This window comes from Paralichthys olivaceus, chromosome 6, assembly GCF_024713975.1.
Source record: "Paralichthys olivaceus isolate ysfri-2021 chromosome 6, ASM2471397v2, whole genome shotgun sequence".
Classification (NCBI taxonomy): domain Eukaryota; kingdom Metazoa; phylum Chordata; class Actinopteri; order Pleuronectiformes; family Paralichthyidae; genus Paralichthys; species Paralichthys olivaceus.
In genome coordinates this window covers 1,794,246-2,082,603 of record NC_091098.1, presented here as the reverse complement: position 1 = coordinate 2,082,603, position 288,358 = coordinate 1,794,246, and the positions used below count along the sequence as shown (strand labels likewise).

Sequence of the window (288,358 nt, the reverse complement as noted above, 5' to 3'; positions counted from 1 at the left end):
ATACAACCCGCAGGAATCCTTTTCTGAGACTGTGGCTCTGTTGAACATCCTCATGACAACCCCATGCTGACAGCTAAAGCTGAGAGATGTTTCTCAATGTTAAAAAGAAATAAGACATTTCAGCAAAACGTGATGGGCCAGATTTCAATAAGAGGGTTATTGATCACTTTGCTGGTTTGAAAGGGAGACACGCAGAATTTCAGTATAGGTGATGTAGTATAAATACAAACACACTGCCTAACTTTTTCTTTTTTGGGGGTTCTTAATTCTCCTTTTGTTACAGTATATATATTTCCCTTCTGGTGGTAACCTTGATAAATAACAGAAATTGTAAGATGTGACAATCCACTTCACTTTTCTATTTGTCCTATTGCTATTGCCGTACTATCACTATTTATAGTGCATTGGTAAATGTGTGCACTTTCATTTGCACACAAAATTGTTTTGCATAAAATATTTATGTTAATGTAATAATGTTCAGGCAATCTGTATAAATAGCCAGATTTTGTATTTACTGTTTGTTTCTGCAAATACAGATGTATGTTTGTGCCATGTTGAAGAATGTGAATATACTATCCCTTTATTATTTGGATTAGGATTAATATTATGTTCTTGCAGTGTATTTGTGTTGTTTGTTGTGATGTTTACAATCATACCCTACCGGTGTCACATTTCAGTTATAGTTACAGTTATATGTATGTTCACTCCATGCAAGTTACTAGCACTAGATACTAACTATTTGATTGATTTATTGTGCCAGTGCTTTTATAAGCCATTTGTAATGAGAAAAAACAACAAATATATTATAAAGAACTGTAAATAAATACTTCTAATGTTTTTGGCATATATGTAATCTTCTTCTTTATTAATGGTAAAAAAGATATACTGTATGTCTTTCCATGTTTAAAGGTATTTAAAGGGAAACTGATGACAATTTAACTGTTATTGGCCATAGTGGATTGATCATATTCATGGTAGAGTCAAAATAATATTATTTATTAAGACCCCTTCATGTAACATTCCACAAATAGGCCTAGCATAGTATATGGCTTATGTAGCTGAAGGGAAAATCTTTGTATTGTGTTTCCATCTAGTGGTTATAGATGGTATTGTTATGTTGTATGCTCGCCAGAAAAAGAGAATTGTCGAGCTACCTATTCATTTACCCATTGAAAGGGTCATCCTAGTCATCATCCCAACAATTGCCTCCCCTAAGAAATTTGTCAGGAGCCACCACTAGACCTATGAGCTCTCACCTTATCATTCAGCATGGGCCTTCAGTTCTGGAGCAACCCAGGGTTTGTTGTTAGCACACAACTGTGTTGTCTTGGTGGGTACAGTGTGCTGTAAACGGAAGCTCTCTGTGATAGTGTGAGACCATCACTGTCCTCACTATTTTTGTTCGAAGAGAACATTCCAGAGTCAAAACAGTCCTTCAGTGTCTCATGAGACCATTGTCTCACTGTGTGTATTGTTGACTTTGCCTATGTACTACAATGTAGGTTTCTACTCAGGCAAGAGATGCACCAAAATTCAATTCAATTCAATTTTAAAACTATTTGTATAGCACCAAATCCTAATATACATTATCTCAAGGCACTTTACATAGAAGGTCAAGACGTTAATAATTTATAGAGAAACCCAGCAGTTCCTGCAATGAGCAGCACTTTGGTGACTGTGGAGGAAAAAAAACTCCCTCATTAACAGAGATAAACACGTAGAACCAGACTCTGTGTGGTCGAACATCTGCCTCGACCGGTTGGGGTGAGCAAATAAACTGCACTCTGCAATATTACTTTTCAATTACTTTCATGTGGCAATGAAATGATATGAAAAAGGGTTTGATAAGTTATGTTAGTTAGATTAGAGATGGATTTCAGTAAAATGGCTGATCTCCAACAAAGTCTGGTTTCTGATGCTATAAATGTATTTAAGACTATTTAGTGAAAGGTGAACCATTTCAATATGAAATGTTTTCTAACATTTAATGTCAGGAACAAAAGTAAAAAAGAGATTTCCACATTTAGATACACTTTAACAATAATATTGTACATAGTTTGTCTTAATATACAAAATTGCTGTGTTTATATGAATGCTTTGTATGTTTCAACTCAAATACACACGTCAAACATATGCGCTCATAAAACCAGACTGTTTGCGACATTTCCGGTCACAGCTGCGCCGGTGTGCTTTACGACACTTGTGACAAACCAGAAGTGTCAACCGCTGCAGCGAGGAGCGACAGGTGACTTTCTCCAACCTGAAGGCAAAGCGAGAAACGAAGCCAGCTGCGATGTGACCCCGTGCTGGCGGCCAGACACCCCCAGCGAACGAGAGGACTGCAACCACGATGTGAGAAATAACAGTTGGTTTCCGACCGCTTTCCTTCACGGCCCTAGCCACCTAGCTTAGCTTAAACTACCCGGAAGCTAGCGAAGCCAGTTTGTCAGCTCTCAGCCCGCAACATGTTCTGAGCGCGAGGCGAATTCGATGTGACACCCTGACACTTTCACCCCGTGGGCAGCGTTTCCACTCGCGGCTGGGCATCCATCAGTCAAACACAAAATGTGGCTCCAGCAGCGACTAAAGGGGCTGCCGGGCTTGTTGTCAAGCAGCTGGGCGAGAAGACTGCTCATAGGACTGCTCCTCTTTCTCATCTTCTACTGGTATCTGGGAGCGGAGCGCAGCTGGAGGTTCTTCAGCAGCTCGACCATGCCCGGCGGGGCGGCTGGACAGTGTCTACAGGCTGAGATCCACCGGTGGAAGTCGCTCGTAGACCGAGGAGAGGGGATATACAGCACACCTCAGGAACACCTAGACACACCGTTTGTATCAGGTAATGGCCACATTTTGATTGACATTGACTCTAACAAACTGTGGGTGGCGTCGTCCTCGCAGCCCGGCTCGGCCCCAGTCCACCCGACCGAATATTCACCGAGGGTCGGCGTGCACCTGGAGGGGAAGCGGGCCGAGGCTCAGGCCAGCATGCTGTGGTTCCGGAAAGGTGCCGTGCTGTCGGTGCGCTGTGCCTCCCTGCAGTCAGCCCGGGACTGTGTCACCATCAGAGAGGAGTTCATCGCCCACAGAAGCAGATCTAACGTCTATCTACAGCGAATCCACATCAACAACCCGTCTGACAGGCCCGCCTCCCTGGACGTTTCCTCTGTCAATCCCTCCTTTGGGAGCAAGTTCTCCACCAGTGTGGAGAAACTGGAGGAGAAAGAAATACTGCTCTCCTCTGGCAGAGTGCCTGTGGAGAATAATCGCATGGTTCTGGTGGTGGTGGTCACCAAGAAGCCGACCAGCAGGATTCAAGTCTCTGCTAAGTCAGAGTTCACAGACAATATTGTGTCAGTGGTGTGGACCTCAGAGCCCATCGAGCCTTCCAAGCTGGAGGAGACCTTCAGCACACTCAGAGAAGGAGCCAAAAAGGAACTGGGGGAGCTGCTGAGAGACAGTGTGGACGAGCTGGTTGTAGATCACCAGCAAGCGTGGATGGATCTCTTCTCTTCAGGTGAGCTGAAGCGGAAGCAGCAACTGGTGCTGTGCTTAAAAGGTCCAGTGTGTAAGATTTAGGTGAAAGGGATTTTTGGCAGAACTTGAATATAAAATAATCTTAGCTGTTTTCACTGGTGTGTTTCATTTAATTGTATGAATTATTGTTTTCTTTACCATAGAATGAGCCTTTATATTTACATGGAGGGGGGTCCTCTCTGTGGAGGCCGCCATGTTTTTTACTGTCGTCCAAACTGGACAAACTAAAACCTTTTGAGTTTTCATGACAACTGAAGGCTTCCATATGTTCTGTTTCATGTTTGGAAGGGGAGGGTGAGATGAGTGGTATTCAGCTGCAACATGAAACTTCACCTCCAGATATCACTAAATTCTACAGACTGAACCTTTAAAGGACCACACTGAAGTTCCTTTAGATTTTAGTTCATCATACAAACCCCACATTCTACACACTTATAAAGTATATAACCATGCTATAATGAGTCATAACGAGACTATTGTGGTAATTAAATCACATTTGTCAAATATAGTAAAATAATGCAAACCTGTGTGAAATGTGTGGAAGGGCAATAAAAACACCTGTAAATGGTTTAGAGGATCAAATAAAATCCTGTCAACAGCCCATCTACTACTCTCTACTACTACTACTACTACTACTACTACTACATCTGATCACCGGAACAACAGACTCATCCTTCCTAAAGGATCATGAGGTTTACAGTGAAGTGAGAAACATGAAAGAGCAGCAGATATTTTGACAGAAAAGTGAATTGAACTCATCTAAGATTCTGTGACTGTCACAAAACAACTGATAGTGTTAATGCTTCTACTCTTATTCTATCAGTGCAGCTCCGGACAACATGAAAAGAAATATAAACTAAAGCCTAAAATGTTGTCTTTTATGAATAAATTGTTTACATTGTTCAATACTTCTCTCGCTTATAAATGAACATTTCAGTCAAACTGAGCTCATCACACATTAACTACCCCCCTCCCCCCGTCTGACATCACTTCACGTGTTTATCTGCATCACGTGTTCAATCATCAAACAAACCCCCCCCACCCCCAAAACACACAGCAATAAACTGACAGTTTGTCGTCAGCCTGACTTAACTTAATAACTGGACATTATCTCTAGTGTTTCTGTTCTATTCAACCATGTTATATTGTTCAAGTCACACTTTTGAGCTGCACCATCACAGATCTTAATGAAATTTGACATGCAGAGTTTGCAGTATGAGAAACATGGAACAGAAATTAAATATCTTAGGTGTCTAATAAAGATAGATGTGCGCTAACAAAGTTAGTACACTGTAATTGACTGGTCCAATTCTACTTTCAGCTCTTATTGATTCCAATATGGTCAAACATGGGTCAAGTGGGTAAATGACAATATATCTTCATTCTTTTAAGAAGCAAAGACAAAATTGCAGCATCAAAGACTGGAAGGAGTAGAAATTAAGAATGGCCACTGCTTTATAGAGGCTTGTTGCCGTCTCAATAGAAGCTTAGAATTCTGATTCCACACATTTCTTTGAATACACTATCCAGTGGCCTGGGAGCCATCAACAGTGGCTTGGTATTTTGCATGTGCCTGACCATGCACTAATCACTAACTCCCGTTCAACAACATTCTAAAGAATTAGTGATGTGATGCTGCATCAGATAAATTCTGATCTCAGCAACGACTAAGAAACCGAAGCCAAAAATATCTGGAGGTCTTGATGACATTGTAAACGAATTTTGGTTAAAAAAAACTGGACTAAAGAGATTTCATTTTTTTGCTTTAGCTCAATTTAACTTTTCTGAAAAAATTCAAACTACATCAGCTCATATCTCCCTTAATTAGGGCCCAAGGCATGAAACCAGAGACATCAAGTTTATTAATGTGTAACATTTGAATGGATAGAAAAGCTTTGGAAGCACAGCTGCAACAAACAGTGGTTTTGACCTTTTTGGGGGGTGGGGGGTTGATTTTTGTAAATGACTTGTAGCACATGCACACTCATCCTGTTGAGACAGACTTAAAGGTTTAACTCTCGACGTTGCGACTGACTGTATGGGATGGTATCCTCAGCAGGCATGATGATAACTGTATAGATGTTTTGATGGTCCACTGACGAAATCAGATTACACATGGTTGCTATTTAATATGTTTCAATATGAATCGCTCTAGTGCTTATTCCTTCCCTCAGATTTGGTAAATTACAGTATAATGCCACTAGATGTTTGTCCACCCGATGGTTGTAAAGGAGAATTGGGAATTAGAAATGAAAGAACAAACATTCACTTTAGCTGCTTTCGGACATGCACTGAACTCTTTTTTTCTCCAGAAGAGATGTATGTTTGAACGCAAATGTCAGAGTTTCCACTACGTTCATTTTGCAGCAGCTGCCCGGGTACCTTGTACAGTGCTGTGTCACTGTGCTGCATGTCCTCCCTCCTCACTTCCCCGCTGGCCAGCACTCACTTTACACATTAACAATTATCACCAACACTATTTATGAGTTATTAGGACCCGTACAGGACTTTCAAACCAACACAAGTTTACTTTATGTTGGTTTGAGTTCAAACTTAGCATTTGTGTTTAAATTAAAGTATGGTTAGAATTTCATGTAAGTTACAGTAATGAACAAAAACATAACACACAATTTATTCTATTCTGGTCTGGCTCTGGTCAGTATTTTACATATTCAAATGTTAACAGCGTAGGTTGGAAAAATATATGAATTTCTGGTCTTAAGACACCAACTGGAGTCAGGTGTTGGTAAAGCTGGAGTCCAGTCAATGGTGTGTCTTAGAGCTACTTATTCCAGATTTATAGAAACGCGTATTTGGAGTTTGCTGTTCACTAAAAAGATCTGCTGATGTGAACCAAGACAAAAAAAAGAGAGACCTCTCATGACTGTAGATACAAAGTCATGTGAAAGACACTGGAGACACTTTATTACCGCCCCACATCTGTGTTGTGGCTGTCGTGTTATTTTGTACATAGTTCAGGGGTCTGCTGACAAGATCATGATCAGAATTCAACAGTTTTATCAATTAAATCAAGATCATCCCCTTCCCCCAGTACATACAAATGAAGGTTTACAATGAAAATATATGTGCTTTAAAAAAGTGCAGTTGCCAAAAGCTCTAGAAAAGCCAGTATGTGGAGGTTGAGTTAAGATAGTGTTTTTGTCAAATGACATCATCTTACATTCACAGCAATGAATCATTGTATTTGCTTCTTGGTTCGTTCAGGTGTTGAAATGAGGAAGATAACAGACTCCCACACGCCATCGAGCCGCACGGTGAACACCACCCTCTACTACGTCCTCTCCTCCTCCACGGCTCCCATGCTGGACCGTAGGCTGAGCAGCGAGGAGCGCCCCCGGCTGGAGTCCAGCCTCAACTACGCGGACCACTGCTTCAGTGGCCACGCCACTATGCATGCAGAGAACCTGTGGCCCGAGCGGGTGAGCAGTGCTGCCCAGATCCTGCAACTGGTCACGCTTTGGACCCTGACTCTGCAGAAGAGAGGCTGCAAGGTGCTTGTTGCAGCCGGGGCCCACGGAGCCATGCAGGGCATGGTGCTCAGCTTTGGTGGCCTTCAGTTCACAGAGAACCACCTTCAGTTTCAGGCTGATCCAGACGTGCTGCACAACAGCTATGCCTTGAGAGGAATCCACTACAACCAGGACCTCATCAACCTGGCAGTACTGCTGGATATGGAGGGGAAGCCTTTTCTTCATGTGTCAGTGAAGCAGCAGGACAAACCAGTGAAGCTGTATGCCTGCGAGGCCGGCTGCCTCAATGAGCCTGTGGAGCTGACATCAGAGGTCAAAGGTCACACCTTCCCAGTGATGGTGACTCAGCCAATCACACCGCTGCTTTACATCTCCACAGACCTGCGCCACCTTCAAGACCTGCGCCACACCCTCCACCTTAAGGGCATCCTGGCCCACGAGGAGCATATGGCCATACGATACCCAGGCCTGCCCTTCCTCTTCTGGTTCAGCGTGGCCTCGCTCATAACTCTCTTCCATCTTTTCCTCTTCAAGCTTATATACAACGAGTATTGTGGCCCTGGCGCTAAGCCCCTCTTCAGGAGCAAGGTATAAACTGTGGTAAATGGAAACAAAAAACTGCAAACTGATCTACTATGCTCATGTTTTTCCATTTGTTTGTTTTTTATCTTTTTTTGACTTGCGTGTGGTGGCAAAGATTCCTCTTTCTCTCTCTCAGTGCTCTCTCTGTTGTTGGTTTCTTGGTTTTGACTTTCTCCCTCTCGGTGAGTGAGCTTTACTTCCCATCTCATGTGGTACACTCTTGGAGTGGGTTGGCACAACAGCCTTACACACCTCGCCTTCCCCCTATCACAAAACATGGTTCCACAGTTCTTGTTCAGTGGTGGGGCTGATAAAGTTTTTCACTGCAGCTGTTCTTTAAAAGTGAGCAATGAAAAATGTGATCGAAGTTGAAAGCAGTAGAGTAGCAGCCTCCGTTCAGAGTCAGAGACCTCGAAGTTACAATGAACCATCTGATGTATGGCGTTATCTTAGCACAGCACCTGTTCCATGTTTGGAATGTAACACATTTGTTGATTGCAATGGAAGAAAAACGAGCACAAGGAGCACATCACGTCAAGAGGTTGTCTTACTATGTTAATGCCACTTTGTGACAGCACTCGCATTGTTCTGTGTTAGCATTCTTAAGGGAGCATACCAGTGTTGGCCATTTACAAAAAAAATAATTGTCGGATCAAGCTGAAGTCAAGAGTAATATAAGCCACTACAGAAGACATTGTGTCTGTTTTTAGTTTTGTTAATGTTATTTGTCCGCAGGTTGCAAGACCGTTCAAAGCTACACATTGAAGGTGATCTGAAACAAAATGCAACCAGTGACTGCGTATAAAGATGGATGACATGTCTCCACTTCTCCCCCACTGTACAAAATGAAGCCAAAATATCCTGGATATGGGTGCTGCCATCTTGTATTGGTGACATCATGTGGAGCCAGAGTCTGTGCAGTATTCCATGGCATCGAGGTCCTGCTGATACACATGACCCAGTTCAGCCAGGGTCTTGTGGAGTTTGCACATTCTCCCGCTTCCTCCCACAGTCCACAGACATGCAGATTGGGGTTAGGACAATTAGAGACTCTAAATAGACCAAAGGTGAGAATGTGAGTGTTGACCCTGTCACCCAAGGTCAGCTGGGATTGGCACCAGTTCCACCTTAAATGTTAAGCAGAATAGTTGATCGATGGATGACCATCCATTTCCCATCTGCTCACAAGGAGGTTTATGACTGCAGCCAGCCACCAGGGGGCAATACGTATGTTTTGGATATAATGTTTGGAGTCACGTTCAATCAATATTTATATTGAGTCACCAGATGCAAAAAGCTGTTGGTTGGTGTCAGAAAAAAGAAGCCTGCAGGCCGATGTAAACATGGATGTTAACTCTGTAAATGTTTACTAAAGAGCAAAATGAATATATAAGCTTGAGGAGACACAATGTGTTGTGGTGAGAATGTAATCAGAGCTTTAGTTTGGTTATAAGAAACCTCCACAAAGTACCTTTGACAGAGGTACGAGCAGCTTTAATTCTGACCCTCACACTGGAACTGACACAATGGCGAGCACTGAAACATGAACATGATTTATAGTAAATGATCCTCAACATTGGTATGGTTCTTTCCATGATTACTAACTACAGCTGGTATTCTCTTTTCATAAGTCTGATCATCAGTACCATCAGTAATGATAGAGTACTCACAACGACATTGTGAAAAACAGACAGGCTCTAAACAAACCTCCATGTCAGCCGAAGTCATTTGGAAGAAAAGTGATACGTTTATCACCCAAACTGTCTGCACACAGTTGGGGCTGTGCAGAAAGATAGGAGTAGTCACATGTCGAGTGTTCTCAGTAGACCTCCAAGTGGTTTAGATAACCTGCAGCTTTGTTTCCACCCTGTCTGTTTCCTCATGAGCTACAACACATTTTACAGTTCATGTGAGATTGTTGTCATGGATCAACCCAAAGCATATTAATCCTGCAAATAATAGAAGCCTGAATTAGAATCCATTGTAGTGTGGTGGTGCTAACTAACAGTCCTTAATGTCTGTTGTCATATGAAACGACTACTGGTTGACGGATTATAAAAAAGACGTTAACATGCTGGACTGTAAAGAAAGATTGTGCTGAAGGGTAAACGTTCGTCTCTGATCAGCGTGGACTGTGTGCTCACTTTTCAGGAACCTTTTCTGCTATTCCTTTTTCTTCCTGCCTTTTGATGATGTTTTATATTGAATCACTCAATTAAATTAACAAAATCTGGGTTGGCTTTGGCTCTTCAGTATTGACCTGTCACCTTTCTCTGGCACAATCACACATCTCTCGTCCTCAGCATGTCTGTTTTCTCCTCTCCTGGGAAGCAGTGTGGACGGGTGCTAGACTGGTTCCCAGCTCATTATCCAATCTAACCCCTCACCCCCTTTCTGACTTCACCAGGATGCCAGCAAAAGTGAGGATGGCTGCTGCGACACCACGAGTGCTGCTTGAACGCTACAGTACTGTGCACACATTCGTCATGTAGCAGTGGTTCTGCTTGAGCTTTGGCAGCATGCGAGATGTTAACATGGGTGTGCTGCTGCTGCTGAATCTGAAACGGCCTCAGACATTTGCTTTGCTTGGGCCCGCGATGTGTGGAGGCATACTCCTCTGCTGGTGAGAGGCTGCAGAGGGATGGAGGTCAAAACTGAGTACAATCTACACCAAGTATTTCAAAAGTTTGATTGTTTGGGGGGGTGTTTCAGGTTCTGTGCTTCAGCATTAAATTTGAAATGACTTGGTACCCAAATGTCTGGAGTTCAAAAGTAATTGGACACTTGGTTACTCAATGTTTCTTGGGCAGCTGTTGTTTCAGTGTTAGTTCCTGTACAAAGAGCGCTCACGCTGCCTACAGGCTATTGAGATGGGCTTATTTGTCAGTATGAAAAGTAAAGAGGTGACCATGCAAGTCAGGAAAAAATAACGAGGTTTAAGAAAGCAAAAATCTGTAACAGATATCGAAGGTTTGTTTGGACACTTTCTAAAAAATATCAATGGAACTGTTTGACCGGGGAGCACAAGACTTGTGGAAGAAATAAAATAATTTGCACGGTGAAGACAAATCCATGCAAATGCACATGAAGAGACCAGCATGTTGAAGTAAGAAGTAATCAAAGTGGTGGAAGTGAGGAGAGCAAACAGCTCTTGTCGTAAAGCCTACACTTCATCTGTCCCACATGGATTTTATTCTGTCCAGTGGAACCGACACACCAACATTTACTGATAAACAGGAAGAACATTCAACAGTACAACAATACTAACCTAAGAAACAAAGAGGTACAATATCCTGGACTGGGTTTGACAATCAAAGGCACTGCTCAGCTTGCAGCTGCTCAAAGATCATCGTTATTATTTTGATCGAGAGACCCCCCCCCTAGTGGTAGAAAATGACATATTGTGTGTTTAAATATATTATTTTTGATTTGATGTGTATTTGTCCAATTACCTTTGAACTCCTTAACTTTGGGCACCATGTTTGTAAATGGCTGTATCTCCACACCCACAATAAAAAAAAATGAAACCAGCTCAAGATAATTGCTGAGACTTGACACTTTCGTGTAGGATTCAAATGAAACTGAATGTGCTGAATTTTTCAGAACCAGAACTAAATATTTAGCAAATGCTTTAAAAATTCACATAATTATTAGATCATGACAATGAAGGCAGATCTCTTCCATATGTTTGAAACTATGGACCTTTTTCAAGGCAGCTATTTTGACACGAGATAGTAAACACTGGTGTTACTAATCACATTCATTAAGGTTTCGCGCTATTTTGATTGGGCCTTAAGGAGATTGATGAGTAACAATCACTGCCGTGAAAAGGGTCTGTAGTCAAGTAACTTCTCTCTGAAAGTGTGAACAATACACTTCACCCATTTAGAATGGCAATCCATTTAATATTGTGTATACTGAAAAAAAATATTCCAACCTCAACGCCACAAAATCAAGAATTTACTTTAGCGAGCTAACAGAGATGTTAACATAGGCACAGTAGTCTTTACTATGCTAAGCATTACTTTACTATACTGACATATGCTAGCACCTGTAATTTGCTATGTTAATCGTTGCGTGAAAACACTGTGGTAACCGAGATGTGTAAAGAAAACGTAAAACAGACACACCGCCCGAGTAAATAATGGGGTTCTCTCGCATTTTTTCAAGTTTCCTGTTGGTAAAAATGAAACAACTTTTTTGTCGAAATAATTTTGAGTCAATTCCCCTTTGATAGTCACAGATTGCTTGCAGTTTACCTGCCGCTGAACAGGCCTCGGATTAACTGCTCTGCACCATTTTCACACATGACCTGCGGGTAAAATCCAGACAATTGGCTCCAGAGTTTACCCAAAGTTTGCTTTCAAACACGCACAACGCAGTGGGAGGTTCTCTGCACGGATGCCCTCACAACAGCAACAAAAACGAGAGGTGGTGCAGCAGACAAAGATAGGAAGTGATGTATTAACTCTGCTGCGTGGCTCACGTGATTTTCTTAAAAACACACAGAGCTCTTATCTTATTAGCTCTTACGTGAGCTCTTATCACTACAGACTCTCTAGACATCTTCGTCTGTGTCTTCCACAGCTTTTTCAATGGGAAATTTGTTTCTTATTGTTTCTGTCTTTTCATTTTGCGTCCACTTGCTCGCAGTGAATCCGGCGGGGGATCCCCTGCTGTGTTCACACATCAAATTCATCCTAGACTTCTACGGACTTTGTGCTAGGAGGTCAGGCGGAGAAAGTCTCACTCGGGCATTTGTGTTCACACATGCACCTCCTCAGGTGTATATGCTCTTCATCTATGTGCCATGTTGCACTGCCATGTCTCTACTCTAGCCCAGAACTCACAAAGGGACTGGCTCTCGAGAGGGCCTTTACCTGAAGGCCACCATAGGCTCTCCTACATGGTTGTGAGTGAGGGCTATTCAGTTGTTTGCAACTTCATCACTAGATCTTACTAATTCCTACACTTTCGTTTGTTCCTCAGTGACTTTTGGTGCAGTCTGGGCTGCTTTTAGTGCCTTTAAGAATTCAGTATGTTCGAAGTAAACTAGATTGTATCAGTTTGAAGGTTAAAGTATTTGTTCAGACAAGACGTGGAAGGTTTTCATGGTGTTGTAGAGAAAAAGAAGTTCAAACGCTGCTCCCTTCTTTCTTACCTCTGCTCACCTATGCTGTGGTTGTGATCGAAGGTATGTCGGGGGTGTTTCTACTCATGCAACTTTAATGTGAATTGCTGGAAATCAGATGGTACGTCTAGGGGGAGACCTGTCACATATAGAGGTATAGATACTGTATATATAGGCTGATAAATGGAACCCAGCTGAATGTTGGTATTCAGTTGTGGCGACTGTGAAGGCCATGACTTATGGTTCACATCAATTTCATACAAATCAAACCAGTTGGTGAACCACTCGACGAACCAGTCATCACACCAGTCAGTGAGCCCTCCTGTTGTTTAATACAGTATGTCATTCCCTTTGCCTTGACACTCATGTAATCAGATCTTCCCCTGCCTGTGTCTTTTTTCTGACAATTTTTTTCCCTGACATCCATCTGATTGTTCCCTGTCATCAGTTGTATGAAAGATCTTTTCCTACATGACTTCACTCATCACTAAATCTCCAACAAGAACAAAACAGCTTTGTAACTGCTCCTCCACAAACACTATTCTCCACTGGCAGAAGCTTCATTAGCCTGGCGAGGGAAGCTGATTTATTATCGTTTTGTTTTGAAATCTCTGTACATTTGGCCGATAGTTTTATTGGTGACAATAATACTGCACAGACCAAAGTGATTTTCGTGGTCATGTGAACAGAAGTCTATCAAGTGATGACGCTTGAGAAGTCAGATGATCTGAGGCTGGAAACAAACCTCCAGCTGAACCAATCATTACTGAACATCCATCAGTTGACAGATCGAGTTTCTACTTCAACTCTTACTTTTGTCTTGAGAAGTTAATACATTTTAGCCCCCAGAACACAAAAATCTTTACTGAGCATTCACTGAAATGGTCTGCTTATGAAAACATTATGAAGAACCTAATATAAAGAGTATAAGGGCAGGGTATGAGCAAAGTTATTTCGTGGCCATAGGAGATTTTTGTACCACAAATTGGCAGCAACATTGAATCTGTGATACATTTATACATTCAAGCCTCTTGTCCTCATCAGTGATGTTACAGTGGGTGTTAAGTCCTCGACACCCTATTGAACACATTTGCTGTGACATCACTGGCTGCGGTACAGGAAGGAAAATTACATACTAGAAAGTTTAAACGCATTAGTTCCCACATGCTTCTTTGCTCGTGTACGTGTAATTTTGATCAGAGGCAAATGTTGGGCTGTTATAACACCCAAGCTTCATGAATAGTTTTACATCTTATGTTCTATATCATGTCAATCATACTCTCAGATTAAAACAAAACCATTTATTTTGTAATATTTCAATATGGTACAATTGATAAATATGAATAAGAAATAGAAATTATGTGTTAGATTTATTTTTGTCAATTGAAATCACTGGCATGTCAGTTCATGATTTGATATGATTTCTGATTGTGAATATCTGGGGTTTGTTCAGCTTTTCTGTTTGTGGGTTATCTGATGAGTCTGAACTACTGAGTCTGCCTTAATGAAGTAAGAAGTTAATTTATTGAGCTCATGGCTAGAGCCATAACAGGATTGGATTGTACTTGAATGGGTAGGTGTATGATTATGTAAAATTGATTGTCTTTTTTTCGGGAGAATAAATTACTTTACTATTGTGAGGAAATGTGTGATTATGTTGTCTGAGGATTTGTTCCATATATTTCTGGTTTTATGCAACAGCATGTCAAAAAGGAACTGTCATCCATATAAATTTAGTTCCATACTTTGGTCACATGATGGCAAATTAACTAATTTGGTTCAAAGCTCATGAAGAAGACCTTCAAGTTATGACACACGACATATGCACATGTATCAATGGTGATATCATACATGCACAGAACTTTAAAGTAAACTATGTGTTAACAGTTTTTGGTGTTCTGTGCACTGGTGGGTATAAGAGGACATACTGGTGTAGTGCTCCTGTCCTCTACAGGATCTTATCTATTCGAACATTGATGGACAAATACAGTTTAACTTTGAAAGTGATGGCAGGTAGACCAATGTATTTATCTAATGTTTTTATTTTTTAATCAAAAAATCTGGAATTCTGTAAAAAAAGGAGAAAAAAATAAACTTTAGCACAAAAACAGTCTATCACTAACCATACCAAACATCTCTTGTTACCATGACACCTTCGGCTTTAGGTAAAGATTTGTCATGATCATGACCCCATTACTGTTACAGTCCAGCTCCCACTACAGAAACTGGCTGGATTCCAAAATATACTTTAAGGAAACAATTACTAAGTTCACATATTTCAACCAGACATATGTAAGTACTAAGTAATGATGGCATCTAAAATGAAATGGTTGTCTGTTCTTATGATCCTGATGAATTCGATGCAGATTTAAATGAAATAGTATAAAAAACTTTGGTCGTGTGACATCTGTGGTAAGAACCCAGTCCAACATTACTGTGTCTTGCAAATCTTACAAACTTCTATTTAAGACACCAATTTAGCAGTAACATTCACTTGACTTTGGTAAATGTTTAAAAAAATGGAACACAAACGATCCACAGCAGTCTGAATTATACTCCTGCGTCAACATGTCATCACAGGCACAGCCTGTTCCCGGGTGCATAGACTTTACCTGATGATTGTGGGACAAAAGAAAATTCAAGTTCATTCAGACACTTATTCTGACACAGAGCTTTACATATTGAAGTGAACAGGTAGTCAGTCAAATCAAAAAAACTTTTGTTAAAAAAGTTAAAAAACAAGAAAATACAAATGGCCAAACGGAATGAACTGGTCCTTCGGGTAAAACGTAGCATATCTTAACCATTAAGATATGATTGAAATGTTTAATGAACACAGTTGTGTCAAATTTCTTTGTGTGTGTGTGTGTTGTCTGTGTATAGAGGCACAGTGACACAGAAGTATAAATCATCCACGACTAAAAAACATTTTTCTGCAAGATGAGATTTTTTTTTAGAGGCACTGTGTTTGTACTAAACATTGGTTTGTCACAAAACTGTATTGTATTAATCAATATCTGTGTTTGGTTACTTTATGACTACAATTAACTATACAACTGACCAATCAAGGCATTTTCTGACAGTGCTGGCATTGAGAGAAATAATCCTGAGGTGAATTCACAGGAGATAACCAACCTTCATCTCTGGGTGTCCAGTGGAGACATCGTGAGTCTGGCTTATCACAAGGACTGGAAGCAGAGAAAAAAACTGTACGGAGTAGTTAAGTCTGTTTACGCACGGCACTAAGTGTGAGATCTGTGTCAGGGTCATTACTCAGTGTTTAAGTTGTTGGATGTTTTCTTTTCCAACTCCTCTCTACGGAGGCCGTCATGTTTTTTACATTAGTCCAGACTGGACAAACTAAACACATTTTGAGTTTTTATGACAACTGAAGCTACCACAGGTTCATTTTTATGTTTGGAAGGAGAGGGTGAGGTGAGGGGTGTCCAGCTGCAACATGCAACACTAGATATCACCAAATTCTACACACTGTACCTTTAAAGGAGCTAACAAGATTTAATCAGTGAGTCTGTATTTTCAATAATATCCCTATAGTCAGTTTTTATGAGCAACTCAGTGACTGAGCTGTCCAGAGTTCAAAGAGACCGCAGCTGTGCATCTGTGGAAAATACCAGAACAAATCACCTGCTAACCTTAAATGTCTCCAGCAGGAGCACAAGGCACAGGAATATCTTATGAAAACAAAATCATGTACTCAATGAAACCCTGTTCTTGTCACAGTTTAGTGAAGTTTACTTGATGTAGTGCCAGGGTGAAGTCATCAGTGTAAAAGGTCAGTCCAACAGTTCAACCTGGTGACCTTGTGTTCAGCAGGCTTTGACAAGACAACCCAACAAACAAGCTTCACTCTGCCTTAGAGTGTGTGTGTGTGTGTGTGTGTGTGTGTGTGTGTGTGTGTGTGTGTGTGTGTGTGTGTGTGTAGTGGGCTGGGCTATGAGTCTTTGAGCATGCTGATCTCTGCAAAGATCTTGAGTGCAGGGCCCAGTTTGATGTTCATGGTTGCCATGAGATGATCCTCCTTCAGCAGCAGCAGGGCCTGTCCATCGATCTCCTGAGAGCGGAACTCCTCAGCAATCTCCAGACAACCTGCAGCCACAACAGTCAGTTTACACCACGGCCATGCACACAAACCACACTGGATTCATGTCTGAATATAATCAACATCATGCCCATCTACATTCATTTTTCGGCACATATACTTCCAGAGTTGCTATGAGAATAATTTGGATATAGAATCACAAAATGTATCAGTGTTTGAAGATTTGTATTCCTGAAAGGAATAAAGAAACAGATCTTGTATCAGAAATCAGAAAAGTCCTTTAGTCTCTGAGTGGGCAGGCCTTTGTCAAGTACTAAGCTGGGAGTGACACAATAAAGCCATTAGTGATTTATTAACTGTTATGTGCAAACATCAGCAAACCACACCACAATTTTCTCTAGATTTTTTTCCAAACATAGTTAAATCCTGATTTGTGCGTGGAGGAATATGACATCACCTCAACCACCTCAAACTAGGGGGACAATTACAGAGAAGAATCCGATTTGGATGTAGCCTAAAGAGGCACTGTGACAGCGCCCACCTGGTAGAGTGGAGATGAACTCGTAGACTTCCTCAATGTTCCACTGGCCGGGATCACTGGGCAGGAAGCTGTGTGGCAACAGGGGCAGCTCAGAGCCCTGCACCGCAGGCACCCGCTGGGTGGCTGACAGGGGTGGTGGTGTTTTTTTGTAGCCAGACAAGTCTGAACATTGGCTGGACTCTCCTGGTGCAGGGTGGACAGAGTGACCAGTGGACAGGGCAGCAGCAGCAGGCTTCTGCACAGAGAGTCAGAGGGGTTAAACACAGCACTTCACGACAAGAGGAAACCTTGACACACTGCACACTGGTTGTTTGTCTCCACTGTCCACTGCAGTTTCAGTCACTGTGACCTTTGACCACTGAAATATAATAAGTTTATCTTTCCAAGTGACAACTGCTCAAAATTTGAAGACATTTCCTAAAGACAGACTTAAGACACCGAGGCTAAAACATGTTTGGTGATGTCCCTGGGACCTATGACCACCCAAATCTAAGCAATTAATCAGTAAGCAGAAAGAAATCTGCAACCATCAGCTTTCTTTCTGAAGTTGTAAAAATGACCTGCAGTAATTGAGTCGGGTCAAGTAAAGACCAGCTGTGGAACTCAATCCGCAGAACCGTGATGCCACCGCTGCTGCACAAATAGCTGTTCACCTCTTTATTCAAAGTTCGGTGAAGCTGGACTCAGTAAACAGAACCCTGAACTGGAGAGTCACTTGTGTGTGTAGGGTAATGTATGGTTCTCAAGCTATGCATTCCACATACAGACAGACAGATTTCTGGAATTATTAAATTGTCTCGAAGCGTTTTTTAAGATAACACATTCACAAAGCAAAAAGGGTATCCTGAGGTCACCATTAACCTTTAACCTTCGACCACCAAAATCTAACCAGTTCATCTTTGAGTCCAAGTGGACCTTTGTACTGAAGCTGAACAGATTCTTTGTAGGTGTTCCTGAGATATAGCGTTCACAAGGCAAGGGTGTCGCCAGCGTGGAGGCATACAAATGTGAATTAAATGTTTGCCTCTGACATGATCCAATGTGGAGGTGAGCTATAAGGCAGATACAGAAGACATATTAAACCTGTGCTGAAATAATTTCAAAAGGTTGCAGGTGGTCCTGTCACATACAGAGAGCAGTTGACCTTCACATTTATTCTAATGAATTATTAGAACAACTGTCTCACCTTCTTTTGAGATTCTAAACTGGAGTTATTGTGTTGTCCGTTCTGTGCTCTTTGTTTCTTCATGTTCTCCAGGGTGGTTTTGCGGTTTGGGAAGAGACCCACTCTCTTTGTGCATCCCACGTTGTAACTACAAATGGAGTTAACATGGTGAGCAGCACAGCTTTATTGATTATTTTTCTAAGCTGGGGACTAACAAACTCGATCAGTACATCCCCCTTATTTCTACCACAGAGGGAATAGTGGAAATGTAGCAAAGGAAAAGATGGTAATGTCTTTGTTCCTTACCGTTTGGCACACACTGTGGAGCAGAACCTCTTAGACCTTTTGAAGATGTAGGCAAAATCCACCCTGCCACACAGCTCACAGGTTAGCATAGGCTCCTGCTGGGCCTTTAACTCTGAGTGAAAACAGTCACAACACACAGTCAGCTGGACACAAAATCAACAGCAACATCCACAGAAAAACCGCTAACACTTTATATTAGGAACACACAAAGTGAACATATCCAAGCACTTGATTGTAATTCATGTACAACAACTTCCTTACTTGTTTCCCTAAGTGCTTTATAATGACTAATAAAGAGCCAATATGCCTCTAATACCCATGCTAATAAGCAACTAGTTAATGGTTGATATGTGTTCCCTAATATAAAGTGTTACCGGAAAACCATCTGTGCAGTCAGATCCACATTAAAAGGTTGATATAAAAGAGTCTGGATTTTTGTTTCTTTCAAATTTCTTCCAATTTATCTGGTAATGTCTGAGTGACAAGTCCTTAAAATCCAACCTGGAGACACGTCCTCACAGTTCACTTAATCATCATGAAGATGTTTCGAATGTCTCAATTCTTTAGATTAATAATGGAAGAGTGATCATACAATTTCGATTTTCAAGTGAGAACAAGCACCGTATAGATATTATACACACACCAACATTATGCAATTGCAATTTAATTTTCATAATGTAGAGTTAGCTATACTGAGACATGATCAAATACAAAAATTACCCACATTCAAATGTGTCTGAACACTCGCTGTTAAAAGACCAGTGGAGTTAATTTTTCATCTGACCTCAGAGCAGACCCAGGACCCACTGAAGGAATTATATACTCTATTCTATCTAGTGTGGGGATGCCTTCTGATCCCTCAGTATGAGCTGCAAGCAGTTCTAGAAAGGACTTAAATACGATGAACCAACCAAATACATACCAGATATCCTGATACTGGAGAGAAGGTGCAGCCTTGAGACAACATCATGTTTTCTATAGTATTGCATTCACACACGCACAAGAGAAATGTGTGCTGCACCTCTCTATACAGAGAAAGAAGTAATTATGCTGTACTACTGGTCCGAGGACTTTACCCTTTGGCAAGAGATTGTCCATCTTTGAGTCTGCTGTGTTTCTTCTTAGACTTTCAATAGAGAAAGATGGACGTTCCACCTGCACACAGAAAATTAAACATTACTACAGCAGCCGATAGTGCTGCAATTTATCAGAACACTTGTAGAACAAGATGAACATGTGCTCTGGCCTCTTGTTTGTTTGTGTGATCCAGATCAGTCACGCTTTTAAGTGCCCAAATTTTTCTTTTTGGGGATTGTCCTATCCTTTACAGTGCAAGTCTGTGCCATAGGTGAAAGTTCTGCAAACATACAATGACCAAAGTCAGCAGCATAGAGTTCCCACCCTACGGTGGGCCAATAGATAAAACAGAGCATTTCAGACCAAAAGAGGCAGCGCAGCAGTAAACAGTAGGAGTCATTTCCCGTTCATTTTGAACACACAGTTTGTTAACCTGTTCGAATAAACCCTTTAATTAAATGCAAACCTGAAGCAGCTAGAGCTGCAGCTCAGTTTAGTGAACAGGCACATCCTGCTATCTGTACTCTCTCATGATCAGTTCAGGCAGAGAGCTTTCATCCTCGGGTGTTCCTTCAAGGTGTCATGGCATGAACAGACATCTGTGGTGGCGGGGTGTGGTTAGGGCGCCGACTGCTGGACGACAGGGAGGAGTGGCTCAGCCGGTCAGCGGTGTAGAAGTGACTCTGGCTGAGCCACTCCTCCCTGTCGTACAGCAGTCGGCGCCCTAACCACACCCCGCCTCCACAACATCCTTATCACATCCACAGGTGTGCCTCAAGGGTTGGTGCTGAGACGCCCTTTTCAATTTTAATATACATCCCAACCTAAGGTCCAGTTATCTACTTGCATGGCTTCTCATCAGGGCTTCACAGGTGAAGCTCAACTTCACCAGTCATTACTACCAGATGACCTCACAGTCATGGTCTCAAACATATCCACATGGAGAATGGAATTCTGTCTTCAACTAAACCTTTTCAAGATTGACCTCTTAATCATCCTGGTCGATCTCTCTCTCAGGCAGATAGTTTATAGTAGAGCCCCACCAATATGGATTTTTAGGAGAGCAAAAACAATTCTGATAATGATATACAGATATCAGCTGATATATACTCTTGAAAATGGAAATTATTCCTAAGATATCGTTATCAAATCTTAAACCCTTTTGACAAAGAAATGTAATCGAGGCTTGTTATAAACTTTACAAAAGAGATGCGGTTGCGCAGTAAGATGGCAGCACTGATGAGAGCTCTGAGTCAGTCCAGCAAACTTTTGCTTATTTTCTTTTTCTTACTGGCTCTTTTTGCCCACACAGAGCTTTAGTATTGAATTGAACTTTTTTTGCATTTAACTATTGCTGTAATTGTGATTGTAAACTGCTGAGCCTTCTTGTCCAACATTTTTCATTGTACGGTTAAACCCTCAATATGACAAATAAAACCTGAAACTCAAAATATATTATAAATATATATATATAAATATATACTGGGATGCTTTAATTTAAAAAACAAACATTTATTCTTTAAAATAAAACTTCTGCATTGATTACTCTATGAAACAAAGTTTTCATTCATGCAAACATAAAAGCCAATGTGGATATGTCTGTGAATGGCTCATATCGGCAGATTCTAGTCAGGCTCAAGTATTAGTCTTTGGTGCCTTACTTTGTGTGAAAATGTGTTTTGTGTTTTAAAATGCACGAATCAAAACAGCACGGATGGAAAACATTCATTATCCTGACAAGGAAACGTCATAGTAAGAGTTATATAGAAGCTCCAGTGATCTCAGTTCTTGCATTGGTATCAAGTAGTGAAAGATGGAGGTCAGTCATGACATCACCTTTTGTTAAGGTAAAATGAATCATACTCTTACTGCACCATGAATTACTGTACTGTAAAATGTTTGTCAGGCTCAGTGAGCAACGCTTCGGTCTTCAGTTTGAGGGGGGTATGGATCTATGCATGATTTTGATCAACTGTAATGAGATTGTTGTAATTGTAAGTGTTCTGATAAGACACAATTCCCAATAGTTGGGCAGAGAAACGTTCCATTCTTTCTGTGCTTTTAACCCAGTTAATGATTTGGGACACAATAAATGACTTTCTTTTTTTTTTTTAAGAAATTGATAAAGTACATAAGAAATAAATAACCACATTTAAATAAAACACAGTACAGATCTTGATGCTGTTGAGATTCCAGTCTCATTATCCACCTCTACGTGTCTCTTTGGTACCTGGAACTGAAATGTATTTAGTCTATGGTTTCTCACTTGTAGGTGGTGGGAAAGTATGGTCTCTGGTCTTGATCAATTTCAATCATGTTTTTTAAGTTACCTGGGCAGTTATTGATTATCATTGTTTGATTATATTCTCTCTTGGTTTGTGTGGCTGTGTGAGTGTTTGTGAATTTACAGACACACACGCAGAGATCCAGTACTCACAGGAAATGGCGCAGCACCCTCCTGGATAACAAAGCCTTCTATCAGATGGGTGAGGATGTGGGACTTGACTATGGCCTGGGCTGGTTTGCTCTCTCCATTATGTTGGCTGCTGTTAGTGTTCCCATTCCCAGAGGTCATGACTGGAGCACAGGCCTCCCCTCACCTGTCAACACAAGCAGCAAGGTGAACTCAACAGGTGCTGGCCACAGAGTTCTGGACCGGGCCCCGAGTAGCAGCCGCTCGAACTCCAATCATTCAAATACACCGTTACATGTGGAATATGGCACATTTTAATCTGACACTTTGTTCTTGTTGTGAGCCACTTTGAATTTGGCAGAAATATATCAGAAAATGGATTTAAAAAAATTATTTCTTTAACAACCTCCCTGTTGTAACTGGATTTTTTTTAATGAAATGTGACTCAAGACCATGATCCCTAGTAGCCAATCTTAAATACACCAGTAACACAATTTAAATATGCCAGTAACAAAATTTAAAATACGCCAGTGGCCAATTTTATATAAAGCAGTAGCAAATTTTAAATACGTCAACAGCCAATTTAAAATGAGCCAGTAGCCAATATTTAGTATGCCAGTTGCCAATTTTAAATATGCCAGTAGCAACATTTAAGTATGCAAATCCTATTTTAAATATGCAAATCCTATTTTAAATAAGCAGTAGCACACATTTTATTTCTTAACATCCAATGTCTAATATTCCCGTGGTCAGTCCTGAATATGCAGCAGCCCATTTGAAACACGCTGCGATGTGTAGAGTTTCTCTCAACGTGTCCCAATCCACCTGACGTGTTTCTGATGACTGCGTTGGAGGAGTGGGTGACAGTGAGGACACATGGAGCTGTGGTGGACTCACAGAGCCTGCTGCTGATGCACACACACACTCACACACACACTCACACACACACACACACATCTGCTTCAGCTCGTTGGAGTAGAAACGACCGATTCACTGTCATACAAAGAAGTAACATGACTTGGATGGCTGCAGGGCTTTGAATGAAGTTGGCTGGTTTACAGAGGAATAGTCCGAGCTAGCTAGCTGCTGTAATACTCCACACAACACAGAGCTACACACAACAGTCTCGCACGGTTCCACTTGAAATCCCGTATATTACATGTGTGTGGAGTTTACGGACATGAAGCCCGCTCAGGACCGCACTTCTCTGTGGGTACCAGCCTTTCATGAACTTCCAGCTAACCTCGCATCAAACTCATTCCGCCGGGAGGTTTAAGAGTTCGCCGCCCGTGTGGATGAATTAAACTACGACGTGTTTTAAAAGCACACGTTACCTGCTCGTGCAGCGCGCGCTCCCTCGGGAGAAGTTGTGTGAGTTCCGCAGAGTGAACGCGGCTCGGTGAGAGAGAAGCTCCGCTCGGTAACAATGGCAGCGGAACAACCGCTCTTTGTTCAACGGCTCCAAACAACGCGTTCATTGACTCCCACTGCCTCCGCCGACACGACTCTGGTGTGTCCGCTGCACGAAGCGCAGGCCCCGGACAGCCAGTCACAGCAGGACCCGCCAAGTTAGCGATGCTTTCATATCCACACTGTGTTTGTGCTCTCTCCTCATTTCAGCTACACACACTGCACGCCACGGTGTGTGTGTGTGTGTGTGTGTGTGTGTGTGTGTGTGTGTGTGTGTGTGTGTGTGTGTGTGTGTGTGTGTGTGTGTGTGTGTGTCATACAGGACTTCCGGCAACAACCATCAAAATTAAAGCCAAGTTTAACTTTTTTTTTTTATTGAAACATGGAATTTGCACAGTTGTAAGGGACGCCCATGAGATCTGGTCAGAAAATACCTTTCACTTTAAATCTATTTGATGCAGGAGATTGAAATGCACTTAAAAACCCTGAAAAGAGCTCGCAACTTAGACCGTAACTTTATTTCCATATAGATCATTTTCACAGCATTAATCATGTTGTATATTTACAATAAAAATAAAATGTGCCCATATATTCATTCACACATACACACAACACACACACATACATATATATATATATATATACATACATGTATGCTTGCATACCATTTGTACACTTTTGGGTGTGTATGTGTATGTGTAAATGTATCCATATGTATATATAGCATTTTATTATTGTCATTATAACTGTCTAAATATGCACATATATGGAAATGTTTATTTCAATATCTTCTTTACACATAAGCAAAAATCCAGTATATCTTTGTGCAATCATCCTGTGCCACTGAAACTTAATCTACAAGCAATATTTCCTTAGTGAAAAGTGTATATAAGTTGTGCGTTTTCACTAGTGTGTTTGATCTAAATTGTATGAATTGTAGTTTTCTTTACCCCAGAAAAGGCCCTTTATATTGAAATACTTTATATTTACATTGAGGGGGTCCTCTCTACAGAGGCCGCCATGTTTTTTACATTAGTCCAGACTGGACAAACTAAACACCTTTTGAGTTTTTATGACAACTGAAGGTTACCACAGGTTCTTTTTCATGTTTAGGAGAGGGTGAGGTGAGGGGTATCCAACATGCAATTTCAACAATCACAAAATTCTACACACTGAACCTTTAAATGCTCGATGAATGGTTTTAAAATGGATTTTATTTTTGTGCCAACAAGTGAGAGTCAGATGGAAAGTCCGTTATTATAAGAGCCTTTGAAACCTTTATTGTGAAGGTTTTAAGCGGAAGTTGTGAAGCTGCTGCTGCTGACTTGTTGCCGTGTGTTGATTGCGGGGCTGCAGAAACACTGAGTGTGTCTGTGCGTGTCTGCGTGTGTGCGTGTGTGTGGGTCTGCAGCATCAGTCTCATGTCAAAGCTGGACTTGATGAAAGAACAGTGTTTCACATCTGGGACCAGGTCCTCTGCTTCTCTCACAAGAAGATTCATAAAGAAGAGGAGGGTCGCTCCGGGGACGCAGCAGGATGCTGACAGTGACCATCAGTGCAGGTGAACCAAACTCCCCAGAGAGTTTTTTAAACTGTCGTGATGTGATCCACATGCTGCCTGAGATTGGATTTGTGTCAGTGGTGAAGTCAGATGAAGATGTTTGTGAGAACCATCTCACAAACATCTTCATCCTTCTGACTGCACTCACATGATGGAAACCACTGGGTTGTGGTTTTGAAATCAACCTTAATCCAATTTAATGTGAGCTCCAAATCACAACATACATTTCTCAAGGCACTTTACACAAAAGGGTCGAGTCCCTTAAAATTAGAGAGAAACCACCAGCCAACACTGAGAACTGTGAAGAGGAAAAAGTCCCTCTAACTGCAAGAAACCTCTGACATTACATTAACCTTAAATGTAAAGTGCTTTGAGATAATGTATGTTATGATTTGGTGCTATAGAAATAAAATTGAATTGGATTGAATTACCCATCTCAATATGGGCAAACATCTTCTTCAACCGGTTGGGATGGAGAGAAAAATGGAGGAGAAATGAGAGGTGGGTGGAAAAGAGGGAAGAGAAGAGAGAGAGACAAGAAACAGTTGTCCGTCATATTTAAGCTCTGTCAAACTGGTTGTTGAAAATAATACAAGTAATATTTATAGATGTAATGATATTATTAATTATAGCAGCATTGGTAATTATTATTATGATTATTAATTAATAATTAGTCATAATAATCGTTGAGTAGTGTCAGATCTGCTGCTCTGGAGAACCTACAGAATGAAAGAGAGAGAGAGAGGGGGGGGGGGGGCGGGAGGTAATGGCTAATAAAAGTAGTGCTAATAAATAATTGCAATTCATGTATTAATTAGGGCCCATACATCTAAGAACAAATTCTTGTCCTATAGGCTTCAAGGTGTCAGTATGAAGAACATCCCTCCCCCTATTTCTCATATACGTGACTAACGTTGACATTGTTTGTTTGTAACTGTCCAAAACCAGCAATGCAACAAACCACCTCATATGTGAAGATGATTAAATGTGTCTTGAATTAGCTTTGGAGCGTACTGAACCCACACCCCTTCTTCAGCCTTTACTGTTGTATTCCTGTGTTCCAGGTGTTCCATACCATGTTCCCTGTCTGGCAGTAGTCGCACTGTTCGTCGAATTCTGACAGCCTGCCTCCTCTCTCTGCTGGCCCTTCTTGGTTCTGTATCCATTGACCTTAGCTCCCACTTTGAATTGCTGCACAGTACAGAGGCCGCCTACGACGAGCTGACTTCGTGCAGGACGATAGCCATCCTGCAACTTGTCAGTAAGCTGCAAAAGATGAGACATTTATTTGCCAAACACACAGGCAATGAGACACTGGAAGCCAGTTTTTCAGAGGTTCTGTCTCCAGTGTTTGGTCATCTCTGTGGAGAGATGGCAGGTCACAGTAACAGCTACGGGCTTTCTTGCAGTGTTGAGTTGGCTGGATTTTGCCAGGAGATGAAGAGGGGCGTTCAAGGATTTCTAAATACTTCAATGTATGCAAACAGCACAAGTGAAAATGGTACTTCTGCTTTTACCGTGGTCATCGATAGACTTCTGGACATCTGGGGTACTGTAGAAGATACTTTAGTCAAAGTCAAACAGAGTTCTAACTGGAGAGATGTACTGTCTGCAAGACTCCTGGTAACATTTATAGAGCTCAACCACCAGCTGATGGAATTTCCCCATATGGCAGCTAAGACTGACTTCCAGTACAAGTGGACTTATGTACTGAGCTACCTCGGCTTCGCTAAGGTTTTGAACGAACAACTGAATGACTGCTGGTTAGAGAACATAGATCTTAAGTTAAACTCGAGCCAGCATGAAAAACATTCCTATATGTTTGACTCAAGTCTGTGGCAGCTCTCTGGAACAGGAACAGTGCTTCTGTCTGGGTCTCATCTTGGAATTCAAGCTCTGACAAACACTCAGCAGTGCTTATTTGAGAGTGCAGTGCCAGCTCTCAGGTTGGTGTCTCGATCTGTGTCATCAGGCCTCAGTATGAAGATCTGCCTGCTGGCCATCGCCTGCCTCATCTACCCGGTGGTTATGTTCTCTTTCAAGCAAATGACAGAATGGATACAGAGCTATGCCCAAAGCTTGAGGGAGAGGACAGAGGACCTGAAGCACCAGAGGCAGCTGGCTGAAGATCTGCTGAACCAAATGTTGCCCAAGTCAGTCGCAAAGCAGCTTCGCCAACGTAAACATGTCGAGGCAGAGAGCTATGAAAAGGTTGGTGCAAACTATTTTAAAAAAAAACTCAAATTTCTCCTCAATTATTTATCAAAACCAGTTTCAAATACATTTGAGAGAAGCCACTTGCTGTGCAGCTGAAGAATCACATTCCATTCTTTATCTTTAATTTCTAGTATTAATAGTTCTGCAACAGTTTGCTGATAGAGTGAACTTCCGGCTTCACTGATCCTGAAGGGAAGTTACCAAGAACAAGAGGCAACTATGCTCTTGTTGGAAGGTGGGAGATGATTTTGAGACAGCTAAATATCTCTGAGTCGATGTTGAATCACAGCAGAGATGCAGCCTGAGGTGACCAAAGCTTAGACTGAAGGTGGAACTTGGAATTTTGTGGAAAAAAAGACGTTTTACAAAGCAAGGTCAGTAGTTATCTGGGCTGGGATGTGAATCTCTATCAATATTGAGGTTACCTTTAGCAAGACGCCAAACCACAAGCTCAGGTCAGCCAACAGACCAGACAATAGTTGTGCTGGGCAACTGTGGCTGACAGGAAGTGCAGGCATGGAAGTGGTTTGATGCCCAACTCCTGTTCGGGAGCAAGATATTGAACCCCAAATAGTTACAAATGCACAATTTAAAAAAAAAAACACCATGCAATCCTTTGGCATTTAATTAGGCTTTCAGACTCACACTTGATTTGGTGAATCATATTTTATCATGTCACTGCTTATTGGAACATTTACACCAATGAATTGACTTTGAATTACTTTATTGTCTCGTTATGTTGCAAGATTAACGTTATTTCATAAAGAGGTGGTCAATAAATCAACTTTTAGTATTTCAGCATCCTATCAGGCTGTGCTTCAGATGGGCAACAGAGGAGAAATGATGTGGAATTGGATCTAGAGCCGACATAGCTGATCAGTAGAAAATCCCTGTGTTAAAAACTTTATTGGAATTAAACTCAGTGAAGGACACATGAAAGCAAAAAAAAGATGAGCCAGAGAGAGCATAGAGGTTTGCCTTACAGAGAGCCACAATTCTGTACTTTAGTTAAGTGGGACAAGAGTGCAGGGGCTTAATATTTTCTGTCAGAGCCCCGAGGCTCTGGAACTCCCTGCTGGATGAGATTAGGCTTGCAAACTCAATACCGATCTTTAAATCACTGCTCAAAACTTACTTTTACAGGGAAGCATTTCTAACATGCGACCTGTAACTACTTTTACCACAATAATGACACCTATAGGAATCTTAATCTTAAACCTATAGAGTTCATGTATGATGATCTTAAAGTCCCTCCCCTGACCCCACCACCCCATCTCTCTCTCTATTCCAGTCCCTCATTGCCACTCACCTCCTCTTTCCCCACTTTTCTCGGCTCACCCCAACCGGTCGAGGCAGATGGCCGCCCACATTGAGTCTGGTTCTGCCGGAGGTTTCTCCCAGTTAAAGAGGGAGTTTTTCAGCTCCACAGTCGCCAAAGGGCTTGCTCATTGTGGGAACTGTTGGGTTAATATGGCAGCTTCTGACTCTGCAACCTATGAGAATAGGTATTTAGTTCAATTTAGTTTAAAAACAAATAAATAAATAAAGAGAATAAAAAAGGCACTGAGGTAATGACATCTGATCTACTGAGCGGGCCACATGGCTTTCATAGCACTGCCATACAAGCCAGTAGCCAGTCAGATTTACTTTTAGCCTCTCTCAACGCTATTGTGATTAATAGGCTGGAATACTTGGTGACACCAAGGTACAATTGAAGTTATTATATTCACTACAACAACCAGTCTTACAGAGCTCAAATGTGATGGTTAAACTGCTCAGTGGCCCAAAAAATGTAACTGAATTGAATACCCTTTACTTATAATTTATTCTTCTTCTAGCCATGGATTGTATTATTTTTCTTGTGAAGCACTTTGTAATTTTTTTTAGATAAGTGCTATACAAATACAGTTATCATTATTATTATTAACGATAATAATAATCAAAATTTGTGAATATGGTGCTGCACAGAACGTAGGAAGTCGTGGAGAAAGCTTGACTGGTGTCTGAGCAGTCATAAAACATTTCTTAAAGGCAAATGTAGAAAGAAGACAACAATTCTAAAGAGAGATAAGAAAACAATCTTTCCCTTCATGCTCCTTCCCATTCACTTTTATCATTCACCCAAACAAATTCAGAGTTTATAATGATACAAGGGCTTGTGGGGGGCTGCTGCTGTGAAGAGGGAACCTCTGCAAGATCCGCAAACATGCTAAATGAAGGTGTGTGTTTGCTGCCTTTGTTGCTATTGTTAGCGTAATTACCTATAATTGCCCTGCTCCATATTCATTAGAAGATAAAACAAGTTATGCGGGTGAAAATTGCGTCTGGCTTATTGAAGAGGTTTGGAGCAGCTGTACCAAAAGCCCTCTGCACAGCGTAGGGCTGCTCCTGAATAGGACAGTGGGCTGATTTTTAAACTGATGTGGAGCTTTCAGGTTTTCTGGAAAGAAAACCTAAGACCCAACAATTCTTGTCAGACAGGAATATAAAATATGACTTACTGTCAAGAGTGATGCTGTCCACCCAGAGCCTCCCTGATTCTGCTTGTCCTGTGCAGCGCATGCAACACCTGTTAGGAAAAGACCTCAGGACAACAACCTTTACCATTATTAATATTATTAATTACAATACTTCAGTAATGAATTATTATATGAATTGTGCCTGTAATCAGTAATAATAAATAGTCTTTACACTGTTATTGTTTACATTTTAACTAATCAGATCTGATACCTAATGGTGCACAAGTGTTCCCGGTCTCTCTCACCTCTCTCTCTCCCCCTCCTCCCCCTCCCCACTATCACTCTCTCTTCTCTCTTCCACCCATCTCTCCTCTCCTCCCCTTTTTCTTTGCTCACCCCAACCAGTCGAGGCAGATGACCGCCCACATTGAGCCTGGTTCTTCTAGAGGTTTCTCTCTGTTAATGAGGGAGTTTTTCTCTCCACAGTCACCAAAGTGCTGCTCATTGTGGGAACTGTTGGGTTTCTCTATATTAATACGATTTTAAGGTCTTGACCTTCTATGTAAAGTGCCTTGAGATAATGTATATTATGATTTGGCGCTATACAAAAATTTTATTGAATTAAGACCACAGGAGAAATCTGAGGTTTTCTACACTTAAGGCTTCACTAATCAGACACAGGCAGATGCCAATTATTGTGTTCCCTTTCTCTCACATAATGCTGGGATTGGCCTGGATGACTGAGACTCTACTTGGTGATGATTCTTATTTCTTTACCTAACATCTATTTCAAATCATTCCCCTCAATACTTTTGCTGTACATGACTTTACTACATTTCAATTCTAAATACAGTTCTTTTCACTTTTTATTCTTACTTAATTAATAATTAGTAATTGGCTTGTGACTCACTTCTTTTTTGAAACTTTTTCAAAAATCTTTTTGGTCATAGCTCTGTGGTGAATGTAAGAGGTCAAATTGGCCATTACTTTACCATTACAAAACTCATAGTTATACTGTGACCCTGGAAACTTCTGGACTAAAACAACTAACTGCACATAAAGCAGTAAAAAATACTGATATACAGTCAAACTTAACTGGCTACAACAACAAAACATCCTGTTTATATATGTATATATGTGTTAACAATACAATAATGTCAGATATAAGAATATATCAAGTCAAAGGAGACACCGCACAGCCACAATTTTATTGCTGGTACCTTAAGTAAATGATTATAATTCATGTGTATCTATCTATTGATATTTATGAGAGCTGGATCTACAGTTGGTCTGTTGTAGAAGTAGATTGCATTAGTTTTAGCTAGATGTACCTAATAAACTGATAACTGAGTGTATTTCTGTCCAGTGTTATCCAATACATCATACACTTCATCACTATAGTCACTTCTCTCCTTTTTGTTCCAGGTGACCATTTTTTTCTCTGACATTGTGGGCTTCACTTCTATCTCTGCGTCCTGTACTCCTCTGCAAGTGGTGGAGATGCTCAACAGCCTCTACATGTGTTTTGATACACGCATTGATTCATATGATGTCTACAAGGTAACAATGAAATGTTCACATGTACACATGTACTTTTTTTCAGTTTCTGAGATTCAATTCAATTCAATTTTATTTGTATAGCGCCAAATCATAATATACATTATCTCAAGGCACTTTACATAGAAGGTCAGGACCTTAAAATCATATTAATAAAGAGAAACCCAACAGTTCCCACAATGAGCAGCACTTTGGCGACTGTGGAGGAAAAACTCCCTCATTAACAGAGAGAAACCTCTAGAAGAACCAGGCTCAATGTGGGGGGTCATCTGCTTCGACCGGTTGGGGTGAGCAAAGAAAAAAGGGAGGAGAGGAGAGATGAGTGGAAAAGAGGGGAGAGAAGAGAGAGTGATAGTGGGGAGGGGGAGGAGGGGGAGAGAGACCGGGAATACTTGAGCACCATCAGGTATCAGATCTGACTAGTTAAAATGTAAACAATATCAGTGTAAAGAAGTTATTGATTATTATTGATGACAGGCACAATTCAAATAATAATTAATTACTAAAATATTGTTGTTAATAATAATAATAATAGTAAAAGTTGTTGTCCTGATGTTCCGGGGTCAGAGATATCTGCAATGAGAGAGAAAAAGAGAGAGAGACTATGGGAGTACAAAGTGAAATAGTTACTGACATGTATTAAAATAAATAAATGAATGAATGTGGGGGGGCAGAGAGACAGAGAGAAGTGGAGAGGTCCTCAGTGCATGATGGGAGTTCCCCCAGCAGTCTAGATTGAGATAGAGAGCCCCATTAACCTCACTGTGATGACACATGTGTGCAGACCCTGCACTGACTGATGCTCCAACACGAGGCTTCTTATTCTTTCTACTGGTGAACTGTGAACAGAGCCAGACGAGCTCTTTCCCCTGGCTTAATGATAAGCTAGGCTAACTACCTCTTAAATCCATGAGACTTAGATCTAACTAAACAGCTCACTATGTATTTATCCTAAAATGTTGAACTACTCCTTTAGCATTAGAACTCACGACGGAGTGTTCAGTTTTTGTCTGAATGTAACAAATTGTTTCTTGAACTGTGGAAAAATGACAGTGCACACACACTCACATACACACACACACATACAATATACAACTATATAAATTATAATAAATGTAATGACACTATGGGATTGGGTCATATTCCACAGCTGAGCAGCTTTGAATACAGGAAGAAAGTCATAGGACTTCTGGTGATGGATGGAGAGCGATTGGAGAAGGAGGCAAAAATAAAAAGGAGAGAGATAGTAATAATGAGAGCAGGGATGGTTGATCCAGGGGAGTGAACATCAGACAAATCATGTCATTAACATACAACCTCAAATGTTGAATTTGCAATGGAGAAATTTAAATATAAAATGTCGCCTAAGCAATTATGTCTCACATGAATGTGTGAAAGCAAAATTCTACCAACCTATCGAACCAGGTGGAGACAATAGGGGACGCATACATGGTGGTGAGTGGTCTTCCTGAGCGGAACGGGGACAGGCATGCTGATGAGATTGCCAAGATGGCGCTTGATCTGGTAGCAGCTGTCAGACAGGTCTCCATGCCTCACATGCCCAACCAGAGACTGCAGCTCCGAGCCGGCATCCACACAGGTGAGAGGAGCCCGCTGTAACTCAGCAGACAAATACTTCACTTGGATTGCTAGATGACAATGTATGTAGAAACGCTAGTGTTTTTATACTGTATATTAACAGCTCAACACACGCACCATGTGGAGGTTATTTTTTCTGGCCAGGTACTCACAATTTATGTTTTTTCAGTCGAGATGCAAAGTGTTGGAATATAGATAGACAGGTAAATTAAAGGCTCAGCTCCCCTCCACCAAAACAGCCCAGTGCATCACTGGCAGTGCCCCTATCCAACTCTACGGTTATCCTCACTCGTGCACAAAACCTTGAGAGCTTTAAAATCCTTCACATCACGCAAAATGAAAATCTGCTGAAGAATTGATGCTTAATAAGTTGCTTTAATTTTTGTCTGGCCACAAATTGTGATGGAATTGTAAATAGGAGAATCCTTTACTTTTTATCTTGTGCCATCAGTAAAACATTGTATTTGATAAGATAAGATAGGGGCAATTCTCTTGTTACAGATGCAGACAAGTCTTACTGAGGTATATAAGAGAATACAAATATTTATTAAATTCAAACGAATAAAAACAGAATATTGTCACAACCCGGCTTTTAAAGCCACTGAATTGAGAAACAGCGGCAGGACAAACTGACAGGAAGGAGCAGGAGTCCCCACCCGCCCCATAAACTTCGCTTGGAACGGGAAACACACAATAGGGAGGAGATCCGACACCTGATAACTGGGACTACACTCACAACGCTCTGCCCTGCGATCATGCATTTTTTTTTTCATTTTGGACAGTTCACCAGCTGCATAAAGGCGCTGCCTGAACTCATTGACATAATTCAGCAGACTCACTGGCAGATCGGCCTCTTTCCAATCCGCCTGCAACACAGCTAACGGGCCACACACAGTGTGCCAAACACAAGGACGTTTGGGCTAAAACGATGCTGTCTTACCGGGCAGACAGCATGAGCCAAGGCAAACCCTCCTCCCAATCCTGATCCATCTCTGTGCAGTACCCGCGTAACAGTGTGAGTCTATGATATGAGGAAGTTTAAGCCTTGATCAGACAGAATGCCAAAAATGTATATTATTGTGTCAGCGCCTTTACCACTGACAAGGTATGGTGCGTAATGGAGAGGTGGCAGGATATCTTGTACTCTGGCACATGGCAGTTAACAAATACATGCTACCAGACCTGGAACGAGGGAGGGGCCCCACACAGTCCGCAATCGAGTGATTAGAAGGCTAGCCTGTGGCAGGAATTGGCACAAAGGGTGCCTGTCTGATCCTCTGATTCAGGTTCCCTGTGAGCTGGAGCAAAACAACACAGGAGCAGGAGGACATTTTTCCTGAGAGCCTGATTATCAAAACGTGAATGAATAGGGCAGAAAGTAATAATGCAACTGAAGACAACTAAGGCTGCAACATAACCAACTGGGTGCCTGCAGAGAAGAAGATAGACTGTGGACACCAGGCCCCTGTGCCAGTGGAAGACTGCACATCAGGACATTTCCTGCTGGCCTGATGGTCTTTTTGTCTTGCCTGATCTGATACCTTGCCCAGCATTACTATAGCAAACAGAAATGAGGTGACGGACCTTTCAAATCCACTCATCTGGCAACTGACATAAGCAACGTAATCACGTCGCACGTGACGTCTCTCTGTGACGCACATAACAGCCGAAGATATTACAGCTATGCTATCTGAACTCATTCTGATAGTATAATAACAAGAAAATGAAAGTTGGAGCAGAGAAGGAGAGAATTAAGAAGAGAAAAGCTCTTGCCTCAGTTGCAGCGAAATATTGCAAAATAAGCAGCATGTTCACCAGGTCAGTCGAGTTACCCTCACAGCAGTACCAGTCAGCCTTCCCTCATTTCATGGTGCACATTGTTTCTAAGCATTACGTTTTGAGAGTTAGAGTGATTTCAAAATCAGTCTGTGAATGCATGAATGAATTAATGAGGTGACACATTAATTCATTCATTAAAATTCACAAAACTAATTGAACATCATGAAGCAATGATGAACACTAAATAAAATTCATGATTAAAAAGTACAACCGCATGTGAAACCTTCAGAGAAATTTGAGAATTTAAAAATGTATGATTTCTCTAACCAGTTTGAATAATTAGTCAAACTTTACAATAAAGAAAAACTTAAATTCAAGCAGCACAGTACAGACTGTCATTGAGAAACTACTTATTTCCACATACTAATTTTACTTCACAATGACAGTTTACCACCTCAGTGTCTCATCAAGACAATATCAGGACAATCTGATGTAGAATTTCAAAGTGTATGCCCATGAAATATCATATTTTCATATGTTCCCATCCTGGATTATTGTCTCAGTCAGCTCCTGCCAGGTACCCACAGTTGGCGATGATGTTCCTAGCTCCTCCCACTAAGGAAACCCATATACACTCAACACACAGGACAAAATGACAGCGAGTAGGAGTTGTGACAATATGTACATAATATACACCTTTCAATGCAGAAAACTATTGTTTGTATAGACGAAAAAGTATTTCAGTAAAGTGCAGTGGTGCAGTGGTACTGGTTGATCAAATACCTGCAGAATTAATGGCATTCCCAGCAGCCTCCTTGCTTTGCATTTACTGCTAACAAGTAAATGTGAGCATGTTAGCACGTGAGATAGCAACAATGATAGATAACTCTTGCCTGTTTCAACAGCAGCATGTTGTCACAGTGAGCATGTCAGCTACTATAAAAAAACAGATAGGCACTATGTCGTTCTTTGTCTATAGCACTGTCCTGTGTGATGTATTGAACTGTTAATGCTTGTAACCTCTAGCAAATGAGTCCAGCACAGCTCTTTGTCTCTGTCCTCTCTAGGTCCATGTGTGGCAGGAATAGTGGGCTCTAAGATGCCAAGATACTGTCTCTTCGGAGATACTGTCAACACAGCCTCCAGAATGGAGTCCACCAGCCTGCGTATGTGCACCTAGACACACAAGACACATTCAGTGGAAACTTTGTATATTTGTAGGAGTTGAATATTTCATACTTTGTCAGCACCCACTGAAATCAGAAATATTGTTAAGATCCATCCTCCTTCATCATTGTTTGTGTGTCAGCTCAGAGAATCCACACCAGTTCAGAAACCTACTTGGCTCTGATGAAAGACAACGCCTATGAGCTGCAGCTTCGGGGAGAGATTGAAGTGAAGGTACATGATCTCAGTCTTGCTGTGAAGTTTACTTTCTGTGTTGTAATGTAAGGTGGCTGTGGCTCAGGTGGTTCAGATTCCTGGCTCCTCCAATCTGTCGCTGCAAGACACAGAACCCTATATTGCCTGTGTGACAATGGGATATGTGAATGATAGACAATGTGCTATGTATACAACAGGCCATATACTGTATGTGTGAATGGGTGAATGTGATCTGTGATTGAACTTTGAGTGGTCATGAAGATGAGAAAATCCAGTCCATTTATTGAGGCAATCAAACCCTACATTTGTGTTTGCATTAAGGAAGCCCATTTATTTATTTAAATGTAATATTAAAGACATTGAAGATATTGTATTGGTGGCAGTAGCTTGTGTATACTGTAGATAGACAGATAATTTAGAACCTTACTGATACTGCTCCTGGTAGACTTTGTTATTTAGGTGAACAGATCCTTTAAATTGGATTACTCATTGACAATTATATCTCTGATAGACTAGTTTTGACATCCAGGATGCATCAAACCTCTTTATTATTTCTCCTGCCAGGGTAAAGGAAAAATGAACACATACTGGCTGATTGGCCATAAGAACTACAGTGTGCAGAACGACAGTCTGGTCTGCCACTGGAATCCTAACATGACCAGAAAGAAGAAGAAGACGGCAGTGGCCGGCAGTCAAGTCTCTGTGGGCACTGTGAGTTCAACTGCTTTAGTGTTTCCTGTGTGAAGATCCATGTAGCCTGTCAGAACATTTGTCCATGTTGTGCAGTTGTTTTGCTCCATGTTTTACAGTTCTGGCTTAAATTGGTTCCATGCTTCCAATTTATTTATTTATTTATGTTTACTCTTCTTGTACAAAAGCGATGAGACACACTGGTTTTTGTTTTCGGTTCCTTTACTTTCATATTTTATATTTAACTTTTGTACATAGTTTATTTTCTGTCAGTACTTAAGGTCCCTTTTACCTTCTCTGTTATATTTAAGATGTCCATAAGTTCACTGATTTGCATGTCCATCTTATTAGTAAATTCTCCATTTTAAAATTTCCACATACACTCATTGATGTGTTTTGGGCTTTGTTGAGGTATGTTTCATACTCTACTTTGCCATGTCATATTAGTGTTACTGTTATTAGTTTGTGACCTGTAAATGCTGTTCACATTATGTTGTTGAAGTGTAGCTTTTAGGTAGAAGGAGTTGAGTTATGAGGCTCTTGCTACATGCATGTGCAGTTCAACTCTCCATATTCACAAAGTTAGCCTCATAGGGCATAATAAGGTGCAACATCCTGTTCCCTTAACCTTCAACGAGAGTGAAGAAAAACTACCAAAATAAAACAGAAACCTCAGAGAAGTATAGTATCGTAGGCCTATAGTATAGTATTGCATAGTATAGTATAGAAGCTATAGTACAGTACAATACAGTATAGTATGGTGTAGTGTTGTGAACTGAAGTATAGTAAGAGTAAGCTATGGTATACTATTGTATAGTAGGTTTTGGTATGATATAGTAGGTTATAGTGTAGTATAGTATAGCAGGCTATATTATAGTATAGTAGGCTACAGTATAGCAGAGTAGGCTGCTATAGGACATGCTATAGTATAGTATACTATGCTTTAATATAGCAATGTATAGTAGGCTATAGTATATTATAGAGGTGCTGAATTAATGGGTAAATATAACTTGTGCATTGAAGCTTTGAGTAGTCAATAAGACTGGAAGTCAGTCAGTGTACCATATATACACATTTGTATTTATGATGTGTCCTGCACTTTCACTTCCACTTTACCAGTGAGAAGCAAATCGTTTACAACCACTTATAGCTTAACAGCTAGCCTTTGTAACTAGCCTGTAAAATTGAATGCCATTGATAAAGATTTTTATAAAAAAGGTTTGCCACCAACCTTTAATCTTTGTGTTTTTGACAGACATTATATGAAATTGACAGAAAACGAATGTAATGTTGAATTCACCTGTTCATCTGTACCTCTGTGCCAGTCATCAGTGACAGTGCAGAGCCTCGGTGAGAACGCCACCACCCCAGTCTCTCTTCCCTCCTCAATGCTGAGCCAAACACCACCACAGCCTCGGACAGACATCCCTGGCCTGAGCGTGGCAGCTCAGATGGAGCCGTGCGGTGGCAGCAATGGTACCCTGGGCTCCATGATTGTGGGGCTGCAGGCAGATGAGTCCTCCACCCGGCCAGTATAGGAGCAACAGAGGGCACAAACTTGACCTGGTGCCTGGATGCAGCCACATCAGGACTTCAGTAAGCAAGAGAACATGAGGCAGTGACAGAGGAGAGAGGAGAATGACAGATTAGTTTGTAGTAGATTGTGTAATAACTGCTGGATAATGTCATCATTCATCACCTCCAACAACTTGCCTTCTAAATTGTTAAACATTAGAAACATTGTTAACATCGTTTGGTTTCAAAATGAGTCACCTGATCTTAAAGCAACAGTATGGAACTTTTTATTTTTAAGTGTAGGACTTACTTCAAAAAGTTCCATAGTATTTGTGGAGCAGATTGCCATCCAGTCATATGCTAGTGCTTACTTAAATCTCAGAGCTGATAATTGTATGTTTTTATACTATGTATGTATCTACAATGTTTCTATTTTGTATTGTAATATAGGCAGTGTATTCTGTTTTTGTCCCTGTGAAGCACTGTGTCTAAAATTTCAAGTATAAATTAAGTTTACTTACTTCCTCTCTTTTCTTATTTATTTGATTAAATAAATAATGTGACTTTTGGAGGATGTTGCAGTTATATTTACTCCCATGCTCACCAGCTGCTGAAGATGGAGATGTATTTGGCAGCTAATGAGCCAGATATTTTCCCATGATGAGAGAGACCAAACCTAGAGCTTAAACACAGTGAATATTGGATTTACATTCATCAAGTGGACACAGTCAAGACAAATTAATTATAATGAACTTTTCCTAACTGCTAGATACCTCTGGATATATACAGTTCATGATTTCCAAATGTCCTTGTTCATCTAGTTATAATATATCCTCCACCTGCCCTTTTTGCTCATGTTTTTGCTTTGTGTCAGCATTAACTATCACGAGGACTTTAAAACCTGAATTTGCTGCGTAACTGTGAAATGGATATTTCATACCACTTTAGAATCAGATGACAGCACAGAAAACAGTGAAGAGATTACATTTCATAGAGTGCTTATAAAGCCCAATACAGATGACAAGGTGCTCTTGATTGGTTTTACTAGTGCAGTGATCATTTAATAAGCTTGAAATCTCATGTCATTCCATATTTAGTTTTATCATCGTCACTTCCTATAATTGTAATAAAAATAAGTAAGAATAAGAATTTTCGGGTCCGCAGACTTGGGGTTGTGCTGCGTTTGCGGTGCAGTTGGAGGTTGGTTGACATGGCTTGGTATTATGTTATTCGTTATGCTAGTGGGTGGTGCTTTGACTATGTGTTTCTTATGAATATGGTTACACCAGGTAGATCTTAAGCATGTTAAGTCTTGTGCAGATTGGACATTGTATCAGTGTCATCATAACCCTAAGGCTTCATTTGTAAGTCTGGCCATGATACATATACCTACCGATTTTCAAACTTGTCGGTGTAACATGCCGTCGGGGCTACTTCGGTGAAATCGTTTAGGGGGGCGTTATCGAGCGATTTTGCCACAACCATATGCAAGAATAATATTGGACGTAATTGTTTGTTATTTCCAATGTGTGGTGAGTTTCGTCAATTTTCGGTCATGTTTAGTCCCCCCCAAAATGTGATCAATTGTGATCAACTTTTTATACTGACTGGCATTTGGTGAGACTCTTATTTGTTATGGGAGTTTTCTGGAAACTGGTGAAAGCAGAACTCAGGCAGCAGCTGATGTCTTATGCAGAACATTTTAATCTAGACTTGAAGCAGCAAGGAGACCAGAAGGCGGAACAATATACAAACACTAACACAGTAACATGAGAAATATTCCCCCCCAAGTCTGAAGATGTCTCCCACAGCATCCCCATACATCTTCCTCTACTGGCGTCCCCCATTCTAACAGCACATCCATGGAAGCCTAGAATTGCTGTCACTGTCTATGTTACATGTAGGAGTTCACATCCTATTGGATACTGGTGTAATACACAGAAGAGTTGAAGTTGGTGCCTCTCTGTCTGGGGCATCTGAGTTAGATATGAAAGTCCCTGAGCGTAGACACTACAATGTACTGTTGGTTGGTCCTTTATCTATAACCTGACCTTGTGTACTGCTTAGAGAGAGAAGGGAGTATCTGTGGAAATAGACAGCCACTATTCTCCTGTACAGATATAGTGTAATATACAATATACATAATATATAGTAATGTATGAGGATGGTCAAAATGTCCTCAATATTATCAAACATGTGAAGTTTGGTGCAGATTGGATAATGTACTCTAAAGTAACAACAACTTCCTGATTCACTGCGAAACATTGAAATCCGATGCCACAGATGCGCCCTCCAACAAAAACTCATGAAGAGTACGACTTTTTATCATTAGTATGGTTAGATTGTACTGACCAGATTTGAAGTTGATCTGATTAATCCTCTAGGAGGAGTTCATTAAAGTACAATATGTGTGAATCACCATAAATGACCACTTAACCCAAAAAGGCTGACTCCCTATTGGGTTTGAAATGGGTCCTCTTGACTTTTTGGTTTTTGTTTTCATGTATTTTGGTAAAATGTGTCACAGGGGCTGCACTTTCGGGAGCTCTACCAAGTCAATAGGGCACGCCCATTCACAACAACCATTGTATATGTACATTTCTCATCCATCTGAGTTTTGTCACATTTTTAGCAAAAGTTACGCATGTATAGGCCGCCAAATATTTTATTCATTGAGGAGAAAACAGTATGGATTCTTTGAATTTCAGTAGGGTCCTCGCGGTGGTATCTGCTCAGGCCTTAATAATAATACCTATTTGTCAGATACCTTATCAGAAAATGCTGGACCACAATTTTTTAGGATTGGTGACACATACAGTACACCAAAAAAACGAACAAAGTATAATACAACAATAAAGTCTCTCTTCACAGGGATTATAATATTCAGTTTTTATCTCTTAACTGTTAAAGAGTTTTTAAAATAATTCAATAAATTCAGATTTAATACAAACTGGGGAGAGAGAATCTATATAAAGCATTTTGAATCATACTTTATTTATCCAGGTGCACCTAATAAATTGAAAGGTGAGTGTAGATGAACTCTTTCCGTGGACTGGAGAAACAGTATTTGTAGGACATAGGATACGATTCATTTGACCACCGGCATAATATACAGTTATGAAAAATCAGTGAGGAAAATTTCTGAAGCACTTGGTAGACATTACAGTTACTTCCGTCCAATACACATACCAAGTTTAAATTCGATTGAGCAGTTGTCAAAAAAAAACATAGCAAGGAAAAGAAAGGCAGACAAAGATATGTCCATTTATTTATTTATTAGTGGGATAACAGGGATTTGGGAGTGGGATTTATTACCGAAGCTAGCAGCTAGCTTATGGAACTACACCGGTACGTGGCTCAGTATGTTGTTCTGTTCAGTATGTTGTTGGTTTTTTGGTTCCTGGTGCTCAACATAAGAAGACGAACTTACTTTGAGAAAGGTGGACACATTTTCTACAACAGGGTCGATGCTAAAATACAAAATAATGCACAGCTTGGGGCAGAATAATGGGGACGCCAGATAAAAGGATTCATCTGCCGAATACACGGCCTGCAACACATCTGTAGACATGGTGTCTCTTTCCACTGTTACGCTGACACACAGCTCTATGACCCTGTTAAGCCAGCTGACCTCAGTAGGCTGAATTTTTTACAGGAGGATGTAAGAAACTGAGATATTTGTCTGTTAAACTCATACATAACAGAAATTCTTGTTATTGGCATTAACAGTCAAGTACTGCCATCTACTGGAGAACTGTTCAGGAATATTGGCATCCTGTTAGATTGTAGCAGCATATCACTAAACTCATACGAACATGTTTTATTAACTAAGGAACATTGGTAGAATTTCTCTTATTCCTGTAACAGACATTCTTTTATTTATTCTTATATGATTATGTTTGTTTGCTTTTATGTATTTTTACTTGTGCCATTTGTATTTGTGAAGCACTTTGTAACTTTGTTTTGAAAAGTGCTATATCTATAAATAAATATATCATTATTATTATTATTGATAAAGAAACATCACTTTGTTTCCTAAGGATGCATTAACCTCTGGGATAGTTCTGGCATTTATCTGTTTCTCATCTATTTTGATTAGCAACTATGTTGACATGTCATAGATGGCAGCCATGAGCCAAAAGTCTTTCACATTAAAATTGTTTTCTGTGGACTCTGTTGCCAAATGGGAACATGCACAATTAAAAGCACGGTCCTACAATTGATCTGTGTGGGATCCTGAGGAAATCAATCACATACATCAAATTTAAAACCAAGGAAACATGTCAGGTTGGAGGTAACCAAGGCTTGTTACAGCAATTATATTTTGTAGTGCTTTGATAAAATATTACGATTGTCAGAATATAAAACAATAGTGAGTTCAAGCAAAACTAAAAGAAAAATTCTTAAATGATTGTTCTTAAGGTCATGATTATTCAGAAACCCTATGGAAACTTGCTTCATCCAGTTTTTCCAATATTCTCCATAGTGAGGTACGTATTTGTAGCTGTGAATGTACCCACTACTACGGCAAAGCCTTTGTGGAACTTGGAGAGCACATACCTCCAAGGCTGATTCCCTTTCTCAATTCAATTCAATTCAATTCAATTTTATTTGTATAGCGCCAAATCATAATATACATTGTCTCAAGGCACTTTACATAGAAGGTCAGGATGTTAAAATCAAAATATAGAGAAACCCAACAGTTCCCACAATGAGCAGCACTTTGGTGACTGTGGAGGAAAAACTCCCTCATTAACAGAGAGAAACCTCTAGAAGAACCAGGCTCAATGTGGGGGGTCATCTGCCTCGACCATTTGGGGTGAGCAAAGAAAACGGGGGAAGGAGAGGAGAGATGGGTGGAAAAGAGGGGAGAGAAGAGAGAGGGATAGTGGGGAGGCGGAAGTAGGGGAGAGGGGGGCGATAAAAGACCAGGAACACTTGAGCACCATCAGGTATTAGATCTGACTAGTTAAAAATGGAACAACAGTGTAAAGACTATTAATTACTGTGGATAACAGACACATTTTATATCATAATGAATTACTGAGATATTGTAATTAATAATAGTAATAGTTGTTGTCCTGAGGTTCCGGGGTCGGAGATATCTGAAATGAGAGAGAAAAAAGAGAGAGCGAGAGACTATGGGAGTACAAAGTGAAATAGTCATTGACATGTATTAAAATAAATTAATTAATGAATGTGGGGGGGGCAGAGAGACAGAGAGAAGTGGAGAGGTCCTCAGTGCATGATGGGAGTTCCCCCAGCAGTCTAGACCTATAGCAGCATAACTAAGTGATGGTTCAGGACTCACCTGATCCAGAACTAACTATAGGCTTTATCAAAGAGGAACATTTTAAGTTTAACTTTAAATGCAGAGATGGTGTCTGCCTCCTGAACCCAGAGTGGGAGCTGGTTCCACAGGAGAGGAGCCTGGTAGCTGAATGCTCTACCTCCTGTTCTACTCTTACAGACTCTTGGAACCACAAGAGAGCCTGTGTTTTGTGAACGAAGTGATCTACTTGGATAATAAGGTGTTATCAGCTCTTTGATATATGAAGGGGCTTGATTGTTAAGGGCTTTAAATGTGAGCAGCAGGATCTTGAATTCTATTCTGAATTTTACAGGGAGCCAATGTAGAGAAGCTAAGACAGGAGTAATATGATCTCTCCTTCTACTTCCTGTCAGCACTCATGCTGCAGCATTTTGGACCAACTGGAGATCTTTTACCGATTTCCTTGGACATCCTGATAATAAAGAATTACAGTAATCTAATCTAGAGGTAACAAATGCGTGAACTAGTTTTTCAGCATCCTTCTGAGACAGGGTGTTTCTAATTTTGTTAATATTGCGCAGTTGGAAGAAAGCTGTCCTAGAGACTTGTTTTATGTGTTTGTTAAATGACATGTCCTGGTCAAACATAACTCCAAGGTTCCTCACAGTTGAGCTGGAGGCTCAACTGACACCATCCAATGTAGCTATCTGTTCAGACAGTGATTCTCTAAGATGTTTAGGGCCGATTACAATGACCTCAGTTTTGTCTGAATTTAGAAGTAGGAAGTTTTGGGTCATCCAGGCCTTGATGTTCTTGAGACATTCCTGAAGTTGAACTAAGTGATTAGATTCATCAGGCTTCATAGAAATGTACAGCTGGGTGTCGTCGGCGTAACAATATGTGGTGCTTTCTCATGATGTTGCCTAAGGGGACCATATTAAAGAAGTGAAACCCTGGATTTCTCCTGTTTATCTAGGTTAGAACTTTAATTGAATGGTACTTCCATGGTTCCTGTCCAACCCCTACACAAAAGTTCATGAAATTCATCTGTTTATGAGTAGTTTTTGTTTAACTCTTGCTAAACAGACAAAGAGAAAGCAAACAACGAAAGCATATCCTCACTGGTGGAGGCAATTTACCATCATGGCATCACATCAGAGCAGTTGTCCTCCAACCAGAAGGTCAGCCCATCTGCATGCCAAAGTGTCCTTGAGCAAGATACTGAACCCTGAATAGCACCTCATAGAACACATAGTGCTGCTAATAGATGCACTGTGTGAATGTGTGTGAATAAGTGAATGGTAAACTGTACTGTAAAGAGCTTTGAGTGGTTTCAAGACTAGAAAATGTTCTATTTAAATACAAACAATATAGATTTTTGTCTCCTTTTCCATTTTATCACATGGCTCTAATCGTCCTCTGCACACCCTGACAGACAGACAAGTTAACAAACAGACAGACACAGACAGACATGAACAAACAAACAGACAGGTAAACAGACACAGACAGACATGAACAAACAAACAAACAGGTAAACAGACACAGACAGACATGAACAAACAAACAAACAGGTAAACAGACACAGACAGACATGAACAAACAAACAAACAGGTAAACAGACACAGACAGACATGAACAAACAAACAAACAGGTAAACAGACACAGACAGACATGAACAAACAAACAGACAAACAGGTAAACAGACACAGACAAACATGAACGAACAAACAAACAGACAAACAGACAAACAGGTAAACAGACACAGACAGACATGAACGAACAAACAAACAGACAAACAGACAAACAGGTAAACAGACACAGACAGACATGAACAAACAAACAGACAAACAGGTAAACAGACACAGACAGACATGAACAAACAAACAGACAAACAGGTAAACAGACACAGACAGACATGAACAAACAAACAGACAAACAGGTAAACAGACACAGACAGACATGAACAAACAAACAGACAAACAGGTAAACAGACACAGACAGACATGAACAAACAAACAGACAAACAGGTAAACAGACACAGACAGACATGAACAAACAAACAGACAAACAGGTAAACAGACACAGACAGACATGAACAAACAAACAGACAAACAGACAAACAGACACAGACAGACATGAACAAACAAACAGACATGAACAAACAGACAGACAGGTAAACAGACACAGACAGAAATGGACCAACATTCACAGCAGATCATTGTATCCTAAAACTCTTAAGTATTTGTACATGTGTATTCTGTGTTGTCTGTGTTTTAGTCCAGTGTGGGATTATTACTCAGTGTAACTTTCAACACAACTTCTTGTACCTGTGTGTGTGTGTGTGTGTGTGTGTGTCTGTGTGTGTGTGTGTGTGTGTGTGTGTGTGTGTGTGCGCGCGCGCGCGCGTGTGTGTGTGTGTCCTCCTCTGTCTCCTCCGGCCTCCCGTGTGTCGGGGGGTGCTTGGTTTCCTGTATGAATAGTAAATGCAAACCACGTGGTGTGAAAGCAGACTGCAGCTTCTTTTGTTCAAATCAATCAACCCGGAGACGGACAGAGAGCTGCTGAATCAGGAAATCACCGGTACGTGTTTTAGTCGTGCCTTTGTCAGATCACTAACAACGTCTCCTGTCCAAAGATCACACGGACTGTAAGTGTGCTCAACTATTACACCGGCACTGACGGAAATGTTGAAAAGTTTTTATTGTCGCGTCGTTGAATGTTGAATGTAACGCTGGTGCCCACGTCTTTATTTAGAGAGCCTGTTAGCTTACAGTAGCGAGGTTAGCACAATGAGCCCCATCAGTCCGTCTGTGTTTGAGCCATTTCAGTCAAACGATGGAGGTTCGTGTGTTTGTTCGAACTTCACCGGGGCGGTTTGTGTAGCGGCAGCCTCGCCGTGTAGCCTCCACTTTACACGGTGAGGGTTAGCTCGTCGGCTAGCTTGCAGCCCGAGCGTAATGTGAACAAAGAGCGACAGTGGTTAGCTCGTTAGCCTAATGAGGCTAGCAGCTAGCTTGTGGAGCGACACCGGTACGTGGTTCAGTATCTTGTTTTTGTTTTTGGGTTCCTGGCTCTAAACACAACAGGGAGAACAATGTACTTTGGGTTTAAAGTGGTTTCTGCTTTAACCACTGTTACTCCACAATAGAGTTACCCAGGGACAGATGCTGTTCTCCAGTGAAGTCTGACCTGTGAACTTCTCTAAGTTAATATAACAAACAGAAGTGCTACCCATTGCTGTAATCATGCCATTCTTCCACTCATTATGTGCAGTGCTTTGTATCTGCCTACTGTGTAACGTGGTTAACAGATGTCCCTCCATGTGTTGTTCCTCTTTATTCAGTCATGTTTGATTATTTTCTGTCTCACTGTGCTGCAGAAGATCAATTGTATCGTCTAATTTTTCTTTAGGTGTTCTTGAATTATATATTTATCGGGTTAGAAATAAGATCTCATTACTTTTCTTTTCAATATCCCATGAAATCACTGCATTTTTATTGTAAGCAGTTTCATTCTTAATTCCACTTTTTTTAACCCATTTACTGCTTCTTTCTCACAGAAACAGCTTCTGATCGAAAAAATGCCACGCAAGAAGGTGACAGACATCTCAGGGAACGGTGGGGTGAAAAAGAAGAGGGCCAGCGGGAAAAGGAAAGAGAGAGACTTCAGCAGCGATGATGAGTTTGACTTCGAGCAGGAGAACAACAAGAAACCTGGCAGGCCCGCTGCCAAGTCCGGTCTGCAGCCTGTCACTGTGGCAGATGATGTCAAAGAGACAATAGTGGGTTCCGTGCAATGTCTAAAATCTTACTGCCATGCCAGTTTTAGGAAACTCAAAATACTGTTACTAATTTACAATGAAGCAGCCATTCTGCTACAGTTGTAGAAATATGGTTTTGGAATTAACGCTACAATTTATGAACTTTTATTCATGTTATTGACTTTATTGTTCTCCCTCTACAGAAACTTGAATGCCCAAAGGTAAAAGGTCAACTACTCATCTTTGGAGCAACCAACTGGGATTTGATTGGAAGAAAGGAGGTGCCCAAACAACAAGGTAGAATATTTTGATTTCAAATGCCAAATTCCACACATAGTCCTAGATGCTGCACCAAGTCACTTGGTGGATTGATGAACAATTGTTGGTTAAGAAATATCCACAACAAGCAAATAAAACAAATCTGATGTTTAGATTTGATGTAAGGGTTCTCTTTTCTTCCTGACAATGCACAGACAAGACGTAGGGAGTTGTACAGCCAGACAGAATCAATAATAGATTGGTGATTGGTAGGTTGATATGTGGGCCTTTGTTTGGGATGTACAGACAACATATGTGTTAATACCAGTGAGATCCCATTAATTGATTGTGACATTAATGCCTATTCATATGTATGCATGTTCTGTGTTGCCCCCCTGCTGCAGGCCCACTGATGCCTGGGGCAGTCTGTGCACTGCCTTGTTCCATCCTTTTCTCACTACTCTGGTACACACTGATAAATCAGCTTTGTGTAGACTGAATGGGGGTTGGGGTGTCAGCAGGAGCAGCTGCATAGACAAAGACCATCTCTAGATAGGCGAGATGCTGTGCCTGCCAGAACACCAAACACACATTCAAATAATTCTTTTGTTGTGCAGTTAGACTCAACATACACTTAAGGCCGGAAGTATTGGACAGTCACACATTTTTGGTTCGTCAGGCTCTGTGCTTCAGCATATTACCTTTTTAATTTGAAATGGAGACTTCATCAAAGTGCCACGTCTCAGTTTTGATTTAAGTAGTTTTACATTAATATAATAATAACAAAAAGTAGTGTATGGGAGATATACCCCTGTAAACAACGTCCCCAAGTTTTAGGGGTCCAAAAGTAATTCAACTAAATGTTTCTTGGACCACTGTTTGCCATTTCACTGATAGTTTGTGTATAAAAAGTTCACAAAGGGCTCAGCTGACTGAAAGTCGAGTTACCATTTAGCCTGAGGTGGAATCGGTAATATGAGGAGTGAACTGGCTACTGTGCAAGTGAATAAACTAAAACTGCAGTACCTCCTCCCAACAGTCCAATCAAAGTCAACAAGCTGCACCAGATTGCACACACTCTTATATATCCGTCCTCTTAATACACCTTATTTTTTTTCATCAAGATACATCCTCTGATGAGAAACAATTACAGTGTAGGTGTTGATATTCTTCTTCATCCTCCTTTACATTAGCCAGGAAACAAAATAAGAGACGGTAGTGTGAGATGAGTGTTGACACAATTATTGTGAACAAATGAGGTCACAATATCAAGATTATCACAATCTATACATATAGTCTTTTAAAGTCATTTTTGGAAAACGATTTATGATCGAAATACTAACAAGATTTTTTTCAGCACATTATGTAGGCCAAACAATAACTATTAACTAACACCTACTTTGTTGGTGTGTGAAACAGATAGTATCTGCATCACGACAGAAAAAAATATAAATTATATAAGATTGAGACACCCCTATTATTGACAGATAGTCCGTGTTTTTTATGGGTACAATGATGTCTGTTTCCAGCTGCATTCCGTAACCTGGGCCAGAATCTGTGGGGTCCTCACCGCTACGGCTGTCTGAGCGATGTCCAGGTTAGCTGTGTGGTGTCTGGGCCCTGTGCTGCACATAGTCTCCTGATGACCACTGAGGGCAAGCTGTGGAGCTGGGGTAAGTAACATGCTGCATTCAGGTACAACTGAGTCAAAAGTTTGCATTAAACCACAAATGTAATGGGTTTATACCATGTTAATACAGCATTGAGTACTGACTGTATGCAGCTTTACATCCAGAGTTGAAAGAGTTATCCATCACTGTGCTTGATTTCTGTCTTCCTCAGGTCGTAATGACAAAGGTCAGCTGGGTCATGGTGACACCAAACGCCTGGAGGCTCCCAAGTTAATCGAGGCCCTGGCAGATCATGTGATTGTTGCTGCAGCCTGTGGACGCAATCACACTCTGGCACTCACAGGTAGAGCCCCAGTGCTGGCTTATCATCAAGGACGCCTGTTTTCATTCTAGCAAAACAGCACAGCAGCTGATTTCAGATATTTATTTTTTAGTTGGTGTCGATCTGTAGTACTTATCATTTGGAATTAATACAAACTTTCATAGCTCAATGTTAATACCCTTTCCACAGAATATGTTGGTTAGTAAAAGCTGCTGTTTGCTGACTGTTTGCTAATGGTTTCTCCTCAGAGGATGGCACTGCGTACTCTTTTGGTGAGAACAAGCTCGGCCAGCTTGGCCAAGGCAACCAAACTGATGCCGTCCTCAGCCCAGCAGCAGTAAGTCATCACCATCCTACGTAAAAGCTGGTGCAGAGCCAGGCTACCGATAAGCTAACACAAATGCACACTGTGATACATACAGTATATACATAGATAGGCAATTTCAATATTTCCGCTGCTTATTTCATAGGGTGGGTGAAAGCATTGAATCATGTTAAAATGATTTAAGTGTGTTCATGCTGTCGGCAGGATTGTCGCAGTGCCTAATCAAAAGTTTGACAGATTTGTGTAAAATCAGGGACTCTTGGGCGGCAATATGCCAGCCTGTTTGGCTCAAGCAGGCTGGTCAAGGTTTGTTGGGTTAACATGTGTGCACATGCACAGTTTATGTTGTGGCTCATTCTGAAGGTTGTAACCAACACGCAACATATGTCAAACGTTAGACTGACTCTGAATATTCATCATGTTTAGAATGTGAGGCAGCACTCAGACAAAATTCTGGGTATGTATGTTGTTGTAGGTTTTGTGCAAGAGACATTTATTCTGAGTAGAAGTAGCAGAGGTGCAGCTCATCTAACAGACTAGGCTGCGGATACTTAGCTGATCTAGCTTTCTGCCCCACTTGTATTGTAATGCAGCTAAAATAAAGAAAGGATGCCTTCTCAGCTTTAGCAGTAAATATTTTTAGTATAAATAACCCGATCCATTGTGCTGCTCTATTGTGAACCTTCTCTCTTTCTGTAGATTTCCTACAATGGCCAGCCCCTGGTGAAGGTGGCTTGTGGTGCTGAATTCAGCATGGTGGTGGACTGCAAAGGAAACCTGTACTCCTTTGGCTGCCCAGAGTATGGACAGCTGGGTATGTTCACCGCATCCAAATACAACCATTCGTCTGCATGTTTCATCGTTGCTGTGTGTTTTTAGTAACATAGCTATTTATCTAATATAACTAGAAACGATGTCTGTCCATCTGTCTGTGCTTCGATTTTCTGCTGTTTTACGCTCTGCAAATTATTGATCGGTTTGTCATGGTAGTACAACATGTATGCTAGAAGCAAATGGCTATGGAGCAGTGACAGCAAGTCAGCTCAATTTTGAACTGTGGCTATTATTATTATTATGTCATTCTTAAGGTATTGGTTCTAGTCAAATTATTACTTATATTCATAATAATATATCAGTTTGTTTTATGGCAGGGTAGAGTGATACTTTTCTATATCAGTGCAACATGTTTTTTATTTTGTTCACCTGAGAGCCTTGACAAGTTTATTCTCAGTCTGTTAACTCAGTGATCTAGCATTGATTATTTTATGTCTGTGTATATATCTGTTTAACAGTGACCACTCTCACACTGCAGGTCACAACAGTGATGGGAAATTCATAGCTCGTGCCCAGCGCATTGAATTTGACTGTGAGCTCATTGCTCGTCGGGTTGCCATCTTCATTGAGAAGTCCAAGGACGGTCAGGTCATGCCCGTGCCTAACGTGGTGGTCAGAGATGTGGCCTGCGGGGGCAACCACACGGTGAGAATATACACTTATCAATCTCATTACAACTAAATGGAACAGTTCTAACAAAGCCTAATGTCTGATGCCATTATCCTTTAAACTGAGCATTTAAACGTGTGTGTGTGTGTGTGTGCGTGCAGCTGGTGCTGGATTCTCAGAAGCGAGTGTTCAGCTGGGGTTTTGGTGGTTACGGTCGTCTGGGCCACACGGAGCAGAAGGACGAGATGGTTCCCCGACTGGTGAAACTGTTTGACTTCCCTGGACGTGGTGCCAGTCAGATCTTTACAGGCTACCAGTGTTCCTTTGCTCTTAGTGAGATGGGTAAGAGGAGAGCATGTCATGGTGTATTTATCATATGTTAAATATTAAGTTGAAGTGACTCATGTGATCAATGATGCTGTATGTTGTTGCTGCATTTGTAGTTGTTGACCACTTTTGTATTTGCAGGGGGGCTGTTTTTCTGGGGGGTGACAAACACTTCCAGAGAGTCAACCATGTACCCCAAATCCGTGCAGGATCTGTGTGGCTGGAAGATCCGCAGTCTGGCATGTGGGTGCGTATGTTAATTCTTACTCTCTGTAGCTGCAGTGCCTTTTTTTGTATTTGTGTGGAAAATCCAATTTTCCCTAATGATTATCATGACCAAAATAATTCATGATGATATTGTTATGATACCTATATCACCTTTAACATAATTTAAGTTGTGTTTTATCTCATTTAGGGCAAATCCTCAAAATACTATAAAAACTGCTACCTACTATAGAATGGATGAATACGAGATCTTTACTCTAGTGACACACACACGCACAGATATCTTGTAGGGGATTATACACAGAAAAATAGTTTCTGCCTGATTGTAAATACTTGCGGTTCAAACTCAAAGCAAATGTACTGTAACTGAGAGAGCAAGAGTGCTGTGAGTCATAATCAGCAGTTTCTGTGAGGTGCCTCACCACTCTGCACTTACGGTTTTTTTTACATATATAATTTCCGGTCATTTTGCCTCTGCATGCGTGGCGTTTAGCACACAATTATAATTTTCTAATTTACTCTAATGACTAAGACCCGTCATATTGGTGATATGTTATTACTACATCACAATAGAGAAGGAAAAAATGTAGGAGGTGCTGTTTTAACACATTATCATTTGCATAATAATACTATATCAATAATACATTTTAGAAATTCATATCGTCAGATTATAATCACAGTTCTAAAACGAACCTGCACTCCTGATGTTGTAATACAGTATATAGACAACACAGAGGGTCTGGTTATTAGTAGTAAAGTATATCATGGGCAAAGGAAAGCAGTAGCTGGTTCTTACAAGTGCTGGCTACTGACGACTATTTTTAATCATCCCTCCCTGGACACTGGCGTATAGTAGTTGTTCTCTGTGTGAAGTCTGATTGTGTATCTGTATTTAACAGGAAGAGCAGCATCCTCGTTGCTGCAGATGAGAGCACAATCAGCTGGGGCCCCTCACCTACATTTGGAGAGCTGGTAAGACCGGAGGCCTCATCAGATGGTGGGGTGAGATTGTTTTGACTGTTGTGATGCTCAGGAGCTCAGCACTGATTTTATCTTTTCATGCTAATTCAGGGATATGGAGACAATAAACCCAAATCCTCCACCACAGCACAGGAGGTTAAGACCCTGGATGGCATCTACATTGAGCAGGTAAGTGGCAATACTCACAGTCCTAGTGTTTCCCAACCCCAGTGTTTTTTTATTAGTCTCATCTGAGTGCATAAATCTAAACCAGACTGTGCACATCCCTGCTAACAGCTGTTGTTCTTGGAACTAAATGCCAACAGCAGCATGCTTAATGTGTTAACATGCTAGTGTTTAGCATGTATAATGTTTATCATGTTCACCGTCTTAGATTAGCCTGTTAGCATGCTAGCATGTGTTTTTAGCACTAAACATCATGTGCCGCTCAGGCTGATGGGAATGACATTAGCTTTGCAGGTATTTGATGATGGGGACACTAGAGGAAAACTTTACCCCTTTCACTGTTGTAGCGTTATAGAAATTGATATTTTTTTTCTCAGTACCATAAATGTCAGTGCAGTATTTTTATAATCTTAATCCTGTACACAGCTGCTTGTATTCAGGGCAGAGAAAGTTGTTCTCCAGGAGAAATGCTGCTGTGTAGATTATGTGTCTCTAGTCGGTATCCCGAGAGAACACTGGAGAAAGCAGTTGATGTAAATACATTGATTTGAACTATATATTAGTTTCTCCTGCTCTGGTCACATCCACTTACACATTTACTTAAACATCCTGTGCTGTTATGCATCAAAAACTCACCTTGAGTTCAGATTGTGTTAAATTTGAGGAGTGATGAACCAAGATGTTGGTAAGAGGAACATGTGTAAATCATCTGATTGTTCCACAGTATAATGACTCACTTCACCCAGCGAAAAGCTCTCTGTCTGTTTTATACCTGATGTCCTGAAGGCCTCAAAGAATAACAGCTGAAACTTTAAGATGTTGTGTCAGCGTTGAGGTTGGAAGTAGTAAAATGTCCTGGACCTCTGGAAAAGATCACTGAGTGTCATGTGTTGTTTGCGCAGGTGGAGATGGGCTACGCTCACTCGCTGGTGATTGCCAGACAGGACACTCAGCAGGAAGAGGAGAAACTGAAAAAGCTGCCTGAGTACAACCCCAGGACAATCTGATTGGACCTGCAACAGCAACACCTCAACCTTTTTCACTGGGGCAAAGACCAGCGCTACTAAGCAGGAGCCCCTGACCTGCTTAGTTGTTGCTGGTCATGGTGGTGTGCTAGTGGGATGGTTGAGTTCGGGGGGGGGGGGGTGGCTCTCTAAAGTCTGAAAGATATCCACACATCTCAGCTACCAGCAATGGTTCTACATCAATTAGGACACTAAAATAAGAGAAAATGGGACTGGAGGTGGACAGATCCTCTGGATGGTCCAACTCTCACAAGGAATGGTCAAGGTATCTTCACTTCCCACCTCGAGTGAACAAGCAACAGTTTGCTCCAAGCACTTAAAACTTAGCAGAGTTGTGCTTCCCAAACCCTTTTTCCATTTTGTAATACAGCCAAACATTGATGTCTTCATGTCTCTTGTTCTGTTGTTGTTTTCTTTGTTGCAGTATTTGAAATGATAGTAGTTTGTCACATTTACGGGTGCTACAGCTGAGCCCTCAGACTTTTCCTTCTGAGGGCTTTTCAAAGGTTTTCAAAAACACTCCATACCTGTGCCTTTTTCTACATGTATGTTCAGGATATGGAAGTTGTGTTTCTGTTGCTCAGAGAATCAGCTGTTTGGTCTGATTTTCCTGGGCGTGGCAGTATGGGTAGGGGGCGTGTGTGTGCAGCTGCCACAGATTACAATCAGGATTTTGGAACATAATGTTCTGAGTTAGTGCACTTCACTCAATGTTACATTCCTTTAGTCTTCTTCAGTATTTGCATCAAGGATGCACACCTCAGTCCTTCCAAGACCACACTGTCTGCTCTCTCTGCTAATTTGAGTAATATTAATTATTCCAATGCTCAAAGCGGTTCCACAAGCAGCTCCAAACTTTTAGAACCAGTTATGTCCTGTCTGGAAACGGTTCTGTGTATCGAGGTGTGTTGGGAACAAAGGCGTATTATTGTTTTGAAATCAGCACAGGTGTTTTTCTTGGATCTGTGCTACATTCTTTTTTATAGTGAAATTTATCGGCTACATTGTTTTTCATTGAAATGGTTAAATAAAGATGTCATGTTAAATGATTTTTCCTCACCTCACCACTTGTGCTACAGCTTTACTTGTTTTCATCCATGTCTGTGTGTATAATATAACTCACTATTGCAAGGACGGATTGTCACTAAACTTGGTGGAAACGTTACCTGGGAGAATATCTCCACATGATTAACTTTTGGAGCTGATTAGACAAAGTTAACAAACACATCTCTGCAAATAATCTATTGATCAGAAAGTTATTCTCCATCATGTCATATCAGTGATGTCATGCAGAGTTCAAACATGTATTCCTCCATAGACATAACTTAAAGCCATTATAGATAGATAAAAAATCTTTTGATCATATGGTAGGAATGACATCATTAGGAAGTCAGGAAATTGTCATGTAGAGTAGCAATGCACTATGATTAGAGATGTGAAAAAGAAAAGTCAGATGAACCAATTCTCCATTTTGTTTAAATAATATCTTAACTTTTACAACTTTAAAAAGTTGACATTGCCTGAATAGGGTTCAGTTCTGAGCACAGTGTAAACGCTTCCCTCTTACAATGTAGCAACATGGAGCTGTGTGCAGCAGCAATTGTTGGGTAGGACTCAGCAGCAGTTTCCTCACAGTCCACACTCAGTAATGCATCGTCTAAATGTTTAAGTCCAGTTTCTCTTAAAACATTAAGTTCACGCTTGACCATTTATCTTGAATTGGTTTTAAGGGAACCACTCACTGGATGGTGAGAGATTTCAATCTCATTGTCTCAATAAGCAAATGGGTAATAGAAGTATGATAATGCACTGAGCTCTGACAGCTTTCATTCAGCCAGTATTAAGGTTTTCAGGTTATTTGAGAGACTGCTGCTTTTCACTGGACTGGACCACACACGTCAGCTTTCAACCAGTTGCCAGTTTCGCCAGTTGTTCCTCTTGAACGACTTTAATAGATACTGACCACTGCAATAGGCACAGCCCACAAGACTGGGAGAGGCTGACCTCAAGTAGAGAGTAAAGCGCTTTGAATGGTCATCAAGATTAGAAGAGTTCTATATAAATCAAACCATTTAGCCATTTTAATCTGGCTCTTGTCAAAGTCCCTCTGATCCTTAACTCTGGCCCTTTGTTGCTGCTTCCAACACAAGCAGGTGTGGCTCAGGAAATGGAGCGGGTTGTCCGCACACCAGAAGGTCGCCAAATTGCCCCTGACGGCTGTACATGCAGAGTGTGATGACATAGTCCTGCGTGAATGTGTGTGACTGACTATAAAGCACTTAAGATGGTCATCAGGACTAGAGCACTATATTAACACAGTGTCCTTTCACCACAGATAATCAGTGTTATTCTTTCCACCCTTCACCTTCAGTGGTTCTCAAATTGCGGCTGAAAGTTACTATGACCACAAGCTGTAGCCTCATTTATAATTAACTTCATTCAGTTTAATTAAAGATAACAGAAGCTTTAAATAAAAAAGGAGCAGATGAAAATCTCAAATTATTTCTATTCATTTCACCATATGGATGTTTTTTGTCCTTTGGACAAGACGGGTTAAGTATGTAGAACAGTTGTTTGCAAAATGTAGACAGTTAATCATTTTCTATTGCGATCTCCAGCAACCTATGATTCAAAATTGCCATTGTTGTCCAGAACTAGATGCAAGTAAAGCAGGAGCCTGAATAAAAGGAAGCTAACAACAAATCTGTATCGACCCATAATAATCTGCTAAATTTTATTTTAGGCTATAGATTATGTTCTGCTCTGGTCTGCACAGTGGTTAGCACTGTTGCCTCACAGCAAAATGGTTCCTGATTGAAATCCCAGGTCAGCCAGGATCTCTGTGGAGTTTGCATGTTCTGGTTTGTAGGGGTTTTCTCCAGCTACCTTACAGTCTGTCTTACATGTACTTTCAGACAGGGGGTGAGTGTCAGCATCAACTGGATCAGGGTGTACCCCGCCTCTTGCCTAATGTCAGCTGGCTTTGGTTCCAGCTCTCCTCGCAATCCTTAAAGGATAACAAGCGTCGATAATGGATTTTGCTCTGTGCTGTGACACTGAAGACACCTACAGTTATGTTCATAATAATAGCAGTGTGTTTAAAAAAAGTGAGTAAACCTCAAAATTGTTCAAATAAATTGTATTTTAATAGAACACAAATGCATTGGGCTCACTGCACATTATATTTCAAAGCAAGGAAATTGGGAAAAGTAATTCAATTTGATAATATATATTTTTTTTTTTACAGAAAGTCAAGAAATATGTTCAAAAAAATAGCAGTGTTGACATCTTTCTTTACAAACTCAAAAATGAACTGTATAAACTAAGAAATGCTTGAAGATTCAACTTTCCTGAGAATCATAAACTAATATTTAGTCGCATAACCACGGTTTCTGATAACTGCTTCACATCTGTGGCACATGGAGTTGACCAACTTCTGGCATCGATCAACAGGTATCGCAGCCCAGGACAATTGTACTACGTTCCACAATTCCTCAGCATTTCTTGGTTTTGCCTCATGAACAGCATTTTTTATGTCAGCCCACAAGTTTTCTATGGGATTAAGGTCCGGGGATTGTGCTGGCCACTCCATTACTTGAATTCTGTTTGTCTGGAACCATGATTTTGCTCGCTTGCTGGTGTGTTTGGGGTCATGGTCTTGTTGAAACGCCCATTTCAAGGGCATTTCCTCTTCAGCATACGGCAACATGACTTCTTCCAGTATTCTGATGTACTCAAACTGATCCATGATCCCTGGTATGCGATAAATAGGACCAACACCATAGTACGAGAAACATCCCCATATCATGATGCTCGCACCACCATGCTTCACCGTCTTCACTGTGTACTGTGGCTTGAATTCCGTGTTTGCAGGACGTCTGACAAACTGTCTGTGGCCCTTAGACCCAAAAAGAACAATCTTGCTCTCATCACATGTATTTTTTTTAACAATGGGACTTTGCGGGGGCTTCTTGCTGTTAGCTTGGCTTCACATAGACGTCGTCTGATTGTTACAGTATTCACAGGCAAACTTAGATCTTCTTTGATCCTCCTGGAGCTGATCATTGGCTGAGCCTTTGCCATTTTGGTTATTCTCCGATCCATTCGAATAGTCGTTTTTCTTTTTCTTCCTCGTGTTTCTGGTTTTGGCTGCCATTTTAAAGCGTTTGATATCATTTTAGCTGAACAGTCTATCAATTTCTGCACTTCTTTATAGGTCTTTTATTAATTTCTTAATCAAAGAACGCTCTTCTTCTGAACAGTGTCTTGAACAACCCATTTCACTGTTTTTCAAGGTCAAATGCCCAGCCAGCATTTGCAGAGTCAGTTGCCTTGATCCTTAAATAAGGGCCACCTGTTTGACACCTATTTTTTTCACGTAATCAATGACCTCACTAATTGAACTCAGCAATGCTATTTTTCTGAACACGCCCCTTTCAATAAATGATTCAGTTTCACAGAATCAGCAGCATGCACATCATGCCTGTTGGGTCTGTTGGTTTTCTATACCTTTACTAAACCTTCTAGACACTTACTTGCAGTGTAGAAGTTGAAATTCTAACAAAAACAGTGATTTATCTTGCTAGTGATGTGGGACTGCTATTATTTTGAACACAACCGCATATGTGCCTGATGTCACAAGTGCTGTTCGGCTGCCATAGATCTGTGGTTCTTATGGGAGATGTTTACAACTGGACTTTTACATAACTGCAACACCCACCTGTCATCAAAGCAAACGATATGGCACCAAGAGGAAATCTCAAAGAAACCACATAAGACGAGCTTCTGTACTGTAAACACCATTTATTCAAATGTACAAAATCAGATAAATTGTGAATTTAATCTTCATCCTCCTCTTCCTCTTCATCCTGGTTGATCTGGAAGTAACGCAACTCGTAACTCTCCTTGGTGTTGGCAACCACACGCAACCAGTCACGGAGATTGTTCTTCTTCAGGTACTTCTTGGTCAAATATTTCAGGTATCTGCAAAACAGTGTATAATGTGTCAGCGTCATGACTCGTCATTAGTGTGACATTAAATGTGACATAAGTCGAGTTGATGGTTAATGCCACCATTCCTAATAGTACTATTATCACTGCTGGATTTTTGAATTTAAATTGTTTACACAAACTCGCTAAAATACTGTTTAGCATTGAACACAGTGAGCTACAGTCACATCACAGAGAACTGAGTGGGTCTCTGTTTGGTAAGGGTTCTAAGGGGAGGTTGACTCAAGATGCAGAAAGAAAGTCAGATTGCACTGAATACGAGGCAGGTGCCTGATGTAGGGACTTCAGAACGGGAAATGTCCAATATGGTTTGTTTAACTTGCCAACAGCTTGTCAATGATAGCTGAAGTTTTCAGGGTCTGGTTTCCCTCTGCACATGATAACACATGTGGTTCAGCCATCCAGCCAATACGTTTTGTTCATTCAAAGTCTGGCAGGAGAAACAACTGAAACCTGGGTTTGTGTCAGTTGTCCGGCTCCATACAAATACTGTTACTGTCTTCTTCCTAGGGGTGTATGATATTTATCGTCTATGATAATATCTCAATTGTTGTTTTAATGATGTGCAAACTCACTGTGGTAGTGGGGGTGGTTAGTGTCGGTGGCAGGAGGGAGAGAGTGGGCAGCTGGCTCAGGGATTGGTGCCAGGGAGAGAGTCTGATTGTGTACAGGTGTACTGTGTTGGCTAAAGACCCTCTCCCCCCTTTTATCAGCAGTAGCGTGCTGGGACAGCGCCGGCAGACACACACACACACACACACACACACACAGGAGGAGAAGCTGGAGGCAACCCGGGAAGCCCAGCAAAAGAACATTGAAATATGCATGTGTAAATTTGTGTAGAGGAGGAATAAAGAAAGCAAACCGAATACTGACTGTGATGAGGAACCCGCGGTGGCACGAGTCGTGCTACACTCAGGTTATCGAGTATTGGGTAGAGCCTAGGGATGTCATTATTATATGAGATTTTGGTGCCACGATTGTCCGAGGAAATGTCACAGCTTTGCGGTTTTCATGATTATCGATACTATAGAAGAAGAAAAAACTCACAACAAGCAATAAAGCTAATATATAGCTAACAATATAGTTTATGAACTAAAATATGTATTATCGTCAACTTTATCCAGTTAGTTTTTATAGTGTATCGTTTATCTATTAATTAATAAATAAAAAGTAATTTATGTAAGCTATTTATTTAGTTGCCTCAATGTGGAAGGTTGGTCACTAAATTCATGTTTCCTGTCATAAGCTGTGTATCTGTGTGGGAGTTTTATTTTGAAGGGTCAGCAATGGAAGTGGTTCTGTTATGGGAGCGACATTTTGAGTAGTTGTGAAAAACTAAACGTGTCCTGGTTCAAGCCTCATTCTTCATGTCCGTGAATTAAACTCCTGGCTACATTTAAAATGGTTAATAGGAAGAGAGAGAGGGGGTTGTGTATGTGTGTGTGTGTGTGTGTGTGTGTGTGTGTGTGTGTGTGTGTGTGTGTGTGTGTCAGCCCCTCCTATGGAGCTGTCGAAACCAGAAGTAAACAAGGATTTCTCTTCTCGCTGTGAACTCCTCTGATGGAGTTGTTTGTCCAGTGTTGGTGGAAATAAGGCTGTTAAGTCAGTTCCCTCTTCTCAACTAACTTTTCATTGGCTCACGCACTCAAAACGTGACCTCAAACGTTTCACCGCGCGGCGCACACACAGATTACGTGCCTCGCGAGAGGCAGGTCGCGATAGTTAGATATCGTAGTTTTTACAATTCTTATGGTTATGAAATAGTGACGTTATCAAACTACTGTTATTGTAAAACCGGTCAATCCTGACATCTCTGGTAGAGCCACATGGAGCGTGCGCCCCTCTCTGGTGCCTCACACCAGCTCCACTGGCCGAGTCAGAGTCATTCCAGCCCGGATACAGGCACATGGAGCAGGCGCTCTTCTCCACCAGCCCAGTATTTGATGACAATAAATCATTTTTCCAGCGTTCTAGAGATCGCAGAGCCTGAATCTCATGCATGGTGTGTGTGCGTGGGTCTCACAGCCTTATCCCTCTCTCTTTTTCCTTCCCTCCCTCCCACCCTCACTCTAACTCTCATTCACCCATTCGTTCCGGACAGAGAGCCCGGTCATTATTAGTTATTGTTATCTTCAAATTCCCTGCAAATATCGAGATATTATTATATTATTTTAAAATAGCACACCCCTACTTCTTCCTCATTTGTATTTATATGAGTAGGCCCTTTAGTCAGCTGTGACGCCCCCAGGTCTAGACCTTTGTCATTTTCCAAGCCACATAACTAAACTTTTTACAGAGGTGAACAAGATGTCAATCAAACCCGACAGTCAACTGAATCCACTGATGTATGATTAGGGATTCAAGATTCAAGATGTTTATTGTCATATACACAGCAGATATATCGGGATTAACTGGTTTTACAATAACCACGGTTTGATAACGCCACGATTTCATAACCATAAGAATTGTAAAAACTACGATATCTAACTATCATGACCTGCCTCTCATGAGTCACGTAATTTGTGTGTGCGCCGCACAGTGAAATTTCTCACGAGTCATGTTTTGTGTGCGCAGGCCACTGAAACGTTAGTTGATAAGAGGGAACTGACTTAATGGCCTTATTTCCACCAACACTGGACAAACAACTCCATCAGAGGAGTTCACAGCGAGCTTACTTACTTTCGATTTCTGACCAGCACACACACACACACACACCCTGCACATATTGCTTGTTGTGAGTCTTTTGTCTTCTATAGTATCAATAATATATCGCAGAATGTCATAAAACCATGATATTTCTGCTGATAATAATTGTGGCACCAAAATTTCATATAGTGACATACCTATGTCTGATAAAGGTAATGAGGGTTATATATATATATATATATATATATATAGTATTGTATAAAGCAGTTTTCATACATGACCTCAGAAAGAAGGCGGGAAAAGTGGGTCCCGATTTTCTCTGACTTTGCCTTTCACAGTAAAAACGCAGCAGAAGATTCTCTGCTCAGACAAATTCTCAACATCACAGAAATCTCTGGAGCGTTCAGGTGAGGGATGGTGCAGCAGACAGAGGCAGGATGTAACATAGTCATTCTGCTGCGGAGATCACGTCATGTTTTTGACATCAGCGTCACCATCAGTTATCACCAAAACCTTTGTCCGTGTCTTCTACATATATGGGACTGCTTTTTCATCCCGAGATATTCGTTATATATTTTTCTGTTTTTTGGTTATGCGCTCTCATGTGATATAAGTGTCCCAGCCACACACTCGCAGAGGATCTCCTGCTGTGTCCTCACATCAGTTTGTCCAGACTGCTTGGGGCTGGCTTGAGAAACTCTGCAGAAAGTCAGAAGGCTCGCTCGGACATTTGTGTTCACACATACAGCCCCTCCGAGGACTGTCAGCAGTATCTCCAGTTCAGTACATGTCTGCAAGCAGCTTAAGAGGTGTCTTTTCCACAATGCTTTGGTTACATCACGAGCTCTGAACCATTCTGCGTGCACGGTAAATATAAATATAAATAAGATAGTTACTTATCTTACATAATTACTTAGTCAGTTGCTATGTATCATGAATGAAAGTAAGTAATATGTGAATGTGTGAACACAAATGTCTGAGTGAGCCTCCGGACTTTCTGTAAGGTTTCTCCATCCAGCCCAAGTCAGCAGAAAGTCGAGGAGCCGATGTGAGAGCACAGCACACAGTTGCTATGTATCATAGAGTGACTTAGTTTGCTGGCTGCTTGAAGATGACACTTCAAGTCAATCTCATTTCTCAGGAGTAATAACACTGTTATGATGACGACAGATGGGTGAGCCTGTCATACAGAACGTTTTTAAAACTGGAGACAAGCTCATCCAATTGGATTAGATATATCTGCTGTATTTGCACCTGCATGGACATGTGGGATCTAGACCACATGTTAACCTTCTGAAGTTATTATTGCTCCACAAATTTTACTCACTATGTCTCAATTTCACTCAAAAGGTCTCTTGTCTTTTGTGCAGTAGAACAGTTGTAATTAAGGCTGCAAGACATTAGGAAAACATTTGATAGGCGATAACCTTGTTGTAGATCTCGCCTCACTATGTCAAATTTCTCAAACCCTTCAATGATCTGAATATCATTCATTTATCATCTGGGACATGCAGAGGGCGAATACATGCTGCATGGAAGACCATTCATCAGTCTTTTGCAATACTTATATCGCGCATGCGGATATAGCAATGATGATGGTGCAGCCCTTATGTAGACCGCATACAGTAAGCGGTTTCTGTAGACACTGAAGGCGCACAGCCCGACCACAGCGCCACCACAACACCAGAACAACCTTCTTGATCCTCACTAGGCAGGCCATTCAACTGAGGCTGCCCTCCATGCTGTCTCTGAGCAACGTCACACTGCCAGAGCAGCCTCTCTCTCCTCTGTCCTCATCCTTCTGGATTTCTGCTGCATATGACACTGGCAACCACCAAATCCTTATTTCCTCCCTACAGGATATGGGTGTCTCAGGCTCTGCTCTCTCCCGGCTCTCATCCTACCTTAATGTAAGAGCGGTCTCTAACTGGGTAACTAGGAGAGGTTCTGTGTCAGAACCTTGTCCTCTCACTACTGCGGTCCCTCAAGGTTCCGTCCTGGGTATTCTCCTCTTCTCTCTGTACTCACATGGCTTCTCACCACAGCTACACAGATGACACCCAACAGATTTTTTCCCCAGTCTGAACCACAGGTAGAAGGACAAATGTCTGACTGACATCTCAGTGGATGTCCGCATCCCACCTGAAAATCAACCGTGACAAGATCGAGCTACTTTTCCTTACTATCGTCGTTGTTAACTCCGTTGTTAACTCCGTTGTTAGACCGCAAGGAACCTGGGTGTGACACTCAACAGTCAACTCTGTGGTTGAATTGAACTTACTGTAAGTTGCTTTGGATATAGAGGCTGTATTGTGGATGCCCCGAAACCTTGCGTTGTATGGATATACGCCGATCGCGTGTGGATCTAAAAGCGTCCGAAGGACTCAAAGTTGCTCCACACCTTTATGGGTGAGTAGATCTGCATACCATATGCTGGAAATAAGGACCAGGTTGAAAAAAACCGAACTTCCCCTTTAATGGGGCAAAGAACACCATTTATCGCAGTTCAAGCAGTCTTGCAATATGTATATCGTACATGTTGATATCACAATGACGATACATTTTCGGTATATTGTGCAGCCCTAATTGTAATATCAGAAGTTGATAGTTCAATGATATTAAATACTTATAATGAGGGGACAGGCTATATATACTGAGTACAAACCTATATTGGGATAGAGCAGGCTAACAAGGATTCACTAGTGTCCTCCAAACTGTAGACTTCTGCAGGCAGCATGTCTCACAGCCTCTGGACTACGATTGCCATGTCAGCCTACTCTGACATACTCACATAAAAGATGTTGTGACCCCTGACCCATGGGTGTACTGCCATCAGTGTACCATGAGAAGGAATCAAGTGCCACTGCTTCCGATCTCACCTTTTGGAGAAGGGCACCTCAGAGGACACGGTAATCTTGCTCTTGCTCCTCTCGATGGAGACCACACCTCCACCAAGATTGCCGGCTTTTCCGTTCACCTTAATCCGCTCCTGAAGAAACTGCTCCTGGAAACACACACAGTCATTTGTAGATTACTCTGAAATGTCGAGGATCAAGCTAAACACATGCACTTTGTGTCACGTGTTGTTCACAGTTATGACATGCACTTGCATTTGTATTCAATGTGTTTTTAACAAAACCCTGTCAAGCGGTGGACTTACAAAGTTGGCAGCGTCCATGATGCCATCTTCAACCGGATGGGTGCAGTCCAGTGTGAACTTCAGGAGCTGCTTCTTCTTCTTACCACCTTTACCGCTGCTTTGCTTCTTCTGCACACAAAAAAACCCAAAAAACAGCTGAGGTTATCACAGGGCTGAACACAGATAGCTCATGATGCTCACAGGATTACAGAGGAGCCCTGCACCAGACCAGAACCGCCAGGAGGAAAGACCCCATCTGGGCCCAAGGATGTCAGGGACACATACCCAGGTCTGATCAGCCTTTGGGGGGGGGCTGTCTAAGCAAGGGGGGTGCTGAAACACCAGATGACACCAAGGGACACAACTGGTGATCCCTGATATCTGCTGGTGATTGTCAACTTAAACTAGTTCCGAAAAGCTTCCACCACACTAACCATCCTGTCCTGTGATCTAAACCGTCATGTCTACATTTGATCGCACTGAACGACGCAGCATCAACGTGGACGCGATTATAAAATGAAAAAGACAGGCGAGGAGAACCTCAGTGTTAGCTTCATTAGCATGTTGCTACGACGCGCTGACGTCAGACCCCTTAAAACATGTCCAGCTAGCACATGCTAAGCTAAGCTAGCCGTACTATGCTGCGCAACACCCCGCTGCTACACGGGCTGAGCGGACAACGTGGTGGAGAGCTCCGCTGAGGAGGCGGCCACAGGCCACAGCACAGCCCGGCGAACTAAACTCTCTGTGGGCCCCTCTGAGCCGAACCACAGCCCCGCTCTTCACCTCCACCCACACCCACAAACCGACGCTTCGTCCCGCTGCTGCCCTCGGACTTCGCCGCTGCTTATACACCACATTTCTGCGTCTTTAAGAACACGCGACGTTACTCACAATAGGCGCCATGGCGGAGAAGCAAGGGGAGAGGAAGCCCGGGCCGTGCGCATGCGCGTCATTCACAAATCAAATGCCGAGTCATCGATCGAATCCGCCTATCTGAAATCGATTCAAAAGACATCTAGACACAATCATATCCAAACTTCAATGTGGCCTCATATGCTGGCTCTGACATAGATTGGTATGTGCATGAATACAAATAAAACTAAGAACTAATGTGGATCGAGCTTTATGAAATCACAGTGTATTTTAGCATGAATAACAAACACAGGACAGCCCTATCTGACTCATATCTATGTCTATATCTATCCATGCATCAATCAAATTGTATTTGTATAGCCCACTTTCACACATCACAATTTGCCTCATAGGGTTTAACAAGTTGTGACATCCTCTGTCCTGCACCCTCAACAAGAGTAAGGAAAAACTACCAAAACTTCACTGACTGCAGGTCACATTAAAGTTGGAACTAGTTCTGACAAGACCTATCTTGTTCTCATTTTTTTTTACATAACAACAACTTGGCATTTTAACAGGGGTGTGTTTTGATATCCAAGGAAAGGAAATGATACAAGGTCTGAGGAGGCCATAGTTACATACCAGGTAATTTACTTAAGCTTACCAAGTAGTAATATTTACAGCCTTACTGTAATGCAGTATTAGTGGCAGGGCTCCCTATCTCCCTCCACTAATCATTTTAATAATCCTTTATCTCATTTGCATTGCTCGTGGATCACATTATATATGTACTGTTATCAGTTCCTCCACACACCCATCACTCTATCAATCAATCACATTTTATTTGTATAGCCCATAATCACAAATCACAGTTTGTCTCATAGGGCTTTAACAAGGTGTGACATCCTCTGTCCTTAACCCTCAACAAGAGTTAGGAAAAACTACCAAAAAACCTTTTAACAGGGGAAAAGAACGTAGAAACCTCAGAGAGAGTCACATGTGAAGGATCCCTCTCTCAGGACGGACAGAAGTGCAATAGATGAGTAAGATTAAGATTAATTTTACAATTACAGCATTGGTTAGAGTAAACAGTTTGTAGCTTGATGGATGGTAAATGAATTGAGGAATTATTATCAGTAATGGTATCTGAGTATCTGAGTAGACATTGTATATCAAGCAGTCTTGTAATCATAGTCCACCATCAGCTTCCACCTCGATCATGTTCCACCACTACGTTCAGATGCCAACACGATACAGGATCCGCCATTATGATCACGATCTGTGATTCGGGATCCATCATCATAATCCACGATGTGGCTGCAGTCGTGGCCCTGGATCTGTGAACGATAAGGTACAGGGACTCTTGGGAAGAAGTAAAGTCAGTAACATGTTTGATGAGACATTAATTTATTTGATGTGATAAGGAAGGAGGAGAGGAAAGAGAAGCTCCATGTGTCATGTGTCCCTCGACATTCTAGACCTATAGCAGCATAACCAGGGAGCAGGTCTAAGACAAACCTGGACCAACTCTAACTATAAACGTTATCATAAAGGAAGGTTTTAAGCCTATTCTTCACTGCAGAGAGGGTGTCTGCTTCCCAAACTGAAACTGGGAGATGATTCCACGGGAGAGGAGCCTGATAGTTATGATAGATATGTTTGACCAGGACATGTCATTTGACCAACACATAAAAAAAGTCTCTAGGACAGCTTCTCTTCCACCTGCACAATTATTCTAACAAAATTAGAAACATCCTGTCTCAGAGGGATGCTGAAAAACGAGTCCACGCATTTGTTACCTCTAGATTAGATTACTGTAATTCTTTATTATCAGGATGCCCCAGGAAGTCTGTAAAAAGTCTCCAGTTGGTCCAAAATGCAGCAGCATGAGTGCTGACAGGAGCTCTAAGGAGAGATCAAATTACTCCTGTCTTAGCTTCTCTACATTGGCTCTCTGTAAAATTCAGAATAGATTTCAAAATCCTGCTCCTCACATTTAAAGCCCTTAACAATCAAGCCCCTTCATATATCAAAGACCTGATAACACGGTATTATCCAAAAAGATCACTTCGTTCACAAAACACAGGCTCTCTTGTGGTTCCAAAAGTCTGTAAGAGTAGAACAGGAGGTAGAGCATTCAGCTACCAGGCTCCTCTCCTGTGGAACCAGCTCCCACTCTGGGTTCAGGAGGCAGACACCATCTCAGCATTTAAAGTTAAACTTAAAACGTTCCTCTTTGATAAAGCCTATAGTTAGGGCTGGATCAGGTGAGTCCTGAACCATCACTTAGTTATGCTGCTATAGGTCTAGACTACTGGGGGAACTCCCATCATGCACTGAGGACCTCTCAACTTCTCTCTGTCTCTCTGCCCCCCCATATTCATTCATTTATTTATTTTAATACATGTCAATGACTTGTTCACTTTGTACTCCCATAGTCTCTCTCTCTCCCTTTTTCTCTCTCATTTCAGATATCTCTGACCCCGGAACCTCAGGACAACAACTTTACCATTATTACTATTATTAATTACAATATATCAGTAATTCATTATGATATGAATTGTGTCTGTTATCAATAATAATTAAATGTCTTTACACTGTTGTTTACTTTTTAACTAGTCAGATCTAATACCTGATGGTGCTCAAGTGTTCCCGGTCTTTCTCTCCCCACTCTCCCTCTCTCTTCTCTCCCCTCTTTTCCACCCATCTCTCATCTCCTTCCCCCATTTTCTTTGCTCACCCCAACCGGTAAATGAGGGAGTTTTTCCTCCACAGTCACCAAAGGGCTGCTCATTGTGGTAACTGTTGGGTTTCTTTATATTTTGATTTTAACGTCCTGACCTTCCATGGGAAGTGCCTTGAGATAATGTATTTTATGATTTGGCACTATACAAATAAAATTGAATTGAATTGAATTGATAGCTGAAAGCTCTGGCTCCTATTCTACTTTTAGAGACTTTAGGGACAACAAGTAAGTCTGAATTCTGGGAGCACAGTGCTCTAGTGGGGTGATATGGCTCTATGAGCTCTTTAAGGTATGATGGTGCCATATTATTAAGGGCCTTGTAGGTGAGAAGGAGAATTTTAAATTCTATTCTCGATGTAACTGGAAGACAGTGTAGTGAAGCTAATACAGGAGAAATGTGATCTTTTTTCCTGGTTCTTGTCAGGACACGTGTTGCAGCATTATGAACAAGCTGCAGAGTCTTTAATGACTTACTGCTAGTACATGATAATAAGGAATTACAATAATCAAGTCTGGATGTGACAAAGCCATGGACTAGTGTTTCTGCATCTTTTTGAGACAGGACACGTTTGATTTTTGAGATATTATTTAAGTGAAAGAATGTAGTCCTAGAAATTTGTTTTACGTGAGAACCAAAGGACAAATCAGAATCAACGGTAATTCCCAAATTCCTGCTTGTTTCATTGGAAGAAAGGACAATGTCAACTAGCGCAGCTATATCATTAGATAATGTATCTCTAATGTGTTTAGGGCCAAGTATTAGAACCTCTGTTTTATCTGAGTTTAATAAGAGGAAGTTATGGGTCATCCAGGTTTTTATGTTCTTGAAACATGCTTGAAGTTTAGTTAATAGATTACACTGTTCTGGTTTTACTGATAAGTATAACTGGGTGTCATCTGCATAGCAGTTGAAATGTACTAATGTGTCCTGATAATGTTTCCTAGTGGAAGCATAATGAGAATAAAATTGGGCTGAGCACAGAACACTGAGGAACACTTTGGCGCGCACAGATGACTCATCATTAATTTGTACAAATTGGCATTGATCTGAAAAATATAATTTAAACCAGTTTAGGGCAGTTCCTTTAATGCCAATTAGCTGTTCTAGTCTCTGTAATAAAATTTGATGATCCATTGTGTTGAATGCTGCACTGAGATCTAACAGGACAAGGACAGACACAAACCCTTGATCTGAAGCTATTAGAAGGTCATTAGTGACTTTTGCCAAGGCTGTCTCTGTGCTGTGATGAGCTCTAAACCCTGACTGAAAGTCTTCATATAATTACTTCCCTGGAGAAACTCACACAGCTGATTGGCTACAACCTTCTCAAGGATTTTAGACAGGAAGGGGAGGTTGGATATTGGTCTGTAATTGGATAAAACCTGGGGTTGTTTTTATTGTCCTCTATTAATGTGGAGTGGTAAGCAGCTCTTGCTTTGTAGAGGGCCTTCTTATAAACTCTAATACTATCTTTCCAGGCTGGATGACTTTCAACACAGTTGTTGGAGTGCCACTTCCTTTCTGGGTTTCTTGACACTTGTTTCAATTCATGTGTGTTGGAATTATCGGCATATTATTATTAATGGCATAATGAGAATAATATCAACAGAGCCTTAATAATAACTGCCTCAATTTTAATCCACACAGTTGGTGTTGAGAAAATCTGCTTTGTGAATAAATGCACAGTAATCTGCCAACAGTTTTCAGTCGGAGTATCAAACTGCTTAATACTGACCTACGATGAATGGACGATATACAGTAAAAGTGCAACACACCCGGAAACCAATCAGGTTCCATGCTGCAGGCAGCTCATCATCTGAACACCTCATACAGACGTCTCATAGTCTTAAACTACACAGAGCACTTCACTTAAATGCTACAAGTGTCACTTTAAAATCAGACTACACACACAACCCACATGTACATGCAGCTTCTGACTGCACTACACAAACCCAGCATTCAGTAGATTGTGCCACTGGTCAAAATTTAAACTAATTTCATGAATTGGTTGAATGTTTCTTGTGTCTTCTTGTATCAAGCTTGTCCTGAGTGTTTATAGTAACAATTAGCAGACTCTATAGTTTAACTTAGACAGTGAAATGATAGTAAACATCCTGTTAAGAGGGCTGATTCAGAAGTTTGTGGACTAAGGTACGAGGAGATGAGTTATACAACTCTTGGTACATGCACTTTCAACTCTCACAGTAGCCGTTTTCAGACATGGCCTGGGGGTGAAATCCGGAGAATTGTCTCGAGTTCACACATGCACAACACAGCAGGTTTTCTCCACAGGTGTGTTCACAACAGCAACAAATCCTACGCATTATTCAGACGAGAGATGGAGTAGCCGGGTGCAGCAGAGGCAGGAAATTATGTATTAACTCTGCCGCAGAGATCACCAGCGGGGGACCCCCTGCTGTGTTCACACATCGACTTCTTTTGGATTTCTACCAACTCTATACAAGGAGACCACATAGGGAAAGTCTGCAGAAACTGCGGAGCGTCTCACTCAGACATTTGTGTTCACACATGCACCTCCTATGTAGAAAATATGGCTAGTGATGAGGCACAGAGTTTGAAAAGGCTCCTCATCATCAGAGGTCAACAGGATGGCTAAGGGAGGGTAGCCCCTTCTTACAGCCTGGTGAAGAAGTGCATTGATGAACTCAAAGGTGACCGGGGGGGGGGGGGCTGGATGACAAGACGCCCAAGATGCTGGGTTCTACAAAGACAGGATTCACAACCACTGAACAAGGAGTGCAAATCTATGAAGTGATTTATGTTGAAATATAAATGTGAGAGGTTTTCTGATAGGTCTGCTCCTACCTTCCACCATGAACTTATCAACCAGCCCTCATGCAACTGCAGCATACACGATTTTAAGTGTCAAGTTGGTAGATGCAAAGCTGAAATGAGCGAACACCATGTAGAGTGAAGCCAACAAGCTGAACTTTGGTATACAGTGGTAGGTACTGTGGACATTGTGATATGGTTGACTGAAAGACGACAGCAACCGTCCGTTAAGAGTCCAGGTGAGAAGGGTTAACGTGTGTCTCAGGTCTGCATCCCCACACAAACTGCACAAGGCCAATGAACACTCCCATGACTTGGACATGTTTATAAGAACTTAAAGAAGAGAGACCCACAATGTCCCCAAGCATACAAACACGTATTCATCCCCCTAATGACAATGATACATACAGACCTGAGAGCCGCAGCAACACTACTGGTCCTTTGCCATATTAGACTCAATAACCATTGACCTGACGTGCCTCATGTCCAGGGATGAGTCTTGATAACAAGATAGTGAGAAGACCAACAAAGAGCTCTAATACAGTATGTGGCTGTACAGTTTTCCTTAAAGCCTTTTTTTTGTTTTGAAATGGAAATACAGTGGAAACCACTTATAGTGATCACGGATATAGTGATCAACTGTCTTTATAGTCCAGTCTGAGCTTACACGTGTCTGTTGACACTGTGTGTCAGTGCCCGCAGGAGAAAGGAAGAGAGCGAGCGGGACGGGCTGATGAGTGTGTGTGCGCCGCTGTGAAGAAAGATTTTACGCATTGAAGAAAGGTATCGATCATTATGTGTTGATATAGTGACGTTTAAACTGTAGCAGGTGACACACGTCGTCTGAGTCTGAGAGAGAGAGAAAGAGAGAGAGAAAGAGAGAGCGAGCAAAGTGAGTCAGTGTGTGTGTTCATATAGAAGCTATACAATTCACTTTTATTAATTAACTGCTTATATTGTCTTTTTCAACCGGGACAAAGGTAAAACACTGTAAGCTGTTTCCACTGTATCTAATTAAGGAGAGTGCTTTTTGACCTAACTACTGACAGTGCCAGTTACTATGTGAACTCATTGAAAATAACTATTGTATAATTCCTCGTGAAACATTTCCCATTTAAACTTCAGAGGATCATCATTTCACCCTCTGCTGGAGTACGATACCAAAGGGCCCAGTGCACGTATCATTCTTCAGCTCATCAGTGAAAACACTAGGCATGTGTAAAGCATGCAAACAGAAACACAATTCAAACAGATAGAGTGGATGTTATTGGAATATATCTAGAACAGTGGAGGTTCTCTGGTCTTTAATTGGATTTTTGAGGTTGGTAGAAAAACAGCAGCCCAGCTGCCCACCGTCCTCCCAGCGCTCAGTCTTTGTCTTTGAGCTACAGGCTCTCAGCCAGCTGCAGGGTTTCCCTCTGGAGAGCAGCCGACACGGCAGACACCGCACACCCACCAGGTCTGACCTGGTTTAGTGTTGTAAGTCTGTTATGTCCAGGATCCAAGCTGCTGGGACTAGTTGACACGGATGCCTGAGATGAAGGGCAGCCCAGTGGGAACCTTCTTCTTGTACTCCACATAGTCCTCTGCGAAGAAGTGGATAAGAGAGAGCTCCTCCTCTTCAATCCGCTCCCGGAAGAACCGCCAGCTGGCTATCGTGTAAGCCAGTATACACAGCGGGTTACACAGCAAGACCTGCAACAGTCAACAGTGTTGTCAATCTACAAAGCAGAACACAAGAAACGTCAGTACAAGTCAGTACTGTGTCTCATCTGTCTGTTATTATGGCTCCAGATTGAACAGTTTCTGCTCTTTTTTTCTACATTTCTGCCAAATGAGCAGTTCTGTGACCCAAAACCAAATGGTCTCTTCCGTGGAGAGGATGATTTGTCTGTCATATGGGCAGCAGAGTTTTTCATGAAATATGAGGATGACGCAGGGAGCTGCAGCTCATGATCTACACATTCTGTCTGATGCTGATTTTCAGTCCTGCATTCTGTTTACCAACCATTTACGTTTGATGATACAGTGTCAGAAAACACATGACCGACAGACTCCAAATCCTCCAAATTTCAGTTATTCCTACAACATGGAATCTGGTATTCATCTCCAGCCAGCCCTTCAGTATTGTTGGATCAAATCTGAAACGGCCCCATTTTTGATTATATGACTAAATTCATTATTAGATGAGGCATTGGAGCAACTCTGAAATGTGATGATCACCAAACGATCAAAGCACAGACCACAGTGATACATATTCATTTCAAACCATCATTTTTTGACTAACAAAAAGGAAAATAGTGGAATATCACTAAAAACGATGTGCTGGTGTTTGGCAGCATTAGAATGAGAGAATCATGTGTGCTGTAGCAGCTCACCTGTGTTCCTATGCTCCAGTAGAACCATCCCACATAGGAAGGGTGTCTGAAGTAGGCGTAGACCCCGCCAGTAACCAGCACATGACTATGGGCCTTCTCGTTCTGGACAATGTGGTTGAAGTTTGAGCCAGCGGTCAACATGGCAGCCTTCCGCAGGCCCTCGCCACACAGGACCATGAGGAGACCCACAATGCTCAGCCAGCTCAGCTGCTTCAGCTCTGTGAGAGTGGGGACAGGAGAGGACATGTCATCCCAGTGTGTCTGAAATGTCCAGAGTTCAAACCTTATATTTACAAAGTCTGTTTCAGTCTCCCCCACAAGCCCAACACAGTTCAGTTCAGTTCAATGCATTCACACGAGGAAAATCAAATAAAACAAGAGAAAACCTGTCCTGAGTTTTACAGCAGATCTTCATAAACTAACAACTCAGGAAAGTCAACAGAAAGACAAGCGTTCCAGTATACAATATGTTCAGGGCACTTAGGTACCGTTGAGGGTCTCGTCTGTCAGTCAGTTGGGCACAACCTGGCCGGCAGCTCCAGGGAAACTCCATAGGGAATAAACAATCCACCAGACTGCTCTGAAGATACTAGTAAGTTCTGTGTTGGTTCAGATAACGCAGGGTTGTGATTGAATAGGAGTGTGATTGAACACATATGCACCCATGCAACAGGCTGCACCTGCTGCTGAGGCAGTGTGTGGGGTTTGGCAGGGTCGCGGTTCTGTTTTCGTGTATTGCAAACCGAAACCGTGGACGTCTGGACCATGATTTTGGTTTTGGTTCGAGAATCGTTACAGCCCTGCTATGGACTATATACAAGATTCCTCAATTTATTTTACTGGTAATCTGCAATTACTGTTCCCATTGTAACCATTGGATGATGTCACTGATGACAGCATGTTCACAATTAAAAACAAAAATATTTGGAAAACTGTGAACCTGCAGTGACAGGCTCTGCACTCGTCAGATTCTAATTAGGATACGTCTGAATTCTGACATGTGACCTTTTCCACATCACACAAGGAAGCAGAGCACAAACTGTAAAGCAGTGGACTAACTGGTTAAGTGAAGGAGCTCAAACATCCTGACTTTGAATGTTGGATTGTCTTTATCTGTTGGGGCATATTTGGGGATTCAGAAACATTCTACAGTTAAAGGAGTTAACTGTAGAATGTTGCTCTGTATATCAAGTCTGCACGTTGTCCTGAGCTGAGATCACACTGATGTAATACAAAATACACACAATATTTCTGAGTGGACGGAGACCAGTGGCAATGAGACTGATGACACACCAACCTGGAACTGTCAGCTTCTCCACAGTGAACTCCACCCATGACGAGATGGCAGCCAGGGTGTACTCCATGCTGTGGTTGAGGAGGAAGGAGTCCAGCGACAGGCTGTGAGGGTTGATGATGGCCGTCACCAGGTACTCAGAGTAATGGAAGAACGACAGGGAGCACAGGTACCTGCACAGAGGAAGAACCGTTACTACACTTGTTCAGCTGCATCACCACCGCAACATCCTGCTGTCGTGAGAGGACACGTGGCCTGCTTCAACACTCATCTCTTCAGACCTGAGCAACAAGGATTGCTTGATTGTTCGAGGGTTTAATAGAGTTCACCAGCCACACACAACAATACAATACAAACCTAAAAGCCGATCTGAATCATAACCACCTCTTACCTCAGCAGGTTCCACATACCCTGTGCCAAATGTTGAATTTTTATCCATGAACTATTTTTGTTAACAGCCAGAGAGTCCATTTAATTCATTGTTTTGGTTGTGAGTGGCTTATTTTATATATGTTTTACCTGTTCAGGCTATATAAATATTTCAAATTCTAATTTAAATGTCAGACTGAATATTCTTAGAATGAAAGTTCATTACTCTTTGAAAGGGTGTAGTTGCACGATTATGTAATATTTTCATTGCATCAGTGGTATAAGAAGTTTTTAAAATGATGACAATAAAAAAAATGTATCACAATAATTTCTGGGACAATATATTGTGTGTGTTATTTTAACAGGACTACCTTAATATTTGTAATAAGAGAATTCTCTAAGAGATTTTTTTCATATCCAAGGTGAATTGATATTGTACAATGAAATATCCTGAACTAAACAGATATTGAATCAAATTGGAAACCAAATCGAAACCTTGTGAATCAGAATCGAATCAATTTGGGAAATCAACAGTGAGACCCAGCCTTGACTAAGAAATGACCCATGTATATGGACAATGTCAAGAAAAAGTACAATAGTGGTATTATTGTGGTACCAGAAGGCTAATTTTCAGAGCACCTAGTGGATATAGTTCTTCATTTGGTTCCTACATGAAAAAGGTTAGACGCACTAGTGCAACCAATGTACAAAGTTAGTTTGAAGCTCTGGATTTAATAGAAATGGAGTATAAGAATCAATGAAGTAGATCTGTACACTTCAGCATTGAGACATCCAAACGATACAAATGATACATACATACCATACATACATATATATATACATACATACCAGCCAAAATGTGTCCAAGTGGTTTCAGAGAAGCTGATGATTAAGCCACAACCAAAAGTGACCCCCAGGAAACAGGCTCTCACCGCCACCTGCAGTCAAACATGTCCCAGGTTAACAGCTGCCGGCCTCAGACACACCTACACCACATCTTTACATCCATAATCATCACTCTTATTGTTTCCACTGTAACAACTAGTCTGTCAGAGCTGAGACATCATGGTACACAATTGCTCCTGTGCTCCTCTCCCCCCATCGCTCTCCTCTCAGCCCAGCAGGTCTTGGCAGATGTTGGTCCGCACTGAGTCTGGTTCTAAAGGCTTCTTCTAGTTAATGATGGAGTTTTTCTCTCCACAGTCACCAAAGTGCTGCTCATTGAGGGAACTCTAGCATTTGTAAGGTATCGACCCTCTATGCAAAGCACCTTGAGACAATGTGTATTATGATCTGGTGCAATCCAGATCAACAGCAGTGAGTGTTCTCCTTACACCTGACGAAGCTTTCTAATGGAACTCTATTTTTTTTTTCGAAGAACGCCTTGTTGCTTCTCCCACCACCTTCACACACCAGCAGCACGGGAGCTGTCAGGGCTCAGACAGAGTAGCAGTTCTCTCTCATCAGGCTGGTTTAACGGAGGTCTCAGGTGGTTTCACCGAGCTACAGCCAGTGTCGCGCTGCTTCACCTGCGCACTCCGAGGTTTAGAGAACAGGCTTCGTCTGGATTATGGATCTATTCAGAGCACACCGGTAATCAGCTTAAGTTAACGTGTGGCAGCAGTTAGCCAACTGTCAGCTTGAGCGAAGCTAGCTACCATTAGCAGAGCGGCACTGCCTCAAATGGCGGAGTCACTTCGAGACGGTGGCTCGTTGGAAGTGAGACAGCAGTGAGAAGAGTGAGTCTCCTCAGTGTCATGAGGAGTTTACCTTGTACAGAGGACCTCTGTATGTGACCAGCAGCAGGCCGTTCATCACTGCTACCTGGACGCAAATCGCTATTTTGCCCGGAGTCTCCGTCAGGTAATCGAAGACCCAGTCGAGATGTCCGAACCACGTCCTGATCAGCGGGATGATAACCACGCTGAGCCCTAGAAGAAAACATCTCACACTCACTCTGCCTTCCAGCGACAACTTACTGCCTGCCATGTTGAGTCCTGGGCTGCGTGACCTGTCGCGATACTTGACTGGGAACCTCGTGATGTCGTCACTACTTCCCGCTAGCTCTTGGAAAGTACCAGGACCACCAGGACTCATTTCCTAGAAAGTGGCTCTCACTATTATTATAATAATTATTATAATTGCTGACGAATCATTTTAATAAAAGTGATGATGATAATAATAATGATAATGATCATTATAATAATAAAATATAATGATAATGGCAATGAAAATAATGATTGTTTACAAGGGATATTCTCCATCTTTTCTTATCTTCTAAGAATAACAATAAAAACGATAATAATAATGATAACGATAATAATGATAACAAAATAATAGTGATGGTGAGAATTATAACAATAATAATAACGATGACAATAATAATAACGATAATAATAACAACAATGATGATAATAATAATATTTGTATTTATAAAGCACATCTCAAAATAGGTTAAGTGCCTCACAATGAAAGAAAACAAGTAAAAACACGTACAACAAACAAACACTCATAAGACAAAGAAGGGGAAGACACAGCAGATGGCAGTAATGCACTGATGTTGGTTGTCACCCGCCAATAATCAAAGAAGATGAACAGAGCCTCAGAGTTCTCAAACATTTTTAAAGTTCTGTCACCCCTCAGTCTTTAGCTGAGAACAGATTAGAGGCCCCTGATAGAGGATCTCAAAGAGCGAGCAGTCGTTATTCATCTCTGCTGAGTCCACCCTCAGGACAGTCTGGTCTTCAATTGTCTCTTTCCTCAGGACAGTCTGGTCTTCAGTTGTCTTTGTTGTCTCTTTCCTCAGGACAGTCTGGTCTTCAATTTTCTCTGCTGACTCTGTCCTCGGGATAATCTTTTCTTCATATATCTCTTCTGACTTTATACTCAGGGTTGAATGGGGATGAAAGATTCACAATTATCTGAAGACTGACCATTAAGTGCCTTGTATTAAAAAGTATTAAAAAGAACATTAAACCCTATTCCAAAATACAATGGAAGCCAGTGTCAAGAGGCTAAAACCAGAATGATGAGTTCCAACCTGTTTACTCTGGTTAAAAACCTGGCAGCTGAGTTCTGAACTGTCTGAAGAAGTTCTACAGATTCACTATCAAAGGAAGAACAAAGACTGGTGCAGTAATCCAGGCGTGATGAGATAAACACATGTAAAATAGTTTCTGTTTCTTTAAAATGTAACAAACAAAATCTAATTTATTCTCGCAATATTTCTCAGCTGATAAAAACACATTTGTACAAGTTTATTGACATGCTGCTCAACATCATGTCTCCCGATATTACCTAATGGGAACATATGCAATGAGAACAGAACAGCATTGGTTATCAGCATGCAGACTTTTGTCTCTGATGTTTAAGATTTGTTCCAATTCATTGCAGTACCTGTTAAGCCCACCCATTTCCTCAGTCTCTCCAATAGAATGCAATGATCCACTGTGTCAAAAGCAGCACTCAAATCAAGGAGTACAAATCAGAGATTAGATAAGATTGAACTTTATTGATCCTTTGGGGAAAATCTCTCAGGGAAATTAAAATTCCAGCAGCATTACAGGAAATGAAAACAAATAATAAAAATAATAAGAGACAAATAGAAAAATAGTTAAAAAACACTGAAGTATCACTCAATTAGTCCCCAGACGGAAAGTAAAATTATATTTGCTTCGCCTTTTTAATATTTAATATTTAATAAAAATAACAGATTTTAAAATAACTTGGATTTAAAAAATATATTGCAGTTACTGTATCAAATGAAATCATGGGTTTTTTTTTTCGTGTGTGCTCCAGTCAGTGATCTGATGTTGTAACTGGTTGGGATATGCTCAGGTGCTTGTCATGACAAAACACAACATCGAGTGATGCATTTTTCATAATCCATACAAGGTGTGGTGACACAGACCAGACACTACAATACATCACATTCCATGAGAGGTCTGCTTTATTCAGCCATGTGTCTGCTCCTAATAGCTTGTGCAAACATGACACAATGAAGTTTGACCTAACATCAGCAGGTAGCATATAGAAGGCTGAAGAAACCTGAGCCATGAATAATTTCATACATTCAATGCACTAAAAATGTTTTGTTTCTAATATTTGTAAAAGACATTTTGTAATGTGTGTATGTGATACAGCATGAGCAGATGTGTGTGGAAGGTTGACCAGATTGTAAATCTAAAAGGCCACTTTAGGTTTACGATTATTGCAAAGAGGCTTTGACATTATGGCCTCTTATATGGTTGGGATTTACACCAGGGGTCTTCCACAGAGACGTGAAGGCAGCATGTCTCCCCAACTGATAAGAAACCAGGAGGGTAATAAATACCTTTACATACCCAATGGTAGGGGGCCTGTGAGTAAAAAGACACAGACTCCCCCTCCGTTCTTTGCTCATTTGTACACGTCATTCAGGTGATTGTACTGAGTACATCTGCAGATGCTGAATTATACTTAAAGAAAGACAAGTGTGTGACTGAGTGCTTGATTCACAGAAATTGCCACCACATATCACAAGTTCACCTTTAATGACATTATTATAAGACCTAGTGTCAGTAGACAGTCTGCTTTACTTTATTAAATTCTAAACCTTTACAGCCCATGTTTCAAAACACCTTTTAAATTAGTGATCTACTCTACTTCATTGTTGGGCAGATGGAGGAGAAAACAGGATCATGGCCTCTGCTGTCGAGCGTCGTCAGGAGTTACAGGCGTCACTTCAAAATGATGTTGAATCCAAAAGTATCTCTGGTTCGTCTACTCAGTCTGAGATGTACAGGTCTTCCTAACCACAACACATCCAGCTGCAGTGTTCAGAGGAGTCACTGCCACTAAACAGAGCTCAGCTTGCCAGAAGGAACATTTCATTAACAGCTCTGTGGCTGCCTGAGGAAACAATCTTGCCTCCAATTCTCAAAGGAGGTGACAAGCTGCAAAGAAATTGCAAAGGAATTGTAAGGCTACATGAAAAAGACAGTATTGTTCTGTGAGCACCTAACAGTGCTGTTTTGTTGAGTGTGAGGGAGTTAAAAGCTGTAAGAAAAGAGAAATACCTGCAATGTGTGAGCATAGTTAGGACTGGATCAGGTGAGTCCTGAACCATCCCTTAGTTGTGCTGCTATAGGTTTAGACTGCTGGGGGACCTCCCATCATGCACTGAGCACTTCTTCACTTCCCTCTGTCTCTCTTTCTCTCTGCCCCCCCACACCTGTTTATTTATTTATTTATTAGTTTTAACATGTCATCATGTCAAAGTGTCACTTTGTCCTCCCATAGTCCCTCTGGCTCTTCTCTCTCTCTCGTTTCAGATAACTCCGGCACCGGGACTGCAGGACAACAACGACTACCATCGACATTGTTAGCATTAATTAAAATAACTCAGTAATTCATTAATATATCTAATCCTGTTGTAGATCACCACATTGTTATTGTTATAGTCAGCCCTGATAGTGATTGGTGCCCAATTGTTCCCGGTCTCTCTCTCTCCCCCGCTTTCCACCCATCTCTCCTTTCCTCCCCCCTTACTTTTCTTTCCTCACCCCAACCGGTCGAGGCAGATGACCGCCCACATTGAGCCTGGTTCTGCCAGAGGTTTCTCCCTGTTAATGAGGGACTTTTTCCTCTCCACAGTCGCCTGTGCTTGCTCATTGTGGGAACTGTTGGGTTTCTCTATGTTAATATTGTTTTAAGGTCTTGACCTTTAAATGTAAAGTGCCTTGAGATAATGTAAATTATGAATTGGCGCTATATAAATAAAATTGAATTGAATTGAATTGAATCCACCATTGATCGTCCTAATAATCAGTTCTATGAAGCTGGTTATCAACTTCTCTGTTGCTCCCCAAAGTATATAAATATCAGTGTTTGTGTAATATACCTTTCCTCTGCAGGTCTTCATTCACAGTAGGAACATCAGCAGTTCACACTGGCTGACCTTTCAGAGCATCCACCATCTCTTTGTACTGCTTCTTATGGTGGGGGCGAATAAACATGCCAAATCCTTAATGAATAAAACATGAAAGAAATATGAAAATGAACAGTGAGAACCGCTGAATCAAACATTTAAACTGATTTACAGTCAAAGTATGCGGTCATTTGTTAGAACTTACGGACTAGAAGGTTGAAGTCCTCGTCTCTCTCTGTAAATAAGCTCACCACTGTGGTCACCAACTGTTCATAGTTGTCCGTCTTCTTGTAGCTGTGAATGGTCCGAAAGAGCTCAGCTGATTTTTCTGCTCCCAGGGCTTTTTTCACATCAGCCAGAAAAGCAGCGTGGACGTCTTTCTTCGGAGCAGAAGCTGAAGAACACAAGAAAGGGGGCTGGAGCTTATCTAATGCTTAGTGACACATTCATTCAGCACATTGAAGCTGTTTTCAGATATGCACAGAACTCAGAAGGGGCTGTATGTGTGAAAGCAAATATCCAAAGAGAGAGTCTCTGCAAACTCTGTCTGACCCCCTAGTATTAAGTCTGCGAGCAAGTGTGTGTGCATGTGCATGTGTGTGGGGTCTCAGTATGTGTCTTAAGTGCTGCATTGTTCATGTATGAAAAGCAAACTCTATTGACTGTACTTGTGCTTGGTGTGAACCTGCCCTCTCTGATGTTTTGATTGTCATTTGATTGGTGTGCTCCCCTGTTCTGTTCTGTTCTGTTTTGTTATTTTGAATAATAATAATTAATAATAATAATTAGTGGTTCATAAAAGAAAATCCCAAGGAGGGCAATATGGAAAAAATATATGTATAATATGTAAATAATGTATGTGATGGAAATGTGCCTTTCCAAATAAAAAGATACTTTTTTTTTTTCCGGAATCTTTTTCTGTCAGATTGAGAGTGAAGAGATGAACGAATCATTGTGTAGCGGACACAGCATCAGAGGTTAAAGGATGTCCTACCAGTCGCAGATTCTCTTAATCCTTGCTGGTTTAAGTGAGGTCCCCCTTTGTTGAGGTGCTCTGTATTAAGCTGCCTGCAGGTAGACGTCCCACTGGTGGAGGACAGACTCACAGCAGGCTGATGGTCTGTGGCTGGTAGAAAACAAGACAGATGAGCTCTCCATCATATGCAATGAAACAGAGCTGTTCTGACTGTATTGATTAAGAATGATCAAGCAGAAAAAAGTATTAGTAGTGGCTACTCTGGAGAAAAGAAAAACGACTGAAATTATTTATAACATAGACACAGGAGCTGGAATGAGGACTTACATATAAACTATAACTATTCAAACAAATAGTTATTAGTATTGTGACACAACTTTTTACACTAAAGTGAGATAACGACACTTTGTTTTAGTAACTTCTTGATCTTTTTCGAAAAACAACCTTCTGTCTCCCAATGACACAAATTTCAGAATTAACAGAATGAACTGAAAGAATTGCTCAATGATTTTGTTTGAGCGTGCCAGTTTTGTTTAATACTGTCAGACACGTTTGTTGACACGCAGAGGAGAGCGATGGGTTGAGTGATCCGTACCAGTCTGCAGTATCAACACTTTCTTCTCATCCTTTGACAGTGAGTGGTCAGGTTTGTATCCGCAGCCCTGTCCTGTCAGCTCCACACACCTCTCATCAAACCTCTTCTTGTGATGTGGCCGAACGAACTGGTAGAAGCCTGCAACACAGAGGCTCCGTCAGAATCAACTGGTGAGGAAAAAAAATCCAGTGAACTATATTGTACATATCACTATTACTGTGCTTCATTTTAAATCTTGATAATTTGTATATATCAAGAGAAGGAAAATGGGTTCATCAAACATACAACATGTTGAACAGTCGGAATTAACTTCTAAGTGTAGTCAAAATCTGATGTTTGGATTTTTAGACTAAAGAATTACCTGTTAAAAAAATCTGAAGCCAATCATGAGAAGATTTAAATTTCAATTCTGAACTTTGACATTTTATTTCTCCGCCTGTGTTCAAATCTGATGTGTTGGCGTCACATGAACAAAGGGCAACCTCTGCGCAGGTGAATAATATATCTACCAAAAACCTTGGTAGCGTGTGCTGAAGAAAAAACGTCATCGATTATGTTTGTTTAATTTGACTGATGTCAGTCACAGGCTGTCAATTGTGTCATTTGATTGGTTGTAAGCCTCGTGAGGGTGGTTCTTAGATGAGATGAACTGGAGGCAGTTGGAGATCGAGAATTGCGTGATGTGACGTGTTAGGACCTGTTTAGTTTGGGAGAAGAGCAGAGCGAACGTTCACACAAAGTCCAGAGGATGTGAGCACGCAGCAGGAGATCCTCCAAAGGATTAATGAGGTGAGAGGGTGTGTTGATGTTGACAGATGCAAAAGTAAAAGCAAATATCTCTACATGAAAAAGTGGTCCCACACATGTAGAGGACACTGATGATGTTAAGAGAGCTTTTGAGGATAAGAGCTGACGCCCTGTCGAAGTGCTTTAAAGAAAAATACATAATCACACAGACTCCTCTCCTGTGGAACCAGCTCCCACTCTGGGTTCAGGAGGCAGACACCATCTCTGCATTTAAACTTAAAACATTCCTCTTTGATAAAGCCTATAGTTAGTTCTGGATCAGGTGAGTCCTGAACCATCACTTAGTTATGCTGCTATAGGTCTAGACTGCTGGGGGAACTCCCATCATGCACTGAGGATCTCTCCACTTCTCTCTGTCTCTCTGCCCCCCCACATTCATTCATTTATTTATTTTAATACATGTCAATGATGTCACTTTGTTCTCCCATAGTCTCTCTCTCTCTCTTTCTCTCTCATTGCAGATATCTCTGACCCCGGAACCTCAGGACAACTTTTACCATTATTATCATTATTAATTACATCTCAGTAATTAATTATGATATGAATTGTGCCTGTTATCAATAATAATTAAATGTCTTTACACTGTTGTTTACATTTTAACTAATCAGATCTAATACCTGATGGTGCTGAAGTGTTCCCGGTCTCTCTCGCCTCTCTCTCTCCCCCTCCTCCCCCCTCCCCACTATCACTCTCTCTTCTCTCCCCTCTTTTCCCCCATCTCTCCTCTCCTCCCCACTTTTCTCTGCTCACCCCAACCGGTCGAGGCAGATGGCCACCCACCGGGAGTTTTTCCTCCAGTCGCCAAAGTGCTGCTCATTGTAAGAACTGTTGGGTTTCTCTATATTTAATACAATTTTAAGGTCTTGAACTTCTATGTAAAGTGCCTTGAGATAATGTATATTATGATTTGGCACTATACAAATAAAATTGAATTGAAAAAGTATTGCTTCTTGTAATCTACCACAATGTGAAGTTCAGTAAAGAGACAAGGTGAGTGTTAGAGAGGGCGCTTTACTGTTGAGTACAGCAGAAGACTTACCGCGGAGCAGACTGTGAGTGTTGGTGTCCTCAGTTAAGACAGCTGTCTCAGTGAGCAGGACATCCAGGTTGTCTGTCTTCTTGTAGGTCTGCAGCGCCTGCACAATGCGATCAAAGTTGACCTGGCTCAGTGACTTCTTCATCTCTGCCAGAAACGTCTTAGCTCTGCCTGCTCTACTTTCCCCACACGCATCCTCTGACACGCTGGTTTTCTTCATAGATGGAGAAAAATACACACAATGTGATGGTCAACTGGATTTTTCTTTTACAGAAACAAACAAAGATACAGCAACAATAAATATTTAGATTTATCACAGAATATTTGTAATCAAACATCAAATAGTCGCGTAAAAATTAAATACACTGTAACCAACTTAAAATATATTAGTATTTCTAAAAAAAAAAAGAGAATTGGACAAAAATGCATACAGTTGAATCTCCTTCCTGTGAATCGGTGTGACATGCACACTATACATTGTGTATTGTTAACACAAAGAGTCATAAGAATGAAGGAGCCACATTACTGCATGCGTCTCCCTGAAAAGCTTGTGTTGGTTTGTTTAAGTGCATGTGATCAGGTCCTCAGAAATACTCCCACCATCGCATTACACCAACAGACACACATGGACAGGCCACTCAACTGATACATTAAAAGAAGAATTATAATGAACAATATTTTCAATAGTTTTCATTCCATCCTCAGGATGATTTTGTTGGACATTCTACAACTGACTTCAGGGTTTCAGGGGATGAGTAATTTTTCTAATCACAATTCAGCCAACCGTCAACAGACTTCAGACTCCCCTTTAAAAATAGTAAAAACACATGATGAGATGAAGAGATTATTAAATATTTCACCTAATAATTATGAATAAGTGATTAAATTAGAAATGGTATCAAAAAATTAATTTCACCTCCTCTCACTTTTAAAAGATCACTTCACCAATTAAAGGTGGGTGGGCAGAGCGCCACCTGTAGTAAATATGGAATAAATCCAATCTACAGGGTCTGGCTGACAAACATCAGTGTTGATTGCAGTGCACGCACGCACACAAACAAGCACAGACACAAACACGCCATTTGCCAATTCAGTAGACATGTCTAAATCCTCATGCATAGAGTTGAAAGTTTCTTCTGTATGAGAAGAAATATTGACAAATCCCTCACAGTGCAGTGGAACCGTGGATGGCGCAAACATCCTTACACCCCTGTCTACGAAGGAGGCAATTCAGCACTGATTTTCACTTGTTAGAAAATCTTACTTTATACTCAACACATGTATATTGGGCTTCATGCTCTTGCTGCACAGCAGCTAAGCGGGTTGAACAGATCTGTGGAAAAAAAACTCAACATGTACCTGCTCTTGGACCAATTTGATTTTACGTTTTCCTCCCCGCATTTCATCTTCCATCCTCTTGTCATGTTGAATAGAGAGTGTGGACAAATGGTTTGCCTTCAAAAGAAAAATACACAATTCAACAGAAGTGTAATAAAATATCAGATAAGTGTATTTTTCCATTGTTGTTTCAGAAAGTGACATACATCAGTAATAACTGTGCTGACCTGCAAACCAACAACCAAAAGTTGAATTGAACAAGAAATTGACCACAAGTTATTGTGTACACAGGACTCTCTTTTGCTTAGTAGCTGGTCCTGCAATGTATCCCAGTACATATTCAAGTTCACACTAGGACTGCAGCTATCGATTATTTTAATAATTGAGCTATAGCGTATTCCACTGATTAATTGAGTAATCAGATAAAAAAAAACACGTTTGCCTTCATAAATAGCAAAAGTAAATATACTTAAGAGGAAAAAAAGACTGACAAGTTTCCTTTTTAGACATACATTCAACATTTCTGTTAATTGCAAACTAAACCTATTTACTGTATTTGAGTGCCATATGGTTTTCTGAACATTTTCTGACATGCAAAAACAAAAAAACAAAAAATAATACAAATTGTAGAGTAGTACAGTTAAATAGATTCAATTAAGCTTCAATGCAAAGAATTTGCATCCTTTATTTGTATCCTCAATGCATCTTGGGTATGTTCAAACTTGTACTTCCAGCTTCCCACTTGTGATTGGATAACCTGAAACAGGGCTGAACAGGGTCTAAACAGAGAACAGCTATTGACTTGTAGGACAGGTCACTGTGTCTCACAGTACACACACACTACCTTCTCCTCTCCCACGGCAGCATCAGCGTCCTCTCCGTCGTGGACGTCCCCACGCTCCAGGGCGTCCAACAGGTTGGCTGGTCTCCTCTGACTCTCCTGCACCTCACACTCATACTCAATACAGATTCTGGTCATCCGAGTAGCTCCAGTGTTTTCATCTGACACACAAAGACCAGACAACAGGTTACAACTTACAACACATGAAGGACTAACTTCTCATGGGAACCCTGCCTTTATATTCATACTCACTGAGCCTCCTCCTCTTCAGGCTGGGAAGGTGGTTGTCCAATACCTTGGCCTTCTGTGTATGGGAGCTTTGGGTGGATGTGCAGGAAGTGAAGCCAGAGGACTGAGCGTCTGATAGACACTCTGTGCTACATTTCTCTGCAGCAGTCTTCTTCTCTACTACAGGCCTCTGGCACAGTCAAACACAAACACTCAGTCAATTTAAACTCAAAATCAACTCAAATTAACTGCCAACACACAGGCAGGTCAGATACAATGAGGCTTTTGTTCCTGCCCTTCAGTGCAGATGAGCTGCATTCTGCATTCCCCCATACATGCAGTACGTTATGTATCAATCAGGTGCAGGAGCTCAGAGTCATAGATTACATGTTACTTTAGTGAGTGTCTCTGTCATTGAATATGCATTTAAGGGAGGATCGCACAAATACAAGACATACTACTATATGCTGATTATGTTATCCACTGTATTTGTTACAGTCAGTCAGGGATGGTCAGTTTTAACTGGAACACTCTTCATTCTGGAGAGTGGTAACTACTTGTGACAATTAAATGCACATAGGCAATAAGGACAGTTGTCAGGGTAATGACTTTCAATTTTAGAAACCTCAGTGAAACTAAACTAAAACTAAAATCATAGTTAGTTAAAAATAAAATAGATTTAAATCAATGTGCTTCATCAAAATTCAGTTTGAACTGATCGTATCAAAGGTTCTTTATGTGACAAGGGACAAGGGAGTGTGACTCTTCAGACACGAACTCTAGAGGATGTCCGGACTTTCTCCACAGTCTCCGCTTTTTAATCCGGAGATATTTTTTTTCTTTTTGTCTGTTGTGTGTTAGAAACGTTATCACCACCCCCACTTGTCACTCAGACATTTGGTTCACAGAAATAGTTCCTCTGAAGAATGTCCAGAGGATTTCCAGAGTTCAGTACGTGTCTGAAAGTTTTTTTCCTGTGCTGTTGGTACGGGATGGAAAAGGGGATTTACAAAAACAACGCACAATTTATTTTGTATTAAGTAGAATAATTAATAATAATAAATTAATTAAAAATAATTTCAAGATAACTAAATAAATGTGCACCATATCTGTATTTGATTACTGGACAAAAACAGAAATTATTTCTGAACATACTGTATATGATATTTTGGGCTAAAATTAACTGGGTGCAGGAGTTGTAATTAATGTCTGTTCAACTTGAAATTGAATGTTACAGTGACTGTATTCTGTATAGTCCATCTGCCCCACCCCCTCCCTCACTACACTGACTATGTAGTAATAACAGCAACAACAAAGTTGTCAGAATCATAGCAGTTTTGTGTGCATGGTGCAGGACTCACCAATTTCTGTGCAACCCTGAAAAATTGAGACACGTCACGGACCACATTCCCAAAGCCATCGTACAGACGCACATAAGGCCTAACCCACGATGGAAGCTGGGCCCGGGCTTCAGAGCTTTTAAACCTGTGGGAGAAGTCACATTATTTTAGTTTTTAATTGACCCATTCTTTCTGAATGATGTTAGCAAAGTTAAATGTTTGACTATTTAAAGGGGCACTTAACAGACACATGAGCTTCAGCTCACTATCAGCCTGTGAAAAGAGTTGTATAGTGTCATGTGTGCTTCTGTTATAGTGTCACATAGTCATGTTGTCATGGTTACCCCAACTGACTTTTCTCTTTAAAAAAAAAAAAATTCGAACAAATTTAATTGATGTAATGATTCAAATTTTTAAACATTTTTACTCGTTGGAATATTTTGACACTAATGTTGATTTCTTCAGGAATGAATTTTGTTCCCAAAGACATTCCAGTTAACTTAACATAATTACAACTTGCATGAGGACCTCAGTATCTCAGTGTAGGTAATAGTATAGACTTGTTACTGATGACTGACCTGTGATCGCACAGGAAGATGGCTCCATAGTCGTCCTTATGGCGAATAACTCTACCCACAGCCTGGTTCACAGCTCTGAAAGCCTGCTGTCTGTACCACTCCTGCCCAGACAGGTACTGTCCGAGCACACACACATTATATATACACACGCAGACAAATATAACAACAACTATGGTCATGGGGCATTTTAAGTCAAACGCTGAGCAGTTTTCCTCACCTTTATCCCAGGAGCTCTTTTCCGGCTCATCTCATCCAAGAACTGCATCTTCAACTTGACTCGAGGGTCCATCATTGGAGGGAAGGGAAGGCCTGTGATGATGACACCCCGACCAAAGGTGTCTGCAAAATCCAGACCTTCACTAGCCTGATACAGGAATACATTTACAGAAATGCAGTGAGAGGGACTCATTAGTGTATTGTTCCATCTCATATGAAAGGAAATGACAACTGAATGATGCAAGTGTCATTATTTTTGGTGAGAGACAGCTGAGTGGGGAAAAAGAAACCTCTAGCTACTTATTATAGAGACAATGCAAACAGCACACGGACTGTTCCCAGAATGTATTTATTGTTATACAAACTGCACAGGTGAGCGATACGTCTCATTACATGTTATGTTTAATGTTCACATGCCCCGACACAGCCTGACAAAAAGTTTTTAACTGGATAATGCAAATTTATGTTAAAAAAATATTGAGATGTCTGTGCCAGTTTCAAGTCATATGCACTTGCTATGTGTGTTTTTTATCTTGTCCTAGCTCAGGGCAAATTAAACATACAATCATACTCATTGTGTGGACTTTTATGGTCCAAGAGGATTTTTTTTGGTTGAGCACACTGAGCAGGACTTGCTTCAAATTTCAAGCCAATCAGATTCAACTTGGGTTCTTAATTACAGCCCCACCATCTGGCTGACTATGCTTATGATTTTTTTAAGACCATAATTGGTCTCCCTAGTCATTGCACTTTGAGCTTTTAATCTCTGAGTTGCTGATGTCAAGTCAGGCTACGTCCATAATGGCTGCACAAGGCTGTGTCTTAAGGCTCATTAATGCTGCCATTATATTTTCATGAGTTCTTCACGTTGGCATCATTGTTAAGTAATATATCCACTAGAGGGCAGTGCAGAGTTGACAGTTTCTGAGAAAAACAGTACAGTGACAGTGGAGGAGGTTGTGATAGTGTGTCTTTAGAAAGAGGCAAAAGCTGCCATGCTGTGAATTGTTTGTCCCTGTGAACAGGTGAAGTAAGATCATAGAGATGCCTGTAGTTTATACCAACTCGGAAAGTGTCTTCTCAAAAGGTTCCGTGATTTTTAAAAATGACTTCCTCATGTCCTGTGTTTGCCTTGCTTATAGATACTGTTTGATACACTACCCCCCATGTTTACATTGGAACTTCTTCATTTCACCTTCATTTTATTTCACTTTTTTAGTCAGAATCCAAAAGCTTTAAGAAGAAGTGAGTACAGACAGAAGGCTCCATCTGTTTCTGAATACGTCACTTCCTGATTGATTCTTATTGGTGACAACTCCAGTACCAGTGGTGAAATTATCAGTAACAGTTCTACCTAATCATTCTAAGAAAACCAATCTATGCTCTTCTTTTTCACCATTATAGTTCCTAATTGACTATAAGAAACAACTAAGAAAAAAACTGCAGAGCAGACAATCTGCCTTTTTTTATAATCCGGCACATGACCAGTGTACGTGCATACGAGCATATTCTGAAACATTTTTACGGACTTCATGGACACACAAAAACCTCACCTTCCCTCGACACACAGCAAAGAAGCTTCCCCCTTTGGATGCTGGATCACGGACTTTATTGTAATATCCATCAATAACCTACGAACAGAGAGAAATAAAAAAATAAAAAACTTTAAGTTGCAAAGTGCTTTACAAGGAAAAAAACAATAAGAATAAAACAATTAAACATGAGCAGAGAAAATAAAACAGTAAAATAGGGTTTGCCAGGGTAAATAACAGCCACTGTCAATCGTTTATAAAAGCTTGAATGAAAAGAAAAATTTTAGGAAAGGATTTAAAAGAAGATAGAGAATTAGAGTTCAATGGGGTATGAATTCCCCAAAAAACCTAGATTGAAAACAACACTATTCATTTTTATAAAATATATTTGAGGTTACTTTAAGGCATGAGTTGTTATCACTCTGCTATCGGGAAATTAACCAGTTCCATAAGGAAAGCTCGTGAAATACTGCGAGACATGCAAAAGACACACATACCTCAGTAAAGGTGCCCTTTCCTTTAGGTTCAACAAACATAGGCTTTATGCTTTCAATACGATCTGCATGTCCGTTAGCCTGATGAGAGAAAACACAGCAGCAGCAAATTTAACATGATAACTTTCAATTCAGATATCATACAGTCTTGTGTTTCCTTATTGCTAGATTTCCACTCACCCTCCAGAAGTCCAGTGTTTTTTCCATAAGGGGGAAGGAGGGGAAAAACACTAAGAGACCATGAGGAACTACACGGCTCATGTTGGCTAAGGAGAGAACACAACAGGAAACACATCCATGAGACCATATCGACAGAAAGGATGAAGTCTAAATATTTGATGTATGATACTTTTTCTAAACAAACAATGTTCTCATCCTGAGAAACGTGGTAGAATAAAGATATATATTGTTTGATCTTACCAACAGTTTTGCCTAAAGATGCCATATTTTCAGGAACAAACCTGGCAACAGAAAGAAACATTAGGAGCTTTGTTTGCAATATATTTGATAGATAAGCAATATCATTATTCTATAATAAAAAAGGGAAGGTTTTTTATTTAACTCTAGAGTCTCTTCTATGTATGTATATGTGATTGAAAGTGTAGAAGCTTTTTCTGTAGGAGGAAACACTAACCTTCTGTCAAACGCTGAACTCAACTGCTCGCCATCTGGGCCTCGTTCAATGACGCTAACAAATATCTGGTCCCGCTCAATGACATGGCCGTTCTCCAGACACACTGGGAACTCTCTGCAGCAACAGCAAAAACACACTGAGATCGAGATCAAGGCTTTCCTGCTGCCAATACAACTAAATGATTGATTACTAAGGTTAAGTGTGTAAACAGACAGAAGGACATCACAATCCTAAGAGCATGCAGAGATGAAAATTACACTACAAAGGAACTAAATCCACTTTGTTGAGTTTGTCAATCAGATTTGCGGTCCCTTTATTATGTAGCTGTTGACTTTGGGCCCCAGTCTGTAGTGTTGGTTGCATAATTGTACATAAATCCAGCTTTGGGAGGCAACGAGTAGGAGGTAGCTTACATCCTCATCTCAGAGGTGAATGAGGACAGAGGTGAGAGGGTTCCACTGGTCAGAATGATGCAGCGAACCCCTTGGTTCACCAGATCCTGCATGCTGAATCCAGGAGAGAAGCACCAGTAACTCAGAATATTGCCTACAAGGTACACAAAAGAACCATTTAAGCAGGTTCGCTCAGAGTAGAGGCAGGACAGTGAAGCAACCTGAACAAGGTCAGCAGGGTTCATGGTTCAGATATCCACACAGAAGGTTTAAAATGGCCATGAATTATTTCAAAGCAAGTTAAAGATGATGTATTGTGGAAAACCAGAGTTTAGTTCTGTGAGCGTCGATGAGGAATGAAGGTCATTTCATTACCTTGTTTCTTTGATGAGGATGCCGCCCACACATCAGAGCTCTGTTTTTTCCTGTGAGAGTTGGTGTCTCTGTGAATGTGAACCTGAGCCAAACACATTGATATCTCAGCTGATGTCACTGCATAAAGAACAAGTGTGTTGAGATGCAAAATCACTTCCTGCCTGTTCATGGCTTCTGATGGACACGCACCTTAAAATGAGTGGTGTTCAACTGCATCTGCTGCTGTCTGTCCTTTTCTGATGGCTCACCATGGAACACCAGCTACAAGAAAAAGACAGGAAGAAAACCAACTGCTGTGTATGCAATGGATCAACAACGGGTTCTGCTATTTAGCAGTAAATCTGGTAATGTGCTTATTTACATTTTCCAGAAAATATTCAAATCAACTAAAGAACTGATGCTTGAGCATTCTTTACAGAAACAATTCTATTCAACTTCATTTGTACAGCGCCAAAGTACAACATAAATGATCTCAATGCCCTTTACATAATAAAGTCAAGACCTTGGTAGATAAATCCACAGTTCAGATAATGAGCAGACAATAGATTTGTCCCCGAACCTTCAACGATTCCTTTAACTTAATTATGTAGCATACCTGTATGATATCAGCCAGCTTCTGCAGTCCATTGGTGTTCAAGAATATTCCTGTCTCTGAAGAGAAACAAGATGAGATCTCATCTGTTTATCATATCAACTACTGCACATTTGTAATTGTATTGAAAAAATCTGTGTGATATGGACATAAGATTCTTTCAGGCATGCACTGAACTCCAGAGAATCACAGGTCATACTCCAGTGAAAACCTAAATGTTCGAGTGAGAGGCTCTGCCTCGACTAGCCACTGGCTGTTGCCGATGCAGAGGCATAAAAAAAGAAAAGAAATATCTCAGGATGAAAAAGAGTGCCATTCACGTAGAAGACACCTTCGAAGATGTCAAGAGAATTTGGTGAAAAGAGTCAGTAGCAGACTTAACAGTTACATCCAGCCTCTGCCAGCTACACCCCCCCTCACCTGAACCCTCCAAATACTATATAGCAGAGAATCTCCTGCTGTGTTGGTCATATGTGAAAGGCATCCTCCAGAGGAAGTCTGGACCAAATTGTGCCAATATTCTCTGGGGTTCCTGCCTGAAAACAGCTTACTACATGAGTATGGCTCATGACCAAAGCATATTACAGATATTGGTGCAAAACAAACTCCATAGGTAAAAGATGTATCTCTTGGTAGACAGGGAAAAATGTAGTTACATGTCATCTTGTAAGCAATAAGTAGAAATGAATCCATACTGACGCCCAGCTAAGTATCCACTGATCTGCTCCAGAGCTTCATGGACTGCTGTCTTGCTGCTGTAGGTCAGGTGAGCTCTCTCTAACAGCTCATAGATGAAGCTGAGACAGAGAAGGAGAGGTGGCAAGTCAAAAGGCAGATATCCACTGGAGTGTTGTTGCAATGGATAATATTTTTGAACCACTTTAAATGTCCTTCTAACTCCTTTCTTTTTACAATATATAATATCTAACTTCCTATGGTCAAGAAATGTAAAATAGAGTCTCATAATAATAACATCAGAATCCACAACTTTATGTTTCTAATACAGTACAAAGCTAAACTTTGAGGGCAGAGCTGTATTTATGATTTATGATTACTGAGGTAAATAAGACAATTAATTATGACTAATCTTTCTCATATGACTCTCATGTTAATCATCAGACTGATATAAAACAATATGTTGATAAATCTTACACCTGGGAAGAGGAAATGTCCATATAAGTTGTTAGATGAAAGCAGATGCCAGAGAGGATGATCAATTATACTTGACGCTTTTAGAAAAGCAAAAATGTTGCAATCTGTTCAGTATCCCACATTTTGACGTACATTCCAGGTTTAGTGATGCCTTTTTCACTTGGAACATCATAGGAATCAATGGCAGCTTCCAGATCCAATAGAATCTCTGTAAGAGCAGACAGAAACCCCACAGAGCAGAGGATTAATGTGCAGTCAAACCTAGTTCATGAGATAATTGTGGTAAACACCAAACAAGGATTGTGTTTATTTATATCTTAAAGAATACTTACGTTTGATTTTTGCAACGGTGGTTAAATCTATTTTTAAACCTGAAAGAAAAAATATAACAAGCAGAAAACTCACAACATGAATTGATTTGTTAATAATAATAATTCAAATATTATTGAAGCCATTTGTCAATCAAATATCATTAATGCCACACTTTAAGTGTGACGTCAATGAGATAAATAAGCGTTCTAACCAGAGTTGAGGGATTCTACATTGAAGTTTTCATTGACAGAATCTGTGTGGCTGGCTTCTGTAGCCTTCTCCACCAGCAGCCTGTCCACAGCATTAATGGCAGCAGCTACATCATAGGGAGTCAGGTCAAATGACGTCGACTCTTCGCATGTTTTTTCCTGCAGAAAACAAAAACATCATGTGGTGGATCCTCTGCCCTGTAGGAGAACCCCAGGTCAAATCTGTCACTATGCCCATGAATAATTTCTCCCATGTGGGCTCAAGAGGCTGCAACTTCCACTCAGATGAAACACTATGTTACTGGATTATTTCAGGCTCTCTGGTTGGTGCACTGAACCATAAACATTGCTGTTGTAGCCTTTGATAAGGATGCATATCTGCACCCTAAGTCAACTTCACACAAATACTTGTTTAAAATGTTTGAATCACCATTTCTGTTTATGGAAGCATCACACATATATTGTAACTTTTCAAAGCTGGGTATGAAAGTATGTGACCTTCACACTTCTGGCTCAAAACCTCTTTTTTCATTCCTCACACTAAGTATTTCCGGAAGAGCATCATAATTCACATCTCTGAGATTGACTACGGACATGTTAAATACAGAGTTTTTAGAGAGAGATCAGGGAGGCTGTGAGATGGCCTATAATCAAACACTCAGTCAGTCACTACTGGTGCTCAAATACAATCGAGTGAAGTGTTAATGAAGTGAAGAAGCTCTTACCACATTATGAGCTTCATCGAAAATGACCACAGCTCCATTCAGCTCAATATTGTGGGCTCTACGGCTCTGTAGAGCAAAGGGAGAGGACAGAATAACCACATTCATTATTAGGGGTCAATTATCAAATTAAAGTCTATGTTAATGCACTTTACTGTCACCAAACACTTTGATAAGTATCTGTATAGTCCAACTGCCTCGGAACATCATTTGTCTTTGTGAACAGAAATGATGTACGAATTAATACTCTCTCCCTCTCTCACACACACTATTCTTCCTATTTTAAGTTGATGTACCATAACATTGATTTTTAAAGCCGTGATTTTAAGGAAAAAAGAAATTGTGCAGAAGCGAGTCAGAAAATGCGGCAGCTCACCTTTGGATCCAGCAGGTAATTGTAAGGCATAAAAATGAGATCTGCTTGCTGCTTCAAGGAACGTGAGAGGTAGTAAGGACAGACCCTGGAAAAAAAGAGCAGAAGAAAAAAGACCTTATAATCCCTGAAGCAATACAACAAAGCTGCAGCACAAGAACATTACACCAACATTTCATCCTCAGGCAGCAACAGTAGTATTTAGATTGCTGGATAACTAACGCCGTTTTCACACATTCCCGAGGACAGCTACATCATTTGGTCTGGACTTTCTCCAGAGTTTGCCTTTCACACATGAACACAACAACACAGAAGTCTCGAGCATTCAGGTGAGGGGTGTGGCAGAAGGCAAAGCAGGGATGTAGTTACGCTGCAGAGATTGCATTTTTTCTTTCCGAGGGTCAGCTCCTAATCACCAAAAGCTCTCTTGACGTCTTTGTCTTTTTCGTCCTGAGATATTTGTTTTCTTTTTGATTTTTTTATTTCTGCATCTGTTGCAGGCTAGAATCTCCTGCTGTGTTATTAATCAGGATAAAAACTGGATCAGATCTGGACACAATCAGGATACGAAAAGCATTGTAATATTTGGTGTACATGAGCTGAGAAATTGGCTGGGGAGACCGACAAGTCAGTGAAGAAGAAAAGATAATTCTTACCTCTCTTTGTTGCCAAATTTGACCAAGTCTTCCACATCAAGGATAGAGTTCACCAAGTCTCTGTCAGTGCTCTTCTCTAAAGATGAAAACATACATATAATGTGCAAGGGTCACGAACGGCATTTAACAACAGGTGCTATATCATGACTAGACTAGACATATTACATATACCCAGACAAACATTTAGACAGGTTCGATTTTCCACAATACACTTTTATACATAATAATAACTGTGACAGTCACTTGTTCGATACGGTCATGAAAGCTGTTTTCAGACATGATCTCCGGAGGATGTCTCAGCAAGTTTTTGTTTCACAAATGACCAATGCAGTAGGAGCTGCAGAGATCACATGTTTTTGTTTACAGCACATCGACATCAGCTTTTATCACCAAAGACTCTCTTGACATTTTCGTCCATTTCTTCTATGTGTAAGACACCGAGTTATTTTTATTTAGTTTTTTTTCCACTGTGGGCATCTACTGTTTAAAGCTCTTCCGAGTGTTAAACCATTACCTTCAACATTATTGTAGTAGATACATGACCTGGTGGAGACTTTTCCTCTGCACATATGGACCTGAAAAACCCATAAAATTTGTATTAAATCTATGAAGACTGGTTCAGTTTGCATCAATTTTTGTGTCTAATCTTCTGCGTCTTTTAAGTAGCAACACATGCTCACACAGTACAGACTGTGGAATCAGGACATTCCTACAGAGCTAACAGTCACAATTTAAAATACCATACTAAATATAAAATAGAGACTTTATGTCAGCATCTTAAAGAAAATTCATCTGACATGGCAACTAGAACAAAGCAGAGGGGTAGTCTGATTACCTTGACATGGTTGCTCTCTTGACGCATCACTTCCTGGTTGATACATAGCTGCTCTCTTGACCCCAGCACACACACCTTTGGCCTAAAACAGACATATGGGTACAGTGATAGAAAGGGAAATTGCCCAATACTAAGAGCTCAGCTTGTCTGTGATGCAGCTGAATCAGAGAAATAAACAGCAAAGTGTGGAAATACTAAAACTACATGACAAACACATGACATGATATGTAAAGAAAAGAACATTTCTCACATCTTGTTCTGGTAAGACAGGTTACCTGTATGAAGTGTTCTTTAACTCACTCATGACCTGTGCCAGCTGAGAATGTGTCCTGGACGCATATATGATCTTGGGGACGTCAGTGTAGTAGGCTGGAACATAATGACACATTAATTACATTTGGTTTCAGAGTTACGTGAATCAAGAGTTTAACTGCCAAACGTCCAAATCATATATCTAGAGAACAGCTTTGTTTATAGAATGAGAGATGGATTCAGAATTCAGAATCATCTCCAGACCTCAGGTTTACCAACCAAAAACCAAAGTTTGTATGGCCTTAACCTGAGTTACCGCATAATTAAGCATTTGGGAACTCTTTAAAACACTCCTTAAGGTGTGATACTTGTATAAACTGCACCCCATGATGGTGGTGAGTTGCGGTCATGGATAGAACTAAGGAGCTTTCACAAATGCTGACGGAGGAAATGATTTCATCGCACTTGAAGGGTTGGTTATGAGATTTGCGGAAAATAAATAAAAATGACAAGATCAGGACGTTAACAATGTGTGGGAGATAGGAGGTGGAAGATAAATAACTCGGGGGCCATGAGATATGAATCTGTTCTTTTCTAACAAGACCTGTGGAGCTGAAGAAGCCTCCTGATGAGAGATGAAATGTTTCATGATGCGGCCTCTATAATTAGTTTTAGTTTGACACACACTTTAAGTAAAGAACAGTAAAGAGTGATGCAGACAGTCTGTGATACTGTGGGCACTTTGCTCCTTATGTTTGGCTCCAGCAGCTGACAAAGGTTTATCATTCTCTCTGATGAGAATCTAAATCGTCTCTGAAGACCCTTGTCCTCCTCAGAGACTCTAACAATCCAGATCAGCTCCACGGGACTCCCCCCTTTTTTATAAAGGGTTGATGTTTTATCTCACGTCTCAGGTTTTCAGGTTAGCCATTCAGCATTAGTTACCATGGTGATTTACCCCGATGCAAAGTGAAGGAGCTTCATAGGACTGAAAACCCTGAAGTAAAACTTAAGTTACCACGATAACCACAAATCCTGCTTCATAGTACAGGTTTCTGAAGTGACCTTCTAAGTCCCTGGATTTAAATCTCATTAAACATATTTGATGGGATTTATAGAAGGCAGTTACTGCACAGAAGCAATTAAAAATCATTGAGCTAAAGGCTTGTGCATGTGAAGAATGGGCAAAGATTCCAGTAGAGGTGTAAGAAGCTTGTCAGCACTTATACAGAATATGCTTATTAGAAGTTATGAAGGCAAAATGATGCTCCACAAAGTACTGAAGCTGGGAGTTGAAACGATAACAATGGGCATGGACATTTGTAAAAAGAGCTACAATTCTCATTGGAACATACGTCGATTCACATCAGTGATATGAACATACTTGGTGTGTCACCGTCTGTAGCAGCCGATCCCCAGGATGACAGAGGTGTGTGTGTGAACATCTCCCCATCCAGCTTCTGAGCTATCTTGCGGGCAGAGATGGTGTCCTTGAAGTGGTCCCTCCAGGCCAAGGTGGCGCACAGCAAACACAAGGTTTTACCAGTGCCTGTGGGACTCTCCAGAGCCCCGTTCGTTCTCTGCAACAAACACAGATTAGCACTGGATGAATCCTCGGAGAGAGAGTTTCTGCCAAAGCAATGATTTTTTTAAAAACTATTTACAGATGTTACTATCAGATGGTAGAACAAGGACTGAAATTCTCCCCAAATTCATTAATCTGCTACTTCCAGAGAAGTGTTGATCCACAGAGCTGCAGATATCGACATAGAAACAACAGAGCTTTACTGGTCAAACAGCCCTTTTGCTCTGATGTGTGTTGTGCTGGACGTTTATCGTTGTAGTACAATAACTACACCCACATCATAAAACGTTACTCACATAGGAGGATGTACAACATGATGAGCCACTAACAGAGCACGATCCAACTTCATTTTGAAGTGGACCATCTGCTCGTTTGACTGACTGACTATCAATCAGTGTGACTGTGCGTCCAGCTGATCACCATGGCAGCCGCCGGTCAGGTGCAGAGCCGCCTCGCAGTACTGCGGTGCGGTTGCTGTCATTGGCAGCTGTTGACTTCTTACCGTCTGAAGACACTCGATCACTTTGTTCATGTAGACCTTCTGACAGTCATACGGAGGGAAGGGGAAATTCACCGTGACTCCATTCACACTCAGTGTCGGCATCTCGAGTCTCCAACTAACGCTTCCCCAACAGGAACCAGTGACCGCGGCTCACATTCAGAAAAACAGACCCTTCAGTCAGGACGGGAGTCCTCACGTCCCAAACACACGACCAGGACCACGCATGGTCTTCACGTCACTAAGACATGTGATGTAAAGGCAGGAATTGGCTCCAGCTTCCCGCTCTCAGCTCGGTGCGCATGCGCGTTGCAACACCGTCCCTGTGCTGCGTTCATGTGCAGGCGGAGAGCAGAGACACGGTGCAGCATTTTTTTTTAAATTTAAAGGTCCAGTGTGTGAGATTTAGATGAAAGGGAACTATTTGGCAGAAATTTAATGTAGAATGATCCTCATGATGTTTTCTCTAGTTTGTTTCATCTAAGTGTATGAATTTTAGTTTTCTTTACTCCAGATAAGGCTCTTTATATTTAAATACTTTATATTTACATTGAGGTCCTCTCTATGGAGGCCGCCATGTTTTTTACATTAGTCCAGACTGGACAAACTAAACACCTTTTGAGTTTTTATGACAACTGAAGCTACCACAGGTTCTTTTTCATGTTTGGAAGGAGAGGGTGAGGTGAGGGGTGTTCAGCTGCAACATGCAATTTCAACACTAGATATCACTAAATTCTACACACTGTACCCTTAAGGCTGCTGCATTTCATCATAGAGTAACAAATCTTTAACTATGCCCTGTTTCTAACAAATCTTGGCTGGATATTAAAATCTGGCTATCACTCAAAGTATACAACCTTCCGATCATTATATTTTCCCATATTCTTTTTTATTTGAAAAATCTAAATTCATTGGTCTCTGATGTGGTTAACATGATATAATCCTTATGGGTAAATATATTCTTTGCAGTAAAAGGAGACATTTTAAGCCCTCTGTTGAATGGTTTGTAAATTATTCTAAATTCTTTACTATTTAAAATAATGCACTGTGCAAGAAACATTTAAATGGATGTATGTTTTTTAATTTAATTCTTTATGTCCCCCTTTTGGAGGTCCAGTTTGTGGCGGCCTTTAATTATTAATTGTGTTTTTATTGGTGTAGAATCACCTGAATACACATTAAACCCTTAGGTTCTTTAAGTATTGGTTATGAACGTTTTTGTTTTCTTACTTTCTTATATTTGTTTAATCACTGAACGTTAAGTATTCCCCTTCAATATAAAGGTGTGTGTGTGTATCTATGTATTTCGTATTTTTAAAAGCAATCCATTAGTCAATCAAAGGCTAAAACGGGAGTTACTACTAACTTGTTTATCTCTAGGGACATCGGACTGGAAGGCTGCTGGTTCAAACTCTACAAAGTTTATCATTACATAATTATTGTAAATGTAATACTTTTGTGTTCTTAGTTTCATAGGTGATGGATTTACATCAATTTATAAAGCTTTGTTCTGTTCAAACTGAATAATTTTGCTAACTGTTGAACCTGGTTCTCCTCCCCTCACTGTGCTTCAATGTGGCAGATGGATTCATAAACTGCTCAAAGACCAGAAGTGAAAACTCATCAATGTCAAACATGATCTTAGACACAGTCAGTGGGATCACTATGAGATTTTATGGAGGCTGTAACGACTCTAAAACTAAGATCACCATCTCACATCATGATATCTCAACTACAACTCTCTGCCTCCACAGCAGGAGCAGAATGTTGAGCTCTCACGTCTTTACTACTGCAACAAAACCTTTTTTTACTATTAACAATTAACTCTATATAAAATGTTAATCACTAAATATTATTTGAGTAAATATTAGGGCAAACTGTATATTTTCAAATATTTTGTATTAAACCAAACTGCAAGTGTGCCATAACTGTTTTAGTCCAATTATGATCAAATTAAAAGTGTTAATAGTCAAAGGCAAGTTTATTAAGCTTGAGATAATAATTAACAACCCAAGATTTTAGATCCCTGACAGATTCAGGTCAGAAATGTAGGAACATTTTAGCCCACCCTAGCTGAACGCATAACAAAAGGAAAAACAAACGAACTTTGGAATTGGAGAATCCTTAAATATGATAAGTTATTTGTAAGGCTGGGAATCTGCTCCTTTTTTTAAATAGATCAAAATGTGCACTGTGCACTGGAAACTGTTTATTAGTGGGCATCAAAACATTTATTTCAGATTCAGCTTTAATAAATGATTAGGACAACAATAAAAATATTTGTTCAAACTCTTTGTCCACACACAACAATTACACAACTTAATAACTAATATCATTTATTATAGAGTGATACAATAATTATGAAACACAGAAGGTGGATGATGGGCATCCTACTCCTTTCCAGCAGACGGAAGAATGATCTTGTTTGGGTCGTAATAGTTCTCATCTATGAGAGGAAGACCCTCCTGCTCTTTCTGCTGGATCACACGCTCTGCCTCCCTTCTGGCCCACTGCCGCATTCTGGAACATTCACACAGGAGATACAGTCAGGGAGTAAAGGGAGTGAGAAGGACAGAAAAGGAAACTTGTATATCTACAACTGTAGAAAGATGAACTGTATTTTCAGCCACTAGCAGAACAACGCCACAAAAAGCTGAAAATCAGGTTCATCTGCGTCATCTGGACTCAGTGGTTTGAAAACAAAAAGATAAGATTCCCACTAAAGGGGAGGAGCTGCAGAGCATACTAATGATAACCCCCCAGCTTGTGGTTGATTTGCTTTTTTAGTTATTGGAAAAGTCAATGGTAAAGATGTTGTTGTTACCCCTTGTTCTGTCAACAATAAGAAGCTTGTTCTATTATAATACACCGCCTGGCCCAAAAAAAAGTCGCCACCAAAAAAAAAGGTCACACACTCTAATATTTCGTTGGACTGCCCTTTAGCTTTGATTACGGCATTTGCTGTTGCATTGTTTCGATAAGCTTCTGCAATGTCACAAGATTTATTTCCATCAAGTGCATTTATTTTTCACCAAGATCTTGTATTGATGATGGGAGAGTCGGCCCACTGCGCAAAGCCTTCTCCAACACATCCAGAAGATTCTCAATGGGGTTAAGGTCTGGCCTCTGTGGTGGCCAATCCATGTGTGAAAATGTTGTCTCATGCTCCCTGAACCACTCTTTCACAATTTGAGCCCGATGAATCCTTGCATTGTCATCTTGGAATATGCCCGTGCCAGGGAAAAATCCATTGATGGAATAACCTGGTCATTGAGTATACTCAGGTGGTCAGCTGACCTCATTCTTTGGGCACATAATGTTGCTGAACCTAGACATGACCAACTGCAGCAACCCCAGATCATAGCACTGTCCACACAGGCTTGTACAGTAGGCACTAGGCATCATGGGTGCATCACTTCATCTGCCTAAATCCCAAAAAAATAAACTATGTAGATTTTCTTTGAGCTCTTTTATCCATGGGTGGATTCAGCTGTAACCTGTGCCGTTGTTCAACTGTTGTTGTAATAACCATAACAATAATAATAATTCTAATATTATTATATATTACATATTTCTTTTCAAGGAACTCAAGGCTGCCATTACATATTTATTCTATATTATGTTAGACTGCTTTGAAATCTGTACAGTTAGCTGATATGCAAAAACATAACTGAAAGAAAAGCACGAGATCTTTCCTCTGTCCTGAGTGGAAACCTCAGTTGTCACTACTACCCTTGTGGCATGGGAAATATAACAGAAGATAAGATAACAGAACGAATGGGAGACTCACCCATGGTCTGGTAAATAGTGGACAAATGCTGCTCCGATCACAAGAGTCACTGAGATGCCAAAGAAGAAGGCCACCCTCATATTCCACACATCCACCACAGGATCACTGGAGAAGCCATGGTAATCTGGATTCTGACAAAAAAACAGAGCAACACATTTCAGCCTGTGAGAATGAAGAGGCTTTATGCCATGACTACAGGCTGAGCTTAAAACTCCAACTTTCGTATCTACTTTATAATGAAATAAGACACTCTATCACAGGCTGACTGTTGCAGTCTGCACCCCCCTGACCCCCCACACAAATCTGCTGGGAGAGAATAATAAATAATAAAAGTAGTTTCCCTTTACTCAAATCCAAATTCACTTCTACTCACAAACACTATCTGTGTAGTTGTTGTTAGACATGTGATTAGAGTTTAAACACAGCAGAATGAAGATGGTCCAACAATTGGTCTGTCGAGATCATTTCCAATGGTGGAAGCTGCAAGTGCAAACAAGGCCCCCCCCCCTGAGAGTGCTGACCTCAGCCACAATTCATTAAGTCTGCACACTTGCAGACACCACTTTGAGATTTCATTTGGAAAATATATTAAAGCTGCAGATATTCATTGATTTATTGATTCCGCACTTCTGGAAAAATGTTGTGAGTGCAGGGTTTTGAGTGGAAGCATTTCTGCTTTCAAACTGAAAGTTCACGCTCTTGGATAAAGATATGGGGAAAATCCTACAGATGCAGCTTTCTTTGTGAAACAGTAAAGTGACCTGCAGACTGTATTCAAAGCTAAACTTGAGTCTGCATGCAGAACCCCAAACTGGAAGATCAGTTGTTGTCATGATGGGCTGTTGTGTTGTGATTGACAATGTCACTTGCGCTGATTAGTCCCAGACACCGCTGCTACAGAGTGCTGGTCATGTGGTTATTAAAAGTGTGTTCAAATTGCACCAAACTTGATGCTGCACTTTTTGGGCCCTTAACAATACACTCATTTATTTATTTTCTTTTGCACATATTATATTGATATATATTTTTACTGCACAGATTATAGCCATATATATTACTTTAGTCCAAACAAATACAGCAATTTTTGCACCTTGTCTCTTTTGTCGTCTCTTGTATTTAGCTTTTTGTTCTTTACTCTTTGTGAAATGCTCTTCAACTGCTGCTGTGATACAATAATTTCCCAAATTGGGATCAATAAAGTATGTTTATCTAACTATCATATGTGGATTTGCTGATGCTCTTTTACCTAATTTTATTTGTGAACTTACTTTAATGTGTGAGCCTTGTTAATTACAGTCACTTTCAACTCCTCTTAAAAAAGTATTTTTTGTACGTTAAATGTTTTATCTGTGAGAATATAAACATAGATACAGCGGCCAAACAGAGTCTTCTGTGTAAAGATACAGTGGAGTGACTGAGTGTCCTGAGCAGAGGGTGAAGTCCCTCTGTGTGTTCTGTTCTTTGTTTTGGTGGCTGATTCAGGAACATGTTCATGTTAGTGCATGTTAGTCTCTTCCTGTGAACTGTCGACCACTGGGCCTCCCCACATTCATGAAGGATGGAGGCTCCAGCTCTGATCAGAAGTGCTGTACCATGACCAGTATATACACAGAGTACACAAGGACTGCTGTCTTCACTGTCCTCCACCGAACTCCAGCCATGTATGACTGTAGGAGCACATCATTGGCTCCAACAGCATGTCTACCCACAGATTGAGTTCATTCTAGGACTGTGTTGAAAAGCTACCAGGCCAAGGTTATTTGTTTTTCTTCATTTATAGGCTCAGTCTCAGAAAATAGTAATATCAAACACACACTGAATGCTGGTAAACGTCCTGGGATCAGAGTGAGTGTGTGCACATGAGACGTTCTCACACATTATTTCAGCCGTTTGACTCAACAGCCACAGAGATACAGCGGCCCTGTGCTGTGCAGTGTGACCGAACATGGTGCGTGTCAGCTGGGGAAGCATTGTGTACATGTCAGCCTGTGTCCCACACACTTCATGGAGAGGAGCTGAGAGGGACTCACCTTGACGTACTGGCTGACCTCGCCGTGTCCACCCTGGTCCACCGCGGGGTGCAGCTCCGTCACGGCGGGAGAACCGGCGGCACCGCTCGGTTTGGACTGAGAGACGAACCGAGCCGGCGGACGAGCGAGTAACCGGGGGAGAGCAGGGCCGAGCCGTGACAGTCGGGTCAACATTGTGGCTACTTGTGAAGACAGTTTGACCCGGAAGCGGAAGAACAACCTTTTACTCCGCTTCTTCTGACTCTCCTACAGGTTGTACGGAGCGCTACCGCCACCACGAGGTGCCTGACGACAATGCACCCAGTAGACTGAGCATGGTTCATACTGAGTCTCATCATGTGGATCGCTGCCAGCTTTAACCTTTTGTGAAATTACATTTGGTCTCATCACTGAGAGAAAATTAGAATTTTTCTAAAATCATTTCATCAAACTCCATTTGATTTATTCATTTTTCTTAAGATGAATTCTATTTTTTAATTGTCTCACTTACGATTTTTGTTCGTGCATATTTATGTATATTTAACCTTTTCTTTATCTTACATTGTTGATGTTGTAAATGGTTTTGCCTGTTGAATTTGTAATAAAAAAAGTTAACCATGTCAGAACATGCACCCTAAGATCATATATACATATTATTATACTGTAATGGTGTATGGGAGACTCCAGACAAAAATCCACTCTTTTGACTGTATATGAAAGGTCTTAACTCAGGTTTGATTGACCGGGTTCTACATTATAGTCTGTTTGAACACATTTAACATTGTTAGATGTTTCTTGTTAAATCATCAGGGTTTTAGTGACGCTACACCTATATGATTGTCACTGTCACTGCAGTGTCTTGTCATGTTAAACTTGACTGCATCATGCTGAAGTGTTAACTGGTGAAACAAGTGCTGGCAAATAACCATATTGAAGTTCCCATGGTAAAATTCATGGTCGAAATAATCTTTGATTTTGCCCTTGTGGTTTTATTGACCCCGTGAATTTCTTCTACAGCCCTCTTGTCAAACTACATTGATTTCTCCTTCCATCCATGTTAAGCTTGAATTGGTAAATGGGCTGTATGTAGGTTTGTTAATTTAAAAAACACCCAACGCACTTCACACTACAGATCACGCTCACACAGCGCTCCTGTATCACATCCTATTGATACACTGATGACACAGCTATCAGAGGGAATTTGCTAATTCACGGAACACTTGCAGATCGAATCACGAACTTCCAATAAGTGGACAAACTCACCTGGTCCACAGTTGCCTCATATTATGTGCAGTGTAGTGAACATCGCTCACTCTACAGTAGACAGCATTTGCAGAGATCTATAGAGTGTGTACAAGTTTGGTTGAACAGTGGCCACTGTGGCTACAAATGCTAACATTTACGTGATATTTTTTTCTTCGCAAACGGGTCTCACTGTAAGAGTTTGCTGATGCCAATGGCAAATCTAATGTCAAGCCAACACAACAAACAAGACTACACGTTCAGCTCTGTAAATAGCACATTATGTGGATGTGCCATCGGACCTCTACGGCAGTCAACACAGAAGCTCTAGGTATTACCACACTGTGTGAATGAAGAGGATTATTATCTATACATTGTATTTGACCTTTCAGGTTTCTCTAGAATTTTTCCCTCAACCAAAAAAAACATCATTCACGCAATCCTTTGCACTGATTATTATTTATTTGTGTCCAATATAATATCGGTAACACTGTTGTGTGTTGTATGATTAAAAAGTTTTACTTTGTGCACATATATAATATAACGAGATAATCAAATACATTGTTGCAAATGCACATATTGTGAGCTCATAGTCCACCTAGTCCTTATTTCAGTTCTTTTTAAATATGCTATTAAATACTGATGTACAAAAGGAGGCTGAACCAGAGAGTACAAGTAATAACCACAATAATCACAAGGGTCTTTCTAAATACATGAGATCACTTGCACATGGGAGAAGTTTCTGTCAGAAAACCTTTGCATGAGGTTTATGTAGTGAAAGGATGTTCTGTTCCTAAACATAAGTCACCTAACAACCTAAACTTCACCAAACTGCAGTTGAAAACTGAAGTGGATGCCAGAAAAGCTTTCTAGTATAAAGCCCTGAGGGCAAACTATTAGCAAAAGCATTACACTTCAGCCCTCTGCAATACAGATCACTAAGCATACACAACAGCAGAAAGAACAGAAGAGTCAAGTCAAGCTTTCAGTCTTAAAAGCAAACAATGCGGAGGAAAAAAAAAGACATCTTAACACTCCCTGATGTTGCTTCTCAGATTTTCCCATGTGTGAAATGAGTTATGTTGAAATCCCAAACATCAAAACAAGCTGGGAGAAAATCTGGGTGTTTGTGGCACGACAACATAATCAGCAGGTGCACCTCAATGGAGCAAATGGAGACACAAGATCAACCCTTTGGATGGATGATGTCCACTACAGAGCAAAGTTAGAGGGCATCTTTCCTCTCAACAAACTGGTAAATCAGCTTCCAAGTCCATTTTGTCTGCAATAAATATTTGTAAATACATTCCTGGAATGTCATTTTTTCCTTCCATGCAAAACCAGATGAAGACTGAGTAAAATCATTTCAAAAATTGTATTTCCAAATATACTCATAATTTCTTATTTAGTGACATAATCTCAAACTTATTTATGATAATTAGGATTCATAGTTGAACTCTATTCAGAACGTGTACAGATGTATTTAGACTAGTTTTGACTCAGTAGCTCAAAGAAAAGTTGAAATAAAGATCATTTTTCCGTATGTCCTGATAGACATGACATATAGAGATAAGAATCTTAGAAGTTTGCAAATTCTATAACATTTTGTTAAATGCTGTTTTACCCTCTCTCCTAAATGACCTCTGTAGTAAACACCATGCATGAGAGCTGTCACTGATACAATCCAGTCACATTGTTTCATTTGATTTTTTGATCAGCCTGTGAAGACAAATGTTAAGAGGACAAAAAAAAAAGATAAATCAAGGCCATTAATTCAAACAAGTGAGGCACTTCTCTTCTGAAGGTTGTAAATGGGCTAAAATTTGTGTCATTGGCTACGTCAAGAGGTATCACATCATCTTCTACTTTAGAATGTCTACGACACAGAAGAATCAACTGTTAAGATATTGAATATACAGCAAGGAATTTTTTTTTTCCTATTTCAGTGATCACACAAAGCAAACAGACTGCCATGTGTGATACCAGCAAATGTGCATTCAATGAACCTCATTCAGACAAATATCTCTGTGGTTTCTTTGAAATGTTGACACAGAAAAAATGTAAAAAAAGTCAAACAATCTTTGGGAAACAGCAATAACCAAAGTGCTGAAATGATGACCCGCATATATATAGTGTATCAATACAATAGTGTACAACTGCTCTCTGCAGCCCCACACACTGCACATCTTCACCTCACTGTGTACCATGACGACATAATAGATCAGCCGCATTGTCCTGTTATAACCACAGACACCACAGCTACCGACCTGGATATGACTGTTATTGGCTGAGTCCCATTTAAAATTGAGAAAAAGAAAAAGAAAATTATAGTGTAAAAATTATCCCCCCCCCCCCCACCTCAGCCACATGTGTTCTGTACATCATCTGCCACCCCCTGTTGTTTCACAGAAGCAGTAAGATTTTTTTATTAGCACACATCATGAACGATTATCCAGCTCATGGCACAAGATGACCAAAGGCTGAAAGACATATTCATTAATTTTGGCTCATCTAGAGTAGAGTGGTATCAATGGGAAGGGCCTGGTCTCTCACTATCTTATCACATCCACATGCAACAGCACTTGGGAAGAGTAAAAGTAGAAATCCAGCAGACACTGGAATTAATGCTCCAGAGAATGAGTTTGTATTTTCAGGTACAAAAAGTTCAGGGACAAAAAAAGAGAAGGAGCTTGAATAACATTGGTAAAAATGAAGCAGTAGTGGAAACCATGATTTTAGTTACTATCTGAGCCATGCATTTCCCATAATGCAGTTCAATAGGATCTTTGTTGGACTCATGCATTCTTGTGTGATTCTAGCTGCAACCCAAAGTTGTTATAAAGGCTCCAAGCTGAGATGACCCCGATGACGATCACTCTGACATCATCATCTTTGTTTTATCAAATAGACAAACAGACAGAAGAAAAGCAAATGGTGACAGGGCTCAGTCAGAAAGGGTGAGGTTAAGTATGTGTGCTGGCTATTTATGTCATCAGTTTATTTTGTTACTCACTTAAGAATTAGAGCTTGGTTATTAAGAGGAGTCATTTCTGTAAAAGTCCTTATGAATAAGAACAATTCAAACCTTTACTTTCGATACATCAGAGTGTGGAATTCCCTTTTGATTTTAACTAAAGTAACACAAGTGTTTTAGTTAAGACACTTTTGTGGCTTATTGGACATAATATAAGTTTGTAAACAAAGTTTAAAAAAGAGGGCAACTCAGGTTAAATGCACCATGTGGCTAAACTGAGTTTTGCCAGAACCAATAAGAGACAGCCCCACAATCTGACACCTGAATCACAGGGTTTAAACGTCATGCATCAGCAACAACAGAGGACATGAAAAGAAATGAAGCTCTTTCATCAAACTGACAAAAGCAATATAAATACATATTCAAGCATACACAGAATGAGAAGATTATTAACAGCCCAATTCAATTAGGAAGGCTGGCTAAAAAGGTGGACACCTCCAACAGGCCACAATCAGTCTTTCGCTGAGGATGGGAATCAATTGTTGCATGATGGAATCAGGAAGCAGAGGAAAGGGAAACTTGAGCTGTTGGGGAGGGAATGGTGGTTGTGAGGTTATAGGTTGAGTTTTGAAATGATGACTGAGGCGATGCTAAAGGGCTATAAATGGGCCTGGCAGAGATGGTTGAAGAAGGGGAATGTTGCACAGCGGTAATTGTTGTTGGGGAGTCGGAGCTAACCTCATCTCCTTCCTCTGAGTCCCACACTTCACTCTGCAAGTAGTCTGCAAATAAGGCCTTGGCTCGCTGCAGCACCCTGCTAAGGTTGTGGCGCCGCACTAGCCGATCAAAGTGCATGGCTAACTCATTGTAATCCAAGCTGTTCTTGATTATGTGGTCTCGGTGCTCCAGCAGGATGGACAGGCATAGAAACAGCATGAAGGGATTGCCTTTGCCGAACTCTTGCGGAGGCGGCAGCGAACACGATTTGATGCTGGTGGTCTCAGCTTTCAGAGAACTGGGTGTGTTAGCTGCGGTGCTGGGAGATTTGTTTCCGGGTGAAGGAAGATTGTTGGTGGATGACCTGCTGCCAGACAACGAGGGACCTCTCCCAAAGGACAAAATAGGTGAAGAGAGAAGGGATCGATTCTGAGGGTGGGAGGGAGATGCAATAGATGGTTTTACAGTGGGGGTTGTGGGTGAGTTGATTCCTGTATTGCTGAGCACTTGGGCGGAGGAGGTCAATATTTTTGGGACAGTGCTTGGTAAGGCCTCTCTTCCATTGTTTGTGGATGGGGATGGGGATGTGGACTTTGGAGGAGAGTCTGGAGACGCTCCTGGCCAGCTGGAGGGGGAAACTGAAGATGTCGGAGACACAGAGGAGCCACTTTTCCAAATAGGTAGGCCACTAGGAAAGAGGTGAGGTGATGATATTGGAGAGAAACCAATTTCACAGTTTTTTATGAGAGGTGTTCTCTCTTCTGGATCCTCCTCACTATCAACTGTGGACTGGCGACTTGAGATGTTCAGTACAGACTTTGAAACAGCCACACCCTGTGGCTGGTCACCATCTTCCATATCAAAGCTATCTTCATTTCTGGCGGTATAGTATTTAAACTCTCCAAAACTTGTTTGCTTCTCAAAAGGAGCCTGACAATCTGCCTTTACCAGACTTACTTGATTAATATCACAGTCACTGCCATCACTTCCTGTTCCAGCACCAACATTTTGCCTCTCTTTTTGTTCTATGACGGCATTCCTGCTCGCATCTGTTTCTTCTCTTGAAGGCCTCAACATATGTCTCCTCCGCTGCTTCTCTTTTTGTTCATTATCATCTCTGAGGCAGGTCTCAATTGTCTTTTCTTTGTAGGTCACAGTTTCATCAGTGTCCAGTGGCAGTCCGAGAAGCTCCACTTCGGTTTCAGGCGGATCCGGAGGAAGGGAGCTCCAGGTGACCTCAAGCATCCGCAAAGCATCATCAAACGCAAACTCTCTCTTGAGCTCCAAAAGCAGCCAGCGGTAGCAGAAGAAGAGGTCGTCAGCTCCTCGGGACACCAGGTAAGAGTAAAATTCAGGATCCGAGTACTGCAGAAGCAGCTTTAAATGCTGGAATTTGATAGACATTAGTTGCCCATCTGGACGGAAGTTTCCCTCCAAACGCTTCATTATGCCACAAAAGCAAATGAAGGCATGCGCCTCATTGTCCATTACTGCAAGTATAGGGGAGGCGATATCGCTCATGCCTTGACAGTATGAGATCTGAAAAACAAGACATTCACACAGGGTTATACAAGTCAGTTAAGAAAAAAAATAGATTATAAAATCATGTAGATGTACACATGCTTTTATGTATGAAATTAGCTTGCAAATTATGGGAAGTATTATTCATTAAGAGAGTAAACCATGGGCCTCATTTATCATGCATGCACTCTGATTGATCAGTCACTGATGGCCTCAGTTGTATGTGGAGATCAAGTGCTTGCTCCTTGTGGGTACAGTTGGGATTCTCTATAATATTGTACGTTATTGATTTTACTATTTAAAGTGCCTTGAGACCATTTATGTTGTGATTTGGGGCTAAACAAAGTAAGAACGAATTTTATCTTCTTCTGCTCGTCTCATTTACAGGCCTGAGTTACAGGTTGTTCACACCATGTGGGTTCTACTGTTGTGTCTTAAGTGTTACTTATTTTTCACTTCAGTTTGTAAATGCTAAGGTTAGGTGAAGGGTTGAATCCTACAATGCTGTCGGCCACCATCCCCCACCACAACCCTCTCTACCAACCTGTGGGTGTGTGATGGCAAACGTGGTGAGCAGGTCTGTAAGTGCAGTCAGATGTGGACTGTCTTCTGAGCCAGCGTAGTACGGATGAGCCCGGTCCGTTCTCAGGACGTCTTTGAGAACATTTCCTCGAATAAATTCAAGATCCTCATGACTGACCCGGGCTGTCCACTCTCTCTTCAGCTGGTCATACTCCCTTGTCTTTCTCTTCATGTAGTCCATTCTTTCCTGTCCACTCAGTCCATCAGGGTACACATTCAGGAGGTACCGCCACACAACCTTACACCACAGCGGACAATACAGCAGTTATTTCTTAAATTATTCGAAAAATGACTTGTTAAATTATTTAAAATTTGAATGCATGATTTATCATGTCAACATGAATTACATTTTTGTATTATGGGTGTGCATGAGGCACAAGCAAAACATATTTAAGGTTTTTAGAGAAGAAGCCAGTTTATTATTATCACAAACTACATCATCATTTATGACAAATGACTAAAAAACAAATCTGCATTCTTTGATGATATACTATGTGAAGAACCACAACTACTGGGTTTTAATAACCCCTTTCCCACCAAGGTAGTTCCAGGGCCGTATACATAAAAGAATGAATGCGTGCAGCTATGAAGAAAGATTGTAATCAAAAGTAATAAAAGTATTGATCATTATCTGGTGATCAGTGTTGATAATGTGGCAGTAATAACAACCAAATCAAAGTTTAATCTGCAGTGGGTCCGAGATATCAGCTAAGTCCGTGTTTGTGTGTCAGCGTGAGAGGGGAGACAGAAGGAAAAGTGAGTAAGCAGAGTCAGGTTGGACTGACTGATTGAATATATATATGAATTTACATATATATATCTGAGGCGGCTCTAGCAGCATGGAAAAGCAAACTGGTTCTTAAAAGGTTGAACCAACTCATAATTAATACTAGTGCAATGTTGACTTTAATGGAAAAGGGATAAAAAAAGAACCAGACTGATGAATGGAAAACATAATCAATTCAATTCCACTGACATCCAACCATGATTGTCTGGAGAGCATGCTGTAGATGAATCTCACCTTGCGCAGTGAAGGCTCCACACCACCATGATAGATTCGCAGTCTGAGTTCCTCGGGTCGTGTCAATTGGCCCTGACCATTGAGGTAACTGTGAAACTCACCATCACTGAGAGGAGGCTTGAAAGGCTTGATCTCCTCCCCATAAGACCAGCTCAAAGCTTGCTGGACTTTAGACAAGGTCCGGCCCATCTGAACACCAGTGAAAAAAAAGCACATTAGCAAAGAGGGTACTTTTAAAAAAGACTACATGAGGAAGCTTAAAGAAGGTGAAGAAACCTGGGACAGTAGAGACTGAGTGAAAGGAAGGGCGGCGGATGCCAGAGACCTCGTCCTCTCTCCAAGAAGCTGCTCAGAGCCAATCACGTCTTTAGGGCTTATGATGTCCCAGTCCTCCATTACAGGACCTGTGGTTGAACAAAAAACAGTTTGCTTCATGTCAGCTTTATGTGGACTGCTGATCTAAGACCTAAATGGATGTCTAAATATTATCTTCAGCTAAACTCAAGTAAAACAAATAAAGCTTCTCATAAGATCACAGCACATGGCAAAATTTATTTTGCCCTCTGCTGGTTCCACAGTGGAACAAATCAAGTCAGCTGCCGGGAATCTTGGCATCTGGTTTGACTGTAATGTACAAACAAGTCTCTGTCAGTTTGTTAGCTCTATTTGAGCTTCCATAGACTAAAGGACCATTCTTGTGTCTTTATGTCATCAGTTCTGGACTACTGCTGTGCATGGGTGTTTTGTACATTAAAGAGATCTCTTGCTAATGCACTTTCCCTGGAGGTGATGAGAGACAAATCCACAGTTTTTGTGGAAATCTCGAAAATCCCCCACTTTTTCAACCCTCACAGTCCCTTAATCTATTATTCTGAACAGTGACAAAAATGTAAACCTGCTAAAGAGTTTGCTTTGCAAAATTTCTCTCTCTAACTCCTGGGCAGCCAACATTCAGATACGACTCTCCTGATCCAAAATCCACATTTCTCTTGGCGCTATCTAGAGTTCCCTTTTCTGATTCTCATTTTCCTTCAAGGAACTACACTCTCCTCTTCTGATGCACCCCTTTCAATGCACTTGTTGACAGTGCAGTGGTTCCTTCATCTCTTGAAACATGGTTTCACTTTTAATGACTCCATAAGCTCCTGCCAGCTGCAGCTTCAGACCAGTACAGCAAAAGATCACTTATGGAAAATAAAGAAGTGACCCTCAATAACTAATATATTCCAACATATTCCAAATAATTTCTTATCATGTAGTATATTATGTCTCAACTTGATTACCATCTAAACTATCTGCTGCCTTTTTAAAATGTGAACCACTTGAGGAACACTTAACTCATTGATCAAAGTCTTTTACAGTTTATGTTCAAACATTATGTACGTGATGACAGTTGTCGGAAGACATCACATTTTGGTTAGTATATTCATACTTTCAGGTTGTGTTATTTGGTGTAAGGAAACACAGGTGTTCTCACTGTCTTCTGAAGGTTTAACGTCCATCTTGAGCTGTAGGTACGGTTTGGCTGCACTGACAAATGCAACATCCAAATCCCAGTCTGACGCCAGAGACTGATACATTTCAGCACCGCTCCTATCTCGACACAGGTAACTGATCCCAAAGGTCCGCTTCCTAGTTTGAGAGAAGAACAAAAGGAAATGCCGACAAAAATATTGTTAAACTTGCTGTGACAAAGTAATATTTGTGTCTCAGTTTAGTCAGAGTGACCATCACTCTTACCCATTCAAATCAAAGGCTCTGATGAGAATGTGCTGCAGAACCTCCAGTGATGTTATCTGAGGATCAACAGCAAAGGACCGAAACTCCACTGGAAGCACGCCATCACATTTCTGAAAAGCATTACAAAACTCTAAAATATCATCTCTGACAAAAATACTGAGGAAGGAGGTGATGAGTAAATATCATGTGCAAGACAGGTGAGGGGGCCTGAGACCTGAAGTAGGTATTGAGTGTGACATAATAAATATGTGCAAAAAAGCAGTGTAAGCCCATGAATATGAAGGGAAGTGAGGGGAGTGAGCTAGTGCTGGGTTATAGAGTTCAACATGATGATGGTGTTGTGGAAGAAATGTTGTTTCTTGGAAAGAACTGATGCATTACAATGTTTTTGTTTTTTACAACTTCACAACACCACCTTACTGTCAACATGTTTTTAAGGTTTTTCACCCCATGAGTGATCAGTACCTCCATTTGTTATGAAGCAGGCTGTGGCACAACAGTATCCTTCAATAGTCCAAGCCAGTAAAATGATGTTAATCTACATAAGGCTGTGTTTGATTATAATTACACTAGGAAAGACGTGATTGTTATCAGGATATGAAAACACCAAATACATGTGCGAAGCAACAAGATGTGTTCTACTGTTTTAGCTTCATTACATGCCAGTGATGTTGGAGTGATTTTCTGTTGTCCAGCACATCTATATTATACAATACACATATAGAAAGCAGTATGAATGAATGAGATCTAATGAGGAGTTTCATAAGGTCTCATTCGTTATGAAGTGCATAGATATAATAATGGATGGATAATTTAGCAAAGTCTGCCTGTTGGCTCAGAGAGCAGGATAATGTGTCAAGTCAAATGATATGGATTTAACAAAGTCTGTTACTGGCCGTTTGAGAGTTATTCATGAATATTCGGTGTTTGATGCACTCAAAGTTTCAGGTAGTGAATCAAATACAGCTGATAGAGGAGCTGACTGAAGGCTCTGACAGAAGGGAGGGTTCACGTCTCTACCTGTGGAGCTAATTTCTGCGAATAGTCTCATGCAGCAGCATCACTTTCGTGTAGTCACCCCTATACAGTAATATGTCCCTTCTTTTGGAGATCCAGTTTGTGGCAGTTTATAATCATACGCGGGTTTTTATTGTTGTAAATACACACTGAACCTTTAAGTATTTCAGTAGCTTCTCAGATATCAGACCGACCATCTCAAGGAACAGGGAACACTGGAGCAGACAGACATAACAGGTGAGGAGCAATTTAGTTTTGTTTGAGGGAGGTTGTCTATCTGAGACCATCAACCTGACACTGATGCAGAACCAGAGCCTGCACTGGACTATAGAAAGGTGGGCTTCCTCTGTTCCTGAGCATTATTTTTAGTGGGTTTAGTGGGTTTCTTACATCTCATTTCTTATATTTATCTAAACATCCAACTTTCTTATATTTGACAACATTTAAATTGTCTTTGTCTTTACATATGTGTTCCCTGTGAGTGTTTTTTTCAATGTATTTTGAGTATGTTCCAATAACAAAAAAAATGTCCAATCATTTTTAGAGCAGCTACTTTATGTCTCAATAATAAAACCCATGTGGAGCTACGTCTTCTACCTCGGTGCAGAGTGTTTGAAAACAAGAAACCAGATTGTGTGTAGTTTGTCTTCTGTCATGTGTTTCAAACCGAACTACAACATATAGTGAAGCAGCTGAACGTCAACCCTGAGCCTGACCTCACCATGCCTCTGACATCAGGTAATGCGTGACGTCACTACGTGCTGTCCCGTGCACGCGTCTGCTGAGTATGCAGGTGACGTCAGCTCCGGTGCTTGCGCGTGCATACGTGTTCACTGCTGGGATATTGACAATGATCGATCTGACAGTGTCAGGTACCCGCCGTGAAATCACCGAGCCAAACACAGCAAGAGAGAGTTCAGATTGTAGCGACAACTACGACAATGTCGGTGAACACAACAGCAAACTGTCATGTCGTCTTGTTCTCGTTAACAGCAGTATTCCCTTGCCAGTGTGTGTGGATCACTGCGGTGTGTTGTGAGCAGACAGACAACAGGCAGGCGGATAAACAGCACAGCGGGCTCTCTACGTGACCAGCTGACGGCGGTGGACTGGTGGACCGTCCTACCTTGACTCTGACACGGACCACCCCTCTCTCCTCCTCGCCTGCCATCTTCAAGAGCCCGTGCTGGAGCAGGATGCTAGTTCTGGGCTTTGTTTTGCTTCTAAGAGTACATGGCGATCGATTATAGGATCGGAGCTAGCGCTGCTCCACTTCCTCTGCTTCGCGATCTTCTTCTGCTCTCGGTTCAACTGAGGCTCAACAGCGGCATTATCGCCATCTACTGGGCACACCGTGATCAAGTCAGCACAAATCCAATCCGGTGGAGCGTGCTTTCTCTCTGATCTTTCGAAATTGAACAACTGGCCCATTTTCCCAAAGGTCGAGGAAATCCACTTTATTCACAAGGTTTCATCAGTAGCAAATCCTCTTCAAAAAGTTTTATTTAGAGTTGGACCCTGGTAATGAGACAGACAAAACATTAGAACACATGGTTTCATGCTCTGTTTCTAACAAATTACAGCTGTCACTGGAAATAAACGACATTCTGACCTTAAACATGTCACTTCATTTTTATTTGGATAATCTAAATTCTTCTATTTCTGACATGGTTTACTTGATAAATATCAATATCAGTCATTGTGGTAAATGGAGAAATTCCTAGCCCTCTTTTGGAGTATCTTGAGTAGAATGCCTCAGCTATAGAGTTTAGTGAGACAACACACCAGAAAAGGGGAATCATTCTATTCTCTATTTTCTTTTTATTTTATTTTACAAGAAGCCATAATAAACTACCCTGGACTCGACTATACACTGAACAATACCTGAAATACATGGACTGAACAATAAACCATTGAAACGAACTAAGAAAACAAGCAATACACCTACCTCTCTTTCAGCGAATATCTGCCAATAATTCCCATTTGTTATCATTCAGGTGTATTCCAGAATACTAAAAATGTTACAAGCTGCCTGTTATGCTTGGCATCATCGTTAAGTGGGGCAGATAACAGGCTCCACTGCACACAGACTCATGACCACATCACAAACCCTAATTCAAATTCTTTCTGAACTCCTACAGACACGGTGTGGTGTATCAAATGTCTTTACTTAATATTGCATGGGGAGAGCACGGTCGTTCTCTGAGGGGATGATCAGAGTGTCTTTCCTCATGTACGTTAAGGAAAACCATAGAACAAAAGCTGTTGACCTCATGGTGCTTGATTCTGACAGTCAAGTGTTATTCATGCCCTTCTCAGCACAACAGCTCTTTAATGTGAACTCTCAGTTGACAGTCAGCTGACTCTCATCTCAAACAGAAAAGAGAAAAATCCAGGACATCTCAATCACAATCAATTCAATGATTACTAAATATAAAAGGTTCATTTCCCATGCCCAACTGACTGGAGATCTCAATCAGGGTTGATGATGCCCTCTAGCTCCAAAACCCATTCTCTGTTTTACTGTTCCACCTTACAACTGCTTTCACTTTATGGCTTCTTGGGAACTTAAAAGGACATGGCATTCATCAATACAAGAACACAGGTACAAACAATTTTACAGTTTAATTAACACTTCGAATCGGATAGCAATAGACATTTGACTTGCAATCTTTAAAAACAATTGTCATCCATAATTTGAATTATTATATCTCTTTCACCAAAATATGAAACCTACCTTTAAAGTGCTAATTTAATTTGATTGGTCAGAAAATAAATGAACATGAGTAGGCGGGACAGCACTGGTGGATGTTGTATTAAGTCCAATCATAGGGAGGTACCTTACAACTGATGGAAATGGTTTCATTGGTATACACGAATAAAATAACTTTAAAGAAGAAGTCCACAAAAATGATTTATAGACGACGCACTTCATTTTTGTACTTTAAATCTACTACGCTTTTGTCCACATGGGCCACCGTACTGGGTTACCCGGAAGTGAACTCTGCTGTAAACTGGAAGTTCTTTCATTTTAGCTGAACGAGAATTGTCTGCTTGTTTTTCCCATGGTGACTGTGTGTGCACCACAACCATTACACACGCTCCAGTTTCGCGTCAGAAAGGACAAGTGTCCGCCAAGCCACCGGAGGCACGGAATGAACGCGGATGGTTTTGTCGACATTTAGAAGGTGCCGTGTTTCCTGTGCTCCTCTGCCAGACACTGGGGAGATAACTTAGCGTTAGCGGCCTACCGAACTTTGTTGGTGACGAGCTCGTCTGGGATTTCCGAAAGACACAAGGTAACACAGAGTCATCATTAGATCACCACATACATCTCATTTAGATTTCCTGCTATACTGCGTCTCAATAAGGGGTTTAGATAACGTTGGCTCGGTCTGAAGCTAGCGAGTAGCAGTCATAACAAACCTCGGCGCAGATCATGGAGAGAGGTGAATATGTCGAGCGCATATCCCCGGACACACTTTCTTGGCTGTTTAGTCGCAAACAGATGATCAGGGACGTGAGTCCACTTTCATACATTGTTGTCTAGCGATCACACACGATTTGCTTTCCAGATAGCTGTCGTTAGCGTGTCAGCTAACTTCAGTAAGGCACCTAGCTAGTTGCTAGCACGTTATTTATCTTGCTAAACAGCTGCCGGTCACATAGTGTATTTCTTTGTTTGGCCTTCAGTGAAAAGTGTCCGAGACGTTTTAATAGCAACAGCGTTTATATAAAAACCTGTCCAATCTTTTTATGTAAACACAGTTCCAGTTAGCCAAATTAGCCTCTGCTAGCGTTATGATGAGCTTGTCCAAACTGACACATAATGATAGAGGCGAGTCATGATTGTGATCTCTCGTGTTCATAACTGTCATTTTACGATGTTTACATTAAAATAGATGCAACATTTTACTAATTCAGTTTCTGTCCTGCTCGTTTATTCTTGTGCTGCTCTTCTGTAGCATTTCGCTCCCTCAATTACGTCAAGAAAAGAGTAACCAGTGTGACATCATTCATTTTTAATTGTTATTCATATCGTTGTGTGTATCACTGTGTTTAATATCACGCCCACTTATTTTTTAGTGCATTATATTTGCCTACACTCGTTCGTTTTCCTAGAAGAATGGAAACAAATCAGTATCCTTTGCACCCATCTATACACTCTTTTCTGCTAACATTCCCAAACTGCAGCACATTGCAATGCAACATTACACCTGACAGTGAGGAAAAAATGCATTGGTTCTTAATTATCTGAAATATCAATTTTTAGTTCACTGTGGAGGGTACTTTTAAGTATCTGTGGTATGCAGAGTAGTGAATGAGGGACTCAGGGTTTCGGGTTGGATGATTGCAGATACAGCTCAAGATCACTAAAGTTGTTAACTTGTTGTGGTTCTGGTTTAACTGACTTTCGGTATGGCAGATTTCTACAGCGCAAACTTTTTGGTTTTTGAAAGTTCAGGTTTTTCACCATCACCGCATGAGGCTGTCATTGTGTCTTTCTGATTAAGCATTGTACAGCTACAAAGAAACTGGAACATTTTTTCCCCAGAAAGCAGTGAGGTGTATGTAACCACCACACATGTCTAGCAACTAACGATGATGTGAGGGAAATTGGTGAAGCAGTTTGGGGAACTAAATGCACTGTTCACTTACCTTAAGCTATAAGTCACAGGAAAACAATCAAATCATATGTGTATGACAGAACTTATTCCCAACTCAGTTTTAATGCAAGATCAATATCTGACACTGCTGGTGATTTGAAATAAAGTTGTTAGTGGTATGCTGTTTTGCAATATGACTTCTATTTGTGTTAGATGGGTGACAAGTGGAAGTACTTCATCACATTAATGCTAATTTACGTAAACAGTCCTGTTCATTGATTTGCAGCATTGCCCGCAATGGCCTTAAACACCCAGAAATATTAAAGGTATGTACACAATCTACAGCATATGTGTAAACACCTGCTGGTTTACAAATTCTTCCCTACTAACATCTGCCTCTTTCATTAAATATGTGAAAATGTCAGGATTTCTGACATTTTCTAACAGCACATCCATGAAAGCCTAGAATTGCTGTCACTCTCTATGTTACATGTAGGTGTTCACATCCCATTGGATAGTTAAGTCTAAATATGCATTCCTAAATCACATTGAAGTTGGTGAGAGTTGAAGTTGGTGCCTCTCTGTCTGGGGCATCTGAGATAGATATGAAAGTCCCTGAGCGTAGACACTACAATGTACTGTTGGTCGGTCCTTTATCTATAACCTTACATACTTCTATGACCTTGTGTACTGCTTAGAGAGAGAAGGGAGTATCTGGAATTAGACAGGCACTCTTCTCCTGCACAGATATAATGTAATATACATACTATACAGTGGCATATACAGTAATGTGTGAGGATGGTCAAAAATTCCTCAACAGTTTGAAGTTATATCATGTAGTTAGTTATTGATTAATGGTGATGGCCACTGATAGTAAGATTGTTTTAAAAATATTGTATATTAATATGTAATTCCCCCATTCTACCTTTTTAGTTATCAGTTGGAGCAGAGAAAGACAGAGGGAGTTGCAGGGATTCCAGCATCCCTTATCACCGTCTGGCCCTGAGATGACATCACAGCAGCCTCAGCTCCCCAATGCTGTTTATCCTCCCCAGCTTGCCCAGAACTCGTCTGCACAGCAGGCCCGGCCTCATCTTCCGGCCAATCAGCTGCACTCGAGTCATAGCAGTCCAAATGCTGGGTCTCTGGAACACAGAGCACTGACTGGCAGGCCGGGGTGCTCCGGTGTGTCAACGTCCAGTGGAGATGTTGCCAGCAGGAATGTTTCTGCATCCAGCACCAACTCTAGCTTATCCCGAAGAGATGGGGGTTTTGAACCGTGGCCGGAGGAAGCAGTGGATAACTCCCATGGGCTGTACTCACTTCACCGCATGTTTGACATAGTTGGAGCCCAGCTAACACATCGGGATGTGAGGGTACTGTCATTCCTGTTTGTTGACGTGATTGATGAGTATGAGCGTGGTGGCATCAGGAGTGGAAGGGACTTTCTGCTGGCCCTAGAGCGCCAGGGTCGCTGTGATGAGACCAACTTCCGGCACGTTCTCCAGCTTCTAAGGATTATTACCCGCCACGACCTTTTGCCTTATGTCACACTCAGGAAACGGCAGGCTGGTGAGTATTGTCTCTGTCAGTCTTTAAATGTATAGTATAGAGCTGCACGATATATTGAAAATCTATCGTCATTGCTGTATAAAACTGCGAGAAATGATGATCCATGCACCACACATTCACGCTCTGCATGTTGATATATTTGGCCGATCAGATGGAGCCCTTCTGCCCTAGATGAAAAATTAAAGACATTCAGATCATTGACAGGTTTTTGTTTCAGTAAATCATTGTCGGAAGAAGAGAATAGAGAAAAAACTGAGAATTTGCCTCCTCCAACTAAACTCTACTGTGAAACTTCTAGCGATCACATTGTCCTGAATTAAATTCATCAATCTGAGCGGTTGATTATATAAAAGAATAGTGAAGCTTATTTATGATCCCAGGACCTGAGGGGCAGGTAACAGTGCACACACAGATTCTGCTGCTTAGTGTGTGTGCGTGTCTCTCTCTCTCTCTTGCACTCGCTTGCTCGCTCGCTCGCTCATGTATAAACCCAGTCTGGGTAAAAACAACACACTTATGTGGAGCTGGAGGAGATGGAAGCTTGCTCCATTTGGTTTGACGCAGTGCACAGAGGAGCAGTACATTACTGACAGTCGCTAAAAACTGTGAAAAAAAACCCAACCATGTATGGAAAGATCCCAAATTAACACTGTAAGTGGACTTAGCTGAGCTGTGCAGGGCTCCCTGGATGTCTGCACATGACTTGGTGGTGCTGTGGCTGGGCTGTGAGCCCTCTCCTGGCTGTGGAGATGGCTGTTGTCTCTGCGTCACTAGCCAGAGACTGTTTATGTTTATTTAAGTCACATCATCATCGCAATATTAAACGTTATCGCACGTTTTCCTAAAATCGTGCGGCCCTAGTACAATCTAGATGTTTAGATTTTTGAGCATAAGAACTTAAGGATGAGCAAACATTCAAACCCAAAGACACACTACAATTTTCAATAATCAATTTTGATTCTTGCAACATATTTCTAAAAATTTGGGACAGTTAAGCATTGAGCACTTTGTAATGTTGCCATTTCTTTTCACAACACTCAAAAGACGTTTAGGGACTCAAGACAACAAGTGATGAAACCTTTCAGGTGTCATTTTGTCCCATTCTTCCTGCATAACAAGTCTTAAGGTGTGCAACAGTACAGGGTCTCTGTTGTCACGTGCAGCACACATTCTATATTGGAGATAAGTCGGGACATCACGCAGGCCAGTCCAGCACCCCCACCCTCTTCTTCAGCAGCCATGCTTTTGTGATGTGTGCAGAATGTGGTTTTGCATTGTCTTGTTGAAATATTCTATTCAATTTTATTTGTATAGCGCCAAATCATAATATACATTATCTCAAGGCACTTTACATAGAAGGTCAAGACCTTATTCATGGGTGTCGCTGGAAAAGATGTTGTCTTAAAGGCAGCACATGCTGCTCCAAAATCTCTATGTACTTTTCTGCATTAATGTGCCATCACAGAACTGTAAGTTACCTTTGCCAAGCTACACTGACCCAACCCCGTACCATGACAGACCCTGGCTTTTGGACTTGTTGCTGATAACAGTCTGGATGGTCCTTTTCATTTTTAGTCCGGAGCACATGACGTCCATTTCTTTCAAAAAGGACCTGAAACACTGACTCGTCTGACAACAATACATGTTTCCACTGTGTTATGGTTCATCCCAGATGCCTTCGAGCCCAGAGAAGTCGATGGTGCTTCTGACAGTTAAAATAAGGTTTTCTTTTGGCACAGTAAAGTTTTAACTTACATTTGTGGATGTAGTTGCGTATTGTAGTGTTTGACAAATGTTTGCCAAAGTAATCCTGAGCCCATGTGGTTATATCTAATAGATGAATGATGATTCTTGATGCAGTATCATCTGAGGGATTGGAGAACACAGTTAGTCAGTTCAGGCTTGTGCTCCTGCCCTTTATGCACTGAAATCCAAATTCCTTGAATCTTTTAATAATGTTATGCACCATAGAGGGTGAAATATCCAAATCCCTTCCTATCTAAATAAATACATACATAAATAAATAAATACATAAATATAAATACAAGTCGAAGTCAATTTAGAAATCACTGCTGTTTTTTTAAATTTGCATTTTCCATACCATCCCAAGTTGTGGATGCAAACACTTCACCCATCCCTCCATGGGCATAGTGGTGAGTAGATAATGAGTGAATTTTAATTTTTAGTTGAACTATCCCTTTAATACCTAATTGATGGGGAACATGGTACATTTTATCCATTTTCAATAAAATCTACAAAACAAAAGACTGTGTTAAAAGTGAAGAGATATAACTGCTTTTCTGAAGCCACTCAAAGAACTCGCCCTCACACGTGGTCTCTGCAATCTTTGCTATTCATTCCAAAGAAGATTTTTACTCATTGAAATTAACAAAATCTGTTGTTTTCAGTGTGTCCAGATCCTGTCGATAAATACCTGGAAGAGACATCAGTACGCTATATTTCACCGAGAGGAACAGCGCAGAGCAAGGTCACGGCACCCCACAGAAGAACAGGTTGGTGACTGTGTGTGTTCAAGTTCTTATTTACATTATGACACAGAGGATGGATTAATGTCATAACTGATGTCCCTGTCTAGGTCCTCAGCCAGTCATTTGCTGTTCCCCGTCAGGACCCCATGTTGGCCCTCCCCGAATAAAGCCAGCTCCCCCTGTATCAAATCGCAAACGGAAGAGAAGTCATTCCTCAGCTGACTGCAGAGAGAAGCAAACATGTGGTAAAAAGACACACAACATAGACAAACAGAATCATGTTTGTCGAGTCTCAGAGTAGGATTACATATTTAAATACTAGTAGCCTATTTACTCCATATGCTCAAGATCCTTAGTCAGAGGTGAAAGTTTCATTGATCAGTATGAATCAAATGTTAACAGAGAGATTTAGACTCCTGAATAATCAGCAGATAGTTTTACAAGTAAAGACTCAACACACCTAAAAGCCACTTACAGTACAGATACACTAGTCCTGAGTGGACAAATATGGCCAACAATTATATTGAGATAGATGCATTTGCATCCGTTGATAACGATCATTATCATGAAAAATGTAAAATTGTGTTTCTTTTAGTCTTAAATACTATTTTTTTCTCTTGAGTGAAGGTTGTGTTTTTAAACTCTTCTTCATGGACAGACAATTACAATCACTTGCCAAACGGAAAAAGATTTTTACACATCTGAGGTCGATCAATTATGTTATTCCTCCTCGCAGTGCTTGCACAATGTATAAACATTGTATTGATTTGTTGGACTTTTGTTATTTTGCTATTGAGGAAAATTATATTACGATAATTAATGACTGACAGACGGGGAGAGCAAGGAAGAGGGAAAGAAAGGAGAGGCTTTTTTCTATTGTTTTCCATGCTTCAGATAATAGAGCTGACATTAAATTAAACTTACCCTTGGATTTCACTGGTTCTGAACTGGTTTCGGATTCCGCTGGCATCCCCAGTCAGTGCTCATTCAATACAGTTATTCTAGTCTTCACTCTTACATGTTAACATTTCTCTCTCACTTTGGAGCCTTCATACTGTGAGATGGAAAAAGAGGCAATGGGGCCTTTCTAAAGCAAATTGGTCCATCATCAAATCAAATTCAATCAAAGTTTATTTGTATAGCCCATATTCACAAATCACAATTTATCTCGTAGGGCTTTAACAAGGATGCTCTGTCCTCAACCCTCAACAAGAGTAAGGAAAAACTACCAAAAAACCTTTTAACAGGGAAAAAGAACATAGAAACCTCAGAGAGAGTCACATGTGAGGGATCCCTCTCCCAGGACGGACAGAAGTGCAATAGATGCCACGTGTAATGGAGAATGTCAGAAAAATAAGAGTAATTACAGCATTGGTTAGAATAAATAGTTTGCAGCATGATGGAAGGTAAATGAATTGAGGAATTATAGTCAGTAATGGCAGAGTATCTGAGTAAACATATTGTATATCAAGCAGTCTTGTCCATGGTCCATGAACGTTTGTCCAGATGTTGTGGTTATGCAGTCAGGGAGCAGCGTAACCACAACATCCTTTCATCTCAACTCAGGATATTTCAGCCCTCTGTAACAACCACTCAGCATTCAAAGTGTCTCTTATAAACTTTTCTGAGTAATTAAAATGGAAGATACATTCGAGCCCTCTGGATGTCCATCACAACATAACTGAATCAGTTGCATGAGTTGTGTGACTTTTCCACCAGAAAGCTGCAGATTGTAAAATAAAGTTAGGTTCTGTCTGATGTGCAGGAAAGTGGGAGAAAGCTTTGAGCAGCAGCTGTGATCTCACTCTGTGGTGTAAAATGGGCCCTAACAATCATGGGATGTTGTGCCACACAGTCTCTATAACACAACACAGAATTGCATTTAAGGTAGTGTACAGTGTACAACTGACAGACATCTGTCCAAGCAAACAAACCAGGCTGATGAAACCAAGTTTGAAAGTGGGGATGCTTGTTTAACCCCTCATCCAGTCTGCTTCGCTCTCGCCACGCTCAGTACCTGAGCAGACCCATTACCAGCCATGATCTCTGATTTAAACCAGGACCCAACCTCACTGGTAATTATGTTACCCATCTTTTGTTCTTCAGACTCTGAGCTTCAGTGCATTAGATAAAATGAACTGATATTACATTAAAGTGCCAAGTTTCAGTTTGAGAAGGTATAAGTCAATGTTGAAGGTATCAGGATAACATTAGGGGATTCACCACAAGATACAAAAATAAATAGGAAAACCAGATTGCAGTTCATGGAGAGAGAAACCATTCTATGGACTGATTAAAAAAAAAATGAACCTCTGTCAAATGGAGAGAGTGAAAAGAATAAAAGGAGCAGCTCAGTACCCAACAACCACCTCATCTGATAAAGGGAAACACATCCACAAAGTTCTATCTATAGTGACGTAAACCTACCTCCCTGTATATTTTGTATCTACGTAAATAAGACAAGTTAAGCATTAAAATCTCGAGAACCATGTCCATGTGACAAAGCTCGAACAGGATGTTCAGGTGTAGCCATGGAGTGCAACCAATCCACCAGAGGGCAGCATGAGAACACAAATGAGTTGTCATGCCATCAAAACAGACTCAGCTGACGTCTGCGACCCGCTACATTATAAACATCTATTTGTTTGAAATGACCTCCACATCATCAACACTGGTCACCACATAACGATCGATTCTTTTTTTAAATCAGTAAAACACACAGACAAACTGTCGTCTGACACATCTGTTAACACAGCATGGGTAAAAAAAAACTGAATTTATAAACTTGGCCAATGTATGGAGAACTGGAGGAGATGGTGGGCGTGCTCAGTTTAGCTTGGTTCCGTGGACAGTGTGAATAATAGAGACACAGAGAGGAGCAGTAAATTACTGACAGAGCTGGTAAAAACTGTAAAAACTAACTTTTTTTTTTACCGTCGAAACATGTATGAGAAGAATATCCCATATAGACCCACTATATCTGTGATCACTAGATCCAGTTTCCATTGTATTTTACTGTCTTCTAGTAGACACTGATGATATAGTCTGTGTGTGGCAGGCTTCACTGATCTGTCAGAGTTGACAGATCAGTGAAGCCTGTGAATGGCTCAACATTGTATTTGCATCGTCCATCAGCCCAACCCTATTGGAGGACATTTATTTGATTGAACTGCATACAATCTTGTAGCCCCAACACTGTGATTGAACTTCTCAGTTTGCATCTGTACACAACAACAAAATGACAAAGAAGAAGAAACCACGTAGGGTTTAGGATAGGCTATTGACATCAGAGTTACTGTGGTGGTGAAGCACCACATGTGGTGCTCTGATATACTTGAAAAGAAGAGATCGGTTTTCTGATTTGGCTTCCCTCCGTAAACACATGGGAACAATACTGATGTAGAACAAAAAACTCACATTTATGAATATAACTAACTTAACCTTGAAACTTGAGTTGTACATCTCTTGTCGGACTTTGCGTCTTCAGGTTGGTACACACAACATTCTGAATTCTAAACCCATGCCAACTGTCTGCTGTTACTCAGCTGTAATGAGTGTTGAGATGCGCTAACACTTCAAATGTGACCTGTAGGTGCTCCTTATTTGTTCCAGCCCTAATCTTCAGTCTGAGCTGACCCACACTGTACTATCTCTCTCTCTCTCCTCTCTCAGATATCCGCCTCCGGGTTCGTGCTGAATACTGCCAGCATGAGTCTGCGCTTCAGGGAAACGTATTCTCCAACAAACAAGAGGCAGTGGAGCGACAGTTTGAGCGCTTCAACCAGGCCAACACTATCCTCAAATCCCGAGACTTGGGCTCCATCATCTGCGACATTAAATTCTCAGAGCTCACCTACTTGGATGCTTTCTGGAGAGACTACATCAATGGATCATTGCTAGAAGCCCTTAAAGGGGTCTTTATCACAGATTCCCTCAAACAGGCTGTGGGCCATGAGGCTATAAAACTGTTGGTCAACGTCGACGAGGAAGACTACCAGGCTGGTCGACGCAAACTGCTCTGCAATTTGGTCACAGGGGGAGGGATCCCACCAGGAGGTAGCAAGGACACTGTATCTTAGACCTACTCTCATGGTGCAAGCATATGGGAAGGAGGTACCTGTGCCTCCCGCACAGGGAATAAAGTGTGGTTATGTCATTTGAGGTGCCTGAAGTGTGTGTCAGAGAGGAACTAAGGACTTCCAGTCACCAATTGATTTCCTTGAGAGTTAAGTTCATAGGATTTCTACTTGGCACCCATGAGCGTAGCATGCAAAGTGATTGGGAACTATGTTAGCAAAGAAGTTGGCGATGCATACAGGTTGGCATTACCTTGTATCCTGAGCTGTTCTTTTTCCTTTAAGGAGCAGAATGTTGATCTCATATGTGGGTTGACTTTGACTAATTTCTGGTTTCTAGTATGTTAGCTCATTGAATCACATTGTTAACTCTTCACTCCTGTTTAAAAGTGGAGCTATGTTCAATCCAGGAAACATGCTTAACACTGATGAGTTACTCCCAGTGGGAGTTGTATGTTATTGTCACACAGGTTTGTCCTTTTTCCAGGTTTTTCAGGTACATTACACATGGATTGGATAAACCCAATGAGAGAGTGTTCTGTATGTTATAGAATAGTGCAGACCACAGTTGACTCACAGTTTGTCTCTTTCTGTCAGCTCACTGCCTGACTTTCCCCCCACACTTTGCAGAGTTGTCTTTTCTGTAAAGTTAAATCCAGACAGAGCGTTTGTATGGCTCATATTTGGTCACTGTCAACATTATTGTGTCTTTACTCATTATACTCATTATGGCTCATTACAGCAGCGGGGATTGTGGCCCAATTTGATGTTTCAGCTGTCCAGTCACTGCCAATATTTATTTGTGGATCGCTCTAATGTGTCCAATGTGTCATTCGCTGGTGTTTTGGATTTGTAAATCAGTGCCAGTTTCATTGTCAGCCTGCACTGCTGGACATCTGTTCACTTACCTTCTCACTCATATTCATTAGTAATATAACGCTGAACCTAATTGGTAACAAATCAACAGCAAGTGAAAGTCACAGCCAGAATGTGTGACGTCATCTCAGTTGTGCAGGAGGCCAGAACAAATGAAAATAATTCACCTGACTTGTTTGTCTAAAGATAGACATGTCTGCCTGTAGCTGCACTTGCACGTTAAACCCTTCGGCAGTATCCTGTCTACATGTATGATGAGGTTGCGGTTGAGTCCACTGGGTGGTGTGAGCAAGGGCCGTCAGTGACACCCTTCTCCAGCAGGATGGGTGGCATCTCCACAGGCATGAGCAGCTGAGCAGGGCGATCTCTTAATAAGGATCTGAAGCAGGAACTAGATCTGTGAGGACCCACATGATGGTGAGTCTCAGTGCACGTTGACCCTCTATGTTTTAGCACATAGATCCTGAACTGTGATGTTCTTGTAGTGACACACCACTTAAACATTGCAGCTTGAAATGCTAATGAACCAAAATTGGAACATTCTTTTATCCATTCACAGGAGACATTAGATTTGGTGGGTGCCAGTAACAAGTACCTGTTGACAGTATTCCCTGTCATAGACTTCATTTTATACCGTCATGATAAACACTCGGTGGCCAGGTACACGTTCCCAGTCCTGGGAAGGCCCCAGAAAACACCAGAATCTTTACAGCATGGATTCATAAGAGATTAGAGTTTGTGGTCCTGCTGATGCAGAAGCTGTCGATTTTGTGGCTGCATACTCGTGCTATAAACCTCCCATCCCACTAAAGATTATCTCTGTATGTCTACGTTTAGTGATAACAGCCTTTAAATTATGTGTGTCTACAAGTATTGTTGTGATTTGAAAAATGAGTTAGCACTGAACATTTTTATTCAGGCTAAATTGTGAGCGTGGAATCATATGGACAAAGGTCTTAGTTATATTGGGCTGCAGTGGACGCAGATGTCATGATGTCGTCAAAAAATTCCCCAAGTTGTTTAAAATAAGAAGTAAAGCAGAAAAGGTCATAACTTGTAACAGCAGGACTGATTGTTGTTGGGAAATGTTTAATATCAACAAAGTATACGCATAATGCTTTTTTATGACAAGAAGAATTAGATTTTGTTACATAAGTAGATCACAGTCTGCTTTTAGAAACATGCATTTCTCTAAAGCTAATATTTGACTTTTTTTTCTTTTCATCGGTGAAAATAGCCAAAAAATACATGCAGGCTCATATTCACTAGTAAAAAATGTGCACTTAGTCAGAAAAGAATGATTTGGACACAGTTTTTCACTTACAATTCTTACATCCTGATATTTTTACTTACCACTCTACAAATGTGCATCTTTCTTTTTGCCAAACCTTTATCTAATTTTGCCCCCCCCTTTTGTTAGATAAGTGATGGACTGAAATTCAACCGTTTGCTTTTATGTTCCCCATTAAAAGTTCAGTGTATGTATTAACCAAATATATTCTTCCTGCTAAAGAAGCCCTATCTTATATTTGCTGTCATACCATCAAAGGGTACAGTGAGAACATGCAAGTCATGATTGAAAGGCCACTATTACTCTGGATTATAGAGTTGGCCTACATTTTATATTTTTAGCCCAATGGAATTTCATAAGGTTGCAAGTTAGTATCTATTATATAGGTTGATGTATGTTATGTTGATTGTATGTTATGTTAGTTGTTCAATGCAGCCGTCTTTTAAGCAACATTGCATGTAACCTGTTATGATCTCCCGAAATCTCATAGAAACTCACAGTGCTAACATTTGTAAATATCTTCTGGATGTCCGGTTTTATTAATGCAGTTTTGCATTTCTTTCAGATAATTGGCAAGTAGTACAGTTAATAAATGAAGCGGATGGGTTTTGTTGAAGTCCCAATCCTTTTTTCTTTTATATCACATGACCAACGTCTTTCGTGGAAAACAGTGTACATTTTCCAGATATGAAAATATAGTGGACATATTTAAACTGCTTCCTGATAGATCTTATTGTGGGCAGCACCATGATTTCATAAATCAGGCCTAAACCTTATAGGTTATCATCACTTTGACACACAAACACTGTGTATGAGGAATTCCTTGAACACATTTCCAGCTGTGTGCGAGAGCTCCTGGGTGCATCTCATTTCTCTTTTCCATGTGTCCTCATTCCCGTCACTCGCTCCACAGCTCGTCAAACTCACAACTGGAAGAAGGAAACATCCAGGCATCACATTTTGTGTGGCAAACCAAGTTTATTTGTGCCATGAATGTCCCTGCAGAGACTTGAATGTAATGTACACAGTGTGAACAATACTCTGTTGCTTTCAACACACACGCTAAATGAAACGATAAAAGATTTGGTGGTTAGTTCTGTTGACTTGTTTACCAATAAAAGTAAAACGTTGCTGTGTTTCTATTGCCATGGATACTCTGCAGTCAGTCAACGCTCAGTTTGATAATCAATAAATTAACTAACAACTGCTACAGCAGGTCTGCTGTCAGTCAGTACGATCCAACTTTGTACAAAATAGATTAAACAAATGTATGAAAATAAGATGTTGAGTGCTGTGTAATTGTTCACCTAGATGTTTATTAATAGCAGATCTCACAGTCAGTTCACTCATTAAAGTGAGATTTGATACTGTTGTCGCAGATGTATCAGCAGAGCAGAAAATATGACGCAACCTTCCAAAAGCATTCAAATGTTCCAGTGAGAGCCTCCAGAGTTTCTGCAGACTTTCTCTGGTTAGAAGACAGCAGGAGATCCTCCGCAGGATTCACTGTGAGTGGGTGGGTGTGTTGATGTTTCAAACATGCAACAGACGCAAAAATAAACCAAATTTTAATTTCAAACATTTGGTTGTGAAAATTAACATAATTACAAAAGCATGCATGTCATTTAAAGTGGGATTACACAAGCGATATATCTGTTCCACACATGTACCATCTGTGTGAATCAATGAACTGATTCTGGTGTCATCCACTGAATTCCTATTAAGTGTAGCAGTAACTCACATTATCTTAACCTTCCTATTGGCCAGTATCTCAGCCCTGAACCAGGGTCGGGAGCTCATTGGTAGTTTGGCTTTTTTATTGGAGCTGGTAAATACTGTAAAAACTAACTTTTTTACGGTCCAAACATGTATAAAAAGACCTATATCCAGTTTCCACTGTATTTTTCTGTGTTCTAGTAGACACTGATATTAGAGTCGTGGCAGGCTGCACCGCTGAGATGAACAGGGGGAAGGGGCATCATGATGTTGGCTCAACATTGTATTTGCATCGTCCATCAGCCCAACCCTATTGGAGGACATTTATTTGAATGAACTTCATACAATCTTTTAGCCCCAAGACTGTGATTGAACTGTTCAGTTTGCATCTGTACACAACAACAAAATGAAAAAGAAGAAGAAACATGTCTCTTTATCATTCAGAATGCAGCCACTTTATTTGACCTCCACAAAAGCAACAGCGACATACAGTACAGGGCCCTGAACACTGTTGGGCTGGAAGCCTGAGCTTATCTCGACACTTATTGCCTGACTACCTTCAGCCATAGACTGTATTTGAATAGACTCTCCCACTGTAAATAAAGAAAATAAAATAGTTCTGCTGTGGCTACAAGAGTTGGCCTGTGGGTTTGGCTTAAAGTTGCCAGCAACGATGGGAGTGTTGGTAAAAAGTTCAGACTTCAGACCCAACCCTTGTTCCTTTCCCCAAGTGCCACCCTGCTATCCAAATATGGCAACGTTCAACTGAGCCTGGCTCCAAACCCCCAAGATGGCGCTGATCAATTTCAAAACTCTCTGCTTCAAAACGACAGTTGACAAACCAGTGGTTGACAACATGGTAGGTTGCCACTTGCCTTCGGCATTGGTTGTACACTACGCTTCATTGGCCGCAGGAACTCTTCACACATCTGCGTCACACTGCGGTCCTCACCGTAACAACATCAGTATCTTTAGGTGTATTTAATGGTAAATGTTTAAATGGTTTGTATTTATATAGTGCTTTTCTAGTCTTGATGATCACTCAAAGCGCCTCACAGAAGTGGTTCTCACTGCTCAGACACTAAGACTGCCAAGGTTTGACTTGGATCCTGCAGCCTAACCTGAACTGAACTGTAAAAGATGAGAAACTGCATAAACTGTTGGTTTCACACAGTTAACGAGCAATTGTCTGCTGTATATCAAAGGTCCTGTGTTTCGGCAAACTGTCCATCCACCCTGACCCACTCCTCCTAATGCAGACGTCACCTGACTTCCTTCTCTGCTGCGGTTGTTAGACCTCACCTAACAATAAAACACTGTATGTGCCAAACGGGTGTGGGGAAGGATTCATTGATGTAGAGCAATAATTGCTTCAGTAATTAAAAATCCAGTATCTTCGATGCAAAGTGAAAACATTGATCCATAATGTCATCTTTAAAAATCTTTTAAAAAACATATAACACTGACAGACGTAGCTTACAGAAGAGATATAGTGGTAAAATGTTATAGTCAACGAGCTGTCATCAAACTAGTATGATTACATGCAAATTAATTTACATATGATACTTATAATGTAAACGAGACACATGTAATGACAATAAAGAAATACAAATATCAAAATCATTATTTAGCTTTGGATAAGACAAATGTAAATCCTAAGGTGAAGTGGACAGTTGTGATACAGGATGAGTGTTGCATTTGCAGTGCATTGCATGACCTTGACCTTATGATTACTGGTTCTTATTACTGTCAAAGTAGAGTTCCTAGTATGAGTGAAGATTTACATAAAAATCCAGCTTTATTGATAAAAGTAAAGTTATTTCAGTTTGGTTTGATAGGATGTGATTCCTTAATTTTCCAGTTTGTTAATGTTAGTGATATTTAAGTTCACTGATGAATGATATTTGCACTTAAACGTGAGAAATATGGCAGTCTATAGTGAACAACAAAGGGTCTGCCTTTACTCTTTTAATGAAAAAGTAAAAATTATTGAAGTGCTCAGAAATAAAATTCTCAAATCATATTTTAGTTTTTTTAATTTGATATCAATGTAACTGATTGTGGTAAAAAACGTTATGAAAATAACAATCAAAATGAAAATGTTATTGTCACAGGCTTTGTGATATTAGTAATGGAAAAGGAATTTACCATTACTAATATTATATAGTTTTCCAAAGAATCAATATATTATATATTATATCTATATAGTATATTTTCTCTGTAGTAAGCTACTTCCATGGTAGTGATTTTTCATCTCTTGAAATGAATGTAAAAATACATTTCTATTCATATTTAAGGTTGACTGAGATGGGGAAACTGTAGCCTGAAGGAGTGCATGTTTAATTGTAGAGCTGTTTTCTTTCAGTTTATCCTGCAGGCCTTTTGTTGACGTGGTGTTTTGCTGTACCTGTTTCTGTCAATACCCAGACGCAGCCATCACATATCACCTGAGATGAGGTACAGCAGGGTCTAATTCCCCGATACAGGTTCTGCCATACCTGGTGTCTGCGAGAGGAGACACAGAGCTGAGATTGTTTGTGCTGCAACCACCGCCCGCTTTGCCAGCTTTTGGACTTTTTGAACATTTTGAGTTCCTAAAGAATTTTTCTAATAAAAAAAACCTATTTTCAGCCTTAATTTGGTCTCTCTCCATTTATGACTGGGGCTGATATCATTACATCTATAAATATCACTCTTATTTTCTTTTTCCACCCACCTCTCCTCTCTTCCCCATTTTTCTCTTCTCACCCCAACCGATGCAGATGTTCTGGTTGGAGAGGTTTCTTCCTGTTTAAAAGGAGGTTTTTTTTATTCCACAGTCGCCAAAGTGTTTACTTATTTGGTAGGAAGTGTTTCTCAGATCTCAGTCTTACTCTATAAAGTGCCTTGAGATAATGTATATTATGATTTGGCACTATACAAATAAAATTGAATTGAATTTCTATAAATGTTCATATTCCCACATTGACCAAGAGACAAGTGCTAAACATGCTAACACATGCAAAAAAAAAATAATAAAAAATTCAAATTAGGTCACAGCTCTCTATTTAAATTTTGAGTCATACATTTTTTCCTCAGACACCATTGTAACTGTCCAGGTGTTTAACAGAAGGTCACTGCAAAAAATTACAGCTCAACAAAAAACAATCAAACATGCATTATTGAAGCTAAACAACATATGACCACAATGCTGTAACAATAATCAAATGCGTAAACTGAACATAAATAATACAAGTTTAATTCCAAAAACTAATGTCGTTATTACAGCGAAAATAGGACTCATCCCACTCAGCCATTCACTTCCTCTGCTGATTAAAATAAATGCAACTTTTTCTTTTTTTTCAATGAGGATTGAAGCATTGCATATGGTAGCAATTGGCACTATAAAGTGGTAATTAGTGCACGAGCAAGAAAGTAAAGTGCATGAACTTGGTGAAATGTAAACTGAGTTTTTTTATGCCCTCTTGTGTCTTTTGGAAACAGATTTCCGATTATTCACAGTTTGTCAAATTTTGCTAATGAGTGTTGCAGCTTTTTCAAAAGCAGAGACAGTTCATCACTGGTGCCTCTAGGATCTGAAGTCCTTCTTACTGTAGGGCTTGTTTCCCAAGATGCCATCCATCTCAGATGCAAGGGACAGTGATAACTTTGGGAGAACCTGAGGAACAAGAGGAGAGAAATGTTACTGTCAAATGTACCTTAGACAACCGGCCTTTACTTGAGTCAGCCTTATATTGGCTGCGTATGTGGCTGTGGTCATTCCTGAAAGCTGTCATCTGTAGTGTAGCCCACCACCAGACCAAAAGGTATTTAAACAATCAATCTGCTGATCATTGGCTTCAGTGCTAACTCTGTCAGTTAGGGTTAGGCCACTGAGATATCATAGTGGGAGGTAACCAATGGAAAAAGTCGGACTATAAACTAAGCATCTATTCATTTCTGCATTCATCATACAACCCTCTTTATTGGCATTATGTATTTACATAGTACAAAATGACACACTGTAAACTTTTAAACTTTGGCATGTTTGACTGTATATTGATAACTAATGATTAAGTGGCTCCACACAGTGTACAACTTTAGATAAACCTTCTAAACTACACAATTGCATCATTGCATCATTTTCAAACTGACTTTCCAGCTGAATGTGTGACAGGGATTTCCTTAAAACAAAATAGACAATAATGAAACCAGAATTTCTGGCATCTGTTCTAGCAGCAAGAAATGTCATTAAAAATCTGTAACTGCACTCAGTAGTAAAAACAGCCTGATTCCAACACTATGTCACATGGTGTGTGCATCTAAAATATGGAACATAATCGATGTTTATTCTGTTTCTTTTTAGTGGACCTGTAATGAACACAATTCTCCATAAGCCCAGGACATTTGCAGGTTATCAAAAGTGGATGGAGTGACAACGGAGGGAAGAGTCTATGGGCCACAGTGAATTGACACAACTCTGTGATAACAGCAGGACAGACTGTGACTGGGTGGGTGCTGGTGAATTTTATAGATTGGTTATGGAACGATCAAGTCATGATAATATAATTACATAATAATATCTACCCTGCTGCACTGCAGAATAAAAGTTGTAGACTATATACTGTATATATACACGATCATAGTTTTATGTTTCAGCTTTGAACAGCAAACTTGCAGTGCATGCTGATTTCTCACTGATTATGGACAAAGCCTTCAGACACATTTGGACATTACAAATATCAAATTTTTACAGTTCCTCATCAAAGCTATAATATCACATTACAAGAGGACTTCTTCTTGACTAACAATGCTCATATTTATTATTTAACAATGCTCATCACAATGCCAACGTCTGATCAGCACATGTTGAAAATAGCAAAGACCTGTGGCTGAGAAAGGAGCAACATCTATGCGTCAAACTGCGCTCACTGTGGCTCATCAAACATTTGTGGGGAAAACTAATGTTGCTAAGAAAAGTTTAAACACTTGCATAAACAATACAGAGGCTCTGATGGAGTTGTAGCACATATCTTATGTTTACACTGTTCAACTTCTTGTGGCAAACCTTGATATATGCAAAACATTTAGATTTTTTTTTTAAAGCATAGAATAAAAACACTTTGTTGTTGTTGTCTTTTAAGTGTGAAAAGTTACTTGTGCGTCCATGTCTTTGTTTTTACACTGTTTGTCTGTAAAAGTCAGACTTGGACTAAAATTTAAGTCAACAATGGATCACATGCTGTATTTTAATCTTTAGAGTGGCTGTTAGTTGAATATCTCAAGTGTTCTATCCTCAGAGCCTGGCAACATTTAATGCTGCAGTTATGGAACTGTTAACAAACTGGTTGTTACTGTATACTTTTAGTCTATATGCTTTCTGACCTGTATTGCTCTGATATTCTCCATCAGCTGGTCAGTTGTGGAAGCTCCCAACAGGACGGAGTTCACCCCTTCATTCCTCAGGCACCAGGCTGTGGGAATTTTAACACAAGTAGAAAAGGGGAAAGTAGTCCAACACAGAACATGTGAGAGACAGTGTTCTGGAGAATGGATAGAATTTGCCAGTGACAACCAATTTAAATCAAGCCATTAAGACAGTAACAGAAATGTAAGGTATTCCAGATGAAAAATAACAACGATACCAACTGTGCAGGAGGGTATGATAAGAGCAAAACAAGATCAACATTTAACAGTTGTTTTACCGATAGCCAGCTGGGGCAGAGTGCAGCCGAGTCGCTCAGCAACTGCCTGTAACTCTTTCAGTTTCACCTGCTGACGATGCCCCTCCTCACTCAGGATCTTGTCCTTCATCCACTGATAACCCTGTTGCAGATAGCACAGCAGAGTTCAGGCTTTAAGGCAGAATATCGAATTTGGTTCAGGGCTCAAACAAGACTGCCACAAGGTTTCTTTTTCTTTGTAGACTTTCTTTGTCATAAAAGAACTAGGAAAACTGTGACTACGCAACAACTACCTTTGGAGACATTGGAGACTCATTGCCTTCATCTGCATGGTAGAAACGTTTGAAACTAGAAATTGGTTTAAACCACCTTGCTGCTGTGAATCACCCTTCAGTACTCATATTATGGTATCATATTTTTCTATATAACAGTATACCATAACATTTAAACTAGAGATTTTCACTTGACATTACTATCTTGCGTTCCACAGGGGGGCTACCTGTAGCCCCAAATTTAAAGACCACTTTTCTTCTATAGATCTGTCCAAGCTGACTTCACTGGTGTCTTCAATCAAACCATCAACTTGTCTATTAGATTCTATTCCAACTACATCTTTATTTAACAGCTCTATATTATATCAGATTAACATATCTTTACTAACTGACTTCATAGTCTTTTAGGATTGCAGTAATTAAACCTTTGCTCAATCAATCAATCAAATTTTATTTGTATAGCCCATAATCACAAAGTTGCCTCATGGCGCTTAACAAGGTGCAATATCCTCTGTCCTTAACCTTCAACAAGAGTAAGGTACTAGCCCAAAAACAATTTAACTGGGAAAAAATGTAGAAATGTCAGAGAAACACAAGTGAGGATCCATCTCCCAGGACAGACAGAAGTGCAATAGATGTTGCATGCAAAAGTGCATATTAACTATAAAACAAAACGTACAACATTCATGAGAAAAGATTTTTAAAAAGGTTTAAAATACTGACCTTTGATCCAGATGTTTTAGCTAATTATAGACACATATTAAAACCTTCCCTTCATTTCTAAAAATCCTTGAAAAAGCAGTTACTAATCAGTTTTGTAATATTCTAATTGTTTTAAATATTTTACATTTGCACAATAATGGTGTGTTTGAAGAATTTCAATCAGGATTTATAATCTATCACAGCACAGAAACAACACTGCTGAGAGTTATCAATGACCCTTTCATGGCCTCAGATAATGTACTTCCTCATTATACTGGATCTTAGTGCAGCATTTGATTCTGTCACAGAGACTGGAACAACATGTGGGGATTAAAGGAACAGCAGGCTGCTTTTAAATTGGATTTATCAGATAGATTACAATCTGTTAATGTTAACTGTGACTCCTCCATGCACACAAAAGTTAATCATGTAGTTCCACAAGGTTCTATACTGGATACTTCTACCTTTATTTAGAATGGTCCTCAAAACTAGAAAAGTGTTACAAAAATACACACCATTTGGTTCCCAGAGTCTTTTAAAGTAGAATGGGAGGTAAAGCCTTCAGCTTATTATCACATTACTCAAGGTCACTAAACTTTTGTTTTCTCTCCTGCATAGTTATTATCTATAAGTATCATTATTACTATTTCAATGACCAAACAACTCGTCTGACAGAGCTGGTTGGTTGGTTCAACACTTATATCACACTCCTGCGTGGCCCTACACTAAATGTTTTAGTAGAGGTCTTCAGTCAGTCCATACATGAGTATATGGTTTTCTCCTGTATATTCCACACTTAATGTGTTGTACCTTGTTTCTCTTCTTCAGGAGACACAAATTATAATTGTTACATATATTTTATCATTTCACTTACCAACAGATTTTTGTGAAATGGCCAAAGAGGTATTTAGCTGGTACATTTTGTAAAAGTCTAGCGGTGCTTGAGCTCACACATACAATGAGTATAGTAGTATCTTCCTCATCACCACTGTGGACTGTGAGGTGGAAAACTCAGGCCAATTTTTTCACACCTAAACAAATAACACAACAGGCATTGTTATTATAATTATAATAATAATTATTATTATTACTCATACTTCTACTGGGATGTTTGCTGTGATGTGTATTTGATTATCTCAATTGTGATTGCTGGTACACTTATTGGTAAATGGGAAGTAGGTTAAACACAGGAAGTGAATGAAGCTGAGGTTCACTCAGGTGAAACAGTGACAGAATAAATGAGACATTATGACAGAGGCAGTGAAAAAGTGTTACCTTAAGCGAGGCACATGAACAAGGGGGGATCCCATTGTTATACTTCCCTGAGATGATCCCACAAGCCAGTGGAGACCATGTCATAGCTCCGATGCCTGCACATATACAAGACTTGTAATAGTGAAACTTTATTTAAAGTATCTTTATCTAAATCACTGCTCAAAACATATTTTTACAGGGAAGCATTTCTAACATGCGACTTGTAATTCTCGTACTACTGTATTGTTTTTACTCCTATATTCCTTCTATTCTACTTGTATTGCTACCACATTTTATGAAGTTTTTATATATAACAGCTTTTGATTCAGCTTCCCATGAGAGTAAGTATTTAGTTTAGTTTGAGAAGGCATAAAGGTAAAGACGTCTGATCTACTGAGTGGGCCAAATTGCTGTCATAGCCGTGCCATACAAGCCAGTAGCCAGTCCGATTTTCCTTCAGCCTCAGTGTACCATCAGGTTCGGCTTTTAACTTTATTGCAATTAAAAGGCTGACACACCTGATGACGAAAAGGTAGAATTGAAGACTATCATTTTTATTTTCATTACAACCCCCCCCCCCCCATCTCTCTCTCTTCTTTCCCCTCCGTTTATTACCTTTTATTAAAATTAATTCTTCTTTTTGCCATTATTTTTTTGAAGCACTTTGTAAATAATAATAATAATAATTATTATTATTATTATTTAGTATATAATCCATGCATTTCCAATACATTTCCTCACAGACCATGGCAGTTGCTTACCTATCTTGTGGTAGAGCTCAGGGAGTAGAATTTCAACCTTCTCCCTCTGGAACATGTGATACTCTGCCTGTTCGCAGATTGGTGGGATCTGATTAAATTGTCTTGCCACAGAGTACGCCTCCTACAACAAGCACAGGGAACAATTACTCCATACAGTTCCTCTTCAAATTGGTGTTATTTCAACCTCATTGAAAATGGACCAATGAAAAACCCACGCAAAACCCAAGGTTCACCAACACATCTCTAAAAGATCAAAGGGTAATCTGAAATTTAAAATACAGTGGACCCGAACATCGGTACTGGCATCACTATATAATTTGGTCATTGTACCAATTCAGAAAGTTGGTTGAATCTCAAAGAAAACATGGACATCTGATGCTGATATAATGTTTTACAAGATGTTGGGATATAGGTTTGAACTCACCATGATCTCCATAGACGTCCATCTCGATGTACCCCAGTACATGGCCATCCCGTGGTTAATCACATGGGTCATTGCCCTCACCGTCTCTACCAAAATAGCCCAAATCAGTGGAGTCATTTAATTTGTGACATTATCAGTGAGTTTGAAATACACGGGGGTTTAGGTTTGGGTGGCTGTGGCTTAGGGGTAGAGCAGTCATCCTCCAACCAGAAGGTTGGAAGTTCAATCCCCAGTCTTCCCATCTGCATGCTAAAGTGTCCTTGGGCAAGATGCTGAAACCCGAATTACCCCATAGAACAACAACAAAAAAGTGCTAATAATAGATGCACTGTATGTATGAATGTGTGTGTGTGTGTGTGGATGGGTGAATGGCAAACTGTAGTGTAAAGCGCTTTGAGTGGTCATCAAGACTAGAAAAGCGTTATATAAATACAACCATTTACCATTTAGGGTTTGCAGTATTGACAACATCCAAAAAACTGCACAGTTGAGACTGCACTTCCTGGGCTCCACAGAACCACACCCATCAAGTTTTAAGTTGCTTGAATTAGTAGTAAGAAATGTGTTCATGCCCTTCAATAGTATAGGAATCTGTGTAAACTGAAATCTCAACACAATCAGAATTCTTTCAGCTACTACCCATAACAATACTTTTGATAATCTTTATGAACTATATGTACAACCAGATGCTTCTGAATGAGAAGACTATGAATATTAAAAGGCACGTTCACTGTATTTATATAGCACTTTTCTAGTCTTGATGGCCACTCAAAGCACTTTACAGTACAGTTTATTGCCATTCACCCATTCACACACACATTCATATAGTGCATCAATGTGCAGCAATGTTTTTCTATGAGAGGCAATGCAGGGATCATAAATTAAAAACAATTAAATTAAACAGAGTCAGAGTAATGAGGATTTTGGTTTGGTTTTCACCTAGATACCAAGTCTGTAGAATATTTATGAAATACAAACAGAATCAGATAGAACAAAACTCTAAACTCTCTTTTTTCTCACATTCTGCCATTTGCCTGAATAGACACAGACATTTCTAGGCTTTGAAATAATGGATCCAAAAGTGTGTGTTTTTGGTTTTATTTATTTGGTTCAAAGGCAACATGCTAAGTTATACTGTATAACACCTGCTAGGCAGACTTCCACGTGACTATGGCGGGACAGCAGTATTAGTGTATTAAATTTGATTATGTGTACTTTGGTTTCATTACATTACATTTCATTTAGCTGATGCTTTTATCCAAAGCGACTTACAATAAGTGCATCAACCATGAGGGTAAAGACTCAGAACAACAAGAATCAAGTAAGTACAATTTGCTTCAAAAAACTACATTGTGCTACATGTAAGTGCAAATAAACTGTATTTTTATTTATTTTATAATTTTTTAACCAAGGTGTAGTCAGAACTTGTGTCTTTAGTCTGCAGCAGAAGTCATGATTTTGTTGAGTGGCTAGTTGACAAATACCAAATTTAATTTTTAGTGAATGGCAAAACTGCACTTGTTTTGATTGGTGATTATGACTTGAAAAGTACTATTTAAATACAGACCATTTACTTTAACTGGATGGGACTTTTTATTGACTGAATTTGACAGTTCAGGGGAACATTAAGGAACACTTAGACCTGGTGCACTCTAGACGATTTTCAACTCTTAACTGATTTTAAAAACATGGGAGACCACAGACATGATGACAGATTTAATACATTTTTAATCTTATAGTCTTCAGTACGCAAACACTAGATGATTTGGCCACAACACCAGACCACATACTTGTTGTTTGTAATTAACAATTTTAACAGTGGCGATTACAGTGACTCCGGGTCTCACAGAAACTTGCATTCATTAATACTATGACTTTAGAAAACAAACAAACATGGAGGAGCATCGACGTTGTCAGCTTGCTGCACTTACATGTGTCCTATTTTATAGCATAAAAGAAAAAAAGAGAAAAAAACTATGGATGAAATCATTGTTGAGAAGGCAGAATTGGCATATACATTTCACAGAGGTGAGTTGGAAATGCATAGTAACTTTTAGTCACAGCTCGCCAATCATCATTAAAATCCAACATGTTTTATATTTACGATTTGAGATCAGGGAAGCTCTAATTATTTTGTACACCCTCACACTTCAGGAATTATTTGGGTAGATAATCTGCACCAACTGGCTCCTAATCGAGAGCACCACTGAGATTGTCAGAAGGGGCGAATCCATTCAAAAATCAGCCCCATTATCCTCTTTCGTGCACAGGCCCTACAGAACAATCCACAGTAATCCACAGTTTCATCATAGACTACACCAGTAGTTCAAAAGAAAGCAAAAGAGGCGAGATAAACTTGGGTTAGTAAGTCTCAGTCATTTCACCACCATAGAAAGCAAAGACACAAGACAGGAGGAGAAAATCACCCACCTTCTATAGGTGTGTTAGGATCTGGTCGATTGGCAAAGATCACATCTATGTACTCCAATTGAAGTCTCTCTAGAGATGCTCTTAGACCTGTTTCATGAAGATATGCACGTACAATAAACATTCTGATGTTATGTGGTCTTTTGGGTTACATGCAGCTGTAATGACAAAATGAAGGTTTAATATTGATTCCCAATGGCAAAAAAACAATCTTACCTTCAATTATGTGTTTTCTGGACAAACCTCTCTCCATTTCTGCTCTGAAAAAAACAAACATTTGTCAACTCATACTTAAAATATGACATCTACAACCTTTTAAAGAGGGTATCAAATTGTAATTTCTATCCTATATTACATCATTACTGTATTTAATCCAACCATCCCTCCCTCCCCTCATCCATCCAACCATCCTTCTGGGGAGAGGAAGCCAATCCCAACCCTTCTGTGAGTAATTGACAGTTAAATGTTTCCTTTGAATTAACTGAAGCATCTTTTGTGAAGACGTGTCATTCTGTTTTGGAGGAAACTTTACTTGGCACACAGCACAGGTTACCATACAGTCTGTCTATTTTCTACTGTAAATAAAGTTGGTTAAAAAAAAACCCTGCTGAGTGTAAGTCCAGTTTATTTTCTGGTTACCGCAGTTTTCCTTTCCTATCTCCTCACGGCCTCTCCTTCATTACTTTCCTTGACACTGCAGATGAATGTTTTCCATTGGGGTCAAGAAATAGTAGTTAAGAAACTACACCCATAGAGACAAATTATCATTCACACTCACACATGCAGTAATTTCCCCAAATAACCTTAAGTGCAGTAGTATCAATAGAAAACTCCCACAGAGACAGGGAACACATGCAAACTCAGAAACTTAGAAACATTTTGTTTTAAGGTGACAGTGCCAACCACAGCACCACTGTGCTGGTCTGATTAATACTGATAAGAAAAAAGCTTAATATTTCTGTTATGTAACCCCTGAAACTTGGCAGTGATGGCTAATCAATAAAGATAAGCATGGCGTCAGCAGGAGCAGCCATGACACCACCTCCATGGAGCTTCTTGTACAAGCTTGTATGTTCTGGACCATGAGGAGATCTTTCTCTCTCCTTTTCCATCACTTTGGTAGAGCTTCATCTTTGGCTCATCAGTCCAGAAAATGTAATTGCTGAACTTCTGGGTCTCATCTCTGTACTTTGAAATTCCCATCAGCTCTTCTGATCCTTTCTGCTGCTGAGCATGTGGACATGGCTGTGGCTCAGGCAGAGAGGCTCAGAAGGAGCAGTGGCATGTGAGTAGATTAGTAAATGGTTTATATTGATATAGAGCTTTTCTAGTCTTGATGACCACTCAAAGTGCTTTACAGTACAGTTTGCCATTCACCCATTCACACACACATTCATAGAGTGCAACCATTAGCAGCACTTTTTTTTCTATGAGGGGCATTTTGCCCAAGGACATTTCAGCATGCAGATGGGGAAGACTTGGATTGAGCTGCCGACATTCTGGTTGGAGGACAACTGCTCTACCCCTCAACCACAGCCACCAAGATTGGCTGCACAGCTCTATGGAGTGGTCTAATCACACTTTCCTTTAATGTAGTGGCTGAGAGGGGGAAGAGAGATGCTACACACAGATTGTGGTTGTCAAGATCCAAGATCACATCAACAGAAGAAAAAAGAACGGAGCGAAAATCAGCCGGGCAGCAGCAGAGCATACAGGAGCACAGATTGAGATTCAGTGATCTTCATTTTGTGTAGAAATAAAAAAAGTCCTTAATCTGAAAGTTCTGTTTTGTTCTCAGAGAACCCACATCAGTAACCTCAGAGTGGTTTGGGTCTTACCTGGACATAAAAGCTGACTCAAATTAATGTTTTGATCTTGAACTGCTGTAATAACTTTCGAGGGGGCTACAGTTACAAGTTACAGAAAGTAAAATCCTATCCTCACTCAAGCAAAGAGCCATGATTGAGGGGAAACACGGTGAATAGGAATTGTGGCTTCAACCATAGATGTCCCTTTCGCTGCTGTAGTGAGCCAGTTCACAGGAGCTAGTGCAGGGTGACCCCTCTTACTCTTAAAGTCACCTCGCCAGAGTGGCTTTATGGTTTCCCCAGATGAATGGTAAAGTAAATTAAAAAAATACCCATACCAAGCAAATAGTACTAGTTAACTTATACCTGACAGAAGTTAAAGAGAGAGAGAGAGAGAGAAATAATACATACTTTCCGCCCCAGAAGATTTTGGTGGTGATGACTAAACTGGAACGCCTGTATGTGACAACATAGATATACACTGAAATCAGATTGTTTGAGTTTCAGACTCAAATATGATGCCCGGAACTATCTGTCAGTGATTTTCAACAGTCAAAGATGCTTCTTTTTATTTCTGTTGACACACACATACCATGTATTTTGACATATTAAAACAAACAAACTATATCAAAACACAAACTACTGACAATCCTAGCTTTAGGCAAGAAGGCACAGTTGATTTGTTCTTTATACTCCAGACGAGAAGCTGACTCAAGGTCTCCTAACCTGATTTATATTTGTCACATACAGCTAATAACAAAAAGAAGATCAATTTACCGTCACCCTAAAAAATCCCAGTTTGCCTTTTGTGTCTGTCATGGTTTATGAGTCTATACATTATTTATATACATCATCATATCTAGATCTGATTTTAAGTATGGCTGAAGACCTTTACAGATGAAGACTGATCAGGGAGGACAGCGATGAGGATCTTTACAGATGAAGACTGGTGGGAGAGGACAGTGATGAGGACCTTCAGCTGCAACATGCAACTTCACCACTAGAAGTCACTAAATTCTACACACTGAACCTTTAAAGGGGTACTTTGGTAATTTAGGAAATAATACAGGGTTTGCATTTTAGTGAACAAAACACATGGAGACCAAGAGCCCCACATTTTTTTTAAATAAAGCAGTTCTTTACAAAGCTACAGCAATTTATCTGAACATCTATCTGCATATTGTACTTATAGCTTCAACCTTACCACTCGAACAGAAGCAAAACATCTGCAATATGATTACATTTGTGATTTCTCAGTGCTTTATATATATATATATATATATATATATATATATATATATATATATATATATAGCATATAGCATATAGAATATAAATATACAGCATACACTATTGCTTCAGCAGTCAGGAGGGTATAGTTAGTCCCTAAGCAGAGCAATGCCACTGAACATCTGTTAGACAGTCTGACGCTTGACTGTGCAGATGATAAATGCTGTATATATTTAAGGATTAAAAAGTCATGCTCAGTTTCAAACTGAAAACCTTCTAATATTATCATATTAAATCACAGATCAAACAATAGATTACTAGTATACAAAAACAAGACACAATCTGAAAGGTCTACCTCCATCCTTTCTTCTTTATGATGTTTCCCAAGACAACCTCAGCCCTGGGAAAGGAGATTAGCAGAGAGAGACAGCAAGAAAGAGAGAGAGAGAGAGTTTTATTTTTTACGGCTTATTTCCCTTATATATGAAATATGTAGCTGAGAGAAATCTATTTGCAAGCATTGGTCAAGTTCAGAGATTTAAACCTGATTTTGGCACATTTTAGAAATGGAAGTGTTACATGGCTTTAGAATCTACAACCCTTCAATGTTTGAATGATTTCCTGTCCTGTAAATTTAACCGTGAATAGATAGAATTGCCAATTTACCCATAAATCTACAATCAGTCACCCATAATGACAAAGTGAAAGGTTGTTTGACATTTTTGCAGATTTATTAAAAACCCTTGCTTTTTTCCTGCATGATTGTTTTTTCACTTGTTGCACATATTAGATTAGATTAGATTAGATATACTTTATTCATCCCACAACGGGGAAATTTACATGTTACAGCAGCAGAGAGAAAGTGTAGTATACACTACAGAAATTAAAATGGAAAAGGCAATAATACAAAAAAACAGAAAGAAATTTCTGTAACCTACACAATAAAAAAGAAAACAATCGACCTGCAAAAAGACAATGTGCAAAAGGGTACTGAGGATAAAAGAGTGGCATGATATAAAAAGTATTGTGATGTAAAGTATATAAGTAATATTGCAAAAGTAAGTGACCATGCTATAAATAATATTGCCAAAGTAAGTGACCATGCTATAAATAATATTGCCAAAGTAAGTGACCGTGATATAAATAATATTGCAAAAAGTAAGTGACCATGACATGAATAATACAGCAAGGCATAAATGAAATAAAATGAAATAAGAAAATATTGCAATGTAAAGTGACCATGATATAAGTATTATGCTAAGGTAAGTCAGACATTGTAAGTGGTAAATGTAAATATTAAAAATATTACAAACATATGATTTAATTGTACTGTGTCAATGCATTTTTTACCTTTTGCCTACATTTGTTAAAAGAGAGTTGTCCTTCATAACTGTTGTTTCTTGTTGAGGGTTAAGTACAGAGGATGTCACACCTTGTTAAAGCCCCATGAGACAAATTGTAATTTGTGAATATGGGCTATACAAATAAAAATGATTGATTGATTGATACTGTAGCTAAACTGAGGATGTGAACAAATAATGATTGCTCTACTACCACCATCTTGAGTGGAGTGGGCTTCATGCATGAAAACTAAGACAGACGCATACATGTAGCCTAAAGACAAGTGTATTAGGTTAAATGGAGTCATACTTACTTTCCAGCATTGTACACTTCAGCTGTGTCAAACAGATTGATTCCATTCTCATATGCCAAAGTCATCAGCTCCTCTGCCACCTTCAACAGCAAATTTGACATGATAAAGAAGAGCAATGAAACTATTGTATTTTCTCTCCCTCTGACACCATTTTTCTCACATTGCAAAGTTTAGCTGTCCCCAGATCCTTCCTTAACTTTGGTGATGCCTCCATTTTCCTCAGAAGAGAAATAGGTCAATATTTTTTTGAGTGAAAAGTTTGGTTGAACTGCCATGGAATTAGTTACAGAAGTTTCAATGTTTAATGAATAAATGTCTTGTAGAGTTTTGAATTGGTGTCCATATCTCTTGTATTAATTTATTCATATGTGTGTTATAGGGACATTGATGAATTAACTTGAACTGAGCTGCTTCAATACATATTCACAGATATGCAAGCATTTAGTCAATAGATGTACAGATGTAAATCTCAATACATTTGCACATTTTTTACAGATTTATACATTAACAAATCCGTGCCTATTTAGAATGTGATGGATTGCATTGGCCCACAAAAGTTAGCAGAGGAGACTGATTTTTGCTTGTATAAAAGAGGACATCACCCTGCCCTGCCTTCTCCTTCAGTCTCTCTACATCCACATACACAGGCAACAGCAAAAGTCAGGGGAATTAGGAATACAATTATTTACATGCTCAAAATTCCGTCAGTGAAGGCACAGCTGAGACAAAGAACTCAAAAAGGTTTTCTGTGCATCCTCCAGCATTGTACGTCTGGATCCAGAGTCTCTCAGCTAAACATAATTTGGAAAAGAGGACACTGATTCATTTAAATCCTATAATAGTGCAAACAATCCATCCTGTCCACCCATATAACATACAGATGTGAGCCACTTATGGAATAATGTGTCAATTCTGGTCACTTGTGGCCCAAACTAAATACAGTAGATGTGAGCCTAAAGTTGCCCACTTGTAAAAATAGCAAATATGGCCCAAATATCCCAAAACAGATGTGGGTTCCCTTTGGCAAACTAGCGGAAACACTCTAGGAGAGGTGTAAGGACATGCGCTACTGCTATGGCTTACTTTTGCATATATGCAATCATCATCATCATTATTATTGTATTATTATTTGCATTAAATGAGATGAAAACTGTAGAATGAGTAGTGTTAGGTTAGAAGGATGTTTACAGATTTTGGCCTGGTTTTGTAGGCATTTAAGCAATGCTTCTAGCACACACACACACACACACACACACACACACACACACACACACACACACACACACACACACACACACACACACACACACATTCACACACACACACACAGACACACACACACCCACGCACACATTCACACACACAGTAAATTACTGACAGAGCCCTTAAAAACTGTAAAAACATTACATTTGTATGTTCCAAACATGTATGAAAAGACCCCAAATGATCACTGTAATCGAATTGTTAAAACAGCATTTCTATAGGACCGAGTTTGTCCCAAGCTTTTTGATCCATTTAAATGGGTATTCACTATATCTGTGATCACTACAAGCAGTTTCCACTGTATTTTGTCAATTTGATTTCCTTCATCTAAATGTCACTGCTTATGGGGACATTGTCTTGGTTTTTACAGGTCATCCTATGGGAACGATGATGGGTCTGAACCAAATTTCATTACAATTCACATAGTAGATGGATGTTAGATATTCAGTATTCCAGTCTGGGTCATGTGGAAGACCCGTGGCTATTAAGATTTATGCAGATTTTCCGATTGAGCTGAAATGTGGCAAAACATTAAATTTCACTTCAAAATCAAGTGGATAAATCTCATATGTGCCTCTTCCTGTTCATTGCACCTCTGCCTACTAACAATCAAAACACTTCCCTCCTCAGTAAGACACACACACATGGAATCCATGGACTCTTCATGGTGAAACTCTCTTTGTTACACCCTGTCAAACATGAACCAGGATTATTCCCCTACCTCATTTGTTATCTGTCCTCCAAAGGTAACCCAGGTGCCTGCACAAAATGAAATGATTACATTGTGTTTGTGTGTGTGTACGTGAATGACAGAAAATGTCAAATAAAATAATTGACACAAAATTATATTGAACTGAATTACAGCAAATCTGAGAATTGTCAGTTTGCAAGTCAACATTTGAGAGTGTGCACTTCAGCTCTGATGTCATTTTACAGTAATCTGCATGTGACTCACCTTCCACCGGAAGAAAATATTTTCTTCAATTAAGAAACCTGCACCCATATGAATAGTAAATGGGGAACACTGGGGTCAAAGTGCTGACCTTCTGTTGGAGGACGACTGCTCTAGTTTAGCAGGAGCAGCACCACTGGCTGTATGAGCGCTTGGTCTCAGCGCTCCTTGCAGGAATGCACAGCATACCCATTGCAAGGTGCTGCAGCTGTAGGAATGAGCAGCCTTTTTCTCCCAAAAAGAAAGTAAATTGTCCTCTGATGACTCGTCCAATTGGCCTATTTCACCCACCCTAACACTATTAATCAGAAATGTTCATTTTTTCGACCCTATCCCCTTCACACTGCTAGAGCAGCCTCTCTCTCTGTCCTCATCCTTCTAGACCTTTCTGCTGCATTTGACATAGTGAACCTCCAAATCCTTATTTCCTTCCTTCAGGATGTTGGTGTCTCAGGCTCTGCTCTCTTCCTGCTCTCATCCTACCTCAATGACCTTACCTACCTAACTTGGACATGATCTGTGTCAGAACCTTGTCCTCTCACTACTGGGGTCCCTCAAGGTTCCATCCTGGGTCTTCTCCTCTTCTCTCTGTACACCCACTCTCTCGGCTTTTCCTAGCACAGCTATGCAGATGACACCAAACTAATCCCAGTCTGAAACACAGGTAGCAGCACAAATTTCTGCCTGTCTGACTGACATCTCAGATACAGATACAGGAGAATACGTCCCCTTCTCACTCTGAAGGTGGAACAGGTTCTGGTCCAGGCTCTTGTCATCTCAGGCCTAGACTACTGCAGCTCCATCCTGGCTGCTCCACCTGCTAGTTCTATCTGACCTCTGCAGCTCATCCAGAATGCAGCAGCTCAACTGGTCTTCAACCTAATTTCACTCACACTTCTCCACTCCTCCGGTACCTTCACTGGTTACCAGTGGCTGCCTGCATCCGTTTCAAAACACTAGTCTCTGCCTACTGTGCTGTGAATGGATCGGGCCCAGTCTACATCCAGGATATGGTTAAACCTCACACCCCAGCCCGTCCACTCCGCTCTGTATCTGCCAGTCGGCTTGCTGCTCCCTCACTGTCAGGGACACCTAACCACTCAACAAAATCACAACTGTTCTGACTACTCAGACGATGATGTCTAATAAACCACTGTCAACTGTGGTGTTTATATTTAAAAATAAATACAATTTTAAATATTCAGTTTAGTTGCTCCTACATGTAACACTTTGTAGTTTGGCTCTTTTTCAAAAGTAAATTGTACTTACTAGATTCTTGTTGTTCTGGGTTTGTTCCCTCATGGTTGATGCACTTATTGTAAGTCGCTTTGAATAAAAGCATCATCTAAATGAAATGAAATGTAATGTAATGAAATGAGAACAGAGAGACAGACCAGTGCTCCTATCTTCACCTGAACAACCTTCTAGATCCTCACTCCTCCGGTTTCAAGGCAGACCACTCAACTGAGACGACCCTCCTTGCTGTCTCTTTACACTGCTAGAGCAGCCTCCCTCTCCTCTGTCCTCATCCTTCCGGGGTGTACAAGAGCAGTGAGACTGACCAGGGTGTATGAGAGTAGCAGGTCAAAACAAACACCCAGGATAGATATGTGGATTAATTAGAGAGAATGTTTTTTATTGTCAGTTCTACTTTTGTATTTGGGTTTTAGGTTTGCATGGTCCCATTTTAGCAAAGACTTTACACTTGGAAAGTGCCTTTTTGTGTTTTCACGGTCTTTAGATGTCTCGAAACCGCTTTGTTAAATCGACACATGATAGCTCAAAGGTGTTGACTTGCAGACTGAAGAGCATTTAAAATTACTTTGTCGATGCACTTGAATGTATATGTCACTCTTACCTAATCCAAGACAGGACACCCTCAACCCAGATTTGCCCAGACTTCTGCAGACGGAAAAAATTAACAGGTCAGTGAGCCGTGCAACAGATAATTGAAGATTATATATCACATTATCAATATATTCTACTCTTAATATTAGTCATGGGCAGTGGCAGGCATATTAGAATTTCTGCTGTTGGTTTTCACAGTAAAGGGCTCTATTGCTCTTGCCGCTGTCTCCTACTAAGCAGCTCGGCTAAATGTAGTTAGATTAAATTAAAGAACCTGTCTCCTCCATAGTCTTTGCAAACACACAACCCTTGTTCACAGTGAACATTATAGTTTCACATGATTAATTAAAGTAACGATGGCTGTTTAATTCCCTAGTGTCTCAGGAAACAGCCCAGTGCAGGGGGCTGCTTGGCAGGGAACAAGTCTCACTGAATAGGTCCACTGCAGATTTAAAAAAAACAAAAAAACAGCATAGGTTCTTTGTAAGATACAGAATTGTTCAGTTGTTAACGTGTGTTGATATTTTTGATTATCACATAGGTTGAGACTGTTGAAATGTGACATGGACTTAACAAAAAAGAAGAAAAGGGAACTAAAACTAACCTTTTTATTGCAGTAATATAAAATCCAGCACTTTGCATTCTTTGAGGAAATTACCTCGACTGGACCTTTTTGAATTTTAATTCAGACATGGTCTGCCTGTTGCTTAAACAAATTGTCTAAGCCCCAGCGGTGTCTTTTTCCCGGCCCATACTGGATGCGTGTGCAGAGGATATGCTGCTTCCCCCTCACGCCTGTTGTTTACACAGGGAGCATGTCTGCTGCAGGGCTACAATGTGAGGTTTCTGGTATAACTACTGTATTTCCTTGAATAAAAGTTAGGCCTCTGTGCTTAACTAAATGCCATGACTCTACAGTGTAAAGCTGTGCATCTTCAGGTCCTGCAATAACAATACAAATCTTTGTAATTAAATTAATGGATCAACAGAAACCTGAAAGTGCTTTAACTTTGAAGAAGGTACAGGTAAAGTTGCACATTTGTATGTTTATGGCATATTGCACGGATAGACATTAAAACTGTGGTGAAGATTTTCATTGTCTATATTGCTGTGAACTTTGTGCAGTATGTGAAGAAAATAGCCGTGGCCCCGACTCTCTAGTAGTGCAGCGAGCCTCACACGTGCCAGACACACATCCAGTGTGGCCCAGGCATTAACATCAGGAGTCTTACGACATGGCAGTTTTGTCTAGAGGACTTCTGGTTTGAATAAACTAAAAGAAATAAAGATCACGAACTTGGCGTTTCCTTATAATTGTCATTGATTCTGATATAATGGAAGTATGGCAACATATGATCTTTTACTTGTTGCGCTTTGTCAAAAATGAGGGAGACAGTGTGAGTACAGAGATGTGACGCAGGACTCAGTAAACTGGTGCCACTGGAACTGCTTCCAGATCAACACAGAGAAAACTAAAGAACTGATGGAGGTCTTTTGGAGTGCAGGGGGTGCTCCTGAAGACCTTTTACGACTCTGTGGTGGCATCAGCCATCTTCTTTGACTTATTAGGATGTCTAGCTTGACACTGGCATGCCCCCTTGACCCAGTGGAGGTGGTAGGACAGAAAAGAAGGACAAGCGATCACCTCCGATGGACAACCAGCCCCACTTCCTACAGAACACCATCACAGCACAGTGCAGCTCCTGCAGTAACACACTGATTCACCCAAAGTGTCTGAGGAGAGGTATCACAGGTTGTTCCTTCCTGCTGCCCTTAGACTAACCAGCTCTCCTCCCAGGAACCACACACACCAAATCTATCTCACTCAGGTATATTGATTTAACTTTGCAATAATCAATGTCTATCCATGCAATTTCAATATCATATGTGTGCAATACTATTGTACTGTTTTATATTTAGTTTACATTGTATGTTTCAATATTTTATAATTCCTTGGGTTTATGATGTATTTTTTACTTTATAACCTTTACTGGGTTTGTATTTCAATATTCCCTTTTTGCTGCTTCTCCATAGTGGGACTAATATATTTATCGTTTATATTTATTTTATAATAACAATGATAAACTTTATTTATGTAGCACTTTTCAAAAACAAGTTTACAAAGTGCTTCATGTATAAAAACAAATTACACACACACACACACAAAACAGAAAGATAAGATAAGATCTGATTCGACCACTATCTGATAACTTGTAATTGTTAGTTAATGATATTGCTGAAATGTTTTGAGAAGTTCAGGTCCCAGTCAAAGACTACACCCAGATTTCTGGCCTCATGGTTGCACTGCAGACCCATCTAATCTTATCTTATCTTAAAACTGTTGTGGGGGCCTAAAGCCGGTGAACAGGTCAGCTGTTGTGCTTTGGGGCTGCTGTTGCTTTATATGTTGCCTCTGTAAATGTTGAACACATTTTCTATAATTGCATGTAGGCCAATCATGGAGGCCCCTTGTCTGGTAGCACCCACCTCACTGCATGGAGCAACTTTTCATGTGATATGTTAACCTACTGTTAAAGTTTAGCTGCAGATGAAATGTTTCGGATCAGCAATAACAGTAACAGTGATAATGATATCATCACTAAACTGTGGTTTCCTCTGTATGTATGAGCATGTGCGTGCATGTTTGTGTGGTTTACCTGTAAATCATGCCCGTAGAATAAGATATGCTGTCTCTGAGTGACACATGGTTCATCCTGAGGAAATCCTCCAGGTTTTTGAGCTGGGCAGCTGCACGCACCTCTTTTAGCCGCTGAAACTCAGCTAGGTGGTGACTGCGCTGCTGCCTTTCCTCCTGCTCCAGTGCTTGCTCTGACAAGAAACAGCTCAGGCCACTGTGCATGCTATCACTCATGGATGATAAAGACAGTATCTTGCCTCCAGACACGCCACTTCCACTGCTGATGCTACTGCTTCGACAAATCCCGCTGCTGTCTCGACTCCCAGGTGGCACCGCTCCACTGCCCCCAGGCTTGGGCATCTACAAGGTTATGACAAAACAAAATCTAGTGTCACAGAACCAATGCCTATACTGTAAGCACGCTGTTCAGCTACCAGGCTCCTCTCCTGTGGAACCATCTCTGCAATTAAGGTTAAACTTAAAACGTTCCTGTTTGATAAAGCCTATAGTTAGTTCTGGATCAGGTGAGTCCTGAACCATCCCTCCTGCTGGGGGAACTCCCATCATGCACTGGGGGCTTCTCCCCTTCTCTCTGCCCCCCCTCCCCTTTCATTTATTTATTTGAATGCATGTCAATAACTACTTTTCTCTCCCATAGTCCCTCTTTCTCTTTCTCTCTCTCATTGCATGTATCTCTGACTCCAGAACTGCAGGAAAACAACTACTATTCTCTGTTAATGAGGGAGTTTTTCCTCCACAGTTGCCAAAGTGCTGTTAATTGTGGGAACTGTTGGGTTTCTCTATATTAAATAAGATATTAAGGTCCCGACTTTCTGTAAAGTGCCTTGAGATAATGTTTATTATGATTTGGCGCTATTCAAATACAATTGAATTGAATTGAATTGCTCTCAGTCCAATAATCAAGACAGTGCTCTTTTCGACCCATCTAACTGCCACTTGCATCATGGCTTGAAACATAATCATAGCTGTCTGATGCTCTCTGCTATGAATTATTGAACTACAAACACTGAGTAATTTATAGGTGACTGATGTATGTGTGCGGATGATAAGCTGAACATGCACACATGCATGTGATAATGACTTGATACTCACATAATCCTAGGGTTGATTAATAAATTCATGTTTCTCAGAAAACTAGACATTTATTTTTGTATGTATTCCCCTTCTATATTTACACACTAAGTACTCAGTTATACATACGCAAATGTTTCAGTGGTGAACCTGAGCCTCCCATTCACTTACAATCTGTGAGAGCGAGAGGGCAAATAAGATCTTTGCTTCTTGTGTCGCAGCGTGTCTATGCTTAGAGGTGATTTCTAATCACGATATGTATTTCGCATCGTGGAGGCAACAAAGGCTTTTTGCCACTATTAACAACTCCTGTGACTCCTGCGCCACCTCAGAAACTGGTGTGTCCTTGAACCAGCTTTTTCTTTTTTACAGTGTACATATATGTATCTGAGGCATGGACTGTATAAACTGTATATACAGTATAAACAGTCTATATCTATGTGTCTGGGGCATAGACTGTATAAACTGTATATACAGTATAAACAGTCTATATCTATGTGTCTGAGGCATAGACTGTATATATGACTGTATACATATATGTACACTGTAAAAAAGAACAAGCTGGTTCAAGGACACACCCGTTCACGTTTCAAACAGATTTTCTCCACGCAACCGTTGAGAAGCAAACTCTGGTCATCTGCAACTTGAGAAACATGAGGTTAGCAACACCAGAGGCCATAGTCAAATGCATGTCAGGGGCCTGAGCAGGCGACATCGGGTCCAAACTGAAGCTGCTGGCTAAATCTTAACGTAAATATAGTAAGATCGTTATTCACGTTGGCAGCAACGACTCCCGGCTTCGTATGTCGGAGGTCAACAAAGTTAATGTTGAGTCGGTGTGTGCTTTTACAAAAACGATGTTGGACTGTAGTTTTCTCTGGACCTCTTCTTAATACAACCAGCAATGACATGTTTAGCCGTCATTCAATCCCTGGCTGTCGAGGTGGTGTCCTGCAAACGGTGTGGGCTTTGTAGATAATTGGCAAACTTTTTGTAGGGAACCTGGTCTTGTTAGGAGAGACGGCATTCATCCCACTTAGGATGGAGCAGCTCTCTTATCTAGGAACATAACTCAGTCTATAAAATGACAACCCAGAGTTGGGACCAGGAAGCAGAGCTGCAGTCCTACACACTTCTCTGCGCTCCCTCCGTATCAGTCAGACTACCACAACCACAACCTCATAGAGATTGTGTCTGTCCCCTGTCCCATTCAGTTATTTAAATTAAACACTAACAGAGAGTATTCCACACAAAAAACGAAGAAAAACACAACCTCAGCAACAACACAACACACAAAAACAATTAAATGTGGACTCTTAAACATGAGTTCACTATCATCAAAGGCTATTTTAGTAAATGAAATAGTCTCTGATCACAATATTGATTTATTGTCCCTCACTGAGACCTGGCTGCATCCTAATGAATATGTCAGCCTTGATGAATCTACTCCTCCCAGTCATATAAATACACATATTCCCAGAGACTCTGGCAGAGGAGGTGGAGTTGCTGCTTTTTTTAACTCCAGTCTATTAATTAATCCTAAACCCAAAACTAGTTAACAAGCTACAACTAATTTGAAAGTCTTGTTCTTAGTCTTCCACACCATCCATGAAATCACAACAGCCAATCATATTTGCTGTAGTTTACAGCTCCATTCGGAATTTTTAATGGAATTCCCTGAGTTTTTATCAAGCCTAGTCCTAAAACCAGATAAAGTTATTATTGTCCGTGACTTTAATATTCATGTAGACAATAATATTGATGCCTTAGTGTTGCATTCATTTCAATATTAGACTTAATTGGTTTCAGTCAGTGTGTACAACAACCTACTCATTGTTGTAACCACACACTTGATCTTGTAATATCATGCAGTGTCAAAATTGAACATCTAATAGTACTTCCACATAATCTGATTCTATAAGACCATAACTTAATACCCTTTGATTTCTCATGATCAGATTACATGCCATTAATGAAAAATTCATTTTCTAGATGTCTACCTGATAGTGATGTAGCTAAATTTAAGGAAATAATTCCAATTACATTTAACCCTGTACTATCCAGTGACGTAACCAAAACATTCTTTAAAAACCCAAGCTCCACTGAAATTGACCATTTTGTTGATAGCTCTGTAAACTCATTACGACTAACATTAAACTCCATAGCGCCTCTAAAAAAGAAGCATGTAAATTAGCTCCCTGGTATAATTCCAACACACATGAATTAAAGGTTCAGAGTGTAAGATTTAGGTGAAAGGGATTGGCAGAAATTGAATATAAAATAATCCTAGTGATGTCTTCACCAGTGTTCATCTAAATTGTATGAATCTTTTTTTTTTTGCCCTAGAATGGACTCTTGGAATGGAAACACCTGAAACACCTTGTTAAAGCCCTATGGGACAAATTGTGATTGGTGAATATGGGCTATACAAATAAAATTTGATTGATTGATTGATTGATTGATTGATTGATTGATTGATTTAAAGTTGCACAAACCTTAATCCTAGTTGAGACAACATAGAATGATTAATAAAACCAACAAACCTTTATTAATATCTTGAGTTATACAAACATGAACTAAACACCTTGTTGAATAAACTTATCTTTTTAAGGCAGCCAGGTTACTTTTTCAGGAATAGTTCACCCTAATTACAAAGTTAAGTTAATTAAAAAAACTGTGAACATTCAGAATGCTATTTTATTTCATTTCAAAACTGTGCATGGCTGAATATTATGACAACTGACACATATTTCATGTTGCAACACATTTCTCTAGCTATTAACATTTATCTCATAAAACTACAGTATATGCAAAATAGCCTTTATACTGTGCTTTAACAATACAAGAACATCTTGGAGGTATAAAGGCAGAAATGGTGACATATAAAAAGTGCTAAACCTGAAGTGCTAAAGTTAAATGCACAAACTTTTAAGCAGCAACTTATCTCTGAACATATGATGTACTACACTATTCTATACAAGGACATTTTAGAACATCTGCATTATGTTTTTTCTGTGACTTTTACATTTATTTATATCACAGGCCTTGTGTTGCATGTTCAAACACTGCAATGTGTATGTGGACATGGTAGCCTTTTTGGTGTGTTAGATTGAGTGTCGTGTAGTTTGAGAAACAATGATGAATCGGCCAACTTGCCACTACACTTTGCCTTGAAGCATCTTGTTTTGGAGTCCATGAACTTTGGCTGAACAATTGCAACTGCCAATGCCCAACGGCATCTTTGACAATGTCTTTTGCCACAAACTCTTGCTTGCGTCCTCCTTCCTCTGCAACAATGAGAAGGTCAATGTCCACTCCTTTTGTAGCCTCCTCTTCAGAACTGGAAGCTTAAAGAACATAAAGGTGTATTCAGTAATTAAGCATATACTGTCACTATATGAAACTTCATTTACTAACCTATGTGAGGAAAGACAATGACAACAAAGGCAGCATAACACCAAATGAGTTTACCTAAATATCAGAAACTTTCATCGATCTCTGAAGAATAAGTTCTGTGTTTATACTGCTTCTAGTTTGCTAGTTTGACAAGTGGAGAGAATTGAGATATGGTCATTTCAACATTGGAATACGTCTCACAAATTTAGTAAAATCATTTTTGTATAATTACCATGTGTGCAGAGGTGGAAAAAGTACTCACATTTTTTGCTTAAGTAAAAGTACAAATACTTGTGTAAAAAAAGTAGAAGTACTGATTGAACTCCTTTACTCATGTAAAAGTAAGAAAGTACAGGCTCTTAAATGTACTTGAATACAAAATTAATTTTTAACTTCAATGAGGCACAATGCCTCTTTTGATAGCTCGGCAAAATGAAAATTTGGAGGCAAACAGGATATTTTCCCTTTTTGTTACCAACCTGCACAGAGCTGGTACAGAGAAAAAAAATCACTGGACACAGTTTAATTTTGCTGCCAAATTTCAGACAGAATAATAAAGACTGAACTGAACTGAGGTCCCACACGAGCACCTGGATCATTTTTTACAGTGAATAAATGGATGGGGAATGTGCTTGCCTTGACCTCGGTTGCTCGACCTCAGTTGACCACGGCAGCCCGACCAACCTCAGGACGCTAAGAGTCTCGTGCTACCCCCCCAAAGGCACACTGCCAGGACCTGCACGTCACCCGAGGCAGGGGGCAAGCGAGTGAGCGAGAGGTGCTCTGTGCGTAAAAGTGTAAAGACATCCAGTTTTGAGAACGTAAGGAGTAGAAAGTACAGATATTTGTGTTCAAATGTAGGGAGTAAAAGTAAAAAGTCATCAGGAAAATAAATACTCAAGTAAAGTACAGATACCTGAAAAATCTACTTAAGCACAGTAATGAAGTATTTGTACTGCGTTACTTTACACCTCTGCATGTGTGTATGTTTTGGAACAGTGGACAGTTGGCACAAATGCATCAGCTATAACAGACTTATTTCTCTTGGTGTAAACTTTTTTGAGTTTAAAACTACTTACTGTAAATGCCGATCCAAACATAAAATACCAAATATCAAAACACAAATTTCGGACCCGGCATCAATATCAAACTGACACCTCTTTCAATAGATGGACTAACACTAGGTTTTGATGCTGTTAAAGGTGTCAGTTAGTGCATGTACTGTGTCATCTTAATTTAACAAGGATTTTGATGAATTCAAGCAGGGTAAAAGTTTCGTCTTACCTTGGGAACTCCTGTTCAAAAATGGAAGTTTCTTGTGACACGGTAGGAGATGGACGGCCCTTGTTGGCTGTCTGGGGTTGCTTATGTATTTTTGCAGGGGCTAGACATACATAGCTGAGTCAACTAAGAAATATAAGTTGCCTGAACTACTTAGATTGAACTGATTAGTTGGGCACAGTTAAGTTAGTTAACAGTATTCTTAGCTTCACCACCAAATAATGCCAGGTGTAACAGATATGTTTAATTTTTAACAGTTTATTTTATTTGAAATGTTTGGCAAGTATGCCTTTGATTGTCCACACTGCCTAACCCATTGTTATTTTGCAGTTGTGTTTTATATTTACAATAATTAAGGGTATTGCATTCAACTGGCAAGGTATTATTTTAAACACATTAAATTCAAAGGTGGAAAAGGAGGAAATATATTCACTAAAAACACAGGACCACAAGATATGCTTTCCTTGTAGCCAGATCATTTTTATTCCACTCCCTATGTTGTGCTCAATTGTCTTTACTTGATAGTGGGGTCGGAATTTGGTAAAAGTTTTTTCTAATGTTTATTAATATATTTGTTAAGAGTTTATAAATGTAATGAATGATCTAAGAGCTTTAAATAACATTAGTTATTTCATTGTAGTTGCTCCACACACTGACTATGGCAACTTATTTCTAATTACACACATTTCTACTTAGATGGTAGAATTAGCCTCTGCACTTTCTATCAAGTTCATACAGATATTTAGAAAATAAGATAAAAACTTTTGATAAATTATATAATTTTTGTTTCACACGACAATCGATATAGATATTGTTATTAATTAAATTTGGCCAACAAATATTCAACAAACTACTAGCGACCAAGGAAAACAGCTTCAGGACCAGACAGTACCAATGTAGCCACAATTAATAACACAAACACATCAAAAAGCACAATGAATTTATGCAATATGCATAACAAGGGATTTCAGGGATCACAAAATCAGAAATTACGTTAATTTTAACATACTGTTAAACTGGTTATCATCACAAGCACATGTCTTTTGCAAACAAGAATAACTTTCATCTCTGACTATATACAATGCCTTGGTTACAATGTTGCAGAGTAAATGTCACAACCTCAGATGTAAACAATGAATATCCAGAGTGCAGCCAAAACAAGAAGTGCTTTGGGAACTTATTGTCATCAAAGTCACTCATTTTTGCTCGCATGGTTGCACCACCTGATATTTTGAGTGTATGAGAAGTCAAAAATGTAAATATTATTACTATTTGAATGTATTGAATTTGTGTCTTATAGTCATTGACCTCCATGTTGCTTTAAGCTGTTTGCTCAGTCTGTTTTCCACTGTTTGTGATGTCAAACGTGACAAAAAACAGAAGGCCAACTCATCGGCTGGCACTGGGAAAGAGATAAATGTGGGTTTGAATAGCCTAGATCACAAAACCCTAACCATTCCTCTCAAACCTGGAGTATCTGATGTGTTGCCATGATCAAAATTAGGTTCTTTATAAATATTTATCTATTAACATTTGGTTCTGTGCAACTTTAACACATTTTACATTCCATAGTTTTACTATGTATTATTATGTACTTGCACAAACAGCTGAGAGATTGTAAAATTCTGTCAGACATTTTTAAATGTTCTTAAACTATTATTTTTATAATTATTTCTTTTTTTAAATCCTGTGATTTTATTGGGTTTAAGAAATTATTCAAAGTCTCCATACAGTTTAATTGCAGGTATAAAAGAATGACTCACACATTGTGTGACATGGTATTTTACAAGTTTATGCTGAATCCTTCCTGCCTGCCAAGAATGTTAAAGCTTTATGGATGATTTAACAGACTAGCGTTGCAGGTTGGAATCCTCCCGTATAGCAATGCTAGCAACTTCCTTTTGGTCATTGGCCCTTTAATATATATTGCCACATAAGTTTGATCCTCATTGATTTTTTTTGGTGTACATGCTCTCAGCTCATATTTTGAATAGAATAACTACATAACCAGTATAACTGCTCCGCAGCTCATTCATATTAATTGTTTCTTGAAGTAGGATATACATGTCTCTGTATACTTTCATTACTCTTTACTAGAAATCCATTATGACAGTGTGGTAGAGATCAGTTCTCCCTTTCCTGTCTATCCTTACTTTTTCTTTACATCACACAGCCTCACCTCCATTTAATCATGACAACACCGATTCAGATTCAGCAGTGACCTTCAACCCAAATATAAAGAATAAGAATAATATATTTATACAGTGCCAAAGGTCTGAACTCATCAGACAGAGATATAATTAGACGTGTTCTGTAGTTGGTTGTTAAATTTAAAAGAATTAGTTTGAGATTAGAAATCAAACTATACTCTAAAATAGTAAGAACAATAGGAATAAAATACATATTTATAGCTACACCTGCTCAGTAAGTCGTAATACAATTGAGTTCTATATGGTCTGAGCTAATCACTACGACAACATGGTTTTGTATGGTCTCCTATTACAATCTGAAGAAACCAGTGCAGGGAAACTGAAGTGAATAACCTTAACCTGCAAATCAGACCCAGGTTACTTTGTAGTCTACCCACCACCTCAGCTGCACTGGACTGTGTGATACTCTTGTCCTCCTCTCTAGCTGCTAGCTGCAAAAAATAATTTATCAATCTATTTTAATCATTTAGATGATCATTCAGGAGATTTGTCTGCCTTTATCCCTACAACTTTTTCTATAATGAATCAGCCACAGTGACGAATAATTTAATAATCATGCCAGTATTGTTCTGATGTTTAATATATCACAATTTTCACAAAAGTGGAATGACATTATTGATAATTTAGATGATACAACCCCGGAAATCATTGTTATTAAAATCAAACACACAATAAGTTAAGTAAATAAGCTTGGGATTTTCCCCACTTGCCCAGGGATATGTTGAAGAAGGCCTGTTGTACAGAAAGTAATCGAATGTGTGATTGGGTTACAGCTGGAATATAAAACAGATCTGAGGTTGCTATGTAATTATCAGTTGAAAAACAGTAGTGTAACATTTAGTCCATCATTACATAGACTCTTGACACCCTGAGCTCTGACTGACACCCAGTCTTCCTGTTGCTATGAAAACGAGGATAAGGTGCTTGATAAAGTGAGAGAAATACTGCCTTAATATTTAATGTGCTGGTCTCACAGATGAAGCCAGAGATGTGTTATGAGTCACTAGTCACGAACAAGTACAAGTCAAGAACATTAAATGTTATAACTACAGCTGTATACTAACATTTATGATGTATCCACAAATCCACATCAATAGTACAATGTCTCTTCTCGCCATCTAACCTCATTTAATACCTACGCCAGGAAATCCCTAGCCAGTCAATAATTTAAGAGTCTCTTTCTGCACCTTGATTACGTCACATTATATGTCATTCAGCTGACGCTTTTATCCAAAGGGACTTCCATTATTATGATGGAACACATCTTCTAGCTTCCTTTACTTATTAAATGCAAGAACAGTGTTGTCTCAATAAAGAAAAGAACAAGAGAAAAAGACAGGAAAATCATCTTGGGTCACCATGATCGTCCCTCTATAGAACTCCAACTAAGGGAAGCATATCCATGCAACATCAATCCTTCCATCCCACTACCAATGAATCAGTCAGTAGCTACTCACCCTGGTGCTGCGGCCGATGTAGGGGTTCTGGACTACACTGCTCATGATAGAGCTTGGTGATGCCCAGAAGAAGCAGTAGCAGTATGTTCTCAATCAAGCAGAGCTGGTTCTGGATTGCTTTAAAAAGTATTTGGTTGTTGAGATAATAAGGCTTTCCACTCCCTCTTACTTGGTCACACGGGACACAAAGAACCCTATCAGCAGCCCTGTCTGCACTGCAGAGGACAGAAAATAACCTACGAGTAAATTATTTATCTTGGTACTAAAACAAGCATCTGCACTAAAAGCTTGTGATCATAACAGCAGGAGGCTTGCTCCAACAGGAATGTGACTTTTTTTTTACCACTTACTATCATATAGGTGCAGATTTTGGTAATCATGCTCCCAATAATGTCAAGGCACGACATCAAAGAAGGAGATGAAATTCATCACATCCTCTTTGGAGAGAAATTAACAATGAATCCCCACATTAGAAATATAAAATAAGGCACACATGAAATAACAACAAACTAAGACAATCAAAGATATACTCTGCCAATGGATACATAGCTTCACATGATCAAATACATATACATACATATATATATATATATATATATATATATATATATATATATAGCTGAAAATGCAAATGAATTCTTAGAATAAAAACACAAGACACATCGCGTCACAGTGTATCAGTGAAGCCTTCAGCCAATCACAGCAGAGTTGTGTCTTCATAGAGATGGCCTTGAGGGGCTGCAGCTGGAGGAGAGCAACTGCACAGTCTGATGTTTTAAGGTCACGTAACACAGTGACGTTTTGCAGCGCTAGTTGAAGTCAGGCAAAATTTCTAACCAGCATGCATTGTGTTAGGAACCAGCATGCATCACATCAGGTTACGTCAGTGCTTAAAGGTCCAGTGTGTAAGATTTAGATGAAAGGGATTTATTGGCAGAAATGTAATGTAGAATAATCCTCATGATGTTTTCACTAGTTCGTTTCATCTAAATTGTATAAATTTTAGTTTTCTTTACCCCAGAAAAGATCCTTTATATTTAAATAATTTATATTTACATCGATGGGACCCTCTCTACGGAGGCAGACAACTAAAGGTTACCACAGGTTCTTTTTCATGTTTGGAAGTGGATGATGAGGAGAGGATTGTTCAGCTGCAACATGCAATTTCAACACTAGATATCACAAAATTCTACACACTGAACCTTTAAGTCAGAGCTACATACAGTCAAACCTAAAATGTGTATTAATGGAAAAATATCCTGTTTTATCATAAGAAGGCCACAAGAACAAAAACTAAGAAAAACATTTAATTGAGTGTAAAGTTCCTCCTGAAGAAGAACCAAAATAACAACACAGCAAATAAGAGCAAACATAAATCACATTTGAAGGAAGGAAACATGTTTTGTCTGATGATGATCACCTGATATAGATTCTATAGATCTGTGATCTTGGATCTTTATTCTGAATTGGGTCCATTATTACACAGATCAAACCGACAGAACCGAACCAGTAGAAACACAAACACTCACCACTCTGGTTTATTAGCTGACAGGTATGTGTGTGGTATATATTTATTACACTCACATCTTATATATTGCGTGTAGCTCTTGTGGTGTGTGTTATTTTGAAGACAAATTGTACTTGATTCTTGCTGTTCTGGGTTTTTAGCCTCATGGCTGAATGTACTTATTGTGAGCTGCTTTGAATAAGCATCAGCTCACTTAAATGTAATGCCATGATATGATTAACACTGTATTCTATTTAGCTTTCTATATAGATCCTCTTTTAATCATTTAAAAAATATAATTCAGTTTAACTTTATAGATTGGGGAAATCAAAAACTGTCTCTGAATTTAATGATCCTGCAGTAAAATTAAAATACTTACAGATGATACAAGTTCACATTCTGCCAGTGTGAAGCGATGATGTTTTGCCTCCACCTTTGAATTACATTTTTTTCTCCAAGGCTCTGTTCTTTCTATCGTACTAATTCTCACTCACTATTATCCGAGTAACAGTGTATTTTCTCTTTAAGTGACATCACTGCTGTGGCTATAAACATCTGTCTCTCTTCACCTCACTAACAAACACCTCGATGTCAGTGTCAGAGAGTTGCTCTTCTTCTTCTTCTCATCGCTTGATTCAGTGTAGAAAACCCATTGGTCAGCAGGATCATTTAATATTCATGAGGTGCTTTACATTGATTAAATGTATTAAATGGTTAAATGTGGGCGTCTAGAGGACACAATTTGAGGCAGATTCAATGTGATTTATAAATTAAGGTGTGTGTGCAAACGGTTTTACAAATCTGAATCTTTTTTTGCGTCGATATTTTTTGCGACGCACTGTTTTATAAATGAGGCCCCAAATGAGCTGACTCTCCCTGATGACCAAACTCCTGCAGGGGGGAGGCCTGCTCGGAGAGAGTCATCACACCAGTGAATCAAAGGGTTTGAGGTCATCACAATCTTGCAGAACCATCTGTTTGTATTCAATGTGTTCGGTTGTTTGTATTTAACTGTATCATGAAAGTGAAATCATATATCTCACACTGCACTCCACACACCATTTCATCACTGTGTCATGTCGCTGTAGTAAACGATGTGCCTCCATTGTGAGGTTGTCCATGTATCAGGAAACTAAGGTTCAGAAACTGGGGTTGGGAATTCAAAGAAGCTTGGTTTGGTTTCTCCTGAAGAAAAGTAAAGCCACGAAAGAACCGTGGGTACTCAGTCTCAACGTCAACTCATCAAGGTGTGTTTATTTACCTGTTACAAACTGGACAATTGACCCTGTAAGTTTTCTACTAGATTTACAAAGCTGAACGTATGAAATTCAGAAGAATCAGCAAAAATGTGTTCTGTTCCATCTTCATCTGCAATGTTTCCCTGTTCACCTTCTTCATCCATGTCGGTGCTGGTATTTTTCTCTGTATCACAAACTACACAGTAATCTTCACTCACTTGACGCCTTCTCTCCGCGGTTGACTTTCCCTCTCTGTGTTGTTACGTCTTTTACGACGTGTCATCTTCTGTGGAGGTTGAACCAAGTAACAAGCCAGTTTTGAGAATGTAAGGAGTAGAAAGTACAGATATTTGTGTTCACATGTAGGGAGTAAAAGTAAAAAGTCGACAGGAAAATAAATACTCAAGTAAAGTACAGATACATAAAAAATATACTTAAATACAGAAACAAAGTTTTTGTACTTCGTTACTTTCCACCTCTGGTCATGTTCCAGCATTGGTGCTCATCCATGGAAGTTCAGGAACACCATGTGACACTAAAACACGCCCATATCTTAATCCCATCATTTGTGCGTCTTGTTTGTTGTCAGTGTATGAAGAGCTTTGTTCACAGTAAAATATGTGAAGTGTGATGTTATTAACCTTTGACTTTAATATAACACATTCCTGTCATTTTATAAAATAATGTATGAAAGTAATAGCAATCTATCTACTAATTCTACAAATCTGTAGATGAAGTGCAGTATCCAGTTTGGTGCAATTTGGAGAATGCGGTACATTCAGTATTAATCTAAATTGAATCGGGGCAGTGTGCCTTCCGTCTGTAGACCAAGTTGAACATGTCTTCTTCTATGTCCTCAGATAAACTACTGCATTGGTCAGTGACTGGCAGCCTGCAGCCAATATTACCTAATGCAGTGTAATTTCTGGTCACTATACAATGTCACAACATGAATGTCACTATATACCTTTAATCTGCACTATAATCTAATGTTGGTTGAAGTTAAAGAGAAACATAATTTACTGATGATTACAACAAGTTACAACAGCAATGTCGAATCAAACAATATACTCAGTGTGTTACAAGGAGTGTGATGTGTATGTGTAACTTGTATAAAGAAATAATAATCTTTTTAAAAAAGGCAATCTGACAAAAAGAAAACATAATGGTGTCAAATCAGAGACAAATATCTTTTAAAAAATAGTAAACAATTTGGACAGAATATAATGGTGTAAAGAGTAAGAAAAACTGTTTAAAGAAAAAAGAGACATATCATGGCAAGGCAGGGCAACATAGAGGGAGAGTCCCAGCCCCAAGGCCATCCAAAGCAAAAGCAACGCAGGTGTTTGGAGGCTTTCCAGGGGTAAACTCAAGTCCAACGTACCAAAGTAACCCCGGTGCTTGGAGACTTTCCAGGGGGAAGGTCGCAATGTTAGACCCTCCCCAATAACCAATAAGATTAGATCACAACGTCAGACCATAAATGACAGATGTAATGATAGACCAGTCAGATTAGTAACAGGCGTGGCCCTTAAGGATAAATAAAGCAGAGCAACACCACTGTTAGTCAGAGTTTTTCTCTGGTGTGGCTCCGGCTCGCTACTGAATGCTCTCGGGTTTTCTTATCGACAATAAAACTCTGCTGCTTTTAAGTTGACTTCTCCTGCTTTTCATTTCACTGAATTTTTGGACTTTTGGACCATGAGTGGAACTTAGTTTTCACCACAACTCTAACCCTCCTAAACATTTTGATTACTTTTATTTCACTATATTGGACTGACGGAGACATTAATGGGAGTCGCTGGTGCTGATCTTGTCATGGCAACAACATTCATACAATCACTTCCTCTTTAGCTAGTCGTCTTCAAAGTAAAAGCACAATGTTCTGTGCAGATGTGTTGTTCATGCCCCGATGACAAGATTCAATCTAAATCTTGAGTGCCATATTGATTGATGCTTATAACCTCAAGATGCCTTTGAGCAACCCTTATTAAACTCTGTGTCTACTGAACATACACAGAGTCTAAATCTGTGTGTGTAGGGCCACATGCTTTGTGATGATGCTGTGTGATTGGTAGCACTCGTTATTTACACAGAATATAGTATGTAAAGTGACTTTGCTGGGGTTTATAAAGTCTGAAATCAGCTTGTTGCTGCTCACAACTTTAATTTTGGGCACTTGAGCAGCTTTTTTGTGTGGAGCAGAAAAGGGGTTAACCCCAGCATATGGCTGTTTTTCTTTTCATTTTCCAATTTGAGGTAAATTCAATCTAGAAGATCTAAACTTCTCATTCACAGTTGCTGTTGAAGGGATGAGATGAGTGCATGCGATTCGTTATTCCTGAAAATCAATCCAATTCTGCTCTGTGTTCAGCCTCTCTTCCCAGCTGAGTCCAGCTGAGCCAGGTTTGCATCAGTTCTTGTGGTGCCTTGAGATTTTGCATTTGTGTGTACACAGTGCAATTATTATGATTGTGGATCACAGATCAGAGATCATAATGGCGGTTCCTGTATCTTGCTGGCATCTGATCGTAGTGGTAGACCATGATTAAGGTGGCAGCTGATGGTGGATCATGATGGCGGCAGTGAATCATGGTGATGGATTATAATGGCGTATCCTGATCATGGTGGCAGTTGATCGTGGACTATGACTACAACAAAACTGCTTGATATACAATATATCTCCACAGATACTCGACCATTACTGACAATAATTCCTCATTTAATTTACCTTCCATCATACTACAAACAATTTATTCTAACCAATGCTGTAATTACTCTAATTTTCTGACGTTCTCCATTACACGTGGCATCTATTGCACTTCTGTCTGTCCTGGGAGAGGGATCCCTCACATTTGGCTCTCTCTGAGGTTTCTACATTCGTTTTCGCCCTGTTGAAGGTACAGTGTGTAGAATTTTGTGATATCTAGTGTTGAATTTGCATGTTGCAGCTGAATACCCCTCACCTCACCTCACCCCCCCCCCACCCCCCCCCCCTTCCAAACATGAAAAATAAACTTCAGTTGTCATAAAAACTCAAAAGGTGTTTAGTTTATTCTGTAGAGTACACCTGTGTGTATACGTTTGCCATTCACCCCTTCACAAACATTCATACAGTGCATCTATTAGCAGCAGTTCTATGAGGGTTCAGCATCTTGCCCAAGGACACTTCAGCATGCAGGTGGGGAAACGACAGCTGACCTTCTGGTTGGAGGATGACCGCTCTACCCCTCAGCCACAGCCGCCCTGTGATGCAGATAAACACAAAGCATCTAATCTAATGTTTGCATAGATGTTGATCTCAACCGTAGGTCAGGAAAGTCTGATTTCGTACATTGTCATTTGAATATAAAATATCAGCAACTTAATAAATAATAATGTTAAACAAAAAACTGACTTTAACAATAATTACATAGCATTTACAAGTCAAGGTTTTCAAAACATAGTATTGACAGATAGCCATGACTATATCAAGCAAAGTACTTACAAGATGTCTTTTCTTTAAATATATCACATATATAGGTTAGGGTTTTATATATGAGCAAATATATAAGCACATTTCTTGAGTGCATTATTACCTCTGCCTAGGAGGTTATGTTTTGTAAACTTGATTGCTTGTTTGTTTGTTTATTTGGTAACTAGCAGCCTTCCATAAAAACACATTATTTTAAAACTTGTTGGGAAGAAACTGTGTTGATCAGGAAAGAACCCATTACATTTTGGTGTGGATCTAAATCTGGGGACAGATCAGGATTATTTGTTGTCTCTCTTTAACATTATGAGCTGTTTCAGGCCCAACAGTTACCTTAAATCCAAATCAATCAATTACACCAAATAAATCACAATCATATAAATATATAATATAATATATAGAAATGTATATGTATGTATATCTATATATATATAGTCTGAAAAACATGAACCAGTTTTTTTTTCATCCAGATCCCTGGGGAATTGGTGAAAATCCCCTCTGCAAATGTTTGCAGTTTTGAGGTAATCCATCCAGTTGTTTTTATGTATTCTGACTAGCTAACAAATAAACAAACGCAGATAAAAACAAACTAACAAACAATCACAGGAGAAAACACAATAATAATAATAACAAACTATTCGTCATACATTGAACTGTCTTCAAACTGTGCTGTTACTGTTCCAGGGATAGATGATATTGAAAAGTTCATTGCACATTTGGGGTGCATTCCTCTGTAGCATTTCAGAAATTGTTTTTGTTCTGGATCGCTGAGTGGATCTTTCGGAGGTTCTGTCGGACTCTCACAAACTCCATCAACTGGGTTTCTTCTTGTACCTTTTCCTCGAGTTCCTTCTCCTTCTGAGTAAAGAAACAGAGATGTACAGTCACTACATATTCATTTAGAAATGGCAAAACATATAGACAGGTAATATACTATACCAATGCATAACAAGCTAACTTACCATGACTACTTTTCTGTATTTCCTTAGGTTTCCATTATTACCTCCACAGAGGAGGTTATGTTTTTTTCCCATGTCTGTTTGTCTGTTGCTTTATTCTTTAGCAGGATTTCAAAAAAACTACAAACTTAAAGATAAACTTTACAGTATAACATATAACTACAATTAAGGTACTGTTTCACATTTGTTTCCATTGCTTGGCCTTTTTTCTTTTTTGATAACTAAATGTAACTGTAACACAGATTTCCTTGATATCCATATAACATGAGGATATGAACAGTCCTACTTTGAAGCATAGTCCTTGATCCAATATTGAGTTTTCAAATTAAATTAAATGTGTGGATTTAACCATTAAATAAGTTAAAATGGTCCTTAAGCCTGAGTGTGTGGTGGTTGACTAGACTAGAATAGGGACTGCTGTCCTAACCCGTCAACCTATCTTCAGTTGGACAGGACTCTGACCTGTTGCAGTGATTAAGTCTGCTACAGTTTCTGGGTCTCATGCTGTGGTTTTATGACTGTGCTGTGTGAGCTTGCAGTCGAGTCTGACATCATCCACCTCCTTGGGGGGTTTCCCTTGGAGGTTTGCCACCACTGGACCGCCCTCACCTGTCCATCTCCACCTGTTTCCCATCACTGGGTGGCCACCAACCATGAGTCAGCATTTTGCAGCCAAGCCTTTAAAAACCATACTGTAGCATCACCAGGGGCGGCTGTGATTTTGTGTGAGCAGTCTGCCTCTGAACCTCTCATTTATCATGGTAACTGATGATTGTTAACTTGTGGTTGTGCATCATGTCCACTCGTGATTGTTACCTGTTTGAGTAGTTCCTTGTTAATTCGTTGTGAGGCGGCTGTGTCTTGGGTTTGTGGGCTGAAGGCCCATTCACATACACACACATAGATTTTCATTGGTGGGCATCCATATGTATTTTGTTGCTGAGTTATTTATTCCTATTGTTTTGACTGTTAGTGTAGGGCTATAGAAGTTAGCTTTGGTTTAGTTTATTTGATGATTAGACTCTACCCTCAGCCCTCCTCCTTTTGTTTTTCCTTGCCTGGCTTTCTTTGTTGAATTGTTTGTTTCCTTCACTTTTTCCCCACCTGACAAATATGCTTTTTAAGTGCGAAACCACTTGATGATTGCTCAAAGTAAGCGGGTGTACAATCTCAATGTCACTTGATTTGTGAGCATGAAAAAAGGAGAATGAAATGTGTTCAATGTATTGAATGAAGTTTTCTGCTTTTAAATCTCTTGTGTGTTTCATCTTGATATGTCGTTTACACTGCATAGTTTTGATAAATATGCACCAATAGATACACAAGAAGAAATTGTCTTTTTAGTGTGGTTGTCTATTTAGGTCTGCCCTAATGGTGGAAAAGCAGCACTCAATGATGCAAGATAAAAAACAATAATTCCCTTTAAATACATTAATACTAGACTAATGAGAATGCTTTGAAAATGTAAGGAGTAGAAAGTACAGATATTTATGCTAAAATGTAGGGGGTAAAAGAAAAAAAAATCATTTTTAGGTTAGTCTCCCTTAGTCTCCTATTACTAACAAATGGTTTGAATCTTACTTTCGCATGGTACATTTTTGGCAGACCCAGGAGCAGACACAGACACATGGGTGAAGATTGGATTTGTAATTAAAGGCAGGCATGTGTGGTATATTTAAAACAAAATATATAATAAAATGTAATATAAAATATCATCACAGTTATTGTTGTTCACTTGAATGAAAAGATGAAAGTATTGTATGCCATTGCTGACAACATATTATAAACAGGCTCTTTTACCTCAAGTTGCTTCTGCTGACGTCTAAGCAGGACATCCTCCAGAGGAGTCCTGCTCTGTCCCTCCTCTTCCTGCTCACTCTGCACCCTCTTCCTCCTCTCCAGAACCTGTTGAAGTTCTGGTCTTCGGCTCAGTGCCAGACCCCTTAGCCCATAGAGAAAGAGACAGGCCACAAATTTTAATATGGATGAATGGGCTTTATTTATTTCCAAATCAAAATGACTTAGTAATAGTACAGAATAGGGTGCATGCCTCTCAGTATTATCCTTGTATACCTGACACAGTAAAACTTTATTCCATTTTCACTCTGACCTTGTGATCCTAGTTCTTCATGATGGTGTTTTAACTTCTCTGATGCAGTGGTCAGGTTTTTTCCAATATTCTTTAAATGTGCTTCTCAATCTATGGCTTTCTTGCTGGCTCCAATACATCTGGTGATGGTGAACTATATAAGTATATAACTATATAAGTGTGTCCACATGCCCGAGATATATATGTGCAACAAGCTTTTGCTATATACAGAATTTCACATGCCCACACTACATTGCGATTTCATAATAATCGGACTGAAATGTTATAACATTTAACCCAGGAGTTATGCTATTTGCAATGTTTGGTAGGGTAGTGTTTCATTGTGTCATTGCTGAACAGTAGTTAGTGACAAATCACTTAGAAACAAACAAACAAAGAATAACGATTGATTTCTGCAAATCAGTGGTGAAATCTTGTGAAAGAACACTATTGTAACACTTGTGTTGATATGAGTATATTATCCGCTGGGAAAATTTGCACACTGTTGTAAATTTTTTTTTTTTGATATCTGTTACATGCCACATCAATTACACTTCTGTAACTTCAACTTGTGAAGCTCTATGAAGCATTGCATTACAATACCTGTTACCTTGAATCCATCAGCTCAATTGCACTATACCGTTTACTGCGGAATGTTGTACATAATTTTTCATCACACAAGAACATTTTATGTTTCTCTTCTTATAGGTTATATTTCAATTTTTTACTGCATTTGCTTTGTTATATTTTCTTAGATTTATTTATATATATTCCGGCATTCTGTGTGGGCAGCAATGTAAGAATTTCATTGTACAAGGAAATGTGTTCCTTTACTGTGCATATGACAATAAAGCTTTAAAATTGAAATTGAAATTGAAATTGAAATTGAAATTGACACTGTGATTTGTGAAAATGGGCTATACAAATAATTATAGACGTAGTAGTAAATATAAGTAGTTTAAAATGTTTTGCATGTTGTGTTAAGATCAGATAAACAGAAGCATCACAATGATCCAGTGCTTTCACTGGTACAGTGTTTGCTATCAGGACAAACCAGGTCTATCCAACTATTAACATATCACCTTACACTGCTTCAGGTTCCCATGGACTAAAGGACCGCAGCAGCATGGAGAGCGGGTGTATGATTGCAAGTTTGTGAGAGAATGAACGAGACGTTCATGTATTCTTAATGAGAGCTACTTTTGAAAAGAATGACAGAGGAGAGAGGGGTTTAAAAATGAAAAACAAATTCTTTCACGAAAACGTATTTATGGTAATGGCCCTTTGTTGACGTTAATTCTCGCTTGCAGTTAAATCATGTAAAGGTTCCCTCATTTATATTTCAAAGAGGATGTGACCTCTTTGTGTTGCCCCTGTATGGGACCTACCTTTTGTGAGCAAGTAGCAGTTCCTTGTGAAGCTCATTGTGAGTCCTGAAAGTCTTGATGGAGTTTGAATGACCTGAGCAGGCTTCAGTTTGAACATCATTATCTGATAAAGAAAATCAACATGTCAAAAACATCAACACAGCACTGAATCTTCATAGGACTGTTTTTCAATCGTATTCAAACAGATCTGAATCCAGTTTCAAATCTGCAAATCAGATCCAAATCCCTCCCTGTGACATTGATGGAGTTGTACATTTTATAGTTGTTTCATTGACTCTAAACAGTGAAACCAGTCCAACATGAGGAAATTGGTCTCAGAATTTTGCATTGAATTATTTGAGTTATCACACATTTGTATGAACTTACTAAGCATTTCTAAGGAACCCCAGTCCAACTGCGTATTCATGCAGCAGTGTAATGTAAAGAATTTTGCAGATAAAGGTCAAGAGCCTCAGTTAGTGTTCATGTCAAACATCAGAATGGATACAAAATGTGATCAAAGTGAAACACCTTGTTGATGATAGAGGTCAGACAGAGTGATCGGACTGGTTGGAGCTGACAGAGAGTCTAGAGTAACTCAGATAACCACCTGTCTTCAACTGTTTTGAGCAGAGAAGCATCTCAGCTTCGAGTTGGATGGTCTACTACAGTAGAGACCATGGCAGGTTCCACTCATGTCAGCCAAGGACAGTTTCTGAGGCTGCAGTGACACAGACTGGACCAGACAGATGAAAAACATAGATAAATGTGGATTTGTACTAAGGCGCAGATGGTCAATCTGGAGTCAGCAGCATGAAACCACAGACCCAACCTGCTTTGTGTCATTAGTCCATGGCTGCTGGTGGTGTGATGATGTGAGGAATGTTTCTTGACACACTCTGGGACTGAGCAAAAAGTATTTGTTTTTAATTCCACAGGCTGAGCATTGTTGCTGACCATGTTTATCTCTTTATGACTTGAGTTTTCTAATGGCTTCTTCCAGCATGATAATGCTCCATGTCACAAAGTCATCTCAAACTAGTTTCATAAACATGACAGTGACCTCAGTCTCCAGATGTGAATTCAGTAGAACCTTTGTGATGTGGTAGAACAGGAGATTGGCAGCATGAACGTGCAGCTGACAAATCTACAGAGATGATGTGATGGTGTCAATCGATGACACGTAGAACGAAGAAACTACCCAGTGTTGCTGTGGTATTCGTAATAATGCACCCAGTATGTCATTTTTTTCTTTGCTAATGCCTGTAGTGTCATAGGCAGGGGTGACAGAGACTCATTCATAAAAGAATGTGAATGTATAAAGATTCAATTAGGGGTTTGCTGGCCACAGAGCTTGATGGATCTGTGTGTTTTATAAAGTGAGTAATTTACAATTTCTTATCCAGGTTCTTCTGTTCTTTATGATGAGCTAACTTGATGAGACATTTTAGCTTTTAACCATATTTTTGAAGGGTAGAGAGGAAAAAACATGATACTCAACTCAGAAGATATTTTTCATTGCAACACACATTGGAGATGAGAGTGTCCTTCACATGTTGAACTGACCTTTTCTGTGATTGTCTGTTGTCTGTGGAGTGTTGTTTATCATTATGCAACAGGAGGCCGGCTGGATGTTTGTGATTCTTGTTGTCAGGGAATGAACCAAAGAGGGATACGATGATTTAGAGCTGAGGTGTATTTAGTTGAACAGAGGGTGGGATGGTTTGTAGGTTGTGGAGGACAGAGGGAAGGGGCCGCAGCGGAGGTGGTTCTCGGTATATGAAAAGGCTGGATGGATGGCGAAACCTGAGGACCGTGAGTGGAGCCCCTGCTTTTTCTGCATGCTGATGACAGAGTCAGCATCACGACAAGAGAGATTGGAATTAAAGAGAAAGACAGACAGAGACTATACACAGTTCACTTATGTAGAGATATATAATTTAACCTGTCAGTGAGCAGGTGTATATGTTCATGACTCGATTCAGAGCAGATAAGTAGTGATACAAAGATTACATTTCAAAATTAACATCTAACTCAGCGAAGGAGAAAATAAGTGCAGTGGGATGACAGAAGTAGAAAATATAGAAGCTGATGAAAGGCTCGCTGCCCAACACACACACACACACTCGAACATACTCGAAGTTGCATGAATTAGCTAACAGCGCTTAAGTTGCTATGTTTGTTTTTTCTGTGGTGTAAAGGAGAATTACAGTCATAAACTGGCACTAACCACTGACAAGGAGAAATATTCTAAAGTATGTGGATATAATATAACACATATAGAACACTAAATTTACTGTTACAAAAAGTAAAAATATACACACTAAGCATTTCACATTACTTATTACATCCTGATCATTCTATGCGAGAATGATCCTCCTAAATATTCTGTGTCTGAAGTGGTAGTGTGTGAGAGTAAGAGTGGTGAGAAACAGAAGCAACCTGATGCATGTGGGCCTACACTTCAGATAATGAAGTGTAATCTAAAGGAAAATAATAACAAGCTTAACTCCTACCTGAGGTCTACTGGTCCTTCATGTGAAGCTGTTGTCAGAGAACATTAGCCATCGTGTGGAGCTGACACACTGATACTGTGGAGCGTAATGTTACCTGAGAGCCCTGAATGTGGAACTCGGTCACTGTCTCCCTGTGGTCAGTCACACAGACACAGTGTTTGACAAAATACTATTATACCAACAATAGTGCTTTTGTCTGTTTCTATTTCATATGATGTCATTGGAAACACTGCAAAACACATTGCTTCTTATGTGGGCAAAACCAGATTGTTATTTAATAGCTATCCCAATTTTACATATTACATATAAAGTCTGCTTCTATTTATGTTAACATATTTTATCTCCATTTTACCATATGTCAATTATAACTCATTTTGTTAATGTTCCTTACTTATTTACTTTCGGTATTATAGGGGAATTTTATACATTACTTACAACTCATCATTACCATAAAGCCTCAGAGGAGCTTTGTCATGCAGAAAATAACTAATGATGTTGTAATTGTGGTGATACAGTTAGCACTGTCATGAGGGGTTTTGGGTTTAAACCCAGGCTCAGGTCTGTGTGTAGTTTGCAAGTACTACCTGTGTCTGTATGGGTTTTATCCAGGTGCTCTTGCTTCCTCCCACTGTCCAAAGACATGTAGCTTAGGTTTGTTGATGGTTACTTTATATAACCTTAGATTGTCGTGAGACAGGTTAGTTTTACCCTACTGATGATGTGTTGTTGCAATAGTAATCCTGCTCAGTACGAGAGGAACCGCAGGTTCAGACATTTGGTGTATGTGCTTGGCTGAGGAGCCAATGGTGCGAAGCTACCATCTGTGGGATTATGACTGAACGCCTCTAAGTCAGAATCCCGCCTAGACGTAACGATACCGTAGCGCCGCGGATCTTCGGTTGGCCCCAGATAGCAGGCTCATGCTGGTGAGTAGAGCCATTCGTGAAAGGGCTGGGGCACAGCCCGAGAATGGTCACCCCTCTCCTCTCCTTGCACCGCATGTTTGTGGAGAACCTGGTACTAAATGACTTGCAGTCAAGCTTGGGTCAGGGTTTTGTGCGTAGCTGAGCAGCTCTCTTTGCGATCTATTGAAAATTAGCCCTCGATCCAAGCTTTCTTGGGCTTGGGGTAGGTTGTCCTCTAACCAGAAGGTCATCAAGACTAGAAAAGTGCTAAATAAATACAGACCACTTACCAAACAGACCAGATAATCACATCCTACGTGTGAATATGCACAATCTGTATAGGTGAGGACCAGACAGGACAAGATTTGGTTACTGATTCTAGTTTGACCAATCATGGTTGAGCAGGCTTTGGTTGTATGCAGAGCAAAAGAGTTGGTACACATTGACCATAGTGCTTTTTAAATTAATAGCTGTTCATAAACATTAGACAAAACGTCACCTGTTTTATTAAGGTGCAGTATTATTGATGGACTAGCTTGGTTTCCTTATGAAGAGAGTCATAAGACAAATGTGTGATTTGTAGTTCAAAAATTTGTGTTATGTTAAAGAAGTGGTGCACATTGAAAGCCCCTTCAAGGAGTTTTTAACTGCATACTGCAAACTGATTTTAATATTGCTGCCTCTTCATGACAGGGTCAGGCTACAACAGCAAATGAGACAATCAAATGAGTGTCAGTTTGGTTTACCCACGAAATCAGAGCAACGACAGTCTGGTCACAAAAGCCTATGTTGACATTATCGTCGGCAGAGGGTTAAGTATTACACTTCTTTTATCCTCATGAAGAATGAGAAATGCGTCTAATTGAGACCAAGCTAAATAACAATATCCTAGACACAGCATAACTTCAGGTTTACTTCAGGGTTTTCAGTCTTACCAAGCTCGTTCACTTCTTATGCTGAACGTCTAACCTGCTCTGGAGCAGGATAAGTTGGAGATAAGAGATTAATTCAATTCGATTCAATTCAATTTTATTTGTATTGTGCAAAATCATAATATAAATTATCTCCAGGCACTTTACAGAGAAGGTCAACCCATAAAAAATCTCCAACCCACCAAAAGGTTTTAGGAGAGTGGACAGGAGAGTGGAAACACTACCTTGTATCCACAGAGGCGCCAAAGTCAACTAAAATGAAAAGTTCCTTGAAGGGCACTCTGACAATTCATGGCCGAAGTTTCTGATCACCAACAAATTCAATGGTAAATGGTCTGTATCTATATAGTGCTTTTCTAGTCTTAATGACCACTCAAACTCTTTACAGTAGTTTTCACCCGTCCACCTATTCACTCATACATTGCATGCACAGCTGTCAATTTGGGGTTCAGCATCTTGACCAAGGACATGTCACATGTAGTGGGGGAGATGGGGATCAGTTTATGTGTGTGTCATGTTTTCTCTTTGATGCTGTTAACAATAAGACACTGATGAAACACACAAGACATTTTATTGAAAATCAAACATAAGCTGCATTAGAACATATTCTCTTTTGTTATTAGCAAACAAGACAGTACAACCTTACAAACTAACAAAAAACAAGGAAGGAGAGTGGAAATTAAATCAAACCATAGCAGGAAAAACTGATTGTATATGTTAAAAAAAAGCCAACGTGATAATGTGTTACAGCCCAGAGACTACTCAGTCCTGCCAGCTCACTTTTGAAATTGTCTTATTCAGCACAGTTCACAGTTGACTTTCCAGCAGTGAGCTTGGAAGGCACTGCAACAACATGAGAGTGTACATTTATTTTGAATTCCTAAACTTTCATAGCAACTCTCAGACCAAGTGGAAACATGCAAGAACTGCAGCAGAAACTCTTATCCATGACATGAATGGGAGGATGGGATGTGTAACAACAGAATCAACATTAAATACTGCCAACAGCTTTCTTAACATAAAAAGATAAAATATTTCATAGGTCATATCATTTTATTTCCATTCACATTTTTGCTGCTGTAGCATGAGAAGCCCCATTACAGTAGTTTCAACATTTGGCACTTATCTGGACATAACAGAATGAAAGATTTGGAGAATTCAGTAGATGACACAGTGAGTGTACTCAACTCCAACTCATGGATTTCCATCAGTAATAAGGGAATGTTCAGTGGAATGAAATTGTAAATAATTAAGAAGATTGTTCCCTCTTAAACCTCCATAACATAATACAGTGTCAATAGTTCAATGAATGATTTGCATATTTAAACAGGGCTTATCTTTTAACCCCCAAAATAACAAAATGGAAATGATCATGTTTGTTCTGATAATTTGGGAATATTAGAACAAAAGACGTCAATATAGTAATGCATATACTACAGCTAACATTGTCGTGTTATAACAGGAAATAGCTTTGGGGACATATCAAAACCAAAAACAATGAGCCTTACTATAGAAATAATTAACACCAGGAGATACATATGACAGATCTGACAATACCCACAGTTACAACTACTCACTGACTGTCCTCCACTTTGTTGACCAACACAAATCACATTTGGGTTTTGCTAGAATGTTTAAACAGTAAACTAGAAGGAGTTTCAAATAAACTTTTCATCCAAGTAAAAGATACATAGAATTTTTCATAGAGTAAAGAAAAAAATGAGATACCTTTCATTTATTAAGATCATTTCAGCCACAATATGCTGTGAAATCCTGGCATGCATCAACAGACTATCAATAACTATACTAAAGGCTCTTGCATATTATTTGAAGTAGTACTAACCAAACATTTGTCCCCAATACGTTTACAACGTGGCTCAAAAGCAAAAATAACACATCTCTCCTATAAAAGATTTTAAATCTGCCTGTGCCATCATACAAAAATTAGAGATCTCAGATTTAGATTATATTACGGGATAATCCTGAAGATCATGTAAAAAGTCATCAACTACCCATTGAATACACTGTGCCTTTGTTTTATAACATAATATTGGTCATAACGGTTGGGTACAGCATTCATAAGAATATACTTCTGATACATAAGGTGCCAATGTATAATAATATGTGAAGTGTATCACTCGGAAGCTTTTCATTTAGTTGCTTGGACTCACTCATGTGGATACAACATTTTGATCAGTTCAATACAATATGTCACTTAAACCAATACTATATGCTATCAATACAAAACTACTGACAGGAAATGAACGTATGGTTGCACTGGTCCATTAACTCATCAACTAACAAGAAGCTAATTCAGTTACAGCCACAAACCAAACACTGTTTAAGTTTAAAATATTAAAAACAACATGACGAGTCGGATCTGTGTGACCTGTTCATTTGTCTATTTGTTCTCACTGTCTGTAAACTTAAAATGGAGTTTTTGAAAATGTGCACCCACTAGTGACCAACAGGTGTAATTATGCCATTTAATTGTGAAAGATGAGAGTATGTTAAAACATCACATACTATTCCCTGATTATCTTTCAAATAAATGGCAACATATAATCTGACTATATAGAGTACCAGTTATTATACTGATTATCTTGGGGTTGCTGTCTGTGATCCTCCACACGATCTTAAGGATTAACACCATGTTTTAAAGACAGGGACTTTTAATCTTGGATTAAAATTAACATTTAAATCAAGTTTAATCCAAAATTTCTTGATAAAGACACTTACATCAAATGATCAAGTAAGTGCAAAATGCGCAACTTTGTTAAAATGATTTACCTGGATACAGAAAATACACAAGGATCTCACAGAGTAAGGGCCGCAGGAATGGGGCTGATTAGGAAAAGGCTGGTTTCAACTGATGATCGAGGATTTCACATTAGTTATGATTTTACAATGAAAATGTAAAGCAGTGTAAGTGGCACTAGACTAACTGCTATAATGGCACATGTGATATTGTGTGTTAAACCTCCAGGTTCATCAGGTGAGACATACATACAGTAGGAACAGTTTTCAGAAAATAAAAAGCCTGGGCCTTATTCGCAAAGTTTGGATAATTCCTTTCAGTTATGGAAACATTTTACTCAACTCAGGAGATTGAGATCCTCCAGACATTTTCCAGAGAGTATGTGTGAACGCAAACGACTGAAAGCCTCCGGACTTCGTGTAGACTTCCTATGGCCATTCCCCTAGTATTAAGTCTGCAGACAGTCTGAATGAGCCGAGGTGAGAACACAACAGGAGATCCACCACAGGATTCACTGCAAGTGAGTGTGTGTAAAATGAAAACGGACATCTAAGGATGTAAAGGCAGAGCCATACACGTAAAAGACACAAAGATGTCAAGAGAGCTTTTGGCGATAAGTGCCGATGCCGGAGTTGATGTACTGTAAACGAAAACATGTGATCTCCACAGCATTACACCCTGCCTCTTATGCACCACCCCTCAAGGAAGGTGTCTGAGTGGAGAATCTCCTGTTGTGCTATTCATGTGTAAACGGCATACTGAGGAGAAAGTCCAGACCCACTTCTCCAGATACGCTCAGAAGGTCATGTCCGAAAACGGCTTTAGTGACTTTCATTTTTGCTGTGGGTGCACAAGTCCAAACCACTCAACTATCGATCAGGAAATGACAACTAAAGGTAATGCAGATGAACATATTGGTATCTCCTGAACCACGTGGACTCTCAGATAACAATTGAATTGAAAATTATCTGATGGCTCATGTGGTTGGAGTGAACTCCAAATTAAAGCACTACTCCGCAGTCAATACATCCCCTGATGTCAGCAATGAAGTTGGTGAATAAAATGACAAAGCTGAAAGGAACAATGACCAAAACTAGGAGAGACCAGGAACCAAGAAACATAATTGTATTATAGGCTGTCTGTACTTCCCAGATTTCATGCAAATCTTGATGCTCAAGAATGTCCATCACCAACTACACTCCTCAAACCACAACAACAAAAATCTAGTCAATACCCACCAACCGCATTGTACAAAAATACAGAGCTGACACTGAAACTTCAGAGCTCAGCTATTTGTTCAACATGTGACACTAATTGTGACAAGCTGATTATGAGACTGCAAAGTGTCACTGTGGATTTAGTATGAATTCTTTAATGAGTAAAGTCAATCAAATATAGTTAAAGCAAGCTAACACTGTAGTCAAGACAGTGCAATAAGTGCATTCATCACCAGTCTATGCAAATACTAGGAACGAGTCACTGAGTCATTTCAACTACAGTTTAGGATTCATCTAAGAGCCATCTGTCCAAACACAGCAGGTACTGGGAGGTGTGTTGGTGTGTGTGCTTGTCGTTTCAGGTACAGGGAAGACTGTCAAACTAGAACAGGCTGATTTTAGCAACAGTTTGAAGGTTTGTTAAATGCCAACACACTGCACAGCTGTTTATGACTCTATGAGACCAGATTTGTCTACTCTGGAAAGTAATCATTTGTTTTGCTGAAGCCCTCTGGGTCAGCAGCCCCACAGTGCCAGCACAGTGAGCCACAGTAGATATTTGGGTAAAAATAGATTCTTTGAAATTGCAGACGCTATGCCCAATGACAAGATACTGTGAGAACCATTCATTTAGATCAGCAAAGACTACTCTACTGACAATCCTGCTATAGCTGCACTAAACTTTTATAAGTATTGGAAGGTGTGACTGAGCTAGAAGGCTAAATATACAGATGAATCATTGATCTATTACCTGCATAAGCATAGACAGTGGTGATTTTTTCAATGTGTACCTAGTCCATTGGATTTTACTATTGATAAACATATATGGGATTTTGAGCTGACTCAGGACTACCACTGTCTGACATACATGGGGCATTCAAAAACACTCATTGACGTTAGTGCAGCACAGAGTGAAAGGTCCTGAGATGAGAGAAGGGTGGTCACTTGAAGGCTGACTGTAGTTCTTTGAAAGCCTCTCGTCTTTGTTTCTGCTCATCAGCCTGCTTCTTCTTCTCCTCCTGCTCCTGGCGGATCTCTGCCTCAAACCGGCTGGACTCATTGATGGCCTGGACCTGTTCAACAGAGAGACACACAGTGGTCAGGCATAGAAGTGCAGCAAGGAGGGTGGAAGTAATGAGTTATATTTGCTCGTAAACAAAATACTTGTACATGGACTGGATTGGTTATATTTCACAGTGACTTGATATACCAACTCACTGTTTATATACCACAGGACAAAGTTAATATTCCACCTGACAATGGATATTCATTAATAACTCATGTAACCATTAACTGACAATGACAATGCATCACCCAAAGCTGGCAGATGTAGAGAGCCACTATCTCTACATTCTGTTACCTGTTATTCTCCACCTCTCACAGTTAATAGGCTGCGAACAGGACTAACTGAAGCAGGCCTGCTGGGGTGGGTTGATTATTGTGGTTGCCCACTGAATGTGCACACAGTTTACTCTTGGGTACACAACTACAGCAGGTGTTATGCTGAGGTCTGCCTGCTTGTCAAGGACAGAAAAAACTTAATGGATCGTTTGACCGCCCCGACAGATTTCTCATGACGTTGCTGATGATCAGTCCGACTGTGAGAGACAGGTCATGTGTTTGTAAGACAGATGAGCACACAGATCTATAATCAAGCAATGCGACAATAAACCACCTGACAATTTATACAATATTTTATAGCACTAAAATGGGGTGATTTTTTGCGATCCATATGTGCTAATATGCCAAAGGACATTGTGCAAAAGTTGATATTTTAATGAGTTTTCTACTTGACTGCTAACATGTAATGAGTTATTTAACAAGGAAATGAGGCACTAGAAAACTAAGAACGATCATTCACTTTGTTTCACACAATGCAGGAGAAAATGATTCAGTGACAAGATAAGCACATGGGCTAACACAATTTGAACTTTTTGGGGTACTGTGGCTCTGACTGACCTTATCTCCCTTAATATACTGTAGGCCACAGAGATATTGTTCTGATGTCAATTCAAAGCTCTTCACATGATGCTATCCCTAATATACAAGATAACAGCATTATATTATTATCACATCAAACATTCCTCACAATGTTAAACAGGAGGTAGGGCACATTCAAAATACTAATGTACTTTATTGATGGTGTCCTCATTATTAATATCAGCATTTCTGTTAATGCCACACAGAATTTCCATCCTGCACAATACATCAGTCAACATAACCCTCAAGATTTTTGATTCATTCACCAAAGATTTGATGCCTGAAAAAATGTTCCCCCATTTTCATTTCATTAAATTGTTCTCCAATCACATGTTCATCAGGGTCAGTTTTTTCTCTCTTGTTTTTGTATTGTATATTCCTCCTTTTGCCTTTAAAAGTAGTTTGAGATAATTATTTTGAAATAACTGATGTAACCTTTCATCCCTTCATAATCATATTCAGTTTCTGGATAAAAGACAGCATGACCTGGACTTGTAAATGGTTGTTTTAGACTCACATCTGTGTCACTACAATTTGAAATGTAGTGATTGTTAGAGGTGGGTGGGTGGGCGGTGATGCTGCTGGAGTGCGGGTGACATTTTTTACCCCTCTCTAAAATTACAATGGCTTGCTTGTCTCAAAGTAACTGATCTTTTGGATGTGTAATTTTGTATGTTACATATTATTATGTGCGTTAAATATTTTGTGTATTGACTATAATGAAACTTTATCTGTGTTCATTTTATACACTTTGGAGTCAACTTACTTTAGCTTCAAAGAAGGTCTTGGCTCCTTTGACCCCCTCTGCAGAGACATCGATTTCAGAGAGGCGAGCAAGGACACTGAGGCCGCTGTCCTCTGACAGCTCTCCTGCTGCTGCCTTCCTAAAGATCAGCAGGAACTAAAGACGACAGGAAAAGCAGAGGAACACCAATATAAGAAAGATGGAATATCACATCATCTCACTAATTTTAATCTGGTTTCCCCTTTTCACCTCTCTGAAGCTGAGTTTGTTGTCCAGGTCCTCATCCACCTCCTTTATCATATTCTTTAAGCCAATGTGTGTCTGGGGAGCACCAAGCTTCTCCATCATCAACTTCAGCTCCATTAGGTCAATGTAGTTGTCTTTCCCAGCATCATACCTTGATAGAATCAAACACAAACATGCTTTGTTACAGTTGGCAACAGATCTGAAAGAAGATTCACATCCTATCAACAAATGCTGATCCACTTTTGAGCCCTGCAGATAATCGGTTTTAACTGGTTTGATAGATGTGTGTGTAGTCTGTTTCCCAATTGTGTCCCACCTATTTATTTGTATTCTGAGACCCCACTAGAGCAGCTTTGCATGCCTCACAGTTTTAAAAAACTCCTTATTTATTTCTTACTGCCTATTGTGCAGCTGCTCAGTTGAGTCTCCTATTGAAATAGGCAATATTAGCTCAGGCCTCCTTAAAAAGTAATTTTCATTCTTACTGTTTGCACACCACCCTTAAAAAAAATCAATTGTTTTTGCATGATAATCCATGATTTCATGTAGCATATAGCAACTACACTTAACCGCTCCTCAAATATCAAAGCATCCTGGCAGGACTGTCTACAGACCACAGCTAGCAGCCTGAAGCAGTGTGCTTTTCATTTATACGTGAAATAATGCAAGCATCCTAGCTTTTCAGTTTGAAATGAAATTGATTCACCTGCATTAGCATATACACTGACTGGCCACTTTATTAGGTACACCTTGCTAGTACTGGGTTAGACCCCCTTTTGCCTTCAGAACTGCTTTAATTCTTCATAGCATAGATTTAACAAGGTGTTGGAAACATCCCTCAGAGATTTTGGTCCTATTGACATGATAGCATCACGCAGTTGCTGCAGATTTGTCGGCTGCACATCCATGATGCAAATCTCCGGTTCCACCAAATCCCAAAGGTGCTCTATTGGATTGAGATCTGGTGACCGTGGAGGCCATTGTAGTACAGTGAACTCATTGTCATGTTCAAGAAACCAGTTTGAGATAATGTGAGCTTTGTGACAGGGTGCATTATCCTGCTGGAAGTAGCCATCAGAAGGTGGGTACACTGTGGTCATAAAGGGATGGACATGGTCAGCAACAATACTCAGGTAGGCTGTGGTGTACCATCACACCACCACCACCAGCCTGAACCTTTGATACAAGGCAGGATGGACCCATGCTTTCATGTTGTTTACGCCAAATTCTGACCCTACCATCTGAATGTCGCAGGTGAAATCGAAACTCATCAGACCAGGCAACATTTTTCCAATCTTCTATTGTCCAATTTTGTGAGCCTGTGTGAATTGTAGCCTCAGTTTCCTGTTCTTAGCTGACAGGAGTGGCACCTGTTGTGGTCTTCTGCTACTGTAGCCCATCTACTTCAAGGTTCGGAGATAGTATTCTGCATACCTTGGTTGAAACAAGTGGTTATTTGAGTTACTGTTGCCTTTCTATCATCTCGAACCACTCTGCCCATTCTCCTCTGACCTCTGACATCAACAAAGCATTTTTTCGTCCACACAACTGCCTCTCACTGGATATTTTCTCTTTTTCTGACCATTCTTTGTAAACCCTAGAGATGGTTGTGCGCGAAAATCCCAATAGATGAGCAGTTTTTGAAATACTCAGACCAGCCCGTTTGGCACCAACAACCATGCCACATTCAAAGTCACTTAAATCCCCTTTCTTCCCCATTCTGATGCTCGGTTTGAACTTCAGCAAGTCGTCTTCACCACGTCTACATGTCTAAATGCATTGAGTTGCTGCCATGTGATTAGCTGTTTAGCTATTTGTGTTAACAAGCAATTGAACAGGTGTGCCTAGTAAAGTGGCCGGTGAGTGTATGTTATTGGGATGTTATAGGTTTGTCACTTTAGTAAGTGCAAACAATAGCATTGGTTTATTTAAGATCTCAACAATGTTATTACAATGAGATCCCTGGCAAAACGTTTTGTAGTGTCTGTTTACATTGACGACTTGAAGTGCTGTCCCAAGTTTTAAGGGAACATTTCAATCATTATCCCTAGTGAATCCGTTTCAAGGAGCAAAACCCTTGAAAACAAGAGGTAGGGAGAAGGGGTAAAATGGGATTTGGCCAAAGTCTGTCACTGCTGTAATTAAAGGAAAATGAAAGTGTTTGCTCTGAGCAGCAGCAGTCACATCACAGTGTACCAGAGTCTTATCACATGATAAGAGAGCTGACTGACAAGGATGATGAGGATTTGGTTATCAAAACACTGGAATTTTGAGAGTGAGAGAGACAAAAAGAGAGAGAAAGAAGTGCAGAGCACTGTAGACTTGATGATGTGTGATAGAGAAAGTTCTGCTAATAGATGCACTGTTTGAATATGTGAGTTAAACTGTACTTTAAGTGGTGATTTGAGTGGTCATCAACACTAGAAAAGATCTAAAAAAAATAGGACAAACACTTAACGATATTTTGAGAAGCAGCTATCAGTCTGGGTCTTTAAACACTGTACATAAGTTAAGGTTCAGCAATAGCGTTAAGCTGCTCACACAGTGAAATCTACTGTTACAGATCTCTCTCAGTAAAAGATGTACAGACAACGATCCAACATATATTTTCTTTGGTTAAATGTCTGGGGAATCGGTTTATTACTCATTGGGACATTTCCACACCATGGCATCCGTAGTGTGCATTATCAAAAAGAGAAAAGTTTGGCAGAACTAAAATCCGGATAACATTCAAAACAGAGGCTGGGAAGTATATAGCTCCATATTTGAATCTAGAATATAGGTTTAATTTGTATTCCTTATTCTGTCCATTTACTGATTTATAGTTAGTATTTAGTTCATTTCATTAGATCCAACCATACTGCATCTTTGTGACTGGAGAAGATTAGTTGGGTATGACATTGTAGTCGACACAGGCAGTCTAATTATCAATCCATTTATTGATTCATTTAATGATTGGTTGCACAGCTCCTTCCTTGCACTTTGTACTAAAAAGATCCCATGATGAACAGTCTTTTCAAATGTGAAATGCTTTAAGTTAAATGCTCAAACCATACAAGTCTGCTTGGGGCTGAACCCACTGAAGAGTCTGTACAAAAAGTATGTGCAAGGAAGCTGTGCATTTAAAATGCCTGGACAGGCCTGGACATGACAGGAACCTGAAAAATCTGGGCAGAGCATCAAGTAGAAACTTCCTGGACATGGAAAAAGTTTTGTCTCATGAAAAGCAAAGCGCTTCAGATAGAAATAAATTCCAACACCAAAAGACAGAACAGAATGAACAGAAGGCTCAGTCACAGAAAGATATTACCACGTATAGTTAAGTTGTCAGTAACAACTAAATGTATCCAGTTAGATATCTGTGCAGATATCACTATAAATTCAATGAAGTATTTGAACATTGCATGGCATAAATTTAATACATGTGCAATGAACCACAGCCATCTTCCTCCTCTCATCATTCAGTTCCAGAGCCTCCATCAAAATCTCCACCACCACATTCCCCCTCATCTGAGGACAGCATGAGGACTGGGACTTCAGCAGTTAACGTTTAGCAAACATGAAAATTTGTCGAACTTACCGGTGACTTAAACTGAGACCCCCATTTAACGTTTGATATTGTTTAGTGCAACTGTAGCGTATGGCTTTAATTAGCAAGCTAAATCAATAACTAGAAATGCATAGATTGGCAGTAACCACCTTGGCCCCAAGATATGAAACCAAAGTAGCAGATGCAGTTAGGACCAGACTACAGGACCCCGGCCCAGCAGATGGAAGAGACTTCCGGTTACCGTGATGGTGACGCATCTGATAAAGAAGACAGTCCAGCTGCAATACTAACACGGGTAAAAATATATACAGACATCCTGTTTTTCCCCTTATAATTTTTATTCCTTAATACTCTAATATTTTTTGTTGAGGCAGCAGATAAAGAAGTCATCCAGTTATTTTGAGGTTCCCAGTACAATTCTGTCTTTTATACATTATTTATTATTATTACGTTAACAGACAACTTTGAGTTGTGGAACATATATTATATTTTAAATGTTGTAAAACTGTGTTGAGTGGGAAATTGAAACATAAAACTAAAGCGTTGATATAGACAAAGTTTAACCAGAATGTGGTAAATACTGTAGGTTTATATTTTTTAGGCCATTAATCTGCTTGTGACTTGCAAAGCATTCGTCTTCTAATCTGAAGGTTTCTAGTTCAATTCCAGTATCGTATCGGTATTGGTATCGAAAGTATTGAAGGTTTTTGAATGATACCCTGCCCTACAAACCTCATCTACTGTCGAAGAAGAGCTAAAAAGATGAAGTGGTTGGCGTCATCAATTTCAACTTTCACAGCACCTACCACCCACAAAGGTTGATTTCTGCTACAAGGCTTCGTGCATTTCCTGTGTTTCAGCTTCACTTCAGCTATCTCAGTTGCCAGTAATGAAATCCATCTAAGGGCTTCAACAGTTAGCAGTTTTATATCACATCTTCTAAAGAAGAAGCTTCCCAAAATATTAGAATTGCATATAAGTGTAGAAATCAGACTATTACACCACAGCCACTTCTCCCCAGAAGTGACTCAGACTACACCATTTAAAAAGGCCGATGGCTCGTTGCTAATGACATCCTGTATGTTGCTTGCCCTCACTCTGAAGCACCTTATCTTGTGACTGCTATGACACAAATAGATGGTGGAGAGGTTTTATAAATAGCTCTAAAATGACACTGAATAAACCTTTAAAAAGGTTGAGAGATTTCCTAATTAATACTAAAAGTTGGTGAAGTTTACCTTTCACTCATGCACAACGCAGCAGGAGATTTTCTGCTCCGATGTGTTCATAAAAACAACGAATACTCGGGAGAATGTGTGTTCTCATATCGGCCTCTTTCGACTTTCTGCAGACTTCATTGTAGGGGGTCAGGTGTAAGTCTGCAGAAACTCCAGAGGCCCTCAGACATTTGCAGTTACATATACAAATCCTCAGGAGTAACATCTGAGAATCTCAGAGTTTAGTGTCTGAGCAGCTAAAGTGTCCTTTTACACTTGTTATCAATGTCTTTCCAGATTTCTAACTCAAACTCCTACAGATCAAACAATAGAGAAAATGAGACACAGTATTACCACACAAATATGTGGTAATTTCAGATCTTCCTTTGACTTAACTTTATGTACTGTCATCCTGGGTTAGAGACCCCCCCCCCCAAAAAACAGTAACAATAAATTAACAATAGACCTAAACCATAAACATTTCAACAAGTCAACAACCTCAGACTTTTTGTAAAATTGTGGCATTGGATTTGCTAATTAACTGATAACAACCCAAAACAGCAGTGATTCAAATATTTGCCTCACTTGTCATTAAAACTAGATTAATACTTACACTGGAAAGGCAATATATCACTTTTTTACTACAGAAAGAGGGTTAATGAAGAGATGTCAATTCATCATAATTGTTAATCTATTAATCACATCAGCTCCTGGACTGAGACCTGAGAAAAGTCTGTATGTGACTGGTGTAATGTCCCCACCCTTCCATCTGCCATGCTCCAGATAGCCACACCTTCACATATACTACAGCTGCAAATACTCTTCATTTCCAATGGGATCTATTACCTTAGATGACCTGTCATATGTTGAGTTGCTGATCTTTATGATTACTCGCTCAGCCTTATTTCCAGATGTAGTCTTTGTGTTTTCCTGTGGTCTACAAACTGTTGTTGATATAAAGACACAATGCAACAATGTGAGTGGTTCATTCAGCTGTGACCCACATAAGCGACGTGCCAACTCGACTTCCTTATATGTGCAATCTCATCGTGACTTCCCTCACTGATTCATGTCACGTCACATGGGACTAGTGGCCTGGAGGCATGATTAACACATGTAATATGTTGGTCACATGTTGGACCTTGGTAACATGTTGAGAATTCCTTTACACTCACATTTTGAACATCTTCTCCATGTCCTTGATCTGCTTTCGGGAGAACTCCTTGAACTCGGTGTAGGGGTTGAACACCTTCATGCTGGGCTGACAGTGCTCCCCCTGCCCCTCGTTCAGCTCTCCTCTCCGGGACAATTTGGCGCCCAGCTCCGAGTCCGCGTTGGCGGTGCTCGGCTTCTCCTCGGAGCCGTTCTGGTGTCCGGGCGGGTCCAGGGCCACAGGGTCCTCGGCCCCCTCTTCTATCTGAAGCCGTCGGCTGAGCTTCGACGACAGCTCGTCCGTGGCCATTTTCGAAACAGCGGAGTGGCTCAGTGACTACAGAGGGCGAGGACAGCGGCGAGTCTCTCTAATAGCTTTAAAATGGTGTTTGAGGAAAATGTCGCGCTGCTCGCGGACGGTGCGTGTGTTTCTGCTGCGCTCGGGGATCAACACGGCTCAGGCTCCAGGATGTTGTGTCGCTGCTCATCAGCGACGCAGCTTTGCGTGATCGTGTCACGCACACACCGCACCTTTTAAAGAGACACCGCACTGACTGCGAGGTTTCTCTCGTCATTCAGAAAGTCCTGCGATTCATATAAACACGTGTTAGCAAGACAAGGCAGTTTCATTTATGTATTCATGTACAGAGACATGAAAACAACACGGACTAAATTAAAAGAAAAGCTTCAACCGCACAATCAAAAAACAACAATAATAATAAGAACAATAAATAGTGGTAAAAATGTAAGGTTTTTTAATAAGTTGAAGGAGAAAAACAATATAAATAAGAAAGATAGAACTGTGTAATGATAATACTAATAATATGAGAATTTGTAATGCACTTTTCAAGCAATAAAAATGCAGCTTAAAGTGCTTAACAAACGTCCTGGGAGAGGGATCCCTCACATGTGGCTCTCTCTGAGGTTTCTACCTTCTTTTTCCCTGTCAAAGGGCTTTTTCCTTACTCTTGTTGAGGGTTAAGGGCAGCAGCTGTCACAACTTGTTAAAGCCCTATGAGACAAATTGTGATTTGTGAATATGGGCTATACAAATATATTTGGATTGATCGATTTCCATACAGATGATATAGATGGAAATAAAAACATGTGAAAATGTAATTCAAAATAAAAAGACATATATTACATATATTATATATTTTAAGAAACACAAAACCATGCTGACATGAAATTTAGCAGAAAGGGAAATAAAAAGAATAAGACACAAATTATTTAAATAAATGCATAAAAACAGAAAACAGAGAAAGTGATAAAATAACATATTAGAGCAGGAGTGCAGGCAAGTGCAAGATCTAGTTAAAGGCTGAAGTAAAAATAAACGTCTTCTTTTAGAGACGTTTACTGAATTAGCTTCTTTCATATCTAGCTTTGGAGCATAATTTACAAAAGCTGCATCTCCGATTTTCTTTCAACTGGTGTTCATAGACTTGCAGATGTTCTCAGTGTTCTAGTGTTCTCATAGTTAAGCAGAGAGTCAGCTATATAACTCGGTCCATTCAGAGCATTGTGTAGAATAATAAAATACAAATAGAATAAAATACAATAATGGTATGAACTTGTAAAATGATTTAGCTAAATGCACTTTTGAATAAAAAAAGTCTTGGTTTTAGAAAACTGTAATGGATGGACTATAAAGCCTACCAAGCAGTTGGTGCAGACACTGTGTCCCAATTCAGGGAATGCACCCACACACAGCATCGCAACAAGGCTCTCCCATTTCGAAGTCTCTCTAAATGTGGCCGAAAAATGCATCCTTCCATCCACTATGATTCCCGGCCCAAACCTATCCCAGGATTCATTGCACTTCAGTGACAATCCATTTTGGAGGTAAGTAACGACTTGTCTGATGCTCGAGTATTAGACTTCAATTCAACTAAACAGCTAACAATACAGATGTAAAAAAAAAAAAAAAACCAGGGGGACATTAAAACTTTCTCGTCATGTCTAATGTCAGCTGTGTTGCTAAGTGACAGCAATGAGAGTGTGACGAAACCAGACCGTCTCATTGAAGTTCTGCCTAAGTGGATGCAGCCCCTTCTTAATGACACAGCTTAAAAGCTGCTTTCCCTTGCCCTGGGTACCACTAGCAAACCACTTCCTCCCTAATGGGCTCTGAGGTCTCGCAGGGTTACACAAGCAAAACTGTATCCATAGGGTGCCCATGTAACAAAAGTAAAAAAAGTTTGAATATATTTATATTCAATGTCAGTTCTCAGAACTGAAGAAGCCTCTTGGATGAGAAGTGAAACGTCCTCAAAAAACATAAGCAAGTCCCGTTTCCTATCTACAAGATACCATGTCCTGGATTACTGAGAATCTTTACAGATATGTTTGAACAATATTTAAGGCTTTACAAATTTTGAATGATTTTTTTGCTTTACCATTCTTCCATCCATGTAATGTTTCAACATAATGTCAGATAAAACAAATAGTCCCGGTTTCATTTGTAAAACACACAATTTACATCAAAATCCTCTAGTCACATCTAGAATTCCAGAAAAACTGGGCATAAGGAGTTGTGGACCCCTTTGCAAATGTACCCAAGCTGACTATGGTAATAGTTTTTGTCTTTGTTGCACACAACATCTAATGTAAGGTTATATTTAAACTGTGGATGTTGTGTCCTGAAACAAACGGAACAGAAGTGAGAGAAGTATGATAGAAACAGGAACACAACTGTGAACTTCACTTCCCCTATGTGCAGGGGCGGATCTTTCTTCTTACTGTTGGGGGGGTAAACAGAGACATTTCTCAAGAGCAATTCCTTTAAATCACTGAGAAGACACTACAGGATGTCTAAATGACTGAAATTGTCTGGCTCACAGATTCAGCAGGAAATTCTCACGATGCTGAGGTCAGCTAAATATTCTCCATAAGCTTAGATTGGACTCCTGATGTGAGTTGAACAGAACAGATGACCATGATTGTACGCTTTGTTACAAAACAGGGAGGAATTGTGGAGATTTCTTGGAATTCACAGAGACAACTGATTGTACGGGTGCCTGTATGACTGAGGTTCTTATTAAGAGACTTAGGGAGCTGGATATTGACATTATGGATATGAGAGGTCAATGTTATGACAATGGATCAAATATGAGAGGCAAACATAGTGGTGTGCAAAAAAGAGTGGGAGACATAGACCCAAGAGCATTAACCTGGTGGTTAATGATGCAGCCTCATGTTGTCTGCAGGCAGTGGATTTCTTCATGACATTCCAGGAGGTTTATAACTTCTTTTCTGCTTCCACCTCTCGCTGAGACGTGTTATAACAGCACATAGGTGAGTGTGGCTTCACAGTCAAGCCGTCACTAGATGGGAAAGTTGGGTAGTTGCGCTCAAACCTGTGTGACACCAGTTAGTGGATGTATATGATGCGATGCTGTCAAGGCACAAGATGAAAGTCTAACTGGCATGTATGGAGCTAAAACTAGATGTGAAGCCAGAGGCATTGCAGCAAAAATTAAAAACTACCCATTCCTGTGCTCCATCATAACATTGTACGACATTTTTATTCAGATAAATATTACCAGCAAAACACAACAGACAATGAGTAATGATGTATTTCATGCAGTGGCACAGCAGAACGTGTTGAAACAATTCCTGCTGGACTATCGCACAGACACCAATTTTAGTAAGTGCTGTCCAATTGCAAGATCACTTGCACAGGATTTGGAGGCCTGCTTTTCTCCACAAAGTGCAGTGCGACCACGGAAGAGAAAAACAAATTTTCATTACCAAGGAGACGACGAAGCAGTGACGGATCTATAACATGATTATAGAGTATTTTTTCTTTAACTGAGTTCTGGACTGCACTGGACTGCATCAATGCTAAGGAGAAGCACGGGGACGTATTTGGAGTGTTGTAGGACATTCCCATCAAGGAGAGAAACACTGCAGATGTTGTCCAACAATGCAGAGAAGTGGAAAAAGCCCTGTTAAAAAAGATGTTGATGGGCAAGAACATTTTACGGAGTTGACAGTTTTGAGTAGACGTCTAGCAGCTGGAACTAAACCACAAGACGCACTCAAGTTCACCTGTGACAATGGGATGGATTCACTTTTTCCAAATGCTTTTATAGCATTACAAGTGCTTCTCACACTTCCCGTTTCAGTTGGGTCAGGAGAATGCAGTTTGAAACAAGACAGATTTAATGGACTGGTAACGATCTCTATAGAACATGAACTGGCACAGAGAATTTAAATTCAGGATGCAGTTGAGACCTTTAGTACGGTGAAGGCCCGCCGTGTACACTTCTGAAACGTAAGCTTTATTTGCTCTGTTTAAGTTTCTGATGAAATTTGCTTGTGTGTGTCTAATGCACATAACAAAGTGGTGTATATGAGAGATTTGCATGGGTATTATTTAGTTTGAGATGAGTATAGTGGATCATTTGGAAAACAGTTATATGTGCTATTGGTGAAGATAAGGACTGTATGTGGGGAAGTGATTAGCCGATTCTGCTTCCAGCTTCGCTTCAGGGTTGTCTGTTAGAACAGACTCAGACGACTTCTCTCTCTTTAAGATAATTTAATTAGCAACAGTACAAGAACATATAACTATAACAGGCTGGGCGATGTATGTGATGACTCCTAGGATGAGTGGTGGTGTGTTGGCGTGGTGTGCGTGGTTAGGTCTCAAGGACGCACGCACACAACATACAGCAGTCTCTGGGTGACAGACATCTGTCTCTCTCTTCTTGTCTGTCTCTTCTCTGTCTCTCTGTTCCTACCCTTCAAGTGTCGCTCCTGATTCACACGCTGCTCGTACTCCTCTCCTCAATGCGTGTTCCCGCTACAGGTGTGTAGTGCGCGCTCTGTGCACACTCTCTGCTGATAGACAGCCTTTGTACATGTGCTGTCAGAATGCATATTGCGTCATGCATAATACTGTTGGCACTTTGAAAACACTAGCGTTGCACTAGCACTTTATGTGAATGGCATGTTGGCGTGTGTGTGTTGTTGCTGGTATGGCACCTTGCAATAAGAATGATGTTCCCCTCTGCCAGCACCCCCTCTGCAGTATGCCCGTCTCCCAGCCGCTCTTGCTTGTTGTGTCTCGGGCCACAGCGCTGCTCGTGTTTCCCTGTCAGCCTTGCAGAGATCTGCTATGAAGGAGATGCTTAGCTCTTTACTGACACTGGATCCGTGGTCATTTTCCCAGCGCGTCTCTGGGTGTTCTCTGGGTGAATTGGAAGGTGACAAGCATTATTTAGTTTTCCTGTTTTGTCGTGCACAGAATCCGAAATGTTATTGGTTTTAAGGACCACGATGGGGAGATTTTCACCAGCAAGTTAGCAACCACAGTCTTAGTGAGTGTTTTCTTGCCCGGATCCTGAGATCCCGACCTATGTACATTCCAGGTCTAGGACCCGCTCCCTTAGCTCAGTGTTGTCTTTCATTGATGCTTCTCCCTCTGTGGTTTGACCTTCATGATGGACAACAGTGAAAGTGTCTGAATCTGAATCAAGTGTTATTTGTTTAACGTTAAAAGACAATTCCACCATATTAAATTAATAGCAAACTTAACGTTAGATAATTGAAGTATGAGTATCTTTGATAGTAAATGCATTACAGTTAATATATATATATATATATATATATATATATATATATATATATATATATATATATATAGTATAAACATATCTTTGCATTTTTAATAGTCTATTATTATTATATTACCTTTCCTGCAGATGATAAAAAAATTAAGCTCTTTCCAGGACAGAAGATTAACGGCTTTTTTGGTGCTGTATTAGTATTAGAGGGAAAAGTTATGTTTGTGAAATGATCTCCAAATGTTCAGTTTTAACAATTATGCTCTGCTTTAAATTTTTTTATATTTGATTGGAATTCAAAAAAAGAAAAAAGAAAAATAAGTGTTGGATGTACCTTTTTGTACTTCAATTCTTGTATTTTTGTATCTGTTTTCAATGTGTGCTTGTTTTTGTTTACAATTTAAAGTGAAAAATATATCTAAATCTTAATTTGCCCCCAGAGTTCTTCTCTCCAACTTTTAAAATATCTGGTTGAGATCTAGAGACTGAAAAGGCTATAGGATATGATTCCATCTTTAATTTACTTGATGATTAACTTATTCTGATTAAAACAAATCATCAACGTGCAACTCTCAGAAACAAAGACGATAAGTAGCATTTGGGTGGAATAAACCTTTAAAAGCACATGTCATCCACTTCCCTAGATGGCGCTGTTTTCAAAAAACAAGGGTGCTGGAACTGCGGTCCTGAAACTGCAGCCTCCCGGTCTGCAGGAATCTAATGTTGGTATTCTTCTCATTATGCGTTTAAATGCCTTTAATTGTGTTCGGGGTCCGTAAAGACGTCACGCCCTGTCTCCAGGCTGGTGGGGTGGGGGGGGGGGGGGGGGTCTGCAGCACGTGTTTTCAGACAGTGACAGAAATGATCGATAAAATCTGATCCCTTTAACGGTTACCATAAAGGTCTGAATACGGGCGCACCCCAGGTTCGGGGCCGCTGGGTTGACTACGGAGATCCAAACAGCGGCTGGTAACAGAGGTAAACCACAACATCGTCGAGCGGAGGAGGTGGGAGAAAAAGTTTGCTTTACTTTGCTGCGGGATTGTCCCTGAGTTAGATCCAGGTGCGGTTCTGTCGTTGTGTTTTTCTTGACTCATCACTGAGCTAACATCGCTCGTGTAGCTAGCTGAGCTCAACATGAGGTAGCGGACGCTGAACACACGTTTGCCTACAGACTTTGAACGATCGCGCTCGTCCAAGTTATATTAAACGAGCGTCTTTTGAACTCAACTTTATCCGATCGGATGTGGGGCTTTGTTGTAACAGGACGGAGCACATGGCTTTAACGGCATTCTGATGCATTAGGTACAGAAGTCGGTGAAGACCTTTAAAGGACACGAGTTCGCGCTGAGGGTTGTGATTAACATGAGGTTGACTGCAACTCTGAACACGAACTCTTATTGTATATTGCATTGACTGAGCAGAGTCTGGCTTGTTTAGTGTCTTTGTCTCTTTTCAGTGTAAGTTACCATCATGGTGAACCAGGTTCGGCAAGTGGACGGTACTCTGCAGCCATGTAAGAGCGACTCTAGCGGAGCCAGCAACAGTAGCGGGGAGAGCTCCAAGGAGAGTTCCCGGTGCTCCACGCCTTCGCTGGACGCCGACCGGTCGGACAGGCTGCGGGACAAGATGCGGAGGAGGATGGAGTCCGGAGACCACTGGTTCTCGCTGGAATTCTTTCCTCCTCGCACAGCCAGTGGAGCCGTCAACCTCATCTCAAGGCATGTGAGATCAAGCTGGAATGAATACAGTATTGTATATGATAAAGATGAAGTGGTTAGATTCATCACAGCCCAAACACAAAGATTCAAAAGTGTCCAAAGAATTTAGTGATAAAGGTAACTTGTGAGTAACTGCTCTAACAGAGCAAACTATGTCAAGTTCAGATGTAGAATAAACAATAGGTTCTTTCTAATAAGTGCAGTGAAACAGCTTAATTTGCACAGAAACCCATTTGGATTTTCTAAATAACATTTTTACTGACCCCTCAGGAATTGCGTATCATAACCAAACAGCTGGATCAATTCTTTTGTACGTGTCATCATATTTCAGATTTGACCGAATGGGTTCGGGTGGCCCCCTGTTCATCGACATAACCTGGCACCCAGCAGGGGATCCAGGCTCAGACAAGGAAACTTCATCCATGATGATTGCTAGCACAGCAGTCAACTATTGTGGCCTGGAGAGCATCCTCCACCTGACTTGCTGCAATCAGACCAAAGAGAAGATTACTGGTTACCTGGCCAAAGCTAAGCACTTGGGCCTCAAGAACATCATGGCACTCAGAGGAGGTAGGGGAGGTGACATTTGTTTACCTGTTATATAAAAAGACTGGCTCCTTCTGTTAAGTGATTCCAAGTGGTTAGGAAAATACAGTTATTGGATTTAACTCTAGTTCTAGGAGTATGTGCTTCTGTCCTATGATGTTCCACCTCTGCACCCTGAGAGAGACCTTTGCCTTCACTGACCAGTCAAAGGGTAGCAACGATCATGGAGCCCCCTTTAAAACACTGTGGCTTGTGATGCAACACCATCTGAAATGCTCTGCTGCTCAAAAACATCAAGAGAAAACTTAAATCACAACAAATTATCCAAGTTGAAAATCTTTACAGCTGTACATTGTATAATTTGTACAAAACAAATGATGTAACAACGGTCCATGGAAACCAAAATCATCAATCCATTGAGGACTGGATTCAAAACCAAAATCTGGTCTTACTGCTGGGTTGATGACCTTCTCCCTGTGTAATTGCCAGCCTCCTGGTATCTCCTCCATGCTCTTGAGATTGTGCTGGAAGACACAACAAACCTTGCGACCGCATGTATGGATGTGCCTTCCTGGAGAAGCTGGACTACCTATGCAACCCGATCAGGCTGCAGATACTGCCTCATGCTACCAGTAGTGACAAGGACAGAAGCAGAAGACAAAACTAAAGAAGAATCAGTCAGCAAGGATAAAGAGAGAGCAGCTGTCTGTGGCCAGCACATGTAAAACCATTCTATTGTGGGTGTTATCTTGCATTTGCCTCTCCATTGCAGCTGTTGTCACTTTCATTTGCACCAAAGCAGGAGAAATTGATTCACAATCACTTTTGCTTCCTAAATGGACAGAGTGATATCCCTGAAGATTTACTGACTTGGTGTTATATGATTTAATGTTCCCTTCATTTTTTGGAGCACTGTATACAATCAAAATACAAAAATACTCTTCAAAATTGATTCCAACAGACAATCATCATGGCTAACAATGGGTGCCAGCAGCAGGGTGCAGCTCAGGCAGGTCATCATTCTTTGCGTGCTACAACATGAGTGAAATGATGAATAGAAGAATCATACCGGCTCTGACGTTAACAATTTCCGAAGGTCCGTGCCAGGGGTCGGTTTCTTGACCAGAGGTCTTTGTCAGTGTTTGTTAAGTAGCTTTTTAAGCTAACTGAGACACAACTACTAGCTCAGTGCGCTAATGTCTGCAAAAGCAAGCTGCTATCATAGCTAGAGCATAGTGGGGTTCAACCCATGGTTCTACGGCAAGGGGGAGTTAGGACGACAGATCAGAGGGGAGATATCATCATCCCCACACCCTGAAATTGACTTCTACCCCCAATTAATGCTTTTTGTGTGTGCAATAATTCAATGTTCACCACTCAAGCACCTTATCGATATTACCACTGATACTCTGTGTAGTAATCCAACCACTGTGAGAGGATTTTTCAAACTTGCAATTAGGGCTGGGCGATAAAACGATATCGATTATATTGCGATATAAGTTTTACTGGATAGAAATTTAAGACACGTCGATAGAGCTCATCCATGTTGTGACAGACAACATCCACAGCCAATGATAATGTGCGCCGTGCTGAACCAGTCGCGTGGCTGGAATAGAGTTACGCCCGCATCAAGTTAGGTTGATGCACACAGCAGAGTGTAGTAGGAGCAGCGCAGGTTTTATTATTTGGGCCCCTGTGCAGAGGACGACGACTCTGAATCGATGCAGTAACTGGACATAAAGATTCATGTTTTCGTTACATTCATAGTTTCAGCGGGTTTCCACCACTGAATCATTATGACACTGCTGCTTCAGGACAGACATTCAAGGTCCTGTCATCCTGTGTCAGAGCCTCTGTTGGAGCTTTCTCCTCGCTCCTCCTCTGATGTGCACTCACTTTACACTTTAACAATAAACACCAGCACTGATCAGTTATTAGGACATTTTAGTTTTATAAGAGTTTATGAGATATGTGTTTAAATCTGCTTCACAACACGAGATGTGACATGATGCACACAGTCAGGACAATCAGGGTTACGATCAGGGGTAATTATCCAACATCATCGACTAATAACTATTTTAGAATATAGGTTAGATTGTGATTATCAATTACTCTAATATCAGATTATTAGTTCCTGTGTGATGAGGGACACACACACACACACACACTCACTCCTGCAGAAAGTTCTTCCAGCAGATTATGATGTGTTTTAACTTCTTTGTTGCAGAAGAAGCGACGCCCTGTTTATCCAGGAACATAAATATGAATTCAGCAGGTTTTTATAAAGATCAGTTGAAGTGTGATGATTAGAAAACATCAGAGGAGCAGAGTCACTTGTTGACCAGCGGAGTAATGCGCCTCAGTGAAGTGGTGCTGATTTAAGGTAAGATAAGATTAAAATGTATTGATCCACACACCGGGGAAATTCAGTGGTTACAGCAGCAGGCAGGTCAGAATGAGGTAGACAAGAGAATAATATATAAAAAGGCAATAAAAATAATTAAATAATAAAAAATGAGTATTTACATTTTATACACCTTTTCACTGTTGTGGTTTATATGAAATGTTATAAGTAAAGTGCAGTGGCACAGGATGATTGTAGGAGCAAGTAAAATCAGTTTTTTCAATATGAAACAATGTTTGTACATATGAAGAACATTGTTCATTAAGATAAAAGTGCAAAATATTTATTTTCTGGTTATTTTATTTATATCGTGATGTATATCGATATCGACTGATATGAAAAAAATATCGTGATATTTTTTTTCAATATCGCCAACTCTACTAAAAAAAATGTCTATGGCTTAGTTTTTCTTAGGTCTCATCTGTTATGTCTATTTTTGTTGTGTTTAGTTAATTGCCTTTTATATTTGCGCATGGAGCTGGGAGAAACGCAATTTCCTTATGCTGTGCACTTGTTGTATGGTCTGAATGACAATAAAGTTTACTTTGAAATTGTATGTGGTGTGTGTGTGTGTGTATGCATGTATGTATCTTTTGTGTTTTACTAATTTAAGATATGTATATTCATGATATCTCCACAGACCCAGTGGGAGCAGACTGGGAAGAAGAGGAGGAAGGCTTCAACTATGCCGTCGACCTGGTCAAACATATCCGTTCAGAGTTTGACGACTACTTTGACATTTGTGTTGCTGGTATGTTTTCAGCCTTCTGTTTTCAGCCTTCTGAAAAATAGTAGATACTAAAAAGTGGTATTGTTAAGTGATTTTATATTTAAAAATGCTGCTGTGTCCAGGCTACCCCACAGGCCACCCAGAAGCAGAGAGCTATGAGGAGGATCTTAGACACCTTAAGGAGAAGGTCGATGCTGGAGCCGACTTTATAATTACTCAGCTTTTCTTCAGGGCAGACACTTTCCTCAAGTTTCTGGATGACTGCAGAGCAATTGGTATCATGTGTCCGATCCTACCTGGAATATTCCCCATTCAGGTATCTCACTGTTCTTTCCAGGAACCAGAATACTGTTATCATCATCGTCATCATCATCATGCATAACAGGTCTATCACAGTTAAATTGCCATTGAGATTCAAGCATTTTAAACTAAATATACTAGAAACTAAGATAATACAATTTGTATTACTCTAGTCCATTTATTGTTTAAAGAGGTGGTCTGGAACACATTGAGTCTGGTTCTAGAGGTTTCTTCCAATTAATGAGTCACAAAGTGCTTGCTCATTGTGGGAACTGTTGGGTTTCTCTATAATTTTGAATGTCCCAACCTTAATTGTAAAGATCCTTGAAATAATGTATACTGTGATCTAGCACTATACAAATAGAATTCAATTGAACATGGAAACATTCTTTTGGCTATGTTCATACAAATGCATCCTGGGTCATATTAAAGGACAGCCTACTTAGCTGACGTCCTCTCATTTGCTTCTATATCACAATATAAGCATGAGCAGGCCACAATCTGGGGTAGGCCCACAATTAGATCCATGCCTCTTTGCATATAGGCACCACACAGGCACTGAGGCTGCAATTGATTCTTGTGATTGCCACATGAAGATGCATTCAGCAGGCTGATGTGCACCGGGTTCACAGAGGGCACAGATGTGCCTGCTGGGATCTGTTTGCTTGTTACAGGAACGAATGCAGCAAAACTAATATTTACTCATATAACAAATCCTGCCTGCCTACCGAGGAGCTCAAACTTTATCAATGTTTTGAGGGGTCACTGGTCCATCCACGTGGTACGACTTATCACACTGCTGATGGACAGTTCGACTATTACAAATTATTCAATATGTTTAAAATAGAGAGAGGGCGATGCACACTGCTCTACAATCGAGTAATGGTGCAAAGTCTTTAATTTTAGGTCAGATTTTTTAGGCTGATCGACGTTCCTTAGTAGTATCAGCCAATACCCATCACGGGGTCTATTGCCCTATTTACGCCTGATTAACATGCGTCTTGGGTGATCTAAGTGAACACTTACATTAGAATTTCTCATCCCAGCTCTAAAAAAATGATAAGTCATCTCAATTCCTTCTCATCTCTGTTGAAACACTACAGAGCTGAATCCTACTCAGAATTTTGTTAGTAAATGTCCATTATTATTTAGGTTTTCTTTTTTATTTAATTGGACTATATAAGCAGGACACACTTTCTCTGAGTGGAAATCTGATGTTTGCACATCACGGATAGATGACAAAGAAAGGCATTAATAACAGCGAAATGAGAAAAACGGGTACGACCTGTTCGCACCATGCAGCGTCTGTCCTGCCGGGCTTTGACAGGTTCTCAAGCTGTACAACCCGATCAGACAGACCACTCCTGATAGAATCCCCTGCTCTATATGCAAATAAACACGTACATCACCCTGTTTGTAAAGACGAAATGCGTTACATTTTAACCGACCACAACACAAACATTTTTTATATAGTTTCTCTTCACTCAGCAACTCTCAAAAGTGCGCGATTGTAAAAGGAGTCTGTTTTTGCGGAACACAAACATCTGCTGCTCTAACATATCATACACCTTGTAAAACTGCCAGACCAGCAGAGCCCATGAGGCGGTTCTCATTGTCATGTTCCTGCACATGTGCAACTCTCAACAAAGAGGAGAAGAGAAGCAAGATGCCTCACTCGTTAGCCCATTCTACCATCAGCTCAAGAAAAAAAAAAAGAAAAGTAGTCATCAGATAACTACTTGAGTTAGAAAACACAACTATTAACTGCAAAAAAATTATGAGTGAGCCATCTCAATTTCATCTAATCTCTGTACATGAGTGACAGTCGTTTGTTTTGACTCATCTGATTGGATCCTCTGATCAACGTTTACAGGGATCGCTCTTAAAACTAATTAAAGGAAATATTGTTTGATACCAATTGGTGGCCAATCAAACGGAGCATCCTAACTTTTATGTTAACATGAGAAATTTGATCATTGTGAAATTGTAGCAGAACAAATTAGACTACCTAACAATCAAAGTATTTAATGGAAAACACTTCCCCTCCAGGGCTGCATTGATTGAAGATGGACTGAAACAAATTCCTTATCTTCTGCCAATCTTTGTATCTCTGTGTCTCTCATAAAGAAATGTATTATCTCTATTATAGTATTCTTTTGAACAGCTCAGGATAAGATGGATTTTAACTTGCTTTTCCCTAGGGTTACCAGTCCCTGCGTCAGCTAGTCAAGCTGTCAAAACTTGAGGTACCAGAGGAGATCACCAAAGTCATCGAGCCCATCAAAGACAATGATGCTGCTATACGCAACTATGGAATCCAACAGGCCATAGAGATGTGCCGTGTGCTGCTGGACAGTGGCAAGGTACCAGGCCTTCATTTCTACACACTGAATCGAGAGGTCGCCACCATGGAGGTGCTCCGCCAGCTGGGCCTGTGGATAGAAGACCCAAGGTCAGTTATCCCCATGCCTGCTAACAGTATGTTGGTAATTATAGCCATAGGCAGTAGTCAGGCAAGAAATAGTTGCTTCTTTTACTTCAGTTAACACGTTAGTCCGCTAGAAATGCATTCAACGAGATGCTACCTCTGCACATGCAGTCGTACATATTCAACATTTAAAAATTAAGAATTTAAAGTTCGGGGGGGTGTATTTGCATTAATTGCAATAATTCCTGGGACAAAATATCAAAAACAATGTTTTTATCGTGACAGGCTTATTTGTTGAAATGTTGTCATCAAGTGCATTTCTTGTTAGTTTGTTATGATTATATATAAATAAAACATGATAGACAGAAAAAAAAATTCACAGCACTCCTCTGCATATCCGTTCCAGAAAATAAATGTTAAAAGTTACATGGTATGTGATTATTCATTGTAATGGGTTTTTCGTCAGAAAAAAACAAGTACACAAATATTAGTAACACATTATATTATATATTTATTTATTTATATATTAATTTTTGTAGAGATTTGTAACAACCTTTTTACTTTTGCTTTTATTTTGTTACTGTATTTTCCCTTTATTTAATTTGTTTGCATTTCCGTTTATATCCTAGTCTTGGGTTTTTTTTTTTTTTTTTTACAACTTTATTTATCATTTTTCCATATCGAAGTACATTGCCATCATTAATTAAGCATTTCTTACAAAAGTTATGTACCCTCCCCCCGCCCCCCACCCTATCCAGGTGGCCTCCCCACAAACACATCCAGAAAAACACTCACGTATCAAACAGGCAAACAAAGCACCAAAAGAAGAAAACAATTATAAACAAATACAAAAAACAGACATACAAGACAAAAACAAACAAACAAAAGACTCAAACCAATCTGTGTTGATCATTATGGTCATAACACCAACATTCTGGACTCAGAAAGAAAGAAGGAAAAATAAATATATAATACATAAAACAAGGAGTTAGGCAAAAGGCAAGCTCTTGATATGAGTTATGAACTGTGACCAAGTTCTGTCATATTTATCCTCCAACCCGTGTACTGTATACCTAATTTTTTGCAAAGCCAATCCCAACATTATCTCTCTAATCCAATGAACATAGGCAGGAGGAATCTTCCCCTTCCAATTCAGCAGTATCAGACGACGGGCATGCAACAATGCAAAGGCCATTTTGTGCATTTTTTTTGCATTTTTGTGGAGACGGGACAACTTTAGCTCATCCCTAACTACACCGAAGATAGCTATCAAAGGGTCAGGCTGCAGTGTTTTGCCAGATATTGCTGAGAGTGACTGGAAAACTGAAGACCAGAAGCCATACAATGATGGACATGACCAAAACATGTGTCCCAAAGAAACAGGAGAATATTGACATATATGACAGTTTGGTGAAACATTAGGGTATAATTTAGACAGTCTGTCATTATAATAATGCAACCTGTGGACAACCTTAAACTGAATCTAGCCATGTCTGATACAGAAAGAAGAGGTGTGTATACGCTGTATGGTATTTTTCCAGGTATCTTCTGGTATTATTTCTCCAACCTCTCCTACCCATGCTGCCTTGATTTTGTCCCACGTATAAGGGCAGCTATCCAGAATTAATGCATATATTTTTGATCTTGCTCTTTTATTGAGTGGATTTACATTAAGGACTGAATACAGTAAATCTTTAACGGGTGGAGATGGATACTCTGGGAAAAATTTAGAGGTAAAACTTCGAACCTGAAGATATCTGAAATAACGAGACTTTGGTAAATTATAGACATCAAGATGGCGCCGCGGATGGTTGCCTCGGTGTGTTGGTGCACGTTGTTTTGTTTTATTTTGTGTTTTAATTCTGTTTTTTGCGATGGTACCCGGAGCTCCTTCACTACACAAGAGCTCATGAACATCAGGGTTACAACACCAGAGGATTTATTTCACTGTTACACCACAGTCAGGGATGCTTATCACGCCGTGCCTCGTGCTGCACTGGGACACTCTGACCACGTCATTGTCCACCTGATTCCTGCATACAGACAGAAACTAAAGCTCTGCAGACCTGTAGTGAGGACATCAAGGAAGTGGACCAGTGAGGCTGTGGAGGATCTCCAGGCTTGTTTGGACTCTACTGACTGGAATGTGTTCAGGACTGCTATCAACAGTCTGGATGAGTACACAGAGGCTGTGACGTCAGTTATCAGTTATCAGCCAACAACTCTGCGTCTGTCTGGAAAGGGCTCAGGCAGATCACCAACTACAAGCCTAAAGCCTAGTTTATGCTTCTGCGTCACGTCGACGCCGTCGACGCAGACCCCTACGCCGTAGCCTGACGTGCGCCTCCCAAAAATCTTAACTACGCGTTGCGTCGACGGGGACCGTAAGCGCTGTGATTGGTCCGCTCAGAACGTAAGTTCCGGCAGTTGCTTTTCCGGTCTTTCTTCCTCGTCGTAAAAACCACCTCCGCAAATGTTTTCTTTGTAGCTTGTGCTTCAACATTTGCAATATAAGCATTTGTTCTTCAATATTGATGAGCTCCAACAACAAATACAGCTGCTCCACCTCGGTCGCCATTGTTTACTGTTGTTTACTTTACGGAAGAAAAGCGAGGATTCGGCTATAACCACGCAAACACACAGCTACACCCCCTAGCGCCATGGCGGTGAATTGCAGAGCAACACGTTCCCTCGACGCAGAACTTCGAATGCTCAACGAAGGTGTAGGTACGGCGTCGACGTGACGCAGAAGCATAAACTAGGCTTTAAGCCCCCCACTCCATCAACGACCAACGCCTAGCCAACGACCTGAACGAGTTCTACTGCCGCTTTGAAAGACAAAGGGACAGTCCTGCAACCATCCCCCACGACACCTCCCAACAGCTCCAGCTACAGTACATCACCTCCACCTCCCCCACCTCAGCAGGAGCCTGGGCAACTCCACCAATGCCCACCTTAAAGGCCCCCCCTTCCACCCCCCCGCCCACCTCAGTGACGACTCTTTCCATCCATGAGAGGGATGTCAACAAACTCTTCAGGAGACAGAACCCACGGAAAGCTGCTGGACCGGATTCTGTCTCGCTATCCAGCTTGAAGCACTGCGCTGGTCAGCTGTCTCCGGTGTTCACAGACATTTTGAACACCTCACTGGGAACCTCAACAGTCGTTCCTGTTCCCAAGAAGCCAAGGACCACAGGCCTTAACGACTTCAGACCCGTCGCCCTGACCTCTGTGGTTATGAAGTCCTTTGAGCACCTTGTGCTTTCACACCTTAAAGACATCACAGACCCCCTCCTGGACCCCCTGCAGTTTGCCTACAGAACCAACAGGTCTGTAGACGATGCAGTCAACTTGGCCCTCCACTACATCCTCCAGCACCTGGACTCCGCAGGAACCTACGCCAGGATCCTGTTTGTGGACTTCAGCTCTGCTTTCAACACAATCATCCCAGCTCTGCTCCAGGAGAAACTCTCCCTGCTGAGTGTACCTGACCTGCAGGTGGATCACTGACTTCCTGTCTGACAGGAAACAGTACGTGAAGCTGGGGAAACATGTCCCCGACTCCCGGACCATCAGCACCAGATCCCCCCAGGGCTGTGTTCTTTCTCCTCTGCTCTTCCCTCTGTACACTAACAGCTGCACCTCCAGCCACCAGTCTGTCAAGCTTCTGAAGTTCGCAGACGACACCACTCTCATTGGTCTCATCTCTGATGGTGACGAGTCCGCCTACAGGTGGGAGGTTGACCATCTGGTGAACTGGTGCAGCCAAAACAACCTAGAGCTCAATGCTCTAAAGACAATGGAGATGGTTGTAGACTACAGGAAGAACTCAGCCTCGCCTGCCCCCATCACCTTCTGTGACTCCACAATTGACACTGTGGAGTCTTTCCGCTTCCTGGGAACTATCATCTCCCAGGACCTCAAGTGCCTCATCAAGAAAGCTCAGCAGAGGATGTACTTCCTGCGGCAGTTGAAGAAATTCAACCTTCCAAAAACAATGATGGTGCACTTCTACACAGCCATCATTGAGTCCATCCTCACATCCTCCATCACCATTTGGTACGCTGCTGCCACTGCCAAGGACAAGAGCAGCGTGTCATTCGGTTGGCAGAGAAGGTGATTGGCTGCAATCTACCATCGCTCCAGGACCTGTACACCTCCAGGACTCTGAAGTGTGCAGGAAAGATGGTGGCTGATCCCTCCCACCCCGGTCACTAACTCTTTGAGACACTCCCCTCTGGCAGAAGGCTGCGGTCCATCAGGACCAAAACATCATGCCACAAGAACAGTTTTTTTCCCATCCGCTATTAGCCTTATCAACGAGGCCCGGAACCCACCCTGACACTCTTTCACACTCCACCTCTGCCTCCATATGTCACATTGACACTGCATTCACTACTCGTATGTGTAACAATAATGCTCAGCTATATACTTATATTGGAAATACTCTGCATGCTGTGAACACTGTACTTACTCAGCTGTACTGCTCTTCCTATCTTTCCTTTTTTACCTTCAAAAACATACTGTGTATATATTTTTATATTAATATTGTTAAATTTTAATACTTGATTTTTTTTTGTCTTGTTATATTTAGAGATGTCAGACATGCACCAACAAAATCAAAACAAATTCCATGTATTTGTAAACTTACAGGGCAATAAAAGCTTTTCTGATTCTGATCTTCACATAGAAATTTAAATGATGCAAAGCCATCATCGGTGAAGAGATCTTGAAAGTAGACCAAGCCACTTCTGTACCAAACTGCAAATGCCTGATCTATTTGAGATGGTGCAAAAAGATAATTAAACATTATTGGAGAGAAGCTACATATATTTGTCAAATTAAAATGTTTTCTGAACTGATGCCAGATCTTAATCGAATTTTGGACCACCAAATTTGAGTTCAGTTCAGGCACTTTGATATTTAGTGGGAGAGGGGCAGTTAAGATTGAAATCGTAAATTTCGTAAGTGATCTGTTTTGCCAGATTATTAAATGGAAATAATAAAAATTTTGACAAATTAACTTTATAACCTGATATGCTCCAAATTTTTTGCAGCCAGTGGAGAAGGTAGGGCATGTTCTCAGTTGGGTCTGATATTTGCAAAAGCAGATCATCAGCATAAAGCAAAGTTTCATGGTTTGTATCACCCCTGGATATACTCTTTATCCTGTCATCTGATCTAATAGCAATCGCGAGTGGTTCGATCGCAATGTCAAACAGGAAGGGCGATAGACAGCAACCTTGTCTTGTACCTCTGTGAAGTGAAAAATATTCCGAGATCAGGCCATTTGTCCTGACTGCAGCCATAGGTGTTGAATATAGGACTTTGATCCACTTAAAAAAAGTGGGTCCCATTCCAAATTTTTCTAAAGCTGCGAAGAGATAGGTCCATTCGATTCTATCAAACGCCTTTTCAGCGTCAAGACTTAGAATAACTTCAGGTTGTACTGTTGAATGGAAAATAACATGTTAAATACTCTTCTCACATTAAAAATGATTGCTGTCCTGGAATGAAGCCTGTTTGGTCCTCATTAATAATGGTAGGAATAACAGGGTCTAATCGCTGTGCGGTTTTAGTTAAAATTTTATAGTCACAGCACAGAAGACTTATTGGCCTATATGAGCTACACTGTACAGGATCCTTATCTTTTTTTTTAGTAAAACTGAAATTGTGGCCTGGGTAAGCGTTTGCGGCAATTTTCCATTGGCCAAAGATTCATCATTTAGTGATTTAAGGATAGGTGCAATTTGATGAGAATTCCTTGTAAAACTCTATGGGGAATCCATCCGGACCTGGCGCCCTTCCTGTTTGACCTGATGGCACTTGCTATTACCTCAAGCGACAATGGCTGCTCTAGAGATGACTGAGCATCTGGAGAAAGCCTTGGGATATCCAGCGAATCAAGAAACGAGTAAATCTCAGACGAGCTACTATCTACCTCTGGTTGATATAGAATAGAATAATATTGTTTAAACTGGTCATTAATGACTCTGGGGCTGCGAGATATCGAGTCAGCACCTGTATCAATTCCTGGGATCATTTGTTCAGCTGACTGCTCTTTAAGTTGAAGTGCAAGGAGTCTCACTGTTTTATCTCCATGTTCATAATATACCTTTCTGGATTTAAAAATATTTTTTTAGGCTTTCCATGTCATAAGTGTATTATATTCAGTTTGCGACAGTAATTTCTACTTAAAAAGATCTGGTTTAGGCGAAAGAGCATAGCGCCTGTCAATATCTGCAATTTTGTCAGCAAGCTCTTTAATTTGTTTGGAACGCTCCTTATTCCTATGTGCCATACAAGAGATAATTTGGCCCCTAATGTAGGCTCTCATAGACTCCCATAAAACTCCCATCCTGGGTGTCATTAATTTCCAAAAAGAAGTCAATCTGATTGTTGAGAAATGTAGCGCCGCCAAGTTCATTGGGGCGCTACATTGGCTGGAAAAACTAGATCCATCTGCACTGTGCTGTGATCTGATAGCACTATACTGTGGTATTTGCTGCTGGAAATTAAGGGGAGTAGCTGGTTATCGACAATAAAATAATCGATCCTGGAGTAACTATGATGGACGGAGGAAAAGAAGGAGAATTGCTTCGTAGTTGGATTTTTTTGTCCGCCAGGGGTCTGATAAGCCATAAGAGCAAAGGAGGGAATTAATAGCCACTGCAGTTGACGTAAGATTATTGTTTGACCTTACACTTGACCTGTCTAGCTGGAGGGGATGTAGATGCAGTTGAAGTCTCCACCTAGAATTAATTTGTAAGAATTAAGGTCCGGAAGACTTGAAAAAAAATTAAGAAAGAATTGTGCATTGGCCCAGGTTGGTCCATAAATATTAGCCAAAATTAATGGAGTATTAAATAGCTTGCCCACTACAACAATATATCTTCCATTAGCATCTGATATTACTTCAGAGTGTTCAAATGGGATCCCCTTCCTTATTAGGATTGCTGTTCCCCTGGCTTTATAGTTAAAATGTGAATGATATATTTGTCCAATCCACTTACAACTTAGTCTTTTTTGGGAGTTAATATTTAAATGTGTCTCCTGTAGCAATATTATATCAGGTTTTAATGATTTCAAATGACTAAATATTTTGCTCCGTTTAACCAAATTATTCAGGCATTTGACGTTCCAGCTAATGAACGAAATTGTTCCTTGTTGATTATTTACATTATTCAGAATCATAATGCAACAGTTTGTAATGAGCCGGTCCTGCATGTTGGCTATATCTGAGTACTTCGGTGCATGTTTGAGTCAAACCATAAACCACAAATGAACCCAAAAGAAGACTGATAAAAATAAACAAAGAGACATAGATAAACCCCTTACCATCCTGGACTCCTTGGCTGGTCTTCCTTAAACCTGAGACTGCCCTGAAAACTCTCCTCTCTCTCTCCGAGGCATATAACACGTCTACACTAACTTAAACTCTTACATGAACTCTGCAAAGGCAGAACAAAATATAATAGGGCTTTCCTCTCAATACTATTATTGCTGCATGTGTGCTGGCACTTATTTGGTCACAGGCTGATAAGGTTCTTAACACTGACAGTTGGAAGATATCCCCACAAGAAAAGAGTAAAATCAACTAGAATCAGTGCTACTGGTGGCGATAAGGGGGTAAATTAAACAAACAACATTAAAAAATAAAGAAAAAGTACTGTTAGGGTTATAGTGTCAAATTTAGACTTGACATTAGACACTTACACTAACGAGGCAGAGAAAAAGGAAAACAAAGAAGATCAACATTTTTAAATAAGATATTCTCCAGGCCACATGTCTACATAAACCCTTAACATATTGTAGGTCCTCAATCCAGAGTTTTTTGTTTTTCCCCCTCATTTATATTCCTCAGATGACTGAAAATATCACTTTGTCCATAATCCAAACATAAAATGCATCCAACTGCAGTGTGGTGACAGTCAAATAAGTCAGCATGTGCAGACTACTGCAATGTTAACACGCAGCGTATATGATAACTGTTATGGCCCCGTGAGTTAACTGTCACTCTCCCTCCGTCTCCCGTGGATGCAGATTGGTCTCGATGTAATACTTTGCCTTGATCGGGTCATCGAAAGATACCTGCTTGCCAGATGGGGTTGTAATCTTCAGTGTGGCTGGATACAGGAGACCGTATTTCACGCCCGTACATTGGCGAAGCAATCCTCTCACCTCGGTGAAGGCAGCTCTCTTTTTTCTGACGGCGGCCGAGTAATCTGGGTAGATGTAGAAACGCTTGCCTTTGTGGGTGATGGGACCTGCACCCATGGCCTTTCGAAGAACATCCATTTTCTCCTGAAAGTAGTGGAACTTGACGATTATTGGCCTCGGGTCATCCCCATCCTTTGGCCTCGGCTGCAGGCTTCTATGCGCCCGATCAAGCATCGGCGTATAGTCGAGGGCCAGCGCTTCCTTCAACAATTCGGCCACGGCTCTCTCCGGTCGTATATTTCCAAGTCCCTCTTCGACTCCAACTAGTCTGCAGTTATCTCGCCACTGCCGGGACTCCAAATCTTCGGTCTTATCTGCTAACCGGGTGACTTGTGTAGACAGCGTATTAACTTTAGCTTCAAGTGCTACAACCCGGTTAGCATGACCATTAGCTTCCTCCTCGAGATCGTCAATGCGGGTTGAGAATGTAGCGTTTTCTTCTGCACTTCTTCAATTACCTTCGTAAACGCACATTCAGGATTTCTGTCCTTAGGTCACTCGCCAAGCTGTCTATTTTCTTGTGCAGCTCACCTGCAGCCGCAATCACAGTTGAGTCGATCTTGGTTAGCATACTCTGCTCCGTTTGCTTTATTGCAGCCATGATTGTGTCGAGATCCGACCCTGAACTCGCTTCCGCAGTTGGATCCACATCAGGCAAGTCTAAGGCGTCCGGCCCTGGCTTCGGCTTTTGAGATTAAGGCATTTTGAGCAGCTTAGAATTTAAAAAACGGACTAATTCGAGGGACTTGACACTTTAGAGACACGTTCACACCGGGAAGAACGAGAAGGAGAGGAAGAAAATTAAATAAATGTTCAATCTAAGCAGAGCCCACAAAAACACATCAGCTCAGCTGCGCCCCCCCAAATCAAGTCTAGTCTTGGTTTTGAATGTTTATATTTGCCTTTGCTGCAATTAATTAACCTCATAGGATAAATTCATAATTTTGCATATTTGCATATTGCTATTAAATATGCAAATTCTGTTGCATTTGTAAGTTAACCAGGACCACCAACATCAAGATTTGTGAAGCCACGTATCTTAAAAAGATTCAAAGGAGGTTACGTTTGTTTTGTGGAAAAGGCCTCTGCTCACTGTTTGGCTGAAATTGTAATTTCAAAATGTCTCCCTACCAGGCGGCCTCTTCCCTGGGCAGTAAGTGCCCATCCTAAACGGAAAGTAGAAGATGTTAGACCCATCTTCTGGGCCTCCAGACCCAAGAGCTACATCTACAGAACCCAGGACTGGGATGAGTTCCCAAACGGCAGATGGCAAGTTGAATACCCATTAACTCAATCAACCAATGACTAAACAATGGCATCTTCCTTACATGTGCATTTAAATTATTTTATAAATGTAGAATTACTTACAATTTGACACTTTTGATTTTGAATAATAGAGTTATGTGAATTGGTGTTCAAGCACTTTTGTAAAGCCTAATAACAATGTTGATGTCTTCAGGGGAAACTCCTCATCTCCAGCTTTTGGTGAGTTAAATGACTACTACCTGTTCTACTTGAAGAGCAAGTCATCTAAAGATGAGCTGCTGCACATGTGGGGTGAGGAGCTGATGAATGAAGAGAGCGTCTATGAGGTCTTCACCTGCTACATCACAGCCCAGCCAAACCGCAGTGGACATAAGGTAGAAGGGATGGAAGGGTGAATACTTTTTCTACAATGTTGATGGAAAACTTCCTAAGATGAGACTAGGTAGTGTGTTTCTCTTCACTGTGTATAAACTCCACACACACACAAATTCTTGCTTGCTCCTGGTAATTCACGTGATGGTGTTTACGATGATTATAAAAAAAACGTGGGGCATATTTGGAAGGCACTGGTCTGCCTAGTTATAAAATTTGGTTGCCCTGTCCCTCTTCTCTACTAACTCAACAACTTGGCTTGACTAGACACAAATAGATATAATTAATTGGTTGAGGTATTTCCTTACAATTTAAACAATAACAAAATAAGACAAAATACTGCAGCATGAGTGCTGACAGGAACTAAAAGGAGAAATCATATTACTCCTGTCTTAGCTTTTCTACATTGGCTCCCTGTAAAATTCAGAATAGAATTCAAAATCCTGCTCCTCACATTGAAAGCCCTTAATAATCAAGCCCCTTCATATATCAAAGACCTGATAACACCATATTATCCAAATAGATCACTTCGTTCACAAAACACAGGCTCTCTTGTGGTTCCAAGATTCTGTAAGAGTAGAACAGGAGGTAGAGCATTCAGCTACCAGGCTCCTCTCCTGTGGAACCAGCTCCCACTCTGGGTTCAGGAGGCAGACACCATCTCTGCATTTAAAGTTAAAGTTAAACTTAAACGTTCCTCTTTAATAAAGCCTATAGTTAGTTCTGGATCAGGTGAGTCCTGAACCATCACTTAGTTATGCTGCTATAGGTCTAGACTGCTGGGGGAACTCCCATCATGCCTCTCTCTCTTTCTCTCTCTCATTGCAGATATCTCTGACTCCAGAACTGCAGGATGATTATTATTATTACTATTATTAACAACAACACTTATTAGTAATTAATTATTATATTAATTGTTGCTGCTATCATTAATAATCAATAACTTCTTTACACTGATATTGTTTAAATTTTAACTAGTCAGATCTCATACCTGATGGTGCTCAAGTGTTCCCGCTCTCTCTCCCCCTCCTCCCCCTCCCTCTCCCCTCTTTTCCACCCATTTCTCCTCTCCTCCCCTTTTTTCTCTGCTCACCCCAACCGGTCGAGGCAGATGACCGCCCACATTGAGTCTGGTTCTAGAGGTTTTTCTCTGTTAATGAGGGAGTTTTTCCTCCACAGTCTCAAAGTGCTGGAACTGGAACTGTTGGGTTTCTCTATAATAAAAAAGTTTTAAGGTCTTGACCTTCTATGTAAATTGCCTTGAGATAATGTATATTATGATTTGGCACTATAAAAATAAAAGTGAATTGAATTGATTTATAAGCAAACAGTATTTTGTTCAAAAATTTGTGTAAGTTTTTTTTTTTAAATCTTAATTGACTTTTAACAATCCAGTTACAACCATGTACAGCACTTTTAACTGCTCTACAAATATTATTATTATAATTTGTATTATTATTATTATTACAGGTGATGTGTTTGCCATGGAATGATGAGCCTCTGGCCCCAGAGACCAACCTTTTGAAGGATGAGCTGGAGAAAGTGAACAGAAGAGGAGTCCTAACAATCAACTCCCAACCCAACATCAACGGCAAACCCTCCACAGACCCTATAGTGGGCTGGGGACCTGCAGGAGGCTACGTCTTTCAGAAGGTAGGAAGAAGTTTCATCTCGTATATGCATTTGGCAGAAGTGAGTAGCGTTTGTTTGTCTCATGTTAAGTACATGTTGAAGTATACCAGTTTTATGTAAATCGATGGAATGTAAAAGTAATATTTATCGTAATGTGAATTTTGATTAGATTAAATTAATTTGGCTAACCCAAAAACAAATGTTTTTTTTCTTGAACAGAGGCCACATTAAACAATCAATTAAGGACATTAAGGCCTGTCAGTCCATCCGTACATCTGTCAAACTGTTGCATATCTCTAGAAATGTTCATCTTTTGGGCTTTGCACTTGGCAGATGTATTGTTAGGCATCCTTGAAAAACCTAAGGCAATGATGGGAAACAACCATTCAATAGTAATCTGGGTAAAAGTTTGAAATAATTCTGATTTTGATTTGAACCCATATTGCTAGTACTTTCACTTAATAAATGTGCATACTTCCTCGATTTGGAATGGATATTACCAATTTAGAAATACTGTGAAATTGATATTTTTGGAGACTGCTGAGACCATTGCATCCCTAATCTTGATATGTTGCCTCAATCCTCTTGGTATAAATCACAGGCTTATCTGGAGTTCTTCACCTCCAGTGAAAATGTGACTGCTCTCCTCAAAGTACTGAAGAAGTATGAGCCCCGTGTCAACTACCACATTGTTAATGTTCACGTAAGTTTGAACAAAAAGCACATTCCATGTTTATGTACGAGTTTACGTTATTAATATGTCGTATTGAAAAATTTGTGTGCAGGGGCGTAACCTGACGAATGCCCCTGACTTGCAACCTAACGCTGTGACCTGGGGGATCTTCCCTGGCAGGGAGATTGTCCAACCTACTGTGGTGGACCCAGTCAGCTTTATGTCTTGGAAGGTAAGATCAAGATTGTCCAGCTATTGTGTGGGAATTATACACCATTTTTATTGGCAGGTTATATGTTGAAAGCAAAGTGAAGTTGGTAAATTATCAAGTTAATGAATGCAACAATATGTTATAAGATTGAATTAACATTAGAATATCCACAATGTGTGAAATATTGCTTTAATATCTAATATGTCCTTTGATAGTGTCCAATTGACACCTCCACCCAAAACCCTTGGTTAGACTGAATGCTAGTCAATGATCTCTGTGACCGGTGTAGTTCACCAAACCTGTTCTCATGTTTTCCTTAGGACGAGGCTTTTGCCCTGTGGATTGAGCAGTGGGCCAAACTCTATGAAGAAGAGTCTCCTTCACGGATGATCATCAAGTATATTCACAACAACTACTTCCTGGTTACTCTTGTGGACAATGATTTTCCTTTAGAGAACTGTCTGTGGCAGGTCATTGAAGATATGTTCGAAATGCTTGATGCTCCTCCAGATCCACTCAACGACGGAACATTCTGAAAAATAATATTTTAAACTACCTTTAGGGGAAGTAAGAACACTATGGAACTGTCAATTCTTTATGTATTGTCTGAGAGTTGCTATTTACAATGTAGAGCATAGAGTTAGTGTACTTAACAGTATTTTTAAAGGCTTTTTCTAAATGTTTTTTAACCTATGAGTGAATGGAAATATGATGATAAATTAAATTCTTCATTCTATCCTAAGTAGATCAGTAGCTTTTTGTTCTGCAGTTTTTCCACAGCCAATAAACTACATTCTCAGTCACCTTTTTAAAAGACTGGAAACCAGGGACAGAAACAGGTGTTGGCCAGACTGCTGACCAGAGACCAGCAATGGCTTTCAACCAGACTGTCACTGTGGAACTGGGGACAGGAACAATTGTCAGCTAGACTGCTGACTGGGGATGAGATCTCCTTATGGATAGATTTCACTGAAAAACAAGGAATGAGAAACGAAACTATTTCAAAATGATTTTTGAAAATGCTCTATTTTTTTAGTTAATATTTTATCTTCGTATAAAAATAATATGACACTTTTGTCACCTTTTGATTTATCTGCTGTTATTGGTCAAAACCTGGTATCGAGATGTTTGTAAGCCTCATATTGGTTTACTCTACAGTTTGACAATCATACAGATGTAGGAGCTGCTGATGACAGTGTCTGCTGTCTTAATATAGATGTATATAGAACATGGAAGTGTGGAGATTTTCCACACATTAAGTAACTCAGCAGCAAATGCAAATTTATAATTCATCAACATCAGGGAAATGGAAATGCCAAATATAACTACACAATCCACCTAGTTTAGAAAAAATATTTGCTGAAAACTGGCTGCCTTTGAGAAAAGTTTGTTATTAGTGAAAGATTTGGCACCAACATGATGTGATTTGACAACGGCCCCTTGTCTCCAGTTGGCAGTCTGTCCTGGTTCCCTATTGACGCTCTGGTCGGTCTGACCTATCCCTGGTTTCCCAGCAGCCTTCTGGCAACTGTTGATGTCCCTCATGTCCTGTTGCAGTCCTGCCAAATACACTGCTAAAAATAAATAATGGGAACATTTAATCGTCGCAGTATAAGTCTACACCAATCGAGTTGGGTTGTGAGCTTGGGTCACACTAGACTAGAGAACATAGTTCAGTGCCCAATATAGGTCTTGCTTAAAGATTAACTGCACATTTTAGAGTGGCCTTTTTTGTGACCAGTCCAAGGCACATCTGTGCAATAATGTGAAAGATATGGTTTTCATTCAAATAAGTCTGAGTAAAATAGTGGAAAAACAGTGCTTTTACTTTAGTTCTGGATCAGGTGCATCTGGAACCATCCCTTAGTTATGCTGCTATAGGTCTAGACTGCTGGGGGAATTTCCATCATGCACTGAGCACTTTTCCCCGTCCCTATTTTAATACATGTCAAAAACTATGTTTATTTTTTCTCCCATAGTCCCTCTTTCTCTTTCTGTTGCAGGACAACAACTATTATTACTATTATTAAGAACAATATCTCAGTAATTAAATATTATATGAATTGTGCCTGTTATCAATAATAATCAATAACTTCTTTACACTGTTATTGTTTACATTTTAACTAGTCAGATCTGATACCTGATGGTGCTCAAGTGTTCCAGGCCTCGCTCACCTCTCTCTCCCCCTCCTCCCCTTCCCCACTATCTCCCTCTCTCTCTTCTTTCCCCTCTTTTCCACCCATCTCTCCTCTCCTCCCCTTTATCTTTGCTCACCCAAACCGGTCGAGGCAGATGACCGCCCACATTGAGTCTGGTTCTTCTAGAGATTTCTCTCTGTTAATGAGGGAGTTTTTCCTCCACATCCAAAGTGCTGCTCATTGTGGGAACTGTTGGGTTTCTCTATATTTAATATGATTTTAAGGTCTTGACCTTCTATGTAAAGTGCCTTGAGATAATGTATATTATGACAAAGGAAATAATAAATATAACAAAACTAGGCCTGACTATTTGCTACTGCTTAAACACACATCCCAAACAAAAGGCCTAATCTGATAATCTAAAAAATATCTTAATTGAAATATTACAAAGGTGGCAACAACCAAACTGACTTGTGTCTAAACTAAAAGGAGTACCTACGTGAGTGAATGTATAGGGTACCCATCTTACCTAGTCCTTCCTTCCCACCACAGCTACCATGGTATTTTAGCAAGTTTGTTATCATACCAACACAACAGAAAATCATGGGTGCTGCACACAGGCTGAGGCCAGAGAGAACAAAAAGGAGCAAGACTCTCAGGTGTGCTCCTTTTGTAGACCCCCCCCACTGCCGGTTGGACACGCTCTAATTCAGTGGTGTCAAGGTCAATCACAGAGAGGGCCAAAATTAAAAACGGACTACGTCGAAGGTCAAACAGGGTCAACATTTATTAAACAGGATAGACAGGATATATGATAAAGTAAACATATTTAGGTAGGCTACATTCTTCTTTTATTTACATGTGCCAGAGCCAGATGCTAGGCATCTTTTCTTGGCTGCCATTCCAGTAATGTTTGGAATTCTGTGCTGTAGAAACCCTCAAGATGGAGTGAAGGTGTGCATCAGTGAGACAAGTCCTGTGTGGGTTTTTGTTCATCTTCATCACAGAGAAAAGCGTGTGGGTGAACTTGACAGGGCACAGACAGCAGCACACAGGCACTGGGATCTCTGGAACACTGGAAAAATAATTTAATATCATCAAATACTCTCCGAGTGAGTGGAGAGGAGCATTTGCTCCATGCGTCAAAGCGAGTCCTGTGCACTGTGGCTCGGCCTATGGAGCTTTTTTTCACAAAAAAAAAGTGTGCGTCCTATTTAGCTCCTGAGGAAGATGTTGCTGGTGCTGGAATGGCCTGAGTACAGTCCCGACTTGTCTCCAATAAAGAATGGACAATGGAGACCCCTTACTGTTGCACACCTTGGGACAGAATGGGACAAAATGACACCATCACTTGGTGTCTTGAGTCCCTAAATGTCGTGGGAAAAGGAATGTCAACATTACAAAGTGGTCAATGCTCTACTGTCCCAACTTTTTTTTTAAATATGTTGCAGGAATCAAAATTTAAATAAATAATTTTGAAGAAAAACTATAAAATTCATGATGTCAAACATCAAATAATGTGCTTCTGTATTGTTTTACTGAAATACAAGTCAAAGATCAGTTATAAATCACTGTTCTCAGTTTTAATTTAAATGTAACGTACCATCCAAACTTATTCTGATTTGGGGTTGTACTAGGAGGCCCAGCAAAATAGTCAGCAGAAAGTACCTTTAGTAAGCAGGCTTTGGTGCTGTGTAAATTAATACAGCTATATTAACCAGAAAACCATTCAGGAGAATGTGTCAGATAGTGATGTCTGTAACTCTGATATGGAGGGCTGTTACATCCCTTTTTTTTATAAATAGAGAAGAACACAGGACAACCACAATAACTTATGGGGTCAAAAGTGTGCATTCGAACAAAGGGGAGGTTTTACAAATGTGGGGGAGGTGAGGACAAGGTGGTTGGTGTCAAAGAAACTGAAATGAACATAACAAAATATTGCCTGATCTATTATCTATTCTTTAAGTAAAACAACCAAAATGCCTAGCTTATCTAAAGAAGCAACTCTCAAAATACACTGCTGACACCAACCAATAACATGGCAGCAGATCTGAGACCAAGTCAAGGCTGAAGGCCAAGGCTGAACTCTGAGGGCTTGCTCCCTTTATTCTGGAGTTCTGGGTTGCGATAGGCTGATGAGGAATGGGGGGAACCAATGAGCTGAATCAATGCAGCAGCTACACAGGTGCCAGCCATTACCATCATCATCAGCAGCAGCACCAGGCCCTTTGACCCCGCCTTGCTGCACGTAACACGGGCCATGAAAAACAAAAGGTGAGTGTACCGTCAGTATGGTCCATGAAATGAGGTTGTTCTAAATCCAGGTCTTCATGGCCCACAGCTCTGTAGATCACAGATATGTTCTCCTGCTGAATAAGGCAATTTTGCTGTATGTATTGTGTGGCTTGTGTACCTATTTTATCCACAGCATATAGGAGAGCGCTCTGATGGATGCCTGTGATATTTCTTCTGTATCTACCAGCTCCCAGTGACTAAAATGCCCAATTTGGAAAGTACCTGTATGAGTGTTCAAAGAGGGTTCGTAGTGCTGGCTCCAAAAACGTATACAAGTTTATGAGGATTGCTTTTGGAAATCTAAAGCATTCATCTATTTATCTCTTTCCGCAAATAAATCCACGTGGTTGTGAAAAATCCTTTCCCTCCTGAAGCAGAAGCAAATAGGCCATTGCGTGAGCAGGCTAGCTACAGTCTTTGATTCTATAAATAGCATGATTAATCACTGTTTGTTTGATGGCATGGTTCCCAATTAACTCAGTTGATGTGAACTGAAGCATGTATTGTGCATTTATTTCAAAAGACTATAATGCTTTCTAAAATAATACAAATAATGATTAAAAAATAATAATATAAAAATAAACAATATGGAAATTTAAACTGGAACATTACCGATTGTCAACCCACTTCCTACTGTTAGAATATTGATAGTACATGAAGATGAACAATTTATCATTTCCCACCATGTTGCTTGGACACCAAAAGTACAGATGATGATTTGTACATCTTTGGCGGACGTTTGCCTGCTCTTTGGCTGTGTGTTAGAACTACAACATAAGAGGGAGCAGCGGAATCAAAACATCCTGGTTGAAATCAATCGGTTATGGCAACAACTATACAATAATCCAATAGTTATGGAAGAACACTACATTGACAGTGTATTAAATGAGCATGAATACACTGTGGAGAAACTACGGCGCAAGGAGCAGGAAGAGGCTGCCACTGCCGAAACTGAAGCTGCACCAGGCTGTGAGGATAGCCGCTGTGGAAAATGTGCACCAATGCCAACAAAAGAGGAGTTGCTGTGTTGCTTTTAACTACCAGCTTCAGCATTTGTAAAGATGAGTCAGGAGTGAGAGGAAGGCTTACCCTGGTTGTTGTTCGCTGCCAGAGAGGTAGTTCAGGAGAGCACAGGATTTAGTCCCAACCAGCTTGTGTTTGGTCATACTGTGTTGGCCATTTACATTACTGCATGACAAAGTGGTGTTCTCTGAACCACCCCTTAGTCTGCTTGATTAGGTGCATGGTTTTCGGCATAGGTTGAACATTTAGCATCGGCTCAGAGGAAGATGAAAAATTACCTTGGGGCAAAGACTCGCAAGTTCAGTCCAGGACACCAGGCTCTGGCTTTGTTACCACTAGTGTGTTCACCATTTTAGGTCAGGTTCCAAGGCCCTTTTACAGTTTTGCGCCAGGTGTCTGAGCAGGATTACCTGCTATCTACGCCAAAACGTAGAAAGTCAACTCAGCTCTACCATGTGAATCTGTAAAAGCCTTATTATACTTGTGAATCATTAAAAACATTTTGTGAAACTGGGGGGAGTATGCTGCAAGATGATGTGGTTTCACCCAATGAAAGCCTGCTCCGTGGTCGTTTGAAAAATTCTGAGTGAGTGTGTGATTTAAAATCTGTGTTTGGTCATTTGTCCTGTAAGCTGTGCACTGAGCTGTCTGCTTTCGTTTTGGTCATTGCAAAACAAACTCCTGCTCTAGTGTGCGTATTGCACCACTTTCAAATTTAGGTTGACTCTGGTGTTCCCATTTTGGTTTGGTTTGTCATACTGTTTGGATATTCACGTTTAAAAAGCCTCGCCTCATTCATGTCTTTCTCTTGCGCTCTCTGAGGGACGAGGTTGGCTCTCCCTGACTCCCCACGGCTCCATACCTTTGTTTGTGGACAGACATTGTGTTGTGGTTCCTATCTTGTTTTGTTTAAATAAATGGCTGTAAATATAACTTTCAACATTTGTCATCTCCCTCCTTGTCACAGTCTTTTGAGCAGCTCAACTGGTCTTCAACCAACCTAAGTTCACTCACACTACTCCGCTCCTCTGCTCCCTTCACTGGTTACCAGTAGCTGCCCGCATCCGCTTCAAGAACACTAGTACTTGCGTACCGTGCTGTGAATGGATCGGGTCCAGTCTACATCCAGGACATGATCAAACCATACACCCCAGCCCGTCCACTCTGCTCTGCATCTGCAAATCGGCATCTCCCTATTGACAGAAAGTCTGCACATCTTCCGCCTCAGACTAAAGACACATCTCTTATGACAACACCTTGGTTAAGATGATGATGTCTAATAAACCATTGACAAATCTGTTGTTTATATTAAAAACAATAAATAATAACTATTAAAAAATATATGTTTAGTTGCTCTTACATGTAGCAATTAGTAGTTTTTTTATTTATTTTTTATTTTTTAAGCAAATTGTACTTACTTGATTCTTGCTGTTCTGGGTTATACCATCATGGTTGATGCACTTATTGTAAGTCGCTTTAGATAAAGCGTCAGCTAAATGATATATAATGTAAATTTGGTATTTTCTGTTCATTAGTGACTAGCCTAACAAACACTACAGATTAATTTGTACAGTTGACTGTTAATTTTTTTTTAAATATACGTGTGAGGGACATCATGAATTGAGAGAGTAAGCCCTATTGCTTATAAGGCCCAAAATCTTGTGCTATGGCCCTGCTTGTAGGTTTATAAGACTTTCCATAGCAGTGTTCTCTCCATATGTGGGTTTATTAGCTGCCATTAGTCACTTTCCTGGAAACCTACGATAGCTCACTCCTGCGCTACGCTACGCTTTGAGCAAAAGGGAATTTGATTGGACTCTTTCTTCATTTTCTCCAGTCATGTTGCACCAGTTTTTAAATAGTTTCCACCTTTCTGCTGCATAGGGACACATGTTTAATTAGAAGCCAGGAGTGAATTACTTCTTTAAATCCCATTGAAGAAATTATTTTTTGTGACTGTTAAAATTCAAAGTGTGCGTAATAGTGCTTCTGAGTGTGCATAGATTTTATTCTTGCATAAGAACAAATTCCAGACAAGAAAACAATGGCGGATGTCAGAATCTTCCTAAAAACTAGGCGAGTGGATTTTAGGAAGAAAAAAAACTGTTGGTGACAACCACAACAACCACACTGGCAACAAGATAATGTTCATGTTAATTGAAACAGTACACCTAAAGTTTCAAAATGTATTTTTATTTAACTAAAAATAAAAAAGGAAATGACTATCAGATTCTATACAACAATTGAACCTCATTTAATTTACTGAAGAGTCACAATTAAAATTTTAAATAATTTTTCTATATAACTTGTATAATGTATATAAATATTTACAGTCTAAATCCACCCTGCTGTTTCTGCTGCAGTACACCACAGCCTCTCAGTTGCTTCATCTAGCCACTTGCCTTGTTTAAAATCCTGTGGGATACAATTTTAATTAAAAAAGGGAAGTGGATATCAGAAATGGAAATGCAACTATTAAATTTCAAATTATTTACTCAAGGTTCACATTTTCCATTTGAATAAGAATATTTCCATATAGTACAACTTGCAAATAACATATAAATACTTTATACTTTAGAATCCTATGGGATACCATTTTCAGTGATAGGGTTAGGGTTAGGGTTAACCTAACCAGCAAGTTCATGAATATTCAGTCTTGCAGATGGATCCAGCCTCCGTCTTGAAGACAGATTTCCATCTGTCAAGTTTGGCCAATCACAACCATTTATCGTAAATGGGGCAGGCCCTGATGAAGGATTTTTGTTAACAAACAAGACGGCTGTATGCTGATGTGAAGAGGTGTCAAATTAGCTTTTTGGTAAATTTTCTCTCAAATGAAGAACATCAAGTGCATTTACACCAATTGTTGATACATTATGTCACACATTTCATTGCTTTCTTTGATTTCGTGGTTGGTCTATCCAACTGTGTCGAGGGGAATATTGAGCTACAATGTTGAACACTCAAAATTAACAAAGAGGTTTCACACTAATTTGCAAATATGATTTGTCTGCTGATGCCAGACTACAAGGCAATTGTAAAAAACAGACTTCCTTGGCTACAGACTGGGCCCAAAGTAACTAACAGTGATGTCCTCAGTCAAGTTATCCATCGTTATATTGCTGTATTTCCCAAGTCTAAACCCTTTTATGTAAAAATAACCCTATGATTAGTGTTGTGGAAATTTGACATTAATATTGCTTTGACAGTGTACCACAAGTGTAACAGTTAACACTGTTGCATGTGAGTTATTTATTACAGCTTTCAAAGGTCAGGGTCATCCCCCCTGAGGGTGTTGAACTCTTCAGGGGCCGAGTATTTGTCAGCACCCTGACCAGCTGACTGTCGAAATCCTGCAGAAATCTCATCAAAGCTGCGGCCCTTGGTCTCTGGCACCTTATAGTACGTGAAGACGAAGAAGCCGAGCAAGAGGACAGTGAAGATGATGAAGACATATGGACCACAGAGTTGCTGCATCAAAGACAAACTTTCTGTTAGATTTTGAACACAAGCATCAATGTGTATATGCAGTGCAACAGGCTACAGTTAGCAATATTAATGGCATTTGTGGATTGAATTAAACCTGTAATATAGGCATAATGCTGACAGGATTTTATATTTTGAAATGATCTTACCTCAACATACTGGAAGCCCATTCCTACTAAGAAGTTGGAAGACCAATTGCAGAAACCAGCAACCGCAAAGGCAGCAGGCCGGGGTCCCTGGTTGAAGAGCTCGGCCACAATGAACCAGGGGATGGGGCCAGGGCCAATTTCAAAAAAGGCTACAAAGCTGAATATGGCAGCTATGCTGACATAGGACATCCATCTGAACTGGTCCTGAGGAACACAGCACACCACAGATGTTTTAAGTGTCTTTATTTAAAAAACACAATTTAATAATTGAGAATATTATCTCTAAAACGTACCAACAACGCCATGGCAACAGTTAAGAAAATAGCTGAAATTGCCATTCCCATCAAACCAGTGAGCTGAAGTGGTCTCCTACCAACTCGCTCTACTACAAACAACTGCAAGAGAGAAAGTATATTAGTACAGAATCTTGGAGGTATACACCTGGATGAATTTTTTCCATAAAGTTCTTTTGTGACTTACGGAAACCACAGTGAAGGCAGTGTTGACCACACCTGCACCAATGGTTGCGTAGACAGGCTGGGAAACACCCGCTCGTACAAAGATCCCAGTTGAGTAATAAAACACCTAAAGAGAACAGGCAACAATTACTTTATTTTATTTATCTGGAGTTTCTGTTGTGTGTGTACGACTTTCTCTGTGAACTAAACACCTGAACAAGGAAGTGGATTACCCAGAACTACAAAGAGAGTTGCTTATTGACTTGTCCACTTTGAGAATGAATTTGTTGATACTTAGTGATTTGATTTGATTACAGTTATTATCTTAATTATATTCAGGATTTTATTGACCATCCTCACACATTTCATTTGCTATTTGTTTACCATTAGAATAACAGCCCATCTCATTCAACACATACTCTCTTCTCTCCTAGCAATACCCCAGGCCAGGTCATAGGTAAAGGGCAGACCAGTGGCTAATTGGGATGTCTATGCTCAGGGACACAACATGATTTAGGTATGCACGCTTTAGGCTTTGTTATCCAATAAGATGTGAAATTTAAATGTAACTTAGAGAGTGACAGCATCTCTAGCCTTTCATGGACGTGTTGTTGAAATGGGTGATATGAGGTGGGGAAGGAAGGAGATAAATTGGAGTGCCATGTGAGACATCTTCGGATTTGGGGGAGACAATCGCTCATGTTACTCTGTTAACGTTGATATTGTTCCACCTTCTGTTCCCTTGATGCATCAAGTCTACATTAAACTCTTCTGGCTAACACATCTGCTGCCTGACTTCTCCTTTCAATATCTTCATCACGAATGACAGTACCAAATTTATATTTTTACAAGAGATGAATTGGCTCTTTCCCTCCCTTTGAAGGATGGTGCCCCAAGGTAACTTTAAATATTGGTTGATAATGATATCTTACTATCAATATTTTAATATTTAACATCTTATTAATTTCTGATAGCAGATAACTGATTATCTGTTACACCAATAGAAATGGGTGCTTTGTATAATATTTTATTAGCGGGTAGTTTATCTGACCCATCTCCTTCATCTACATATTGTGGGAAAAAATAATTCCATGTAGGAGGATGGCATCCTCACCCTGCAGTGTGGGCATTGAAATCGTATGACTGGGTTAGAGAGAGTAAAAGAAGAGAAATCGATTATGGGAGCAACCAAGTATTTAATTTCTTGTGATTATAATTGACTGTAAATTGTATTATGTGGCAGACCTCATCCATTTGACACTGAGTTGGGACACAACAGTTCTCTTTTCGCCTGTGGACTTACAGCATTGATTCCAGATAGCTGCTGCGACAACTGCAGCATGATAGCAACAAAGATGGGCTGGCGGTAATTAGGGGAGCGGAAGAGCTCTAGGATGGTCACCCTCTTCTCCCTCTTCATCTGCTGGCTCTCCTCCCTCATCTCCTCCATGTCGTCACTCACGTCGTCAGTGCCCCGCAGCTTCATCAAGACTGGAAGACAGTAGTTTGAGTCAGCATGGAAAATGATATTTAAATATGTGGTCAAAAGACAGGGGTTTAATTAAACTTTCTGGCAGCTACTTTTGCCAGTTCAGTTAACCACAGTTACTTTGAGAGAACATGTGTGTATCTGGGTAGAAAATATTTCTAGCTCTGGATGCAATTGTATAGACCAACCAACAAACCAATCAGAGCAATGAAACATATGACAGAAGCAACTGCTGGTGAACAGATCCATCTGTGAGTGTGAATGATCATTAGCTTTCTGATTGGTCTAGTTTCCAGGATACTTGCATTGCTGAAAATTTTTGATTTAATGAGAGGCTGTGATGTACTGCAGCAGAAAAAGCAGGACTGGTTTAGATTGTAATTATTTATATACATTATACAGAATAAATCTTACTCAAAATTAAAAATGTGAAACTTCGGGAAATTATTAGATTTTTCCATATCGGATATTAATTTCCTTTTTAAAAAATCTGGTCTTAAATACTATATTAGGTGTAATGTTCAATTGATATGACCTGTCTCTGTTGTAAGGTAATTGTAATAAGTGAACCTCAGTATCACAATGCTCTCTGCACGCACATTCATATGAAACATCTTTTTCAGGTCTGTGTAGAACAATGAGGAAAGAGAACCTTTTGACTTTTTGACTCACAGTGTGTTTGTGTGTGTGTGTGTGTGTGTGTGTTTGTGTGTTTGTGTGTGCATGTGCGTCTCACTGCTGCGGGCTTTGCTCTCCTCATTGCAGTCAATGAGGAGGTATCTGGGGCTCTCAGGACAGAGTGGCAGCAGGGCACACTGCAGCACTGCTGGCAGCAGAGTAAAACCCAACAGCAAGGGCCACAGGGAGGCATTCCCCATGATAGATTCAATTCCAAAGATCTACACAAAACACAACACATTGCTTACACATATTATATACAACATACACATAATTTAGCTGTCAGTGGTGCCTCCAGGCCTTCTGCTGTTTCAATTATAAGTCAGAAAAATGCACCACTGTAATTATTAGTAGGCTAAATTATTTGCCAGTTGGCATGTGTCAATAGCCTAATGGGGTTGATCAATTCTATTTACAAGAACAAAGCCAAATTCTGACATCAAAGATTTGTTGTACCATGGTAGCAGCAGTTCTTTTTAAAACAAATGTAGTGTTAAGTTTGAGGTTGGGGTCTCAGTAACTTCTATAACGTCGAGAGAAGAACAGACAGATAGGCAGACAGACAGACAGACAGACAGACAGACAGTTCTTCATTTATTTGTTGGATTTTCAATTTCTGCATTTTTGCACCAGCATTCAGATATTAAAATTGTGGCAGCCAAGAGCTTTATTCTCTTTATATTACTACATTTTAAGTGCAATGTGCTGATGATTAATTTTCTTTTTGGGGGATTTTTATATTCTCATGATAAATTATTGCAGTACAATGGCCATGAGCGTCAAAACCAACAATCTACTGTCTACTCCTCTCTTCTTGTAGTATCTTCTTTCTACAAGGCTATGGCACTATAGTAGACTCTCTGCCAACTCTCAAGATGGAACTCAGTTTCTGTTATCTTGAACCTGTACTACCTTTTCCGTTTTCTGTGACCAGGATCCAGTCACCAGCCTACTCACACACCAGCCTGCTCACAAGCCATGTCGTCTACACAATCTCTCCAACCCAGCCGAGCCAAACCCAGTTAAATGGTAAATGGTCTGTAAATATTCTAGTATATAGTCTTGCATGTAGTATATGGTCTATATAGCACTTTTTTATATCGATGACCACTCAAAGCACTATATACAACAGTTTTGCCGTCCACCGATTCATACACACATTCATACAATGCATCTATGTGCAGCACTTTCTCTGTCATACTTCATTCATACACTGCCAACTAATTTAGGGCTCAGTATCTTTCCCATGAACACTTTGGCATGCAGAATGGGGGAGAAGGCCGCCAATCTTCTGGACAGAGGATGACCTTTGCCTCCTGAGCCCCTGCCATTACTATTCATCTGTGACAACAAACCCCTTGACTTATTCACCACAACTCTGTCTATGCCTGGGTCCAATCATGAAACAAGATGTAAAACGAGAGGTTTTAGCCCACTATACACCAATATCTAACCTCTTTCTAGAAACCACCATCACTAATTCCTACTGCTAACATCTTTTCCTACTGGAAAGTGGAACCCAGGAAGGATGCCTGCTGAACCCTCTTTTGCTTACATTGGCTATTAAACCTTGAGCAGAGCTTATCAGATCAAAAACAATGATTAGAGGCTTTGATGTTGTATACACACATATAACACATACAATATCTCTTTCAATAGACAATGTCCAGCCCCATGTTTGCTTGAATGTTTGTTATTTAGACACATTTCAGCTTCTTAAGTAAAGTTATTGGTTAAAAAAAGACACTAGTGGTTTCCCCTTTTACTGGTTACCTGAGGAAATAATGTAACCTAAAACTGCTTAAGCTTAATCTTAAACTAATTGTAACGCACATTAAGAAAGATTTGCAAAGATGCCCATTTCTTGGTTTGGTAGGATAAGTGTTCTCAAAATGAATATATTAACAGACTTCCCCCGTGATCCGAGCAGTCACCTGAAAATAATCAAGACGATGAACTGCAAACTAATGTTCGCCAAAACAAACAGCATGCTAGCAACATGCAGCTAACCCTGGTGGGCATGGAGAAACTCCTCAAGTCAATGGAGGACCGGATTATTACTACTATTACTGCCCAATCCCTGCTGACTGAGCAACTATCGATCAGCACAACCAGACAATTCAACTCATGGAAACATCCCTCAAACACATGGAGTCCAGACTGGCAACTCTTAACTCTGTCCACCTGCAAAGCCCTGTCCAAAGAAAACAAAGCTTTCATTCTTAGGAAAATAGATTAAAGCGCAACAAGATCTGCATAACCTGCGTACCTGAAAGAGCTGAGGGCATGCAGAGGCAGACAGAAGCATTTCTAACCCCTCCAAATGTCGACAGGGCACATAGGGTCGCCATTGCCAGTAGGAAACCGGTATTGTTCAACCACATATAGGAAATGACAACTACATCTAACTACATTCCAAACTGGCCCTCCCTTTTTAGTTCTCTTAATGTAAAAGGTATGAACACCTGGGTGAAAAGACAGAAAATAGGGTCTTACCTACAGCAATTAAATTCAGACATAGCCCTTCTACAGTAAACCCATCTTAACAATAAATACATCAATTATCTTTAAAGAGGCTGGGTTGGGCAAGTTTACTATTAACTGTTTGATGCTAAAGCCAGGAGGACAGCAATTCTCATACATAAGGATATTCCATTTCAATTAACTAACTAACTAACTAACTACATAACACGGAAAATGTGTACTTAAACCGTTTATTCTTCTACTACAAGTCAATTCTCACTCAAGCAGAACAGCCAAATCTGTTGGGCCTCTTAACAATAAAAGTCCCATATAGATACACTGCTTATGATGACAGGAAATACAAATTCACTGACAAATCTTTCAAAATAAGGCAACTTAATAAAAAATTAAAAACATCAAGAATTGCTGAACAACAACAATAGGAATTGCCGAACAACAAAATAAATATATGAATATAATAAATTGGTTGTTGTGCCCCCTATAAATGTTGCCAAACAAGATGCCTAAAAGCTTCAACTTTATCAGCTTGATTTGGATGTGCCTGCATTATTCAGAGACCGACTCCCAGTAATATAGGAAAATACTCCAGCTTTTTGAATCATGTAGGAAACTGGTTTGCAGCTATAATCTCTGGGCATTTTTAACAAATAATTAAAAAACCAACAACAACAAAAAACATCAACAGACATAACCAACATTTAAGTAGCTATGGATAGACAGAGGTAGACATTTGTTCAAGACTGGGGGCCTGTACTATGAAGCAGAATTTGTGGTTATTGGGGTAACTTCAGGTTTTCACCACAGAGTCTCTCTACGAAGCTTGTTCACTTCTTATCAGGGTAAATCACCATGGTAACTTATACTGAACAGCTAAACTGCTCTGGAGCAGGTTAAGTTGGAGATAAGAGATAAACCTGTATAATATCTCTGCCCACTGACCAATATTTCTTTGAATAACCAGGAATATACTTTTGTCCTTCCCTTTAAAGGTCCAGTGTGTAAGATTTAGGTGAAAGGGAACTACTGGCAGAATGTTAATGTAGAATAATCCTCATGATGTTTTCACTAGTTCGTTTCATCTAAATTGTATGAATAGTAGTTTTTTTTACCCCAGAAAAGACCCTTTATATTCAAATACTTTATATGTACATCGAGGGGACCTTCTCTACAGAGGCCGCTATGTTTTTTACATTAGTCCAGACTGAACAAACTAAACACCTTTTGAGTTTTTATGACAACTGAAGCTGCCACAGGTTCTTTTTCATGTTTGGAAGTAGAGGGTGAGGTGAGGGGTGTTCAGCTGCAACTTTCAACTTCAACAATCTATGTCACAAAATTCTACACACTGTATGTTTAAGTAGGTTTATCATATGAAATTAATATTAATTTGGAATGGGGAATAGATAGTTTACTGTTTTACCTTGTGACAGCCCCCCTCACTCCCCTCTCTCTTTCTGAGACTCAAACAAAACACTACACTCCTTAAAGGGAAGGATAAAGGAAATTTAAAACAATGTCTGGTTGGTTAAGTCAATCATCGCCGTTAACACACAGTACATCTCAATCTCTTCCTGTTTCCAGATGTGCCAGACGCATCCTTTCTCCAAAATACCAAATGCACACAGTCATGAGCACAGGGCCATGTGTTTTTATTGACTAGTGAATGCAAATGTTTCCACAACAGTGTTCTCTGTGATTGGTCATATGCAACACCACCCTTTTTATGTGCACATGCACATATCTAGTATGAATGAGAATTCCTGGGTTGACTTAACAAGTTAAGTTGGTGGATTTATCCAAGGCAAACACAGGCATGGCGCCCTCCTATACAATAAGAATGAACCATATTGTCCATTCACATGGATCTGTCATCTATAACCTTGGTTTTCAGGAGGATCTCGGATTAAGTTGATGATAGGCCTCTGTCTTATATCTTGGTTTAATTAAGTGAGAAAATAACACATACAAGGAAATAGGAGGTCAATTATGGAGTTACAGAAATTAATAACAAAATATACTTTTAAAAATGATGACCATTTATCTTTGTCCCTGTCTTTTTCTTCCTCTCCCTTGAATGTTTTTTCTTAAAAATACACGTTTTTTAATCATCATAGTAAAGGCCATCATGTGAAATACCAGGAGCAAAATGTGTTTTTGTGTGTGTGTGTGCACACAGACATAGGCTCACGTGAAGTAGCAGGTAAGTGACTTTGTTGAAGAACAGTGGAAACAGTGAGTCCCTCTGCTCACAGCTGCTCAGTGATCAGCTGCTTCATGATCAGAGTAGAAGCTGCAGTTGGTTTATATCAAGCTGGAGTTTCTGTTTCCTCCTCCCCTCTGACCTGCTCTCACTATAACTAATAAACACTCATCACTAGTTATCAGGACCTGATCAGTACATGAAGTAACTCAGTGTTTGTTTGATTCCAGAGTTTATGAGGCTGCATTTCAACACCATGAAAAATAAGTCATCCACACAATGTGTGCGCTCAGTACAATATGAGAGGCGACACACACAGGACTCAGTGTTTAAGTGACTGGAGCAACACAGATTCATGATCCAACACCATCAATTAATAACTAACACATGATCATCTAAATAATCCCAATAAAAACCGAACAAATGAACGTGAACTCGTTAATTTTCATCTGTATGAACTGAACTAGATCTTTTTAAGTGTGAACTGGGGCAACACTTCTCATCAGTCTCATGGAATAGTCCATTGCAGAGGGGGGTTGCAGAGACACTAGTTACTTGTGAATTTTAGGCATTTTGATGTCGTTTAGTGTATGGACTTTTACAAACAAATGATTAATTAACAAAAAAGTAAAAAAAAACATTTTAACCATAGGTTTATTAGGTTCTTTATGGGGCCCCTGGTAGTTCAGGGCCCAAGGCAATTGCCGACCTTTGCCTAATGCCGACCTTTGCCTAATGCCGCTGACAGATTAGTCTGACCGTTTATTAGATTAAGTCGACCCGGATTAATAATTAACATTTGTTTTTGTAAATAGATGGCAATGACATTGTCGTAATGGGAGTAGTTTAAATGAGGGGGTGAAGGGATGCCTCTCATCACCCACAATGATCCTTGCCCTATTCATGACTGTCCCTGTAAAAAACGCTTTAAAAACCCCATCTCTCTCTCTCTCGGTCAGGGAACAAACAACTCTCTCTCCACCTCCTTCACATGGTGGAAAAGAATGGTCACTGGAGCTTCTTACCTACATGCAGGCCTGCCTGATGCAGACTTCTACAACATCTTCCTCCAAGGCAGTGTTATGAGAATTAAATGCCAGTACAAACAGAAATTACCTTACTTCCTCATTTTCCATGGAGATGGTAATATACTTAATACTTAATAAACTTAATACTTAACCCAGCATAACATACTGCAACATTGCTAAGCATTAGGCTGTTTCAATGTGTCACTGTATTGACTTGATTCCATGTAAATGTGTTCATAGGTTAATTATTTGTTAGTATGTTCTACACACGCTCATATCTGGTACTACAGTAATTTCATGTAACTAACTTCTCTTTAAACCTGATATCTTTTTCCTACACCAAGTGGCCTTAAAAAGCAGCCATGCAGTCCAGTGGCCATCTATAGTTTCACCATCTTGTCTGTATTTTGTTTTTCCATCTTCTTTGTAGTACTCATTTTTTCAAACTGTAACATTATATAGAGTTTGTTTTCACATTTCTTAATTGTTTCTGAATATATGGGTGGATGTGTTTAAAGAGTGAATATTGCCAGCACAACCTTCAACTATTGCTGAATACTGATGTGGTAATTGATTATAGTTATCAAGATAATTATTAATCACTGGTCCAAAAGGATAGTTAGCATAGATAGAATCTATAGATAGATGAAGCAGTGTTCTGTTAAGTACAACTTATTGTATTTAGTTGACTATTAAGACAGTAAATGTAATCTGTTCTAGCTGTGGATTAATAGTCAGGCATGATTGTTTCCCAGAGGCTTTTCACAAGCATCACCCCTACCACTGTTCTGCATGCCTTTGTAAAACTTTTCACCAGAGACCAACTTCCCCTGAAGGTTGGTATAGTCCCTCTATAATCAACTATCCTGACGTGTTCCGAGGCCAAATGTGATATGCTGTCCTTCCAGCAAGTTCTGGGTCTACCCCTGGGTCTCCTTCCAGTTGAGCGATCCAAGTAAACTTAAAATGGAAGGCACCCAGGAGGCATTCTGATAAGATGCCATAACCATCTCAACTGGCCCCTTTTGGTGTGAAGGAACAACAGTTCTACTCTGAGCTACCTTTGGATTTTTTAACTTCTCACCCTATCTCTACAGCTGTGTAGCCACCCGATCTTTTAGATCCTTGCATTCAGTATATTTCATTCACCACCCAGAAATTATAACAATAGGCCAGGATCAGAACATAGATCGACTGATAAATTGAATTGTCTTCCCCACAACAGTCTTCTGCATGTCGCACTGACCTGCCAGTTCATCTTCTGCTCCTTCTTACACTCATTTGCCAACAATGACCCTAAATATTTAAACTCGATCTTAGTATCTAAAAATGTTCAAATTTTTTCCTGAATGTTTGTGTTTTGACACTCAAGGCCACCTTAATTATGTGTTATGGTGTATTTTTGGAGTAATTTGTACTCTTCCAGTACTTCACTCATTGTGCACCTGTAAATGACATCACTTTATGTGGAGATCTACTTTCTCATTTTAGCTGTCTACAAAAACAATGAAGAAGGTGATTATGGTTCAGTTTTAAGATCTCACCTGTGCCATGAGAATGCCGATCACTACACCGAGCTGATGCAGAGTGCCTAATGCTCCACGGAGAGATGTGGGAGAGATTTCTTCTACATACATGGGCACAAAGCCAGTGGAAAGACCAGAGTAGAGACCCACTATGAAACGGCCAATGATGAGCATCTCAAAGGATGCAGCCAGCTTGGAGAATCCCATAAACACAGCCGCAATAAAGGTGAGTACATTGGCCATAAGCATGGAGTTCTTCCTGTAAAGAAAACAAGAGTATTCATGCATATGTCAATAATATGAGTAAAATTTTTTAAATGATTCTGGTGATAGTCATACCTGCCAAAGCGATTTACGAAGAGGCCAACAGAGAAGGAGCCGAACATTCCCCCCACAGAGAAGATGGCCACAGAGAGCGACCAAAGAGCTGTTAAATTGTTCTGAGGGATGGGCTCTGAAAATCTGCTGATCCACGTCTCATTGTAGAAGCTTTCAATAATCTACAACAAAAAAAAAAACACTGTAAACTGGGAGAGTGGGAGATTAATAAAACAGATTAAATTTTGCTTTGTCAAGTTTGTCAGTCACTACTTTAGATCAGACTGAATTATCCTGATTAAGCTCATAGCACCACTTCATCAAAGTACAACTTCACAGAGCTGCAAGCATGGCTATAAATTGTTTGACTCCAAATAAATATGTTGATTAACATTCTCTGTCATCCCCTACATCACACTCTCATCCCTCTACATGTGAGCTGGATATGGATCACTCCAGATTTCCTTTCATGTTTATTTTAGGTATTTAACAATTTATTTAACTTACAATGACAAATACAATTGTGATAAAACAGGGGAGCGAATATTAACATATATTAAACCAAAAGCACAGTTCCTGTTTTCATTCTGAAATAACATTTTCTGCCCAGATCGCCTGTCAGATTGCAATTGTTACCTGTGTGTAGATGCGTTTTTGCATTTTTCCTCATGAGCACAAGAATGACTAACATCTATGTGGGAAAGATAACCCCTTATTTGTACTTTAAACTCTTGTGATAGAGGCTGCACATGGGGTTATTGGCGCTGAGGCAGTTGAGTGACGGATCAAGCCATTCATTTTCGCCTTTTGGCATAGTTTATCTTAGGACATTTAAATCCTCTTGCACCATTAGACTTTAACAGTAGCCTTTTCTATTAAGATTGATATTTGCCAGTATACAATGTCAGATGGTATAGTTGCCAGTATAAGAGAAGGAGGCAGAAAGGCCACATTCAGAGGAGAGTCCGCAAGTGCTGGACCTGAAAAGATATGTATAAGCAAGCTGAGCACGTGTAGTACTGGTAGTATGTTGTTGTGCTATATTTTGAACAGGGTTGTAGGGAAATTCCTACTCAAATTGAAGTATACACTTTTATTTTGAAAGGTGTGGATCGCCACTTCCGTTGTTATGGTTGTTTTGTTTCATAGCCAGATAAAGCCTGTGACAGCCCTGGTAGCTGTACTGCTGTTGCTGTGGTAGCAATAAATGGTTCAAAGAACTTCTCTAGGAGTGTGTCACTCACAACGCAGAGTTAGAGACACTACAACTGCGTGTGTAGTGTCTCTAACTCTGTTGCATCTTTACACCAATCCCCAGCCTCAGAGGAGAGAAGAGTTAAGTGGATTAAGTGTACTTATCATGGCAAGTTAATGTCCCAGCTACAGTCAGGAAAATTCTGATGGTGTGCGGAGTGATCTGCAGTATAATGTTATCATCTGGCTGAAGAGCATAAATCCCAGCTATAACTACCTCAGCTCTGCCTCACACGGTAACCTCGCCCTAAAAATTTACAGTTTAGATCTCCACCAGCAGCCCTAAATGGCACGCTCCTGTAAATTAGTGCAAATATGGATCGCTCAGGTAGGATTCTTCACCACAACAATCACAGAGCTCTGCTCCTCAGAGACACGTGCTCATTCCGACACACACACACACACACACACACACACACACACACACACACACACACACACACACACACACACACACACTTTACAACCCAACTGTCGCCCAACTCTGAATCAACTCTAAGGAGCAGTAGAGATGGACTGTATATTATTGTCTTAGAAGTGTTAGACCTGTTTCAACATGCACCATAAAGCCATTTTTAGTTAATGTGCCCACCGTCTAAATAAAGAAAACTGAAGTTGAGCTGGTATTAACTGTAAGAAACATGGGTGACAAAATAATGTTTTGGAAGAAAATTATCTGATTAAAAAATGCCACTCAAATGTAAATATATGTATATTCTAATACTTACCCTTAATATTAAGAATTCCAAAGGTCAAGTGAAAACATATTCATGTAACATCTCCATTGATCCAAATTTTCTTTGAATCAATAATTTAATGAACACAATCACAATAAACACATTTATACAAGAATATATCTTCTATCTGGTTTGCTTTTCAAACAAAGGCCCTAGCTGACTTTTTTGAGTGCACCTGGTTCTGGAAAGAATTCTGCAGAGTCATCAAGACCACCGTCGGCCTCAAGCCTGTTTACACCCTTATTCCAATGGACACACTGAGTTCTACAGTAAATCTAAACACTGAACTAAAAAAAACTTTACATGTGTCTGTCCTTCACTAAAGTACATATATTTCCGTGTTATTTTCACTTATTATCCACAACATATACCAGCATCTGAACTTCATACTCCACTTTTACGTTTACATTGTTTTTTATATATATCTAAAGTAATCAATAACAAGAGGGGAATTGCTCCACTGATCCATTCAAAGCAAACAGGTTAAATTAGACCCTGCCTGCTTCAAAAAGAGCAAAACACACCTGCAGCAGCAGCAGGAGCAGCAGAAGCACTCACTGCTGAAGAAACACCTGACGGATGGATTTAAAAGATGCTACTACTAAGAGTAAATCTTGTCATTTTACATTCTGCATTTGCATTCTCACTTACTTTAATCATTTATTGTTAACATTGGAAATTGAAATTTGTTTTTGGTCAAACATTGCATTTTAAAATTGATAATAGTTATGAAGAAAAATGTACGTTAAAAATCTTTCACGATAATTGAGGAAAATATGGTTTGTTTTTGTTGTTGCTGAAGAACATCTGGCATCACTATGACCACATAACAGAGTACTCACATTCTGAGGAGCATTGATGACGCCTGTGTTGTAGCCAAACTGGAGAGAGCCAATCACAGCTGTCCCTACAGCCATCATCAGCTGAGGTGTCACCTGTTATTAGAGAAGCAAAAGGCACAGGGTGAGTGTGGCTGAGGGGTAGAGCGGTCGTCCTCCAACCAGAAGGTCGGAAGTTCAATCCCCAGTCTTCCCATCTGCATGCCAAAGTGACCTTGGTCAAGATGCTGAACCCTGAATTGCCCCTACAAGTTATAGATATGTATGAATGTGTGGGTGAATGGCAAACTGTAGTGTAAAGTGCTTTGAGTGGTCATCAAGACTAGAAAAGCTTTATATAAATACAACCATTTACCATTTATAAGAGGTCTCAAAGTTTAAAATCATTCAAACAAGGTCATGTCATTATATCGTGTTGACTCAACAACACTAAAAATCTAAATGAAGACAGGTCAAAATAGAATTGTATATAAATTGTATCACAACTCCTTAAAGTTGTGGGTTCTTTAATTCAGACACTGACAAACACTGGGATAAAAGGATAAATCACCTCATAGTTTTACTTTTGGCATATAATAGATTCCATTAGGGGTCGAGTATTAAGCTGTAGTTAGGCCTGGTTCGCAAAATGAGATATCAACAGGACCCCTTTTCTCTTTTATACTCGAGATGCAGTCTTCACTTAAATGGTAGGTATCACAGAAAAATACAACAACCACAAAAAAAAGCAAAAAAGAACAACAGTTTTGCTTCCTGCAGGAGCACTGTTTCCGGCTTGTGTTTTGGTCTCTGCTTTGACAAACAGTTGGAGTGCTTTTTCCTGTAGAATGCCCCATCTTTACCAACATTCTCTGCAATTTTCTCCAGGAGCCATCTGGGAAACTCTGTGCTCCCTAGTTAATGACATTAATGATGGGTCTGTTGAGAGAAACCTGTTTCAGTCTCGCCTCCAGCTCGATCCATGAACAAGGACGAGGACACTGTACATATACCAGACATAAACCAGGGACAGCAGTTGGCTAACATTACTGACATCAAGTGACAAGTGCAAGGCCCCCAAGCCACAGTCTCTAATTAAAGTTATTGTTGTTACCATGTTTCTCTGGAAGGTCAAAGGGCTCCAGTCATTCTGATCAAAGTCATTTTTACAATAAGTAACGGATTCAACCAAATGTCTTATCTAACATTTGGTTTGGATGAGGAGAAGTACTTTCTTCATAGTTCCATGACTGGCCTGCAGAACATAACTTGAAAAGTACAGCCACCATGTCCACTGTGGGGGCATTTACACCCAGGAGCCCATTGTTTTTTTTCAACCTCTCAGTGTCTAAAGCACCAGAGACAGTTGTTGGAGTAGACTGTAGAAGTGTTCTATGCTTACTTACATTACATTTGTGTTCTTTACTAATTTGTCACTATCCAGTGATTCATCCTGTTCGCTTGATTAAACCAGACTTGTTCTCCTGGAGTGAATGAGAGCTCAGCTGTGCAAACTAATGGCAATTCTCGAGGATCACTCTCTGCACTTAAGTTCTTTCCTGAAATTAATGTCATCAAGGATGATGAAGATGATGATGAAGTCATGCTCAAGCTATTTTTCCTCCTTTTAATATGGATAGATTTTTGAGACAACCCTCTCGTTAAGCCAGACTAACTTGTTTTACTTAAACTGAAAGAACAACATACTTCTATTTCCCATTTTAAAGCTGGAACAACTTGACTAAATTAAGTTAATACAACTCGGTTTTAAGTGAAATTGACAATTACATGTAAAGTAAACAGAAGATGAGACTAATAATTTAATTTAATATTTTATATTTAATAACAGTTTCCTAAGATTTTTTAAAAGTAAGATCAACTTGTAAAACTGTACAGTGTAGTTTGGAACCCATTCAAGCAAGGATCTGCAGTAAATCTATTTATTTGCCTTGAACAATCAAAAACAAACAGGCTTAGCAGATTAGCCATGTTGTTGATTGAGGTAGAAGGAGCCCAGAGGTTGAAAGTAGTTGAATGCTACACATATAACTGTGTAGCTATAATTAGCAATGTTTTGTTCAGTGTTCTGGCAACTGGGCCTCCATGTTTGGTGTAGTGCTTCAGTTAGACTACTGTGGAGAAAAAATATAAAACAAAAATCTAATTCCATTCAACAGGTTTGGAAATTTAAATACACTTGAAGAAGGTGATGAAAAACAACAAAGAACATTTACTCAAGTACTAATGCACAATTATGAGGTCATTAACTCTTGGTACTTTGGGATATTTAACTGCACTCCATTACATTTATTTGAGTGCTCTATTGGCATTATATTGTATTTGTTATGAGGATCTGTAATGGATTAAACAGACAAAGTACTTCAAATCAACGGTCACTGAAATATTAGAACTTTCATGAACTAAAGGGGTTGATTTTTTTCAGTCACCACAGCAAGAATATAATGTTTGATTTATGCTGTTGATTGAAACTCAACCCACAATCCTCAAAGGCAATGAAGCTGCTCACAAATGCAAAAGAAATGAAAAGGCATCCTGCTGCTGGTGAGACACAACCAGAAATTGGTGATATATGTTGGAAAACTATATGTGATGACAACATTTTTAAAGACTTTCTTTTGTGGTTCTCTCTGATTTATTGACGTCATGCGGCACAGGTATAATTTCCCTCAAATCAGAAAACTTAATTTCTTGTTGATTTCTTACACAGAGTTAGCCTACAAAACACTGTTTTAAAAAATTACAACATTAGTATAAAATACTGTAGAATTACAGTTAAAATATTCAAATAGAGATTGCTCTAAGAGACACAAAACAGTTACCTGTGCCTCTTTTAAAATAGTTTATAAAATATGACATATGTTTTGATCAGAAAGCGGTTACCTTGCTGTGAAGCTCCATGCTGGCTGTGAAGACAACTCACAAACTCCAGACTTCACTTCTTCACACTGTCAAAATCTTGATCATTAGTAATCTGTCAGGTAAGTATGTCCACTTTCAACTTGTAGTCATGATGCGGTGTGGAGTATCATTTAGTCCAACATCAGTGTAAACAAATCTTTCTCAGTTGTCCCCTGTTGCTTCCTCAATTCACCTGCTCCAGTAAGCAGCTTACTGACGTCAGCACTAATTGGATTATTATGGGCTGCAGCCTCAAGGGGAGTAAGACAATCATTCTCCAGATTAGCTGAGTGAAAAACAGAACATGTATCTTCAGAGTAGTAATAGATTAAAAGCAGTCCCAGCTGTATCATAAGATATGGATCAAACATTGATCAAAATATTCCTGATGATGCAAATAGCCTCAGTGAGGAGGACATAAATTTAGAAGAGGCAATGTGATTTTCAAATTGTAAATGGTCTAATGGTCTGTATTTATATCAAACTTTTCTAGTCTTCATGACCACTCAAAGTGCTTTACAGCACAGTTTACCATTCACACACACATTCATACAGTGCATCTATGGGCAGCACTTTCTTCTATGAGGGGCCATTCAGGGTTCAGTTGACCTGGGATTCAGGATCACCTACGCATGCTTGCCTGTGTCTTATGTCCTTTTTACCACACCTTGTATGAGGGTAGTGGCTGATAGATTGATATAGTGATTATGTTTTACTTTTTCATTTACTACAAGATGCACTGTAGAAAAGAATATTCAGACCCCAAATGAGTATTTGATGAATATAAAAGGCTTTTTTATAATTAGGCTATGGACTAACATGATGATGAAGATTGCTCAATGCATGTTCTGGTTCACACACACTGATGATCAGGGTTGCCAGGTCTGCCGTTGTCTTATTCAATTGTGTGTGTTTCTGCAGGTTTTGGTCCATGGGTTGAGTAGTGTTTTCTATATAAATAACATGGATAGTATGTATAAATTAAAATCCATATATGTATTTATATCTATATGTGTGTGGGGAAGGGGAACATAAAACCAGGTATTCTTGGTTGAATTAAGTTATTAATTTGCAAAAGTAAGGAGCAACATAAAAAAAAATAAAGGAGTGAGGCAAACTCTAATAAGAAGAAAGGGGCAGAGGGATGCCGCCCAATCAAAGAAATATATAAATTATATTAAAAAAAGAGGATGCCGTCACCATCAATGTCCCTCTTACCAAGACAAACAAAACTCTCTGCCTGAACGACTAAAACCCAGTAGCACTCACCTCCACCATCATGAAGTGCTTTGAGCTGTTAGTCAAATCTTTCATCACCTCCTCCCTCCCTGACTCACTGGACCCACTGCAGTTTGCCTATAGGCCAAATAGGTCAACTGCAGATGCCATCTCCCTCACCCTTCATACTGCCCTCGCCCACCTGGACCAGAGACACATATGTTAGAATGCTGTTCATTGACTACAGTTCAGCCTTCAATACCATCGTGCCCCTGAAGCTCAACACCAAGCTCAGAGACCTTGGGCTCAACACCGCCCTTTGTGACTGGATACTGAACTGTCTGACGGCCAGACTCCAGGCAGTGCGGATAGGCAACACCACATCCTGTAAATGAGCCTTCACTTCATGTTGAACATGAAGTGAAGGCTGGCCTAAAGCATTGTAGGTGAACAGGGCTGCTGGTCGCCTATCTCTAGTGGACCGTCTGAGCGTCTGTCCATTTGGATGAGGGGCCAGGCTTGGTCCACCACGAGTCTCTTCTGAAACGGGCTGCCCAGTTTCACTTTCACTCTCCATGGCTGGTGCGTGAATGACCCCTGACTCCACATCACTCACATTTTCCTCCTCTTCACCGAAACAGTCAGGTTCCATGCTTTGTTCGTCAGACCTCTCTTGTTCGGTTTCTCCCTGTCCCCGTGTCAGTTGTACAGGTGTCTCCTTCGTGTGTCTCAATTCTCTTTCCTTTGCAGGTTTTCCAGAACTTGCTATGTGACTGGATTTAGCAGGAGCTGAATTTGTCTGTGGAACACAGGTAGGTTCGATGGTAGGTCTCACATTCTTTCTGTTTCCAGTTCTCAGGTTGTATCTAAGTTCATAGTAGAGGGAATCGTCATCCTCACCAGAACTGGTTTCACTGTTCGGTCTCAGTTCTGTGTCTCCTACAGTTTTTTTCCTTTTTGTCTTCTCTGGGGTTGTCCTTGCTTTCTCCCCTGTCACAGGTGGATCAACAGGTAAGTCATTGACAAGATGCAATAGGTTACGGTGCAGAACACGTGACTTCTTCCCGTCCCCCTCTGAGATGACCTTGTAGACTGGACTTTCTCTGATTTGTTCTTTCACGACATATACAGCATTTCCCCAATATGCCCTCAGTTTACCAGGACCACCTCTTTCGCTCAGGTTTCGTACGAGCACCCGGTCTCCAGGTTGCAAAACCACTCCTCTCGTGTGCACATCATAGTACTTTTTGCCACGTGCACTCGAATTTTTGCTGTTCTCTGAGGCTATCCAATATGCCTCGGCCATCCGCTCTGCCCACTTCTCAGCATAACTCCTTGCTGTCTGCGGTTCGTTGTCTATGGTCAGCCTGAGCAACAGGTCTACGGGCAAACGTGGGTGTCGGCCGAAAAGCAGGAAAAAAGGCGAGTACCCAGTTGCTTCATGGCGCGTACAATTGTACGCATGTATAATCTGGGGAAGGTACTCTTTCCACCTTTCCTTTCCTTCTCACCCAGGGTCCGCAGCATTTGCAATACAGTTCTGTTAAATCGTTCAGCTGGGTTGCCCTGGGGGTGATAAGGGGACGTGCGTGAGTGTTCCACTCCACTCATTTGTTGCAGAGCTCGAAAGAGCTCGTTTTCAAACTCACGCCCCTGGTCATGGTGCAGTTTTGAAGGGTAGCCGAACCTGGGGATATAGTCACTGAAAATCTTTTCCGCTGCTGTTCTGCCAGACTTATTGCAGGTTGGGTAGGCCTGTGCATATCTAGTAAAGTTGTCTACGACAACTAAAATGTATTGGTAGCCTCCTTTGCTAAGTTCCAGATGTAGATAGTCAATGGAAACAAGCTCCATTGGTGAGCTTGTGCTGATGCTGGACATTGGGGCTCTTATGTGAGTCACTGGCTTCTTCCGCTTTATACATAGGCACTGTCTGGTAACATAAGCTTCAATTTCACGCCTCATGTGTGGCCAGTAGAAGCTTTGCCTTGCCAAGTTGAGGACCCTTTCCGTCCCGACATGACCCATGTCGTCGTGCAAGTGTCTGAGGACCAGTGGTTTAAAACTAGTAGGTAAGACTAGCTGACGTCTCTCTGCGGTCTTACGATACAGGACCCCGTCCTCAATGTGAAGCCTTGTCCACTCATGCATAATTTTATTGACTGTGCCTGTCACATCACGCTTCATGTCGTCTTTGAGAGTTTGACTAGAGCCTTTCATTTTTAGAATCTCACCTATCACCGGGTCTGCCCTTTGGGCCTTTTGTAGTTCAGTAAGGTCAATGGGTTGTATGGGTTCTCTACTGCTTAATTCAGCCTGCTCACTTTGTGACAGAGCCAGGGCAGCAACCCAGGCAATGTCCCCATCCTTGCCTGCCCGACAGCCTTCCCATGTGGCAGTGACAGTCTCCCTAGGCAGCTCTTCTGTACACTCTGAGACAAAGTTATTAATGTCGAGTGAGCACCGTGACAGGGTGTCGGCGTCAACATTTACTTTGCCGGGTCGGTAGCGTATGTCAAACCTAAAATCGGACAGTTCACCCACCCACCGAAAACCAACAGCATTCAACTTGGCAGTACGCATTATATATGTCAAGGGATTATTGTCTGTGAAGATGGTGAAATGTGGGGCATAGAACAAGTAATCCCTAAATTTCTCGCATACGGCCCACTTGAGAGCGAGAAACTCAAGTTTTCCTGAGTGAAGCTTGTAGTTTCTCTCAGCGGGTGTGAGGGTCCTTGAGCCATATGCAGTCACTCGGAGCTTACCACCCTGGTGCTGGTAAAGAACTGCTCCCAGTCCTTTATCAGAGGCATCCGTGTGGAGCACAAATGGCAGCTCGAAGTTGTGATAAGCAAGAACCGGGGATTTCGCCAGCATGTCAATTAGTTTGCTTAGCGTCTCTTGGTGTGTCTCAGTCCACTGGACTGGGGTCTTGGATGGTAATTGGATACCCTTTCCCTTCTGTCCCCCACCCCTTCCCTGAGACTGCTCTGGGCTCTCTTTTGCTGCTGCAAAAGCTCATAGATGGGTTTCGCCAGCCTTAAGAAATCTTGAATATATGAGCGGTAGTAGCTCAAAAAGCCTACAATCCTCCTTACCTCTCCCACAGTAGCAGGTTTTTCCTTCCTAAGTGCATACACTGCCTCCAGGTCCTCAGGATCAATGCGCACACCCTCGGCTGAGACCAAATGACCACATATCGGACCTCTCGTCTGAACAGGTCACAATTTGAGTGTGTTTGACCCTGTGGTCCTGCAGAGCTCTCAGAACCTTTCTCAGCCCTTTGACATGCTCTTCGAATGTGCGAGCATAACACAGAATGTCATCCAAATATGGAATGCAACACTCATCTCGAAGGGGGGAGAGCATTTCTTCCATGCTGCGTTGGAATGCAGCAGGTGCATTTGTCAGCCCAAAAGGTATACGCACCCACTCATATAGACCCCAGGGGGTAATGAAGGCAGTCAGTTGGCGTGACCCCTCTGCTATGAACCCCTTGTGGTACGCCTTCCCTTGGTCTAGAATGGAAAACCAACTGTACCCACCCAGAGTGTCTGTGAGGTCTTGGATTCTCTGTAACGGGTGGCGATCTGGGACTGTGCGCTGGTTCAGAAGACGATAGTCGATACAGAGTCTGAGCGTTCCGTCTTTCTTACGCACACAGACGACAGGTGCTGAGTAAGGGGATTTAGACTTCACAATCCACCCTCTTGCCAGAAGGTCCTCTATATATTCCTTTACCTCCTTGTAAAGGGGTTTTGGGATGGAGGTATATGATTTCTGAACAGGAGTGTTGTCATTGAGTGTGATAGACATTTCCAAGCGTGTTATACACCCCATGTCATTGTTGTCTCGTGCGAATGCTCCTGACTCCTCTCGCACATGTCCTTCACCATTTTCTGCTGGTCCTTACTTAAGTGGCTAATGTTGACTGGTGGGTCCCATTGTTCTACTACACTGTCTCTCTCGTCACGCTAATGGGAGGGGGCTTAGAGCTATAAGAACACTGATTCTCCTGTGTTCTTTGCTCATTTGTGCATGTCATTCAGGTGATGTGTACTGATGAGTCCATCTGCAGATGCTGAATTAAACTTTTAGAAAGAAGTGTTTGACTTTGTGCTTGTTTCACAGAAATTGCCACCACACGCACATACTGTGAGCGCTCACCATAGGCTCATCACTATGAGCAGTTGATTATATAAAAGAATTGTGAAGCTTATAAATGATCTTAGAACCTGAGAGAAAAGTAACAACACTCTCCCTCTCTCTTAGCTGACGTCTCTGACTCGCTACAGGTTAAAAGTTGATTTGTTTGTCAACACTGATCATCACATAATGATTGATACTTTTATTAATGAGTTAAATCTTTCTTCAGAGCAGCTCATTCATTAGCAGCACACAGTGCGAATGATGGAGACACAGGAGGAGCTATAAATTGCAGACAGAGCTTCTAAAAACAGCAAGAGACAAACAGATTGCAGCAGATCAACAAGTGCAACAGAGCCTAGAGAGCGGAGTAGCCCGACCCAGCAACAGCAGCTGGGCTGAACCAATTGTAATGGTAAAGATAAAGGACCAAAGCCCACGACTGTGTGGATTAATGACCCCTCAGGCTACTGGCAGGTAGAGATGACACCAAGAACTGCGGCTTTGTGCACCAGCAAAGGATTATTTGAGTGGAATGTGATGCCTTTTGTGTATGGGTGGTTTTTGGGAAACCCTCTCAGAGAAATTAAAGTAAAAATAGACTATTTACGTGCAAGTCCTAAGGTAGCGTTGTTGGTGTTCAATTCTTTAGATCTGCCACTTGAAGTTCAACTGGTATTGCCACACTATCATTCATATTTATCAGTGCTAGACAACGCAGATGTGATTTACATGCATGCTACTACACATACTCTCACGCCACTGGATGCTTTATGTCACACTGTAACAAATTGCTGTAATTTCTACATTAGAATTCTACAGTAACTTCTTGTTCTGTCATTTTACGTAGTTTATCTGTATATTGCAATGCATCATGGGTCCAAAACAATTACAGTAGCTGACAGCATTTTTCCACAATAACACATTGTTAAATTATAGGCACATATTCTGACTATAGATGGTGCATGTTACAGTTAAATACTGTTGATAGCGAATGTGTTGCACAAGGCAGTTTGAAAGAGAACCCTGACATGAGAGCATGGGAGCAGAGGAGCAACAGCCATGTCCATCCACTCCATAATACCGAAATTTAATGTTAATTAACTTTGTTGGGATGTAGTAATAACAATGTTGACATCTTAATTAAAACTATGCTTTTGTTGACAGTTACTAAAGTGACAAACCTATAATATCCAAATAACATCTATGCTAATGCAGGTGAATCAATGACATTTGAAATTAAAAAACTTGGATACTCTGCATTATTTCATGTATGAACCTGAAGCCCACAGCTTCATGTTATGCCAGCAGTGGTCTGGAGACAACCCTGCCAGGTCGCTTTATTAGAGGAGCAGCTAAGTTCAGTAACACTGCTGCAATATGCGGGTTCAACCAAGTGCATCGTGTATCTTCAGAGAGGGTGGATGCAACATGAAATTATATAAATAAATGTGCAAATAAAAAAGATCGCTAGTGTGCCAGCCTTAGCATGCTAGCGTTAGTGCGCTAGTGATCTTTTTTTGCATGGGGTGAAACGGGATTTGGCCTAAACTGACCGTGTAGCAGCCTGGTTTGCGTGTCCCGAAGAAAGTAAGCGACCAGTCCACCTTAGGTAGAGCGAACGTAAGGTTATAAACTCAGCTCTTTGGTGAGAACAATGTTCTGACGCAATGTTCAAAAAAAAAGAAAAGATCCTGACCTCTCAATCAGATACTGTGGCAAACACACTACACTTCACAACAACACTACACTACACTAACGCTCTCTGTGGCATCATCTGAGGACTTTTGTATTTCTTGGAGGTCGGATCGTCCCCCCCTCCTCCAGCCTGCCTGGCCCAGACTTGTCCTGGAGACTGTCAACAGAGTCCAGCCTTCACAGCGGTTAAATAAGCTGGTGTCAGAGACGGAGCAGGCATGCAATGTGTTAACTGGCTATGTACCACAAGCTTTTAAGGTAGCTGATATTAAACCTCTGCTTAAAAAGCCTATGCTTGATCCAGAGGTTTTGGCTTATTATAGACCCATATCAAATCTGCCCTTCATTTCAAAAATCCTAGAAAAAGCTGTTGCTAACCAGCTGTGTGATTACTTAGATAGTAACAGTTTTCTGGACAAATTCCAGTCAGGATATACCTCATACCTCAGGACATACCTCAAGATGGAACAGATTTGTTGTGTCTTTTGTGCTCTTTCTCTGGCCACATACTCCAGAGAAGATTTCATAAACATAGGAATAACCACCAGTAAAGTTTTTTCATAGTTTTTCCTCGATCCGGAAAGTTTTCCAGAGCTACCTATTGGAGGAGCAGTCTCTATGGACTCTGCCGAGGACGCCGGAGACACCGGGGGAGGCGAGCCGGTGCGCTCGTCAGACTGAGGCAGCGGGGGCTTCACACTGCGCTCCCGTCTATTCACCTGGCTAACGTCCGCTCTCTGGCCAACAAGATGGATGAACTGCTACTCCTCAACACAAACGACACGGACTTCAACAGATCTGCTGCCTTGTGCTTCATGGAAACCTGGCTCGGTGAGCACATCCCACACACTTCTCTCCACCTGCCTGGATTTCACCTGCACCGAGTGGACCGCATAACGGAGCTCATGGGGAAAACGAGGGGAGGCGGAATCTGCTTTTGCGGACCAGATTAGCAACGTGGAGAAAAAACACCCGGACTCTCTGCTCATTGTTTTGGGGGATTTTAACAGAGCAAAGCTCAGCCATGAACTGCCAAAATATAAACAGCACATTAAGTGTCCCACAAGGGACACAAACACTCTGGACCATTGTTACACTGTTTTAAAGGACTCATACCAGTCTGTCCCCTATGCAGCCTTGGGACTCTCTGATCACTGCATGGTTCATCTTATCCCGACCTACAGGCAGTAGCTCTTTGGTCAAGACGGTGAGGAGATGCACTGATTGAAACCACATTCCTCTCTATGTAACAACATTTTAAATGTATCAGTTTCTTTTGTCTCAGCTGTAAATTAACATTAACTATCTTAATTGTCTGATGTTATATGTCTTTCTTTGGTATCTGTGTGTGTGTCCATCTGAGTCTGTTCCCATTCAGATGGACTTGTCAGATTATTTGAAGTCTCTACAAAATGTGTTACAGGTCCATGCTTCAAACTGCTAGATGCTTTTGGCATGTCAGCTCTGTGGAAGACAGACACACAGTTATGGCTGTAAATACCTTACATGGTACATCATTGGCAGTAATTAGAGTGTAATTGAGAGGTGTTTTTATGAAAGAAATTAAATGTGTCTAATGGGGCTAAGTAAATTATCAAAATCCAATTGGACATCTTCCTTATTACTGATGTTGCTACTACTATTTCTAGTCTACAATAGGTATAATGATAATATTGTCAATTATAATAATACAAAATATACTTAAGTGTATTTGTTATTTAAGTATGATTTGAATATTCTTATCTACACCAAGAAGTATTTCCATATTTAAAAAACAAAAGATGAGAAAGTGAGACAGACAGTTTGCAGCAGTGATGCACACGTATGCAGTGTGTTTCAGGGCTAATTCGGACACTGTATATGGCCTGAAATAATGTATCTACAGTAATTACCTTGTATGTTGTAAAAAAAGACACCCTGTCACATTTACACTGGAGTATATGTAACTCCTAGCAAACACATGCGCCAACAAAATCAAACTTCCACTCTTTCCAACATACAATCTTTTCAAAGGAAATATGGACTTTGCTATTCAAAACCTGTCAGGTTTTACATTTCTTTGAAAAGTACAATCATGTGTTGAAGAGGGCGAGGAAGTTCTAGTTTTGTTCTTCTGGGTTTGGTCTTTTTTGTGTCAAAGTACCTTTCAGTTTTACCTGGACCTCATTTTTCTCAAACATTTTACCATTCCAAGAGGTTTTTCGTAGGGAGTTATTCAGTATTCTTATCATAAGAATACTTCAAAATGTTAACAGAGGATAAGAATCTTATCTTCTGGCATGTACACACATAGACATCAAAGTGGGCTTGAGCTCCTGCCCCTTTTCTTCCTCAAGAGTTTTTTTTTTAATTAATGAATATTATATTTCTATATGCGCACAGCTTCCCTGATTCCCGGATTGAATAAAAAAATCTAAATATCAGGTTGGGAGATTGGACTTTGTCTCTACCCTTCCTCACTCCACGTCTCCTGCCCAGTGGTGAACACACAGTCATCACATTCATGTCAGACAGGAAGCACCTCCCACCTCCCAGCTCCTGTCACAGTTGTGATGTTTTTCCTTTGCTTGTGTGGAGGTGAGTGGTGATGATCAAAGCACCAAGCTACCAATGCATCCAGTTTACAGCTAATTAGCCAAAAGACAAAAACAAATATAGTTAACTTGTGTCTTGCTAATGCACACGCATAGGCTACTACCTAATGTAATAAGTTAGGGCATATAGGCTAGTGTACTGTACATAGGGGGAGACACTGCAGGTGAATACAACAAAATGTAATCACATTCGCCACCTTAATATGCAAATTGGAGAAGCTATATATAGTAAGCTGTATTGGAAAATGGCTGCTATAATGAAATTGGTTGACTAAATTGTAATGCAAGCCCAACAACTCAGATGATATTGGACCTGATGACAGTGTTTCAAATGCCTCAAAACCTAAATCAACCCATAAATCCAATTCTTCATCACGTGCATCTTCAACATCCTCTGAGAAAATAATGTTGGAACAGCTGGTGGAGGGCCTTCTGGACCGGGTCCACCGGCGCGCCACCCTAACCAAGCTCTTTATTGTCCCCCACAGGTCCCAGCCGCTGCGGGGGCCAATCCTAACCCACCGGGGACTCCTCGAATGTCTGGGCAGGAGTGTTGGAAGTGCGGGCAGCCCGGACACTTTTGTGAAGCGTGTCCTCTCATGGAGGTAGGGCAGGTGATTCGGGTTGCCGGCGATGCAACACCCTCCCTCGATTCAGGAGCGACAAACCGCATTCCGGTAAGGATTCAGGGGGGTGTACATCAGGCTATGGTGGTTTATGGCTGCACGCAGTCAATGATTCACCAGAACCTGGTTCAACCCAGGGCATTGGTGGAGGCATGCTGGGTGAATATTAAGTGTGTGCATGGGGATATTCAGAAATACCCGTTGGTGACAGTCGAAATTAGACATCAGGGGAAAAAGCATAAAATCAAGGTCGTTCCCGCCTAATCCTGGGGGCTGATTGGCCTGGGTTTAACACAGTAGTGGGGCAGTGTTCAGGGGCGCGTTCATGACAGACAGGGACATATGACGTGTGCGCCGCGCTCAGTGGTGACGCGAGGTTGTCCGACACTGCAGACGGGGAGGGGGAACCCGCAGTGCCTCCTTTGGAACTCCCGAACTACACTCCATGGAAGATTTTCCACTCGAGCAGTCTCGATATGGTGATTCTCTATGCTTTGCCTTCGGCCGCGTGATAACAATTGATGGCCACACCCTCTGTTCGGATCATGCTCCGCTGCAGTGGCTCCACCGCATGAAAGATGCCAACGTGCGGATCACCCGTTGGTATCTGCCAACGGGTGATCCGCACGTTGGCATCTGGCTTTGCAACCCTTCCATTTCAAGGTGATCCATAGGCCAGAGGCGCAGATGGTTGTGGTAGACTTCCTCTCCCGTTCAGAGGGGGGGGAGTAGGTTAGGCTAGATGACTCCACGGCCTAAGTCGGGCGGTGGAGGTATGTGGTAGTGGGAGGTGGTTAGTGTCGGTGACAGGAGGGAGAGAGTGGGCAGGTGGCTCAGGGATTGGTGCCAGGGAGATAGTCTGATTGTGTACAGGTGTACTGCGTTGGCTAAGGACTCTCTCCCCCCTTTTATCAGCAGCAGCGTGCTGGGACAAAAAAGGCGCACACACACACACGAGGAGAGGCTGGAGGCAACCCGGACAAGCCCAGCTAAAGAACACTGAGAGATGCATGTGTATATGTGTGTGCAAAACAATAAAAGAAGTTAACAGACTACTGACTTGCATCATCTGTGACAAGGAACCCGCGGTGGCATGAGCCTGCTACAAAAAAGATTAATTTTATAGCTGCATATGATACATTGTCAATATGAATGGTTTACGTTCGTTGATTTAAAGGGGAAGTTCAGTTTTTTTCAACCTGGTCCTTATTTCCAGCATATGGTATGTAGATCTACTCACCCATAAAGGTGTGGAGTAACTTGGAGTCCTTCAGACGCTTTTAGATCCACACACGTATATCCATACAACTGTTGGGACCTGGTATCTGTGAACCATAGCTTTTGTTAGTTTGTGTGTTTATACTTTTATTATTCTCATGATAAATGTTTTTCTTCAAAACACGTCTTAGTTAATGTTGCATAAGTGTGATTTTTGCCAACCTCTACACTGTCAAGAACTCAATATCCTTCAACTTTGCTAGTGTGGCACCCACAAATGTATGGTCACAATTGTTGAGTTGTTTGAATTATTGTGTATTTTTCTATGGAAAAGGTCAGATTTAAATGTGTTTTCTATATGGGTTTTAGTAAGGTGCGTTTCCCCAACTCCGCCACAAGAGGGAGTATAATTAGAGATGAGCACTAGTTGTAGTAAGCTGCGGCAGACTTCCCTTTCTTAAACAGAGGACTGCCTGCTGAATGAACACAACTGACGGCTCTTGTCTGTACTTTCCTGTACAAAACAGGTTAGTAAAGTGTGCTAATATATCACAATGTATCCTGAAGGACTTATAAAACCTTTTTGATGTTGTGTGAGTGAAGTTTGAGGGTGTTGGGAACTTTAAGGGACACAGCATTAGAGTTTTTCTTTAGGGTGGGAAACAGTGAAACAGAATGGCGGTCGTATGGTTGATGTTTTCATTTGATTGTATAGAGCTCCTGAGCATTTCTATTTCATTTCATTAATTTGATTAAGATTAAAATTGTTAATTAATTGTACTGTGTTGGTAAGGTAAAAATGGTAAATTTTATATCTTTGTATGGTTAAAAGACTGACGTTTGTTACTATGAAGTCTGCATTATTGTGTAAAAATTGTGTAAAAGTGGCATATAGTAGAGTAAGAAAGCTATGTCAAGCAAGCTGTAGAAACAGTGTTGTATCACTGGTGGGATATCTTTCGAGGCTGGTTGAAGCAGCATGGGGGAAAATGTGTGTTTGAGTGCACATTGTTTACAGTGATTTGTAGTTTCGTCATTACAGGTAATGATATACAGATGTGTAGAAGTACCGGATTTATGTTATGCTAACAGTAATATGTCTGTTAATTTGTGAAGCGGTGTATTGGTGGATATTATGTTTAATATTGTGAAAAGAAATGTAAAAGCCTGTTATTAAAAAAAACAGAGGACTGCCTGCTGAATGAACACAACTGACGTCTCTTGTCTGTACTTTCCTGTACCAAACAGGTAACTCATCCTGAGGCCTGTAACACTAGCTATTGATGTGGTAATTTTGGTTATAGTTATTTTTTTAATTATTAATCAGAGTTCCAAATTTGTAGTCAGTAATTTCATGAAGCTTATTCAATAAATTGGCTATCTTTTCCCTTCCTTTGAAGGGTGGTGCCCCGATTTATCTTTAATTAGTTTAATTATTATTTAATATTAATATTTTTAATATTAATTTTTAATATTTCTCTGATAGCCACATTTATTGAATGCCCAAAAGCACACCATTTAATGGTGCCCCGCATGAAGGAAAGTACATAATAACAACATTTTTGGTGCTCCGTGTGAGGCAAAGTCATTAATAACAACATTATTTTGACGCCACGTGGAGCAGTGCACAAAACAACGCAAGGGTTTGGGGCATCCACAATACAGCCTCTGATGCATTAGGTTGATGCGATTGATGCGATCTGTTGATTAAACAGGAAGAAGACTCGCTCTCGGTTCGCTAAGCTAACGCTAGCTCCGAGGCTGGCGAGACTCAGGGGACTATTGCTAGCGATTCATAGTAAATAAAGAGTTTCGCGGCAGATAATGCGTTATTTAGAGGCTGTATTGTGTATGCCCCGAACCCTTGCGTTGTATGCATATACGCCGATCAGGGGTGGATCTAAAAGCGTCCGAAGGACTCCAAGTTAAACCAAACCTTTATGGGTGAGTAGATCTACATACCATATGCTGGAAATAAGGACCAGGTTGAAAAAAACCGAACTTCTCCTTTGAGATTAAAAAGAGAATAAATACTGTACAGTTGATTTAGATAGATGTATAAAGAGAGATAAAGAGATTAACAATATATTTTAAAAAACTGCTGCTCTATGCAGGTTGCTTTCTTTGTATGAGTCGATTGTGATGGCGAGCCAGAGCCTGGACCCGAGGGACGTGGAGCAAGACACCGGCTTATGTGTGGAGGGTGTGACGTCGGAGGCAGCTTCATCATGCATCTGGAGAAAGCACATCCATAACATCATACAGATGAGAAACAAGGCACACTACCTGAGTAGATGAACAAATAGATGAACAATTTCACAACCATACATTGAAGGACTGCTACACACACCTACACTGAATATGGACGTACTGAGGACACTGACTAATTTGGATGGTTGACTTTACTGGTATTTGTTTGGTTTATTATTTTGGGCCCATTTCTTCTATTTTATTTGCACTTTGAACAGTATTACTTCTTTTTTTTTATATACTGTGAATTTGTTGGTTGTTGATTACAACTGAGGTTTTTAAGTTAGTTGATGTCTGGTGTTTTGATAGAGAAATATAAATTCAGTCGTTAGCTGAAGTATTTTGGGTTGGTGAAATTGAAGAGTGGCTTCCTGCCAATAAAGAATATTTTTTGTCACTGTTTACAAACTGTTGTTTGTGTCACATACATCCTCCTTGAGCGAAACTATATTTTCTGATTTGGCCTAAATTGAAAGTACATGACAGTCATCTTAGCTCATGTACAGTAAACAGTGTTACAATTGCTTTTCTGGCTCAACAAAATTTCACATCGACTTTACCACTGTGGAGGTGAGGGGGCTGGGAGAGCACCTTTACCTGCACCACTGAGGATCAACAGCTCTCACCTGCACTGATTGATCCTCCGTGGTGCAGGTGAATGTGCTCTCCCAGCCCCCTCATCTCCACATACCCCCATCACCAAATTCAGGCCAGGGAGCTATCCGGCCTGAATTTGGTAACTGAAACTATCAGAGAGAAAATTCACCTTTACTCCCCAAAAACTCAGTCACAAACTGTCAACTGAAAAAAGGGTAGACCTAGACTCACGGTTAGATCAGTTCTCCCAGATAACCCTTTCACAGCTATGTTCTTTGGTGTCATCCTCTAAAACTTCAACCGGCTTGCTGGACCCCATCCCTACTCAGCTCTTTAAAGAGGCTTTCTTAGAAGTCGGCAGCACTGTATTGAATCTTATCAATAGCTCTTTATTAACTGGCTATGTACCACAGGCTTTTAAACTAGCAGTAATTAAGCCTCTGCTAAAGAAGCCTAGCTTAGATGCAGGTATCTTGGCAAATTACAGACATATATCAAACCTCCCATTTACTTGGAAACTTTTAAAAAGAGCCGTTGTAAATCAGCTGCTCGATTACTCCTTTGGAACCAGCTCCCACTCTCAGTGAGGGAGGCAGACTCGGTCTCTACAGTTAAGGCTAGACTTACAATCTTCCTTTTTGATAAAGCTTTTAGCTCAACCCTGAACCATAGTCATCCATGGCTATGCTGCTATAGGCCTACACTGCTGAGGGATCACCAATCAGGCACCAGCAACCAGCACCATCTCTCCTCTTCTCTCTTCTTCACTCTCTGCCTGGTTTATTTTGTTATATCTTATTACATATCTCTAGCTTCTTGGGTCTTCTCTTCCCCTCCTTGGTCCATGCTGTGCGGCTCTCCGGAGCCCTTCCTGTCTCGGGTCCTGATGAGGGATGAACCTAGTGAGGTCACCGGTCTGTCGCAGGGCTGACATGGAGGGTCACGCAACCACCAGCACTCTCACCTGAGGACCTCCCACCTTTGGAGCCATGGCTCCTACTACTGCGCATGTTGGACCATGAGGGAGGCAGGAGTGCCTGGGGGGACCACCGCACCCATGCGAACGTCCATGTGCAGATTCCCGGGCTGGATTCAAGCCCTTGACCTGACACTGACTCAACCCCCCCCCCCTTTATTTCCTTTTGTTCCCCTGTATTACTTGTTCTTTCTCCATCACCCCAACCGGTCCTGGCAGAGGCCGTCCACACTGAGCCCAGTTCTGCCTGAGGTTTCTTCCACCTGGGAGTTTTTCCTCCCTGCTACTGCTCATGCTTGCTCAGTGTGGAACAAGTTGGATTTTGTGTTTCTTAAGATCTTGGACTTTTGTGTAGCACCCTGAGACAACTGTTTGTTGTGATACCGTGCTATATAAATAAATTTGATTGACTGATTGATTGTTTGCCACTGATTATATGGACAAAGCATTTGCCTGGTCAGTGATCAAATCCAGGGATGTGGAATCACTGCAAGCATTCTCGAAGGAATTGTCATGGTTCCCCCCTCCAGTGGCATGTTTCCCATCAGGAGTCATTTAACTTGTGATGTGTGCAACCATCCTGAAATATTTCACATTGAACAAAAAGATAAATAGGCTCATGCTATGCCGGTATGTTAGTAATGATTTCATAGGTAATAATAAAACTTAATTTTTATAGCACCTTTCATCCAGCTCAAAGTGCTTTACCTACAAAACATATACAACCCCATAGAGACTGTGTCTGCCCCCGTCCCATTAAATTATTCAAATCAAACATTAACAGAGGGACAATTCCACTCAAAAACCTAATAGAAAATTATCCCAACCTCTGCAACAACACAAACACAAAGTTAGTGAACACATTTACTTAATGGAATGAATCAGCACACACACTCAGCTGACACTGATCCAAGTGTGGAGGCAATACATTAAAATGACCATGGGAATGTGTGTATGCTTGACCATCTGTGACCTTGGGGAACAGAGCTGAGTTCATATATTTTACCTCTCTGTGAAACGTGTTGCAATAGAGTGAGCCTTTTCCAGTTCACTCCTAATGTACTGCCCACCAGCAGACAGACTATTATGCAACCCGGCTCTGATCACCTCACGACTGAGAGATAAAGCCACACATAACTTGTTTTTTTTGGAAAGGTAGAGGAGTTTGTTGACATGTGACATCACAAGAACCTTGAAACTGTTGTTTTAAGCAGCTCTCCTGCTCACTGCCTGCTTCCACATTTACTCATTTCTCCCACACCTGTTTCTGAGACACTCCATGCTTCACTGCTGGGCTCCAAAAACAAGTGTTAGTAATCTTCCCTACCCAAACTACAGCTCTGACATAAGGACGACAAACACACAGGTTTTCCCTCCGAGAGGCACTTTGGCGTGTTTCTGGAGGTAAGTCACTCTATTCTTCTGGCTGAGTTGGAGCTACTGTACTAACACGAGGGCTGACGATTTGAGAAGGTCTCCTCAGGATAAGTGTTTGACTGTGAGAGAGGAGTAGAGCTAAAGACACCAACTAATTTTGGTCAGATCTTGACCCCAGTCATTTAATGTTTTGCTACTGCCTAAATAAAATAAATGAATTATAGATGTTACGTTAACTTTGTTAAAAAATGTGGGTACAGTATTGTTTTTTTTGTAGCAATGAGGTTACTTTGAGGTATAAATGTTTTCCCCCTAAAAATTAGATTTTCTTTTTAACAATTTAAACTTGAAATGATAAATGAAATATTTCATATTAAATATTATGAATAATTTTTGGAATAAGAAGTAAGTGCAAGAAATGTGTGTGGGAATGGTGTAATGCACTCATTTCATTTTGATATGTCATTAACTGTAAAATAACAAAACAAAACATGTTGATGGTGTTGTGGTTAATATTTGTGTCAGCTGATACAGTGAGTCTTGATAAAGATTTCATATAGCAGCCAACATCACTTTTCTATGTAAAGCTATAGTGAACTAATGGCAACCTGAACAGACAAGGAAATCTCTTTCATTTCCAATTCCAATTGCAGTCACTTAAAGAACATGATGTTTGGATATATATATATATTTATATATATCATAATCTATGATAATGTCATAAATATAGGTTTCTGTTTACGGCTGTGAAAGTGTCTTTGGTTAAAAAGTATTGCAAAAAGCAAGAAACTCTTCAGTGTGATTGGTGCTCAGGATGGGAGGGTGTACCTGCCTCACAATAAATCAGATAGTGTCCAGTACAGTTAGACTTTGACTTTTATTTACTTTCCTCTCAGAGACTATAACAGACAACAAAGGTATTAGATGCTGTGGTGGAAATCTATCTCGAGATGTGAAATAAAGAGTTTCTCAAACCGGAATTGTCTTTAGGTCATTTAATAGAAAACTCTGCAGTAATAGCATGAAACTGAAGCCAACCGTAGTCTGGTTAACACAGGAAGCTGTCTGCTTATACTTCTGCATGAAGAAGTTTGCTTCTGCACAGATCAGGGTCACCAAGAGGATCATCATGCAGAAAGGCCATGAACTCTGAGGTTACATCTGCCAAGCGCATAGCAACAGTCAGGGCATTTGATAGTTAAGGGTAAAACAGTGAAAGGTGTTTTTCTAGTTTTGAATCATCAATTGTGTTTCTATATGAGTTATTGTTGAACACAGACATCAGACATAGGACAGAGTTCAAGCAAAGTTCATATGCAAGTTTTCCATTACAACGCATTTACCTAATTTAAAAAGTAGGTTAAAACAACAATTCAACCATGTCTAATAATCATCTGTCTTTATGCTAAAAAAAGATATGCATCAGTCATCAAAATTCAACAAATCAGACATGGAGTCCAATCAGTTATGAATGAATTTAGAGCCACAATCAGGCTAAATAGTAATTTCAACGTGCTAAAACACAAGTGCATTAGTTTTTAATTGTTGACCACTAGTGACACGTAGCCTTGAATGGAAAAGACAGATCCTGATCTTGATCTAAATGACACTTTGTGTTGCATTTAACTTATTTTAAGACTATCATATACAGTACATGCTAGTCTTTGTTGTGATGTTCAGATTGCTCTGAAATTGCCTGGATGATTTCATAATAAATATTTATTTCAATGATCTTTTATTTTACCATGTTGAAATTGATTTTTTAAGTGAAATGTCCTTCTCCATAGAGACAGTACTTAGAAAATCCATGTGACAAATATTGAACATTATGTCAACGTTTAGTCATGTTTGTACAGGGAGGTCATTCTCAGCTGTTATCTCTCTGGCTGTCATTTCTGAGGCCCATATGGAATGGATATGATCAACTGGAACAGACTTGGCTTCACATTAACCTCATATAAACAGAGCTTTGAGCTTCAGTGGAGTTTTCAAATATTTTGGCCTACCAAGCAGAATTTGAATCTATGACATATTATCGCTAAGGATAGGTTTTTTAATCATATTATTTTTATCAGCAAAGAGAACTGTACAAACCATTCAACTGCAAATTCAGCTGAATAGGACACCTGGAAATGTTATTTATCTGAATGGCAGTGCTTTTTCTTAAATATTAGTATAGTTTTAATGACTAAATAGATACAAAATCCAAAAATGCTATCCATGGAGATTCCATGCAGGAAACCTGATTTTAAAAAATGCTGTGAACCTCCAGGAACTGATGACAGTTCCTCCAGTGATTTTAGTTTGATGTTTGATTTGATACCGACATGGGGTGAAATGTAACTAATGAACTGCTAATGTCATTCATTTTCATCTGTCTTCTCTCTCTGAATGCTGTTTTTGCAAATCAAAGCTTATCTTGACAAAAGTGGTGTTGTCGGTGCAATGGTTTTTAAGTGACACAGTAAATCACAATGTTTTTCTTTCAAAACTATCTAAGTTTAATTTATCTGCCAAAGCCTTGACTTGGATGTAATCCTGCTTAAGTCACAGTTCATTCTGGAAATACTTGGACTTAATGGTTGTGGCATGCACAACAGAGAAAGTGATGGTGAATATTATAAATCTTGGTGTTTTAGCCCCCTATGGGATTAGAGGGGGGGAAGCAGAATGTAGAATAGGAATCCCTTCTACGGTCTACACACTGGTGCTGATCCTAATATAGTGATGAATTCTTTCAATTTTATTTGTATAGCCCATATTTACAAAACACAGTTTGTCTCATAGGGCTTAACAAGGTGTCCTCAGTCCTTAACCCTCAACAAGCATAAGGAAAAACTACCCCCCAAAAAAATCCTATTAAAAGGGGAAGAAAACGTAGAAGAGAGCAACATGTGAGGGATCCCTCTCCCGGGACAGACAGAAAAGCAATAGATTCTGCATGAATGATTCTGCTGAACTCGACCAGGGCTTTGAATAAAGACCGAAGGAGATTAGGGTGAAGGCGAGTTACAGCGGATCAAGTCTTTTGGTGTTTTAGACCCCTATGTGGTGTCATTGGGATTAGAATGTAGAAAAGGAACCCCCCCAAAAAAAGAAAGACAAGAAAGAAAGCATAAAGGCGGATGACTCTGAAATGAAGAGCAAACTCGATAAAGAATATTAACCTAGTCGATGTAATATTATTGTTATAGCTATAGCTTATTTATACCTTATTACGAAGATAATAATAATAATAATTCTTGTTAGAATGCAGGTATAAACTTATGTGATGGAGAAGACATACAAAAAAAGAGGACCAAACACAATAAAGATTAGGGATTGGACAGAAAATTAAGGTGAGCAAGGGCCGAATGACATAATTGACAAATGGAAAATATTGTCGAGATGGAACATAATACATAATAATAAATGGAAATTAAGGTCTGTGGACCAAATTAAATAAAATACCCCCCAAAAATTATAAGATCCATCGACTGAAGAGAAATATAAGTCAGCAATGACTAAAAGAAATTAAGGTCTGAAGAACAAACAAAAAATATTGAGCAATGTATGAGGTCATGAAGACCATGTTGGGGTCACACAGACTGTGTATGTAATGTGTAGAGAATGACCAACTTAGAAGATCTGAAGGAAGAATATACTTTGAGTGGACATCAAAACTAGAAAAGCGCTATATATTAATACAGACCATCCCTCCCTCTTGCAACCACCCCTCACCAAAATGATCGTTGTACTGTTTGTGAAGTCAGACAAAGATCTGACACTATGTCTTTAGCAGTGTGTGTTAGCGAAACCAAACAGGGAGAGATTGAGATGCACTGTGTGTTAGCGGCGTCAGACAAACCAGGCGCTTTCATCTCTCATCAGGAGGCTTCTTCAGTTCCACAGGTCTTGTTAGTAAAGAACAGATTCATATCTCATGGCCCCAAGTTATTTATCTTGCTCCCAGACAATATGATGTCGTGGTCATGTAAAATAATTTTTTCTCCAAATGTTACCGGGGTCCCATAACTTACATATTCACACAATCAGAGATTTTTTACTAGCTGTGTTTCCTTCAGTCGTATTTTTTCTTATAGAACAGTTTGATCCTCATTTGTGAAATAGGAGATACTGCTGCCAGTCAATCTTGTCCAAGTCTGTGATCGGTCATATGCCATACACACCGCCCCTTTTATGTGCATCCTCTCATATCTAGAGTAGGAAGCCTGGGTTGACTTAACAATTTGAACCAGCATTGTGTGACGGCTTGGCCTAGTTTGTTAGGTTAAATCGAACCAGAGTACGGAAAGATATCCGGGGTATGTTGAACCTGCTTTGTAGTTCAGGCCTGAGGACAGTTACTAACAACAACAACATCCCAAAAATGAATCCAATGAGTATTCAGTTTTTCACTGTTTGTGATTTATTGCACAATAAATATAGCAAGAAAATGAAATGCAGAAGTCCAAAGTTGATTCAGCTGTTTTTGAGTTTGAGGCTGACGCTGCAGCTGAGGATGAGGCTGAGGTCAATGGTTGTATTTATATGGAGCTTTTCTAGTCTTGATGACCACTCAAAGCACTTTACACTGCAGTTTGCCATTCACACACACATTCATACAGTGCATCTATTAGCAGCACTTATTTTTGTTCTGTGGGTGCCAAATTTACAGACTAGTGATCATCCCCTGAGGAGGAAGGAGGGTGCATGACTACAAACACAAACAAAAACAAGCATAAATTATAAATAAATGATAAAGTTAAAGGCACCTCATAAATACCCAATGATATGAACATTCTGTTCTACAGCGTTCTATTAATTTAGCTGTAATTTTCTTATTCTTTCAAAACAAAACCTGTCATTTTGAGAGTTTTGTCAATATTAAGATAAATAATTTGCAATAATTTGCTTGAGTTTTTTTAATGACTCTCTGCACTTCACAAGCATGAATGGATGTGTTCAGCGATGCAGGAAGGTGGGTGTAGGCGGAGAATATGAAATGTTGACGGTTTGGGTAGTAGTACCTGCAAAAACTTCAATGTATTTTACATGAGTCAATACCATGTCAAGACGTCTCATTTTGAATACGAAGATTCTGCCAAAGTTTCCATGTTTGTTCTTTCTTCAGATATCACCTTTTAATAGACTATCTTTCCATTCTGTTGCAAATTTCCATCTATCTGAAGATATAACTACTGAGCCTGTCAGTATTATGGAACTGCAGAAGTTATCTAAAGGTAATCAACACCATGAAGCTGCTGTGCCTGAGGAGGAAGGGTATGTTTCCTACATATGTCCTACTATTCTGACTCCCTATGAAATCATAATAAATTAAGTAAATGTATTATTTCAAAGTTGAAGGAGTGTTTCTTTTTTATTTGTGATAGATGTTGTAGAGTTCCACCAGAGAAAGCAAAGGTCCTGCAGCACAAGAGCGAAGCAGCAAGTCAGTTTACAGATGTGAGTATAAGAGAGAGGCAGAGATGCTTCATGTGTCCGTTTCATTTGCAAGTACATGAATTAAGTCTCCATAGAGAAATTTGTATGCATACAAAATAATAAAAAAACGCAGTGACAGAAATCCAGCAAACTTATAGGAATAAAAATACGGACATGGCTGCCTCTCACTCTCACCATAATGCTCCAAATATTATTGTATACCCTACAGCAACCAACCTTTTCGAGCCCAAGATCATTTTTAATACTAAGCGTAAGCCAAGATCTGCCACTCTGTTATTGTCTGTCGTCAATATGTTCTGCAGAGGAACTGCTACTGCAGCACAATGTTTTTATATACTGTATATGTCATTGGCCCATTGAAAAAAAGTTTTTTATCATCCCCTGCATGCAGACAAGGCTCAGTATATGAACTCGGCATAAACTCAGTATTGCTTTTGCGGTGCATATTTCTGCTAAAAGCAAACAACTCTTAATAGACAGACAGATCTGCCCTCGCTTTGCATCTGATGTGCATGATAGCATTGTGCATGCATATCGAGAAGGTATTATCACATATCAAATTTAGCTTTGGATGATTGGGGTATTTACAACATACAGGTATGCATTGCCCCTATAATGCTTTTAATTAAGACATGTTTTTATTAAATGTAACCAACACACCTGACCATACAACCTATATATTAATAATGACATTCACACCTCTTTGCAATAAATACGATTTATCATTCTCACAATCCATGATTTCTGCTCAAAATTAATATTTCCGTCTTACGTATTTTTCAGTTTGAGGGTAAAACCTCCTTTGGAATGTCTGTCTTCAACCTGAGTAATGCCATCATGGGCAGTGGCATTCTGGGTCTGTCATATGCCATGTCGAACACTGGCATAGTCCTTTTCCTGTGAGTACTGGAGATATACATACATACATACACAACTGAATTTGATACACACACAGAGATGTTTTGTACCTGAGTGGCTCTCCAAAAATGAAAGACATTAGACAAACAGACTCACCAATAGAAGACAATGGTAATTTAATAAAGAGCTAATGCTAATGATGTGTAATGAAGGCTGCAAAGGATGCACATTTACACTGGTTTAACAAGTCCTCAGCTCTCATTCACTTGCCATCACTGTTGTCATGCTCAGTGACTTGCACATACTAAAGTTGACTTCTGTGAGATCTAACACAGGGCTGAGAATAATATAATATTTTAAGTTGAGAATTAGCATCTGTTTATATAAACAACGTTTATTTTACATTCACATTACACAGTTTTTGTTTTATTCTAAATCAGCTTTAACTTAACAGCAATCGAAAGGAGCAGTCTATGTTGTATAATGCATACATTCATTATCTATACTGCTTATCCTTTAAAAGTTGCAAGGGTTTGCTGGAGCCACCTTGGATGAGAGGCGTGGTAGAGGCCAGTCCATCACAGGACCAACATACAGACACAAACAACCGTTCACACTCACATTCACACCTACAGTCCATTTAGAGTCTCCAGTTAACCTTAACCCAAGCTACATATCTTCCAAAACTACCCCCCACCCCCCCCCCCCCCCACCCTCGTTTTCCTCTGACATTTTTTCCATGCTGAGCTGCAGAGATAAAATAGTTTACAAGAGCAAAACCTATGATTACCTATTTCCCTAAAACAGACCCCTCACTTTAAGTGGCCACTCAGGTGTGTGCCACCTTAAAGACATGACAAACTGTACTGTGAAATGCACCATGGATCATTCCATTTATGGTCTCTTTGGTCAAATAAAATGCTTCAACTTGGGTCCAGCATTTTTGTCATTCTGGTTGGACAACTGAAATGTCTTTTTTTTAACTTGGCTCCCTAACTCACATTTCTCCAGTTCTTATCACACTGTAATTAATGTCAGTGGCTTTTAGTAATTCAGATCTAAGACTTCAAAGCTGTGCAATACAATATTACAATGAATCACCATGTAAGATGTGACAATGATGAAACTATTTACAATACCTGATGTCTTTTACAGGATCCTGTTGACATGCATTGCTTGTCTTTCATGTTATTCCATCCATTTGTTGCTATGCAGTGCTGGAGTTGTGGGTAAGGCTTCATTTCATGTAGAAAATACTGTCAGAAGTAAAATGTTTTACAAGGCCCAATGTCAATGTCTCTTCACTTTCCCCCTTCTTTATATGCAATTCAATTGAGATTTATTTGTATAGCGCCAAATCACAAAATAAATTACCTCAAGACACTTTAAATAGTAAGGTCAAGACATTATTATAGAGAAACCAAACAGTTCTCACAATTAGCAAATAGGAATAAGTAAGAAAAACGTCCTTTTAACGAAACCTCTAGCTGAATCAGACTTGACATGGGTGATCATCTGCCTTGATATGCTGGGTTGAGTGAAGAAAATGGGCGGGGCACTGATGCTCTGGATGTTCATCAGATGTTCTGATGCTATTAATGATAGCAGCACCAGTTAATAGTAGTAGTAATGATAATGATATAAACCTATTACACATTTTAATCTTGTTAAAGTGGCAGAATGTCCACACTTATTTAACATGCTACTTTGTTGTTGATATGTCAGGTATCAGAGCCTACGAGCAGCTTGGTCTCAGAGCTTTTGGTCATTCAGGGAAGATTCTTGCAGCTGTCATCATAACATTACATAACATTGGAGGTAAGATCTCAAACAGTTGTTCTAAATGAAGTTTTTATGTCACATATTTGGGTGGAGGAGGTGCTAAAACATTTTGCCACAGGAACCAAATTTGCCAGAACATCAATATTTTGAGGAAACATGTAAACACTCATTTTTACACCTTTTCTGTTTTTTTTCTCCTTTACAGCCATGTCAAGCTACCTGTTCATTGTAAAATATGAGCTACCATTGGTCATCCAAACCTTGCTTGGCCAGTCACCCAGCTCTGAGTGAGTACTGCCAACAACCTTGAAATCAACAAAATGTATAAAATTCTGTTTGGATTTTGTGTCCTTCACAGAAATTTACAGGTCGAAGATTAAGAGAAAACAATATGATTCTGGTGGTTTTAGTATATATCACTTACTTTTTCCTTTTTGATTTGTATCGGCTGCTATATGGGTTATAAAAGAGTTGCAATTTATTTTTTTCTAGGCAAATTGCAATATAGCAAAAACAGAGCTTGAGATTTGTCAACAACTTTGTTACCTAAGAGCTCAGAAGTCCCTCAACTTGTCTGTTGTAGAAAAGTAGAGGGGCGCTCAGCTGCCCTGAAAAGGACTCAAGCTCCTCTGAAAAACATTAGCTCTAAAAATGTTCCACTTTTGTGTCAAAGATTATATTTTATTTTACGTACATTATGGTTCCTGAAATAAAGAAATATAAGAGTAAATATGTCAATGTTGTGTATTTATTCATTCATTACATTACATTTTCCGAACATTTGTCTCCACTATTTAACACAATTCTGTTTTTATTCCTGCTGTGGCATTCCATGTGTGGTGGCACTGAACATAAATTACTTCTGAACTTCTCATCTCTGAGTTGGGGCGTGATATTTGAATAGACTGTAAAACAAGCAGTGCTTTTATCCAGTATTTTGGGCGGTTTATGGATAAGTCAGAATGTGAAAATGGAAAAAAAACAAGCCTCAGACAATTTAGATTCACTAAACAAACAAAGACAACAATGAGTGATGACAACAATTCAATTCAATTCAATTCAATTTTATTTATATAGCGCCAATTCAATCCCCAGTCTTCCCATCTGCATGCCAAAGTGTCCTTGGGCTGAACCCCAAATTGCCCAATAGAACAACAACAACAACAACAAAAAAAGTGCTAGCTATAGAAGCACTGTATGTATGAATGTATGGGTGAATGGAAAACTGTAGTGTGCTTTGAGTGGTCATCAAGACTAGAAAAGCGCTATATAAATGCATTTAACAGTGCACCAACTACAGTAAGCCTGTTTGAAATGTACTAACTACCTGTAGTAATAACAGTAGGATGATTTTCACAGTTACCCTGACTTCACTGTGTTCTCATGCACATGACATGTTAAGTACTGGACTGGTGCACACTGGAAAATAGGGCTCCCCGGAAAGCCACTGTGTAATTCGAACCCTGAACTGTATGTTGCTCTACTTCCAGCTTGCTTTGATGTTGTTGATGAATCATTGGCTCACACTCTAATGGTTGTTCAGTCAGTAACACTTTGTCCTGATTTACCCATTTATTGCACAATGGGAATACCACTTACAGGTTCAGATTAGATCAGCATGGTGGTGCAGTGTTTTCCCAGTTTTTGCTTGGGTTTTTTATGGTACTCCAGCTTCCTCCAAAAGTCCAAATACTTAGGGTTAGGTTAATTGACTCGTAGGTGTGTGAGAGTGAAAGGTTGTTTATCTTTGTCTGTTGGTCCTGTTATGGACTGGCAACTTGTCCACGTGTCTTTTGCCCAATGTTACCTGGGATTGGCTCCAGCTTCCCCTGCGACCCTCTGAGGGTAAGCAGTATATATAACAGATGGATGGAAGGTTCAGCTTGTTATTACTTGTTTCTGATAACATTGTGGACAGGATTCCAGTGATAATTTCAGCTGACCATATACAATTTTATTAGTCTAAACAACATCTCTCAGCTGAACCAGCTGAACCAACTGAACAACTATTTTACTTTACATGTTTTTATGCACTGAACAACACCACTGCACAGAAGTCATCAGCCAAATTCAGCCAATCAGGGGTGCATATTTCAGAGGGCCTTTCCTGGAAGAACAACACCTTATCATTTGCCAAGAGAGCTCAGTAGCACATGTACTTCCTCCCTAAGCTTAAGTGAACAAGAGCACCATCATCAATCATGTACACCTTCTACCGAGCCTCCATCAAGAACATCCCGACCAGCTGCATCACTGTGTGATTTGGGAGCTACACAGTCGCCAACCGCAGGAGCCTCCAGTGCATTGTGAACGCAGCTCAGAGGATCACCAGTGTCTCACTCCTCTCCCTCCTGGACATCTGCAGCACCCACTTAGCCTGCAAAGCCACCAGTATCGTGGATGAGCCCACCAAGCCCTCACAACCCCTCTTCAGTGCCCTGTCTAGGAAACAAGCCCGGGGCCTCGATGCTGGTTCCACCAGACTACAAAACAGATTCATCCACCAGGCTGTCAGGATGCTGAACTCTCTCCCCTTGCCTCCAAGGACTGTACCATTCCCCCACCCCCCACTACCACCATCAACAGATTTCTAAGCCCTCCATCTCCTTTAGCAAAGACTGCCTTGTTCTGTTTTTGCGTACTTTTATCTTCTGTCTACTTATATGATGAGAGAAGGATGACTGTGGAGAGAAAAACTCCCTCATGCCACAAATGGCAGAATTGACAATAAAGTTGACTTTGACTTAAGTCAGTGCCACTTCTCTGTGCATGGGTTGAAGACAAACAAAGAAATAACCTTTTGACAGGAAATATTGAATACACAGAATTTGTAAATATGTGTTAATATGAGTGTGATGTCTTGTGTTTTGCATCCAGCGACTGGTTCATGAATGGAAACTACCTCATCATCATTGTCACCGTCTGCATCATCTTCCCGCTGGCCCTGATGAAACACCTGGGTAAGTCAACTGATTCAACATTATAATCAACAACTTCTCAGTTTGGGCCCAACAAGGCCATTGAGTATTTCATGTCTTGTGAGAGATCTCAACACCAGCAAATTTTGATTTATATTTAGTCATAATCCTTTGATTTAAATGCAGTTTAGTTTGTCATAATTTAGTCATCTGATTTGTTAGGTTTTAGTCTAGATTTAGTAGACTAAATATCACAAGATTATAGTTGACTTAATATACAGTAGATTTAGTTGACTCAAATATAAAGTGTAAAGGGTTGTTTTATCCCTTGAATTCATGAATTATTTACACCTCAATGAAATTAAACATCTATTCAATTCAAACAAGATATGCATTATTCATAACAAAATGCATGACATTCTTCATGAAATTGAATACTGTAAAAGCAGCAGTGCCATTAGTGCAAAAAAACACATAACAAAACAATTGAACTATCGATAATGTAGTGCTCAATGTTAGGTCTTTTAACAGCTAAAAGTGCAAAGGCTATAATCCCATCAGATCTGCTATCCTTGAATAAGTAGTGCTACTCTTACATATTAGATGTATTAAAATAATAAACTGTAGTTGTTGCAATCACTGTTCACTGTATTTAGGTCGACATTCTCAAATATGTTTAACTAAGAAGACCTATAATGCCATCAGGAATTAAGAAAAATAATGTCTACAAATATTGAAAACATATTTCTCAAAGGCTGTCAGTAGCAGGAAGTGCGACTAATCGTTTTTTTTTTAGCATTTTCAACATCAAAATAATAACTGCTAAGCTGCAGTTCCATTAGTTCATGGAGCTAAAAATCTACTCTGCTCTCTCTCACCATTGACAACAGCAGTAATAATCCCATAAAGAAAAACAAAACACATCAGTATCTTACAATCAGTACATATTGTTGCTACAGAATGCAACACAATGCAAACACACAGTAGTGGTGAGAACTTTTCATCGATTGGATCCAAACGGCAAACAAAATGCAGGTTCACACTTCCTTTCATTTTCTGTGGAAATGTGGCAAAGTCGCGCTGGCTAGTGTACTCAGAAGGGTTTGAGCATGTCCTGCAAAAGGCAGCAGTAGTTGATGCAATGACTTCAGCTTTTGCCACTCACTAGGGAGCAAGTGTCCCATCCCATGTCATTTGAGATTTGGCAGTCCTTCACCTAGAGGAATGGTGTTGAATGTGCTTGACCAGCGTGTGGGGCAGTTGCCTTAGACTTTACTTTATGAAGGACTCTCTTGACACCTGCCTCCTTCTGTATCACGTGGATGACGAGCTATAAGGTGTGCACCACACACGGCATTCGTTCCATATGCATGGTGGTAAATAACAAGAGGAAGACAGATAGATAAGCATAAGTATACAAAAGGTTCCTATTTAACCATCAAAGTCTTACTTTTTAAAACTAATTTTAAAAATGGTTCACTGCATGTCATCAGTTTCAGGCTCAGAGTCAGTTTCCATCTTTGGGTTTCTTCTTCCTCTGGTGTGGTGTGCTTAAATGCTGCCACCATATTACTCCCATTGTCTGTTATTACTGTGATAATCTACTAATTTGGTATGTCCTACTCTTGCATACATTAATCCACTCATGCTTTGATTGATTGTGCAGTGTGTGGGTGGGCTATTGGTTCAATGGCCAACAGTATGTGTTCTGGTTTATATTGTTCAACACAAAAGTAGCATGAATTTATAGCCAGGAATTAAGCAGTCAGTACTTTTTTGTCCACCAGTCAATGCCAATAGATACCCTCCGGGCAGCAGCCAATCTCTTTCTGAATTTAAATATATATAATATAATGTTTGTCAATAAGATTGCTTATTTGAGTTTTCTTTGGAACATACAGCCTCCTATCTACGGTCTCTATCATAAGAACAAGTTCTCATCCTCAATATCAGTTACTGGTAATCCTCTGCATCCAATCCATTTTGCTGTAGCCTCCTTTGCTCCTGTGCTCTTTTGTACTTGGAAGCATTTGGAAGAGCTGTTGAAATATTCTGCTGGGACGCTCTCTCACTATCTTTGCACATGGTGGCCCACTGTGGTCCTCTGAGGTTTTCTGTACTCTGTGACAAGAGTAAGAGAAGCAAAATCAAGTTCAGCTTTTCTCATAACACCTATTAAGTTTCTTAAAACTTGCGATGTGATTGAGTTTGATCTGGACCCGAAAGCAGACACAGAGAGGAATTGGTTGTGAATGATTAGAGTTTTTAATGTAGAGCTGAGGGTGAGCAGGAAACTCTATGAACTGGAGAAAAGGCAGAGGAGCCATGGCAGTCCTGAGGCACAAGGGAAAAATAGCATTAGTAAGAACACACTCACACAAGGAAGGAGGAGAAAAGGAGGGGAACACAGAGAGCAGGGAAAAACACAATAGAAGTGGCTGGAGCCGTGACAACAGTCAGTCAAAGTTTTTTAACATTCATGGGTCATTTACTTCTGTAATCTGTAACATTAATTTAACAGGACAGTGGTGGTGTGATTTCAGGATGACTCGCCTGCAAATGTTGCTTGAAATTGTTATGTTTCCACACGGTTTACAAAGAGTCTTGTTTTCCTTGAAATGTGAAATGTGTCCATAGATCTGCTTTTTTTCTCCCAGGCATTGATATTTTGTTGCATTACAGTTTCCTGAGAAACAGAGTGGGGGCAAGCTGTACCTCTTTCCCAGGGGTAGATTAAATGTGTGCGTCTAACTTCCTTATCGCCTTAGCTTAGTTCTGATTGGATCTCTTCCCAACTCCTCACTTTCTTCTACAAAACTAAATTAGTCCTGATTGGATTTGATCTCTGACGAACATTTTCATCTTGTTTTTATGCGTTGACGGGAGTGTCAATACATTTCACACAGTTCTGTCCGTGTGCTTTAGTTTTTATTAAGTAATCGTCTTGTTTTTGTCAACAAAATACACAATGTTTCCTTATTGTGTGGTATAAACTGAATTTGGTACAGCCTCCACAAAGTTTAAAGGAGACAAACATGTTTTTTTTCTCTCCAATATAGTTCAAAAAAGCTTATGGAAATGTACCTTAAAATTGTACTAACCGAGGTTTGTTTTCTCTCACTTGGCAGGATATCTTGGTTACAGCAGCGGATTCTCTCTTTCCTGCATGGTCTTCTTTCTCTCTGTGGTGAGTCTGTGGGTCACCACATCAGTTTATGAATATTGACACAGCAGAAGAGGTCAGTTAAGAACCACGGGGCAATAGCAGTTACTAAAGGACAAACAACAAGGGTCTCAAATTCAAATTAGCTACAACTGCTGGTAGTGTCATCTCGAGGGAGGGCCACCTCAATGTTCTAATAGTACTATATTATATTTAATTTAATATAAAATATTATTTTTGATATTTCACAATATTTAAAAAAAGGACTTTATTTCTGTTACTAACCTTATGGACAAAATAGAAACAGCTGTTTTTACATAATTTTTACACAACAAAAATATCCCAGAATGCATTTGTATTTTATGTCTCGCCAGACGCCTGACACTGCTTCTGCTCATATTTTCTTCAAAACTTGTACTAACAGATGAAATACCTGAATACATTCATGTGTTGCCCGTCACTGTCATCATAGCTGAGCCACATTTGACCTGATGCAGGTTGCAAGTTGAAATCCTGAGTATACCTTCAGGGTGGGCATCAGTAAAGCCTGGACCTGCACTGTTTTGGTTTTTATTTTTTTATCAGCTCTTATGACTGTGTTTTTTTAGCCTAGTTGGTAAGTTGCTACAGTGACAGAGATCTAAAATATGGACTTATTTTGTCATTGGCATGGTTCAGTCATGCACAGATATACTGAATTCTGTTGCTTGCATTCCATTAGGTGCAATACAAGCAGGAATAACAAATGTACTAACAGTAGATTTGACATGTCATCGAAGAAGTCAGTGTAGGGATATCAGAAACAAAAAGCAAGGCAACAGAAAGGTGGGAGGTAGACCAAGGACGAACAATTAATCACAGTTTTTTTCCAAAGGATAGTATTTATTTATGGACCTTCCCTTCGTGCCCGTTAACACATGATGTTTAGCTACTTAGCCAGCATTAAACATTTACAGTGCAGTGTCATTTCACTTAAATATTATTATATAAATTGTGGATCTCAATGAATCTGTTGCCAGCTAGTGCACACTCTTGCTTTTTCACTTATCAGGACTGTGCATCATGCACAGATGCAGCTTCAGTTGAAGAAGGTGAGCTGAGAATATGTTTACTGCAGGTCAAAGGTCATGGTGACCTGATATGAGTCTGAAAAGAAAAACTATTTAGACTGAAATGCACGGATTGGCGAAGGCATACAACAACAGGGCCCGAGCACTAACAGTACAATGACCCTGTTGGAATTGTTCCGATACTTTTTGGGGGCCTAAACATACAGGTCAAGTGAAAATGTATAAATTTTACAAAAGTGTGTCTACAAATATTCACAGAGGGTCTACCTATTCATTTACTTTCACCGGGAGAAATTGAATGTAGCATACATGTTATGCTACAATTCCAGATTTGATCGCACCAACTTCAAATTTTGTATGTGTCATGTTAGGGACTTTTCCATTAAAATGTTCATTGTTTTGGGGTTTTTTCGTTAGAGGACTGTCCGTGGCGGTAAATTTCAATAATTCACCAGAAATTACTCAGCACCACCACTCATATCCAGTTTACAGAGGCAGTACATCTCAGTAAATACACTTTTAATGTTAGCTAACTAAGAAATAAACTCCTGCAAACTTGCTATGGTGAGTGTAATTTGGATGTGAGGGGGCTGAGTTCAGCAGAGGGCATACCACATCCACAGAGTCATTCCTGCATGCTTGACATCTCTTTTTTTTTAACCCTCTTCCAGAACAAACAGAAGTGCAATATACAGTATGTCTCAGGCAACATAGCACATCAACAAAATAACAATATGTACAAAATTCATGTGATATGGGAAGTGGATATGGCACCTACCATTTTGGTAGAAAATGTCAATATTCTACTGATACCTTTCCTACACGTGTGTGTGTTTGTGTGAAATTTTGCATTTTTATATGCCAGGTAGTCATACATTGCATTTAAAAGGGTGTAGAAATGAATATTTGAGTTATGTGCACTGAAATTAAAAGGTAAAAAATAAAATGATTGAAAATTAAGAAAAAAAAAACTCCTTGATCTTACAAATTATTCAGATGGAGTACATTTTTGGTGGTAGACAATTATGCAGTGATAACTAGTGTTGTCTCTGTGACGCTTTCTATGTATCTCAAGGTTGAATCCTTTTCTGTGTGATGTTTTTGGAAAGCAGCAGCATTCAATATATCAGTTCCATAGAAAGACAAGGTAATGAAGAGTTAAGATACCAGCCAAACAGTATATGTTTTTGAAGTTTCCAAAAAGTACGCAAAGGTATATTGGTTTGTTACCATAGACAGTAAAGGTTGCATTTGTTTTACTTCCTCAAACTCTTTTTTTCTCTCTCTTACATCAGGTCATCTACAAGAAATTCATCATCTCTTGTCCTCTGGAAGTGTTTAGTAACTTCTCTGTGAACACATCTCTCCCAGACGACACATGCACCACCAAATTCTTCACCATCAACCAAGAGGTCGGACACTAATTCCTTGAACTTTAAGCAGGAGAGACTTGATTCACGATTTAACAATGTTTATTTGACAAGTGCACAGAAGAGATGTGAATGCTGTAGTCTTTGGCATTTTAAGACCCCTCTGTGATATCATCAGAATAGAAGTGGGTGAAGCAGAGCGTAGAACAGGAACCGCCCCGGGGTCTAGACACTGGTGGTGGTTCAATCAGTCAATCAAATTTGTTTGGATGGCCTATATCCACGAACATTGCCCGACAGGGCTTAAAAAAGTGCAGCGTCCTCTGCCCTTATCTCTCAAAAAGAGTAAGGAAAAACTACAAAAAAAACTATTAACAGAGGAAAATGTAAAAACCTCAGGAAGAGCCATATGTGAGGGATCCCTGCAGGACGGACACAAGGGCAATAGATGTCACATGAAATAGGTATATTGTGTCACGCAGTCTCACTGAATTAAACCCGCAATCAGCTGCCACCAAGATCAGATGCCGCCATAATCCACAATTCATCATCATGATCCACTGACACTATCGATGCCAACACGATACAGGATTATATATACGATCACGATCAGTTGAGGTCGAGGATCAGGATGAGGTGATGATGATTCTGCTGAAGACCGGAGGAGATTGGGGTGGAGGAGGGATATGCGCATCACTGAATGACAGCTCAAGAGAGGAGACAGGATTTAAAGTTTGATTGGCTGCAAGAGACCGTGGCAGAATCTGATTGGCCCTTTAGGAATGTCCACAACCAGCTTATCAATAAACAGGTCAAGTCTTTCTGACTAAACTTACACTGAGCTTTATGTTTATTAACTATTACATTTGAAGGATAGCAAAAGCACACACTATGGGACAGCAAAAACATAAAGTAAGTGACAAGTAGTAACATCAAAACTCATGGTGGTTCAGAGGTAGAAAGACAGAGAGTGACAGAGATACGTGCTCAATGCATGATGGGAGTTTCACTAGCAGTCTAGACCTATAGCTTCATAACTAAGTGATGGTTCAGGACTCACCTGATCCAGAACTAACTATAGGCTTTATCAAAAAGGAATGTTTTAAGTCTAACCTTAAATGAAGAGATGGTGTCTGCCTCCTGAACCCAGAGTGGGAGCTGGTTCCACAGGAGAGGAGCTGAACTCCCACTTCTACTCAGGTTCTAGGAAACACTAGAGAGCTTGTGTTTTAGGGGTGATCTATTTAGTTACAATTTTAAGAACCTCATGAAATCATTACTACTAAGAGTTAAATGAATAGATGGATCAGTAGAGCTTTGACTCTGTCACTTGCTATAGTGCTGAGGAGGTTACTGGGGTTGTTCTTATTTTCTTCTATTAAGGATGAATAATAGGAAGTTACCAACTAGTGTGGGAGTGAAGGTTGTCATAAGCTGATGTCATATGTTGAAATCACCTACTATAACATCTTTATCTGTGTTGAGGTTTGATTGATAAGTCAAATCTAAAGATTGCTGTGACACCTCCACCTCTTCTTTTGCTTCGAGGAACATGAGTGTTAATGTTGTTGAGGGGTGTCACTTCATTTAAACCCACATATTCATCTTGTTGCAGCCAGAATTCACCCAAACAGAATAGATCGAATTGATGATCAGTTATCAGATCATTGACAAGTAGTGATTTGGATCCTAATATTTAACAGTCTACATTTTATTGTTTTATTTTGTGGTTCTGACGAAGTGCTTGTATTTATGTTTCCTGTTTACTTTTTATTCAATAATTTAGGTGGTCAGGGGCAGACATAGTTTCGATAGGGTGATTGGGGGGTGACTCCTCTATCAAGAGAAGAGAAGTGATAGACTGCAACTCTGCCTCCTGGTTTCAACTCTGCACAGTCCTTACGTGATACAACATGCTCAGCACAGCACAGGAGACAGTGTGCTTAGAGTGTGTGTGTGGTCAGAAACTATTTGTGGGTGCATCATATGACTGGGTATATGGCTGACTGTGTTAAGAGTTCATGCACTTTCTGGAAAATAACCAAATGTTAATGTTAACAAATGTTTCTGTCATGTGATTTGCAGACGACATATACCATCCCCATCCTGGCCTTTGCTTTTGTATGTCACCCTGAAGTGCTTCCCATCTACACTGAACTGAGCAAGTAAGATGCACATATGAAAATGTTCTCCCATCTCCCTATTTATAACCTAATATACATCTAGAATGTGTACAATGTAAAGCAAACTTGAGCTTGTTGTTCAAAACTGATGTGGAAACCCCACAGAAATGATTGCTTTTAATAGAATGCAGCAAAAGGTCACTTAAAACGTTGTTCTAAGTCACTGGATGTAAAGCCAAGTAAAAGTAAAACCATAATTAGCTTACTCATGATGTGCTGTTGGGTTTCTCTATAATAATGTAAGGTTTTGACCTTACCATGTAAATGTAGGTTGTGATTTGTGTCTAATCTAACACAAATACTATTTAACTGAATGAAGTAGGCAGCGGTGCCTGTAAAGACTCTTCTGCTGGCGTAATAGAAACTGTTCATGCCAGTTCATTAAGCAAGAGTAATAGCTAAGGGTTGATTCAGCACCAGGTGACCAATGTTTCTGAACTGTGGCTGGTTTTGCCAAAAGGTACCTCACAGTTAAAGGATATAACTCTGATTTTATTTTAGATTTGACAACCTTATGTATTAGTTGTAATGAAATATGGAAAAATGGTGGGTCAAATGGGTCCAAAAATATCAACAAGATCAGAAGCAAACCAACAGTTAATCCAGATTATTTAAGACACCATTATTTTTTTTTTTTCAATGAATGCTCTTACTTTTACAATTGAAGTTTTCTTTAACCCTTATGGCTACATTAAAAAAAAGGAATTTTGGCACATTCATGTGAAAAACTGCTATAAAACTATAGCTTCAGCCCTAATCATAAATTCAAATCAAAATCATTCAGTTTCAAAGAGATTCTTCATTTGTTTTATGTGAGAGGGTTAACCTTGCATTTGTCATTGATGAGCAACAGCATGAACTTTTTTGCATCATTATTTTTTGGGTAGTGTCACATTTAAAAAACACTACCCTCTCGGCACCTTCATTGACAACAATGTCCACTCCCTAAATCTGCTGTGATACGCTAAATATATCAATATTTTAGTTTTTTTTTACCAACATCAGTTCTGATCATAATGTCAGTTTTTTGAATTATATTGTTTTTATCCTTTAAAATACCAGTTTGTTTGCATTAACACCAGTTTTTGTGTTAAAAACCCCACAAAAGATGAAACATTTTCCACACACCATATGATAATGAGATTTATTTTGGTTTGTCTAGTTTATTCAACCCTGATTAACTGAGCAGACTATGGCTGTGTCTTTCTTACCGACTAAAATAATACATTTTACAAAAGTAAAAAAACATTGTTATCAATAATAATTAATAGTCTTTCTTTACACTGTTACTGTTTACATTTTAACTCGTCAGATCTGATACCTGATGGTGCTCAAGTGTTCCTGGTCACACAAAGACACACAAAGCCAAAATGATCAAAAAAGGCAAAAAAGAAAAAGAGAAAAATGTCACCAGGGTGCCAACTTTCCTGAAATCAGACTATAGCAATATGTATGTTTACTTTGTTTCTTTATCATGAACTGTATTGCTAAAGCAACTGCCATCTTGTTCATTTAAAGCCCAACCAAACGAAGAATGCAGAATATTGGCAATGTTTCCATCCTGGGAATGTTCATCATGTACTTCTTCACTGCCATATTTGGCTATCTGACCTTCTATGGTGAGAGCAACATCTCTTTATGTATTTGCAAAGCATAGCTCTGTTAAGTGCCAGAGAGCAGTCACAGATTGTGTGTGTGTGTGTGTGTGTGTACATGCAGAGAACACTGAGCCAGAGCTCCTCCATACCTACAGCAAGGTGGACCTCCTGGACACTCTGATCCTGTGTGTTCGATTGGCTGTCCTGGTGGCTGTCACGCTGACTGTACCTGTGGTCTTGTTTCCCGTGAGAACGAATCTTGCTTTCATACACACAACCATCTGACACACACTAACACAAATAAAATACAAAAGTAGGTGGGCAGGGTTATACAAATTAGGTAAAACCTGTGTTCAAATAACGCATACAGGAAAACGACACGCCAATCTCTGAAAATGGCCAATTGAAAACACAGAATAAGAACAAGTGGTACCTCTAGAGCTTCCTCTAGAACTTTCTTCAGAACAAATTCGAGGAAAAACTCAAGATATTAGTGAATGAGGCCCATTGAGACAAAATAAATGAGATACATTTACAGATTTTGGATTTAAAGGTCAATTGCAAGGAGCAGGTTCACAGAGTCATTCAGTTACAGATTTTATTGAGCTCATCGCTGTATATGATGATAATTCTGCTGCCTTTTTGTCTGTGTTTCTGTCAGATCCGCCGGGCCCTCCTGCAGATACTGTTTCCAGGGAAGCCCTTCCACTGGCTTCGTCATAGCGCTATAGCAGTGTGTCTGCTGTTTACTGTCAACCTGCTGGTCATCTTTGTTCCCAATATTCGAGATATCTTTGGGATAATTGGTGAGATTTTAGACTTACGAGCAAAGCCTGAACAAAAAGGAAATGTGTATAAAAGAAACATAGTGCAGCTCTACAAAGAAGTCCAATAAATCACCATGAAGATAAATAAAACATAACATCACACTTAAAAACAAGCTGACTAAAAATTATTAAAATTATCATAAAACACAAAGATTTATAGTATCACCAAGTGACAACTACCTCGGAGATACATTTTGTTTTACAATGCAATGATTTATTGTGACTTCTTTGGGTGTTCAGGAGCCACGACTGCTCCCAGTCTGATCTTTATCCTTCCTGGACTGTTCTACATCCGCATCATCCCCTCTGACCAGGAGCCAATGAACTCCAGACCAAAGATACAGGTGGGTACATATCTCTGCCTGACTGAAAGGGGTGAGACTTCAAAAAACCCTTGGAGAACAAAATAGTTAATGGAAGCATAATTAGAACAATGGGCCTCATTCACCAACCAATCTCAAGAGGAAATGTGTTCTTAAAACCCACTTTTTTATTTGTTCTTGGGTAAGAGCTGAATCTATGCACAGTCAAGAGCACTTACACACACTTGACTACTGACACTGTTGTGCAAAATAGTGTTTTTTATGTCTGTCAGTTGGTCCATCCCATTCTTGTGAACATGATATCTCAAGAATCTTTTCAAATTTGGTGCAAATATTTAGATTTTGGTGGTCAAAGGTCAAGGTCATGGTGGTTTCATAATTAAATTTTTGAGATGTATAGTGGCTATGTAGTTTGTTTATGTTTTTCCTTGAACAAGATATCTTAAGAGCAGTTTGAGGAAATGTCTTAACATTTGGTGCAAACATTCACTTGGGCTCAAAGATTAAGTGATTTCTGATGCCTCAAGGTTAAGGGTCTAGGTCACAATGACTTCATTGTGAATTTGATATATCAGGACTACCTGTAGGGAATTTTAATACATCTGACACATTTCACTTTGACTAATGAATGGCCTGATTAGAATTTGACGGAGGCCACTAACCTCATTTTGCATTGTGAATGTCATGGAGTTCAAAAATCATGTTTTTGGCCTCTTGAATGTGATATTTCAACACAGACTTCAACTTTTGATCAGTTGTCACTTAGATTCAAAGATGACGTGATTACATTTCAGTGGTCAAAGGTAAAGGTCGCAGTGAATTCATCAAATCAAAATCAATAAAAAGTATGTAGAAATATGTACACAGAAATGTGCCATGCAGACGGAACACTTGGGGAGCAGGGGTTTCAAACTCCTTTTAGTTAAGGGACCAAATACTGCCCACTTTGATCTCAAGTGGGCCAGACCAGTAAAATCATAGCATGCCAACGCATACATAACGACAATAAAGATTTCATTAATAATAATTTCTCCATGTCTAAATCATCAGTGAAGGTTTGTTGATGATAAACCCTATTTTAAGGTCTTTCTACTATAAACTAGAAACATAAAGACCAAAAACTCAGACATCAGCCCACAGTTTATCTGCATGGGCTCTCCTCTGCAGATTCTCTTGCTTTGTGACGCGTTTGATGTCAAAGCTGCTGCCCGTGGCAATAAGCGCTTCTGCCTCCCGAGCAGACATCGCATTAACGCTGTTTTTGAAGCAATTACTGCATCGATTAAAAAAATGACTAAACGTTTGTACTCATAAACTTTCATATTCTTAAGAGACATTCTGATTCACAACCCTTGAAATTTATTAAGAAAAACAAGTGCAATTACACCAATACTGTGCTTCAGTTTCTCATTTACACATTTGCATTACAACTTCAGATCACAGTTGATCTACAGAGCAAAACATTTAGTCACAGGTATTTGGAACTGAAAATTATTGTACTTGACTTTATAACAAAATAAACTTCTCAAGATCTGAAAAATATTTTAAAAGTAAACTCTTTACTTGTTTTACAGTGCGATCCCCAGTGGACTGATTAAGAATAGCAGTTACTTTTATAGAAATGCAATTTATGTCTTTCTGTAATTTTCACACTTAGCAAAGTCATCCGGCAGGCCGAGCTGGACCCCCTGGCGGGCCGGATCCGGCCTGCGGGGCCGTATGTTTGAAACCCCGTCCCTAGAGGATTGGGAGCTTGGAGAGAGGAATGAAATGAGCCGCTTTAGAAAATGTATCGATTATGGGGAGGATGACTGAGTTACTGTTAGATGGGGAAGGCTGGTGACAATGTTCTAGACATTGTCACCAGCCTTCTCTAGAGCAATGTGTGACCAGGGGTGGCTTGGTATGGGCAAACGGGCGAAGCAGACCAGAAATGGGTCTAGTGGAGGTCTTGTTCTGGGCACAAATTGAGCAGGGAGAGACAAACTGTCAGAGTCTGAAAAATCTCCCAAAAAAATGAACCAACCTGGCTTGGCAGGAGTTCAAATGTTTGGCGAGGATGTTTCCAATGTCGTAGTTCCTTTCTGCAGATGAGAGCTTCTGAGAAAAGAATGCACATGGGGGAAGCTTCTGATCAACGTTGTGACAGAACAGCACCTACCTCAAACATTTCATGAAGAAAAAGAGACATTTATTTTCATAAGAAAGTACGTGTATGTATATATAAATATACATTTCTTCTAAAAAAAAAATTAGTGACGGTAGTCATAAGTCTTTGGTTCTCTAAGAAGACAAAACATGTTTTAAACAATGTCAGACAAACATTGCAATTGTGTCTTTCCCCTTGTATAGCTAAACCCATCATCATGTATGTTTTCATGAATCACTTTGACCTGAGATGTAAAAAGACTTGAGATGGGCCTTTATTGCCTGCTCGCTGACACTACGAGAAGTAGAGAGCGTCTGACCGGTGCGTTTTTGGTAGTTCACCCCTTCAGCCGCCGGCAGATCAAGTCTCGGTTGCACCTTATCGGAATAATCAATATAAGAACACAGGTGCAAACAATTCTGGAGTTTAAGAACACATCATGAAAATGACAAAGAGTTTTCTGAGGAACTTCCTTAAGAAAACTTCTTAGGAAAAAATGAATGAATGAATGAGGCTCAAATGTATCTAACAGTCAGAAGAACAGAGGAAAGAAGGATTCTCTAATAACATATTCTCTTTGGGTTTTTAGGCTGCATGTTTCACAGTGCTGGGTTTCATATTCATGACCATGAGTCTGACATTCATCGGGATTGACTGGTTGAGTGGAGAAAAGCGAAGTCTCGGTGGTCATTAGAGAGCAGTCCTCTGGATACCGAGAAAGATTCCATCTACCGCAGGAAGGATCATGGATTCATTAGTCATATGGACAGTCAATTCCTCCAGAGTGTTAAAAGGAACCCAGTCACCCACTCAGGTTGATTTAATATATATATATATATATATATATATACCACCAGGATTCTATCACATGTGATGCTCGTCTGTTCTATATGAGGAGTTGATGAACATGTTGACCATGGAAGTCCTTCACCCATTAAAAGCTATTTTCCTTAAGAGGAGCTATATGTGGCGTATAATAACGGCAATATTCAAAGCAAATTGGGCCAATGTCTTCTGTGGGTATATGGTGATAATAAAATAAAATATCATAAAAATAAAAGATCCTTCAGAGATGAGATATGACATATGAGATAACATTCCTAAATGCATTCAGATAATTCACTTCAATTGATGGATAACATATTGGATTCCTGCAGAGCAGTATCTGGCAAACTGGGAAAAAATGTGTTTGAAGCCACGTTTGAATTTAAGTTTTTACAACAGTCAAACAATTAAATTATTATGATTAAATTATGAATTCATTATGGACAGCATGTCTGGATATGTTGAATAAAAATGCATGAAATATGTAAAAAATATATGTTTTTTGGGGAGAAAAATACGCTGTTATTGTGCATGTTGGTAATATGTTGGTAATAAATTAATATTGCAAATAAAAGGCTGTTATGTCGGATTTAAATGTGCAAAAAAATATATTTTCCCTCACCTGCATAAAAACACGTTTTAATTTAAGGTAACAAGTAACACAACTCAGATCTAAGGGGTATTAATGGTATCCTGTTTTTTGTTATTACCTTAGTAAACTGATGAGGGCTAATAGCTATGATAGCTCTCCCTGCCTAACTAAAAGATAGAAAAAGATCATCACATCTTTGACAACTACCAAACAACTCTTTATCTTTCAGGGTACTATTATAGCATAAGCAACAGTTCATATGATACCTGCCAGTGTAAAGTTTCAGCTGTCAACAAATTAAGAGTGACATATATATACCTCCCAAAATGGTGTAAGACATTTTTGATTTGCATTTCTGTTTGTTTGATCCATAGCTCCTCTTTCATGTATGTCAAATTATTTTCTTTGAGAAAGACACTAAACCTCATTGCCTCCAAACATCTTGTATGGCAGCCATGTTGCCTTGAAAAGTAAATTGCAAAACACATTGTCTGCTAATTGTAGCATATCCATATTTAATCTAATTGTTAGCTTCTTTACAATTGTTTGAGCAGGAGATGTAATGTGGTGTTTTTGTGTGTAAAAATCCAGTAGTATGCCAACGTACCACATAAAATTTGCATATGACACTATAAAAAGTACAGGATACAAATAATCACATTTCAAACAGTCAACAGCCACAAACACCTGGACATGTACAGCCCCACCTGCTTTTTATACATCCAATAGCAAGCCTGTGCAAATTACTGTATAAACAAGTAAATCCATCCATTTGCATCTATATTTTATAACTCCTGTTTCAGTCTCAGGATGTTTTCATCTCTGGACCACTTCTGACTCTTCAACCTGACTGAATGGTTAAAAGCAACAACCATGGAATACATTGAGTCTGGTTCTGTTAGAGGTTTCTTCCAGTAAACGAGGGAGTTTTTCTCTCCACAGTCACCAAAGTGCTGCTCATTGTGGGAACTGTTGGGTTTCTCTATATTAAATACGATTTTAAGGTCTTGACCTTCTATGTAAAGTGCCTTGAGATAATGTATATTGTGATTTGGCGCTATATAAATAAAATTGAAACGCAAGGACACATTTTCAGCCTGATGGTGTACATCCAAAGTTCACTGGATCCAGACAGCTCCAGACAGCCAAACTGCATCATGCCCTTGGAAGGCCCTTTGTGCTAAATCATGTCTCTGTGCCAACCATGGGCCAGCAGGCCCCTTCCTCTACCCATCTTCATCACCAATCAGGGAATTGATTAAAGCTGCTACACTAAAACTCAGTGAGATTTCAACCTTATAAGAGAAGGTGTCACCAGATATGATAATGCTAATTCTGAAAGGAGACTTTATTATTTATGGTAATATCCAGAATGATCCTAAAGCTACAGAGGTTATACATTTTTCTCAAAGCTTTGAGCCAAACCATAGTGATAACAGAAGGGTTAAACATGGGGAATTTTTCAGTATGTGAATTACCTATCTCTGATCATCACTCTGTATTTTATGATTTCACTGGAAACATTGCATAGACCAAAAGATAAATTCTGGTTGTAAAGAGACTCATTGATAACCAGGATGAAGCTAAGTTTTGTGATATAATGAAATCAACTGAACCATACAGTCATGACTGCTCTTCAAATGACATGGTTAACCATTTGAATAACACCGTTGTCTGCCTATATCTACAAAGAAGCCATGATTGTGATTTATTACAGAGAAATACATATGGCAAGGAATTATTACTTCATCAAGATCATTACAGTGAATCCGGGGAACTCTAAAGTATAATTATCCATTATTCAGCAACTAGCCCCACCCACCTGCAGCTCTCTCCACTAAATTGTGAAGAACTGGCCCTTTTCTTCAAAAACAAAGTCACCTTAATCAGAGCCGGTATTACTTCTGACGTAAAGACAACAAATCCTGTAAAAATAATGCAACCAGGGCAAAATTGACCTTCATTACATTAAGTGAGCTTTGTGAGACCGTCTCTGAACGTCACTTCGCCACCTCATGCGTGGAACCTGTGCATGCAATATTCCTGATTTCAAGTAATTATAAACACAACACACTTAACCTTGACTATAATGCATTGACCAGCTACAGGCCAATATCCAACCTCTATTCATTAGTA

The 288,358-nt window shown here is 40.1% G+C and overlaps 16 protein-coding genes and 1 long non-coding RNA gene across 32 annotated transcripts; 7 read left to right on the top strand and 10 right to left on the bottom strand.

Moving 5' to 3' along the window:
- The first annotated feature begins 2,160 nt into the window (after positions 1-2,160).
- kiaa2013 (KIAA2013 ortholog) lies at positions 2,161-14,383 on the top strand. The gene is made up of 3 exons (XM_020089104.2): positions 2,161-3,514; positions 6,760-7,613; positions 10,015-14,383. The coding sequence occupies exons 1-3, from the start codon at positions 2,566-2,568 to the stop codon at positions 10,063-10,065; spliced, it is 1,854 nt and encodes a 617-aa protein (XP_019944663.2). The 5' UTR covers positions 2,161-2,565; the 3' UTR covers positions 10,066-14,383.
- Positions 14,384-14,762: 379 nt separating this feature from the next.
- On the bottom strand, positions 14,763-24,020 carry LOC109630668 (polyhomeotic-like protein 2). Its single transcript, XM_069526323.1, has 7 exons — positions 23,635-24,020; positions 22,325-22,487; positions 19,887-19,965; positions 18,811-18,922; positions 18,526-18,652; positions 17,340-17,574; positions 14,763-16,845 (listed from the first exon to the last, which is right to left on the bottom strand). The coding sequence occupies exons 2-7, from the start codon at positions 22,460-22,462 to the stop codon at positions 16,691-16,693; spliced, it is 846 nt and encodes a 281-aa protein (XP_069382424.1). The 5' UTR covers positions 22,463-22,487; positions 23,635-24,020; the 3' UTR covers positions 14,763-16,690.
- Positions 24,021-24,972: 952 nt separating this feature from the next.
- On the top strand, positions 24,973-39,039 carry LOC109630605 (uncharacterized). The gene is made up of 8 exons (XM_069526322.1): positions 24,973-25,271; positions 26,336-27,482; positions 31,373-31,507; positions 32,930-33,104; positions 35,950-36,048; positions 36,192-36,283; positions 36,830-36,976; positions 38,281-39,039. The coding sequence occupies exons 1-8, from the start codon at positions 25,132-25,134 to the stop codon at positions 38,491-38,493; spliced, it is 2,148 nt and encodes a 715-aa protein (XP_069382423.1). The 5' UTR covers positions 24,973-25,131; the 3' UTR covers positions 38,494-39,039.
- Positions 39,040-46,147: 7,108 nt separating this feature from the next.
- rcc2 (regulator of chromosome condensation 2) lies at positions 46,148-55,268 on the top strand. 2 transcript variants are annotated; one of them, XM_020089387.2, is made up of 13 exons: positions 46,148-46,322; positions 47,302-47,523; positions 47,706-47,799; positions 49,290-49,433; positions 49,603-49,734; positions 49,962-50,050; positions 50,738-50,852; positions 51,351-51,517; positions 51,643-51,823; positions 51,950-52,055; positions 52,933-53,005; positions 53,105-53,182; positions 54,082-55,268. In XM_020089387.2, the coding sequence occupies exons 2-13, from the start codon at positions 47,323-47,325 to the stop codon at positions 54,184-54,186; spliced, it is 1,485 nt and encodes a 494-aa protein (XP_019944946.1). In that variant the 5' UTR covers positions 46,148-46,322; positions 47,302-47,322; the 3' UTR covers positions 54,187-55,268. The 2 variants fall into 2 exon arrangements, with proteins under 2 accessions (XP_019944946.1, XP_019944945.1); XM_020089386.2 differs by having other exon boundaries at positions 46,148-46,389.
- Positions 55,269-58,987: 3,719 nt separating this feature from the next.
- On the bottom strand, positions 58,988-66,040 carry LOC109630495 (large ribosomal subunit protein eL22). Its single transcript, XM_020088723.2, has 4 exons — positions 65,897-66,040; positions 65,024-65,131; positions 64,743-64,867; positions 58,988-59,187 (listed from the first exon to the last, which is right to left on the bottom strand). The coding sequence occupies exons 1-4, from the start codon at positions 65,906-65,908 to the stop codon at positions 59,043-59,045; spliced, it is 390 nt and encodes a 129-aa protein (XP_019944282.1). The 5' UTR covers positions 65,909-66,040; the 3' UTR covers positions 58,988-59,042.
- A 5,667-nt stretch (positions 66,041-71,707) lies between these two features.
- icmt (isoprenylcysteine carboxyl methyltransferase) lies at positions 71,708-77,550 on the bottom strand. Its single transcript, XM_020089511.2, has 5 exons — positions 77,209-77,550; positions 76,288-76,376; positions 75,073-75,242; positions 73,776-73,993; positions 71,708-73,092 (listed from the first exon to the last, which is right to left on the bottom strand). Exons 1-5 carry the CDS (start codon positions 77,533-77,535, stop codon positions 72,913-72,915), a joined length of 984 nt encoding a protein of 327 aa, XP_019945070.2. The 5' UTR covers positions 77,536-77,550; the 3' UTR covers positions 71,708-72,912.
- Positions 77,551-79,951: 2,401 nt separating this feature from the next.
- Positions 79,952-100,203, bottom strand: rtel1 (regulator of telomere elongation helicase 1). Of its 2 annotated transcripts, none has more exons than XM_069526180.1 (33): positions 99,919-100,203; positions 99,216-99,411; positions 97,855-97,948; positions 97,580-97,661; positions 97,259-97,319; positions 96,745-96,820; positions 96,092-96,176; positions 95,719-95,784; positions 94,996-95,152; positions 94,805-94,843; positions 94,605-94,680; positions 94,020-94,117; positions 93,324-93,379; positions 92,918-92,989; positions 92,729-92,810; positions 92,375-92,507; positions 91,962-92,075; positions 91,748-91,788; positions 91,508-91,593; positions 91,331-91,408; positions 90,855-90,932; positions 89,303-89,449; positions 89,086-89,201; positions 88,529-88,652; positions 87,192-87,357; positions 86,943-87,100; positions 86,120-86,215; positions 84,764-84,974; positions 82,918-83,055; positions 82,341-82,472; positions 81,552-81,740; positions 81,320-81,442; positions 79,952-80,372 (listed from the first exon to the last, which is right to left on the bottom strand). In XM_069526180.1, the coding sequence occupies exons 1-32, from the start codon at positions 100,018-100,020 to the stop codon at positions 81,363-81,365; spliced, it is 3,429 nt and encodes a 1,142-aa protein (XP_069382281.1). In that variant the 5' UTR covers positions 100,021-100,203; the 3' UTR covers positions 79,952-80,372; positions 81,320-81,362. The 2 variants fall into 2 exon arrangements, with proteins under 2 accessions (XP_069382281.1, XP_069382282.1); XM_069526181.1 differs by lacking the exon at positions 99,919-100,203 and adding an exon at positions 99,713-99,733.
- Positions 100,204-102,234: 2,031 nt separating this feature from the next.
- On the bottom strand, positions 102,235-105,977 carry ndufb11 (NADH:ubiquinone oxidoreductase subunit B11). The gene is made up of 3 exons (XM_020088957.2): positions 105,736-105,977; positions 103,706-103,836; positions 102,235-102,435 (listed from the first exon to the last, which is right to left on the bottom strand). Exons 1-3 carry the CDS (start codon positions 105,907-105,909, stop codon positions 102,306-102,308), a joined length of 435 nt encoding a protein of 144 aa, XP_019944516.1. The 5' UTR covers positions 105,910-105,977; the 3' UTR covers positions 102,235-102,305.
- Positions 105,978-107,399: 1,422 nt separating this feature from the next.
- Positions 107,400-117,841, bottom strand: tbc1d25 (TBC1 domain family, member 25). Its single transcript, XM_020089412.2, has 7 exons — positions 117,655-117,841; positions 115,512-115,621; positions 115,249-115,403; positions 114,048-114,175; positions 113,772-113,960; positions 112,713-112,988; positions 107,400-112,186 (listed from the first exon to the last, which is right to left on the bottom strand). Exons 1-7 carry the CDS (start codon positions 117,697-117,699, stop codon positions 110,486-110,488), a joined length of 2,604 nt encoding a protein of 867 aa, XP_019944971.2. The 5' UTR covers positions 117,700-117,841; the 3' UTR covers positions 107,400-110,485.
- A 1,677-nt stretch (positions 117,842-119,518) lies between these two features.
- Positions 119,519-132,719, top strand: dedd (death effector domain containing). Of its 3 annotated transcripts, XM_020089372.2 has the most exons (6): positions 119,524-119,827; positions 121,422-121,461; positions 122,069-122,707; positions 125,116-125,220; positions 125,304-125,441; positions 128,869-132,719. In XM_020089372.2, exons 3-6 carry the CDS (start codon positions 122,143-122,145, stop codon positions 129,273-129,275), a joined length of 1,215 nt encoding a protein of 404 aa, XP_019944931.1. In that variant the 5' UTR covers positions 119,524-119,827; positions 121,422-121,461; positions 122,069-122,142; the 3' UTR covers positions 129,276-132,719. The 3 variants fall into 3 exon arrangements, with proteins under 3 accessions (XP_019944930.1, XP_069382820.1, XP_019944931.1); XM_020089371.2 differs by lacking the exon at positions 121,422-121,461 and having other exon boundaries at positions 119,519-119,827; XM_069526719.1 differs by lacking the exons at positions 121,422-121,461; positions 125,304-125,441 and having other exon boundaries at positions 119,521-119,827.
- Positions 132,720-133,594: 875 nt separating this feature from the next.
- LOC109630607 (voltage-gated potassium channel subunit beta-2-like) lies at positions 133,595-166,005 on the bottom strand. 3 transcript variants are annotated; one of them, XM_069526715.1, is made up of 16 exons: positions 165,488-166,005; positions 156,071-156,411; positions 153,424-153,467; positions 151,335-151,372; positions 149,351-149,430; positions 148,052-148,096; positions 146,878-146,922; positions 144,875-144,918; positions 144,662-144,748; positions 142,232-142,317; positions 141,808-141,928; positions 141,068-141,162; positions 138,840-138,960; positions 138,520-138,608; positions 136,747-136,813; positions 133,595-135,942 (listed from the first exon to the last, which is right to left on the bottom strand). In XM_069526715.1, the coding sequence occupies exons 1-16, from the start codon at positions 165,530-165,532 to the stop codon at positions 135,851-135,853; spliced, it is 1,440 nt and encodes a 479-aa protein (XP_069382816.1). In that variant the 5' UTR covers positions 165,533-166,005; the 3' UTR covers positions 133,595-135,850. The 3 variants fall into 3 exon arrangements, with proteins under 3 accessions (XP_069382816.1, XP_069382817.1, XP_069382818.1); XM_069526716.1 differs by having other exon boundaries at positions 133,595-136,813; positions 165,488-165,931; XM_069526717.1 differs by lacking the exons at positions 133,595-135,942; positions 136,747-136,813; positions 138,520-138,608; positions 138,840-138,960 and adding an exon at positions 138,967-140,823 and having other exon boundaries at positions 165,488-165,997.
- A 5,813-nt stretch (positions 166,006-171,818) lies between these two features.
- LOC109630608 (protein FAM107B) lies at positions 171,819-178,051 on the bottom strand. Its single transcript, XM_069527391.1, has 4 exons — positions 177,686-178,051; positions 176,141-176,243; positions 174,464-174,605; positions 171,819-172,562 (listed from the first exon to the last, which is right to left on the bottom strand). Exons 1-4 carry the CDS (start codon positions 177,726-177,728, stop codon positions 172,446-172,448), a joined length of 405 nt encoding a protein of 134 aa, XP_069383492.1. The 5' UTR covers positions 177,729-178,051; the 3' UTR covers positions 171,819-172,445.
- Positions 178,052-181,026: 2,975 nt separating this feature from the next.
- On the bottom strand, positions 181,027-193,892 carry efhd2 (EF-hand domain family, member D2). 3 transcript variants are annotated; one of them, XR_011243156.1, is made up of 4 exons: positions 193,361-193,845; positions 187,422-187,569; positions 185,911-187,328; positions 181,027-185,838 (listed from the first exon to the last, which is right to left on the bottom strand). XR_011243156.1 is itself a non-coding variant. In XM_020089176.2 (4 exons), the coding sequence occupies exons 1-4, from the start codon at positions 193,645-193,647 to the stop codon at positions 185,389-185,391; spliced, it is 702 nt and encodes a 233-aa protein (XP_019944735.2). In that variant the 5' UTR covers positions 193,648-193,892; the 3' UTR covers positions 181,027-185,388. The 3 variants fall into 3 exon arrangements, 2 of the variants coding, with proteins under 2 accessions (XP_019944735.2, XP_069382280.1); XM_020089176.2 differs by having other exon boundaries at positions 181,027-185,520; positions 187,194-187,328; positions 193,361-193,892; XM_069526179.1 differs by lacking the exon at positions 193,361-193,845 and adding an exon at positions 193,032-193,182 and having other exon boundaries at positions 181,027-185,520; positions 187,194-187,328.
- A 2,248-nt stretch (positions 193,893-196,140) lies between these two features.
- mthfr (methylenetetrahydrofolate reductase (NAD(P)H)) lies at positions 196,141-220,149 on the top strand. 7 transcript variants are annotated; one of them, XM_069526172.1, is made up of 14 exons: positions 196,141-196,251; positions 199,555-199,632; positions 199,813-199,888; positions 200,370-200,631; positions 200,963-201,201; positions 204,222-204,332; positions 204,434-204,627; positions 206,813-207,063; positions 216,394-216,528; positions 216,719-216,899; positions 218,368-218,550; positions 219,131-219,232; positions 219,315-219,434; positions 219,734-220,149. In XM_069526172.1, exons 4-14 carry the CDS (start codon positions 200,384-200,386, stop codon positions 219,947-219,949), a joined length of 1,980 nt encoding a protein of 659 aa, XP_069382273.1. In that variant the 5' UTR covers positions 196,141-196,251; positions 199,555-199,632; positions 199,813-199,888; positions 200,370-200,383; the 3' UTR covers positions 219,950-220,149. The 7 variants fall into 7 exon arrangements, with proteins under 7 accessions (XP_069382273.1, XP_069382277.1, XP_069382275.1 ...); XM_069526176.1 differs by lacking the exon at positions 199,813-199,888; XM_069526174.1 differs by lacking the exon at positions 196,141-196,251 and having other exon boundaries at positions 199,592-199,632; positions 199,813-199,917.
- LOC138410446 (uncharacterized) lies at positions 201,781-203,485 on the top strand. The gene is made up of 2 exons (XR_011243157.1): positions 201,781-201,914; positions 203,408-203,485. It is a non-coding gene; the product is annotated as an uncharacterized lncRNA (long non-coding RNA).
- A 6,895-nt stretch (positions 220,150-227,044) lies between the features above and the next one.
- Positions 227,045-244,622, bottom strand: LOC109642352 (solute carrier family 2, facilitated glucose transporter member 1-like). The gene is made up of 10 exons (XM_069527270.1): positions 244,399-244,622; positions 241,522-241,614; positions 238,710-238,870; positions 238,389-238,629; positions 231,191-231,353; positions 230,269-230,456; positions 228,988-229,092; positions 228,801-228,902; positions 228,508-228,711; positions 227,045-228,343 (listed from the first exon to the last, which is right to left on the bottom strand). Exons 1-10 carry the CDS (start codon positions 244,414-244,416, stop codon positions 228,137-228,139), a joined length of 1,482 nt encoding a protein of 493 aa, XP_069383371.1. The 5' UTR covers positions 244,417-244,622; the 3' UTR covers positions 227,045-228,136.
- A 16,354-nt stretch (positions 244,623-260,976) lies between these two features.
- LOC109630672 (sodium-coupled neutral amino acid transporter 3-like) lies at positions 260,977-286,204 on the top strand. Of its 2 annotated transcripts, XM_069526663.1 has the most exons (16): positions 260,977-261,146; positions 266,291-266,381; positions 266,492-266,564; positions 267,348-267,463; positions 268,578-268,651; positions 269,148-269,240; positions 269,410-269,491; positions 272,082-272,164; positions 275,251-275,309; positions 277,651-277,767; positions 279,811-279,890; positions 281,427-281,527; positions 281,628-281,752; positions 282,168-282,312; positions 282,574-282,677; positions 285,395-286,204. In XM_069526663.1, exons 2-16 carry the CDS (start codon positions 266,317-266,319, stop codon positions 285,497-285,499), a joined length of 1,422 nt encoding a protein of 473 aa, XP_069382764.1. In that variant the 5' UTR covers positions 260,977-261,146; positions 266,291-266,316; the 3' UTR covers positions 285,500-286,204. The 2 variants fall into 2 exon arrangements, with proteins under 2 accessions (XP_069382764.1, XP_069382765.1); XM_069526664.1 differs by lacking the exons at positions 266,291-266,381; positions 266,492-266,564 and having other exon boundaries at positions 261,006-261,146.
- Positions 286,205-288,358: the final 2,154 nt, after the last annotated feature.

Bases quoted from the DNA above. Each gene is read 5' to 3' on its own strand.
- kiaa2013 (XM_020089104.2), top strand. From the start codon at position 2,566: ATGTGGCTCCAGCAGCGACTAAAGGGGCTGCCGGGCTTGTTGTCAAGC. The intron at 3,515-6,759 runs GTGAGCTGAAGC...TGGTTCGTTCAG, and splicing joins GATGGATCTCTTCTCTTCAG to GTGTTGAAATGAGGAAGATA. The intron at 7,614-10,014 runs GTATAAACTGTG...TGACTTCACCAG, and splicing joins AGCCCCTCTTCAGGAGCAAG to GATGCCAGCAAAAGTGAGGA.
- LOC109630668 (XM_069526323.1), bottom strand. From the start codon at position 22,462: ATGACCTCTGGGAATGGGAACACTAACAGCAGCCAACATAATGGAGAG. The intron at 18,653-18,810 runs GTAAGGAACAAA...CTCCATTTGTAG, and splicing joins TCCACAGTGTGTGCCAAACG to TTACAACGTGGGATGCACAA. The intron at 17,575-18,525 runs GTGAGACAGTTG...CTCTCTGTGCAG, and splicing joins GTTTAGAATCTCAAAAGAAG to AAGCCTGCTGCTGCTGCCCT.
- LOC109630605 (XM_069526322.1), top strand. From the start codon at position 25,132: ATGTCAAAGCTGGACTTGATGAAAGAACAGTGTTTCACATCTGGGACC. The intron at 31,508-32,929 runs GTAACAATGAAA...CTATCGAACCAG, and splicing joins ATTCATATGATGTCTACAAG to GTGGAGACAATAGGGGACGC. The intron at 36,049-36,191 runs GTATGTGCACCT...TTTGTGTGTCAG, and splicing joins AATGGAGTCCACCAGCCTGC to CTCAGAGAATCCACACCAGT.
- rcc2 (XM_020089387.2), top strand. From the start codon at position 47,323: ATGCCACGCAAGAAGGTGACAGACATCTCAGGGAACGGTGGGGTGAAA. The intron at 49,735-49,961 runs GTAGAGCCCCAG...GTTTCTCCTCAG, and splicing joins TCACACTCTGGCACTCACAG to AGGATGGCACTGCGTACTCT. The intron at 50,051-50,737 runs GTAAGTCATCAC...CTCTTTCTGTAG, and splicing joins CCGTCCTCAGCCCAGCAGCA to ATTTCCTACAATGGCCAGCC.
- LOC109630495 (XM_020088723.2), bottom strand. The intron at 64,868-65,023 runs GTAAGTCCACCG...GTGTGTTTCCAG, and splicing joins TCATGGACGCTGCCAACTTT to GAGCAGTTTCTTCAGGAGCG. The intron at 59,188-64,742 runs GTGAGATCGGAA...ACTGTTTTGCAG, and splicing joins GAGGTGCCCTTCTCCAAAAG to ATACCTGAAATATTTGACCA.
- icmt (XM_020089511.2), bottom strand. From the start codon at position 77,535: ATGAGTCCTGGTGGTCCTGGTACTTTCCAAGAGCTAGCGGGAAGTAGT. The intron at 76,377-77,208 runs GTAAACTCCTCA...GTTTGACTGCAG, and splicing joins ACAGAGGTCCTCTGTACAAG to GTGGCGGTGAGAGCCTGTTT. The intron at 73,994-75,072 runs GTTGGTGTGTCA...CCACTCTCACAG, and splicing joins GGAGAAGCTGACAGTTCCAG to AGCTGAAGCAGCTGAGCTGG.
- rtel1 (XM_069526180.1), bottom strand. From the start codon at position 100,020: ATGCCGACACTGAGTGTGAATGGAGTCACGGTGAATTTCCCCTTCCCT. The intron at 86,216-86,942 runs GTAGTGTGTGTG...TTTCTTTTGAAG, and splicing joins CTGCCGTGGGAGAGGAGAAG to GCAAACCATTTGTCCACACT. The intron at 81,741-82,340 runs GTAGGACATCCT...TGTGTTCTTCAG, and splicing joins ATTAAGAGAATCTGCGACTG to CTTCTGCTCCGAAGAAAGAC.
- ndufb11 (XM_020088957.2), bottom strand. From the start codon at position 105,909: ATGTTGACCCGACTGTCACGGCTCGGCCCTGCTCTCCCCCGGTTACTC. The intron at 103,837-105,735 runs GTGAGTCCCTCT...TTTTTTTGTCAG, and splicing joins AGGTCAGCCAGTACGTCAAG to AATCCAGATTACCATGGCTT. The intron at 102,436-103,705 runs GTGAGTCTCCCA...TGAATGTTCCAG, and splicing joins CACTATTTACCAGACCATGG to AATGCGGCAGTGGGCCAGAA.
- tbc1d25 (XM_020089412.2), bottom strand. From the start codon at position 117,699: ATGGCAGGCGAGGAGGAGAGAGGGGTGGTCCGTGTCAGAGTCAAG. The intron at 115,622-117,654 runs GTAGGACGGTCC...AATGCTTTTCAG, and splicing joins TGGTCCGTGTCAGAGTCAAG to AAATGTGATGGCGTGCTTCC. The intron at 112,187-112,712 runs GTTGGTAGAGAG...CTTGTTTTTCAG, and splicing joins TTGCCATCACACACCCACAG to ATCTCATACTGTCAAGGCAT.
- dedd (XM_020089371.2), top strand. From the start codon at position 122,143: ATGACATCACAGCAGCCTCAGCTCCCCAATGCTGTTTATCCTCCCCAG. The intron at 122,708-125,115 runs GTGAGTATTGTC...TGTTGTTTTCAG, and splicing joins ACTCAGGAAACGGCAGGCTG to TGTGTCCAGATCCTGTCGAT. The intron at 125,442-128,868 runs GTAAAAAGACAC...CTCCTCTCTCAG, and splicing joins CAGAGAGAAGCAAACATGTG to ATATCCGCCTCCGGGTTCGT.
- LOC109630607 (XM_069526715.1), bottom strand. From the start codon at position 165,532: ATGAGCAGTGTAGTCCAGAACCCCTACATCGGCCGCAGCACCAGG. The intron at 153,468-156,070 runs GTAAACCACACA...TTCCGTCTGCAG, and splicing joins TCTACGGGCATGATTTACAG to AAGTCTGGGCAAATCTGGGT. The intron at 144,749-144,874 runs GTAAGATTGTTT...TTCATGAAACAG, and splicing joins CAGAAAACACATAATTGAAG to GTCTAAGAGCATCTCTAGAG.
- LOC109630608 (XM_069527391.1), bottom strand. From the start codon at position 177,728: ATGATAAACAACACTCCACAGACAACAGACAATCACAGAAAAG. The intron at 174,606-176,140 runs GTAGGTCCCATA...CTATGGGCTAAG, and splicing joins CTGCTACTTGCTCACAAAAG to GGGTCTGGCACTGAGCCGAA. The intron at 172,563-174,463 runs GTAAAAGAGCCT...TTCTTTACTCAG, and splicing joins GTCAGCAGAAGCAACTTGAG to AAGGAGAAGGAACTCGAGGA.
- efhd2 (XM_020089176.2), bottom strand. From the start codon at position 193,647: ATGGCCACGGACGAGCTGTCGTCGAAGCTCAGCCGACGGCTTCAGATA. The intron at 187,570-193,360 runs GTGAGTGTAAAG...GATTCTATCAAG, and splicing joins ATGGAGAAGATGTTCAAAAT to GTATGATGCTGGGAAAGACA. The intron at 187,329-187,421 runs GTGAAAAGGGGA...TGTCGTCTTTAG, and splicing joins ACAAACTCAGCTTCAGAGAG to TTCCTGCTGATCTTTAGGAA.
- mthfr (XM_069526176.1), top strand. From the start codon at position 200,384: ATGGTGAACCAGGTTCGGCAAGTGGACGGTACTCTGCAGCCATGTAAG. The intron at 207,064-216,393 runs GTCAGTTATCCC...TCTCCCTACCAG, and splicing joins CTGTGGATAGAAGACCCAAG to GCGGCCTCTTCCCTGGGCAG. The intron at 219,435-219,733 runs GTAAGATCAAGA...TGTTTTCCTTAG, and splicing joins TCAGCTTTATGTCTTGGAAG to GACGAGGCTTTTGCCCTGTG.
- LOC109642352 (XM_069527270.1), bottom strand. The intron at 238,630-238,709 runs GTATGACTATCA...TTTTCTTTACAG, and splicing joins TTCGTAAATCGCTTTGGCAG to GAAGAACTCCATGCTTATGG. The intron at 231,354-238,388 runs GTGAGATCTTAA...TGTTTTGTGTAG, and splicing joins TCGGCATTCTCATGGCACAG to ATCTTTGGAATTGAATCTAT.
- LOC109630672 (XM_069526663.1), top strand. From the start codon at position 266,317: ATGGAACTGCAGAAGTTATCTAAAGGTAATCAACACCATGAAGCTGCT. The intron at 267,464-268,577 runs GTGAGTACTGGA...TGTCTTTTACAG, and splicing joins ACTGGCATAGTCCTTTTCCT to GATCCTGTTGACATGCATTG. The intron at 281,528-281,627 runs GTGAGAGCAACA...GTGTACATGCAG, and splicing joins TGGCTATCTGACCTTCTATG to AGAACACTGAGCCAGAGCTC.